Source organism: Cryptomeria japonica, chromosome 10, assembly GCF_030272615.1.
Source record: "Cryptomeria japonica chromosome 10, Sugi_1.0, whole genome shotgun sequence".
Taxonomy (NCBI): domain Eukaryota; kingdom Viridiplantae; phylum Streptophyta; class Pinopsida; order Cupressales; family Cupressaceae; genus Cryptomeria; species Cryptomeria japonica.
This window is the reverse complement of record NC_081414.1, coordinates 887,936,977-888,225,334: the sequence shown is the minus strand read 5'-3', so window position 1 is coordinate 888,225,334 and position 288,358 is coordinate 887,936,977. Positions and strand designations below refer to the sequence as shown.

At 37.8% G+C, this 288,358-nt stretch overlaps 1 protein-coding gene across 2 annotated transcripts; it reads left to right on the top strand.

Annotated features, from left to right (window-relative positions):
• The first annotated feature begins 94,212 nt into the window (after positions 1 to 94,212).
• Positions 94,213 to 242,703, top strand: LOC131072296 (probable complex I intermediate-associated protein 30). Of its 2 annotated transcripts, none has more exons than XM_058008438.2 (7): positions 94,213 to 94,491; positions 102,966 to 103,079; positions 122,674 to 122,709; positions 178,454 to 178,545; positions 209,479 to 209,559; positions 241,690 to 241,788; positions 242,032 to 242,703. In XM_058008438.2, exons 1-7 carry the CDS (start codon positions 94,440 to 94,442, stop codon positions 242,218 to 242,220), a joined length of 663 nt encoding a protein of 220 aa, XP_057864421.2. In that variant the 5' UTR covers positions 94,213 to 94,439; the 3' UTR covers positions 242,221 to 242,703. The 2 variants fall into 2 exon arrangements, with proteins under 2 accessions (XP_057864421.2, XP_057864420.2); XM_058008437.2 differs by having other exon boundaries at positions 94,226 to 94,491; positions 122,674 to 122,724.
• The last annotated feature ends 45,655 nt before the right edge of the window (positions 242,704 to 288,358 follow it).

Below are 288,358 nucleotides of genomic sequence, written 5' to 3'. Positions count from 1 at the left end.
ATAGGCAAGAAATAATCTTACTACTTCAATCCTAGCTACAGGTGCAAAAGTCTCTCCATAATCAATTCCTTCCTTCTGAGAATATCTTTTACAAACCAATCTAGCCTTATTTCTTATAACTTAACCATCCTCATTCAATTTATTCCTAAAAACCCATTTAGTTCCAATAACATTTTTTATTTTTAGGCTGGGGAACCAAAGTCCATGTGTTATTTTTCTCAATTTGATCTAATTCTTCTTCCATAGCTTTTAGCCAATGTTCATTTTTACATGCCTCAATTACTGATACCGGTTCAACTTGTGAAACTAAATATACCTCATTAGTTGCCAGTCTTCTTCTTGTCATCACTCCATTGTTCTTATCCTCAATGATTTGATCTTCAGAATCATTCGATCTCACATACCTAGGAGTCTTCTGACTCTCTGTTCCTCTTCCCTATTCATCAATTACTGTAGAATTATCTGATGTTGCCGAAGTAACTAGTTCAACTCTTTGTTCTGGTAAAGGTTCTACCAGTTCAGATATAATCACTTCCACTGCCGGTTCCTTCTCATAAACTCTGATTTGAGTTTTGTTCAACTCATCTACTTTGACATTAGCACTCTCCACAATTCTCTGCAATCTCTTGTTATAACATCTATATGCTTTTCTTTCATTAGAATAACCAAGAAATGTGCCTTCATCACATCTAGGATCAAATTTCCCAATAGTATCATCTCTCCTGATATATCATTTATTACCAAAAATTCTGAAATACTTAATTGTAGATGTATTTCCAAACCATAATTCATAAGGTGTCTTACCAGTTTCTCCTTTGATATGTACTTTGTTGAATGTATAAACTATTGTACTCACTGCGTCTCTCCAGTAGATATGAGGTAAATTATCTTCCATCATCATTGTTCTGGCAGCATCTGAGATAGTTCTATTTTTCCTTTCCAAAACTCCATTCTGCTAAGGTGTTCGAGGAGCAAAAAATTGTCTTCTTATACCATGCTTGTCACAAAAGTTAGTAAACTCACTGGATGTGAATTATCCACCATGATCTGATCTCAAACATTTAATCTTCAATCCTCTCTCAGTTTCCACTTTAGCCTTAAAGATTTTAAATTTTTCAAACGCTTCAGATTTTTCTCTCAAAAAAGTAACCCACATCATTCTAGAATAATCATCAATGATTAGCATGAAATATCTATCACCATGAAAACTTTTAACTCTAGCAGGGCCACACAAATCAGTATGAATAAGATCAAGAACATCATTTGATTTAAGTTGTATACTCCTAAAAGAGGTTCAGACCTATTTACCCATTTGACATTCTTTACATACCAAAAAATAGGGCTTCATAATCTTAGGTATATCTCTAACAGCCTTAGTTGAACCGATCTTCACAATGCAATCAAAATTCACATGACACAACCTTTTATGTCATAGCCAACTCTCATCAATCTGTGTAATCAAACATTTATTCTCACCGAAGTTCAAATGAAATATATTACCTTTTGTCTGTGTACTGGTTGCAATCTCCAAGCCATATTTGTTAATGATTTTGCATTTTCCATTCTTGAACTGTAGTTGAAATCTCTTATCTACTAATTGTCCTGCACTCAAAACATTATGCTTCAAACCTTCAACATAATAAATATTGTTAGTATTGTTCTTTCCATCCAATGATATAGTTTCTTTCCCTTTTATCATACATACCTTGTCATCTCCAAATCTAACTAGTCTACCATCAAATTATTGCAAAGATAGAAACTTCCATTTATCTTCAGTCATATGATGTGAACAACCACTGTCAATTACCCATTCATCCTTTTCTTCAATTTTAGCAACAAGTTCTTTCTCCTTAGGTACATTCTCTTCCAGTGTCGGATTATCTTCCTTGATAGCCAAGAATACCCATTCCTTCCCATTGTTGAATCCACTAGCAGAGTCTTATGTCGGTTCATCATCTGAATCAATAATGCCTTCATCATCTTCTATGTAGCATGATTTGTCTCTATTTTTATTGAATCTATATTTATTCTGATATCCAGGGTTAGGCTTAAATGATCTTTTAACTCTTTCTTCAAATCTTGAATTTCTTTCAAGACATCTAGATGCAAAATGACCAATCTTATTTCATGCAAAACATTTAAAAGGTGTTTTTCCTTCATACTTACTTCCTACCGGTCCTTTCGGTACTCTTCTAGCAAATAGTGCTTCAAGTTTCTCAAACTCATCATCTTCTCTCTTCATATCTTCTAATTATTTTGCTTATAAAGCTTTCCAGTCTTGCTTACCAGTTGCAGATGTAGATGCATGAAAAGAAGGTTCAGTCTTCCCAAATTTAGAAGGTCCAAATTCCTCAAGCTCAAAAGAAAATAGTTTCCCAACCAAAGTATCTCTGTTGACAAATGTATTAGCCATTGTTCTCAACTAATTAATAGTAGTAGCCTTCATTTTGTAAGCCAATGGTAGGGCTCTCAGGACTTTAGAAATAATTTCATTCTTCACTCAGAGTTCCACCACAACATTGAATTCCCACAACAATCTCATTTACCCTTGCCATGAATGTGATGTTCCTTTCATCTTCTTCCATCTTCATGTTTTCATATCTCACCCGGTAACCATCAAGTTTAGCAATCTCCACTGTAGGGTCACCTTCATTAAGAGTCTCCAACTTATCTGATATAGCCTTTCCAAATGATTTGTTTGTTAATCCCATTATTTGTTGATCAGAAAGTGTACACAAAAGGGATTCTCTTTCTCTACAATCATTCTCAAGCTCCTTGTCCAGGTTTTTTGGAGGAGGATTATCAAATCCTAGATTAAAGGGTGTGACACTATTATGTGTGATCTCCCAAATCTCCTTGCCAAGACATCTCAGATGAGTCTCCATCTGAATCTTCCATACTGTGTAATTTTTTCCATCAAGCCTCAGAATATCCCTTCGAAAGATAGCTCCAGAAGAACTAGATGAACTTGAACTATTAGTCCTCATAGGATCATCCTCAAGCGGTTAAGCTTTCTGCAAAGAGGACCAAAGCTCTGATACCAATTGTTAGACAGTTTAGATAACTGGAAGACAACTAAGAGGGGGGGTGAATCAGTTGTCACAGATTACAGGAACATTCAGCAATTAAAACTTGTCACAAATTATAGGAACATTCAGCAATTAAAACTTTAATACCAGAACCCAAAACAATAATACCGGAATAGAAGTTAATCCAATTAAGCATAAACAATAATCACATAATAAAAGCCATCCACACAACACCAAGATTTGTACGTGTAAAACCCGGTAAAGGGAAAAACCATGGTGGGAAGCCTACCCACAGTCAGATAATACTTCTACAGTAAGTATGTGAATTACAATGAAGGGGTCTGCACTTGCAGGAAGTCCAACAGCCTAGAGTACACTGATCATCACAAAAGGAGTCTCATTGACTACATATAAATCCAGACTACAATCCGGAGAAGTGTTGAACTGCAAAAGATAGCATCTCCTATGCCAAAGTGCAATTCTGGTTAAGCTCAATACCGGAGGACTAAATCCTCTTACATAAACCCAATTCGATCTCCAATGATCAACCAACTCCTCTACCTAAATGATATTACATTATTCACACATTACATTCCTTGACCATGACCTCTTATATTAACCATGATTATCTACAATGAGATCTTACATCTATATATACAAACCCTCAACCATAAACAATCAGGTTAGCCATTAGACAATAAACTAATTACATAATTACAAACCATGTTGGCCTTAGACCAAACAAGTAATATCAACATATAAGACATCCCAGAAATTCATCAATAGGTCCTATCCACGGGTTAGATTAAAGTCGGTCCATAACCTAGATCAACCGAGACCAGGTATAGCTCCACATGCTTTAGCAATGATCTCCAAATGGCCAACACTCTTTCCCTCAGAAATTGATACTTCAACTCAATGTGCTTTGTTATTGCATGTAACACGAAATTTTTTGAAATATTAATAGCACTAGTGTTATCACAATGAATAGTCACTGGTTTAGACATGTCTTCCTTAAAACCTTCCAAAATATGTCTCATCCATATAGCCTGAGTACAATTTATTGATGCTGCCACATATTTTGCTTCAGTAGTAGATTGTGAAATACAAGACTATTTATTGGTTATCGAGGACACCAATATTTCTCCTAAAAAGAAAGCTCCACCAATTGTGCTTTTCTGATCATCAACATTTCCAGCCCATTCTGCATCTATGAGAATTTTTAAAGAAAAATTATCATTATATGGATACCACAGACCATAATCAAATGTTCCTTTCAAATACCTAAATATCCTTTTTACCACTACAATGTGTGTCTCCTTAGGATCTTTCTGAAATCTTGCAACCAATCCAACAACATGTGAAATATCTGGTCTACTGTGAACAACATAATCCAACTTTCCAATCATGGACCTATATTCTTTCTCATCCACAAACGGTAAATCATCTTGTTTTGACAATTTACAACCTGTCACCATCAGAGTACCAACCGGTTTACAATCTTCCATGCCAAAATTCTTCAAGACTTCTTTTACATACTTAGTTTGACAGATAAATATTCCATTCTCCAATTGTTGAATATGTAAACCAATAAAGAATTTTATTTCACTGATAAGAGACATCTCAAATTCTTTCTTTATTTCATCTGCAAAAGATATACACATGTCATCATTTCCACCAAATATTATATCATCAACAAAAACTTCAGCAAATAACATTTTATCTCCACCAGTCTTCAAATATATGTTATTGTCTTCACTAGTTCTCTAGAATCCTATCTTGGTCAGATGTGCATGTAATCTTTCAAACTATTCTCTGGGAGCTTGCTTCAATCCATATAGTGTCTTGTGTAGTTTGCAAACCATGTTTTAATTTTCACTCAATGCAAAACCATCTGGTCGTTCTATAAATACTTCTTCTTCTAGGATACCATTCAAAAAAGTTGATTTAATGTCCATCTAATATACCTTAAATCCTTTAAAAGAAGAAAAGGCAAGAAACATTCTAACACCTTCAAGTCTTGCCACTGGTGCAAAGGTTTCACCATAGTCTTCATCTTCTTCTTGTGCATACCCATTGCAAACCAACTTCGCCTTGTTTCTTACAACTTCAACATCCTCATTGAGTTTGTTTCTGAATACCCATTTTTTCCCAATAACATTTTATCTTCCGGTCTAGGAAAAAGAGACCATGTATTGTTCTTCTCAATCTAGTCAAGTTCTTCATTCATTGCATTCAACCAGTCTTCATCTTTCAAGGCTTCTCTAACATTCTTCGGATCAATAGTTGAAATTAGACAGGAATTCTCTCTAATTTTCCTTCTTGTCTGCACACTAGCATTCTTGTCACCTATAATCTGGTCTTACGAATGATTTAGCCTTACATATCTTGGGATTACCATTTTTGGTACAATGCTTTTTGCTTCATGTTCATCATCCTCTTCATCGCTTACCAATTGAGCTCCTATTTCTGCATTGTTCTGCTCATCTTCCTTCTACACTTTTAGTTCAATATACACAAGTTTTTCTTTATCATCAACAGGCTCAGATCTATTGGACTCATCAGGTTTGTAAAAAAAAATTATCAATTTTAACATTAACACTCTCAACAATTTTCTTTGTCCTTTTATTATAATATTTGAATGCTTTACTCTTGGTAGAATATCCTAGAAATATTCCTTCATCACTCTTCGCATCAAACTTTCCAGTAAAATCATCTCTCTTAATAAAACATCTACTACCAAAAACTTTAAAGTAGCTGACAGTAGGAATCTTACCATGCCAAAGTTCATAAGGTGTTTTATCATTACCTTTCTTCACAAGAACCCAGTTCAAAGTATAAAAAGTAGTGCTAACTACTTCTCTCCAAAACATTTTTGGAACATCTCCTTGTATCAACATTGTTCTGGCAGCTTCCACTATTGTTATGTTTCTTCTCTTTGTAATGCCATTATGTTGTGGAGTCCTAGGTACTGACATCTGTCTCTTTATCCCATGTTCTTCATAAAACCTAGTAAACTCATCAAAAGAAAATTCTCCACCCCGGTCAGATCTTAAGCATTTCAGATTCTTGCCAGTTTCCTTTTCAACTAGGGCTTTAAAGAGCTTGAATTTGTTGAACACCTCAGATTTCTCCTTGAAGAAAGTTACCCACATCATCCTTGAAAAATCATCAGTGAAAATCATAAAATACCTATCACCATAATAACTTCTAGTCATAGGATCACATAGATAAATATGCACTAAATTAGGAATATGCTCTAAAGATAAAGATTTGCTCTTAAACGATGTTGAAGTCAACTTACCCATCTGACAATCTTTGCATAACACATTATCCAGTTTAACAAGTTGGGGCATACCTCTCACCATACTTGAAGAAAGTTACCCACATCATCCTTGAAAAATCATCAGTGAAAATCATAAAATACCTATCACCATAATAACTTCTAGTCATAGGATCACATAGATAAATATGCACTAAATTAGGAATATGCTCTAAAGATAAAGATTTACTCTTAAACGATGTTGAAGTCAACTTACCCATCTGACAATCTTTGCATAACACATTATCCGGTTTAACAAGTTGGGGCATACCTCTCACCATACTTGATTTGCTGACCTTTATCAAATTATCAAAGTTGACATGATAGAACCTATGATGGTGGGAAAATGGTGAGTGATAGATCAAGAGGAAAACTAACCCTTTCCATCAAATAGAGATGAGAGTTTCACTATTGATTATCCTTCAAGCACTTTTCACCATTACATTAGGGAGATAAGGGGTAATTCAGTAGATCCAATATCCACACAAAGATGATAGATTGAATTCTGAATGAATTAAGGATGTTATGATGATCGCCTTATTCCCTTTGTTTGATTTGGAAAGGAAATTGGTTGAATTATGTAATGCAAAAGTGACAAAGAATCGATTATAACTTGAGATCTGAATATGGGATTAAATTGTACACCTGGATTTGGCAGTAAAATGTCAAGACGGAGTCGCCCTACAAATTTGATGAAAATTTTTTTGAATCGTGGCAAGAATGTACATGGTCTAATGAATACTAAGAGGGGGGTGAATTAGTATACCAAAAATTATTGTACTTAAACACTTTAATATTCTAGCAGTAAACCGGTAAAACAATTTAGCAAACAAACCGGTTAACACAAATGCAAACCAAATAGAAAAAAATGCATTCACCCATAGAAGCACAATCACCATAACACAAGAGATTTTGACGTGGAAACCCAAATGGGAAAAACCACGGTGAGATGATACTCACAAGTAACTATCTTCAGAATAGTAACCAGACCGGTTAAGGTCATACAATGTTCTTTACCAGAACAGAATCTGTTAGGAATCTCAATCTCTGTTGGGAGATAAGTCTGATTAAAGACTACCTTGTGAGAGGATTTCAGATCCACAGATGTGAACCACCTTGTTAGAGGATTTACAAAGGCTTTTCTGGGCCTACCTGGTTAAGGGTTTCTAACTTGTCAAAGATGTAAGTAATCAACAAGTGAATGATCTAGCAAATGGCACAGTCTGCTTGATTAGATCCACTATAGCTCATAGCTAATGCATTTCAGCATTACTTCAGTCTTTAGTAACTCCTCACTCTGTTACAGCTCACAGACTTGATCTTCTCAGTTAAGATCACACATTCAAGAACTTTTTTACAACCACTGCAAAACCTAACAACTATACTCATACATATTCAAAACCCTAGACATGATGTCCTTAAAAGGAATCTAATTTCATGTCGATCCAATAGGATTTTATTACAAGTTCCTAGGTTCATTGTATCTAGACACATTTGATAACACGGCACAAAATCATCGTCAAAGTGTCGATGGATGGTAACTCATCACAAAAATATACCAGTTGGTAACTCATCACAAAGTATTACCGGTTTGTCCAACTTTTCGGTTACCGGTTGGTAACTCAGAGTAATACCAGTTCAAACAGATTTCCAGTTGACAAAACTTGAAGACTGGGAAAAAGATAACTGTCGCTTCTGGCTCCTTTGCTTCGCTCCACTTGATCTCTCTATGCCGCTTGAGATCGGTAAACACTTTCTGCATAACATTGATAGTCTAAAGACTACAACATGATACCGGTTTGGAACAATTACCGGTTGAGCATAATTCATACATTCACAAAGTGATCTCATAGAAAGTGTGTGTCCATCAATGACAATCACAACATAATCATCAAAAAAGCCAACACGGTCCTCCGAAAAATCCGCGAAATGAAATGGGTTTTCCTGCCTCTGCAAATGGAGCCCAAATCTGAAAGTACAATTGTGCACCCGTAACCTACACACAGAAAAGAGAGAGAAATGTGTTGGGATTGGGGGTTTGCCTTTAGGTCAAACCCCAGTTTTGGAATTAACCAATAAATGAAAGAAAGTACTTGCAAGTAGATGTAAATGAAAGACTGAATTGTAAATCACCTCAAGGGAGGTTGTAGTAGCAATGTTGATAGAAACGCTTATGTGGAATTGAATGTTTAAAGAAATCTCCTCTTCAATGGTTGAATCCTTGACTTGAATGCAACACCTAGCCTTGAAGGGAGACTTGAGAATGCTTAGTGCTGGAAAAGAATGCTTGAATTCTCTTGAATGCTTGATCAATTGTGAATTTACCACTTATCCCACTAATTTAACTTATTGAACTTATGCAAATGAGAGGATGAATACCCCTTAAATACATGTTTGGTGGATTTGAATTTCATCACGGGCCGACATCGAGGAGATTTCTCGCTCACTGCACAACCCACAATGCTTGCACTAGAAAGGTCCTACCCTAAAATAGGGCAAGGATAGGGGCGCCACACCCCTATCCTACCCCTTTCTCCAAGGCAGAGTGTGGACACAATGATGCAGAGGTCAAGAAAGAAGCAATTTTCACAAGTCGAGCACTCTCTGGTCTCCAATCAGGCTAGAGGGTTCGAGTTCGCATGAGTGAGGAGCCTAATACAGTCGTAAATTGCTAAAGTTGCAATTTTATGACACTACAGAACCTTTTGTGCCACGACCATCTATCTTCAATTTTAGCCACCAAACAACTATTCACATTAAAATTCAAATGAAAAAGATTACCTCTAGTATGTTTACTAGTAGCAATCAAATCTCCATTACATCACATGATCTTGCACACTACTTTTTTAAAATCAAGGTGATATCCTTTATCATTCAATTATCCAACACTCAGCAAGTTATGTTTTAATCCTTCAACCAAATAAACATCATTTGCATTACTCTTACTGATGCTCTGCAAAAAGGATTAGAAAATCTGTTTGATGGCAACACACACAAGAGCACAAGAAACAAACGTTAGTGTTAGCAACAAAAGATTATCCTAAACAGGCATATCAAGAGAGATATTAAGCATGAAATAGAAAGCATATAAACATAGAATGAAATAGCTAATCAAGATGCTCATAGTTGCTCCTCCCTTGTTCCTCTCCTCTCCAAGTCCCAAATGAGTGTAGCTCTCAGCTTTTAGCACTAGCCATGGATGCCATATGGAGATTCAAGATGGTTGAATATGATAAGCAAATACTATGCAAGAGTAGATAGTGATGCTATGAAAAAGCTCTATGCTAATGCCAGTATAACAACAATACTCTAAATGCTTCTCTTTTTGCTTGAGGAGAAGGGTTCTATTTATAGAAGAAATGGGGAAATGAAGGGTTAAGATTGAATGGTTTAATCAAGGGCCAAGTTTGAAAGTTGGGGATCCATGTGCACAATTGGCACCAATAAAATGGTGACAAGTGTCAACATAGGATTGGGTTGAGAGAAGAGGTTGGAGGCATTAAAGGCCTGAGAAGACCTCATGGTTATCTAGAAGGTAAGGGTCAAGTCTAAATTAAGATTACCCATTGGATTAAGAGTTAATCCAAGGATAAACCTTTGTGCAAATGTTTAAGAGATAATCATGGTCAAAGCATTAATGGCCTGATGAGACCCTTGGGTTGGGTAGAGGTTGAGTCAAAACAAATGTTTTAACCATGTGGGAGGGTTTGAGGTAGCCATTAATGGTTATTGGAGACTTTGGGGATTAAGTGGTTGAAGGTTGAAAGCCTTCAATGGTTATCAAAGACTTTGAGCCATTTAGTGGTTGAAGGTTGGAAGCTTTCAAAGGTTATCCAAGACTTTGAGACATTTAGTGGTTGAAGGTTGAAAGCCTTTAATGGTTATCAAAGACTTTTAGGCTTTGAGAAGTGACTCCATTTTGCTTAGGAATGTGACAATAATTAGGGGATGGATTAAGTTAATTAGGAAGGGGTTAGAAGAATCTAGAAGGGGATTAGATTTTGCAAGTGGATTTGGTGGGTGAGGGAAAATAGGATTTTATTAAAATAAAAATTTATTTATTTCAATAAATGTGTGCAAGTTGTATTTGGATAAATATTCAAATAAATATTAATTTATTTAAATGAAAAAAAGGAAGATAAAGCATTAAAATGCTTGAAGACTTTGAGGGAAACCATTAAAGGCTTGAAGACTTTAAGGAAAACCATTAAAGTCTTAAGAAGACTATAGAAGGAAGCCATCAAGTTTGAAGACTTTAAAGCCATCAAGTTTGAATACTTTAAGGGAAACCATTAAAGGTTTCAAGTGGGTGAGGATAAATAGGATTTTAAATAAATAATTTATTTAAAATAGTTGTGCAACTTGCATTTGTAGGAAAATGCAAGTGGGTGGAGGATAAAGGTGATTTAAATAAATGATTTATTTAAAATAGTTGTGCAACTTGCTTTTGTAGGAAAATACAAGTGGGTGGAGGATAAAGGTGATTTAAATAAATGATTTATTTATTTAAATGTGAGAGGTGGGATTTTGGGGGATTTAAATAAATATTAATTTATTTAAATGTGAGAGAAGATTTAATTAAACAAATATGATTTATTTATTTAATTAATGGTATGAATTTGGTTAAGTGAATTAAATCAAATAAATTGAATAATTTATTTAATTAATAGGAGAAGAGAGTTAAGATGAATTAATTAAATATTAATTTAATTAATTATTAATTGATGGTTAAATAATCAAATAAATACTAAGTATTCATTTAATTAAGTGGACAGATTTATGTGACTACATTTGCCCCTCTTTGAGACGGTGCAATTTATCGCGTCGTTTCAAAGAAAGAAAAATAGGTGTGAAGAAATGCCCCATAAAATGTAAATTTAATGGGTGGTATGCCCCCTCGAGGGATGGGCCGAATTTTTTTGAAAAATTGGGCGATCTCTCGAAAAAGAATGAAAAGTGGAGGTGAGGTAGAATAGAAGAAATTAGAACTAATGATGAAAGAATGGGAGAAAATGGAGTGAATATGAAGAAACAACAAGCCAGCGAGTACCCTGAGGTCATGCAAGAGATACATAGCAGATGTAGTGTGGGGTTTTGATTGATGCTATACAATTGATCAAAATTGGTTGGACAATCGTGTGCAATCGGTTGAATTGCCCCGGTCAAGTCAAAGCGTGACAGTTGATGTCAGTTGGTCGCTTGGACAAGATAAAGTCTGAGTAAGTGAATCAAAGTGACCTGATGTGACTTAGACAATTGATGTAATTGCCCGATGAAGTCAAGGTATATGAAGCAAAATACTCGTTGAGACGTAGACAATTGATGTAATTGTCCATTGGATTGTGTTTGATTGGTTGATCAATTGATAGTGTGTGCATGTGATGGATGGTTGTGGGGAATCATGGCAACCCCGTTGAGACTAGGTCATTGTGATAAATGCCTGATGTAGTCTAGGATTACCATAATCGATTACCTGTTGAGACCCGAAGATACTTGATCAGAGTATCTGTTGATAGTCTAGGTGTGTGGGAGTTGATGTATCTGTGTAGATAGAGTAACTGGCTTAATTTTGTGGATGAGTGAGGATGGGAAGCGATGAAGGGATTAGGATGATGTTGATGATCAAGATAGGGAGGGTGAGGGGGGATTTGATGTTAGATAGAAGATATGGAGGACTAGGATCGAGTCCTATGGAAGAAGATGAGTAAAATAGAGTATGCATTATTATGACTACGTATGCATGATATGCAGCTATTATGAATGTATGGATGGTTGGAATGCAACGAAATGCAGTATATATAGATGAGATGGAATGACGATCCATAGTGCTCTATTTTTCATCATTGAGCTTTAAAATGTTGTAAGAAAATACAAGCAACTTGACATAAAGATTCAAGATGACCAGAGTCTTTCTTACATGGATTTTGATATAGCAAGTTAATACAAGCAACTTGATATAATGGATCAAGTTGACCTGAGTATTGCTTGCGGAACAGGCAAGGATTATCTCCTTTCATGCATGACTTGGATCGTCCTCCTTGATCTTAGGCTGATCATATCCTGAGACAAGTGCATACCGTAATAAGAAATAAAACCTTTATCCAGTTTGGACGAGGTAGGAGGAACCAAAGGAAGAGCATTGTACCTGCAAAAAAATAGTATATACATAAAGAATAAAGAATAAGGATCCTTGGTAATGGTTCATGCTCATATGGTCGAGGTATACGCTGTAGTCAGCAAGCCGTAATGATCTATGACTACATTTGGCATAAGATCACGTAGCTTGGTGAACTTCCCACGTAGACACCATTAGTACATGCCCCAGAACTTCATCGGAAACAATGTGCAAACGATACAAAACAATGCTGAAAGATCCCGATACAGATAAACAAATGATTGTACTCATAAATCAACCAAGTATTTGATAGCTTAACATAATTTTCTTGTCAAAGAAAATGTCATCTTGTCTTTGTTTTGATAAGGAAGGATGCATCCTTGTTGAAGACAGTTTGATTGTTGATGTTGATTGTGTGGTTGATTAGTAAGTGGTCATTTTGTGAAGTATATCACAATGTTTGTTTGGTATCTGTGCGGATGAGTATGTACAATGTGTTGCCATGTTTTTGTTTTATTTTTGATGTTTTTTGATGTTTTTTGGATTTTGTATTGTTTTTGAATTTTTTGGTTTTTTGAAGTGTTTTGAATGTTTTTTGGATTTTGTGAGTCATTTTTGAATGTTTTTGGATTTTGTGAGTCATTTTTGAATGTTTTTGGATTTTGTGAGTCATTTTTGAATGTTTTTGGATTTTGCGAGACATTTTTGAAAGTTTTTGTATTTTGTGAGACATTTTTTCTAAATGTTTTTGGTATTTTCTTTAGGACATTTTTCTGAATGTTTTTGGTATTTTCTGATATGCAAGGGAGCCTGATGCTCTGTACACCTTAGGTATAAAACCGTTTGAGGTGCATGCTATTGATTGGATCTGCGAGCGGTTCTCCGTCTGATGTAGCCAACTGATATGCCCCGGACCCAAATACAGCAGTGACAACATATGGGCCCAACCAGTTTGATTCAAACTTGCCTTGATGTTCTCTGTTTGGTTGGTTGCGAGAATTTTCTCGAAGAACAAGATCACCTACCTCAAATGTACGAGATCTAACTCGGTGATTGTAGCTTCTACTCATGCGCTGCTGATAGGCTTTGAGGTGATTGTATGCAGCTTGTCGCTTCTCATCAAGTAACTCTAAGTCCTGAAGACGTGAGACTCTGTATGATTCATCATCGATGAGATTGTGCAAGGAAACCCGTAAGGATGGTATCTCAACCTCAATAGGTAAGATAGCTTCAGCACCATAGACCAATGAATAAGGAGTTGCACCTGTAGGGGTCCGAATGCTAGTTCGATATGCCCATAGCGCTGGATTCAATTGAACATGCCAATCACGGCCGACATCATTGACTGTCTTCTTTAGGATCCTCAATATGTTTTTATTGGATGCTTCGGCCTGACCATTGCCTTGTGGGTAATAGGGAGTGGAAAAGCGGTGTTGGATATGAAATTTCTCACAAAGCTCATGGACATCCTGATTTTTGAAAGGAAGACCGTTATCTGTGACAATGGACATGGGCACACCATACCGGCAGATGATGTAATTGAGGATGAATGAGGCGATCTGCTTGCCGGTGACTTGGGTAAGTGGAACAGCTTCGATCCACTTGGTGAAATATTCGGTGGCGGTAATAATGAATTTATGGCCATTGGATGAAGATGGATGGATTTTACCCACAAGATCAAGACCCCATTGACAAAAAGGCCATGGTGTTGTGATTGGTTGCAGTTCTTGAGCTGGTGCATGTATTAGGTCACCATGAACTTGACATTTTTTGCACTTCCTGACAAAGTAGTAGGAATCCTTTTCCATAGATGGCCAATAGTATCCAGCTCGCATGATCTTCTTGGCTAGTGATGGACCACTTGAGTGAGTCCCGCAAATTCCTTCATGTACCTCTTCCAAAGCCTTTGTTATCTCACCTTGTTCTAGACATCGAAGGAGAGTACCATCAAGACCGCGTCGGTATAGGGTTTCGGCAATAATGGTATATCGAGCAGTTTGGCAAATGAAGGTTTTACGTTGGTTATTTGATTGGTTGGGAGGAAGGGTGTGATCGCGGAGATAGGTGTAGAACTCACCGTACCATGGGGATTCAGAACCAACAAGGCAACATATCATTTCAGATTCGGGGATATCATAAGCGGGGATCCAAAGTTGTTCTACCAAGAACTTGTAGGGCGTTGAATTCTGTGGAAGATCTAGTAGAGATGCGATGGTAGCCATAGCGTCAGCAGCTCGATTCTGATCTCTTGGTATCTGCTCAAAAGTGATAGTAGTAAATGATGTCTTTAGATTGTCCACCATTTGCTTGTATGGCATGAGTTTATCATCTTTGGTCTGATACTCATCTGTTGCTTGTCGAATGACTAGTTGGGAATCACCATATACTTGCAGTTCTTTTAATTTCCATTGTATGGCTAGCCTGAGTCCTGTGATCAAAGCCTCATATTCTGCTATGTTGTTTGTGCATGGAAATGTGAGCCTGTAAGACTTCGGGATGCTGTCACCTTGAGGTGTGATAAACAAAATGCCTGCCCCTGAGCCGTGCCTAGTGTATGAACCATCAAAATATAGTTTCCATGGTTGTACTTCTGTAATCATGAATATCTCTTCATCTGGAAAATTGGAAATGAGAGGATGATCACCTATGAGAGGTGCATCGGCCAACTAATCTGCAATAACCTGACCTTTGATAGCTTTACGGTCCACATACTCAATATCAAATTCACTTAGAATCATCACCCATTTGGCTAAGCGACCTGTCAATGCTGCTTTGCTAAGTAAATACTTGAGTGGATCAATCTTTGCAATGAGTTGCACCTTGTGTGTTAATAGATAGTGCCTGAGTTTAGTGGCTGCCAAGATTACTGCTAGGCAAGCTCGCTCAATAGGTGTGTAATTGAGTTCATAGCCCACCAGTGTGCGAGAGATGTAGTAAATAGCACACTCTTTTCCTTCTGCATTATGTTGTGCTAGTAGTACACCCAATGCTGTACTTGTTGCTGAGATATAGAGCAATAATGGTCTACTTGGATCTGGTGGCATCAGCAATGGTGGATTCATGAGATAGTCTTTAAGCACCTGAAATGCTTGCTGGCATCTGTCATCCCACTGAAAGCAGATGTTCTTGTGTAGCAGGTGTGTGAATGGGTGACACTTATCAGCCAATTGTGCAATGAATCTGCGGATAGATTGAAGCCGTCCTTGTAGTGTTCTTAGCTGACTGATATTCTTTGGAGGTGGCATGTCCATGATTGCTTTAACCTTTGCTGGATCGACCTCAATGCCTTTGCTTGAGACAATGTATCCTAGAAGCTTCCCGGAGGTCACTCCGAAGACACATTTCTTTGGGTTGAGTCGAACATGGTATTGTTCCAGTCTATCAAAGATTTTATCTAAGATGTGAAGATGTCCTTCTCTAGTAAGTGATTTTGCTAGTAAATCATCCACATAATCTTCCATCATAGTATGCATCATGTCATGGAAGATGGTGGTCATTGCTCTTTGATAGGTCGCTCCTGCATTCTTTAGACCAAAAGGCATTACATTCCAGCAGTATGTGCCCCATGGACATGTGAAGGTTGTCTTATGTTGGTCCTCGGGTGCGATCTTTATTTGATTGTATCCCGAAAAGCCATCCATGAGTGAAAGCATGGCATGTCCTGCTGTCAAATCTACTATGATGTCGATATTTGGTAGAGGGAAGTCATCCTTAGGACATGCCTTATTCAGATCTCTGAAGTCTGTACAAATGCGGATGCCCCCTTTTGGTTTGCCAACTGGTACAATGTTGGAGATCCATTCTGCATAATCAATTGGTCTAATGAAACCAACATCCAGGAGTTTCTTGAGTTCTGTTTTGACTAGCACGGCAATCTGAGGATGCATCTTACGAAGCTTCTGCTTGACAGGTTTGGCTCCTTTTGCTATTGTGAGATGATGCATGACTAAATCAGGATCAAGCCCAGGCATGTCTGCATATGACCATGCAAAGTTGATCTGACGCTGTTGGAAGAACTCTATAAATTGAGGCTGTTCCTCTGGAGTGAGAAGAGATGCCAGATGTATGATATGAGGGTTTTCAGGAGTCCCCACATTGTATTCTTTAGTCTCCTCAATGAGAATCGTCGATCGTTCCTGTTGTGTACTAGCAGGGAGAATGTCAAACCCTTCATCCTCAAGTGCCTCAGAGAGGTTTTCACCATTGGATACGCTCTTTCTTTTTACTTTTGTTAGATCAAACAGTGCCACAGTGTGGTTTCCACTAGAAGATCCATGTTTTAATGTTATATTTTTGCAGCTGAAGGGTTTGGCATCCGCCCCGAAGTATGCTGCGCTATTAAGTTCAATGGCGAATCCAGCTTTGTGATCCCTGCTTGGTAGATTATCCCTTAATTCCAAAAAGTCAATGATAGCCTCATCGTTTTGGAAGAGGTCAAGACATGGGGGATTTGGTTGGTTCCATTCGATGAGTTCAGGGTGGATAATGGGCATTACTTCATCGATTAAGTTAAGTGCGGGAGATGTATCAGTGAGGGTTAAGACAGTGTGGTGAAGGTCGTTGATGGTACTCTCCCTGTCAGAATCCGGCGTAGGATGAGACGTAGGGTCTGTGGAAGATGTTTCCAACTCAGGTACCCAAGTGGTTTTTATCTGTGCTTCTCCGTAAACAGGAATGTCTTTGCGTGGCGGAGGTGGTGACGTGTCTTCCTCATCTGAAGTGTTAAGCTGTATAGAATCAAATTCCCACTCATGTGAGTCGGTCTCTGAATCACTTTCCAACATCCGATTGCTATACCATACTGGGATGTCGCTAGAGTTGAATACTGCAGGTGTGATTGGTTTATGTACCTTTGAGGTGATCGGTGCTGCAGGAACTGTGATGGGGTTTAAAGGTTTTGTCACTGGAAGTATCGACAGGGTTGATTTAGTGGCTTCTATTGGAACGGCTGGTGCCATAGATGCTGCTACGGGTTCCAATATAGTTGCTGCTATGAATGGTTTTATTGATGTGATGACTGCTGTGGATGGGATTACTAGTTCGATTGGTGGGATTTTTGGCACTGATGACGGTTGCGGTGGGTTTGTGAGCCTCGATGGGGCAGTGACAATATTGCTTGATGGTGCTTTGATTATGAAAGGTGTCCTCTTTACAGTAGGTGGGCAAAATGGTTTGCTAGGTTTTCCTTTAAATCTGAGTTTAGGAAGGATCTCTTTTTCAAAGCCTAGGCCTGTATTACCTTTGGACTTGAACTCTGGCAGCAGCGGTTCATGTCGTCCTTGTTTGCAGTATCCCAAAGCACTCTGACCATCATATCCCATTCTTTGCATAATGAGGAGGCCTTTGCCATACTGTTCTGTAGGAAGTGTAACTCGCGGTATGTCAGTGGTGATGGGATCTTTATAGATCCAGTCCGCTAGGTCCTCATCTTGTGTTTCTTCCTCTTGACTCCTTCCAAGGACGAAAGGCGTCCAAGCACATGCTGGCGTGATTAGTCGTTGCTGGAGTAACTGCTGTGGTTTACCATGTGTTTTAGGAGAAGTGGGCATTTGTCCCACACAAAAGAGTTGACTTAAGTTATATTCCCCGGGACCTTCCTCTGCGACTTTCATTTTAAGCTTTTCTTGCTTGGGTATAGGGGTGTTCAAACTGGCAAGAGAGGTGGGACTTACATATGATGTAGAGGAAATGGCTTCCCTATTATTAGGAATAGTAATTTCTGGTTGATGGCTAATATTATGGCAAAATGCAAAGGGATTTGCATCACCCAGGATTGTGATCTCTGCACCATTATGTGGGAACTTGATACATTGATGGTAGGTAGATGGAACGACTTGCATGGCATGTATCCAAGGTCTTCCTAATAATAGATTATATGGCAGAGGAAGGTCCAGAACTTGACAAATTATGTGTTTTACCACAGGGCCCACTCGGATTGGTAGCACCACCGCTCCTTTGGATGAACGCTCTGCATCATCATAGGCCTTGATGGTGATCTTCTTGCGAGGATCCACTGATTCTATTGCATATCCCAATGTTGTGACCAACTGTAGTGTACAAATGTTTAGGCCTGCTCCATTATCTATCAAGACTCGCTTGATCCTGTGTTGGTTGATAAAGCCTTCAATGTGTAGTGAAGCGTTATGAGGTTGTTGGAAGGAAGAGTTGTCACTTTCAGAAAAAGTGAGACAAGGTGATGACTTTAGATTTCCAACCATGGCTTGAAATTGGTCTGTGCTCAGGTTTGCAGGGACTGACGCCTCTTGGAGTGCTTGATCCAAGATTGTTTTATGAGATGGCGATAGGCGCAATAGTTCTAAAATGGATATGAGCGCAGGCGTTTTATCTAATTGTTCCACAAGATTATATTGCTTTGGGACGGAGGTGGTGCCCTGTGGAGCTGCCTTGATGGTGACCTTGCCACGACGTGTAACAACATTGCAATTTGAGGTGGGATTTTTGAAGGTTATAGTTGCAATTTGTTCACTGGCATCATACAGGTGATTTACAGTGTAGTTATACGCAGCCTGCGTATAATCAGTGGTATCAGTGCCTCGCCGGGAAGTGGAAGGACCCCTTTGATCTTGTGATGGAAGTGGATCCTTGAACATGAGATGATCATTATTGGTCGTTTTTGGGTCATGTCCTTCAATTTCAATTTCTCCTCGATCAATAAGATCCTGAATGAGATCCTTCAATCGGTGACAATTACTTGTCTTGTGTCCTCGTCCTTGATGGAACTCACAGTGTTCAGTATCTCTCCACCATGCTGGTTTGACCTGAGGCTCATAGTTGGATAGTTTAGGTAGAGTGACCAAATTCTGAGAAAGGAGTTGTCGCAACACTGTTTCAATGGGTTCCCCTAAGGGAGTGTATGTGCGTTTTTGTTTTTGTGGACGAGGTCTTGGTTCATCATGAGATGTGATGCGACCTTGATTAGGAGGAACATTTGTGTTATTCTGAGGTGGAGGATTTTGTCTTGCAAACCGAACCACAGGTTGTGCATTTTGGATAGTTTGAGCATCCACAACCCCATCGTTGACGATATTTTTATTCTTGTTCCAGAAGTTTGGTTTATCACTATTGAAGAGCGGGCGAGGACCATCTTTTGGTTCTTTAAAGATTTTGATGAGTCCTTTTTTGATGAGTGCCCTTTCACATTTTATACCTTTGGTGATCATATCGTTAAAAGAATCTGTATCTTTGACATCCAGGTGAAATTCCATTTCTTCGTTTAAGTTGGAAATGAAAATTTCCACTAGTTCTCGTTCAGGTAACTGAAGAGAACGTCTGCTAGACATTTGGCGCCATCGTTGCAGGAATACTGAGAATAGTTCACCTGGTTTTTGTTTGGTGTTGCATAGATCAGCCATGGTGATGTCGCGTTCAATATTATAAGAGTAATGTGATAGGAACTTCTGGATGAGTTCCTCAAATGTTCTAATGCCACCTGGTAGTCGGGAAAACCATGATGTGGTTGTTCCTCCCAAGCTTTGGGGAAAGAGGCGCATTAGGTATGTGTCCTCATAAGCCACTTCAAGACAAGCGGAATGAAATTCTCGGACATGATCACGGGGATCCCCCTTTCCTCTATATTTTTCAAATTTGGGTGTTTCGAACCCGCGTGGAAAGGGTGGCATATAAAGATTCCTATCAAACGGATAGGGACAAATGTCGTTAAGTGAAAATTGATTGGTCTTAACACCACTTTGAAGTTGTTGGGCGAGATTCTCGACTTGTTGCCGCAACATCTCCATTTCATTTGGAGGAGGAGGTGGTGGATTACCTCGAGGGATGTTATATCTGATGGGATCTCTACGCCTTTCCTCCTCATGGCGACTTTGTCTTTCTGATGCTTGTCTTAATTGGGCAAGATCAAAGTCCAAGGGGAGTTTGGCTCCTTCTTGAGCGAGTTTTAAGAAGTGAGCATCTGCATTGCTCCTTAATATTTCATCAAATAATCTGTTAAAATGAGGGTTATGCTGAACCCTTTCGATTGTTGAAGGAGTGGGAGTACTTGGGTTTTCGTCATTCACATTTCCTCCAAGTGCTTCTTGAAATTCATTGAGGTTGTCCTCTTCTTCCTCAATTTCTATTTCTCGTTGCCTTGATCGTGATCGGGTTTAAGCCATTTTGTTTGCAAGTTTGTGTTGAAGTTGATTGAAGATGATGATGAGTTGGTGATGAAATGAAAGATTGATGGTTGGTGGATTGTAGATCTCTAGCACTCTAAAGGTAAATGTAACCAGAATTCTTTCTTTGAATTGCTTGTTTGTTTTGATGATTTTGGATGTGATAAGGTGTAGAGAAATCTGAGATGTGTTACAGATTTTGACTACCTAGTAATGAGAGGATTCACTCATGAACTAGTTTTAACCTTCGTAGATGTGTCTCTTAGGATGAGCTTATCCTAGATGTAGAAACAATCTAAAAAGTGATGTGATGTGTTTGATTTCAAGCAATATCTAAAAAAGGAATCTTGGGACAAGAACCTCTTAATGTTTTGAGAGTTTTGGGATGGATTGATGATGAAGTGATGATGTATGAGTGAGATGATGGATGTTTTGTTTTTCAACTTTCAATAAAAACTTTGTGTCACAAATGGAACAAACTCTTCTTCTTCCCTTTCAGGTGTTGGTGGCACTTCTCGAGCTATGTTGTAGGTGATACAAATGTTTGGGAAGAAATTGGGATTAATCTTTCCTCCTTGATTTTTGTGATAACTCAGAGCTCTATATTGCATAAAAGCTCTGCAGTTTAATGATTCAGAATCAAATTCGTTTGTTTTACCTTGAAGATAGAGACGCATGCGATGTAGAAAGACTCTATGTGAGACAAAGATTTGTCTATTGAGATAGAAGAATTTCCTCCTTTTGATCAAAGCCTTTGAGCTTAATGGTCTTCTTTTCAAGGTAATATTCTGATGACACTTCTTCTTTCGCAAGATGTGAAGAATGGTCATAAAAGTTGTGACTCTGTGTTGTTTGCACTTTGTTTTTGGTATTTTTGGTTGTGTTGACAGATGTTGGATGAATACTTTGTTTTTGGGATTGATTTTCTGATTTTTCTTTGACAAGAAAACAAAGCAAGCACACAAACACAAGATTGTAGCCTCAAAGGCACAAATGAGTATGGGTCTAGATCAACCCAATTCTTGGACTTGTTTTTGACCCTTCCTTTAGATTTATTTTAAGGTGTATTTCCAAAGCCTGAAGTCGGCTCAATTCGCACTAGGTCTGTAAAACGAACACACTTCAAACACTTTTTATCCCTAAGGTCAAATGGCCAGTTGTGATAAATTTAGCCCACATCTTGATATTTCTTCGACTTTGGTACTACATACCTTATGAATCCCGCCGTGGCAGGTAAGGATGTGATATACTAAGTCTTGCACGAGCATAACAAATAGATGATCCCTATGATGGGGGAGTCACCACTTTTATCAAGCCACAAGTGACTTTTCAAAAAGCTATGTTTCTACTCAAGGAAATATGTATGGTGAGTATCTTGGGAGCAAAACCATCTATGCTCTTGCACTAAATTATATCTCAAATATCCTCAATCAATAGAACGGGTGGGCTACTACTTAAAGGTGTTTAGTCATGTTCGATATTTTTGGACATAAGTTCATTCTGCAGTGACTCACTTAAGAGCCTTGTAACTGGTGGTGGGGCCCATTTGTCCTTTCGGCCAGTTACACTGTAGGAACAGCTATACCCAAGGCTACAGCTTTCGCTCTCACCTGATTTCTATAGCGGCTCGAAGGATTTACTGCTCGAGGTCGTTCCCCAGAGTATCGATCCCTTGGCAGGCCTCTCTTAAAAAGATAAAATTTGAGCGTTACTAACACTTTTCTCTTGCACCTAGGACCACGAGAGCCAAGGGAGAGGATAGTGTGTGTTAGAGGTAGGACCACTCGACCAACTCTTTTGCACAAGTGTGCCAAACACAAAATTCACTTGTTCCTTTTAATTTGTCATCGCAATGATTTTCTATCTATTTGGAGATGTTGCTCCAACAATCATGGTGTTCTTTTTAATTTTCACAGGCAATTGTTTGAGTAAACTAGAATTTGAAAATCCTGGTCAACTTAATGAAAAACACGTTTGCCTGAAGTAAAATTGCTTTAAAAATGAGACAAATTGATTGTGAATTTTATTTGCACCAAAAATGGAAGTGTGGATTGTGAGTTTTATCTTGATGCAAGAAATAAAATTTGCTTTGTTGATTTTAAGCACCAAAACGAAGTTTGTTTCCTAACTTGCAAAAAAATAAAGTTGTTTTTGTATAAGTTTGTGGTTCTTTTTACCTTTGAACAATGAAATTCTTTTTAAGAGCCCCAAACAAATGTGTGATTCTTTTTCAAAAGCCCAAATTTGAAATGTGAATTTAATTTTAAACCAAAATAAAAAGTGAATTCATTTTTAAAACCAACTTAAAAAACAAGTTAGTAAAAAATATAAATCTACTCTTTAATCTAATTTAAATCTGCACAAAAGAGAAAAATAGTTAGTAAAATCCGCCTATTTGGTGGGCTTCTACAAGCCTAAATTTTATTTTTTTATTGGTTACAAGGTGATTTGTACAACGTTTTGTTACAATAGCACTAGTATGCGTTTGAACAGAGGCACTATTTAACACAAACGTACTAAAAGAAAGGGAAAGACAGAGAAGGGAAAAGCACTGAAACAGGGTGAATAGCGCCAAAATAATGCCAAACGCACCAAAACAGTGTCAAAATCGCAACCTGTGTGACATTTTCAACATTCAAACATGTTATTGGTTTTAAAAAAAAAAAAAAAATTGTATCTTTTTGGTGTTTGGATTCACGTCGAGTTCACCGAATGATGCTCTGCAAAAAGGATTAGAAAATCTGTTTGATGGCAACACACACAAGAGCACAAGAAACAAACGTTAGTGTTAGCAACAAAAGATTATCCTAAACAGACATATCAAGAGAGATATTAAGCATGAAATAGAAAGCATATAAACATAAAATGAAATAGCTAATCAAGATGCTCATAGTTGCTCCTCCCTTGTTCCTCTCCTCTCCAAGTCCCAAATGAGTGTAGCTCTCAGCTTTTAGCACTAGCCATGGATGCCATATGGAGATTCAAGATGGTTGAATATGATAAGCAAATACTATGCAAGAGTAGATAGTGATGCTATGAAAAAGCTCTATGCTAATGCCAGTATAACAACAATACTCTAAATGCTTCTCTTTTTGCTTGAGGAGAAGGGTTCTATTTATAGAAGAAATGGGGAAATGAAGGGTTAAGATTGAATGGTTTAATCAAGGGCCAAGTTTGAAAGTTGGGGATCCATGTGCACAATTGGCACCAATAAAATGGTGACAAGTGTCAACATAGGATTGGGTTGAGAGAAGAGGTTGGAGGCATTAAAGGCCTGAGAAGACCTCATGGTTATCTAGAAGGTAAGGGTCAAGTCTAAATTAAGATTACCCATTGGATTAAGAGTTAATCCAAGGATAAACCTTTGTGCAAATGTTTAAGAGATAATCATGGTCAAAGCATTAATGGCCTGATGAGACCCTTGGGTTGGGTAGAGGTTGAGTCAAAACAAATGTTTTAACCATGTGGGAGGGTTTGAGGTAACCATTAATGGTTATTGGAGACTTTGGGGATTAAGTGGTTGAAGGTTGAAAGCCTTCAATGGTTATCAAAGACTTTGAGCCATTTAGTGGTTGAAGGTTGGAAGCTTTCAAAGGTTATCCAAGACTTTGAGACATTTAGTGGTTGAAGGTTGAAAGCCTTTAATGGTTATCAAAGACTTTTAGGCTTTGAGAAGTGACTCCATTTTGCTTAGGAATGTGACAATAATTAGGGGATGGATTAAGTTAATTAGGAAGGGGTTAGAAGAATCTAGAAGGGGATTAGATTTTGCAAGTGGATTTGGTGGGTGAGGGAAAATAGGATTTTATTAAAATAAAAATTCATTTATTTCAATAAATGTGTGCAAGTTGTATTTGGATAAATATTCAAATAAATATTAATTTATTTAAATGAAAAAAAGGAAGATAAAGCATTAAAATGCTTGAAGACTTTGAGGGAAACCATTAAAGGCTTGAAGACTTTAAGGAAAACCATTAAAGTCTTAAGAAGACTATAGAAGGAAGCCATCAAGTTTGAAGACTTTAAAGCCATCAAGTTTGAATACTTTAAGGGAAACCATTAAAGGTTTCAAGTGGGTGAGGATAAATAGGATTTTAAATAAATAATTTATTTAAAATAGTTGTGCAACTTGCATTTGTAGGAAAATGCAAGTGGGTGGAGGATAAAGGTGATTTAAATAAATGATTTATTTAAAATAGTTGTGCAACTTGCTTTTGTAGGAAAATACAAGTGGGTGGAGGATAAAGGTGATTTAAATAAATGATTTATTTATTTAAATGTGAGAGGTGGGATTTTGGGGGATTTAAATAAATATTAATTTATATAAATGTGAGAGAAGATTTAATTAAACAAATATGATTTATTTATTTAATTAATGGTATGAATTTGGTTAAGTGAATTAAATCAAATAAATTGAATAATTTATTTAATTAATAGGAGAAGAGGGTTAAGATGAATTAATTAAATATTAATTTAATTAATTATTAATTGATGGTTAAATAATCAAATAAATACTAAGTATTCATTTAATTAAGTGGACAGATTTATGTGACTACACTTACCATTCAGTAAAATAGATCCTTTACCTTTTACCATGCAGGGTGAGTTATTACCAAATCATACCACACTACCATCAAACTCTTCAAATGGTATGAATTTGTTCTTGTGAGCTCAGATTGCGGTACCTGCATGAGAGAGGCAAACAACACAAACAAACCAATGGGACATTATGTTAGAGATCAAAATCATTAGAATAACAAATGAAGTAAAGATCTTTAGTGCGTCTCATTGTTCTCTATCTCCAAGGATCCTTCAAATCAAGGAGGCTCTCAGCTTGGAAGAGCACTTGACCTATAGGATGACAACCAAAAGAACAAGGGATATATGATGATTTTAAGATCGAAATGGAAATACAACTAAGATTGTAGTGATGATTTAGATATGAAACTAGATGATGGTAGGATGCAGGATATTTGATATGAAGCTAACTAGCATGAGAATGATGATAGCATATAAAATGAAGCTAACATGATATTGCTAAATGATATGAAAAACTAAATGATCTAATTACTATTATTATAGAGATTTTAACAATTCTTGATGAAATGAGACTATAAGTTTGATGCACAAAGACTTGGATATATGGATAATGAAGAATGAGAGCTCTATTTATAGGGAAAATAGGGCAATGAAGGGATGAGATTGAATAATCTCAACAAGGGCTAGGATTGAAAGTTACTCAATCCATGTTTACAATTTTCACCAATGAAATGGTGACAATTGTCAACAAGAGGTTGCATGATAGGAGATGTAAGAAGCATTAAATGCCTAAGGAGACATGAAGGTTACCTTAGGAGGTAAGGCTATGGTTAGGTTAGAGTTATCCATTCGATAAAGCTTTTACCCGAGGGGTAAACTCTTGTACAAGTGTTAATAAGATAACTAGGGTCAAAGCCATAAGTGCTTGATGAGACCCTTGGGTTAGATGAGGGTTAAGTTAGAAAGAAAGTCTCTAACCACGTGGGAAGGGTTGAGTTAACCATTAATGATTTGGAAGACTTTAAACGTTAACTTGTTGAGGACATAAAGCCTTTAATGTATTTCAAAGACTTTGAGACATTTTTGAGAAGTGACTTCTCTTAAGGAATGTGCAAATGTTTAAGAGATGGATTAGGTTAATTAAGATAGGATTAGAAGAATCTAGAAGGCTCTAGAAGAGTTTTAGGAGGCAAGTGGGAGATGTAGGATTTTGCAAGTGGGTGGGAGAAAAGAATTTAATTAAAATAAAATTAATTTATTTTAATTTTGGTTGCAACTTGCATTTGTAGAATTTAAATAAATATTGATTTATTTAAATGCGATTTTTAATTTTGCAAGTGGGTGGTTTTAATTAAATCAGCTAGGGGGATAAATTTAATTAAAAATGGCTAGAAGGGGAATTTAATTAAATGTGAATTTAATTAAAAATGGCTAGGATAGAAGAAGGGAAATATTAATCAATTCTTTAATATGATTAATGGGCAAATTAGAAGAATAGGGATATTAATTAAATCTTAATTTAATTAATTGGAAGAATTAAGGATAATTAAATGAATAAAACTCACTTAATTTGTTGTGCAACTTTTAGATGTCTACATTTTGCCCCTCTTTGAGTTAACATGTGACCACATGTTGATTCAAAGAAAACACTCAATTTGTCGTCAAAATTTTGCAATATGATGTTGTCGCCAAAGTTGTTGATTTGATTCCCTAGATATGAAAAATTAATATTGATATGAGAGCTGATGTGATTTTGTCAATATGAAGCTAATATGAAACTGATGATGATATGCCTCCTCAGGCAATAAATTCAGAAAAATTGCATTTTTTGAGAAGATGGCATGAAGTACTGCGATATTTTGAAAAAATGGTGATCTTTTTAGATTTTTGAATTTTTTTTGGGGGGGGATTTTTAACTTTATTGTCCGATAGATTTTTATAAAAAAAAGATATGGAAAAATGGAGTGAAGACTATGTGGTTATAGCGTGTACATGCCCCGCACGTCCACCGAGGCATCACAGTCACCTGCATCAGCATAGGCTATATAAGCCTCCAAAGGCCCATTTCTAGCTCATTTGCACACTTGTCTTTGGAGCATTGGAGCCTGGATGAGAGACAGGAGATGGCACCCCCTATCGCCATCACCATTTCGAGCGAGTTCGTCGATTTGAGAGGCTAGCGGAGTATGGCCCACCGGTGAGTTCAATTTTCTAACCCGGCTTGTAAATTTTTAGATTAGATTTTAGGCGTTTTTGCAAGATTTTTGAATTTTTTGGGCTACCTAAGGTTTTTCACGCGTTTTCTTTTTTTTGCTGTTGTTTTCATGCATATGATTTTGATTTTAGCGCATGTGATAAATTTTATTGCGCAATTGATTTTTATCGTAGCACATTTGATTTTTTTTTTGTGTATATGATTTTTTTATTAATGCATAGGAGTTGCAGATTAGCACATATGTGAAACAGTGTTGCGCATATAACATGTTTTTTGGTGCATTTGATGAGTTTAGTCGCGCATATGATGGATCAAATAGCGCATATGAAATTGCATGAATGATGATTATTTTAGCGCATATAAATAGTGAGCATTTTGTGTGATTTTTGAAAAAAATTAACATGTGCAATTTTGATTTTTAGATTTGTTATGAAGTTTTGTAGCCTGTAAAAGTGTTATTTTGGATTGAATGTGTTGATTTCTATCATTTAATTGATGTTTATCGTTATGAGTATGTTGTGTCAATTCGATTGTTGGTTTGGATCAATTTGGGTCAAAGTCGATATGAGTTTGCTTGCAATATGGGTTCGATTTGGATATGAGTCTTGATTTCGTTGTGAGTCATTTTTTTGTTATGGGTAAATTTTTTGTTATGGGTCAACTTGTCATTATGGGTTTGATTGTGTTATGGGTCTTGATTCAATATGGGTCTTGATTTCGTTATGGGTCTTGATTATGTTATGGATCTAATTTGATATGTCTTGATTCGATATGGGTCAATTGTTCTTCGATATGGGTCTGATTCGATATGGGTCTGATGTCAATATGGGTCTGAGTTCGATATGGGTCTGAGTTTGATATGGGTCTGAGTTCAACATGTGTCTGATTTCGATATGGGTTTGATTTCGATATGGGTCCAAGTTTGATATGGGTCTCATTTCGATATAGGTCTGATTTTGATATGGGTTCGAACTTGATATGGGTCTGATTTTGATAAGGGTTCGAGTTCGATATGGGTCTGAGTTCAATATGGGCCTGATTGTTTGTTTGGATACTTGATTTTTTGATTGTCAGATTGCATAGGATAGATGTATCTGATAGGGTAATATCCATGTATTGATGTCCATCGAGGAGTTCTCATGCTCTAGGAGAAATTCCTGAAGACTTTTGTGTTGTGAGATCGATTGAGTGTCGATGATTTAGCAGTCATAGAGGCTTGTGGTCTTATTCACTTGTTACACATGTCTCCCTATCGGAAGAATAGGGCACTACTCACTGTTTTGGCTGAGAGATGGCACAGTGAGCATAACACCTTTCGTTTATCGACGGGTGAGATCACAATGACGTCGGAGGACGTCTATCGAATTCTGCGGATTTCGATCACAGGTGAGCTTGTGGAGTATGATATGGAGGAGGCTCACGGGACTAATGCTCTACAAGAGGTGTTTGTCGATCCTCACATCACAGGCTACTTAGTGGTGTGGTAGGACATGGTAGACAACTATGCCCCACTCCCTTCAGTTTTGGCAAGTTTGATTGGCAGCTTCCTAATTCCGAACAGGAGGTCACATGGGTTGTCAGTTGAATGGGCTCAAGTGCTCTAACAGATGGTGTAGGTGCAGACATGATATACGTGGGGTATTTTTTTTCTTGCCCATTTATACCATGAGCTCCATCAGGTGGTTTACGATGATGCAGCTAGTCTAGCCTCTAAATGCACTCTACTGTAGATTTGGGCATGGGAGCACATAGTCATGACTAGTCCACTTGGGTTGAGGTTCAGACTAGTAGGGGCACCATTTGTGATGATGTACAGTTAGTTTGCTTCCCATTCGATGCTCAAGAAGTTAGAGTATTGGAGGTGGGCCCTAGATGATATGAATATAGTGGTGAGGAGGCCCTATCGAGTGTGTGAGTCATGGTTGGAGGATGCTTTTGAGGTGCCCTACTTATTCATGAGCAGATTCCTTTTGGATCCCACCTCGTATGTGATAGAGCAGTTTATCCTTTCTTAGTTTTACCAACAGTTTGGGTGTGTGTAGCCAATGCCCCAAGGGATGACTGTGTATGCTCGGGTACACAAGGAGAGGACAAATTGGGGGCCCACATTGGATTTTGTGATAGCCTGAGCTGAGTTCTATTCTTTGCCTTTTTGTGTATGGGGCATGTATGAGGATATAGCAGATGTAGGGATGACTGCAGAGTATACGTAGTAATTTTTGACACATAGGTTCTCTTAATTGACAGGGCCAGGAGAGACAATTCTTGCACTGGAGGAGGTTGATGATGATAAGGGTAGAGGTCATTGAGGTGGGAGGAGGGGTAGAGGGAGGAGAGGTGGTAGGATTGTTGTGGGTGGTGTAGTTGAACATGGTTGGGGAGGAGGCGGTGGCAGGGCAGGAGGAGTAGATGAGGGAGTGGTGAGGGGTAGAGGAGGAGTAGTGAGAGGTAGAGGCGGAGGATGGAGGATGGGTGGTGTTGGGTGGGGTGGATCATTGCAGGTGGAGGATGTTGCTACCATGGGGGCTAAGGAGGAATCAAACAGTGATGGATCTAAGGAGGAGAGTGGTGATTCTTCTGATGAGGATACATAGTCTAAGGAAGTTGGTGGAGGAGCAGGTTTGATGGGATTGGCAGGCATAGCAACAGAGGAGGAGTCAGAGGAGGAGGATTTGCAGCCATTGGCCTGATAGAGGAGGATTGATATGCCCCCTCCCACCCCTCAATAGGTTGGTATGCAGGATTCACAGCCTTCATAGCCACAAGGTTTTCATATTAGAGTGCCTCCCCACCAGCAGCAGGCACAGATAGCAGCATTACAGTCCTTGTTGCATAGGGTACAGGGTCAGCTCACACATGCCTAAGCACAAGTTTCTCAGCTGTAGAGATAGGTGGTGATAGTGTATTAAGAGCGGGACACGGAGATAGAGCGATGCAACTAGGAAGAGGAGATAGTGTGATCTTTGCAGTAGGCAACCGCACAGGGTGTGACAGGGGATACCATCTAGAGTCTCATTGAGAAGACAGGGCAGACAGAGTATTATAGGACTCTATACTTTCAGGTTGTGCCACTGGACCGACGTGCTCCCACCTATGTTGCCAACTCGTGGCATGGGGGTTCTCAGAGACAAAGGGGTAGCGAGGGGGTTGTGGGTCCTAGGAGGGATTCTCCTAGCAGTAGTGCAGGTGTGGGTAGCTCGATCTCTCAGTCGGTAGGTACTGGAGGTGGTCACATTGATCTGATGTCATGATCATGATCCAAGATTTTGTATTTGTACCTTGATGTACATATATCTTTGTATTTTGATGACCTTCTGATATGATACTTTGTTGTAATTTGATCTTATTGATATGCTACTCAGCGATGTTCTCTCATGATGTTTTGATAATTTTATTGATGTTTATTGATACTGACGTTTTGTGATGTGATGAACATTTGTTATTGATATATATATCGAGGGACTTTGGTCATTTAATTACTTCACTGATGATATGTTTCTGACTTATATCTTTGTTTTTCCTTTGGATCAGCACGCGGTCACACATATATATATGATGATATGTTATTGATGCAGCTACTTTGATTTAGATGAGCTATATGATATGGTTTTGATCTAGATGATTTTTGCATATGTTGATGTAGATGATGTGATTTGTGTGTTTGTAGGTGATTTATATGCTTATATGATGATGAAAATAATGTACTATATGTTTGGAAGGTGATATGCATATGATGATTGGATTAATGATTGCAGATGTTTATGTTTTGTGCAAATATTGCTAACCTATTTTGTGCTTTTATGTGTTGTGGATAATGCAATCTAGAATGTTACATATGCTTGATATGATTATGCTCATGTATGGGATGCATTATGATAATGATATAACTTTGATTTGTGAATGTATCTTGAAAATGAGATGTATGAAATGTAATGATCATGTGAGATGTATCTTGAAAATGATAAATATGAAATGCAATGATAATGTTGATGAATACTAAGAGGGGGGTTGAATTAGTATACCAAAAAATATTGTACTCAATCCTTTAAATAGTTTAGTAGATAACCGGTGCTACAGATTCACTAATAAACTAGTTAAGATAAATGCAAACCAAATAGAAAACAAAGCATTCACCCTCAAAAGTACAATCACCATAACACAAGATATTTGATGTGGAAACCCAAATGGGAAAAAACCACGGTGAGCAGAAACTCACAAGTAACTATCTGCAGAATAGAAACCAGGTCGGTTAAGGTCATACAATGTTTTTCACCAGAACAGATCCTGTTAGGAATCTAGATCTTTGTTAGGAGATAAGTCATGTTAAAGACTACCTTGTTAAAGGATTTCAGATCCACAGTTGTGAACCACCTTGTTAGAGGATTTATGAAGGCTTTGCTGGGCCTACCTGGTTAAGGGTTTTAGACTTATCAAAGATATTAGTAATCAACAAGTGAATTATCTAGATAATAGCACAGTATGCTTAGTTAGATCCTTGACAGCTCATTGTTAATGCATTTCAGCATTACTTCAGTCTTCAATATCTCCACACTCTATCTCTTCACACAGACCTAATCTTCTCTTCAATAATCGCACATAACCTTTTCTATCACACATCTCTCATGCATGCAAACCCTAGACATGATGTCCTTATAAAGGAAACTGATTTCATGTCGGTCCAATAGGATTAGACTGCAAGTTCCTAGGTTCAGTGCATCTAGACACATTTGGTAACACGGCACAAAATCACCACCAAATTGTTGGTGGATGATAAATCATCACACATTATAGTAATACCAGTTGGTAACTCATCACAGAGTAATACCAATTAATACAATATACCGATTACAGATTGTCAAAAATGAAGAGTGGTAGATCATAGTGTTCCGATCAAAAGTTAACTACCGCTTGGGTCATTCGTACCACTTGTGATCCTCGAACCGCTTGGGGCCTCCATATATCGCTTGCGGCCTTCATACAATCTGTGACCGGTAAACCATTTTCTGCAAAACATCGATAGTCTAAAGACTATACATTCAACAATACACAATACCGGTTGGAGCATTTACCAATTGAGCATAACTCATATATCAAGAAAGTGTGTGTCCATCAATGACAATCAAAACATCATTAAAATGCCAACAAATGTGAGATGTATCTTGAAAATGAGATGTATGAAATGCAATGATAATGTCAGATAATGCAAGATTTTAACATGGTCTAAATGATAATGATAATGCAAACTTAATATGATAATGAGAATGAACCTAATGAATTATATGCAACCAAATGTAATGATATGCAATCTAATGCAATGATTTATGACATTAATGATTTTAAAATGGTATGCAACTAATGGGATATTAAGATGATAATGATATGATACTCATGCCAATTCTTAATATGCCTTCTCGTTCCCACAAGTTGTCATCCGTTTTGATAAAAGTGTCAGCGCTTCCATTGTTTTCATCATCGAGCCTTGATTTGTTGAAAGTTGATGCAAGCATTATGGTATAATTGAACTATAATGACCTAAGTATAACTTACATGGATTTGATATTGCAAGATGACACAAGCATCAAGGTATAATTGAACTAAGACGACTTGAGTTTTGCTTGCGTAAAACAGACAAGAGTTAACCTTTGTCCTATACAAATCTGAAATGTCTTCAGTGATATGTTACCTAATCACGTCGTAAGATAAATTTTCATAACTAAAGGCTTCACTCCCAAACAATAGACAAAGAAAACATCACCTTCCTTCCTTGCTTCCCTATTCGTTGAGACATCCTTGAGTCACTTAGGAGATATGATAAGGAAAATTAACAGCCATAAGTAAGCATGCATGCTATTGGAAATGTATTCTTTTCAAGTAAAACATCTTGCAAATAGATCTTTTGTTCAATCCATTCAATTCTATGATATTTAGTATTCTTGCATTGTCATTGTCATTTATTGGTTGTTCTGATCCTTGTTGTCTTGCTACGTGTTCAGTCTGATGTTGAAAACCCTCAAGGCAAAATGCCCCCATCGAGGTCACAAACCTGCCCCCACTCTAGATAGTACTTGATATGGATATTTACACTGGTCACCAAGCCATGGTGAGATATGATTTAGATTAAGTGATTCAGATAAATCAAGGATAATGACTACACTAAGTATGTTCAGGATTGATGGGGTGTGTACAAGTGTTCTACGATGACTATGGGCTTAGACTAGATGGATCAAAGATATGATATACGTATTGATAAATGGAGGAGTTGTTCTCTCATAAGTGGCACTTGTTTCCAAGTTTTTACCACTTGATTTTATTGCACTTTTTTATTTGTTTTTCATTTTTTTTGTATTTTTTTAATTTTTTAATTTTTTTGCTTATTTGCTTGATCCGTGCATTGGATGACTCAAGTGTAGAATTTCTTTAGATGGATGTTGTTGGTTGATTCATTGAGCACATCCCCTTTTGAATTTGACAATTGATATGCTCCTGATCCATAGGTCTATATGATGACAAATGGCCCTAACCAGTTCGGTTCAAACTTCCCCTTCTTTTCTAAATCTTGTTGATTTCTGGGATTTTCCTTTAGGACAAGATCACCAATTTTGAAATCCCTCGAGATGACTTTGTGATTATATCTTTTGCACATTTTTTGTTGATATTCCTTGAGATGGTCATAGGCACGTTATCATTTTTCATCAAGAAGCTCTAGTTCCTGCAACTTATTCACTCAATATTCCTCATCTGGTATGAGGCCCTTCAAAGATACTCAAAGAGATGGGATTTCTAGCTCAAGAGGTAGAATTACTTTTGAACCATACACTAATGAATATGGTGTAGCCCTTGTAGGTGTGTGGATACTTATTGTATAGGCCCAAAGTGTTGGATTGAATTGTACATGCCAATCCTTGCCAGCATCATTCACTATTTTCTTGAGGATTTTCAGGATTGTTTTGTTTGATGCTTCTGCTTGGCCATTCTCCTATGGGTAGTATGGTGTGGAAAAGAGATTTTGGGTTTTAAATCATTCACATAGCTCTCACACATCTTGATTCTTGAAAGAACATTTTTTTTCTGTGATGATGGAACTGGGAATGCCATATATGCAAATGAGATAGTTGAGGATGAATGATGAGATCTGCTTTCCAGTCATGATGGTCATTGGGACTGCTTTGATCCACTTAGTGAAGTACTCAGTGGCGGTGATAATGAACTTATGCCCATTTGAAGAGGAAGGATGAATCTTTCCTACCAGATCAAGTCCCCATTGACATAAAGGCCAAGATGTGGTGAATAGTTGTAGCTCCTGTGTTGGTGCATGTATGAGGTTACCGTGAATTTGACATTTAGGACATTTCCTAGCAAATTGATAGGACTCTCTTTCCATTGTCAGCTAGTAATATCCCATTCTCAGAAGTTTCTTGGCGAGAGTAGGACCACTTGAATGCGTACCACAAGCACCTTCATGAAGCTCATGTAAGGCGGAGTTGGATTCATTACGATCAAGGCATAGAAGAAGAGTACCATCTAGACCTCGACGGTAAAGTGTGTCAGCATTTAAGGTATAGCAGGTAGCTTGTCGGATGAAGCTTTGTTTTTGGTTGTGAGATAAGTTGAGTGGTAGGGTATTGTTTTTGAGATAGTCATATATCTTCCTATATAGAGGAGAATCAAAACCGCTCAGGGCACCGATGACTTGGGATGCGGAATTCTCATAGGCTAGGAAAAACAATTGCTCCACTAGGAATTTGTAACGATTCTATTTATCTAAAATTTGTAGAAGCGAGAAAGTAGTGGCCATTCCATCAACAACTATGTTGTCCAATCTTAGAATTTGTTCAAAGGTGATGTGCACAAAGTACTTTTTGAAGTCATCCACCATTCTCTTATAAGACATTAGCTTATCATCTTTCATTTGATAGTCATTATTGATCTGATTGATAACTACTTGAGAATCCCCATAGACTCTTAATTCTGTGATTCTCTATTCTACAACCACTTTGATTCTAGTTACCAGGGCTTCATATTCAGCAATGTTGTTGGTGCATGGAAATATCAATCTATAAGATCTTGGAATTGTGTGCCCTCTGTAGTGATGAACAAAATGCCGACACCCGATCCATGTTGTGTATAGGATCCATCAAAGTATAGGGTCCATTGCTTGGGTGTGATAGTGAGAACATCCATATCTGGAAATTCCACTTGTAGTGGGTGTTGGTCTGGTAGTGGTGCTTCTGCCAGTTGATCTGCAATTGCTTGTCCTTTGATATCTCGTTGTTCTATGTATTGAATTTCAAACTCACTTAGGATCATGACCCATTTAGCTAATCTTCCTGTGAGAGCGGCCTTGCTGAGTAGATACTTGAGAGGATTGATCTTTGCTACCAACTTGATTGTGTGGGCTAGCATATAGTGGTGAAACTTTTCAGAAGCAAACAACACTGCTAAGCAAGCCTTTTCAATGAATGTATAATTGAGTTTATATATGTTCAAAGTCTTGTTGATGTAATAGATTGCCCTCTCTTTTCCTATTAGATCTTCTTGTGCTAGTAATGCCCCCAATGATACTTTTGTTGTTGATATATAGAGAATGAGTGGCTTGCCTACTATCGGTGGTACCAAAACTGGTAGATTCATCAGATATTGTCTTAGCTGGTGGAATGATTCTACACATTTGTCTTCCCATCTGAAAGGTATATTTTTATGAAGCAGATGATTGAATGGAAAACATTTATCTGCTAACTGAGTGATGAATCATCTGATGTATTGTAACCTGCCCTACAGAGATCATAGCTAGTTAATGTTTTTAGGAGGTGGCATTTCCATGATAGCCTGAACCTTTGCTGGATCTACTTCAATGCCCTTTTCTGATACAATGTAGCCCAAAAGTTTGCCGAATTTGACCCCGAAGACACATTTCTTAGGGTTTAATCTGACATTGAAATGCTCCAATCGTTGAAAGATTTTATCCAGCATGCCCAGATGTTCTGCTCTCGTGAATGATTTAGCTATAAAATCATCCATATAATCCTCCATGAAAGTATGCATCATGTCGTGGAAGATTGTTGTCATGGCTCTTTGATAAGTTGCACCAACATTTTTCAAGCCAAAAGGCATGACATTCAAGCAATATGTTCCCATGGACAGGTGAATGCACTTTTATCTTGATCCTCTGGAGCTGTCTTGATTTGGTTATAGCCTGACAAACCATCCATAAAAGATAGCATTGTGTGCCCTACTGTTAGATCAACAATGGTGTCAATTCTTGGCAAAGAAAAGTCATCCTTCGGACATGCCTTATTTAGGTCTTCGAATTCTATGCAAATCCTTATGCTTTTATTTGGTTTGGAAACTGGTACAATATATGAGATCCATTCAGCATAGTCTATAGGTCGGCTGAATCTGACATCTAATAACCTTTTCAGTTCTTCTTTGACTGATAATGCCATATCTGGATTCATCTTCCTTAATTTTTGCTTGATAGGTTTAGCTCCAAGAGCAATGGATAAATGATGCATGATTAGATTCGGATCTACCCCTTGTAAGGAACCGGAAGGGAAACTAAGAGGGGGGTTGAACCAGTTGTCAATGAATTTCAACCCAATTATAACTTAATCAAACTTGATACTTAATACTGATAAACCAAACTTATTGTCAGTTAACAGATTAGCAGTTAATATCAATATCAGTGAAACTTAATGTATGAAACAGAAAGAGAAACCACATCCACAACACATAACACAGATATTTTGATGTGGAAACCCTGTAAGGGGAAAAACCATGGTGGGAAACCTTACCCACAATCAGATGATACTATTGTAGATAGTATGTGTATACAAATGGGGTCTGCACATGCCTAAAGGCCAACCGCCTAGAGCACACTGCTCAAATGGGAGTCACAATGACTATAGTAGGATGGTTAAACCCTAGAATAATGTACTACTCAAAATAGCATCTCCAATGTTGGATTCAGTACCGGTTAAGCTCTGATAAACACCTTCAAACCTTCCTTGAACCTTCTTTATGGCCTACTCATATGATCTTCAATATTCGCACATACCATAACCATATCCTATCTATCATCTCACAAATGAGATCTTACATATATACAAAACCTAAGACCAAATGTGTAGGTCGGCTCACTAAGAATATTACAATTAAATCAATTACAAATAAGTCTTGATGTGATGCATCATGTCGGCTCAATATATTTACAACAATATCCAATCAATAAATCATCTCCATAATGTGTCGTGTTGATCTGGAGTAGATAACACATACCGGTCCATAACCTAGACCAATCTGTCGGTAACAACAAATATGTCAACCCGATTAGACCAATAACCAAAATACCAAAATCAAGTATCCAAGCCATGTCTTCGACATAATCAAGTGATCTCCAGATGATAACAAGTCATCAACTATGTCGGTGAACCATATAACCTATCGGTGACCATATATAGCAGTGACTGTGCATAAGTCACTGACCTTGTCGGTGAACACAATGTGTCAGTTTATCAGTAAACCAATATAACCATAATGCTAAATCAATAATGTAGATCTCCAGAAGGATAAGTGTTGACATCAATGACAAAACTAATGCAACACGTCCATAATACCAACACCCCTGGCATGTCAACATAAGACTAAGCAAAATTAATTTGCTTCTCCTTGAAGAATTTGATAAAATCTGGTTGTTCTTTTTCTGTGAGTGATTCTGCCAGATGTATGGTTTTGACTGTTGCTTCACTGCTGATATTTATTGATTGAGTTGGCTCAATCAAGATTGGTGACCTTTTTTGGTAATGTTTAGGAAGAGTGTCAAGTCTCCCATCTTTTGGTGTCTCAAAAAGGTTTTCACCTTCAGATACATCCTTTATTTTTACTTTTTGGTTTTTGCGATCTAACATTGCCATTAAATCGTTTTCACCATTAGATCCATTTTTCATTTCATTTTTGCAACTGAGAGACTTGGCACTCTCCTGATTGTAGACATCGTTATGCGGTTTACTAGTGGAGCATGTTTCTGGGTTGACTGAGCATAGTAATTGGACAACTGATTCATTGTTCGAGAATATTGGTATATAATGATGTTCGGGTTCTTCCTAGTCTATGAGATCGGGATATATGAGCGGTAGGGAGTCATTTGGCAGGTTAAGATCAGTTGTTGTAAGTGTCATGATGGAGACATTATCATAGTTATTTGGGATATTGGTGAGGTCTATGATATTCTCGAGGCTTTCGATGATATTCTCTTTGACATTGCCTTGTCTGTATTGTCATTGTTCGTTCTCACTAGCCTCATAGATATGTTGTGGTATGAATTCAAATGGTCGAGATCTTGAGCCTTGTCCCTTGTGAGAAATGGGTGTGTATGTGTGGATTGTCTCCACCTCAATATCTTTAGTAACATCAGAACAACTATCCCACTCATACTCATTAGAATCGGTTTCAAAATCACTGTCCCAGGTTACCTTGTTGAATCTGACAAGTATATTGTATGGTGAGAAAAGTGATAACTCAATGATGAATGAATAGTACCAAATTGGTAGTGAGAGGGGGGGTGAATCAGTACAGACAAAAACATAGTCATAAACCGGTTTGACAATAGACACTTCAAATGACTGGCAAACAGTGATACTAGTTTGAAACAGAGTACAACCTATAAAGCTAAGAATGGCTGAGACAAGCACTAACCGGTTACTCACTTAGCTATTCACTTAACTCAATACCACACTTCCATTTCACCCTTATGCATGAACAAGTAATCTATCATCAAAACATAATAACAGCTAGTTCATCATGATTTATTGAAAGACATGACACTGAATCATCATATGCTTGACAGAAAATAATGAAGCATCACAAGAAAGAAGCATCACACATGACACACATATTTTTTACGTGGAAACCCAACTGGGAAAAACCACGATGGGGATGAATACCCACAAGCTATTTTTGAACTCTGTAGAAGTCTGCTCTATTAGGAGCCTTGTCTGGTTAGAGACATTATAATAGGTTCTGCTAGGAACCGATCCTGTTAGGGATCACTCGGTTAGGGGATGGCTAGAATACCCAGTTAAAGGTTAAACCCAGTTAAAGGTTACCTTGTTAAAGGATTTCAAGAACTCAATAGCTAAAGGATTTCAATAACTCAATAGCTTTGATTTACCCTGTTAAAGGATTTATAGCAAGCCGGTTAAGGCTACCCTGTTAAGGGATTTTACAACTGTTAAAGTGGTTAAAGATCAACAGGTATAACAATGATCTAATGATAGCACTCAATGCCAATGCAAATCCACTTTAGCTCCTCTTCACCTTCTACACTTACACTCTGCAGATATCAGTTCTCTCCTCTGGTCTGGCAAGAATCACGTATCACTTCACTTAGATACACACACACAACTTTCACCAACAACCTTTGAAGGAAACACAACATCGACCTTATAGGAAACAGATAGGTCGGTGGCATAAACCCTAAACCCTAAAATTGTTAGGTTAAGCAATTCAAACGGTTCAATCCTGATCGTTGAGCACATTGCATTAAATACAACAGTCTTGAACCAATCTCAAGACATTCTCCATTGTTCATTTTCCACCGATTTCATGGCAGTTGATAACCCACCATGCGTTATCACCATTTACAAACTTCGCACATTCACGAGGTAGATAGGGATAGTCTCCTTCATGCAAGATCCTTCATGTGCATAAGGCTGACGTGGAAAAATGATCTATTCTTTGTTACACTACTAACTCATCACGCAAAGTCACCGATTGAGTCACACGGGCTTGAGGTACTCCAACCAGAAACCCTGAGACTACCAACCGGAAACCCCGAGACTACCAACCGGTAGTCATACAAAGGTTCCATGTATCGGTTCCCATATCAACATGCCAGTTCACCTTGAACAAACATGTCGCTTCACTTTGGCACATATACTGGTTCTCACATATACCGGTTCTCTCTTCTCACATATGCCGATTCACTTTTCTTCACATATTGACATCAATGACAACATACAATATCATTATGTCCTCATACCGGTTCACATAATGCCAACAAAAAGGTCACTGATAATTGACACAAGTTTAGTAGCTTGTTCTGACTCAGGATCGGTGCTTGCTTGTACTCTTTGAATTTGTTCATACATCGTTTCCTTTCTATGAGTATCAATTTCTTTAGGTTGCGGCTCAACCTTGGTTTGATCGGGTTTTTGTACGTGATGTACTTTTTTATAAGAAGCTTCCTCCCTTTGAATAGTGAGTTCTTCTTATCATTTCTCATTTTCTTCATGATTTTTCTCCTTCCTTGTCTTTTCTGCTGCTTGTTTTAGTGTTTCTTGCCATGATTCTTCGTTATGTTTTTAATTTTCTTTTCATTGACGTTTTTGGTGGTGATTTTTCTTCTGCACAGGCAGAAAATGTTGGTCGTACCCAAGTCTTGTTTTGTCTTTTGCAAATTGTGAATGAAGTTGTATGGGTTCTATGATACCTTCTTGGCGCTTGCCAATAGGTCCTTTTCCTTTGTATCCCATTCATTGCATGATTCGAAACCCATTTCCATAATGTTCTATTGGTACGGCTACTTCTATGGTAGCAACTCTGATTTCTTCTTCATCCTTGTATAGCCAGCTAAGGATGTCTTTATCTTCTAATTCTTCAGCCAGTGTGCCCATTTGGATAAATTTAACATCAAACTTTGTGATGGGTTGTGTTTCTTGATGTCTTAATGTGGAAGGTTGTCCATAATTCCTTGGTGAATTTGGTAATTTAGATAGACACAATGGTTCAAAAGTGTACTCCCCCATGCCTTGGTCCTTTATTTTCATCTTTTTCTTGAAGTTCATGGATAGAGACTTGAGTTCTTCTTCATGGTTAGATGATGAGGAAGCTTCGTCCTCCCTTTTGTGTGGAAACAGGCTATCTTGAGCTACCCCCATAGCATTGCAATATTGAAAAGGGTTATTATTTGCAGATATTGAAATTTCATGTCCATTGTAGGGGAATTTGATACATTGATGGTACGTGGAAGGTATCGCTTGCATTTCATGGATCCATGGATGACCCAATAGTATATTGTATGTCAAGTCTATGTTCAAGACTTGGCACATAGTGTCTCTTTGTACAAAACCTACCTAAATGGGTAGTATCATAGTTCCTTCAGATGATCTTTCTTCATCATAATAGGCCTTGATAGTGATTTTCTTTTTGGGATCAATAGCCTACTCAGAGAAGCCCAATGCATGGCTAAGCTTTAGAGTACATATATTGAGCCCAGCTCCTCCATCTATTAATACTCTTTTTAACTGATGTTTATAAACTAAGACCTTGATATGTAGTGGGGTGTTATGCGGATGATTTAAAGATACATCATCATGTTAAGAAAAATATATGTTACATGGCACCTCATATGGGCCACCATGCCTTGGAATCGATCAATATCCAGATCATTCAGAATGATTGTTTCAATAAGAGATTTCTCCAAGGTATCCTTATGTTTTGGTGAAAGTTTTAGCAACTCAAGTGTAGATATTTGAGCGGGTGTTCTCCGTAGTTGGTCGACCAAGTTATATTGAGTCTTGGGGAGAGTTGTTGATGTTGATGTGTTCCCTTTCAAGACATACTTTTGAGCTCTTGTTGTCACATTTATTGACGCATGGTCTTGTTTGTCTTTGATTTTTATGAAATTCACTTGATTGTCACATGTTGATATGTAATTGATGGTGTTTTTGTATATGTGATTAATACGAGCTCCTTTGGTATTATTTGACGTTGATGCTCCTCCCTTGTCATAATTGGGAAGAGGATTTTTGAAAGCTTCATGGTCACCATTGATTTTATGACCATCGACCATTAAGTCACCCTTGTCTATCATGTCTTGAACTATGTTCTTCAACCTCATGCAATCATTTGTGTTATGCCTCTTGTTTCAATGATAATCACAATAATGTGAGTCATTCCACCATGGTGGTTTGACTTGGGGTTCAAAATTGCTTGTGGCTGGCAATGTGATGATCTTATTTATCAATAGCTCTTGAAATATCGATTCTAAGGTTTTTCCTAATGGCGTGTATATTTGTCGATATAGGAAAGTATTATTGTTGCCTCTTTGGTTTGTGTTGCTCCCTTGGTTGTTGTTGTTGTTGCCTTGGTGATTTTTGTTGTTTGACGTTGACGCTCCTTGGTTGGAATTTTGTTGATAAGTGTTAGTGCCTTGATTAGCACTTCTTTGATCATTATTGGATGGTGGGTTTCCTGATAAAGTTAACACTAGTTGTTTAGACTTTACATTGTTGGCATCAATTACCCCATCATTAACAATGTTTTTGTTCCTTGTCCAAAATCTGGACTTGTCTGAATTGTTGTTATTATTTGGATTGTTAAAGGTGTTATTGTTTGACAAATTAACACCTTCTTTAAAGAACTTCAAGGTTCCTTTATTGATAAAATCTTCCTCTACTTGGATACCAATTTCTATTAATTTTGCAAAAGATGGTATATATTGTAGTTTGAGATGATAACTCATTTCACTATTCAGATTGTCTATGAAAATTTCCATCTTTTCCTTTTCAGGTACATCTCGTGGATATCTTGCGACCATGCACCTCCATTTTTGTAGAAACACCATGAATGTTCCATTGATCTTTTATTCGGTATTGCATACGTCAAGCATGGGGATTGCATGTTGGATGTTATAGGACTATTGTGTTATGAATTTATTCACCAACTCATCAAATGATCTGATAGGAGGTGTGAGTTTCGACAACCACTCCATTGTTTGCCCTCCCAAACTTTTTGGGAATAATCTCATTAAGTATGTGTCATTGTGAACAAACTCCAAGCTCATAGTACAAATTTTTTAAACGTGATCATGAGGATCACTCTTACCATCGTATTTGTCATACTTTGTTATATCTAAATTTGGGGGAAAAGGTACCATGTTCAATCTCCTATCAAAAGGATAAGGACAAATGTCATCTAATGAGTATCTTATCGTGGTTCCTTATTGAATGTCCTAAATTTGTCTTTGAAGTGTTTGGAGTTGTTGCGTAAGAGCAACTAGGGATACATTTGTCCTTTGATGGGGAATTTCCCCTCGTTCATTAAGATTGTCCTAATTGCGAGAATTGTCTTGTTTGTGAGTGTTATTTTGTTCATGGGTGTGATCTCGGTTGCGTATGTTTTCTTGATCATGTGCTTCTTCTTCTCTCAGTTGTTCTTGATAAGCATAGTTTCTCTCCCTTGTTCTTTAAATTCTCTCATCTATATTGCTTAAGTTTTATGTGTCAAAATCCTCAGGAATATTGACTCCTTTACTAGTTAGCATGAGTAGATATTTTTTCTTTTTCGCTTCTATATGTCTTTCTACAAGTTTTTGGAAAGCCACATTCTCTTGACATTCTTGGACAAGCTCGTCAGTGATCTCTGTTTCTCTCATATTTTCATATTCATCAAAAGGATTGCACAGTCTATGACTTATACTTGATTCTAGTTGTGATTCCTTCTTTTTGTTTCTCTGAGATTGAGTGACAACGGGCATTAATATATCTCTACCATAGTGATTTCTTCTTCTTCTATTGGGGTTCTTGGTGGAGTTGGTGGCTCAGGCCGAGCTTCATTGTAAGTGATAAGAAACTTTGGAAACAAAGTGGGGTTAATCATTCCTCCACTATTAAGGCGTTGGTTGAATGTTGCTTTCTGAATGTAAGCCTTCTTCTCAAAGGTTTCTTGTCAAATTAGTTGGTTTTTCCTTAGATATACAACCGCATATGATGCAAGAATGTGCGATGTGATGTAAAGAGTTAACGGTTGATATAGAAAAATTTACTCCTTTTGATAAGTGACTTAGAACTAGGTTGTCTCTTCTTCAACTTAGTCTTTTGATGAAGACTTCTTCTTCTCAAAAGATGGGGAGTGGCCATACACAAATGATCAATGTTGATGTTGATGTTGGATATGGATACTTTGTTTTGGCAAACTCAAGTTTACTTGTCAAGTAGAAGTTTAGCTTGATTCGCTTCTACGACAAAGTGCGCCAAATGATATGAGTCAATTTTCACGATCTAGAAACTTTATTTGACAACTTGAGGACCTAAGTAGGTGTAAGTTTGATAGGATTCGTTGGATGATGGAACCTTTGATCACTGTTTTGATACTCCTTAATTTTGTTGGATGAAATCTTCTTTTAAGTTAGTTGAAGATTTGATACCTCTTTCTAAGGGTGCTTAGTTGGATTTGGAAATTCTCTTTTCTCTAAGGTTTGCTCTTTGCTCTTTGTTTTGAACTGATTTTTTGTATTGGTTGATTTGTAACTTGAAATATGTTTTAATGTTCATGATAAGAAGACATAGCACACATTAAAACAATGATCATCCCTATGTTAAACATTGAGTGTATGTTTTGATGAGGATGTTTTCAAATCCCCAATGTTATCACTAGTTTGATTTACAACAAAAGACATATTAGATAGACTCTTTATTCAAAGGTCATTGACAATATCATATCCCACTAGTCTCGATACTCCATCAACTCAAACAGCCTTGTCACCCCCCAGAGGGCGCCCATTTTTTTGCCTTTTGCCAGAAATTAACCCAAAATGAATTTCTTCATAGTTGAGTAGTTATCTTGGGAGATATATTGTGAGTGATCTTGGGGGCAAACTCTTCCCCACCCTTGCACTCTTATATTGCCAATGTATGGCAACTGACTCGATTCAAAGCTTCTAATGCTAAGGTTCATAGTAAGGATTCTGTTCAGTGCGGAAAATGATAAACCCAATTAAGAGGCTTCCCAAACTTTAGAACAAATGGTTTTTTGCATCACAAGGATACTAGGGGAAGACTATCAAATACATACTTCCATTGGAGGGGATTTTCATCTGCCTCCACATTTGATTATAGTGGGTTGGTAAACTTGGCAATAAAGTCATTCCCCACTTCGATCGTACCCTTCACACTAGCCTTTTCAAGGCTTTGGGAAGGTAGACCCTCTAAAGGTTTTAATGCTTGAAAGTAAATAAAGCAATGAAAAAATGGATTTGGCTTTTTGATCACCCAATTAAGGGGAGAGCATCTACCTGATAAACCTAGAGGATCTAGTTAATACTAGGAGGGGGTGAATCAGTATTAACAAAAACTAAAACTTTCAATACCAAAACAGACTTATCTCAGATTTGAAAACATTCAACACTTAAATCAAATCTTCATAATAGATTTCCTTAGCAGATCTAGATAATCATTTCCTCTTATGCAAACTTATTAATTGATCAGAATTCTTCGTCAATCATATAATCATCAATACTGGTAAGCACTTTAAGATATCTAATAAACAAACATAAAATGTCTTTACCGGTAATCAGAAATAAAGCATGAATATAACAAGAAAAACATACCACGTATGAACAACCATATTTTTCACATGGAAACCCAAATAGGGAAAAACCATAGTGGGAATTGGTACCCACAAATATTTTGCACTCTTTCGGAATGCGCCTTGTTAGGAGCCAAGCCTTGTTAGAAGTTTATAATGATGCCTTCTTAGGAGCAGACCCTGTTAGGAGTCACCCAGTTAAGGGATTTACCTCAGCCTTGTTAGAAGCTTTGATTTGTTAGGATCTACCTCACAAGAGGATTTTACAATGTGAGGCATGTTAGAACCTACCCGGTTAAGGAATTTTAGTTGTTGTAATTGTTAGAGAACAATAGTGAATGATATGTGTATAGCACTCTAATGCTTGCTTGATCAAACCCAATTAAGTTCTAAGTTTGCATCTCTCTAGAATATCTTCTCACACACACTAGTTCGGCTTCTCACACATCTCAAAATCACCGACACTCAAAACCATCAACCTTGCCGACATAAATAACTTTTACAACTAGGTCAGCATCAAAACCCTAAGACTTACTACATAGATCATCACAGATCTTTACAACTCATTACAGATCATTATAGGGATCATTACAACCAATTACAAATCAATATTGGTCATTGAATGATCATAAATCGTCACAACATGTCAACCTAGTACAAAGTCAAACCCTTAGCACATTTCACTAAGCACTTTGCACATTCCCAAGAAATTCTTTCTCCAAACGCATCAAAACATCTTTCAAACTCATCACGCAGTTTGTGTCATGTTATCATCAACATGTGAACTTGATGTAGATCACAGCCAAACCAAAAATCATTACCGGTTAAGAAAATTCTTTGCCGGTCATTAAACCCTTCTTAAACCCTGGCAAAACTTCATCATAAATTTAAAACATGCCTTCCAATGACCATCATAGGATGTGGTTTCAGTTATATACTCAAATCCATCATAAAAGCTTATGTATCAAACCATAAGTCACCAAACATCACCAATCACCCGATTCCATCAAAACTTATCTGCTTTACAAGTTAAGGTCCTAATTCGCAGTCTTGTCGGTAAACTCTGCCAAACTCTTACTCCGGTAGACCAAATCACTTAGCCAACAAGTCAATCACCAAAAACCAACTGTAAACATCATTAAACGTCAGTTGAACCTAGTTGTCATCAATGACAATATAAGTAACTGATCATGTAATCTTCCTCTACAAGTGCAGTCATCCACCATCATCTCATCTTCATCAGTTATTGCAAACATACCAACAATACCTACCACTTAAGACAAAGTAAACAAAGTTCTTTTTAGCCTTTCCAAATAAAGGTTTTTCTAAATCCTATTTTGGAGATGTTTCTCCAACAAGCATGGTGTTCTTTTTATCCACAAAGCAATTTGTTGTCTAATCTAGGAAACTGAAATCCTGGTCAACAAAATGAAAGCACGTTTTGCCTTGAAAGTAAATTGCTTGGTAAATTGACAATTTGTGGCTTGTTCTTTTTAACTTGCAAACATAAAGTGGTTTGTTCTTTTTATCTCTTTGCAAGAAATTGAAAATTTGTTGTTTCTTTTTAAGCTCAAATCAGAAGTGTGAATCCTAACTTGCAAAAAAACAAAGTGTGATTTTGTGGTTCTTTTTACCTTACAATGAAGTTCCTTTTAAGCCCAAAGGAAAGTTTTAGTTCATTTTAAGCCCAAAATTGAGGTGTGAAGTTCTTTTTATACTAATAGGAAGATGAGTTCTTTTTAACCAACTTAAAAAGAAAAGTTAGAAAAGAAACTATTAAATCTTATCCTAATTCCTTCAAATCTGCAAGAAAACCGTTAGCAAAATCCAAAAAAACATCAAGTGAGCTTCTACAAGCCTAATTTTTTTTCAACTCTGGATTACAAATTTTTGCCTCTGCTTCCTATGCGTGAAAACAGAGATTATATGCACTACAAAAATAGTTAAATGTGCTACCAAAATAGTTAAATGCGCTACAGAAACAGTTAAATGCACAATAAGAATAGTTGAATGCGCGAGGAAAAATAGTTTAAATGCATAATACAAACAGTGAAATACACAATAAGAGAGGTTGTATGCATTGTAAGATCTATTATATGCACGAAAAGAACCATCGTATGCATAAAAATAACCGTCGTATGTGCGAAAAGAACCGTTGTATGGGTTGTTCTACGTTTAAACCTGTAGGCGTGATTCCTGAAAAAAAAAATTAAAAAATGTCTAAAAAAATTGGGTTTGAACCCCACAGTGTTAGGTCCAACTAGAAAAGCTAATGTACTGAGAGGGGAGGGGTGAATCGGTACTTCAAAACTTTTCTCCAAAAATAATATTACTGATAAACATAAATTGTAAACTGCTGATCTCATAATATAAAGCTAACATATAATTATAGAAATGACATTCATACACATTTCACTCCATAACACAAATATTTTGGTTATGCAGAAACTCTTTGTTAGAGAGAAAAACTGTGGTGGGGATGGCACCCACAACTTCACTACTGCAATAATAAAGGTTGCTCGGTTAGAGCTACATGTTTAGCTATTTCTGATAGCTTACCCTATTAGGAGTATCAAGATCTTTAGATCTACCTTGCTAAAGGATTTTACAACACTTATACAAAATGATGCACTTGGTTAAAGGCTTTACAATTTATAGACTTTGTTAGAGTCTTTTACCATGTTAAAGGTTTCTATTACAACTCAAATGATTCAATAAAATTTTTACAAATATCTGCAACTTTACATCTAAAATGTTATAGCAGATTCTATGTGCTCAATATGAAATTACCTTGCTCATAGCATACCTCAGTAATTGATAAATCAACTCGGTAAACCCTTCTGTTTACTCTGTCCCTTAAACTATTCTCTGAAAACTTTCTCGGTGACCTCTAAATATCTTTGGCAATTGTAACAGTCACAACTCAATGTGTCCTCTTATGATTTTCCTTTTAACTCTTCTATCACACATGTCTCTCATTTTTTATTCTCAAATCACTCTATATAAATAGATCTCTAGGACGGTGATCTGTTCATGCTTCGATCTTACAAACAAGATTCATCAAATGAATAAACATAGAAATTATTTCATTGGATAAACTTCCTCAAAATCATACAAAATCTTGAAGTGCTATTTCCTATGTGATAATGGTTCCCTATTCCTCGATTCTTGTAACACGTTTCCACATATGTATCCAGGTTCATTGAATCTGGTAACACGTTTCTACTCGGTTCAGATTACTCAGTATACCTTCTTTGTTGCTCAGTAGACATAGAACGTTACTCGGTAGACAACTTGGTGTATACTTAACTTTGTGACTCCTTTCTTCTGTAACTGACTGCTTTAGTGCTTATCGACTGAATATTTTGGTAGTATTAACCGACTAGAGTATATAGGATGACTTTGGACATAAAACTAATGACAACTTAGTAGATAATAACAATCTCCCCTTTTGACATTAGTTTGGTATGTTTGACAAAACTCCTTTCAAAGTCATAACTCAAAATCTATATACTTACAAAATTTGACTAAAATGACAGTATATACAATTGTCAATAAATAGTAACATACTCTAATATATACTCCCCTTATCAATATACTGTACATAACTTAATTTGCATGCTCTTGTGATCAATGCTCGGTGTTCACTGCTCTATGTTCTATGCTCCCCCTGTCAAATTCAACTGTACATTTGGATACTCTGTTCTGCTCGATACACTCCCCCTTTTCGACAAACATCAAAACTAGTTACCATTAGGTAGAGGCAATTGGTCAAAAATAGATTTATACTTTGTACTAGCATCGGTGAGAGCAGTGGAGAGTGCATCCTTGACACTATCCATTAGGGAATTTTGAGCTATAATATCAGCTAATAGTGAAATCAAACCATCTAAAGTGCTTCCCTTTGGTTGAGTGGATAAGTGGGTAGCTCGGTTGATCTTCTCTTGGACTGATGATAAGTGGGGAATAAATAAGGTCTAAAGAGTCATGATATCCATCCGTATTTTGTGCTCTTCATTCCAAAGTTCTAACTGTTGAGCCATAAGAGTTTGCAGCTTGGTATAGAAATTCTGAACAAAATTTGGCTCGGTGGTCAATTTATTGGAGAGATCGGTAATCTCTTGTTCAATGACTTCGGTCTTATGCTTGATATCCTTAATAAATAATGAAAATGTACAGAGCTTTTGAAATAAATAAAGAATATGTTTGAGTTGAGGGGACAACTCAACAATGAGTCCAACAAGCTTGACTTTACCTATAGCAATTGCTTTCTGCACTTCTTCAATCATTTTGGCAGTTAGCTCTTTGTCCTTCAACTTGCTAAGGTATTCTAATGCGTCTACTCCTAATGCTTATAATTTAGTGAGTAGTTCATCCAGTTGCATATGGATGGTAGCATCTTTATTCATGGTAGCTTCAGGTAGCATGTCTGTCAATAATGCTTTAACCTTCTGAAGTACTCGGTTCTTCTTCTGAATAGCCATTTGTCTTTCTTGTTCTGCTTTGGCTTTACATAGTTCTCTAAATTCAATAAGTGCTTTCCCTTTCAGTTTGAAATGTCAACATTTGGCAACACAATAAGCTTTGACAAATCTACCTTGAAACTATGCTTCTTCACTTTCTTTTCTTTGGATGATGAGGCTTTCACCGGTTGAACGAGTACAATGGCTTTGGAGGCTTGTTCACCCTTGGTAGGTTGCTCGGTAGAGGAAACACTTTTGTCAGTTCCCTTAGCCTCTAATGTGTCCTTTGGTGATTCCTTACTTGGGGTCTTAGTGGAAACAGTTTCAGTGCATGCAGGTGCTTGAGAAGTTTGTTCCCCAGTGACCTGAGAAGTAGATTCTCCTTTTGTAGACTGTTGACCCTCTTTGCCTTGATCAGTGTCCTAAGGTTTCTCGGTTGAAACTTGCTAAGTTACCAGAGGATAGGAATTGACTTGTTCCAAAACTGATTCACTTGATACCAGTTTGGCATAGGCATTTCCTTCTATCATCTCTTGTTCTTGTGCCTCAACGTCCATGACATTCTCATCAAGTTGAATAGTTGAAGCAGGATCTTGCTCGGTAATGTCAACTATTTCAACTTCATCTTGATGTTCAGCATTCTTGATTCAGAATATTTCTTGCCATTTGACTTTGGTTTCATTCTCAACTTCAAGATAAAGACCATTCATCATTTTCAAGGCCCTTTGCTTTACTTGAAAGTTTGTCTTGTAGTTCTTCAAATGTTTTCTTATGTCTTCTACCGACATATCTGGAAAGAGATGTACCAAAACTCTTTCTCTAACCTATTTCTCTGAGTCCATTGCATATTGCCACCTAGTGTCAATGTGTGAATACAATGTTTTAGGAAGAAATTTAGTTACTTCTAGTGGAACTACTCGGAATTTGAGAAGTGTACATACTACTGATTCTTTTATTTGCCTCTTCTCATCTTCTATTCTAGAGTCATATTTTACATACCTGAATGACCCAAATCCACCATATTGTTTCAGATTTGTGCAAAAATTGTCCACATTGTGTGCATCTTCCTTGGTGCTTTTAACAATCTGAAATTTGCTTCCATCTTCAGATTCTGTGTCACTTGACTCTTTATTCAAAATGAGTCTCCTGGTTGACTTCTTATAGGTTCTTGTTACCTTAGGTATTTCAACATTTTTCTGCCTCTTACCGGGTGACACTGCAGATGATCTAGTGTTGGGGCACTTCACTGGAGGAGTCGGTGATACCTTTGTTGTATCATGTTTCCTCCTTTTCAAAATTTTTCCTTTTGGCAACTTGGTGTTCAAAGTAATTGCTACTTCTTAAGCCTCAGATTCTTCCTCAATTGTAAGTTGATCACTCTTGATAGGAGTGGAGGTAGCACCTTCTCCAAATTTCTCAGTTAGAACTTTGATCATTTTAGTGGCTTTTCTTGTAGCCTTCGGTACTACTATGCTCATTTTTACTTTTTCTTTGACCTCTTCATAGGTACCATACCTGATCTCGGTAGCATGCCTTGGAAGTGTCAAAAAGGCATCTATATGTTGTTGTGAAATATCAAGATCCATCTCATAACCCATGGACGGTAGAGATTGAGTTCTAGGATCTACTGCATTGACATAGTAGTAGTTAGTGTCCACTTCAAAACATATATCATCCTTATATTTTTCCACTAACTGAGGTGGGATTCTGTACCTGTCATGCAACTTTTCTTGAAATTTGTTGAAGTAATCATCCATTATCTCATTGAAATTATCACCTAACTAATTGATAAATTCATTTATTTGATGGGTGATTGGTCAGTGTAACTCCCAAACTATGTTACCAACTGATGGGAAGAATTTCTAAAAATAGAAAAACATGCACACTAAGAGTGACCCAAACTTTAGTGTGTTTTCCAAGTTATTCTTCTTAGGTTTCCTTATAGTGTTGAGATTTTCAAATAGGTTTTTCAACAACACTTCACATAGATCAATCTTCATACCCTTTTTCATAACCTTGTAGGCCAAATCTAGAGCTACACATGGTACACTATTTTCTCTTGCTGATTGAAAGAAACAATAACCGATGACTCTAATTGCAAACTTTAGCTCTGCATCTATACCATTATTCAATTTAAGACCTCTACAATTAGACTCAACTCCGGTTAAAGTTATCAATTCCTTCTATGAAAACATTTTCTATGCTCAGGCATGGTCGTATATAGGGTATCCGGTTATTACGTGAATGATCTCCTTGGTGATTTTGAACGGTTGCTCCTCTAAGCACATAAAGTCATCATGAACTTTGCTCAAAAAAAATTTAACCCATTGGGGTTTGAAAACTCGAGGGTGGGTTAGGGCTTCGGTCAATCCCTTGACTTTGATATGCTCATACTTGCTATCTAGGATTCTCGGTGCATAACTCATCATACATGTCCTTGATCTCGGTATGACCTAGCTCTTCAACACGGCACTTAGTGTAGAATCTAACATCTTCAACCAATAGAAACCTATCCGGAATAAGAGAAAATGTAGTTTTCTCATCGGGTTCGGATGCAACTTTGGGAGGTAAGGAATACTTCGGTGAGGGCTTCTCAATAGTCTCAACTACAACAGGTTTCTACAACTTAGGAGCCATTTCAAACTTGGATTTCTACTGACGAAAGAGCTTAGGGTTTTAACTAACCAGAAAATGCTTTCGACTTGGTAAATATAATGCAGATGTTCACAACTAATATTGATCGGTTAACTGGCTTGAAAATGCGTATGAGATTGTTGTATAAATACCTTGAAATTCGCTCGGGAGATGTTTGATTGCCTTTGAATCACTTAGCTCTACTCTTTGATAACTGGTAAGTGTAATATGATCGCGCGAATAACTTTAAGTACACATTTTACCTTATCGGGCTTTGTGCAGTTAGGTAAGAAAACATTAAATGCACTCAGTTCCACTAAACCGATTAACTTTCTTTTACACTTCTACTGACTAGACAGGCTTCCTGCACTTACCGACTTCTCTGGTACTCCAAAAGACTAGATAGAATTTCAAACTTGCTAATGCATCTTAGCTATGCAGATTTTGAAATTAAGTACATGATAAAATAGGAATTGTTAAGATCTAACCTTGAGATAATGCAGTCCCTTCATACCTTTACTGATTAATTCGAAGTAGATGCACCTAACTTGGTAGGTAAGGTGCTTTCTTCATTTTTTGACTCAATTTCTTTTTTTTTCCACATTTTATGTAATTTGATTTTTATCTCTTCAGTATCTCCTCTGGGTTGATCTCTGCAGTTCTTAACCAAGTGTCCAGCTTTATGACAATGAAAGCATGCCATTCCAGGATTTCTCCATGATCTTCAGTTGTTCATTCCAAACCTTATCATGTAGTTGGCACTTATATGTCCATATCTTCCTCAACATTCACACCATATCCTTGTATTGTAATCCCATGGTACTGTAGTATACTGTCGGTTAAGATCTGTGTGAGTTCGGTAGCTTCTAGTATTTGCTCGGTGTGAAGACCTCATATAGTTTTTCTGCTTAAACCAACACTTCTCAGTACTGTGTCCATATCTATTGCAGTTTTTGCAAAACCCCTTGAATTTTGCCTTCTGAAAATTGCTAGCAGACTTTGTCCTACATTATTTAGATGTGTGACCATACTTATTACAATTGTAACAATAACCATCAGACCTACTGACATTCGGTTGCTTACCTTTTCTGATTTGGCACATGTTGGTAGTATGTCCTTGTTTTCCACAGTAGTTGTAGATAGGTTTCTTTCCTTTGATGTTCTCCTTGTTTCTAGCTTGCTTTGATGATTCCCCTCTCTTGGTGGTGTTGATCCCTTTCTCGATAGAGTGTTTTTCTTTGTAACCGATTCCTGCATCTTTGTTGGGTCTTCTTATATTTCGTTTCTCATCCAACATCCTTGATGCTTCATAACTTTTCTTCGGTGTTTATTTTGATTTCTTCTCTGCTTCAAGTTCATTGGTCAATCTTGATAATTCAAGTTTCAATGCTTGATTCTCATTTTCTTTTAGATTTTCTTCATGATGTGCAGAACCCAATTGATCAGAAAGATTATGTTGAATTCCAGTCATTCTTGTGATTTCATCATTCTTTTCATACACCAATGCTTCTAGTTGTTGTTTTTCCCTTTCCATGTCTCTTATGTTATCCTCAGTTGTTCTTAATGCATCAAGATTTTCAGTCATCTGTGTGCTGAAATGCTCATGTTCTCTTTTCATTGCTTTTAGCTGTTCAGTCAGTGCTTTGTTCTTTTCTTTCAATTCTCCAATCATTTCTTCAGTCTCTTCTGATATACTGTTCTTAGATGATGTCTCAATTTGTTCCACCAACTCTTCTGAGTCTTGTATATCATCAGACAACCTTCTTCTAACTTTTAGTGATCTTTGCATTTGTCTTTGCATATCTACAATCACTGGATTAGCATGATCCAATTCTTCTTGAAGATTCACAATTCTCTGAGATTGTTTGTAGCCTTCCATTGATAAGATCTTTCTCTTTAGGCTGTTAAACCCTTTTCCAAGATTAAAGCTCTGATACCAATTGTTAAGTCCAACTAGGAAAGCTAATGTACTGAGAGGGGAGGAGTGAATCAGTACTTAAAAACTTTTCTCCAAAAATAATCTTACTGATAAACATAAATTGTAAACTGCTGATCTCATAATATAAAGCTAACACATAATTATAGAAATGACATTCATACACATTTCACTCCATAACACAAATATTTTGGTTACGCGGAAACTCTTTGTTAGAGAGAAAAACTACGGTGGCGATGGCACCCACAACTTCACTACTACAATAATAAAGGTTGCTCGATTAGAGCTACATGTTTAGCTATTTCTGATAGCTTACCCTATTAGGAGTATCAAGATCTTTAGATCTACTTGCTAAAGGATTTTACAACACTTATACAAAATGTTGCACCTGGTTAAAGGCTTTACAATTTATAGACTTTGTTAGAGTCTTTTACCCTGTTAAAGGTTTCTATTATAACTCAAATGATTCAATAAAATCTTTACAAATATCTGCAACTTTACATCTGAAATTTTATAGCAGATTCTATGTGCTCAATATGAAATTACCTTGCTCATAGCATACCTCGGTAATTGATAAATCAACTCGGTAAACCCTTCTGTTTACTCTGTCCCTTAAACTGTTCTCTGAAGACTTTCTCGGTGATCTCTAAATATCTTTGTCAGTCGTAACAGTCACAACTCAATGTGTCCTCTTATGATTTTCCTTTTAACTCTTCTATCACATATGTCTCTCATTTTTAATTCTCAAATCACTCTGTATAAATAGATCTTTGGGATGGTGATCTATTCATGCTTCGATCTTACAAACAAGATTCATCGAATGAATAAACATAGAAATTATTTCATTGGATAAATTTCCTCAAAATCATACAAAATCTTGAAGTGCAATTTCCTATGTGATAACGGTTCCTTGTTCCTCGATTCTTGTAACACGTTTCCACATATGTGTCCAGGTTCATTGAATCTGGTAACACGTTTCTACTCAGTTCAGATTATGCGGTATACCTTCTTTGTTGCTTGGTAGACATGGAACGTTACTTAGTAGACAACTCGGTGTATACTTAACTCTGTGACTCCTTTCTTCTGTAACCGGCTACTTTAGTGCTTACCAATTGAATATTTTGGTAGTATTAACCGACTAGAGTATATAGGATGACTTTGGACATAAAACTAATGACAACTTAGTAAATAATAACACACGGTGGGTGCCAGAAATGTGAGCTCAGATTGCGGTACCTCCATGAGAGAGGCAAAAAACACAAACACACCAATGATACATTATGTTAGAGATCAAAATCATTAGAATAATAGATGAAGTAAAGATCTTAAGTGCATCTCATTGTTCTCTATCTCCAAGGATCCTTCAAATCAAGGTGACTCTCCGCTTGGAAGAGCACTTGACCTATAGGATGACAACCAAAAGAATGAGGGATATATGATGATTCTAAGATCAAAATGGAAATTCAACTAAGATCTTAGTGATGATTTAGATGTGAAACTAGATGATGGTAGGATGCAGGATATTTGATATGAAGCTAACTAGCATGAGAATGATGACATTAAACTAGCATATAAAATGAAGCTAACATGGTATTGCTAAATGATATGCAAAACTAAATGATCTAATTACTATTATTAAAGAGATTTTAGCAATGCTTGATGAAATGAGACTATAAGTTTGATGCACAAAGACTTGGATATATGGATAATGAAGAATGAGAGCTCTATTTATAGGGAAAATAGGGCAATGAAGGGCTGAGATTGAATAATCTCAACAAGGGCTAGGATTGAAAGTTACTCGATCCATGTTTACAATTTTCATCAATGAAATGGTGACAATTGTCAACAATAGGTGGCATGATAGGAGATGTAAGAGGCATTAAATGCCTGAGGAGTCATGAAGGTTACCTTAAGAGGTAAGGCTATGGTTAGGTTAGAGTTATCCATTGGATAAAAAATTTACCCAAGGGGTAAACTCTTGTGCAAGGGTTAATAAGATAACTAGGGTCAAAGTCATAAGTGTTTGATGAGACCCTTGGGTTAGATGAGGGTTAAGCTAGAAAGAAAGTCTCTAACCATGTGGGAAGGGTTGAGTTAACCATTAATGGTTTGGAAGACTTTAAAGGTTAACTTGTTGAGGACATAAAGCCTTTAATGCATTTCAAAGACTTTGAAACATTTTTGAGAAGTGACTTCTCTTAAGGAATGTGCAAATGTTTAAGAGATGGATTAGGTTAATTAAGATGGGATTAGAAGAATCTAGAAGGCTCTAGAAGAGTTTTAGGAGGCAAGTGGGAGATGTAGGATTTTGCAAGTGGGTGGGGGAAAATAATTTAATTAAAATAAATTAATTTATTTTAGTTTTGGTTTCAACTTGCATTTGTAGGATTTAAATAAATATTGATTTATTTAAATGTGATTTTTAATTTTTCAAATGGGTGTTTTTAATTAAATGGGCTAGGGAGATTTAATTAAATATAAATTTAATTAAAAATGGCTAGAAGGGGGGATTTAATTAAATTCACATTCAATTAAAATGGCTTAGAAGTGGATTTTAATTAAATGTGAATTTAATTAAAAATGGCTAGGATAGAAGAAGGGAAATATTAATCAAATCTTTAATTTGATTAATTGGCAAATTAGAAGAATAGGGATATTATTTAAATCTTAATTTAATTAATTGAAAGAATTAAGGATAATTAAATGAATAAACTTCACTTAATTTGTTGTGCAACTTTTAGGTGTCTATAGTTCTTATCACCAGTCATGTGATGTGAACAACCACTGCCTATTATCCACTCATCACTAGAGTCAAATTGAGATACCAAAGCCTTTTCATTAGTCAGATCTTCCATCACGACAGCAAAGACAATCTCCTCATTGTCATCATCTTCAAATTCCTCATCTGTCACACCTTCATCAACTGCAACATAGCATTGTTTCTTCCATTTTTCTTTATATTTCCTAAACTTCTCCTTACTGTCACTGTTAGGGCAATTTGCAACAATATGTCCAATCTTATTGCAAGAGAAACACTTAGGAGGTAGTTTACCTTTATATTTACCAGTGCCTCTTGGAAGTCTCTTAGCTAGAAGAGCTTCAAACTCCATCACATGGTCTTCATCATCATTATCTCCTTTGCTAGCTCCATGACTAGCTCTGCAATCATAACTGTGACATACATCGTTCCCTTTTCTCATAGGAGTACCAGATACAGATGCTTTAAAAGTTGATTCAGATGTCTTAGAAATACTATTATCAAAACTATTTAATTCAAATCCAGTCAGTTTACCAATAAGAGAGTCAACAATGACTTTATCACTACTTACTGACCTTAACTCTTTGATAGCGGAAACTCTTATAGCATAGGCAGGTAAAAGAGTTCTTAATATTTTACTTACAACAGTGTCATCTTCAATCTTTCCTCTAGCACTCTTAATACCACTAACAACCTCTTTGATCGTTTGACCATACTGAGCTATATTCTCTCCTTCTACCATTCTCATGTCATCAAATTTACCTCTAAGACTCTCTTCCTTAGATTTTTGAACATGTTTGTCACCACCATAGATTTGTTCTAATTTATCCCAAACTTCAGATGCATTTTCTAATCCATGTACATCAATGTATTTAGTATCAGACAATGCACTTACAATAGCTTCCAGTGCTTGATTGTTTTCCTATTGCTCCTTAAGCTGATATGGAGTTAGAGGACCGGTAGGGGGTACATATTTAGTAGTAACATGTTGCCAAAACTGAGAACCCATACCTTTGATATAAATCTTCATTCTATCTTTTCATATTGTGTAGTTGTCTTTAGTAAACTTTGGACCCTCCTTCTTCATCATTTTCCTTCAGATATTTTCCTCAAGCAGTTAAGCTTCTACACACAGAGGACCAATGCTCTGATACCAATTGTTATTTGTGAGGAACTGGTTTATTACTGAGAGGGGGGGTGAATCAGTAATAACAATTTACTTAAAAAATTTAACAACCACCACAACCTTATTTTAAAATAACTCATAAACAGTATCGATAACAACTGAAATCATACTGCTAATCTGATTCATCAAAATGTTCATTTAAGAATTTCATATCATGCATGCAATAGAAAGATATCAACTTAACACATAAGAAATCAAGCAACACATGAACACTAGGATTTTTATGTGGAAACCCAAATGGGAAAAACCATGGTGGGAATTGGTACCCACAAGATTTTTGCACTCTTTCAGAATGCGCCCTGTTAGGAGCCTAGCTCGGTTAGGAGCTTACAAATATGCCCAGTTAGGAGCAGACCCTATTAGGAGTCCCCCGGTTAAGGCATTTACCTCAACCCTATTAGGAGCTTTACTCTGTTAGGAGTAACCTTGTGAAAGGATTTAGAACTCAAGCTAATGAGTCACCTGATGAAGGGATTTATACAATCAGGCCTGTTAGGACTTACCCAGTTAAGGGATTTTGAGTCTACTGCAACTATTAGGGAACAATAGATGAATGATCTGAAAATAGCACTCTTACTTGTACAGATCCTTTTCTATTCCAATCTGCTTCTCTTTTGCAGACACACACATTGGTTCAGCCACACACTCTTCTCTTGATCATCGACACAGTAAATCATCACAGACTTACCCTGTAGACACATAAATTTGTCCACTTAATTAAATGAATATTTAGTATTTATTTGATTATTTAAACCAACAATCAACAATTAATTATTTAATTAATTCATCTTAAACCTCTTCTTCTATTAATTAAATAAATTATTCAATTTATTTAAATTAGTTCATTAAACCATATTCTAACAATTAATTAAATGAATAAAGAATATTTGTTTAATTAACCCCTCTCCACATTTAAAATATCTCTAAAACCCTCCCACTTGCATTCTCCTACAAATGCAAGTTGCACAATTTTAATTGAAATAAATGAATTTTATTTTAATTAAAATCCTATTTTCACTCACCCACCAAACCCACTTGCTCACTAATCCCCTTCTAGACTCTTCTAACCCCTTCCAATTAGCCTAATCCCCCTCTCTAATCATTTGCACATTCCCAAATAAAGGTCACTTCTCAAAAATGCCTCAAAGTCTTTGAAATGCATTAAATGCTTTTATTCTTCAACAAGTTAACCCCCAAAGTCTTCCAAAGCCTTTATGGCTCTTACATAACCATTAATGGTTAACTCAACTTGCCCACATGGTTAGAGGATTTCCCTCTAACTCAACCCTCATTTAACTCATGGGTCTCTTCAAGCATTTATTGCTTTAACCATGGTTATCTCCATTAACTCTTGCACAAGAATTTATCCATTGGATAAAAGCTTTATCCACTAACTCAAACCTAACCGAACCCTCCTAGGGTAACCTTCATGTCATCTCAAGCATTTAATGCTTCTTCCCTCTCCTCTCAAGCCATCTCATGTTGACACTTGTCATCATGGGATTGGGTTGAAAGCCATCACATGGATCACAAACCCATCAATCCTAGCCCTTCATAAGCCCACTCAATCTTGACCATCCATTGCCCTATTTCCCTTATAAATAGAGCTCTTATTCTTCATTTTGATCATCAAATCTTGTGTCCATCAAACTTATAGTCATTTTGCAGATATTATTAGGAAGCGTTTTGCATTGTTATTATACTAATATTTACATAGACATTAATTAGGAGCTTTCTCATAGAAAATCATTTACACTTGCATAAGCATTTGTTTTCATTTTTACAACCATCTTTCATCTTCATATGACATCCATGGATAGTGCTAAAAGCTGAGAGCTACACTCATGTGGGACTTGGAGAGGAGAGGAACAAGGGAGAAACATCTATGTGCATCCTTGGGAGCATCTTGGGGGGTTTTCTTTCCCTTTTTTGTTTATGTATGCTCTTTATTGTGTGCTTTATATCTCTCTTGATATGCATCTTAAGGTTTTTAAGTTCATTTGTATTTAGTTTTGGTCATAACTAATCTACTAGCATTTGAACTTGTGTTTTCGTGCCTTGTGCCCCTTTTGCCTTGCATCATTGGGTGAACCCAACGTGAATCGAACACGCAACCTTTTGATTACTTTTTTTGTGATTTTCTAGAATTTTCACGCACAGGTTGTGATTTGGCGCTTTTGTTCCACATTTTGGCACCTTTGTCAGACAGTTTTAGCGCTTTTGCACATTAATCATTGCCTTTGCACTAATATAGTGCTTTTGTTCTCTCTGTTTGTCAGTTTTAATTTTGTCTAACATTTTTAGTATAGCATTTTTGTTAATTATGTAACGCTTTTGTTAATAGTATTGTGCTTCTATTAATACTTCGATGTTGTTGTCCGAATTAGCGCTTAGGTATTCTCACAGAGTGGTGCTTTTGTTCCAGAGAGCTCAAAATTGTAACAAAAAAAAATGAATTTAGGCTTATGGAAGCCCCCATAAGGTTTTTGGATTTTACTAACTTCTTTATTTGCAGGTTTTTAACAATTTCTTGCAGGTGGGAGGAGTTAAATTTAGGATTTTGATTTCTTTTTAGCTTCTTTTCAAAAATCGGTTAAAAAGAATTCACATTTCTTCGTTTTTGGTAAAAAGAACCTCACATTTTAGTTTTGATGCTTTAAAAACAAATCAAAACTTGTCTTTTGGGCTTAAAAAGAACATAATTTGCAAAGCTAAAATTTACAACAACTTCAACATTTCTTTTTGCAAGTTAGATTCACACCTCAAGTTTGGGTTATAAAAAGAACAATCAAATTGTCCAAAGCGATTTTCTTTTAAGCAACGTGCTTCCATTTCATTGACCAGGATTTTCATTCCTAGTTAAACAAACAAATTGCTTTGTGGGATAAAAAGAACACCATATCTGTTGGAGCAACATCTACAAATAGCAAATAGATCACATTGCAATAAAAAAAGATTAAAAAGAACAAGTGTCTTTTGTGTTTGGCACGCTTCTGCAAATCTATAGAGTGGTCCCAGTTCTAACACACACTATCCTCTCCCTTGGCTCTCGTGGTCCTAGGTGCAAGAGAAAAGTGTTTATAGTAACGCTCTAAATTTTCTATTTTTAAGAAAGGCTAGCCAAGAGACACATCACTCTTGGGATGACCTTGCGCAGTAAATCCTTAGAGTCTCTATAGAAATTAGGTGAGAGAAAAATTTGTAGCCTTGGGTGTAGTTATTCCTATAGTGTAACTTGTCGAAAGGACATATGGGCCCCACCGTGAGTTACAAGGCTCTTAAGTGAGTCACTGCAGAATGAACTTACATCCAAAGACATCGAACATTACTAGACACCTCTTATTTTAAAATCCCACCTGTTCTATTGATTGAGGATATTTGTGAAAAGTTCAGTGCAAGAGCATAGATGTTTTTGCTCCCAAGATACTCACCATACATATTTCCTTGAGTAGAAATAGGGATTTTTGAAAGGCTACTTGTAGCTTGATGAAAGTGGTGACTCCCCCATCATAGGGATCACCTATTTGTTATGCTCGTGCAAGACTTAGTATATCACATCCTTACCTGCCACGGTGGAATACATAAGGTATGTAGTACCAAAGTCAAAGAAATATCAAGATATGGGCTAAAAATATCGCAACTGGCCATTACCTTAGGGATAAAAATTGTTTGGGATGTCTTCGTCTTGTTTCAGACCAGTAAAAATTTGGGCTGACTTTAGGCCTAGGAACATACATACATTTATAAGGGTCAAAAAGTTCATGACTGGGTTGATTTAGACCCACACCTGTTGTGCCTTTATTGAAAAGGGGCAAAACTATGTGCTTGTGTGCTTGCCGTATGTTCTTGTTAAAGGATTCAAAAAAATTGAAACAAAGTATCCATCCAACAAATCTACATCAACATTGATAACAAATCTACATCAACAATTGAAACAAAGTATCATTTTGTATGACCATCACTCATATCTTGAGAGAAAGAAGTCTTCATCAAAAGATCAAGTTAATGAAAAGACAACTTGGTTCAAGGGCCCTTATCAAGAAAAGGAAATTCCTCTATATCAATAGACAACTCTTTCTCTCACATAGAGTATTCTTATGTCATATGTGCTTGTACCTTCAGGAAAAATCCATAGAATTTGACAAAGATCCTTTGAGAAATAGAGCTTTCACTCAGTATAGAGTTTTTGATTACCAAAAGAACAAAGGGGGAAAGATCAATCCCACTTTCTTTCCTAAAATTTGTATCACATACAACGAAGTTCGAGAGGAACCACCAACCCCTATAAGAGAGGAAGAAGTAGAAACCCCCTTCATAATGGAAGAGTTTTATTGAGACACATATCCTATCCACTTTCACATCCAAACATCACAAATTCACTCAACTCTCAACACAAAGAGGTCTTGTCCTTATTCCTTTCAGATATTGCTTAAAGTAATCAACAAATCATTTTTAGGGTGTCTCTACATCTAGGATCAATCATCCTAAGAGGCATTTCTACACATCTAGATAGGTTAAAACTAGTTTATGAGTGCATCCTCTCATCACTAGGTAGCTTGGATTAAAACACATCTCAAACCTTGCTATACCTCATCGCATCAAATTGTTGAAAAACACAAAAACAATTCACTCTGTTGACATCCAACCTTCAGTATTAGAGATCTATCTTCCACCAAACATTTCAAAAAACTTGTCTTCCATAAACCATTTCATCACCACCTCATAGTCATTTTCACAACATCAACTTTTAAAAACCATGGCTCAAACAAGATCAATGAAAAATCGACAACCAAAAATTGAAGAGGAGGACGAAAACATCAACCACTTTCATGAGGCCTTTGGAGGAGGCACTAATGATGAAGATCCCAGCATTTCAACTCCAGAAGATATAGAAAGAGCACAACATAATTCAAAATTCAACAGAATCTTTGATGAAATTCTTAAAAACAATGCCAATGCTCATTTCTTAAGACTCGCTCAAGAGGGTGCCAAACTTCCCTCCGATTTTGATACAACACAATTACGACAAACATCCAAGCAACATAGCCATCACGATGGTGGAGGAGGTAGAGACTACTTCCTCTATGACCCTAATCATCAAGGGAATCCTTCACCTCCTCCTCCTTCAGAAATAGACATGTTGAGGCAACAAGTAGAAAATCTCGCCCAACAACTGAACAGTGGTGTGAAGACCAATCGATCCTCACTTAATGACATTTGTCCATATCCAATTGATAGGAACATGCTTATGCCACCTTTTCCACAAGGGTTTGAAACACCCAAATTTGAAAAATATAGAGGTAAAGGAGATCGTAGGGACCATGTGTGATAATTTCACTCCACTTGCTTAGAGGTGGCCTATGAGGACACATATATAATGTGCCTCTTTCCTCAAAGTTTGGGAGGCACAACCACACAATGGTTTTGACAACTGTCGAGTGGTATTACAACATTTGAAGTACTGGTCCAAAAATTTATTGCTTATTACGCACACAACATAGAACGTGACGTCACCATGGCAAATTTGTATAACACAAAACAAAAACCGAGGGAGTTGTTCTCAACTTTCCTACAATGGTGGAGACAACTGTCTAGCAGATGCTCCCTTCATCTACCTGATCAATAATTAGTGGAAATTTTCATTTCCAACTTAAATGATGAAATGGAATTTTATTTGGACATGAAGGGCACATAATCCTTTGAAGAAATGATAACTCAAGGGCTCAAATGTGAAAGAGCCCTCATTAAAAGGTACTTATCAAAATTTATAATGAACACAAAGATGGTCCTCGTCCACACTATAATAGAAACAAACCAAAATTTTGGAACAAAAACAAGAATGTTGTCAATGATGGGATAGTGGATGCAAGAATAGTGAGAATTGCACAACCTGTGGTTAGGTTTGCAGGACAAAATCCCCCTCCTAACAACAACACCATCGATAATCCAAAAAATCAAGGTTGCAATACACAACAAGAGGAACCAAAATAAAAACAACAAAACTACAAGCCAAAATGCACATATACACCCTTAGGGGAACCTATTGAAACAATCTTATGCCAATTAATATCCTCCAATCTTGTGACCTTACTAAAAGCATCCAATTATGAACCTCAAGTCAAATCTCCATGGTGGTGAGATCATGAACATTGTGAATTTCACCAAGGAAGAGGGCATAAAACAAGCAATTGCCATCGACTAAAAGATCTTGTTCATGATCTTATCGATAAAGGAGAAATCAAAATTGAGGGACATGACTCAAAAACATCCAATTATGATCACTTAATGTTCAAGAATCCACTTCCATCACATGATCAAATGGGTCCTTCCATCTTAGGGAGAAAAATAGATACCACAACCAATTACACACAAGCCGCATACAATTATATTGTAAATCACCTTTATGATGCAGATGAACAAGTTGCAACTCTTACCATAAAAGATCAAAATCGTACATGCAATGTTGTTACACATCGTACCAAGATTACTATTCGAGGGGCACCACCAGGAATGACACCCCTCCCCAAACAATATAATCTTGTAGAGGAATTGGATAAGATGCCAACCCTCATCTCCATATTAGAGCTTTTACGCTTATCCCCCTCACATAAAACAATCTTGGACCAAGCTCTCCAAGAAGCGTCTGTCCTCGCCAACCTCAACATAGATCAGTTTCAAGCCATGGTTGGTAGTTTCAATCCATGGTTGGTAGTTTCAAGCCATGGTTGGTAGCTTGGTATAGTAATCAGATGCTAGAGAGTGATCTAAGATAGACTCACATGAGTGGGAATGGGATTCAGTGCATTTAAATAATTCAGATGAGGAGGAAACATTACCTCCTCCACCTCGTAAGGATATACCAGTTTATGGAGAAGCATGGATTAAAACTTTTTGGGTTCCTAAGCTAGAAGAAACTTCCACAGGCTCTACATCAAATCCTATGCCCGAATCTAACAAGGAGAGTACCATTGATGAACTTCATGCCTCCATATTAACCCTCACTTATGCCTCCTACGAAATTAACTTAATTGATGAAGTAATGCCTATCATTCATCCCAAACTCATTGAATGGGACCAGCCAAATCCTCCATGCCTTGACCATTTCCAAAACGATGAGGCACTCATAGACTTTCTAGAATTACAGGATAACATACCAAATGGGAATCATAAATTTGGGTTTTCCATTGAACTTAATAGCACATCATACTTTAGGGCAGATGCCAAACCTTTCAGCTGCAAAAATATTACAATAAAGCATGGATCTTCTAGTGAAAACCACACGGTGGCACTTTTTGATCCCAAAAGAGTAAAAACAAAGAGCATATCCAAAGGTGAAAACCTCTCCAGGGCGCCTGAGGATGAAATATTTGACATCATCCCCTTTAGTATGAATCAGGAGAGATCAACCATCCTAATAGAAGAAACAAAAGAATTCAATGTGGGGACCCCTGACACTTTTGACAAAATACATTTGGCATCTCTATTAACTCCTAAAGAACAACGAAAATTTGTGGAATTCTTCCAGAAGTACCAAAGCAACTTTGCATGGTCTTATGCAAACATGTCTGGCTTAGATCCAAATTTGGTCATGCATCACCTAACTATAGCAGAAGGAGCTAAACCTGTCAAACAAAAGCTCAGAAAGATGCACCCACGGATTGTCGTTCTTGTCAAGGCTGAACTTAAAAAGCTCTTGGATGATGGTTTCATCAAACCAATTGATTATGCAGAGTGGATCTCCAATATTGTACATGTTGGTAAACCTAATGGGGACATTCGCGTCTGTATGGATTTCAGAGATTTAAACAAAGCATGTCCTAAAGATGACTTTCCCTTACCAAAAATTGATATTATTTTCAATCTAACAGCAGGTCATGTGATGCTTTCTCTTATGGATGGATTTTTTAGGATACAGCCAGATTAAAATTGCTCTAAAGGATCAACACAAAACTGCTTTCAAATGTCCATGGGGAACATATTGTAGGAATGTAATGCCATTTGGTCTAAAGAATGCAGGGTCAACATATCAAAGAGCCATGACTACCATCTTCCACGACATGATGTACATAATAATGGAAGATTATGTGGATGATTTACTAGCTAAATCATTAACAAGAGAGGGTCATCTTGCAGCATTGGATAAAATATTCAACAGATTAGAACAAAACCACATTCGTCTCAATCCAAAGAAATGTGTATTTGGAGTAACTTTTGGGAAGCTCTTAGGAGACGTTGTCTCAAGTAAAGGCATCGAGGTAGATCCCGTGAAAGTCAAGGCGATCATGGACATGCCACCTCCAAATAATATTAGTCAGTTGAGGATATTACAAGGGCAACTACAATCCATTCGGTGGTTCATTGCACAATTGGCTGATAAATGTCATCCCTTCACCCATCTGTTACACAAAAATATCTACTTTCAATGGGATACAAAATGCCAGAAAGCATTCCAAATGCTTAAAGACTACCTAATGAATACACCATTGTTGATTCCACCAAATCCAAGCAGACCTCTATTGTTATACATTTCAACTACAACCATGACATTAGGAGTATTGCTTGCACAACATAATGTGAAAGGAAAAGAATGTGTTGTCTACTACATCTCTTGAACACTGGTAGGCTATGAACTCAATTACACACCTATTAAGCGAGCTTTCTTAGCAGTTATCTTGGTAGCCACCAAATTAAGGCACTACATGTTAACACACAAATTACAACTTATTGCCAAGATAGATCCACTCAAGTACCTACTCAACAAGGCATCATTGATAGGTCGCTTGGCCAAATGGGTTATGATCCTGAGTGAATTTTATATTGAGTATGTGGACCACAAAGCTATCAAGGGACATGTTATTGTGGATTGGTTGGCTGATGCACCACTCAAAGGCAACCATTCTCTTATTTCCAACTTTCTAGATGAGGAAATCTTCATGATTACAGCTACACAACCCTGGAAGCTATATTTTTATGGCTCATACACCAGACATGGCTTGGGGGTAGGTATTATTTTTATCACACCTCAAGGTGATAGTATCTCGAAGTCATATAGACTCACTTTCCCATACATAAATAATATAGCAAAATATGAGGCCTTGATCACATGACTCAGATTGGCCATGCAATGGAATCTAAAAGAGTTATAAGTACATGGAGATTCCCAGTTAGTCATCTGACAAGTCACTGATGAATACCAAACAAAGGATGATAAGCTCATGCCATGCAAAAGGATGGTGGATAGTTTCAAAGAATCATTTACAACTATCACATTTGAGCAAGTACCTGTTGGCATTACATTAAGTTTGTTGGTATAATGATATTGAGAAGGTTGTTGGAGATTGATGATATAATTGATAAAGGATGATTATTGTCTTAATAATATTATTTTGTCATTGATGTCAAGCAATTGATTTTATGATTCAGTATGATGTTGCCATATCTTAAAGAGTATGTTTTGATAAGTATAAAGATGTCAGCAAGTGACACAGAAAGAATGTGAAAATGAAGGGAAGTAATAAGTTATTCAATGGGAAACTATTACTGAGTTAGATAGTGATGAGATTATGTTATTTTGATTGTTTTGATATCCTATATATGTGTATTCGAAGACTGAATAAGGAGAAAAGATTTCATGCAATAGAATGAGTAAAGGTTTGATACTATTCTATTTTACCAAGCAAGGAGCTAGTCGGTAAACTCCAAGGTTATCAGTGCCGGTTAAAGAAAGAAGAAGCCACCGAGCGTCATTAGCAAGCAAAGCTACCGAGACAGTAACCAAGATGAATACATAATGTCTGCTGAGTAAAGTTCAGAATTAACCGAGCATCAACCGAGCAGTAATAGAATGCATTGGATGAAGAAATACATTATTAAATGAAGGATGCCAATGAGTTGGAGATTTATAGAAGATTGGAATGTTGTGCAAGAATTTTGTTAAGGATCAACGGTAATAAAAATTCAAGAGTTAGATCTACATCACAGATTGAACGGTTATGACCGAGCACAAGTACCAAGGAAGGAATACAAGTTTCAAGGCAAGATAAAACATTTTTCAGTTCGAAGGATTCAATGAACCTAGTCATGTTTGAAGATCTGATGGCTAAGATTAATCACAGGAAATGTGATTAAGGAGATTAAGCAGTTAGGAATTGCTTATAAATAAGGAAAAGTTGATGAACAAAGTATGTGGGAAAATAGAAGAACAGTGATGCTGCAGAAGTGATTACAGAGTACAGAAGATTGAAGATCTGATTGAAGAACAGAGTGAGAAGCCCAGCAAGGAGGAAGATAAGTCTTATGACAAGATGATTTTGAGCACATATAGTCTGCTATAACATTTCAGATGTGAAGTTGCAGCTATATATTTTATTACTGTTATTTATTTTTGTAAGTGACAGGAAATCTCTTAACCGAGTGGACCTAACAGTCTTATTTGTAAATCCTCTAGTAAGGTAACATTCTAATTGAGTGTTTGAAATCCTTTGACAAGGTCACCTCTAACAAAGTGCAAGATTTTGATAGATCTGACGGAAATCCCTTGACGAGGTCACATCTAGCAATGTGTTTATGTAATCTTTAACAGGATTGGCTTTAACCAAGCATACTCTAGAAGAGTATATTTTCTTCATGGGTCCAAAATCCCATAGTGGTTTTTCCCTATTTTTGTTTCCACGTTAAATCTGGTGTTAAATGTGTTTTGATGTTTCAAGTTTATCATTTTATGAGTTTGAATAATTTACAGTCATAGTTGCATATCAAGTAAGTTCTACCGAGGTTGAATCTGATTAGAACATTGTATTGTGAGTTTATCTGATTCACCCCCCTCTCATTTAACTAATAGTACCAAGAGATCAAAATCGAGTTGTCGACGCAATGGCTACAATTGCATCTCTCCTGGATCTTCCACAAAATTCGACATGTTATGAGTTTTTGGTAGAACAACTATGGATCTCTGCTTATGATATCCCTGAATTTGAGATGATATTGTTGGGAAAAATGGTGTCTCAACCTTGCATTTATGTGAGGTTACTATTTATAGTAAGTTTTTATTTGAGCACGAAATGGTGCGAAACTCTCCCTGAAGCTTCTGGTTGGCTAGATAAGCATTCCGGTAAAGTTGCGTCGCAAGGTCACAGCTAGTTTTGAAGATATTAAAGTTTTCATCTTGGAGGGGTGCAATAAAATGTTTAAACTTAATTTTGGGCACTTTAGAGGCTCCGAAACGCCCTGAAAAGTTGCCGTAACCGGCGAAGCGGGTTACGAGGTGATAGAGCACTTCGCGAGCTTTCCGGCGCTTCAAACGGTTCGTCAATCGGACACCCGGTTCTCAAGTTATGGCCTCCGGAAGTTTGTACTCCTGAAATAGGAAAAATAATTTGTATCGGATACATAAATGAGCTATAAAAGGGAGCGACACGTGTTGATGTGTGCTTTAACATGTCATAGAAGGGAGATAAGGTCGGCTACACCTTATTGGGTGGTTTTAGCCCATGGTTTTGTAATACCGTTTGATGGTTTCTTGTATTGTATCTCCTATTTATGAGGTGTGTGAGATAGAGGTTGGGTGTAAGAGTCTTATGGCTATTGAGTTGCCTCTGAATCTCTGTTTAGTGCTACTCCTGCGAAGAGCTTGCTCTGCAAGTATTTTGTAATCTGTTTTTGATTGCTGAATAAAATATTGAGCTGCTTTTGGAGGGTGGGGTTTTTCTCCCGAAAGGGTTTTCCCCACGTAAATCACTGTGTTGTGGTATGAATGCTATTATATCTATTTCTATTTTCTGTAACTGTTGTAATGATCTGAAAAAGTTTTGCATTACCCTCCTCTCAAGGTTAGTGTAGGAAGTTGTTTCCGCTACTTAACTTCCTTACAGATATGTCTCCTTATCGGTTCCAACTCTTCATGGTACGGTGATTTTTTCACTTACTTACATGACCACACACTTCCCCTTAACCAATTAAACAACCAACGAAAAACCTTTATCCGCCAAACCGCTCGATACACCATCATTTTTGAAACCCTATACATGCGAAGTCTAGATGGTACTCTCCTTCGATGTTTGGAACAAGATGAGATTAAAAAAAAGCCTTGGAAGAGGTACATGAAGGAATTTGTGGGGCTGACTCAAACGGTCCTTCACTAGCAAAGAAAATCATGCAAGTCGGATACTATTGGCCCTCCATGGAGAAGAACTCAAAGTGTAAGAAGTGCCAAGTTCACAGAGATCTGATACATGCCCCAACATAGGAATTACAACCTATCACAACACCATGGTCCTTTTGTCAATGGGGAGTTGACCTTGTGGGTAAAATCCATCCATCTTCATCCAACGGTCATAAATTTATCATTACCACCACAGAGTACTTCACCAAGTGGATCGAAGTTGTTCCACTCACCCAAGTCACTGGCAAGCAGATCACCTCATTCATGCTCAATTACATCATCTGTCGGTATGGTGTACCCATGTCTATCATCATAGATAGCAGACTCCCTTTCAAAAATCAAGATGTATGTGAACTCTGTGATAAGTTTCATATCCAACGATGCTTTTCCACCCCATATTAACCACAAGGCAATGGTCAAGAAGAAGCATCCAATAAGAATATATTGAGGATCCTCAAAAAGATAGTCAATGTTGTTGGTTGTGATTGGCGCATTCGTTTGAATCCAGCACTATGGGCATATCGAGCTAGCATTTGAACCCCTACAAGTGCAATCCCCTACTCACCGGTTTATGGAGCAGAAGCCATCTTGCCTATTGAGGTTGAATTACCATCTCTACGGGTCTCCTTACACAATCTAATAAATGATGAAGAATACCGAGTCTCACGTCTTCAGGACTTAAAACTGCTTGATGAAAAGTGACAAGCTACCTACAACCACCTAAAATCCTATCAACAGTGCATGAGCAGAAGCTAAAATCATCGAGTCAAACCTCACACATTTGAAGTAGGAGATTTTGTTCTCAGGGAGAATCCTCACAATCAACCGAACAAAGAAAACGGGGGCAAATTTGAATCCAATTGGTTGGGTTCATATGTCATCAATGTCGTCTTCGAGTTTGGGGCATATCAGTTGACAACTTCAGAAGGAGAACCACTAGCAGATCTGGTCAACAACATGCATCTCAGAAGGTTTCATACATAAGCTGTGTAGAGCATCAGGCTCATCCAATATCAGAAAATGCCAAAAACATTCAGAAAATAGTCCTGAGCAAAATTTAAAAAATCAAGAAAATAGTAAAGAAAAATCATTCATCCAAACGGTGAAAACCACTTCGGTGGCGCCTTGGGTAAGTATGGTGGTGAAAAGTTGGTAAATAGGTGCCATTCGTAAAGGCTATGGCTCCATTGTCTTTCAGACTTGTTGTGATCACATCCATTGCATCCATTCATCCATCATTTATACCATGACTTGTTATTGATCTGCAATCAGGGTTATTACTTCATGTGTCCTACGTCACGCTTTCATAGTGACATCTAACTGGGGGCAAATGTGCTTAAACCTACTGATGGGAATGTCTTCTCCATACCTGTGATTCATTAAGCTTCTCATTAAAAAAACATCCTGAAATAATACCAAAAACATTCATAAAAACTCAGAAAAACCCAAAAACATTTGCAAAATATAGGTGAAGAAAACACTTAAACATTCACAACATTCAAAAAATCCAAAAATATGACAAAAACATCAAAATCAATCAAAAACATTGCAAAGTATATTATTCCTTGTACATACACATCACAAAAGACACAAAACAACATTTTGAGCTATTCAAACAATGACCACCTATCAAATCAACCAACCAATCAAAACATTTGCACACGACCGTACTCACAAGGATGCATCCTTCCCCACAAACAAGACATGGTAACATTTTCTTTGACAAGAAAATTTTGTTTGGCTAATAAGCACTTGGTTGATTTTTTATTTATTTATTTATATCAGGTTCCTATGCTACTCCAGGATATCCACAAGTGATTAGAGTGGTTGGGATGGTTCCTGATATCTTTTTCTTTGTTTGTTTGTTGTATGCGGATTGTTCCAATGAAGTTCTAGGGCATATACTATTGGTGTCTACATGGGAATTTCACTAAGCTATGCGATCCTATGCAAAAATACATTCATGGATCACTATGGCTTACTGACTACAACGTATACCTCGACCATTTGTACATGAACCAGAATGGAGGGGAACTTTCCTTGTTTGCGATGTTTGCTTACAGGTGAAACACTCAACCTTGGTTTCTGCTACCTCGGCCAAGATCGATACTACCATGCTCGATGATGAAAATTAAGCACTATGAATAAGCCATGGATCACCATTTCCTCTCATCTTTGTATATTGCATTCCGTTGCATTCCATCCATCCATAAATCCATATCACTGCATATCATTCATACATAGTCATGACAATGTATACTCTATTTTGCTCCTCTTACATAGGAATGGGTCCTAGGTCCTCCATACCCTCTATCTAACATTGAATCCCTCCCTCAACCTCCCCATCTCGATCATCAACATCACATACCCTACATCGTGTCCCATCAACCCAATCAAGTCACGTTCATCAACGTCCATCACTAACAGGAGGGGTTGTGTTTCCCATCCTAGGTCATCCTATAAGAAAAGAAAGTTACTTTGTCTACACAAGTACATCAACTCACGCACACCTAGACTATAAACATATACTTTTTGATCAAGTATCTTCAGGTCTCAACGGGTAATCAATTATGGCACTCCTAGACTACAACATGCATTTACATCCATTGTGTAGTCTCAATAGGTACGCTAAGTCTAGCAAACGCCACAAACACCCTACAATGCAAACACTATTAATTGATCAATCAATCAAACACAATCAAAACAAACAATTACATCAATTGTCTAAGTCTCAACGAGTATTTTGCTTCAATTACTTAACTTCATCGGGCAATTCATGCAATTGTCCAAGTCACAACAGGTCGCTTTGACTCACTTACTCAGACTTTATCCTGTCCAAGCTAATAACTGACATCAACTGTCATGCTTTGACTCAACCCGGGAAATTCAACCGATTGCACCAGATTGTCCAACCCATTTTGATCAATTGTACAGTATCAATAAAAAGCACAAACGCTACATTTGCACTATATCTCCTACATGACCCCCCCGTACTTCTAAGGTTTGTCGTTTCTCCATTTTACCTTCGTCTTCTCCCATTCTTTCACCATTATTTCTAATTCTTCTATTCTACCTCCCCCCAACTTCTTTCTCTTTTTCGAGAGATCACTCGATTTATCAAAAAAAATCGGCCCATCTCTCGAGGGGGCATACCACCCACTAAATTAACATTTATGGGGCATATTTCTCATACTGTTGGTGTAAATAAATATTCATTATGGATATTATTACACTTTACTTAAGTTAACTTAGGATAATGCATCTCTTTGTAGTTTGGATTTGAGACACTTAGGGAAGTGTGCACATAGGGATAGAGCTTGTAGGAGAAATTCCACCTTTTGTGGTCTTATTTTGCTGTTACACTCCACATTCAGTGGGTCATCCACCTCTCACAAATACCTTTCTTTCTTTCTTTGAAACGACGCGATAAATTGCACCATCTCAAAGAGGGGCAAATGTAGACACATAAATCTGTCCACTTAATTAAATGAATATTTAGTATTTATTTGATTATTTAATCAATCAACTATTTAATTAATTCATCTTAAACCTCTTCTTCTATTAAGTAAATAAATTATTCAATTTATTTAAATCAGTTCATTAAACCATATTCTAACAATTAATTAAATGAATAAAGCATATTTGTTTAATCACCCCTCTCCACATTTAAATAAATAAATATTTATTTAAATCTCTACAACCCTCCCACTTGCATTCTCCTACAAATGCAAGTTGCACAATTTTAATTGAAATAAATGAATTTTATTTTAATTAAAATCCTATTTTCTCTCACTCACCAAAACCACTTTCTCACTAATCCTCTTCTATACTCTTCTAATCCCTTCTAATTAGCCTAATCCCCCTCTCTAATCATTTTCACATTCCCAAACAAAGGTCACTTCTCAAAAATGCCTCAAAGTCTTTGAAATGCATTAAAGGCTTTTATTCTCCAACAAGTTAACCCCCAAAGTCTTCCAAAGCCTTTATGGCTCTTACATAACCATTAATGGTTAACTCAACTTGCCCACATGGTTAGAGGCTTTCCCTCTAACTCAACCCTCATTTAACTCATGGGTCTCTTCAAGAATTTATTGCTTTGACCATGGTTATCTCCATTAACTCTTGCACAAGAGTTTATCCATTGGATAAAAGCTTTATCCACTAACTCAAGCCTAACCAAACCCTCCTAGGGTAACCTTCATGTCATCTCAAGCATTTAATGCTTCTTCCCTCTCCTCGCAAGCCATCTCATGTTGACACTTGTCATCATGGGATTGGGTTGAAAGTCATCACATGGATCACAAACCCATCAATCCTAGACCTTCACAAGCCCACTCAATCTTGACCATCCATTGCCCTATTTCTCCTATATATAGAGCTCTTATTCTTCATTTTGATCATCAAGTCTTGTGTGCATCAAACATAGTCATTTTGTAGAGATTATTTGGAAGCATTTTGCATTGTTATTATACTAAGATTCGCATAGACATTAATTAGGATCTTTCTCATAGCAAATCATTTACACTTGCATAAGCATTTGTTTTCATTTTTACAATCATTTTGAATCTTCATATGACATCCATGGATAGTGATAAAATCCGAGAGCTACACTCACGTGGGACTTGGAGAGGAGAGGAACAAGGGAGAAACATATATGAGCATCCTGGGGAGCATCTTGGGGGGTTTTATTTCCCCTTTTCATTTATGTATACTCTTTATTGTTTTCTTTATAACTCTCTTGATATGCATCTTAAGGGTTTTAAGTTCATTTGTATTTAGTTTTGGTCGTAACTAATCTACTAACATTTGAACTTGTGTTTTTGTGCCTTGTGCCCCTTTTGCCTTGCATCATTCCTTTTTTGTGTAAATAATTATTCATCATGGATATTATTACACTTTACTTAAGTTTACTTAGGTACATGCATTTAATAGTAGTTTGGGTATGAGACACTTAGGTGTTTGTGCCACATTGGGATAGTGTGTGTAGGAGAATTTCCACCTTTTATGGTGTTGATCTTATCTTGTTGTTACATTCCACCTCATGTGGAATATTATATTGTTTCTCCTACCTACCCACACCTATTTTCTACCTACCCTTGTTTCTTATTGAGCCACATGTCATGTTTGTATGCTCACATATCCATAAGCCTTGCCTATATAAGCAGGCTCATCTACATTGTTTGTACAGGCAATCATTGAACATCATGTAATAATCCAGTTGATTAGTATTTTCTTGATAGAATATAGTTTATTTCTATCATATATTTTGTAATCTCTTATTTGTGCTTTCCATTGCCTCTAGATCTTAACAAAATCTCACATTCCTAAATAGACTTTACAACTTAGTTGGTTACAAAACCCTAAGACTTACAACATAGATCATCACAAATCTTTACAACTCATTACAAATCATCATATGGATCATTACAATCAATTAAAAATCAATTACAGTCGTTGAATGATCACCGCACCTTGATCTGATACACTTTCAAACCCTTATCTCATTCCACTAAGCACTTCACATATTCTCAAGAATTTTGCTCTTTTATTACGCCAAAACATCATTCAAACACTTCATGCAGTTTCAGCCATGTCATCACCAACTTACAAACATAATGTAATACACTGTCGAACTCAAAATCATTACCGATCATAAGAATTGAATACCGGTTCTTAAACCCTTCTTAAACCATACAAAAAATACATCAATCAATCACAAACATGACTTCATGTAGCCAAAACATGATGTAGTTCCTGTCATAACCTTATTACAATGTTAAAAACACATATTCAAAACCACAACACCAAATTCTTCATCAATCTCAAGATCCAATTACTTAAGCATAACACAGTTTCACATTTACCAGTTAAAGTCCTATTTGCCAGTTAACTGTCAAATCCATTCCAAAGATTTCCGGTCAATCATAGACGACTCAGATAACATGATAAAATGATCTAACCATAGTTGTCATCAATGACAACACAAACTAATCATCAAGTCATCAAACAACATCTCAACTATATCATTACCAATAGTCCTTATACCGGTTCATCAATATCATCAACAATTATGTCAATATGCAAATAGGAGCATCCCTGGTCGTTGAGCAATCTTGCATCAACCAAAAATATTTCCTTGCAGTTTTGTTCTTGTTTAGTTCTTTGTGCAGTTTTTTGTATTCTTACTGGTATGTACTGACAGCTGCTTGTTCCTCATGACAGATCTTTTTTTTGATTTCTAGATGGTTTCATGTGCTTGATTCCAGATTTTCAGTTCATTTGGGTTCTTCTTCGGTCAGTTATCGCTTCCGGTTGACTGTTTCTGGGTTTCAGGATAGTTCTTGTGCTTACCGATTGGTTTTCCTTCTTTACCAACATGATTCTTGGTGTTTGGATCCATCTTGGGTCTTGTCTGATGTTCTTTGGCATGTGGTTGGCCTTCCTTCTGAACCGCATTGCTTGGTTGTTATTTTCCAGAAAGAGTTATCTAATTCTTAGGGCCGACCTAATTACACGTTTCATTTTCCTACATTGGTGAATGTAATCTTATGAGGCCGACCTAGATATGTTCCGGTGGGTATAAATATGATGTTATGTAATCATTTGTAGGGGAGAAGAGGTAGAACTGAGAATAACGATTGAGATTTGCCTGTTGTGATCCGGTTGATTCTTAGAGTCCTGATTGGATTATATCTGGCTTGAAGCCTGCATGTAACTGGTTAATTACCGGATGTTCTTTGATGATAATATAATGATTTTCAGAAGTTATATGGCCTTAATATGATCTATTTATGTGAATTTTTTAATGTTTTCTTGCTGCTTTCGTTGTGTCTCCCTCGCTGCATAAGTCGGTTGACTCATTTGATGGTTTTTATCAGTTATGGTTGCATTACAAGTCCCTAAGTATCCTAAATGGTCTGGAGGTTGGCCCCTCCATGCATGATTCGAGGGCCCGACTTGGTTTCTGTCCTTGGGGGCAATGCAAAAACCCTGCCAAGTGCATTTTGGGGAATCAACAAAAAATGGCAAATTTGCTAGGGAATAGTGGTTTAGAATCTCTAGTTGAAACACATTGAATTATTATACTAGTTGAGAAAACCCCATCTGAGCCACCAACAAAAAATGGCGACTCTAGAATCTCTGGTTGAAACACATTAAACCATTATACTGGTTGAGAAAACCCCATTTGAGCCACCAACAAAAAATGGCGACTCTGTTGGGGATAGTCGTTTAGAATCTCTGGTTGATAAAAGATGAAATGGTCATAGTGGTGGAGACTACCTTGTCTGAACCACCAATATCCCTTATCTGCTAGAGAAAATCTGCACAAAAGTCATGAGCATGTAGCAGTCCAGATATTTGTCGGTTGAGTCAATTCTCATAAATGTTGCTTGGGAATATGTTGCAATTCACTTTTCAATGTAAGTTCTGTTGAGATTTGTCTATATTACAAGATACCTCACAAATTGTGGGTGGCAACTCTGAGATCTCTGCACCAGTGTGTGATTTTTGAAGAAAAACTAAGAAGAACTAAGGAGCTTGCAGTAGAAGTGAAGCAAATTTGACCTCTTATGGTGAGTACCCCAACAAGTTGATGAAAGAATTCACATGACAAAGAAGGAGTAGCAGTACTGGGTCAGATTTGACCTAAGAACCCAGAAGCATATTTTTGCAACGAACCTGCAAACCTGAGTCCCGACTGTTACACTACTTCTAGGTATTATGGATTTTCATGAGTTAGATGTATTTTCATGAAAGTTAGTTGCATGAAATACTTCCCTATTAAGTGAGATAAGCACTAAGGAGGGAAATAAACATAATTTTCTATTAGAGTTGTCTTGTATTAGCTAATAATTATTTATTTAATTATTAGTCTATTATACTCTACGCTTAAGCTAAACTTAGGCATTTAATAATATTGTAGGTATTTAATAATTATTTTAATTATTAAATACGCATTATCCCTTTAGGGTTGCAAATATCCTTTTATAAGGATTGTATTGTACTTTTTCATTTAATTGATTCCCTCTCTGAATGATAATCTTCTTCTTCAAAGCCATTATTGTGTTTTTGCCTCCAATCTTCTCTTGTGACAGGTATTTTGCTAACAGGTGTTCTTGGGATCTCTGAAATTGTATTTTCCCAACTTCTTCATGGTATTAGAGCCAGGTTCTGTTGCTGCTTGTTCCTGATTTTTTCAGAAGATTTTCTTTAGAGACCACGGTTTCAGTTTTTTCAAAGATTTTTTATTGGATCTGGGGTATTTGTTTTGCTTCTGATCATTTTGGGCTCAAACGAACCTCACCATTGAGCTCAGAATTCCCCCAAACCCCCCATTTCTATATAAAATTTGTCAATTTTCGACAAATTTGGGTTCTGGACCTTTTTTTGCGTTTTGCCTTTTTTTGGAATGAATTTTGAGAAATTCGTCAGAAAAATCATTCAAAATTTTTTTAGATCACTTTGGTCCAAAAAAAGACCTCATCGTTGGCTTCTGAAGGGTGTTTCCAGTCATTTTGATATATAATTCGACCTATTTCAATGACAAGGGCATCTGAGCCATGATTTTTTAATTGGCACATTTTATGAGGCACAAAAATCCATACGACTATACCTGCAAATGCGTCAAAAAATTTTCATTCAAAAAAAAAATAATAAATAAATAATTTTTAATTTTTTTAACCCTCTTTTTGCCCTAAAAGAGGGGTTTTTTTCTTTTGGCTGTAACTTTGTCATACAGAGGCGCTTTTTCAAAAAATTTATATCGTCGGAAAGCTCTTTTTGAGTTCTCTTTAGATCTAGAGGTTTGATCTTCTGATTTTGATTTTTTGATGGTGGTTTTTGCTGTCAAAGCCAGAGGTTCATTTTTGCACTCTGGGAGACATAACTTGAGCATCCGAACTCCATTTTTTGAAAAAATTATATTGTTGGAAATCTTGTTCTGTGCACTTTCCAATCATATGAGTTTTATTTTTTATATTCTTCTCTAGGTACATTTTATTCAGTTTTCTTTTTTTCAACACTTAGTGAATATCTTGGATGTTTCAGGTCCTAGGATCTCTTCCTTTGTGTAGGATGTCTCGTCTTTGGTTGTTCTTTCTATATTTCCAGCCTTATGTCTCTTATGATCACTATAGACTTTTTTTTGTAAACATTTTCTTTATGCAAACACATTGAGATAAAGTGCCATTATGCATTGTATACTTAGGATCTTGCACATCTTGTGCCTTATTGTACATGCACTACATTATAAAGTGTCATGGGGGGGTTGATGTTTGCCTTTGTTTGTCATCTACCTTTGTCACATGGGTGTTCCTTCCATGACATTAGCCTCATGATGTGTGTCAAGTGAGTGTTCCTTCCATGACACTATGTACTTTCTATGCACCTTCGATGTTCCTAGTTCTTCATCATGTAGTTCTTGATGAATAATGATGACCAGTTAGTACCAAACCCGTATTGAGAGGGGGGGTGAATCAATACAGACAAAACAAACTTTCCCTGAACCGATTTGACTGCAAAGACAACACTCAACTCGTAAATAGTAACACTGGTCTAAAACAGAGCACTACCAGTAAAACACAGTGAGAATGTGAAAGGCATAAACCGGTAACTCTTACCTCACTACACAATCTAATATCTCATTTCCACTTCACCCTTAAGCTCAGGCAAGCAATACACCAAAAATACTTAAAATCATTGAATCAACTTGCAATACCACTTTGACATAAAACACTAAATCATCACACATGACACACTGATTTTTCACGTGGAAACCCAACTGGGAAAAACCACGGTGGGGATGAATACCCACAAACTGTTTTCTGAACTCTTATGAAGTCCGCTCTGTTAGGAGCCTAGTCCGGTTAAAGACTTTTACAATAAGTTCTGCTAGAAACCGATCCTGCTAGGGATCACCCAGTTAGGGGGTGGCTAAATACCCGGTTAAAGGTTAAAACCCTATAAGAGGTTGTCTCGCAAGAGGATTTTAAGAACTCATTGAATTGAGTCACCCTGTTAAAGGATTTACACAAAAGCTTGTTAAAGCTACCCGGTTAAGGGATTTTCCAACTGCTAAAATGGTTAGAAGTCAACAGGTAATACACTGATCTGATAACAACACACAATGCCAAGGCAAATCCACTTTAGCTCCTTTGCTTCTGCAATCACACTCTACAGGTATCAACACACTTCTCCGGTCTGGCATGAATCAAGTATCTCTTCACTTGGATACACACATAACATTTTCCAACAACTTCAAAATGAAAAAACATCAATGACCTTATAGGAAACAGATAGGTCGAAAGCATAAACCCTAAACCCAAAACATTTAGGTTTAACAATTCAATAAGTTCAATCCTGACTGTTAATCACATTGCATTGAATATAATAGTCTTGAACAGATCTCAAGACGTTCTTCAACATTCATTATTTGCCACTTCAGGAAGTTGATAACCCATCACACGCTCTGCACCGTTTACACAGACTTCGCACATTCCCGAGGTAGATAGGATCTATCTTCTTCATGCAAGATCCTCAAGGAAATCCTTCACGTGCACAAGGCTGACATGGCAACACGATCTGGTCTTCATTACAATGCTAACTCATCACAAGATGTCATCGGTTGAATCACATAGGCAATGCATCAACCGAAAACCCTAAAGCTGAGACTACCAACCGGTAGTCATGCCAAATGAAACCCCAATACAAAACTTCCATATACCGGTTCTCATTCCAACATACCAGTTCACCTTGAACAAACATACCGCTTCACTTTTTTCACAAATACCGGTTTACATCATCATATCGATTTTCTTGCCAGTTTGCCTACTTTAATATGTCGGTTCATACACTAGCATATTGACATCAATGACAACATACAACATCATGTCATCAAGCTCTGCACATATGCCAATAGTTCTTGTTGGCTATCTTTCTTAGTGTACCTATCCCTCACCATTGTCCGCATTATGGGGGGGTTTCTCCTGTTGCTCTAATGCTTCCTTGGTTCATTGGATCAACTCTTTAGGCTTTGGTGTTTTATGCCATTTATATCTTCGAGTTTAGTTGTTTGTCTTTGTTTGCCATCTGATTGGAGTAGTGTTATTTGAGGGCACTCATGCAGATTACAGTCTTCTCTACCTGATCATCTTCTATTTCAGTGGAGGTTCTTCAGATCGACAGTTATTCTTTGACAGTGTTTGCAGGTTCTTCATGCTTCAGTGATTCTTCTTCTCTTCTCTTGTTCCTATCTTTTTGGAACATTCTTGTTTGGAGGCTTCTTCAGTCCTTCACTTGCTTTTTTCATCTCTTTTTGGAGTAGAGTTTTTTTTCTCACATGTTTTTCTCTATTTCTCCAGTTCATAGAGATTTGGTTGTGATAGGGTACCTCATCAGACATTATTGTAGGGACCCAAATTTTCCTTCATCATGTAGTTGCATTTTTTGCTTCATGCATTTAGTTTTTTTTAGCTACTCCCTAAGTTCATCTTAGGGGGGGTGTTAGAGTTATCTTGTATTAGCTAATAATTATTTATTTAATTATTAGTCTATTATACTCTACACTTAAGCTAAACTTAGGCATTTAATAATATTGTAGGTATTTAATTTTTAAATACACATTATCCATTTAGGGTTTCTTTAGGGTTGCACACCTTTAGGGTTGCAAATATCATTTTATAAGGATTGTATTGTATTTTTTCATTTAATTGATTCCCTCTCTGAATGATATTCTTCTTCTTTAGACCCATTATTGTGTTTTTGCCTCCAATCTTCTCTTGTGACAGGTATTTTGCTAACAGGTGTTCTTGGGATCTTTGAACTTGTATTTTCTCAACTTCTTCATTTTCTTACATACTTCTAGATTTTATTTGCAAAGCCTGTAATAAGGTGAGCAAAGTATTCTTTTGAGTCATACATTGTATTATTGTAAGACTGTTAAATATATGTGTTATTGCTTGTATGCCCCAAAGAAATTTTAAGTATAAACATGCAACATATGCACTCGTTGTCAAGCCATAACATAATGTTTTCTGTTAAAATATATAAGTCGTTCAACTTTAATGGTATTGAGGGTTTCCCAAACCCTGTTCCTACTTTTGTTAGGGAACATTTACCAGTTTTTAACAGGAGAAGAGAAGAATCAACACGTCAACACTTGCAGAGGTTTTTTTATTTAATAGGAGATTTTGAGATTAGTCAGGAAGATGTTTGCATGAAGCTGTTTGTCCAATCTTTAAAAGAGAATGCTAGGTATTGATTTTCATATTTACCAAAAAGTTCTATTTCTTCATGGGAGGAGTTGAATGCATCTTTTATGGAACAATTTGGTGAGAGGGTCAATCCAAGTTTGGATATAAAAGGATTCATGGCTATTAAAAGAACAGAGGATGAATTGCTCCATGTTTTTAATCTCAGATTTGTGAGAATATTGGATAACATTCCTTAAAGTTACAAGCCAAATGATGCAGTATGTTTGGTTGTTTACTTAGCAGCATTTGACGAAGAAATGAGCTACTTAATAAGTGATAAAAGTCCTCAAACCTTGTACCAGGCTTATAGGATAGCAATGGATATTGAGAATAATTTGAAATACGGAATCCCTAAAGGTTATTTCAATACAAAATCTTGTTATTCAAAGATACTAGATGTTGAAGAAAAGTGTGAGTCAAGGATTGGAGATCAATGCCAAAGCATTTACACTTTTGTTGATGACAAAAGACATGTTAAAATCTGTGATTCAAATCAAAATATGAGTGAAGAGAAAGAAAAGGTTAATAAAAGCTTGTATGATACAAATGGTGCAAAGATGGAGGTAACTTCAGTGGCTACATCAGGTGATAGAATTATTGCTCCTTTCGGTAAGGATGTCACACAAAGGGCTTGTCTTAAATCTTATGGTTCAGGTGGATCTGATAGTCTATATCAAGAAGAATTAGAAGGGTGTACACCTGATAGTGATAATGATAGGGTGCAAGGTTTTGCTAAGACATATTTATCTTCTCAAGAATTGATTGTGTGTAATGGAGAAACCTCAAATATTATTGCACCATTCTTTACTGATAAGCTAGAGAATTCCATGGTTTGCTCCAATAAAGAAGATATGCTTCAGCTTACACCATGTCGATATATTCATGGTGACGAGCATGAACAAATGGCCTAGGTAGATATGCTTGAAACAAGTATTATGACTAATGACATACTACCCATCCTATTTCAAGAGAAGTTTTATGCAGCAGATCAAATTATTCCTGAATTCTCAAATCATGGAAACACATATGAATCAACAGGTGTGGTCGAAAAGGATAAAGAAAAGGGCCAGGGAAATCATGATGATTTTGTTGAAGCCTATGAGAGTTACAAAAATGAATATTACGATGCTGAAAGTTGTTATAGCTCAGATTATGATTATCTTATGCCTAATAAGGGTGAGTGTGAATTTGAGGTGGGCAGTAGTTTCGATGAAGTTTTTAATGCACTATTTGACGAGGATGTGAATATAGATCAGCCTGTGCTCTGCCTAAATGTTTATGAAAAAGGTTTTCATATAATTTCCAATCCTTTATTTGAGGAGATGGTTGAAGACTCAAAAATGGTGAAAAATGACCAAAAAGTGAATGCTGAGTTAATGTCTCGTGATAAAGATCAGTTTCTTTCCATAATTGGAAATGTTGAAGATGTCTCTCGCCCTTGTGAGTATGTTTTGTATGACAAAGGAGGGACCTTCTGTATACACCTAAAAATGGTCTGAAGATAATTAATTAAATAAGCAATTATTTAATTACCCCCCCTTCCCAATTTAATTGAATTCACTAGCAATTTGATTAAAATTCTCCCATTCATCTACTTATTAATAAATCTAAGGATTTATTTAATAGGTTCATTTCAATAGTCCCCTTTGATTAATTAATCTAAATTGATTAATCCCTCCCCATTAAATTCATTTCTTCTAATCCCTTAATTAATTAAAACAAATTAATTTATGAGTTGTTGAAAGTTAATTAGCCTTTTCCTATTATTTGATTTTTAAATTCAAATTCCCCACATGCCTCCTAACCTAACCATCCCCTAACCTAACCCATTCCACCTAACCCTATCCTATCTTGCACATCCTAACCTCCTTATCCTAACCTCCCATGGTGTGGATATTTTCCCCTTGAGACACCTGACAATTCTGCCACATGTCTCCTCCCTTGGACACTTGCCCTCTCATGAGCAAGGCTCCTTGACACTTGTCACCACAAAATTGACAAGTGTCCCTTCCTCCAACCTCTTCTCCAACTTCTTCAATCTTGGCCCTTGATATCTTCAGATCAGATCTGGACCGTTGATTCCTGCTACCTCAGTTTTGGCCTTGGAATTCCTATAAATATCCCCCATTTTGGAGCAATAAGGATCCCTTGCATTCATAGCTTTAGCATCATTACTATAGGAAATTTTCATTTCAATCATCTAGTAATTAGCATTTTGGATTAACCATAGCATTGCATTTCATATCATTTGCATAATCAATCATGATCAAGTAGCTACTCAACTCTTGAGTTGCCACTTTGGAGGTCATTGCTCCACTGAGAGCCAATCAATCCAACACCTTTGAGGTCCTTAAGAATAGAGGAAAATGGGACATTTCAAGGAAGGCTTATGGTTTGCATTTTTAATCTAGTTTTCAATTAAGCTTTCCATTATGTTTTTATTGTCTCATTATATGTGTATGTCTTCTTATATACCACATTTTTAGCATCACACCTTCCAAGCTATCAAATTTTTTTATTGGTTTCTATTAATATTGGTGTGCAAAATCCGAGGTCAGAATTGTGGATTCAGTTGAATGAATATTTGATTAGAGAAGGCCTAGATGATGTCAAATGTAGGGGTAGATCACAGTCTATGAGTGTTTCTGTAGATGGTCAACATGTAGATGATAATATTTTCAATTTATCTTTTACATGTGTGAATGATAATCAGATTTTTGATAAAGGAAAAAATTGGAACTTCATTTTTGATGGCCTTAGGTCATTAGTCAAAATTGGATTTCTTCAGAATGCAGTATAGGGTGCAGGGGCAAGAGGTTTTGACGATCCTAGAAGACTCAGTATTCGAGAAGAGGATTTTGAAGCAGAGAATCTACAGTCAAGAAATCAAGAAATCAGAAACAAGATCGTTCACGTAAGGTGAACTTGATTAGAAAAGCAGTGAATTGGCCGTTTAAGGCTGCCGATTTCTAGATTTGATGGATATAGTTTCTTGACTCCATTTGCTGGTAGGATGAGTAGAAAAACATTTGGAATGATGATTTTTCCCATGCATGAACACCGCCAAGAGAGGTATTTTCATTATAAATACGACCGTGTGGTTTCTTCAATTGGTAGAAAGAACAGAGAATTCATTATCTTCTCAGAAGGTTTTGAACAAGATGAAAATGATCTTTGAGCAATATCGTGCCAGAAGTTACACTAAGCTTTGTGATATCAGATGGATTTCCTATGGGAATGAGTATGCTTATAGTCGATGGAGTCTTGGAAGTGGGGAGGATAGTCGATGGAGGTTTGGAATCTTTTTCTTTCCAGAACCAGCCCTGCATGACACATCCTCTGCCTCCTCTCCGTCACTCGTTGGCAGAGATTTAAAGAATAAGCCTCGTGAAGGAATGAGAGAAGAATATGGTTGGGAAGGAGTTGGCAGCCAATCATTCCTGCAACAACATGCAAGCTGCAACCTCTTCTCCTCCTTCTATGTTCCCCCACAAGCTTCTCTTTCCACTTTCTTTGATCCTGGGCATAAAGGCCTAAACTCCTCTTTTAGTGGAGGGGTGATTTTACTTCTTGTCGAGATCTAAACCCTCTTCGAGAAGGGGGAAGTACTCTATGAAACATCAAGGAGCATCTCATGGTCTATCAGGGGTGATAGTGGTACAACTCAAAGATTTTTGTTTCTACCAAAATGCAGTTGGGAATTTTGGTTCTACTTCATCATGAACACCAGCATGGACAGTCTTTTGGGAGACTGTAAGGAATATTTTGTAACAAATTAACAAGCGATCCTATAAGCTTGTGACAAGTGTCTCCTCTGGCCCGAAGCTTGTTGCTCCCTTGTTTCTATAAAAGGGAAATCAAGGCCATGAGATAGAGGTCAAGAAATTTGGTCCAGAAAGCTTGGATTCAAATCCTTGGTCATGTATAGTAGGTTTAGGTGAAATGAGTAGACTGTAACAGGAATTTGCAAAGCAAATAAAATGAGTTTTGTGTCTTAGTTTGTTGCAGGTTCTTGAAGGAGTTATATGTAATGTAATTTGTAACATAAAATAGCTTATGAAATGAATGAAAATATTGTCCGAATTCATTTTCTCTAATATATGACTCTATTATGTTTCTGAATGAGTAAGATCAAGGGTTTTTCTCGTTTCTTGCATGGTTGTGATGCATGTTTCTTCTATCTTCCGCTCTGACCTAAGGGGTCGGTTAAATTGCTTATATAGGAGTTGCAGACTAACATGGCTTATACAGGGATTTTGATAAGTATTTTGGGTTGGGATAAACAAATGAGATACATTGTAAGCCAGTGTTATCTCGAGATCTTTGGCTATTAGATTAAGGTTTGTGTTGCATATTTATCTTTGCATTCTGCATTTTTAGTTGCCCAATGGATAAGACACTGATCGCTGCTTCTAGTCATTTTTCTATTGCATTTGTCTACTCATAACTCATTGATAGCTTGCTATAGCTATGATAATATCAGAATATCTTTTCATTTTCTGTGCATGATGTTGTTTATCGAAAAGTTGTCTCACACTCCAAAGCAGGTCGAGGATCACTGAGAGCTAGCCACTCTATAACATTCTCCCTCTTTGTTTGAGCCCCCTTATAGGAGCGAGACCATCTGCTTTGTTTTAATGATGCTTGCAAGTGTGGTGTGAAGATTGTAGAAGCATTAAGGGAATACCCTCCTGGGTTTTGTAGAGCCCGAAGTGTAGAAGGATAATAAAAAAATCCTCGTTATATTGTTGGTCCAAGTCTTTGAGTATCCTAAACAGTCTGGAGGCTGGCCCCTCCATGCATGATTCGAGCGCCCGACTTGGTTTCTATCCCTGGGGGCAATGCAAAAACCCCGCCAAGTGCGTTTTGGGGAACCAACAATATTCATCATTAATGGGCATTTAAGCTCACACGTTTGGCGGCATACTCGTCACCCTTCAACCAACTTGACATCTTAGAAGTCCTCCTGCACTTTAGCCCCGCCCACTTCGTGCAATGATGTGGCCATTTTATAAAGCACATCGACCACTTCATTGCCTTCTCTCAATATACGAGAGATTTTGAAGGATTTGAAGTAATCTAATTCCTTTCTAATTACTTGGATAAATTTATTAATTTTCTAAGTTGTCGCCTCACCTTTCAAAAGGGCATTCACAACAACTTGAGAGTCCCCCTCCAAATGTAAACACAAAATTGAAAGGCACTCTGCCATTCTCACTCCCCAAAATGCCGTCTACACTTCAACTTCATTGTTTGTCCCATCAACCAATTTGTTAGCTCTGATAGCCAAAATATTCCCATTCCAATCACAGGCAACAAAACCAGCGCCCGAAGCCCCTAGATTGCCTTTTGACGCTCCATCAAAGTTCACCTTTATCTAACCAATTGCTAGCTTATGCCAAACAGTAATTGCCCTTTATCCCCTTTGCCCAAAGATGGATCCGGATCCATCTGGGAGAGCCCATTAAAGAGCCTTATAATATTAATATTAATAATAATAAAATACCTTAAATAATATGTTTATATTAATAAGTTAATCCTATAATACTATAGTAATGCTAATAATATTAAAAATAATAAAATATTCTTATTAACATGTGTATATTAAGTTAAGATTAAAATGTACTCTCTTTTATTATTAGTGCTCACATTGCTACTAACTTATATATCTTTATTTTTTCATTCAACTTTAATAAAAAATATTAAATTGAAAAAAATTATTTGAACATATTGTTGGATTTTGCCAAGATCAAGAAGTCATTGAAATGTACATGAAAGAGACATAATATGGGACAAGAATAGACTGTATTCTCATTAATAGAAAATGATCAATAATCAACTGGATTATCTAGTTGTTCAATAGTTGTTGTTACATACAATGTAGATGAGCCTGCTTATATAGGCAAGGCTAGGGATATGTATGAGCACACAAGTATGACATGTGGCTCAATAAGAAACAAGGGTAGGTAGGAAATAGGTGTGGGTAGGTAGGAGAAATAATATAATATTCCACATGAGGTGGATCACCCACCGAAGGTGGAATTATCACTCCACAATAAGTGGATATGATAGTGTAATAACAAGATCAACACCAAAAGAGGTGGAATTTCTCCTACACACACTATCCCAATGTGGCACAAACACCCAAGTGTCTCATATCCAAACTACTATGAAATGCATTATCCTAAGTAAACTTAAGTAAGTGTAATAATATCCATGATGAATAATTATTTACACCAACACCCCCCCTTAAGTGCAACTTAGGGGAATGCACTTAAGTCTACAATGCAACTAAGCAAAGCAAGATGGGTCCCGGCTACGAGGCCATGTTAGGTACCCATGCACAAATGCAAATGCATGCAAACCAATGCAATGAAATCTCTCACAAAGTGGGGAAAGAGAGAAAAACCCAATGGGAAAAAACCCTCCCCCAAAAAGAGAGATGAAAGCTATACAAGAGAACTCTCAAAGAAGAATGTGAGGAACAAAACCCCATGTGAGGAAAAGGTCCCCCCCATACGAGAGAAGAAGAGAAGTCAAACTGTGATCATCCCTCAATGAAGAATCTGCACCAATGATAGAAGCTCGATGTATGAAGAAACTGCTCCACGAACGTCGAACAACATTCCTCCCCTTAGGAAGAAACAAAACCAAAGGTGTATCCATGAAGTCTCCCCAATCATGAAGGGAAGATGTATGAAGAAAACTCATGATGAAAGGAATCTCTGAAAACTGCTCAAGGGTCCCCATGTCGATGCTAAAAGATACCCCTTCCAAAGGTGGTGAATTGCGCCATACTGCTGAAAAAGGAACTCCAACATCTAGTGGAGATGGATGTAGAACAATGTCCAAAGACTCATGTGTCTCCTCAAAGAATAAAGAGACCTCCTCCAACTGCTGTACATAAGTATCCACAATCATGTCAACCTCGAAAGAATGATCATGTAGAGAATGAACAAGAGGGTCAGAGTGTGCCCTCGCAACAATCGAAGAAGGATCATCTTCATCAAAGAGAAGATGTATGTCATCAATGATGTCTCCCAAATCTGCAATGTAGGATTCCACAAACAAACCTGCAATATCTGTCATGTAATCATCCCATGAATCTGAAGCTGGAAGACAATGTATATCCTGCTGCACTGAATCACATGAAGGCAAAACTGTCGCACTATCTGCATCATCAGGTGCAATAGGTGATGTGATATCAATATGAGAAGATGTAATACAAGACTCAAGAACTGGGTTACATGTGAGAATCCCCAAATTCAAGTGTCCAAAGTTCTCCTCAAAATCTGAATCATCATAATAAGTGTGATCATCATGTGTAGAATTATCAAATGTGTAATCATCATCATCAACAAAATTTGAAAAGGAGTATAACCGAGATGCATGATCAACCACCCCAGTTGCAATGATAGCTCTAGTCTCCATGTCTCTAATAAAAACTGAGTCAGGTGTGAACTCCACAACTTTCTTAGTTGCGCCATGTGTGATTTGATAGATAGAAAGGAGATTGTTTGTCAAGTGGGGTACACACAACACATCATTGAAGGAGTTATCCCCAATGTCAATAGATCCTTTCCCAATCACATCCATGTATGTATGATTGCCCATCAAAATCTGTGGCATGGTGCAAGGCTCAAATGTAGAGAACATAGATTGTGAAGATGCCATATGATGAGAAGCCCCTGAATCTAGAAGCCATCTCTCTGAAGTATGATTTGTTGTAGCACATAGAGCTTTTCCTTTTCTTGTTCCAAAAGAGTGAGTTTTTCCACTTGTAGAAGCCATGAATGCTTGCCCTTTTCCTTTTGAATGTGAGGAAGTGGAAGTTGATGAATCATCCTTCTTATAGACTTTAGGCAAATCAATGTTATGCTTTTTGAGGATATGTGTGAGCTCATCAATCTTCTTAGTATGGCAACGATGTTCCTCATGACCAATCTTTTTACAATAAGCACAAGTAGGTCTCTCTCTCTTTGGTGAATTATCTTTCTTGGAAGAAGATGAATCTCCTTGTTGTGGAGAAGATTGTGCTTTATCCTTAGGCTTTGATTGCCATTTCTTCTTGTTTGAGTTGTCCTTTCCTTGATTTCCTTTGTTCCCTTGATTTGCCACCAATGCTTGAGACTTAGAAGAAGTCTTAAGAATGCCCATGCTTATCAACTTAGTTTGTTCCATCATCAACATTTCATTGAAAGCATCAAATGTAGGCATTTTGTAGCTTGAACCCATTGTCATTCTATGAGTTTGGAAACTAGAAACAAATGCTGCATATTCTTGTGGAAGCTTCCCTATCAAGTTGAATATCAATTGAGTATCCTTCTTATCAATGCCACAATCTTTGAGTTGTGCCCTCAACTCATTTGCCTTAGTGACATAATCTTGTATAGTATCAAAGTTCTTGGGATCTAACATGGTGAGATCACTATCAATTTGATATCCCCTAATCTCATCAACTTGACCATACAAGTCTTGAAACTTTTGCCAAGCATCCTTGATTAGAGTACATTTCTCAATATGAAAAATGAGATCCTTTGATACATACTTTCTTAAGGTACCAATTGCCATGATATTTTTAGTGAGCCAATCTAAGTGACCAACTGGATCAGCCTTAGGATCAGCTGGAGCAACAATAGTTCCATCAATGTAATGAGTGAGTCCTTTTTCCATAAGTTTACTCCATGCATCAATTTTCCAAGTAGCATAGTTATGTGGAGTTAAGAGAGGAAACTTAGAAGAACTCATAGCAGCAAAAAGGAAAGAACACAAGAGCACAAAAGCACAAGAGACACCCCCCAAATTCAATCAATCAAATTAACCCCCCAAAAGTGATGATTTTGGCACTTTATACTTAGTGCGATTACAATGAGCCACTTGCAAAACAAGGCAAAGTGGACTTATGATGCAAATTTTACAACTTCTCAAATGAGATACAAGAGACTTCAATCAATAGTGCAATAAATCTAACTGAGATTCAAGCAAATATACAAGTACCAAGAGAGCCAAGAATGGCCAAGATCTGAAAGTACAATTTCTACTTACAATGACATCAATCTGATAGCATCATGTGAAAGTAGACGAAAAAATACGCACTTTCAAAAAAAACAGCACTTGAAAAGGAGGTCGTATGACCCCAAACGAAGCCTCTGAAGTTGCAAAAACTGGGATTACTCAGGGACAGTCACCAAAAACTGAATTTTATGAAAAATCCATGCATCAAAATCAAAAAATTCTTTCACCACTGCGGAGAGCACGAAATTCTAGCCCATTTCAAAAAAAATTGCACCCAAAAAGGAGCAAAAATGAGCAAGTTATGGCCATTTGAAGTTGAACTGCAAAATAAAAAATGCAAATGAGAGGGGGTCAAAAAATTTCCAAACCCTGCTGATGTGGCGCTGACGTCAGCAAAACACTGAGTTAAATTTGACGGCCGTATGACCGTCGCCAAAACTTCGCCTCCCTGGCTGACTGGTCGTCCGTACTGTACGGACAGATGACTATGTGATCCGTACTGCACGGATGCTGATGTGGCAGGGTGACTGGGCGATGATGTGGTGTCCGTACGGATTAGCTGCGTGGCTATGTACGGAAAATCGACGTGTCTGTTGACTCGGCGTACGGATGGCCGGGTTTGTTGACTGTGTCCGCGTGGCGGACGAGCTGGCGGAGAGCCTGCGGAGGCGAGGGTCGGGAGTCTTCGCGGTGGAGATGGCGCTGCGGGGGCCGCTTGTGGCTGTCTTCGGCGAAGCAGGAGAGCTCGAAGCGGCGCGGGCCAGGAGGAGGCGGGCGTCGCTGGGTGGAGGGACGGGCGCCGGAAGAGACTGCGAGCGGACAGTGGGGGACGGAGATTGGACGTGCTCGGGTGCCGAAGACTGGAGGAGCCAGCACGGGAAGCTGCGGGCGAAGGGAGGCGGCAGAGCCAAAGGCCGCAGCGGGCGCCAGGGACGGGAGCTGCCGGAAATCTGCGGATGGAGGCTTCGGCGCGGCTGACAGCTGGTACGGGCGCTGGCGGAAGGTACTGTGCGGCCTGACAGGTACTTTCTGCGCAGGTCCTGCACCTGCAAAATGGGTCACGCGGTGGTACGGGGGTCTGCGGACCCCCAAACAAATGCCCCCTTTTTTTTTTTGATTTTTTTTGCTTTTCGAATTTTTTTTTTTTTTCAATTTTTTTTGATTTTTGAAAACAAATGCAGAAAATTTTTTTTTTGAAAAAAATATATAAAATATTCGAAAAATCCGTACGATAAGCAAAATTGGGGAAAAAAATTTTCCTCACCAAAATAGGCCAACTTTATAACCAAAATTCATGGAAACGGCCTTCCGGACGCAATGGCGAGGTCGGATCTGGTCTAGGACGCCTCCAAATGACGATGCTCCTCAGATCTGCCTCTTGACGTCACAATAATGCCTCTTCAAGACGAATCAATGAGACTCCAAAAGCTCTGATACCATGTTGGATTTTGCCAAGATCAAGAAGTCATTGAAATGTACATGAAAGAGACATAATATGGGACAAGAATAGACTGTATTCTCATTAATAGAAAATGATCAATAATCAACTGGATTATCTAGTTGTTCAATAGTTGTTGTTACATACAATGTAGATGAGCCTGCTTATATAGGCAAGGCTAGGGATATGTATGAGCACACAAGTATGACATGTGGCTCAATAAGAAACAAGGGTAGGTAGGAAATAGGTGTGGGTAGGTAGGAGAAATAATATAATATTCCACATGAGGTGGATCACCCACCGAAGGTGGAATTATCACTCCACAATAAGTGGATATGATAGTGTAATAACAAGATCAACACCAAAAGAGGTGGAATTTCTCCTACACACACTATCCCAATGTGGCACAAACACCCAAGTGTCTCATATCCAAACTACTATGAAATGCATTATCCTAAGTAAACTTAAGTAAGTGTAATAATATCCATGATGAATAATTATTTACACCAACACATATAAACTCCAACAGGGCAACAGGTTAAAAAAACAGAGGGGACTGTTTAGTGACTCTATCTCCCACGGTCCGGGAAAATTTATTACCGTTGAATGAAAATCAAAGGCCAAGAAACGTTCACTCGTCTTCCAAGAGATGATGTCAACCGTTGATAGATGGTGTTAACTCGATCGTTTCAAACAAAGAATGCATTAAAAAAAACTAAAGTTTATTTCATTCACCCATAGGGGCGTCGCATGTGACCGACATACAGTTTATGTCAAGAGCAGCCCCGGCATCTACTTCATATATTTGAAAATCTGGCCCACAATTCAATTGCTGCTCCGGAGTGACCAGATTTCAGAAAAAAACAGCGAACCGTTGTCGAACATGTCCAGGTTTCGAGCCCTGTGGCAATCTTCTTTGAAGGCCACACGGAAAGGTGCAATACATTTTCCATTTCTTGTCTTTCCATTTTGCAAAGTAAATTTGTTTGTGCATTTTCCTTATTCATTTGTGTCTAGGGTTTTTTATTTATTTCTCTTTGTGGTAAATTTTGCATTTGATTAAACTGCATTAATCTGAAGCCTTGGCCTGGGATCGTCGAATAAATATATTGTCGGCATGATGTTATTCATAATAATTTCCATTTCTGTGTATTGTCAGCACTAAGCCATGCTGTGTATGTGGGAATTCATTCAGTTAAACCATAGTTTAAAACAACGATTTATTGGCTGCCTCATTTATCTTGTTTGTTTTTGATTTTGGGTTATTTCAAAATTCCTAAATCTTTTGCACCCCCTGTTAAATACCTATGAATATGCATTATTGCAACATACCAGGGCTGCCCGGCATAACTTCAGTGGCAGATTGGCAGCAGCGTTACAAAAGACTTAAAGAAAAAAGTTCCAGAATCAAGATTCTGTCGATGACCTATAGACCTACGGAGATTTGTTCCTTATCTAAGTCTGGCATAGGATTATACCGTCTGAAGAAACAAAGAATTTCAATGTACTGATAAACGATATGTTGGTAGAAATGCACTTTATAGTTCATACTACGTAATGTAACAAATAAAAATATGTAACAACGAGGTGAAAGCTTAGAATTCCAAGGCTTTGCGTGGAGCCAAATAAGATTGAAGCTCTCTCAAGTAGTATCCTCCTTGTGAAGGTGGTCTGAATTTAAATTTTGATGTCATCTTGAGAGTTAACCCTGTTAAGGCCAGAAGTGCTGACAGTTGCAGAGATGCCTGGGGAAGTTTTGCTTTTTCTTCACCCCCTTCCTCAAGGGAAAAAGCAATAATAAGCGGGGTTTTTTAGCATGATTTTAAAGCTTATAGATGACATTTATTTGAATCTTGACCATATTTGTTTTGAAGGGATCCCACCCTTGGTGATCAATAGTGAACACAATAACATATGGGCATTATAATTATTGAAAGGTAAAGCTGTCAAAGAAAAAGCTGAACTTCTGTTACAATCTTCGAAACATTTCTTTAACTCACTGCTTTCGAGAGGAGAGCAAAATAATCAATCATCTGGTGAATGCAGGGGTTGAATGATAGACTTCCTCGAGTCCAACATTTTGCTGGAAAGGAGGGAACAAAAGAAAATGACTGTAAGCACCAAACTCAAAAACGGGTTAAACATGGATTTATTTCTAATTTTCCAATAATTCTGACCAGTTAATCTGCCTCCTCAAAAAGGATATAGTCCAAACAAATGAATTCTACGATAAATAGCCTGAATAGAATGTACATTTACAATAAAAATACTATTAGAACTAGAAGCAAGCATACTAGTGAAGAGAATGTTTGGCCCTTTTCTCCACATAGCTTCACGGGCATAAAGGAGAGAGTGGTTTATATCTTTGTTCCTCAGCAACCACTTGAACTAGGATTTGGAGGTCATGGGAACCATCACCATTTAAAGTGGTAATCAGCACCATGCACCTAGAATTAGAAGACAAAAAACTTAGCTAAAACTAGAAAAACTGACAACACGATGATCACTATTATCAAAAGAACCTTACTTGATGACCCATATTTCAATGCTGTTCGTGTTGTAGTTGAAGCAAAATAAAGTTTCAAGCTCATAATGTACGCTCTGTAAGGATGTGATCATTTCAGCATGGTGCATGATTTGCCTTATCCGGCAAGCAGACTATCAAAGGAAAATGAAGGGTATTTCCCAAGATAGGGTAACTCTTGTAGACGTCAAAATTATTCCAGGCTGAATTTAATTTGACTTGCATCCAGTGGGGGACAATTGGCCGTAGTACTGCGATTAATGGCTCACATGGATCGGATATGGCAGCTTGTGTGGGAGTAATTTGTAGTGGTGATAAACATGGACAAGATTAAACATGGAGGTGATGTTTGACACTTTGAAGAACACAACACAGTAAGGGAAGACTGCAACATGACAGCACAAGATTGGAGTACTTGGTTTTTATGTCAGTGGTGAGACTTTAAAACTTCCTCAATTTTTCTACAGACATCATTTGCAAGTTGTAAACATATATCTTAACCTTGTGCATGAATTGTTGGTAGCAAGGTTTTCTTTAAAAAGGAGGTAGGAGGTGATAATTCGTCCTGTACTGTCCAATCCTTCATTAAATTTTTTGAAATTGAATTGGATATGTCACACCAAAATGTGTTAGCTTTGGATGTCATGTGATGGGACATGGTTGTTGTAGTGTGTGTTAGATTGGACTTGGTTGTGGCCCTTGTGCACAACACTCCACAGATTCCAAAAACCTATATATACATGTACTTATCTGCTATAGATAGATTGTTGATTCTTGAACATAATCGACCTGCATGGAAATTGCTGGAATTGGGGCTACGAGAATTCTTAGAATATTTCTTTCCTCTTTTATCCTTTCCACATATTGTAGGTTTTTGAAAACAATGAGTTCAAACTGTCATGATTAAGTCTGAATTTTATTCATGTTTGTATCAGATGGGTCTAGTAATCGGTGCCATTAGATGTTTATTGACTTCTCATATTGTCATGCTAGGAAGTTGGTGTAGCTTGTGTAAAATGGGACTTGATTGTGGTCTTTGTGTGTGACACTCCGAAGGTTTCTAAAAACCTATATATAATTTGCACTTATCTTCTAAAGATAGACTGCTAAACATGTTCTATTTGCATTGAAATTATTGGAATTGGGGCCAGGAGAATTCTCAGATTTGTTTATTCCTTTTTATCCTTTCTGTAAACTATAGGGTTTTGAAAGTAGTTGGCTGAAATCATTGTGGCTAAATATGAGTGTTATTTCATGTTTAGAATAGGCGGGTTTAGTATCTACTTGCACTTAACGTTTATTAACTTCTCATATTGTCATGCCAAGGACTTGCTTTTTTCTCTTTACATGTTAAGTTTTCCATGATTTTGGAGCAAATCTCTTAGCACCACATGGTTGAATTTCTCTCCCTTGTATTCTCGTGCATTCTGTTCTTCTCTTTTTGTTATGAAATTATGATTGTACTATTGTACTCTCCAAGTTCTGAGATTTGAACACTTTTTTTGATTTTCATCATTTTATGTCAGGTTGTTAGAGTTCTTTCTTTTCCTTTTGTTATTTTTTGCAGTGTTACTATTAGTGTTTTTGATATTTGAGTTTGCATGATGATGACACTTGACACCATTTTATTGTCATGTCCCCACCATGTACACATACAGATCTCAGCATTACCATATCCCTGCCTTATATAAATAAACTCAGACGTCCAAATTAAAAGCAAGAAAAAAAAAAATCCTTAAGAAGGCCGACCTAGGTTAAACCCATATTAAGGGCCTACCGACCCAGGTTAAGCCATTTAATATTAGTGACAATTGGTGAAGGAGGTCGACCAAGGTTGAGACTTTTAATATTAGTGGCGATTGGTGAAGGAGGACAACCCAGGCAAAGGGAATGTAAACAATAAATGTGGGCAGCGATTGTAAACAATAAATGTGGGCAGCGATTTCTGCAATAAAAGATATTTAATAAAAATTAATATATCATTCTCCAACTGCAGCGATGAAAGGTTGTAACTCTTGCAAGGCAATAGGGGATGAAGAGATGTGACCCCTCCACTAAAAGATATGTCTTCAATTCTGAATTTGGCTTGAAACTCCATTCGTGTTTTCTGCGATGATCCCGCCTTCAGCTGCCAATTTATGTTGCGCGGGAGGAGGGTAAAAAGCCTTGGATAACTCCTCGCAAATATGAATTGATATGATCTAAAGTTCAGCCATCATCCAAAACCTGCAAAACCTGCAAAACCATTCATCGCGTTCAGCCATCATCCAAAACCTGCAAAACCAAAAGAAATTAAATTAGAATCCTCATTTTGAGCGGAAACTTTGAAGGTTTGATGGCAAAGTGTGCTCTGATTCTCCACTTCCTCAACACTTTAAGCCTTCAGCAAGCTGCGAACACTTAGAAATTTTAGAAACCCTTGAAAACTTAATCTGATTTGAAGGTTTGGGAGTGAAATTTGTCTTTGATTGCTCTGAAAATGAACAACTCAGTCCCAAAATTCGCGAAATGAATGTCAAAATCAGATTTGGATATAGGGAAATGTCTGAAAAATAAACTAAGTTGTGAAAACCAACTCCATTTTCCTTGAAAACTCCATCAAAATTTGAAAATTAGATTGAAAAACTTAACCAATCTGCCTCGAATACCCGTCACCTTCAAAATCTAGACAAGAAATGAGTAGAAAGGATGCTTGGTGTGAAAATCTTCACTTCTCCCTCTTGTAAATGCCTTAGAAAAATCCTTGAACTGTTCCTGAAGCTCTGAAATAATCTTCTCTTCAAGTATCTTGCTCTCCAAACTCAAACTGTTGAAATGAAAGAAATGAATGAAGTATTTGTATAGAGTTTGAATTCTGCATTTAGAAACAAAGAAGATCCTCTTGAATTTTGTTTCTACTTTAGTCTTTAGTCCTTCAAAGTGCAAGAGAAAGTTTCTAAATTAAATCTCAGTTGAACTGAATTATAAATCTCAGTCTGAATGGAAGTTTCTATTTTGGTTTTCAGTTTGCAAATCGGATTTGATCTTCCATATTATTCTTTCAAAAACTTTCCAAATCTGCACTTAGTTCAAACTTGATCAAGAGATTGTGCTGATATCACATAGGAATATTGCTTCTCTCTAAATTTAGCATGTTTCTCATGAGGGCGAACTTGACTGACTTTGTTTCCCTCTGCAAAATGTTGCTGGGCGGACTTTACTTGAAGTGTTTCTTCTTGCACTTGAGGTAGGGCGGACTTGGAGGGATGTGTGTACCATTCCTTATGAGTTGGGTGGACTTTGTCTATTTCCTGCACCACTCCATATTGCTGGGCGGACTTCCATGAGTTTGTGCACTTCATGTTATACTCTTGGGCGGAGTTCAATTCACTTAGGAACCTTTCATCTGCAGCAGAGGGAGGACTTTGCTCTCTTCATGACTCATGGCAGGCTTTACCTTGCATTGGACCCTTCAACTTTCTTCCTAAGGCGGACTTTGTTTGACTTGTGCACTTTGCAACCATTCCCTAGGGCGGACTTTACAGATTTCATGCACCACTTTACCTTGCAGATTGGGTGGACTTCACTGATTTGATGCACCATTCAATGTGTACTAGGCGGACTTGGTGAGGGATGTGCACCTTGATTATTCTCTTGGGCGGACTTCACCAAGGTTGTGCACCATTCACTTAATCAAGGGCGGACTTCTCCACACTTAGGCACCACATGTTTTACTTCTTGAGCAGACTTGCACCACTTAATACACTTAGCCATATTTCCTCATCCTCAAGGTAAACTTCACTTGATTCTTTTCTCAACACCTCCAAGGCGGACTTTACTTGTTTCATGTACCTTGTAATCACTTCCCTAGGGCGGACTTCATAGAAGTTGGGAACCATATGCAGGTTAGGCGGACTTTCTTGATGTCATGCACCTTGATTTGAAGGAGGGCGGACTTTACTTGACTTGAGAATCCTTCAACTTTGTTATTTCCCTTACTTCTTGGGCGGAGTTTGAGATACTTAAGCACCATTACCCAAGGTGGACTTTGCTTGATCTTTCTTCATGATAGGGCGGACTTTGTTTGACTTAGGCATTGCTGATTGCAATGTAGGGCGAACTTTCTTACTTCTTTGGACCTTCTTCATGGGCAGGATTGAGGAGATTTAGGCACCATAACTTACGACCTTGGGCGGACTTTATCACTTCTCTCCCTCTTGCACATGGTGGACTTTGCTTCACCTTTCGTCATGATAGGGCGGACTTTACTCATCTTGGGAACCTTGGAGGGCGGACCTTGCTGAAGCTAGGCACCATCACTCATCACCTTGGGCGGACTTTGCTTCACCTTTCTTCATGATAGGGCGCACTTCAACCCTAGCTCGCACTTCAACTCATGATAGGGCGGACCTTTTGAAGGTCATGACTCACCTCACCTTTCCCAAGGTGGACTTGAACAAACTTGTGCACCCAACATCAAGGCGGACTTCATGAAGATCAGGAAGCTCATGACCAAAACTTGAAATCTCCACAACTTGTGCAATTTTTACCGGATTATCTTGAAATTTGAAAACCATGCCTTAATCACTCACTGAATTCTTCGGGGTTCCTAAAATTTAGGGGATTAGCTTTTTGAGTCAAAACTTGGATTTTAGGAGGAATTTGTTGATCATTTCAGTGCATCTTAGTGTGAACAGTGCAAATCCTAGATCCACTCTCTAAAAATAGAAAAAGAAAGAATCCCTAAAAAAATAGGAAAATCTTTCTAAAAATAGCCAATCTGGGGATCGTGCTCAAAATGCCAAAAACGAAACTTCCTAAAAAATAGGAAGAAGCAAAAAGCAAAACTTTCCAAAAATAGAAAGTTGTCCAAAATAGCTCAAATCAATTGCGATCTTCGTCCTTTGGGCTATCTAGACACAATGACGACGTTTAGACTCTGTTCTAATCATGGCTTGCACACTGACTCATAATGTTCAAAACTCAGGTCGCTCAAAACTGACAAACTTGACAATACTGATGCCTGAAGGTTGCAAGGCTCTAACAAAAACCCTAGAAAGTAGGAAAAAGGGAGGGTCCCCATTCTCAATGGGGCGATGTGTGAAAAAGGTCACAACAGGCCCCCATTTGCAGTGGGGGTGTGTTTGTTTACAACACAACAGCTGTATGATTCGTTGGGTTTTGAAAATCAATTATTTTAATTAATTTCCTTTGATGATTGCACCATGCTTATATGATTTGTGAAATTTTGAGTTGTGTTTGTATGGTTCTATTTGTTCCAATCTAACCTTCAATTGGTTTTATCGCATTTCATTTCTCATACCACCTTATACTCTTTCATTGTTTATTTCATAATCAATGATAGAATAGGATGTTAGAATGGAATTTGTTTTACTTGCAGATTTATCTGTGAATTGGACAAGCGAAAAGAAACTTGATTTTTAAATTGAAGAGTGTAATTTTTTATGAATATTTGGAAGCCTCTTGTGGACATCATGAGAATTGGCGATATAAAACCGGTTTTCAAAATTCTTCTCAATGAGTGCCTTGATAAGATCAAATAAGAAAATTTACGCAGTGATGTCTAATTACTCAAAAGCAAGGGTAATAAAGCCTTGAAGGGAGGGTCCCCATTCTCAATGGGGCGATGTGTGAAAAAGGTCACAACAGGCCCCCATTTGCAATGGGGGTGTGTTTGTTTACAACACAACAGCTGTATGATTTGTTGGGTTTTGAAAATCAATTATTTTAATTAATTTCCTTTGATGATTGCACCATGCTTATATGAATTGTGAAATTCTGTGTTGTGTTTGTATGGTTCTATTCGTTCCAATCTAACCTTCAATTGGTTTTATCGCATTTCATTTCTCATACCACCTTATACTCTTTCATTGTTTATTTCATAATCAATGATAGAATAGGATTTTAGAATGGAATTTGTTTTACTTGCAGATTTATCTGTGAATTGGACAAGCGAAAAGAAACTTGATTTTAAAATTGAAGAGCGTAATTTTTTATGAATATTTGGAAGCCTCTTGTGAACATCACGAGAACTGGCGATATAAAACCGGTTTTCAAAATTCTTCTCAATGAGTGCCTTGATAAGATCAAATAAGAAAATTTACGCAGTGATGTCTAATTACTCAAAAGCAAGGGTAATGAAGCCTTGAAATGATTCCATGGTGCTAATAATAGAGAACTCAAGAATTTGACACAAGATTTCTGAATAGTAATCAGAGTCTAAAACCAATGCAAAATAAATGATGAATCACCAATAAGAGGCACAATTTTGTTAGCTTTAATTTTTCTGTTTCTGTTTCCATCTCTTATTTAATTATTTTGATTGGGTAGCTTGAATTACATTTAGGATATTAAAGTTGTGAAGCTTTAAAATGGGAAATTGGTTATATTCCCATTAATATGTAGCAAACTTATTTGAAGTTACTGTATGTGATGGATCCAATGCTAAAATACTGGAGCAGTGAACACTGGAGGTTTCCTAAAATTTTGTCTCTATTACTACATATTGATGTTTCAAGTTTCAACACAGCAAACTACTAAGAGCCTTAGAGGTTGTTTGCAGCTTTGTCTTAAAGAAAATTTTCTGCCTGGGCTATTTGAGTGCTTAAGTTGATGAAAAAAAGTTTTTCTTTAGTGTGCGAATCCCTTACCTTAAGTGCTGATATTATATTGCGAACAACCTTATTCATTTTTTTGAATTTCTTCTCAATTATTGGAGATATTCTTTATATTGGACATCGAAATGGGGTTCTGTGTTAAATTGAAATATGCAAATGTTCTTTGTTTGAAGAAAATGTAGACATGATTTCTTTCTGCACTGGCACATTACCTAATACGTACTTTGGTCAGTTCAGTAGTAACTGGGTGCCTTGTCTTGCCTTGCAGCACTTTCCTGGAAGTTAGAAGATCTAACACCACCTACTGAGACAGAAATATTTAGTTTCCGATCAAAGGATGATCTAAGAAGATGGAAATTGTATGCTGATTCTGAATATGGTGGTAATTATTTTCCCTGTGATTGATGCCACTTTTCATGAAAAGATTTGTTATGCCACATTAATTTTTTTGGGCTCTGATTGAACTTTTGCATAGGTTTTTGTTTTTTTTTCCTTGGAAAATTTTAGTACTTTCCTTTTGTAGAATTGTTGCAACTGCAAAGCTGCCTATAAGTTGATCAGAACCTGTTGCTAAGAAATGAAAAGTGTTACATGATGATGGAAGAAGGTGTAGTGCTGGGACATTATGTCTCTAAGCAATGAATACAAGTGAACCCTACCAAAATAGGGGTAATAAAAAATCTGCTAGTCCTTGTCAAATAAAAGGATGTTTTAAGTTTTGTAGGACATGCAGGCTACTATAGGAGTTTCATTAAGGACTTCAATAAGATTGGATAACAATTATTTGTTCTACTAACAAAAGATGCAAAATTTGAATGGACTGATGCATAATAAGAGGTCTTTCAAGCACTAAAGGATCATTAACTAAAACACCTATCCTTAAAGCACCAAACTAGAATCTTCCATTCCACATTCACATTGATGCCTAAGATCATGCTATTGCGGCAGTCCTTGTACAAAAAGAGGGAGTAGTTGAGTATGCCATCTACTATGTCAGTAAAAACTTGTAGGCAACATAGCTTAATTATACAGTCATTGAAAAGGAGATGTTGGCAGTCATCTATGCCATCAATAAATTTAGACACTATATAAATGGGTACATACAGATCATGTAGCCATTAGGTACTTAATGAACAAATTGGTTGTGAGTGGTAGATTGGTCAGATGGTTACTTTTGTTGCAAGAATTTGATATCACTATAGTAGACAAACCTGTTAGAGCCAATGTTGTAGATTTTCTCTCTAGGCTCACAAATGTAGTGTCTGAACAAGTCATTGATGACTATTTTCCAGATGAGCATCTCTTTGCTTTGCAAGTGTAGACTCCATTGTATGCTGATATTGCAAACTACCTTGTGTCTGGAAGGACACCTCCATATTTCTGATCTAGAGAAAGGTGCCAACTAGTGGAGAAGTGCTTTCCATATTCTTGGATATTTGGCTACGTCTTCTATACAGAGCCTGATAAGGTGATGAGGAGATGCATCCATGAAGATGAAATCCATGACATCCTCTATTCCTGCCATGATGAACTCTGTGGAGGTCACTTGGCTGCCATGAAGATTGCTTTGAAAGTGCTCAATAGAAGTTAATATTGGCCAACATTGCATAAGGACAGTCAAATACACTAGACATTGTGACAGATGCCAAAGAATGGGTATACCTACCAGACTAGATGGGATGCCTCTGCAACTTCAACTAGTTTTGACACCCCTTGTTCAATGGGGGCTTGATTTATAGGTCCTATTGATACACCTTCAAACAACGAGGAATACATCTTCGCATGTACAGATTATTTGACAAAATGGGTGGTAGTCAAAGCCATGAAACATATAAGGACAATAAGGTTCCAACATTCTTTTATGAGAAGATATTCACCAGCTATGAAGTTCCAAGGGAAATTGTCATAGTTCAGGGATTAAACATTAACCCAAGCATTATTCAGTGATCAGTGAATACAATTTCAGACACAGGAAGTCCACACCTTACCATCCTCTGTCCAATAGAGAACTAGAGGTGACAAACAAATGAGTCAATTCTAACTAAGACAGTTTCTCTTCACAAGAAGGATTGAGCATCTAGACTTTCAGAAGCTATTTGGGCCTATAGAACCACTTGGAAAACAACTACTGGTACACCATTTGAATTGTGAAATATCCCACCCCTTGGTGGATATTTAATTTTTTAATTTTTTTATGGTTTTTTCTAGGTTCTGATTTTTTTTTGTGTTTTTGCAAATATTGAAGAAATTTATGAAATAATTCTAAAATACTGAAACACAAACTTTAACCCTTTGAATAAACAACTCCAAAGCAGACCTTTATTTGTATATATATATATATAGCTACATGAAGAAGAGTCAAGTGAAGAACTTTCAAGCATCCTTGAACATGAACAAATGGAGATAGAGAGGGAAGGGCACTTTGTGGTGGTGCTACCATTAATGTCAGTATTTGAGCAACCACTAGAGGAAATTTTTGAAGATCGATCAGTCAAGGAGACTCTCATTTTCAAAGATATGCTTATGGAGTTTAATAAGGATGCATGGTTTATGCAAGATATTAAACCTGTTGTCACCTTAGAAGTGAAGAGTGAAGAGCAATTTGAGGTTGCACTAATGTTGACGTGTATTTTGTACACAATCATACACAGAATAAAATACCAATAGGCATCTTATCCTCTCTTGAGAAAATAGTCTCTAACTGCTGAAGATCTGCAAAAAGGATCAGTTAGGTAGACTCCAAGGTTCTTTTAGTAGGGTCTCTACGTGTGGACAAGCTTTTTAGTGGTATGATGTGATTTGCTGTTTCCTCCAAGGGGTCTTACGCATTCTAAAGCTCGAAGATTTTACTAAACTAAAAGGAACTTGGAGTCTACCTAACTGATCCTTTTTGCAGATCTTCAGCAGTTAGAGACTATTTTCTCAAGAGAGGATAAGATGCCTATTGGTATTTTATTCTGTGTATGATTGTGTACAAAATACACGTCAACAGAATTGGCGCTAGAGGGAGGTCTCTTAGTTTCCGAAAGTTCGAAGTCCGAAGATTTTGAAAAGAGAAATACATTGCAAGCATGATCATGAAGTACAATGGTGTTGCCAAATGAAGGATTGAATCAAGTAGTGCAACCCAATTTGCAAGTAGGCAATACCCAAGAGGACATCATTTCCGAATTGAATCAAGTAGCTTGGAACGCAAGGAGAAGTCAAGTCGAATATAACAGAGTCAGGATCATCTTAGAGCAAGAGGAAGATAGAGCCGAAGAACATCAAAGGGTCATAGCTAGAGATCTTCGCAATCAAAGGAACCTACAATAATCCTTGCAAGACTTCACGCTGGATCGCATTGGTTCTTTCTCGCCCGAGAAACATCAAAGGTTGTTGAGGTCCACACCAGGCATCAAGGATCTAAGTGAACTTCAGTTTACTTCCAAGGCAAAGCGAACTAAAAGAGAAGACACTCCCAAAGAGTTCGAACTAAGGTTGGAAGGATCTCCTGAGTCATCACAAGTTCTTCAAGAACAAGTTCAAGCGGCGATCCAATCTAGTATCCAGGCAATTTCACAAACAAAGGGCCAAGCTAGTTCATCAAGTTCGACTTCAGCGAGTACAATGGCTCAACGTGTTCCACCTCCTCCTCCTCCTCCTCATATACTTAATGGTGCAACGTGGCTAGTCAACAATCCATCACCGTTGGAATTTGTAGTTTACCATGATATGCCGAAGAATCCAGAGCACTTTTGTTCCAAGTTCAATGTCAGTGATTTCCATCGCACGGCAGAAGATCACATCAAGATGTTCGAAGACCTTCTTCGTAATAGACAAATTGAATATGGAGATGTGGCATGTAGGCTTTTTCCCTACTCATTGGGAGAAGAGGCATACTTTTGGTTTATTCACTTACCTACAGGGTCCATCAGGACTTGGGACGCGATGAAAGACGCATTCATTGCTAAATTTGGCATCCCAACTACACCAGCAGAGTTGTACAGACAATTTGTTGAAGTTCGAAGGAGAGAACATGAACCTATTACTTCCTTCAACAACAGATTTCACCGCGCATACACAATGTTGCGTCCTCCTTATCTCATTGCAGATCCAAGAGAAATTTACTATGGAGCCTTAGATCATCTCACAGCTATGTTTGTAAGGACACATCCGACTCCGAATGATCTAAATGCGGCCTATGCAAAGGCTATTGAAGTAAGTAAGCACATGGGGCAAAACATCACTGGGCCACTTCTTCACATGGGACCTGTCGCAGCACCGAACCAGATGCAGGCAGTTGGTACGGCCTTGGCCAACCAAACTCCAGTCATGAATCCAATTCCACAGGCAACTTATCCGAGCGTACAACCGGCAAATCAGTTTGTCCTTCACCCTGGAGCCCCAATTTCTCAAGCTCCACCCGCACAACCTGTGTACCTGCAAAATGCCACAAGCTCGTCAAGGACACAAGAAGAAAAGGACGAAATGAAAGAATTAATTGAACAAGTCAAGAGGCTATCGACCGAGGTAACCCACCTGAGGAACCAGAATAACCAGCTCCAAAGCATGCAGAGGGCCAACCATGGCCAACACACGAACAATCAAAATTTCCAAGGAAACAATAATCAAGGATTTAGAAACAATTATCAAGGAAATAACAACCAAGGCTTCCAGAGGAGACCTTGGAACACAGCTCCAAACAATGGAAATGTGGTGACACCTTTGGACAATCCACCAAATGCGCAAAGTCAAGAGAACCCCTCTTCAAGCAAAGTGTTTTTAGCCGAAGCAGCCTTGTCCAGTTGGTGCAGACTCCACAACACAAACCAACATTCCGAGTTGCAGTGTCCTGAATTCAAAATTGCAGCCGACATTTTTCAACAGGAGATGCGTACCACTAATCCACCTGAAAATCCTCCCACCACAGGATATGAAATTGTTCCAACCACGCAATATGGTCAAGCCATGATCGTTGAAACCTGCAGATATTCACAAGAAGAAATTAGTCAAGTGCAAAATGGGAGATTTCCTCCAGAGTCGGCCAATGGACCGATGGTACCACCAGGATCCCAGTTTCCGCCAGCATCTGCAAATGGACCTGTTGAGGATTCAGAATACTACTTCCCACCATTGAACGACAGTGTCCTAGTAGAAGGAATAAAGGAAGTATTTCATCAATCATCAGGAGGAGTGAACCAAAGAGTTTATCACAGGAATCAGAGGAATCCTGAACCTTTAACAACGTCGATCCCTCCAAACAATTTCTCAACTCCGCCAGACCCCCAAGCCAGCAACGTTCCAGAGTACCCGCAGAACGCGCAAGAATACAGACAAAGGAATATTTCACCTCCCGCGGGTAATGAAATGAAAAGATTGGCCGCCTTGGTATTGGATGAACTCAAGAAAGTCAAGGTAAGTCTACCACTCTATGAGTTGCTAAAGGTGTCAGAAATTAAAGATGCGGTGATCAATAGCCTAAGTGAGCCTAGTACAACAAGGTCAAATGTTCAAGCCACTATCAATATGACTCAAGAGGAAGGCGATTCCCAAGGACAATCTGAACAAAATGAATGCATGGTTCAAACAATAACCTTCCCAGCTAAAAAGGAAGATATGTTGGAAGGAAAAATATTACTAAAAAGGGGTGAGACCAGGAAAGCTCAGCCTACAGTCAAAGAGAACCTCACCACTAACTTGGTTCTTCCCGAAAAGGAAGTCGCAATCAAGAAAGATGTGGTTAAAAAGGGAAAATCTACAAGCAAAGCCAGTCACTCGAAAGAGGAGAGCCCAGCAAAGGATGATCATTCAAAGATTAATCAAGTCAAACATCAAGAACACAATGGCGATTCTTCAGCTCCTTCTCAAGGAAAGGACGAACCGGCCCCGTTCTTGCTATCAGTTAGAATATTTGGAAAATTATTGCACAATTGCCTTTATGATTCCGGAGCCTCAAGCAACGTGATGCCTCTAGCCGTTTGTCAAAGACTTGGAATAACTCCCGCACCTACCAAGAGGAAGGTCACTCAGCTTGACAAGACAGAAGTTCCAGTCATGGGAGAATTGAACAACATCCACATGCAATTGGCCGCGGATCCAAGAGTCCAGAATTTTATAGATATTTCAGTAGTGGATATTCCAGATTCATATGGGATGCTCCTAAGTCGAGATTGGTCACGAAAATTGAATGGATATGTATCGACCGATTTTGCACACATGTGGCTACCATGGAGAGGAGTCCCGAACCAGATTAAAATTGATAGCACTCCAAGGTTGAGGTTGATGATAACTGAATATGGGGAAGACAATGAAGTCCTATTTTTAGAGTCCGATCTAGGAACGTACAAGCCCAAAGTGGAGGAAGTCTTGATGATACAAAATGTACAAGGTGAAGATACCCAGCAAGAGGTCATAGAATCGACAGAGATGGTTATTGAAAGCGATCAAGGATCCGATCAAGAGGATGAAGGGATGTTTGAAAACTTCAGAACGTTCGTACAAAGAAACATCCAGCAAAGTGTGCAACTTGGCAACCTAGCATCCGTTCGAGATTTGCTTCTTCCGAATTGGTGTAGAATTCACAATGCCGTCCACTCAGAATTATCTTGTGCTTTATGCCAGACCGCATTGGAGCAAATATACAAAAGAGTCCCACAGACACTACTTATGGAAGAAATTCAAGATTCAGAAGATGAGAGCTCTACAGAAAACGAAGTCTTATCTGATACATCATCTGAAAGTCAAGAAAGTCCAAAAACAGAAAATCAAGAAAATCAAATATGGACATTAAGGTTCGACGGATCTAAATCCAAACAAGGATCTGGAGCTGGATATGAATTGATCAATCCTAAAGGAGAAACATACCTTGCCGCTCACAGATTGCAGTTCCCTTGCACCAACAACGTAGCAGAATATGAATCTTTGGTTCATGGATTACTGTTAGCCATCCAAAAGGGGGCGAAGATACTGCAAGTATATTTGCAATAAGGCAAATCAGGAAGCAATATGTTTGCCATGACAAAAGATTAACCAAGTACAGAAATCGAGTCTGGGATCTAATTGAAAGTTTTGATGCTTTCAATATCAATTCAATTTATAGACATCAGAATCAAGTGGCCAATTCACTTGCACAGGCCGCAAGCTCACTGATACCATTAGCAATGGAAGGATTGAAGAAGTTTACAGTCGAATTAGTATCAGTTCCTTCAGTCCCAGATAACCTTACCAATTTCCAAGTTTTCGAAGACGACAAGCATATTCTAGACTTCCTAACCAACACGGACGTCTTCTTAACACAGATCATAGATGAAGATGAAGTAGGTGAAGCTGAGTTCGATGCTGAAGGAGTCCTCAACTTAAAGACAAACACTATTCCAAAAGGAATGGTAGAATTGGAAAGGATTTTTGATCCTGACAAGTTGAAAGAAAAGAAAAATCACAATGTAGAAGGCAATATGTGTGATGCAATCAATCTAGGTGATGAGGCACAAGTTAAAAATGTCTTCATTGGAAAGTCCTGCGCAGCGACTGAAAGAGATAGAATCCTGAAAAACATGAGGGACTTCCCAGATGTCATCGCATGGAGCTATGAAGATCTCAAGACCTACGACACTGCAATTATCACTCACACAATCCCGTTGAAGCCAGGAAGCAAGCCATTTAGGCAAAGACAAAGACCCGTCAACCCTTTGTTGGAACCGCTGATATACCAAGAAGTGAAGAAGTTACTCACAGCTAAAATCATCTTCCCAGTAAGACACTCAATGTGGGTCGCCAACCTGGTACCTGTTAGAAAGAAAAATGGAGAGATCAGATTGTGTGTTGATTTTAGAAATCTCAACAGAGCGTCAGAGAAAGATAATTATCCGCTCCCATCATTAGATGAAGTATTGCAGATCGTCAATGGATCACAGATGATGTCCTTCCTAGATGGATATTCAGGATACAATCAAGTCCTAGTCTAACCTGAAGATCGACTGAAGATTGCTTTCACCACCAAATGGGGAACGTTTGCCTATAAGAGAATGCCTTTTGGACTCATAAACGCCGGGGCCACATTCCAGAGAGCTATGGATATCGCTTTCAGAGATTTAATTGGTAAATGCATTATTATATATATGGATGATATCACAGTTTTCTCCAGACAGAGAGAAGATCATGTGGACGACTTGAGAACAGTCTTCCAAAGATGCAGAAGATACGGTGTCTCCCTTAATCCGAAGAAATGCATATTTGGAGTCACAGAAGGAAGGCTTTTAGGACATGCCATTTCAGAAAAAGGAATATCTATCGATCCTGAAAGAGTGAAGGCCATATCTACTATCAATTTGCCAGCAAGCAAGAAAGAGCTCAAGTCATTTTTCGGCAAGATCAACTTCGTCCGAAAGTTCATTACCGGATTTGCCGAGATTGTCAGACCATTGAATGAAATGTTAAAGAAAGATGCAAAGGTTGAATGGACTCCACAAGCCAGAAGGGCATTTGAAGAAATAAAGACTGCAATTTCAGAAGCACCAGTGTTGATCAGTCCAGATTATCTCAAACCTTTTTATTTATATTCTTTCGCCTCCGATTACACTTGTGCCGCCATTCTCACCCAAAGAAGTGAAGAGAGGGACGAAAACCCAATTGCTTTCATGAGCACTCCGTTGAAAGATGCAGAACTGAGATATCCAAATGTTGAAAAGCAAGCATACGCATTAGTAAAGGCAGTGAAGAAATTCAGACATTACCTCCTGAGAGCCAAAATTTATGCAATAGTGCCCGATGCAGCCGTCAAGACTCTTCTCATGCAAAATGAATTAGGAGAAAGAAGAGGAAAGTGGGTCGCCATTATCCAAGAATTTGATATTGAGATCCAGCCCATGAAACTTGTCCGAGGACAAGCTTTGGCGCAGACATTGGCAATAGATGGGCCAGGATTAGTTCAACAAATTTATGAATTAGAAGATGTCACTCATGATGAATGGTACAAAGATATTGTGACATACTTGCTTAATCATAGATGTCCTGCTCATATGACACCTACACAAAAGAGAGCATTAAGATTAAAGTGTCAACATTACATGCTTCAAGGATTTGTTTTATACCGCAAAAACTATGAAGGAGTATACCTGAGATGTGTTGGCAAAGACGAAGCAAAGCAGATAATTGAACATTTCCATTCCAAGTTTGGAACCGGACATGGAGCCAACCTCGCCACAGCTCACCAGATCCTAAGAGCAGGATATTACTGGCCTACGCTTTTTAAAGATACATTCAATCACATTAGGACTTGCCACACATGTCAAGTCGCAGCTTTTAGAGAAAGAAATCCTGCCATGCCACTGAATCCAGTGATTGAAGCCAGACCATTTGCTAAATGGGGAATGGACTTTATTGGTGTCATCAACCCCGCATCCTCAGCACAACACAAGTACATCATTACAGCTACAGATTATTGTACCAGATGGTCAGAGGCACAAGCACTTAAGGTTTGTTCTACTGAAGTTGTAATCAAGTTTCTAGAGGAGAACATAATCACAAGGTTTGGATGCCCTTATGCGTTGGTTTGCGACAATGGATCGGCGTTCACATCATTGAGATTCTCAAATTGGGCTTTTGAGTACGGAATAACCCTCAAGTTTTCATCAAATTATTATCCTCAGGGTAATGGGTTAGCAGAATCCACAAACAAAAATTTGCTCAGCGTCATCAAGAAATTATTAGAGAGAAGTCCAAGAGAATGGCACACCCAATTGAGATTTGCTTTATGGGCAGACAGAGTCAGAACAAAGAACGCATTAGGCATTTCGCCTTATTTTCTAGTTTATGGCCAAGACCCAGTCTTCCCCATGCAACTCAGGATTCCGACCTTAAGATTCATTCAGGAGTACATGGAAGACACTGATGCAGTGCAGGCCAAATTGACACAGTTGATGAACCTAGAAGAAAAGAGAGATCAGGCACTAGAGAGCTTTGCTAAACACCAAGGAGTGGTGAAGAGATGGTTTGATCGACAAGCAAGAGTCAAGGCGTTCCGAATTTCAGACCTCGTCCTGTATTGGGACAAAGCACATGAGAAACGAGGTGAACATGATAAGTTTGATAAGCTCTGGAAGGGCCCTTATCAAATTTTAGAGATATTGGGAGAAAATGCATTTAGGTTGCAGACTTTAACAGGAGAGGACATCCCGTTGCCTGTCAATGGGAGATATCTCAAACATTATTTCCAATCCTAAAATGCCAAGGCCTTCCCTTGTACATAGTTAGTTTAGTTTGCTTTCGTTGTTTTTCGTTTGCTTGTTTTTGTTTCTCGTTTTGTTTCCCTTTTTTGTTTTTTTTCGTTTTTTTTTTTTAGGTTTAGGTGTTTTGTTTTTGTTTTAGGTTAGTTGTTTTGTCCTGAGGGGTATCCATTTGACAGTGGGTGATTTTGTTATGTAACGCTCTGACTTCCCGCTAGGTTGTTGGGTGCATTTGGAAAATCATGAGGTCTTTTGGAATTACAAAGGGAGTTTCTTTTAATGAAGCTTTGAGTCAGGACGTATTTGCATTGAAGTAGATTAGCTTATTGAACTCACGTATTTTGTCCTTCAGTTATTATATTTTCACACACTTATAATCTCCGAGTCATTATGGTTTACAGGCGAAGCTGTGATCAGTGAAAAATCTAAAGTCTAGCTTCAGCGCCACCGCAATCCTCAAACCCTAGTGAGTTTTCAATACTCACGAGCCAAAGAATTGACAGAACTGAAAAGCAGTATCAAACGAAAAGATGAAAAAATGAGAAAAATCAAAAGAAAGAAATGAGCTAAAAGGAAATATCAAATTGGCTAAAGGGAATTTACGGGTAACTCCATCGGGGCTATAAACGCCTGGCTGGCAATGGAGCAATATTCGTGAGCTTGCGGCGATAACCTCGTCAGGACTATAGACGTCTGACTGGCAGCGAGGCTCTATCCAAGATGCTTTTGGAGTTTAGACGAACTACGTAGCTTATCACAGGGGAACTTGAAGACCATGATTGTCTTGTTGAGGGGAATTAACGCATTTGCACACACATGGGTAACTGTGGACTTGATACTTTGTCTCAATATGATGGTCTCTTCTTGTAAGTGTTTCTTAACTCCTGGATTTGTTGAGGGAAGTTTTCTGAGTTTTCTTTTAGAAGGATTGATTCCCAAATGTTTTGCAACATTTCTCAGTGGTGTCGCCAGATGTTGTGACCATTTCACACATCGCCCCATCGCAAATGGGGACCCCCTCTCTTTTGCTTGTTTTTCGTTCGTTTTCGCTTTCGTTTTTAGGATTTTGTTAGTCAGTTAGTTGTCTAGATTTAGGGTCAAGCCTTAGGGTTTTTATTTTTGTCTTTTCGGGCCAAAATCCAGTCGTTTTTGAGAGCTTTTGAGCTTCCTTTTCTAGGATGCAAATTTTGAATGCAATGAATTCGCCGGAATGGTTTAATGTTCAATTGGAATGTTGATGCAGAGCTTAAATTTGTCTAAGTGTTGAGAGTGAAGTGTGAATTTTTGTCCGATTGAATATTTTGACTAAATTTTGACTTTTTTGATCTTTGATCCTGGGCATTGGAAATGATTTGTTTTTGCCTTGTGAAGTGTTAAAATGTGAAAAATCATGTTATTTTGGCCTGTAGGAGCAAAATCGCTCCTGTCCCTCAGTGAAGGACGGGAGCTCTTTTCCAAATATCTCACTATTCCTGCAGAGTCAAGACGAATTTCAAATTGGAAGTGATGGAGAACGGCGAGATCTTTCCATTGAATATAAATTGAAGATTTTCAAGAGCACTGAAACGCCTCCAGGAGGAAAATCGCTCCTGTCCCTCAGTGAAGAACCGGAGCTACAAATCAAATTTTGCCTTGTCCTTGCGAGATTTCGTTGACTTGATGATTTGAAGAGGTCCAAAGGAAGATGCTTTACCAAATGAATATAATTTGAAGTGCTAACACAAAGGAGAATGGTCCAGAATGCAAAGTTCGCTCCTGTCCCTCTCCAAGGGACCAGGGCGAAGTACCTTATAGCCCCCGTCCCTCTCCCAGGGACCAGAGCGATGTCCTTCATTGGGCAAAATCCAGGCAAAAATCAAGACAAGTTTACGTCCAAAGGCAAGGAAGAGCATGAGATGAACTCATTGAATACAAATTGAAGATTTTTAAACGTCCACAAGGGTCCCAAAAGGCCTAGTTCGCTCCTGTCCCTCTCCAAGGGACCAGAGTGATTTTTGTTATAATTGATTTTCTTGCCAAGTTGCAGACGATATCAAGGCATGGATGAATGGGGTAGAGCATGACGAGTCCGTTGAATATAAATTTGGGACCTGATAAAGTGGAATGAAGGCCACAAGGGATGGATCGCTCCTGTCCCTCTCCAAGGGACCAGGGCAATACAGTGGTTCAAGGCCGTTCCTCCAAGTTCAAGACCTTCTAAGACAAGGAACGAGGGTGGCAAGGACATTTCAAGACATCTTCATCGAGCACAAGCACTTAAAGGTCATCACAATGAAGAGATTTACACTCTAAGACCCAGATCGCTCCTGTCCCTTAGGAAGGGACCAGAGCGATATCTCTATAATGGCGTAAATTTCAAAAGGCAAACAAGTTTCGAGCAACCAAGAGGGTCGAAAGGACATCATTTCACGTAATGAAGATGATTGCAAGTTGGTAAAAACAAGAACAAGCACATAATGATGAACTTCGCTCCTGTCCCTCAGGAAGGGACCAGAGCGATGTTGGATATATTGGCCACTTCATGCAAGATTTACGTAAGGTCAAAGTTTTGCGAGATTGTAGAAGGTCCATGGCATGATTAGAGGGTGATACAAAAGGATTTTGAACGTAAAATGATCATCAAATTAAACATAGAGACCATATCGCTCCTGTCCCTCTCCAAGGGACCAGGGCGATTTGCTTTGGATTCTTCGTTTTGTTTCGAGTTCATGCCAAGTCAAATACTCCACAAGATCATACAAGGTTCGAGACATCGTTTGAAGATCACATGCAAGAGTCTTGAACGTCCAAACATCGTCAAACATGCTAAAAGCTCACATCGCTCCTGTCCTTTGGACAAGGACCAAGGCGATCCCATCAAAAGCACTCATAATCCTTCACAGTCAAGGCAAGGCGAGGATGAACAAGGTAAAGGACGGCGTTTGGAAGACATCACAACGAAGATTGAAGTTTAAAGTTGCTAAGATTATGGAGAAAGACATGGATCGCTCCTGTCCCTCTCCAAGGGACAAGGGCGATGATCCCTCTAAATGCACAAACACCACATGCAAACAAATGGAACGAGCATAGAAGGAACGAACGAAGATGTTATTCGCTCTACAAAGAAGGATCGAAGATCAAAAATGCGAGGTCTACGTGAAAACATGGAGATCGCTCCTATCCTTTGGACAAGGACCAGGGCGATGAACATCCAAAGGCACTTAAGCACACATGCAAGACGATCTAACTCAAAGGACCCATCAAAATGATTGATATTGAACGTGGAAAGGAAGGAGATGAACGTTGAAAACATGACAAAATCATGGATCGCTCCTGTCCCTCTCCAAGGGACCAGGGCGATGAGGTATGGCGACCCCGAAGGCGGGAGCATCCACCAATCGCTCAGCTCTCATGAAAGAAGATCAGAAGACCGAAGAAGTGGAGACCAAGATCGTGTCGAAGTGGAGCAACATTGGAGATACAAACTTGGGGAACTTTAGCACGAAGAAGTTTCGAGAGGTCCCTTACATTGGCAAGCCATCACCTGTCGCCCGGAGAATAATAGAGAGTGGCATCATCAAGGTGGCCGGTTTTTCTCCAGCTATTCAGTGCCACGAGTTGATGATCGAGTGTGCCCGTCACTACAATCCACAGTCCAGGACAATTGTGTCCAATGAGGGAAACACTTTGGCGTACCTTTCAGAGGAAGATATAAGTGAAGCTTTCCATCTTCCAGAGCACAGGGACATGATATATAAGAGCATTGAAGGAGCCAGATTAGTGTACGATGATGATCCAGATGCTTGCCTAAGCATAATCAACAAGAACTGGCTACTCAAGAGTCGTCCCCGTCTAAGCAAGGTACCGAACACACCGCACCGGATTGATTTCCAGGAGGAATACAGAGATTTGATTACTATGCTCAACCGAGTTACAGGAGCACCTCATGCCTTCTATTTTGAGAAGTGGATGTTTTACTTCATCCAGGTGATTGTTCAAGGAAAGGGTACGATACATTGGGCTAGGATAATTAGCCATTGCTTAGACGTACAGTTGAGGAGACTCAGGGCTACTAAGTCCTTCCACATGAGTTCGTACGTCATCTATGCTTTGATCAGGAGTGTTGAGTATGCAGGACTACCTCACAGAGGAGTGATTGGAAGAGGACCCGGCGAGGTCAGAGCTTGTGAATCCTATACCTACTTGCATCATCCGCCAGGGAAAAACTACAAGTTAGTTAATGATACTTTCACGATGAACATCACAAGGACGTTGCAAGGTGGGATTCACAATAGATTATCTCAGGATGCCCAGGAATTCATCAAGAGGTACGGTGCTTGGTTCATTCAGTTTCCCAAATTCACTTACATTAGAGTGCATGGATGTCCTTTACCTCCATACATGTTGCCGAGGTATCCGACAGACAGAATTGTGTTACTTGAGGTAACAAGGCAGTTGGCAGCATATGTGAAGGCATTCAGACACAGACATCAGAATGGAGTTCAGGTACCTATTATTTTGGGTAATTCAGTTGAGGTATGTCCTAATGTCTTAGCCATGGATGACGCAGAGAAGGAGTTAGCCTTGTATTCTTTTTCATCTTTTGCTTGGAGAAATAGCTTTGATCCACATGGACATTTAGAGGAGACGGTCGGTAGAAGATTTAAACATGAGCACCAAATTGAAGATTTTATGATGAACCTCCTAGATGATCTTGAAGTGAAACGAAAGATACATTCTAGATTGCCTTTGGATTTCATTAGGAAATGCAGGATTTACAGAGTGGCCGACCAAGCTCAGGACAATGGCAGGCATATCCAGTCTTCCTATGATAGAGAAAGCAAAACAATAAGGTTGGATTGGAATGAGCCCGAGGTCGTGGATTTAGATGCTTTGATGGCACCAGTCTTGTCTTGTACTCGCAGATGGGTAGACGTTCAGCATCAGAAGTTGAGAGAACAAGGCATAGCTATGTCTTTCACTTTGGAAGAAAAATCAGCCGAAGGTGGAGCCAGTGTGAGTGAAGGCAATCCCAATCCTAGGAATTCAAGTGAAGGTAACCTTCGATGTGCCAGTGAGGGCAATCTCCATCCGAGAGGTTCGAAGAGAAAGGAAAGATCAGAAAAGAAAGAGTCTTCCAAGAAAAAGCAGGGGGCCAACAAAGATCAAGTACCAGGTACTTCTTCTAGATCAGAGAATAGAACAATTCAAGTGGAAGAGTCCATGGAGTCTATGGTACAGAATGACAGACAGGAGGAAGGACAGGCACAGCATGTTTCGTCAGATGGATCTCTCCAAGACTATGAGTTGGATGAAGACAAAGAAGACAATGAAATGACATCTCCTCCCAGACAAGAAGAAATAGTGCATAAAGAGATTCAAGTTCAAGAGACAAGATCGAATATCCCAGATTGGTTGAAGGAAAGATTGACTAAGGTGATCGTAGTAGAGGACGAGGACAATGCAATTGATTTAGAGAGCCTTGTTGGACGCTCACATGAAGTAACAGAAAAGAAGAAGGCTACCAAGATGTCCAAGATGATTCGAGATGAGACTGGATCCAGAAAACTACAGATAGCTACACCGGCAGCAGACAAATATGAGGGTGAGATCCTAGCAGAGGAATATGATATACAGACTTTTGAGTTAGGACCATCCACAGCAGAGCAGACTTTAGATGATGCCACCAACACATTTGAGGCATTGAAGGACAAGCTTAGAGAAGAAGTGGAAAAGAATAGAAAGCTTGAGAGAGAGGTCGGTGCATGGAGGACATATTTCAGTCACATCAATGAACCTTTGGGACGTCAGGATCCAGTTAGATCACCAGTGCAGGCATTGCCCCTTCAATCGATCAATGAAGCAGAAAGATTCAGGAACCTGGTCCAGCGTACATGTAGTTGGATGGATAGATCTCATACAGTGGCCATAGAGTTTGTTTCAAGGATGACGAAGATTATTCATCAGGCTATCCAAGTTCTTGAGATAATCCACAGATTGATGGTAACAGTAGCCGCATTTGCCCATACCAAGGACGTTATCATCCCTGTCTTGAAAGTAATAAGACATACATCCAGAAGAATTTTAGCGCAGGAGAGGATCTTGGAAGGTGATTCTCACAGTTTATTTCAGTGGTCAACCTTACTCCATATGAAGAGTGTTCTCTTCGAGGACATCAGTGTTAGATGTGGTCAAGTTGAGGAGGTGATCAATCCGATCCAGGACAGAGTATTTGAGGTACTTCGTACCATTCTTGGCAGAAGGATCGAGGTCGAGACAGATGTGGATATGCAGGAATTTGAGGATAGAATCAAGATCATCTTTTGCAAGGACGCAGATGTTACAGATGAACAGTATGATCAGATGTATGCCACCATGCTCTTGATTGATAGAACGAAGGAACTTGAACCTACTTGGGACACAGCTCTTCTAGATGCATTCGATCAGGTCATCCACTTAGAAGAGAGTATCAAGAATCTTCCTGAGATTCCAATCACAGAAATCGAAGGAATCGTGACAAAATTCATTGCATATGCTAAGAAAGAGAATTGGAAAGGGAATAAGATTCTAGATGAAAGGTTGTTACAGATGACATGACATCTTATTTCTCATTGGTTGATACCTCCTAGATTTTTGTGCCGAATTTAATATTTGGCTATGTATTTAATATTGTTCAGTAAAAAGGAGGTCATTTGTAACAAACCCTAATTAGGGTTTAGGTGTCATGATCTTGTCCGTTGATTTACTTTCAATCTGGACCTTTCATTGTAACTGGGGATGCTATTTATACCCCCATTTTTCATTTCAATGGGTAATAGATAATAGTGTAATAGAGAGTCAATAGAGTAAGAGTCAATAGTTGATGTAAGAGAGATTAGAGTTAGAAGCAATTTTATTTTGTAGCAAGATTGAGTCTTGAAGAGAGAAATTCAAGCAATTGTTGTACATGATGACTTGGAAATCAATAAAATATTGAAGTTATGGTGTTTTGTTGCAAATTTCTTGAGTTATCTTCATGGTTGTTTGATACACTTGAATCGTGCTCAATCGAAGTAGTTTGTTAATTTGAAAGACTAAGTGTGAGATTTGATATTTGGTAGGATTCGTAATCCAAACCACTAGCTTCTTGCTGATTGTAGGAACGCCTTGTGTGGTCGACTGGAGAACACTTTGAGTCCTTAATCTTCAATTATCATTGTGTCTTGGATATGTACCTTCGTAGTAGTGTCCTTGATCTTTGATGCATTGAATACCATTATATTACCTTAGAAGATCGCACTAATTTCAATTGAGTTGTTATCTTATGGCAAAATTGAAGTTGGTTGAGTCTTGCCAAATCTCGTCCATACTAAGTCATTCATAGGGTTAGGCTAGGTTAGACCTCTTTAAACCCTATCTTTTTGCTATTTTTTTTTGAAAGTTCCTTTTAGTTTAGTAAAATCTTCGAGCTTTAGAATGCGTAAGACCCCTTGGAGGAAACAGCAAATCACATCATACCACTAAAAAGCTTGTCCACACGTAGAGACCCTACTAAAAGAACCTTGGAGTCTACCTAACTGATCCTTTTTGCAGATCTTCAGCAGTTAGAGACTATTTTCTCAAGAGAGGATAAGATGCCTATTGGTATTTTATTCTGTGTATGATTGTGTACAAAATACACGTCAACAACTAAGTCCACTCCTAAGGATTCAAGAAGGGCCAGCGATTGAGAATTTGCATGTCAAGGATGGGAGTGGAATGATCCATCACCAATGGCGACCTCCTGAAGCGGGGTGGTGTGTTAGAATATTAGTTAGTTTATGATAAAGTGTTTGCATACACTTGTTAGTTAGATTAGTTAATTGTTAGTATGTTGTAATTACTTTTGTTTTCTATTTTTTGCATATTATAGTTAATATAATGCAATGCAATGTTCTTCACGTGAGAACATATTCAATTTCTATCATCTCATTTTCTTTGTTTTTTTACCAACAAGCTAAGAAACACAAACACTCAGAAATCTCATACAATAGAATTCTAAAACTCATTCAATTTTAATCACATAAGAAATATACAAAATAGTTCTTTAATGATTCACAATTTGAAAATTCATTTGTATACCTTATCGCTAGAGTTTACAATTAGAATTAGTCATCAACCTTGAATTAGAATCTTATATTTGGTTCTCTTTGATCTAGATCTTGCCACCAATCAATTCCAACTGCTTTTAGTTGATTCTAACAACCTTATATTGGAAATGTTGATATTTCAATGGAGAAGGATGATGTAGTGTCATTTACTAGGCAGAAAAATGTAGTACATTGTGCTATGCACTTGGAATAAGGATCATGGTTACAATATTAAATGATTTCTTTTATGCTTTCACTATGGAATTGGATACTTGGTTGTGAAATGTGTAAATAAACTTGTTTTTATAATTGTGGTAAGATGTAAAATTTCAACTCAACTTGACATGAACCTTGAATTTTTGTGGGATCAATATCACCTTGACATTGTCATTTGGCGTGAGTTTTAAATATGTGGCACACAACTCATATAAGTCTTAAAGTAGGTGCAACAAACCACAAGTTACAATAATGCATTAAATACACACTGGGGACACCATTAAGATATAGTCAAACTTTGAAGGAATTTTAATGAATTGATTGTCTTGCTTAATAGAATCATTGTTTATCGGTTTGTGTGTCAAGTATGAAGATTGCAGTAAGGAATTATTCACTTTTGACAAGAACCAGATGATTGTGGCAAACAAAGAAACTTGCAAAAGACAAACAAACACAAAACACATATTTTTGGTTGATGCAAAATTACTCTTAGGCCTGGGATGTTCTTGCATAAGAGTTCCTGTCAAATTTTGAGCAGGGATATTTTGATAGATTGTTTTCTTTAAGATTTGAGTAATTGGTCTATAGAGGATGATTGCTTTAAGTAGCCTAGTGGCAATACTATTATTGTCAGTGTGTGATATGGCCTAGAGAATGAAGCCGTTATTAGCAATGCCTCCATGTTGATGAATGCAAAATGATACCAGTCTTTGGATGTGCTTTGCTAATGGCCTTCATCTGTCCATGAATGTGAACTTTGGGTTGTGCTTGCCCCTATGAATTTTGTTCCTCATTACATAAACATTAAGAGGGGCATCAATTTTGATGTTGAAGGGATTAAATGAAGGGAGATTTTACACATGATATTTCTAAAACCATGATTAGCAGATTATCTTCATCTGCCTATTAGTATCAACTTCTGCTCATGCCTACCACTATGGAGTTTGTTTGCCAACGTATGATATTAAGATGGATATTTGACTTAAGATTGAGGGAATAGATGTAGGAAGATCTATATACATATGATAAATGCATTCAACTTTAATTAATGGATATTGTTAGCCCCACACAACATTAGCAATAACCAACATTTTTGACTGGTACATATTTTCAAACATTAGTTTAGAGGAATGATTAAATTGTTTATTTATTTAAAAGTATAAGGAAATGTTTTCCCCATTTGGATGTGTGCATCTTTGATATAATTCACTTTTGTCATTTCTGCATATAATATAATTGGATTTTCTTGGTGTACTTACTATCATTTCTTTTCATCTGATGATTGAATAGATGCATAGTTTTATGTTATTCTTATTCCACTAGATGAATTTTATCCAAAAAAAAGTTGGCAAATGTGTGGTGTGTCATATGGAATTGAGTCTCATGGGCATAACCCCTTGTCATCTCTTGGAAGATATAGTTCTTAAAAGAATGGATTTATACTTGTCTAGATTTTTGGGATTTGCAGGTTTATCCTCAGCTTCATTGGAAATTAAAGCCACTGGTGAGAAGTTTACTGGTATGAGTTTTAATTTCCTTTAGTAGTTTTCTTATTCCTTTTACTTATTCGTGGCTCTAAAACACTAGAACTCCATAACTCTTAGCTTGCTTAGGATGCCATCGCCATCATATTGTCTCTTAGTTAGTGGTGTAAAGAGATGCCATCATTGCCTGTATTAATAGAATGCATAGAATGAAGTATGTCCTCTATCAATAGAGCTTTCCATTGTTTCCAAACAATATTGCATAATTGTTCCCATCACTATTATATGGGCATCTTTTCTCCAAGCTCACAATATATACATGACATGGTGTTGAGGCACGTGTGGAGAAACATGGAAATTGTTACAAAATAAATTTGATTAGTAAGAAAAAAATCATGGTGGGTACAAAATGTAAAAAATGAAAAATGAAAAAAAAAAACTCTCTAAGAGAAATAAAGTTTTTTGTTGGCACATTAACTGTAATTGCAGCATAATTCCATGAATTCTTTAGTACCATGCCACTATTGCATGAGAAAAATGTATAAAACTATAATAGTAAAAAAGTAGTGTTTAAATTTTCTAGTCCTTTTTGTCTTGGCATTCTCCGTTGGTTGATGGGAACAAAACTCTCTATTTTACAATGTTTATATTCAGCAAAAGTATGGAATGAACATTTTGACTTAATCATGATAATTTTCCTACTACGGTGCTTGGTGTATTATTGAGCATCAATAAAGATGTACATTCCTTTTTGCAGTTTCAAATAAATTTAATAAATAAGAATTCATAGACAATTTTTCATATGAGGGTTTTACAGATTCTTTTACCTAGTTCTTTTGCATAAGAATTAGAAAATTAGTCCAAACTGTTGCAACATTAACAGAAGAGATTGATTTGATCAGGGAAAATTTGATGTCTGCTTGTAAGGGCATTAAGTTTTGGATTTTTAACCAATAAGCATGCCTTTATGGATAGAATATCCAAATATCGTTTGAGCTTAATGTTTGTTTTTGATAAGTTAGTACTCATATGTATCTAAGATTATGAATAAGTATTAAATTAGGTAAAAAGAGAATGTCTAAGACTGGATTGGATAATATGACTAATTCAGGGATAAGCACATTGAAAGCACATAACTAAGTCTGTTATAGCAGAAGCAAATTTAAACAATAATTAGAGTTCTGAAGCAGTCAAATTTATTGGTATATACAGAGCAATATTGTCAATAGGAAGCAATCAAAATATTATTTCTGTAGATGGCAAATCTCCAAAAAAAGATGTATAATGTGAAATGTTGCTATCTTCCCTTTGGAGTTGCAGTGACAAAAACTTAATAATTAATAATTAATAATTCAAAATTTGTAAAATGGAAGATGGATAGTCCAAATCTGTTTCCATTCGTCATCCCACCTAGAATATATTCTCAACCCCTTAACAAGAGATTTTCATCTTTCAATGACCATGAGATTTTGTACCTATCCACATGCCATCCAACAACTAGCATAATATAATCCGTCTGATTTGGCCTTGCCACATCTTAGCATGATTTTTCAGTTTCTTCTTGCCAATGACTATATATTATATGAATAGAACATACAAAATTGAGATCATTAGTCATGCCAATGATAATGAAAGAACAAAATTGGAATAGCAATGGAATTGTTCCTATCCAATTGTAGCTATCTTAGAAAGTTAACGTAAATAGATTGTCTGCAATCTGATTCCATTCATTAGCCGACACAGAAAAAAATGTATATTAAGAACACGGGCTACTTAAGTCTTGATATTATTGGATGATGATTGTTTTAATCGAGGAAAGGACTAGTTGATGAGTGTTCTAAGAAAAAATGAACACAAAATAGATAAACAAAGCATTTACAAACATATTATATCTTGCATTAACCTCCTTAAGCTTTGAAATTTGAAGGGGATAGCAATGGAATTGTTCCCATCCAATTGTAGCTAACTTAATCATGAAAGACTTTGGGAAGAACGTGATTAGACATAGAGATAAAAACCCAACTTGGTAGAAAAGACATGTGGACGAGTATGACCACTAACATGTATTGCATCATAGAAAATATAGGATTGATACCTTCCTTAAACATCTTGATAATTTTCTAAAACTTATAAAATTTGTGATGGAATCATAGTTCCCAAACTTTCCGCGAGTCGTGCGAGTTATCCCAGTCGCCTCGCCGAGGACCTCACCAAGTTTTTATGACTCGGCCTGAGTCATGGAATATGATATATAATTTCATATATGTATAGAATTGTAAAAGTATATAATTTCAAGATTTTGTCGAGTTGTTGCCGAGTTGTAGGCTAGTCACGAGTCGAGTTGGCCTTGCCGAGTCCGAGTCTGAGAACTTTGGATGGAATAAAGGAAAATGGTTCTATTCCATTCGTGTTATTCTTTAGGAAGGAAAGAATATGGAACTCTTACATACTATGTTTATAGAAAGTTAACATAAATAGATTGTCTGCAATCTGATTCCATTCATTAGCTAACACAGAAAAAAATGTATATTAAGAACACGGGCTATTAAGTCTTGAGATTATTGGATGATGATTGGTTTAATCAAGGAAAGGACTAGTTGATGAGTGTTCTAAGAAAAAATGAACACAAAATAGATAAACAAAGAATTTACAAACATAAATAAAAAAGCCTTGTCGAAAAAAGGAAAAATGAAGGTGATGGATGTAACAACCTCTAAACTTAAATTAAGAAAATAGGGAATAATTTATCATTTCAAAAATAAAATTTGCAACGAACTATCATCTTCAGCTGAAAGGAAATAATAACTAACTGCTTTTCATCGGAAAATGAAAAACTAACTAATTCAACTGAAAGTAGTTAAACTATAAGAGCAGTTAAAGAAATATACTTCATATGCTTGAATGAGAAAGGGATTTCAATAAATAACTTTACTCTAACAAGGAAAAGATAAAAGCTTAGAGATTACAATTCATTGAGCTTCGTTCAGATAACTTATAACAAGCATTGACATAGTCTAGAAGAGGGAGAGCATCATGAAGGACTTTTCCACCCAACTATAGACTTGGCCGTCTCCCGCACGCCTTCCAACTGGAACTGGCCTTACCATTCGCGAGGGTAGCAGACTAAGGATTAGACCTAATTGCCATCTTGCCATTTGAGCCTAGTGTTTAGAATCTACAATCACACACTATAGGTACCATCTGACTAGTAGGTGTATTTGGTTCAAGTGAACTAACGGTTGCACGCTTAAAGCAGTGCCACCTTGGCCAAGGTTTCAAAGTAAGTGCACATAAGTGCTTTAGACTTCACTACCCTTACTCAACTTGTTCACACAATTATTCATTATCACTTCAAGGTACAATCTGACCCACAATGAATACATCAATAAGATCTTGATAACTTGATAGTTGATATTATAGGCTATATGACCTTAGGGATTATCTGACACTTTACATACAACCTCTACTGTTTATACAATTCAATTGACCCAGGATTAACAAAGATTCATCTAAACACATCAAGAGAGCTGAGGTAAGGTTCACATCAAAATACTATAATTACAAAAAAAATCATAATTACGTTCAATTGGGCATCTCCATTTAGTATTCTAAGACCAGTTCCGAGACAATTATAAGCCCACTCTTGGATTCCCAATCTTACTCAGGATTGAACAAAGTTTCTCGGGACAAGTTACATAGTAATACTCTCAAGCAATGTTTAAACAAGATAAATGATATCAATGCAACATGCACGATCCGTAGAGTGGTTAAATGAAAATACTATATATTATCAAGAATAGAGTCCACAAACCATTGCTCTGCATGCCATTAACAAGGTAAGCAGACAACCTTTTGTTTTGTAATCATTCTTTTGTAACATAAATATAGTCCTCAACAATGCACATGGTCCTTAACAAAGCACTAATCGATATTGAAAACACACTCAACTTTGATGTCTTTACTACCAACCTGTTGACGTGTATTTTGTACACAGCCTAACACAGAATAAAATACCTAAGGGTATCTTATCCTCTCTTGAGAAAATAGTCTCTAACTGCTGAAGATTCGCGTAAAGGATCAGTTAGGTAGACTCCAAGGTTCTTTGATGTAGGGTCTCTACGTGTGGACAAGCTCCAGTGGTATGATGTGATTTGCTGGAATCACAAGGGGACTTACATGTGATGATTGAACTTCCGATCTGCTTTGCTGGACATAGGCTCTTACTAACTTGGATTTGAAAAAATGGAAAAAGGATGAGGGTGAAGAGAAGATCTAATCCTAATACTAAGAATGTAGGAGCAATGATTGATTTTTGATAAAACTCTAACTAGATCTTGTTTTGACATCAATGGAACATCTACACAAGGCTAGTGCGATCTTCTAAGGGAGCTTTATGATGTTCAAATCATCACCGCAGGCATAGACACCATCCAAGTTGATGCATATCAATGAAGAAGCGACAAATTGAAATTGAGCTTAAGCTGAACGATTCCAGTTGACTACACAAGGCAAGTCTGCAATCAACAAACTGCTAGTAGTATGGATATACGAATTCCACCATTAATCAATCGTATTTCCTCCATTCATCTAATCATCTACCATCTAAGATTGAAGACTCAACAAGAAACCATGCAAATTGCAAGAAAACGACATATTTCACCATTACTTCAATGAAAATGGAGTTTGTTTACAATCAATGGCAACAATTTCTTGCCTTGTCCTCCTATTCTACTCTAATTGCTATTCTATTTCTATCTTCTAACTATTCCAACTATTTACATACTATCTCCAACAATTGCTAATTTTGATTAGCCTTTACAAATGAAATGCCTGGGCTTATATAGTGCCCACAATACAATTTGATGGCCTAGATCAATTCAAGATCAATGGCCAAGATTTTACAATGAAAACCCTAATTAGGGTTTGTTATAACCATTACATAACATTTAATGCTTGACCAATGACAAAATTGTATTGCTTGGACACATGTCCCTTCTAGAAAAATCGACCAATGGATAGCCGGGGTAGGTACATCAGAGTTTGTGCCACCTTCCATGAGTTAGGTACATTGACTCTGGACATGCTGAGATGGACCTCACTGATTGGAGGAGTGATGACTGGGATGCCACCTCATCTGACACTTGTAGCTTGCTAGATATTCAATTTGATGTCGTTGAGAGGCTATCTTTAATTAACTCTTGTCCTAACTCCTTGTGTCCTTGATGTGCAGGATGATGATGTACCTCGCCTTGGAACGTTGGATTGAAAGAGGTTGCCCATGTCCTTACTTGATCGTCCTGGCGAAGACCATCCTGGCGAAGACCGTCCTGGATCCGGCTTGATTTTCCTTGAAGAGATCTCCATTTGATGCCTACACAACATTTCAAAATTAGTACCATGATTTTGCAATACATAACATAAATTAGAGAGCAAATTTTAGGAAACTTAATGATAAGTCCTTTATTAATCATTTCCTAAAAACGACTGAGCTTATTGAAATTCAAAATTTCAAAATTCAAAATTTAAGCTATGACGATCAACGTTCAAAATCAAAACAATAAATTCATATCGCCATACCTCTCTTGAGAGCCTAACTCTAAAATGCAAAACAAGGAATTTGCCTAGGCAAAAATCAAAATTTGAAGCCTTTGACGTGATCTTCAAGGATAAGGAACGTCCTCTTTGCCAATTCGCCACCCTTGGGGATATCTTTGATGTGTTCTTCAATGTCCTTGGCAAGTTCGCCTAACTTGAAACTTGAACTCCTTTGATAATGCTTGTACCTTCCCTTTGAAATTCGCTCCTCCCCTTGGATGATAATTTCGCCTTGGATAAAACTAGTGCCTTTCTTTGTTTTGAAATGAAATTCGCTCCTTCAAACACACTCGCACTTTCTCCTTCAAGATCGCATGTAAGAATTGATAAATGATGATGTGAAAATGACAATTTTCACCCTCCCTTTATAGCGCTCATCTCATAATTACCACCTTAGGCCGACTTTGTAATTAATAAGGCAATTTAAAACGATTTTTAAACAAATAACAAAGGCCGACCTCTAAAATACCAAGCGCTCTACTCAAAAAAAATAATTAATTAATTATTTGCCAACGTTTTTTAATTTAACAATTTCGATTTTTTACAAGGCAAAAAATAATTAATTAATAAATATCAAACGCAAATTTTAAATGCTTTCAATTTAAATATCGATTTTTCTAGCATTTAAATAAATTCAAAAATATGCTTGAGCACCAAAATTTGAAAATGGAAAATACGTACCTCATCGCCCTGGTCCCTGATTGAGGGACAGGAGCGATCCATCACTTTTGTCTTGATTCTTGCATTTTTTACGTCCAGAATTTTCATCTCCACGTTGAATTTGCCATTTTCGCTAGGATTTTCGAACTTGAGTGCCTTGTTTGTGTGAATGAGTGCTCTTTGATGTGACATCGTCCTGGTCCCTTGGAGAGGGACAGGAGCGATCTTATTGTTTTCTCCTTGTCCTTGCATCTTCGATCTCAAATTTCCATCATAAGGTGAATAATAACATTGTTTCTTTACTCCATGCTTATTCCACTTGATTTTTTCAAGGCACATTTGATGTTAGGAAGAATATCGCCTTGGTCCCTTGGAGAGGGACAGGAGCGATCCTGAAGCTCTAGTCCAAATGTGTGATCTTTCAACCTTAATTCTTCGTTCATTGCCTCTTGAAGGACGTCCTTGATCTTGCGCAAACTTGCATTGTCTTGATTTTGAAGGAGCATAAGTGTTTTAATAGAAATCGCTTTGGTCCTTGTCCAAAGGACAGGAGCGATATGAGTCCTTTAACTTAATTGATAACACTTTTACGTTCAAAACTCTTGCATATCATCTTCAAAAGACACCTTGTACCTTTTACCCCTTTGCAAAACCTTGACTTAACGTGATTTTTGAAGGAATTAGCAACTATAATCAATATCGCTCTGGTCCCTTCCTGAGGGACAGGAGCGAACTTCAAGTCTTTGGGTTCATGCTTGCGTTCTCCAACTTGCAATCACTATCATCGTGCAAAATAAAGTTCCTTGATCCTTCGTGATCACTTGATGCTTGATAAACTTTCAAATTTTATGCCTTTATGTAAATTTCGCTCTGGTCCCTTCCTGAGGGACAGGAGCGAACTGGGATATTTTAGTGCAAATCTTTCAATGTTGATGACCTTTGATGCTTTGTGCTTGACGAAGATGCCTTAAGACGTCCTTGCCACCTTGTTCTTCGCCTTGGAGTGTCTTGAATTTGGAGGGACGGCAATATAATCATCATATCGCCCTGGTCCCTTGGAGAGGGACAGGAGCAATCTTGGCTTTGTATGCTTCACTTCACTTTGTCACCTTCAAAAACTACCTTCAACGGCTTCGTAACGTACCTTTTCACTTATTCATGCCTTGGGATCCACTCAAACTGGGCAAGAAAATCATCTTAGACAAAAATCGCTTTGGTCCCTCCCTGAGGGACAGGAGCGAACTTAAGCATTTTGGTCCCTTGTTGGCGTTTCATAATCGTCAATTTATCTTAAACGCGTTCATTTTGCCTCCTTCCTTGCCTTCAAACGTAAACTTGACTCGATCTTTGCCTGAATTTTGTCTTGTGAAGAACTTCGCTCTGGTCCTTCAGTGAGGGACAGGAGCGAATTTGACCCTCTAGGTAAAAACTTCATCATTTCATTGTTTTTGATCAAGTCTGGATGTTCTATCATGCTCATTTCGTCCTTCACCATGCCTTTGATGTCTCGATTCGTCCAAACACGGTCAGGAATGGCTCAAATAAGTATTTTTGCTCTGGTCCCTTGGTGAGGGACACGAGCGATTCGCCTTGGTCCCTTGGAGAGGGACAGGAGCGCTTTTCGCTTTGGACCCTTGGAGAAGGACACGAGCGAAATTTGACTTTTCGCACTCTCGATCAGGATAATTTTTATGGAATATAACATTTAAGTATAAGTGACACTTATACTTTAAGTTATATTCCATATATACTTTCAGGATGTTTGAGAGTGGTTTCAGACCTCCAGGAGTTATATTGCAAAATCTAGTTTTTGGAGGTTTTTTCAGTTTCCAGACTTAGTCAAATTCAGGATCAGGACATTCCAGACTTACCTGAATTTCAGGATCAGGACCTTACTCAAGCCGGACTTGCTATCCATGTGATCCCCTGGGCGACACTCAAAATGCAAAGGCTAACCGACAAAACCCTAAAAAAAACCTAAAGAACAAACCCTAAAAAGCAAAAAACATGGGTCCCCATTTGCAATGGGGCGATGTGTGAAAACGTCACAACACAACCATAACAAAAAATAGTGCTTTCTTTCAATTTAGACTAAAGAAGTATAACATGTTTCGACAAGATTGACAAGAATGGTTCCTCTGATAAACAACGACCGCCGCTCTTATACAAGACTTCCTCAAAGTTCCAATGAATTTCCTCAAGCTTGAGCCGAGAAAATTAATGGTGCGAACTTCCCAAAAAGAAAATATATGCTAGAGAAAAATTGCAAAAGTAGCGAATATGTTTTTGCAAAAGGTCACAATGCCTGAAAATAATGATTGAGAGAGAAGAAGAATCCCCCACTCAAATGAAAGCCTTTCAAATAAGAACACCCCGTCCACAAAGAACTCGCTTATGCAAAATAACACTTTCCATCTTGATTGATGGTGGCTTACTTGAGAGTGAAAAATAAATTGAATGAATGATTCAATAATCGGATAATCTATTCAACAATATAAAAGCGTATATAAAGAGATTACAAGGACGACGTTCTAAATTAAGAACAAGTCGTTTAAAGTGAAGTACTAAAAAGCTAAATGCTAAATAAAGCTTAAAAGCTAATTAACTAAAAAGAAAAAGCTAAATGCTAAATAAAGCTTAAAAGCTAAATGACCATTAAACAAGGAACTAAATATGGGTGACTAAAATATAATCAAATATTCTAATACCCTCCCTTAATGGTCATTCTATCTACTAACTACCCTATAGAAGACATTGCAGATCTTTTGATCACAAATGAAAAGAACACTCTGCTGCAGTAGAGACCCTCCCTAGATCTGAAAAGTGTTAATGACCAAGAAATACCAAAATCCATCCAACCTGACGTTGGGTAACCAAACTAAAACTTGAAACCATGATTTTGAGGAAAATCGGCAAACCCTTTTGCAAAAGAGTATCAACTCCAAAACTGACTACAAGATATCATGGTTGCAGATGTTCGCCCTGGCAGGTGCGACCCAAACTAACTGGAACAAAGCACGATTTTGAGGAAAAAACCGTCAAACCTTGAAACAAGAACCCTCAAAAAGAGAATTTACGATTTTGAGGAGAAAATCGAAAAACCAAGAAATCTGAGGTTACAAATCATCGTTTTTTGTGGAAAAAAACTGTAAAACCCAGATAATTAAAATCTTACGCGAATATCGCGGATTGCAAATGAGATAATTTTTAAGGGAAAATTATAAACCTTGCGAACAATTTGAGGAAAAAAATCATGAAAACCCTCCCATGATTTTTTCCACAAAAAATAAAAAAACCGACAGACAATTTTTTAGGAAAAAATCGTGAAAACCCTGGGACCTGTAAGATGAGGTCTGGCCTAAATCAATCTGATCAAGGCAACGATATTCAAATATCGTGAACATGCAGTGTTTCCAGGCGTTGTGGCAGTTGTTGAACTTCTGTCTGTGTTCCCAACATGATGTTGGTCAAAGATGCCATCACATAAATTGAGGTTGGACGTGGTCAACGTAGTGAAGGCACAAAGAATGAGACGGAAGATTTTGATTAAAAATCAGAATAGAAGCAACTGCACAAAAAAATTGAAACCCTGGAGGAGAATTCTGGCACGAATTTCGAGGTTTGGAAGAAACTCAGAAATTAAAATTTTTCTGCAAACTTAAAACCTGAAATTTTTCTTGAAAATAATCAGAAAAAATAATAATTTGCAGAAAATAAAAAAATACCCATGATTAAATAAAAAACAGAAAAATATTGACAATTGTTTTCCAAAAAAAACGCAAAAAAAAAAGGGCAAAAACCCTAGGTCGGATCTACAGCATAAACAACGCCCACAGAATTAGCAGAAATCGCTGACTGTTTTTAAATTCCAAGGCAAATTCGCTGGCACAAAATTTGAGGCATGGAAAACGAGGCAACCAAAAAAATCTGAGATCAACCCAAAAAAGCTCTCGAAAAACCCACCAAGAATCTAAAATCAGAATACAGATTCGACGGCTCAAAAATCGAGGCACTGAAAACGGTGCACCCAAAAAAATCTGATGACGACCCAGTTGAGGTCTCAAAAAACCCACCAAGAATCTGCAAGCAAAATAAAATTTCGACTTGAACTAAAGAGTCAAAAGCCTAGTCGAAAATTGCAGAAACCTTAGGAAAATTTTCAATTTGTTTTAAAAAACCTCCAAGTTGCAGGCCCGAAAATCTCTAGAAATTCACCCACAAACCAGAAACCCTAGAAACCCTCAAAAAACCTTAAAAAAAAGTTAAAAACAAAATCATTTTTTTATTAAAAAACAATAAAAAAAATCTGGAAAATATTCTAGAAAGAAGGGCATGAATTTTTATTAAAAAATTCGCCAACCTTTAAAGAATCCCATCGACCCGCTCTGATACCATGAAAAATAAATTGAATGAATGATTCAATAATCAGATAATCTATTCAACAATGTACAAGCGTATATAAAGAGATTACAAGGACGACGTTCTAAATTAAGAACAAGTCGTTTAAAGTGAATACTAAAAAGCTAAATGCTAAATAAAGCTTAAAAGCTAATTAACTAAAAAGAAAAAGCTAAATGCTAAATAAAGCTTAAAAGCTAAATGACCATTAAACAAGGAACTAAATATAGGTGACTAAAATATAATTAAATATTCTAATAGAGAGGTGGAGGGGAGAGTGAGAATAATGTCTCCACCCCACCTCTCTTAATCAATAAGCAAGCTTTGGTGTTAATAGCCATAAGCATAGTTCAAATAATCATAAAGAAAACACTATATATATATACATATATGTATATGTATGCATGTATGCTATATATTTCTTATATTTGGATATACATTTATATATGGATATAAATAACATAAATTAATATGGCTATCCAAAAGATAATTTATAACAATTCAATTTTATAGTAATATTAAAATTATTAATCTCATGGAAAAAGCACATTGGCAACTCACAAGGACGAAAATAGGATATGATTGACTGCCTACTGATTGACAAGGTGAGATAACCACCTAAAAGGACAAGGTGATGACCAAATTTAAACAACTTAACTTTGACTTTGGGCTCGATGGTAAGGTGGTCTCTTCTGAAGTCTGCAATCCTCTCCTTGATGATACTCTCCCTCCCTCCTGAGGGCATTGCTTAACTTGCATCCACTTGGTCATATGGAAATAGTTAGACCAATCTTATCTTCTCATTAATTACACGGATATATATATACATAAACAAAAGATGGGCATAGCTAACATAATCATTCATGTCTAACTATAAATTTAGATTTAAGATTACTTATTCACATAAGAAAGCAATAAAATATCAGTGTTCGGCCATACACATATTTGCATCATTTAAAAATAAAACCATTGTTTGAAAGAGAGATGCAACAATGGACTTGGAGATAAATGAAAGGTCTTTATGCCTTAACAAAGAAGACAACTGATAAAATTTCTAAAATATTGAAAGCAAAAGGCATTGAAACCATGTTCTTACTGTCAACATCTTGAAAATCAAGTTGAGGTCTTGTTGGTTTACGTTTTATCATATACAAAACATTAGAATAAAATATCCAAGGATACTCTATCCTCTCCTGAACAAAATCACTACTTGTGCCAAGATTGCGAGAAAGACCACAAGGCGACTCCAAGGCCTATATGTGCGAATGGGCGACTTATGTTGGATAGTGTTGTGCATTGCACACACTCCCTGTCGGCCCTGTCGCCGACAGGGTCCCCTTTTTAATTTCCAGCCTTCGTCTTGCTAAGTTTCGAATTTGAATTTTTATCCGCCATTTTGGGATCCAACAAGTGGTATGAGCTTTATGGCCATTAGGAGAAAGGGTGTGTTTGAGTTTTAAGTCGCGTGGCCTGGGGGTCATGTTGCAAAGAGTCTCGCGATCTAAACGATCAAAATCAATCCAAGAGAGACTAGTTTTAGCATAAGCCTGAGAATCGGCTAAATCGGCAAGGGTGTCAGTTGTCTGTGGGTTTGCAAAATCACTTTAAGGGCCAAACTTGGTTTCAAGATCAAGCTTTTCAAAATCTCTCTCAAGCCCGAAATTGGAAGCATAAGGGGCGTTTCACTTTAAAAGTTTTCAAAAACCCTGTTTACCCCGAAAATTGCCTGATAGAGAGAAAATGCTAAAAGTTTTAAAAACTTGCAAAAAGTCTTTTCAAGCCGAAATCGCCAATAGTTGAAAAAGGGCGTTAAACCTAAAAATTTCCAAAAGGTCCTTTCTACCTGAAAATATGGGAAGGCGTAACTTAAAACTTTCAAAAGGTCATTTTGGCCCGAAAATGGGCAAACATCCAACATCGCGCAAGTCATAAAGGGCGTTTTACCTAAAAGTCAAGTTTGCAAAAGTGCTTTCAGCTTGCAAATGGGCAAAAGTGAAAATCGTGAAGTGTATGAGTGAAGAGGCGTTAAAACTGAAACCTTTTAAGAAGCCTCCTTCAGGCCGAAATTCACGAAAACGCCCAGGGAGCCGAAAGAGAGAGTTTGCAAAACCCTCTCCCAGCCTGGAATAAGGCCTCGCGTGGTCTTCGACAAGGGCTTTTTAAATGTGTTTTACAGAACCTTTCCTTTCGGGCTGAAAAGCGTGAGTTTTAGAAAAGTTGAAAGGCTTTTAACCTGGCATAAACCCTTGCAGTCCAATATCGCGCAAGAGAGAAAAGTGGAAAGGCACAAAACTTTGTAAAAGCGCCTAAGCCTCCAAAGTTCGTTCATCAATTGGGCATTTCGCCAGGTAAGTTCGTTTTGTCTCCTTTGAAGTCATTAAATGAATGCAAAATTGGTCATTGTGCTTAAACAAATAATGGAGAATTAATTAGATGGTGAAGTTTTGTAGATCACAATTTTCTTTAAACAATAGCGCAAAGGCAAAGCCTGTTGGGAAAATTAACCTTGAAATGTAAAATTCGGACTTAGGAAAATTTTGAACTTTTTGGAAAAACTGAACTGCAGCCAAGTGGCAAATTTTAAACAAAGAACTTAATTTCTTGTTCAAATAGCATTTTGCTTCTAGATAAGCAAACTCTTTTACTAAAGCATCGTACTTTCTTCAAATTTCGATTTTCCCATTGATCCTTATGTGCTAACATCATCCTCTATTTTGACTAACCTGTTCACTTCATCTCGTCTCATAATCCGCGTCTGGTTGTGCAAGATAAATGCCTAAATTGGCGGTAGAATCCTCAAAAACACCCGGGGCAACTGGAACATCTCAGGTCTCTAAATCTGACATTCCCCGCAGAGGCGAGAAGATGAAGTACCAATATCAAAGAGGAGGAGTGAAGGAGTTAAAAGTCCAGAGCATATGGGAGAACATAGGTGATACTGATTTGGGCCACATAGACATTCAGGATTTTAGAGACTAGGTATATTCTCCTAACGCCTATGGCAAGCCTAGGCGAATGATGGAAAGTGGTATTGCTCAGGCAGCAGGTTTCCCTCCATCTGTGCAAAATTATGAGCTAGTAGTTGAGACTGCCCGACATAATCAGCCAGAGACTAGATTAGTGGTTCTAGAAAATATGGTGCTAGCTGACTTCACACCTGAGGCCATTGGGGATGCATTTGACATCCCATTTCCTGATAATCCCATTGCTACAACTATAGATGAGGCACGGGTCGCTTACGACATGAACCCTGCTAAATGCATGACATTGATAAACGAAGAATGGTATAAGGAGAGAAGGCCCCCGAGTATTAGGATCAGTAAAAAGACCCCCAGAAGTGATTTTCATAATGAGCATGGTGATATGCTCACCTTACTTAGCCGGGTTATGGGACTCCCTCTGTCTAACTTTTTTGAAGAGTGGATGTTCTACTTTACGGAGCAAGTCTTTGCCGGGAAATCCAAGTTCGACTGGGCTCAGATCATCAGTGATAATATCCATACACAGCTGGTCGAACTTGAGGAAAAGAAGTACTTCACCATGACCTCCTACCTGATTTACATGTTTGCCCGACACTAGCCACTGACAGGATTAATCAAGAAGGGTGAAATCGGGAACGGCCCAAATCAGGTCACGGTATATGAATGCTACCCTCAACTGCATTACTATGACATAGCTTAAAGAGAAAAGAACAACGCTGCTTATGCAATTGGTCAATATGAGCGTGTCAATGACGCCTTTACAATGCGCCTAGTCAGGTTGATGCAGGGGGGATTGCACATAAGGCTCTCAGAGTAGGCTACCATTTTGGTACAAAAGTACGGCGCATGGTTTATTCAATTCCTCAGGTTCACTTACCTCAGGATGGCAGGCTTTGAGGGGGCACCATTCCGACTTCCATGCTATCCGACAGACAAAATAGTCCTTATGGAAGTTGCTTGGCAGGCACACCCAGTGGGCAACTTACTCAGAGATAAGAAACAGTCCGAATTCACCTTCCCTATGATTTTAGGTACCCTCGATGTGCATTTCAAGAATTCGGTACAAGTTGATGAGTCACTTGCTGAATTAGCATCTTATGGCCTACAAGAACATTTCCCAAGGAAGTGTTTCGATCATGACAATTTGGCAAAAAGAGCCTATGACAGGTGCTACAGAGTGAAGGCATCAATTGAGGATTATTGGAGCAATTGTTCCGATGACTATGAGGTCTGACAGCGTGAGTATTCAAGGCTGCAGCAAATGCGGCTTTATGAGTACCGTAGGGTCCCAGATCAAGTGACAGATTATGGCAATTGCTTGCAAGTCCAAGAGTTTGAGGTAGTAAAATATTTCTTGCTGGGCATTGATTGGTCTCAGGATCCAATTATTGATTTTGAGGCAGTTATGGCAGCTCCAGGAAGGTATACCGATCATTGGTTATCCCAACAGATTGAGAAACTAACCCATGAAGGAATTCAATTTACATACCATATGATAGGCAGTCTCGATTCCCAGTCATAGGAGGATGAGGGAACCTCAAGTGCACCAAAAGAAGAGGAAGAAAGCCAGAACGTATAGCAGGTCGGGATATCTGGAAGGAGTATTTGTACAACAAGGATGAATTTTTGGAAAAAGGGTCTACAACAGAAAAGGAGAAAGTGCTTTCATAAAGTGCAAGTTTCTCTTAGAAATCTTAAAAAACACTTTTTAGGCATAAAGTTCATTTCTAACTGCCAAAACAGTTGTAAATCTTGAGCTCTGTGCATGTGCACTTTTTGGAGTAGCTTTTTGGGTAATTATTAATTACCTTTTTGGTAGTTATTGTTTCTCCTTTTGTTGTTGCTGATATTTTGCCTCCCATTTATGGGTATGGGCAGTTTTGATAGAGGATGAATCTGGCCCACTTGTTTAAGGTTAAACTTGGCCATTCATCGGTTTTTGGAATTCTATATAAAGGAATTAGCTCCCCTTTGTAAAGAGAGAAAAAAAAGAATGTTGGAAAAACATTGGCGAAATATATACAGGATTTAATGGAAGTTAAAGTTGTGTTTGTTCTACTGTGAGTGTATGGTCCTCTTCTCCATTTATTTCATATTTTTGCAATTGTATGGGCAGTTTTGAGGAGTGTATGGTCCTCTTCTCCATCTATTTCATATTTCTGTAATTGTATTTAATTTCAGACAGTTATTTACGCATATGTTTGATGGAAAATCTTGGTTCATACCATTAGGAAATAGTTGATTATTGTTTCCTCTGTATGGTTAGTCTGTACCCCCCCTTTGTGCTAAGTTCGGTTATTAAATTTGGATGAATAGGTGTAAGAGTCTATCATTCGTACCTAATAGCTTGAAAATTTGAAACCCTTAGATGATTGCACTGGTTTTTACCTAGTTGTGCTAATTAGCTGGCAAAGTAATTTCTAGTTATATTAAGACTTCCGTCTATGTGTTGAAAAATGTTGTCTTCGTTAGAATTAGTTAGCTGTTTTTATTCACTCATTATCCTTATCCCTCCTTTTTTTCTTTTTTTCATTAAAGAAACCATCTAGTCAAGCTGAAGTAACATCAATTAGAAGCAAAATTAGATGATATAGGATTGTTAAACTTTAGGGAACCTGTACGAAATCCCCTTTGTGTTTCCAGCAAAACACATCAAACTACTAAGCTATCCTGCAGTCAAGACCTGACAAACAAAACATTGAGGTCATCCCCATTGATCAAATTCACACAACATTAGGGATTTCCTTATCTCAAGAGGATAGGATTCTTAGCAATTTCTATTCCGCGTTGGCCAAATGAAGTCGTAGCAACGCGACTTTAGACACGTCAACAGATAGCTTCCTTGGTGATATATGCTGAAATACAAGGGGGGACTTACACTTGACAACTATCGTTCACAAGCTAGGACTTAGACAAATATGGCAATGAATGTTCTCTTTTTTTTTGGATTTTCAGATTTTGGACTTCCTCAAAAAAGGATAAAAAGGATAAGGGTTTAGAAATTCTATGCTACTACTAAGCTATTCCTATTGTTGATTTTAACACTTTCAGATTAATGTAAACTTAGAAAATCAGAATTTAATTACTAACTAAATTGATTAAATGAAGGGTTTGTAGATTTCTAGATTTAAGCATAACAAAGAAAGGAATAAAATAAGAACAAGACATGGTTACCCTGGGAAAACCTCCTAGGAGGAAAAACCCAGCCAGAAAAGATCCTCAGATCTGATTATGGATTATATTCATATGAAGGTTACAACACTTATCTCAAGTACTTGAAGGTAATTGCACTTAGGACTGATAATGTCTTCCACAAGACTGCACTTTCACAAGCATCAAGTTGTCACATCTGCCCCCTTTAACACTTCCAACAGCAATCAGGTCCAAACCCTAGGTCTGCAATATTTGCATGTGAAGTCTGCACTTTGATGGACTGCAACCTCAGTCCGCTCTCCTCATGGATGAATTTCGCACTTTTACTAGCAGATGTAGTTCGCTGATATAGCAGAGGTAATTCGCTGTAATAGCAGATATAATATTGCTCCTTTAACTCGCATTAGGCAGATACATGTATTTCGCATGGAATAATGAAAGATGAATATATTTGATTGAGGTGAAAAGTATCTTTATTTATATGATGCAATATCCATTTATGTCGGCTTGACCTTTAATTTATTGTTTTCCCTTTAATCCGAAATGCATTAGATAGGGTTGGATCTTTGCATGTGGTGTGGAGTACCGTGGTGTTTTTTAAGAGGTGCCGTGAGGTATAGGGCCCAGCTCTATATGTTGGAGAAGGGGCTGGCCCCTTAGGCGGATTCCAATGCCCCTTAGGCGGATTCCAATGTTGCCCAAGGCAATTGGAATCTGCCATCCCTAATTACAATCAACACCTATGAACTCAAGAGACGGTAAAGATTGGGTGAAACCAATAACGACACTTTGTTTCGCCACACTTGGACAACTATGCAAAACGGGTGCAATCTTGTAAGGTTGTAAGATTTTTATACTTATGAATAATACCAACAATTGAGCAATATTACTCAAAGTAGAAGTTAAGCATCCACATCAAAAGCTCAGGCTAACTTTACACATTGAACGAAAATCATCCATCCAAAGAAAGTATGAGCAAAAGTTTCACCAATCTATACTATCAAATCCTTCATTCATCTAACAAACTTTGAAAGCAAATCTATTTTAAGCAAAACTATTCTATTCTATTCTATTGTTAAAGAAAGATACGCAACCATGCAACTACTTAATAACAACAAGAGTTTAAGGCAAATACTTGCAAATGAACTTTTATTATTCAAGTAGTTCTAAGCAACAATTTCATAAATGTCTCCACAACAACAATGAAATGAGAGAATGAGAGTTTATATAGAGTTCCGAAAAATGAATGAATGGTCGAGATCAATCTAAAGATCAACGGTCAAGATTAAGACAACGCAACCCTAGATAGAGTTTCCAAAAATAAAGATAGAGACAAATGCATGCGAGACAAGTGGCGTGATTAGCCATCTCCTAGGAATGGACATCCTTATCATCATAGGCAACATTGTGTTCGATGAATCTGGACACAATTGAGTCGACCTCTTCCATGGTGACATGTGGCAACATGTTGATCTTGTATTCCCAACCGTCCAAATCATCTGCGCAAGCGGCAAAAACAATCTCCCACTCCAGCTCCTGTTTCTGGAAGGCATTTTGGATGGACAAGAATTCTGATGCCCTAGCTAAATTTTGCTTCAGGACTAGGACTGGTCCTGTGATGGGGAAGAAAATCTCCTGAATTCTAAGTTTCAAACTTTCCAACTGCATATCATTTTCTCTGATTGTTTCCTTCTCAAGCACATCCGCAAATACAAGGAAGATCTTATCCTGAATCTCTCTCATATGCTCCTCGGCCTCAACACTATGTGCCCTCACCTTCTCTAGAACTTCACTGTGGGCAACTAGTGTCCAATTCTATGCATTAAAATCATAGGCAACACTTGCTGCAATTATTTCCTTATCAATCAGCTCTTTCTTATGCATGCCTTTCAATACTCTAAGGCATGGGATAACTTTGTCATGAATATCTTGAAGGTCAGCCCATTATTCCGCCATGCTTGCAATTCTGGAGAGCAGGAAGGAGGTTGTCCATATATCAACCTTAATTTGTCCGCAAATGTTCAGCCTTAATTTGTCCGCAAATGTTCAGCCTTAATTTGTCCGCAAATGTTGCTGCTTCCTCTTTTCCATTTGTCATTCATTCTTTGGTTTCTATTTTTGTTGTCTTTTCTTCTTCAAGATTTTCAATTGCTTCTTGCGAGGAGTTCAAAAGTTGAGGAATCGCTGCATCGTGCTGGCTGAGTGGTTTAGTCAGGTGTTGGATATATTCCCTTAGGCGCTCCACTTCCTTTTTGTATTCCTTCTTCTTTTATACGTCTTTGTCTAATCTGGCCTTCATGGAAGCGATTGAATTATCTAAATCTTCCACTTTTTGACCCTTTGTATTTGGTCCCAAGTCAAAAGCGGTGATCTCATATTCTGGAGGAGTAATATCCTCTTTTGATTTGTTTACCTTTGGTATAGAAATATGGACTGTACGGTTGCCTGCTTCATCTCTCTGGATTGTGGAAAATTTTTGGTAGGCCAACAACTTGTTCTAATTTGGCCAAGAAGTCAACCATATCATCTTCTTTTTGAACTTCTATTACTTGTGTCTTTACTTTCAATCTTTCCTTCAGCCAATCAGGAACTGTAGGTTGTTCAATGCCTTCCACTTCTTGATCATTCTCTTCACATGGCATATTCTGGCCTCCTCGAAGAGCGGAAATCATTCCCTCCTGAAATTCATCACCTAGAATATCCAATTCATTATTTGATTCTAATATTTCCGTGCTCGTGGGAGATGGTGGTTCTTCACCTTCCTGATGGATTGACTCCTCGTTTTCCCCATGAACAGGAGAAGGAATCTTTATCTCAGCCGATGATTCATCAATAGCTAATACAGTTTTCATTCCTAGATGCGGCAGAACAAGATGGTTCTATCCTTTGTTTCTTTTGAGCAGGTCCTTCATTTGCAACTGTCTTCCCTTTTGTTTTTCAAGAGCTTCCTACTTCTACTTTTTTTAGCACTTTCAATCGGTCTGGTGTTAGGGGTCAATAACACATGTTAGTAGGGATGTGTTGATGTGTATTTTGTACACGACCAAACACAGAATAAAATACCTAAAGGTACCTTATCCTCTCTTGAGCAAAGTTTCCCGATTGCTGAAGATCTCGTCGAAGGATCAGTCAGAGTAACTCCAAGGTTCTGTTATGTAGGATCTCTACATGTGGATAAGCTCTCTGTGTTATGATGTGATTTTGCTGGAATCACAAGGGGACTTACGTTTGACTGCCTGAACGTTTGATTTGCTTTGGATATTGCTGGAACGTGAGATTTTACTGGTCCTAGATTTTGAAAAAAGGAAAAAAGATAAGGGCGAGGGAAAGATCTAATTCTAACACTAAGAATGTAGGAGGAATGAATGACCTTTGATGAAATTCTAACTAAGTCTTGTTTTGACATCCCAGGACCATCTCTACAAGGTTAGTGCGATCTTCAGAGGAAAGCTTTATGATGTTCAGATCATCGCTACAAGCATAGACACCATCAGGCTGATGCATATCAGTAAAGAAGCGACAATTGAAGTTAAGCTTAAGTTGAATGATTCCAGTTGACTACACAAGGCAAGTCTGCAATCAACAAACTGCTAGTAGTATGGATATACAAATTTCATCATCAATCAAACACATTTCTTCCACTCATCTAATAACATGAAATCAAATTTGAGAAGTATAGAGACCATGCAAATTGTTGAATCGACCCATAGATTTCACCATTTCTTCAATGAAGTTTACAAGTCTTTTACAACAATATCTTGGCAACAATCTTTGCCTTCTCTTTCTATTCTACTCTAACTGCTATTCTATCAGCTGACTATTCACTATTAGCTAACTATTCACCCACTATCAACTATTGACTAACTATTAGCCTTTACAAATGAGGAGCCAAGGCTTAAATAGCGCCCTCAATACAATTCAATGGCTTAGATCATGCCGAGATTTTACAATGAAAACCCTAATTGGGGTTTGTTACAACAAACTCAATTCTGGCCAATGAAATAATTGCATTATTTGGACACGTGTCTTCTCTAGAATCTTTGACCAATGGATAACTAGGGTAGGTACATCGAAGTTTGTGCTATTTTTGAGGAGTCAAGTACATTGAATCTGGACACGCTGAGGTGGACCAATCCAACGGGAGGAATGATGACTGGGACGCCACCTCGTCTGACACTTGTTTGATGTTCAATTTGGTGATGTTGAGAAGCTAACTTTAATTAACTCTTCTGAAACTATCTGCTTCTCCAACGGACCCTTGCTTTAACCTCCTTTGTCTTTGATGTGCAGGATGAATGATGTACCTTTCCTTCAAATGCTAGACTGGAAGAGGTCGTCCTTGATGATGCTGGGCTGGAGGAGGTCGTCCTTGATGATGCTGGACTGGAGGAGGTCGTCCTTGTCTTGGCCTGGTCTTCTTTCAACTGCAAGACAAACCAAAAGATGATTAAGGACACATAATAAATTCATTTCAACATAGCATTTTACACCTTAAATCATCAACAAGAAGACATCAAAATGAAGTTTGTTCAAGATTCCTTCCAGGGACAGGCTCTATAAGAATTTTGCCCTGGACCCTCCGGAAGGGTTAGGAGCGAAATTTGCATTCTTGGCCAACTTAGACCTCTTTTCAACATTACCTCACAATCAGCTCCTCGCTTGGCCCAAACAAGGTGAAAAAGAGGATTTTTCAGAGGATTTCGCCCTGGACCCTTTGGAAGGGTCAGGAGCGATTTCCTTGATTTTGTCTTAATTGCCTCATTTTTTCACTCCAAAATCCTCTTAAAGGTGAGCATATGCTAGTTTTAGTTCAACAAAGCCTAGGGATTCAATTCTTTAGCTTCTAACATGGGCAAATTAGGTGATGATGAGAATTTCACTCTCGACCCTTTGGAAGGGTCAGGAGTGAAATTCCTTCTTTAGGCTTCATTTTACACTTTCTTTACCTCAATTCACCCGACAATGCTTAAATAACTTCCTTTTCATGCCTTAGGAATCAAAATCTTGTCTTGACACAAAGGGGAAATAGTGATTTTGAAGAATTTCGCTCTGGACCCTTTGGAAGTGTCAGGAGCGAAATTCACTTTTTGCTTGCCCATTCACACCCAATTTGACTTTCTTCACTTCATTTCCTCTGGATTCCCTCACATTGAATTCATTTCCCAGCTTGGCAACATTGGTTTGATCTTCACAAAGCCTAAAAGGTCAAATTCGCTCAAAAACCTAGCCAGGGACAGGACCTATCCAGAATTTCGCTCTGGACCCTTTGGAAGGGTCAGGAGCGAAATTCTCATTTTAGCTCAAAATTCACACTTTTGATGGTCAAACATCTTTCCAAGGCATTCCAAATAGCTTCTCTCACCCTAGTCCAAGCCTGACTTAGCACAAAATCTGGAGAAAAGGATAGTTTTATTGTTTTTCGCTTTGGACCCTTTGGAAGGGTCAGGAGCGATTTTCAAGTTTTGAGCATGTTCCTCCATCCTTTCAACTTCAATTCACGTCCAAGACTAAGGACACATTGCCTCACTCCTATCTAGGCCATAAAAATCAAAATTTTAACTTGTCTTGTAAAGAAAGTAGGTGATCCTAGGATTTTGGCTCTAGACCCTTTGGAAGGGTTAGGAGCGAAATCCTTGGTTTGGGCTAATTTCCATCATTTTTCAACATCAATTAACTTCAAAAGGCAAGAACATGTCTCCTCGCACCCATCCAAGCCATGAAAACCTAACGTTTGACTAGACTTGCAAGGAAAATAGGTGATTTTAAGATTTTCGCTCTGGACCCTCTGGAAGGGTCAGGAGCGAATTTATTCCTCTAGGCTTATTCTTCCATCATTTCAAGTTGAATTCACCTCAAAAGGCTAGAAAACACTTCCCCTCTCACATCCAACCCAAGTTTGACTTGATTTTGCAAGGGAAAATAGGTGGCTGAAGAATTTTCGCCCTGGACCCTTTGGAAGTGTCAAGAGCGATTTTCATCATTTGGCTCAATTCCTTCAAACTTGATAATTATTGACCATTCAAGGACATGCCTAAGGACACCTCTAATATTGACCCACACTAGACTTGGCATAAATTTGAGGGAAAAGATGGGTTTTGCACAATTTTGCTCTGGACCCTTTGGAAGGGTTAGGAGCGATTTTCCTTTTCTAGCCCAAAATCATCATTCTTTCAATCCCAATCTTCTTTGCAAGGTAAAATTTCATCTCTTTTCGCCTAAGGAACAAGGTTTTAAGCCCTAGCAAGGTTGAAAATATAGGTTTGGAAGGAATTTTGCCCTGGACCCTTTGGAAGGGTCAGGAGCGAAATTTTCTTTCTTGGCCAATACCCTCATTTTCCAACGCTTTCAAACATCCCCAAGGATTTCAATATGCTCATTCTCTCTTTCAACATGCCTTGGACATCAAAATTGGGTCAAACAAGGAAGGAAATGCATCTTAGGTAGATTTTCGCTCTGGACCCTTTGGAAGGGTCAGGAGCGAAATCCTTGGTTTGAGCTAACTCCTCCATCATTTGACCTCAATCAACTTCAACAGGGTCAGGAGAGAAACTTTTGATTTGGTTCAATTCCTTCAGTTTCAATGATTTCTAGCAACTTGAAGTCACTCTTAGAGACATCTCCTTCTTGATTTCACCTTAGCCCATACTTGATCTAGCACAAAGTTGAGACCAAAGAGAGGTTTTGAGAAAATTCGCTCTGGACCCTTTGGAAGGGTCAGGAGCGAAAATCTCATTCTTGACCAAAAATCATCATTCTTTCAACTTGAAACTTCATTGGAAGGTAAAATCTCACACAAACTTGGCCAAATCAACTTCCTCTTTACGCAATCAAGACAATTCATCATCCAACTTGGTCTAGGCAAGGTCCAACTAGGTTTCAAGGTCAAAGGAAGGCAAAAAGGAAGATTTCGCTCTGGACCCTCTGGAAGGGTCAGGAGCGAAAATCTCCTCCCAGGCTGGCTTTCATCATTACAAAGTCAAAAAACTCTTCTTCAAGGCGAAACATGTATCAACTTTCCAAATTACACCTCAAAAGTCAAAACTCCTTCAATCATCATCAAGTGCATTTGTTCACTAGTTTCTGAAATCGCCACTTCCATCTCTCTCTGACCACTGACTCCGCTTAATAGGCTCCGACCGGAAGGAAAACAAGACTTTGACAAGAAAACCACCAATCCAGACCTACCCTAACCTGAGGCCTATCATCCGATCCATCTTCATTCCCCTGAAAGGAAAAGATCCACTAAGGCGAACCTAGGGCTCCAGATAGACAACAAAGGACTTCCCAAAACCAGGCTAGACTCAGCTTGAAAGAAACCCTAAGATGGGCCCTCGGAAAGAAACCCTAATCTACTCGGCCCAGGCGACCACTCACTCACTCCAAACCCAACAAGCAGATAGAGAAAACCTAACTAAGGAAAAGCAAAGCCCCAGAAAAAGAGGGGGGTCCCCATTCTAATGGGGCGATGTGTGAAATGGTCACAACAGGATGATAGTTATATTTGTGTTTATGCTTATGTTGAATTGCCGAGAGGTTCCCGTCAGGTAGTTTGGAGTTGGTGACGGTTGGCAACTTGGCCAACCGTTGAGTCTATATATGGTTTGGTTGGAACCTTGGCAAGGGGAGATGATGTTAGGATATATTCTGGATAAGTCAATAAAGATATAACTCTTCCGATCTAATTGCTTATCATTACTACTTATGCTGTGATATATGAATGTTCTGTTACATGAATAACTGGTACGTGTGGGAAACACTGTGTTATCTCTGAGTGTTACCAACCTTACATAAAGGGCTAAACATTTTGGCCCTGTTGCCTGAATGAACCTGGAGATAACTATGGCGGTAGGCGGAAGGAATTAATGGGCCGGCCATTCAACCAACAATTAATTGTCGTGGACAACGACACACACGAAGAAAGTACCACGAAAGAGGCTCGAGAGGATCAGTTGACTGTAGACTTGGTAGAGTTCAAGGGTTCCACCGACACATTTGATACCTAGGACAAGGTCGCTCACCTTAGCCATAAAAGAGTGTATGTTCTCATCTTCTCCCATCTTTAGCATCTCATATTTTCCTTTAAAGCTCTGCAACTTAGCAACTTTCACTTGTTTGTCTCCTTCATACAAGGTCTCAAGCTTCTCCTAGATCTCATGTGCGGTTTAAAGTCCCATTACATTTGTCATCTCTGAATCAGTCAAGGCACTAAGCAATGCTTCCTTCACTTTGATTTATTTTCAGCTTCCTTGATCTCATCAACAGTAACCGGTCCATTCGGAGGAGTAGAATAGGCATTCTTTGTAATCTTCCAGTAATCTTCTCCAAGACATCTCAAATGTACCTCCATCCGGTTCTTCTATATAACATAGTTACTACCATCAAATCTTGGACTCTCCTTAAAGATAACACCTCTAGTTGCCATCCCGGATCTCTTCAAACATTTAAGCTTCTTTTGGAGGATCTAGCTCTGATACCAATTGTTGGCAACAACAATGAGAGAAAACTGAGAGGGGTGGGGGGTAAATTAGTTTTCACTGGATCTACAAACTTAACCACAAAAATAGATCTGATAAACTGTAGTAATAAGCAAATTAAAAGCACAACACACAACACCAAGATTTTGACGTGGAAAACCTGGTTAAGGGAAAAACCACGGTGGAAACTTTCCCACAGTAAGATGATACTCTGTAGTGGTATGTGAAAATATTACAATGGGAAGTCTCACTGACTTGCAACAAGATTCGGACAACAATCCAGAAGGGATGAACTGAAAGAATATCATCTCCAAATGCCTGATTATAGTTTCAGTTAAGCACAAATGTCTGCTTTGCAACAACAATCTCTACTCAATCACAATGCCGAAGGATGAATCACTTGTTCGCACATATACAACTCTAATAATGTAGACACAACCTCAATACCTAAATTACATGAATATATCACCTATTTATACAAATCATCAACCTTGACAATAAGGTCGGATAAACCCTCAACTCACAATTTACTAAATTACATCACACGATACAAAGATCGACCATCGGACCAATAATAATGATTTACATGACATAACATGGACCTAAATCAAATTCCCAAACACTCAACTCCACCGGAAATCACGCCAAGATCAATCGCAACACGCTACACCACCAGAAATACCACATAACACGAAAATCATCACTGGTTCATGAAAACCATAAATAACTCGCACAACGATCAATGCGGATCATCAAAACAAATAGGACACAATTAAGAAACACCAACAAGCATGTTAGAATCATCAGTAACAACTACACCAACACCACTTATCAAATCTTCATCGATCAACATCTGAGAGACTCAAGAATAATCAAACAACACCAACTATCACGAAGAAAAGATAACTTGTGGAGCACCAAATCACGAACCATCTGAAATGAAGATACACAAGACCATCCCAAAAACTCAACACAAGATCTGATCACACCGGAATATATCGGAGTAAATACTGAACTCTGCAAAGCACTGATCAAACAAACAAACTGCAAAACCGAATCATAAGATCTTCCCAATCTGCAATCACAAGAGCAAATCACAGGAATATGTTGACATCAATGAAAAAAACATATCCTAGCAGCAACAAACTGACTGCAATCACAAGAGCAAATCACAGGAATATGTTGACATCAATGACAACAACATATCCTAGCAGCAACAATGTCCAACAATCTCCCCAATATCCAACACATACATTCTTTTTTTGAAGTCTTGTTGTGACCATTTCACACATCGCCCCATTAGAATGGGGACCCCCTCTTTTCGCTTCGTTTTTTGCTTTCTCTCTGTTTTAGGGTTTTGAGCGAGTGAGTTGTCTGCCTGGGCTAGGGCTAAACCTTACGGGTTCTTTTGGATGTTATTCAGGCTGAGTCCAGTCAAATTTTGAAGAATTGTTAAGTGTCCTCCTGAAGAATTGAGATGATTGAAATAAGGTAAGCCTTTCAGGGGAGTCAAATAGGTCTTAGGTAAGGTCTAATCAGGGTTTTTAGGGTGAAATCCAATTTTGACTAAGTGTTAGCATTTTTGAAAGAGAAATTGTGTGTTCTTGCCTGGGTAAGTTTTGATCCATTTTTTGAAGTGAGATGATGCCTGAAACAGAGAAGTCGCTCTTGACCCTTACTGAGGGCCTAGGGCAAATTTTATCCCAAGTGCAATTTCTTATTTTTGATGGACTTGCTAACTGGTTCTTGGCCTTGAAAATGACTTGATTTTGCCTTGTGAAGTGATTTGAGGCATAAGTTTGAAGCAGTTTGGCCTAAAAAGGTAAAATCGCTCCTGACCATTGCTGAGGGTCCAGGGTGAAAATATTGTTTAAGTCATATTTGTCACTGACTTTTCTAATGTGTTTTGTGCAGGGTCTCCCGGAAGGATGATTGAACGTCACTGAAGGCGATTGAAGTTTTGAAGGCAGGAAAAGTGATGATTTTTGGCCTAAGAGGGAAAAATCGCTCCTGATCCTCAGAGAGGGCCCAGGGCAAGATTTTGATTTCCTTCATTTTGCAATGGAAAGAGACCAAGTTTTGATCATGAATGGAAAATAAATGACTTTCTCCAGCCACCTGAAGAAGTTTTGACTTGAAATGATGAAGGACCTTGTTGAAGACAGAAAAATCGCTCCTGACCCTCAAAGAGGGCCCAGAGCAAAAAATCATATAGGGGTCGTTGCTAGCCTTATTTGGTTGATTTGAGATGTCAAAGGCATGGTGGAGGATGAAGTGAGCATGATAAAGTATCTAGACTCGATTAAAGAGGATGAGATGAAGGAGTTTTGCCCAGGAAGATAAAGTCGCTCCTGACCCTCAAAGAGGGTCCAGAGCGATTTTCTTTATGTGCACATTTTTTTGACCTTTCTTGGACATGAGAACTTATTCATAGCATGAAGCAAGGCGACATCTTCCTTGGCAAAGAAATTTCGAGATGAAAAGTGGAGCATTTTGGTCCAGGTAGCAAAAATCGCTCCTAACCCTCAGAGAGGGTCCAGAGCGAGATTTTCAAAAGTGCACTATTCTTGCAACATCAAAATGATTTTTATGATTGGAAGGGATGAGGGAAAGCATGTTCTACCCGTTGAATATAATTTGGATGATCAACAAAAGAGGAAATCAACCCAAAATTGAAAAATCGCTCCTGACCTTCAGAGAGGGCCCAGGGTGAAAAACCTAATATAGGAACTTTTCATCCAAGTTTGAGAAAAGACAAGTCTAGACATAAGCTCGAAATGATGTTTAAATTGCCTTGAAGTGAAAAGAGATTGTTGAGAGTTAGTATTTTGAAGGTAATTACAAAAATCGCTCCTGACCCTCAGAGAGGGCCCATAGCGATTTTCTAGGATTCTCTCCTTTGTTTGAGCAATTGAGACAAAATCTTGTGTGGATAGGAAGAGGAGATGATGTTTTATGCCTTAGAAGCAATTTGGAGTCCAAAGGATGGAGAAATATGCCTAAAACCAAAAAGTCGCTCCTGACCCTTGTTGAGGGTCCAGGGCGAAAATCACAAAAACTGCATGTTTTCTTCAAAAGGGTGCTAAGGCAAGGTTAGGCTAAGGTGAAGAGACCTCCAAAAGCATGATGAATGATGTTTTGCTTTTGAAACTTGATGATTTTGGTTAGAAAGTGAAAAATCGCTCCTGACCCTTAGAGAGGGCCTAGAGCGAAAATGTTGGAAATCCTCATTTTTCCTTACAACAACGAAGCAAATTTGGATGGAGTGGATAAAGGAAGGATGTTGTTTAATGACGAATGAAGTTTCAATGAAAAATGATAGAGAATCAAGCCCAGTTTGCAAAAATCGCTCCTGACCGTTAGAGAGGGTCCAGGGCGAAAAACCTCAAAATCACACCTTTTCTCCAAAATTTGATAATGCTAAGTTTGCAAGTCAGTGAGAAGGCCTAGTTGAAATGTCTTGAAGAGGTTTTGGACGTTGAAAAATGCTAATCTTGAGTAGAAAATGAAAAATCGCTCCTGACCCTTGCTGAGGGTCCAGAGCGAAATTGACATTTCCACCTATTTTTCCTCACACAAAATGCCAAATTTGAAGTGCAACACGTTAACTGGATATCAATTTACCCTCCAGGAGATTTTCAAGTCAAGATGCGAAGTATTCAAGGCTAAAATTCAAAAATCGCTCCTGACCCTCAGAGAGGGTCTAGGGCGAAATCATCATGGAGTTTAATCAAGCCTTGTTTTAAAAATTAACTTTCTCCAATTTGCATTAGATCGCCAAAATTGCTAATTTTGAGGCGTTTGGAAAATTAAAATTAAATTAGCATAAAATTAAAGGCATTTTGGCATTTAATAAATTGATTTTAAGCCTTAGAAAATCGAACTTTTATTTTGAAGGCATTTAAAATTAAATATAAAGCGCTCAAGGCACTATTTTGATTTATTTTGCCAAGTCGGCCCCCCTTTTTTGGAATTTTATTTATTTTTAACCTCCATTTTGCTAAGTCGGCCTAGAGGGAGCAAAGGGGTGAGCGCTCTATAGATTGGAGGAGTTTTTTCACATTTCAAATCATTCAATCATTGCCTTAAGTGCGAAATTGGAGAGCTAATTGGAGGTGCGAAATCTGGTTTGCTTGGAGCGAATTTCTTTCAAGTGTTGAAGACTAGAAGGAGGTGGAGTTTATTCTTTTCCAAACTAGAGGAGGCGCAATTCATTCAAGAGAAGGCTTTGATCTACACTTTGCCTAACGAAATTCATCTATTTTTGCATCATTTCTTAGAGTTTAATACTCGAGGAGGTATGGCGAAATCATCTTAACACCATTGTTGAAGATTTGAATTTTGAACTTTTGTTTTGAAAAATCTAAGTATTGCATGGTTAATTAGGAAATGATAACTCAAGATTTATCATGAAGTTTCCTAATTAAAATCTTAAATCTTCCTTTTAAGTCTATATTTCTACACTTCAAGATATATTACTAATTGTGAAATGTTGTGTAGGTGTCAAGATGGCGACTCCAAAGGCAAGAGCATCCACTAGTCGTCCAGCTCTCATCAAAGAAGATCAGAAGAACGACGAATTGGAGACCAGGTTCGTGTCCAAATGGAGTAATATCGGAGATACCAACTTGGGAAACTTCAGTGTGAAGAAGTTTCGAGAAGTCCCCTACATTGGCAAGCCATCACCTGTTGCAAAGAAGATAATTGAAAGTGGCATCATCAAGGCGGCAGGTTTCCCTCCAGCAGTCAAGTGTCATGAGCTGATGATCGAGTGTGCCCGCCATTATGACTCACAATCAAGATCAATCGTATCCAAGGAGGGGAACACCTTAGCTTACATTTCAGAGGAAGCTATAAGTGAGGCTCTTCATCTTCCAGAGCATAAAGATATGATTTACAAAAGTTTAGAAGGAGCCAAGTCAATGTATGAAGATGATCCTGACACCTGTCTGAACCTCATCAATAAGAATTGGTTGCTCAAAAGTCGTCCTCGCTTGAACAAGATTCCCAACACACCACATAGGATCGACTTCCAAGAGGAGTACAGAGATTTGATAACTTTGCTCAATCGAGTTACAGGGGCTCCTCAAGCCTTCTACTTTGAAAAGTGGATGTTCTTCTTCATTCAAGTGATAGTCCAAGGAAAAGGAATGCTTCATTGGGCCAAAATTATTAGCAATAGCCTGGATGTGCAGTTGAGAAGACTAAGGCCTACCAAATCATTTCATATGAGCTCATATGTTATATACGCCTTGATCAGGAGTTTCGAGTATGCAGGGCTACCTCACAGAGGAGTGATCGGAAGAGGACCCGAAGAAGTGAGAGTTTGCGACTCTTATGTTCATCTGCATCATCCACCTGGAAGTGACTACAAGTTAGTCAATGATACCTTCACGATGAACATCACTAGGATATTGCAAGGCGGGATTCACAATCGACTATCTCTGGATGCACAAGAGCTTGTGAAGAAGTATGGTGCATGGTTCATCCAATTTCAAAAGTTTACATACATCAGAGTTCATGGGTGTCCTTCACCTCCCTACATGTTGCTGAGATATTCGACAAACAGGATAGTGCTACTTGAGGTAACCAGACAGTTGGCAGCTTGTGCAAAGGTATCCAGACACAAGCATGGAAATGGAGTTCCCGTACCTATCATATTGGGGAATTCAGTTGAGGTATGTCCTAATACTCAAGCTTCGGAGGATGCAGAGAAGGAATTAGCCTTGTATTCATTCACTTTCTTTGCCCCGCGGGAGAATTTTGATCCGTATGGCTATATGGAGGAGACAGTTGCTAGGAAGTACGGACATGAGTTTTAGTTGGAAGACTTTTGGATGAATCTCTCAAGTGATTTAGAGGTTAAAAGGAAGATGCATTCCAGATTGCCTTTAGATTTCATCAGGAAATGCAAGGTTTATAGAGTAGCCGATCAGGCCCAGGACAATGGCAGATACCTCCAATCATCCTATGACAAAGAAGATAAAAGAGTGAAGATAGATTGGAATGAGCCTGAGATTTTAGACTTGAGAGCTTTAATGGCTCCGGTTTTATCATGTACTCGCAGATGGGTGGATGTACAACATCAGAAGTTGAGAGAGCAGAACGTACCAATGACTTTTACTTTGGAGGCAAGGCCAGAAGAAGGAGAAGCAAGCGTGAGTGAAGACACTTCTCATCCTAGAGGCGCAAAGAGGAAAGAAAGACCTGAGAAGAGAGAATCCTCCAAAAAGAAGCAAGAGGCCAATCGAGATCGCCCATCAGGTACATGTTCTCGACATGGAAAGAAGGCAAGTCAAGTTGAAGGTCAGGAGAAGATGGTACTTGAGGTTGATGAATCTATGGAATCCATGGTGCAAAATGATAAGCCAGAGAAAGGACAAACACCTCAGCATTCATCAAGTCAATCTCCCCAAATTGATGAGCTACAGGAAGATCAGAGAAATGATGATGAAGCGACATCTCCTCTCCGAGAAGATGAACCCTTGCTTAAAGAAATACAAGTTAGAGAGACAAGATCCGCCATCCCGGATTGGTTGAAAGAGAGATTGACAAGGGTGATTGTGATTGAAGAAGAAGAAAATGTAATTGATTTGGAGAGCCTTATAGGAAATTCTCAAGAAGTAACGGAAAAGAGGAAGGCCACCAAGATGTCCAAGGTGATAAGAGATGAAGCAGGATCAAGGAAATTGCAAATAGCTACACCAGTAGTGGACAAGTATGAAGGTGAAATTCTTGCAGATGAGTATGACATAGAAACATTTGAGCTTGGTCCACTCACTTCTGAACAGGCAATGGATGAGGCAACCGATTCATTTGAAGCACTTAAGGGCAAACTTAAGGAAGAAGTGGAAAAGAATAAGAAGCTTGAGAGAGAGGTCGGTGCTTGGAGAGGCTACTTTAGTCATCTCAATCAGCCCTTGAGACGTTAGGATCCAACAGTATCTCCTGTGCAAGCACTTCCTCTTGAATCAATTGGCGAAGCAGAAAGGGTCAAAAGCTTGGTTCAACTTATGAGTTCTTGGATTGATAAATCCCACACGGTAGCCGTTGAATTCGCAACAAGGATGATGAAGACAATTCATCGAGCTATCCAGGTCCTTGAGATTATCCATAATCTATTGATAACTGTAGCCGCTTTCGCTCATACTAGAGATGTTATCATTCTTGTCCTGCAAGTAATAAGGCAAACGCCAAGACGAATCCTGGCACAAGAAAAGATAATGGATGGGGGAACTCATAACCTGCTACAGTGGTCAGCTCTGCTCCAGATGAAAGAGGTCCTTTTTGAAGACATCAACACGAAATGCAGTCAAGTTGAAGGTGTCATCCATCCAATTCAGGATAAAGTGTTTGAAGTATTGTGTACCATCCTGGGCTGACGAATTGAGATTGAGACAGATGTGTACATCCAAGAGTTGGAAGAGAGAATCAAGGTCATCTTTTGCAAAGAGGAAAATGTCATCACGGATGAGCAACGAGACTTGATGTTCACTACAATGCTCCTGATTGAGAAGATCAAAGAAGTTGAACCTGGATGGGAAGCAGCTCTTCTTACTGCTGAGATTGAAGGAATTGTGTCCAGATTCGTTGGATATGCTAAGAAAGAGCATAGGAAAGGGAACAAGGTTCTAGAAGAAAGGTTGTTATAGGATGATGTGGCATCTTAATTATCATGTCTATGTTTCCTCGACTTTTGTGCCAATTAAATATTTGGCTATGCATTTAATAATGTTCATCTAAAAGGGGAACTTTTTGTAATAAACCCTAATTAGGGTTTAGGTGTCAAAATCTCAGCCATTGATCTTCTTTCGATCTGGGCCGTTCATTGTAATTGAGGATGCTATATATACCCTCACTCATTTTCATTTTGTCCTTAGATCAGATTAGAAAATTAGAAGAAGATATTAGAGATTAGAAGAGCTTAGAGAGAAAGTTATTGTGTAGCAAGATTGAGTAGTGAAGAAAGAATTTTGAACAATTGTTGTCCATTTGGCTTTGAGATCAATAAAATATTGAAGTTATGGTGTTTTATTGCAATACTTGTGGCTATCTTCATGGTTGTTTATCTTCTTGAATCATTCTCAGTCGAAGTAGTATTTAAGTTTGAAGGACTAAGTGTTGTGCTTGATCTTAGGTGAGATTCGTATCCAAACCACTAGCTTCTTACTGATTGTAAGGACACCTTGTGTGGTCAACTGGAGATATTGAGATTGCTTGAACATTCAGTTATCATTGAAATATTGATATGTATCTTTATGATTTGAAAATCACTAATCACCTTAGAAGATCGCATCAATTCCAGTAGAGTTGTAATTCATTGGCAATACTGAAATTGGTAGAATCCTACCAAGTCTAGCCTACATTGAGTCATTCTTAGGATTAGAGTAGAATTCATCTCTTGAAACCCTTATCTTTTGATCCTTTTTGAGAATTGGTTAGCATTAGGAAAAATCCTGTTATTGCAGTCGAGTGAGAGCAACACAGACCAGCTTTCAAAGTGCGTAAGACCCCTTGAAGAAACAGCATTCACAACGACCACTGGTGCTTATCCACACGTAGAGATCCTACAACGAAGAACCTTGAAGTCACCCTGATTGATCCTTTTCGCGATATCTTCAGCATTCAGAGGCTTTACTCAAGAGAGGATAAGGTACCCTTGGGCATTTTATTCTGTGTTTGATAGTGTACAAAATACACGTCAACAGAATTGGCGCTAGAAGGAGGGATCACACTTGAACCATACGAAAGTTGGATTATCAAAAGGAACAGTGCTATCCGGAAAATTCAAAAAAAATAAAAATTTGTCAACATGATCATGTATCACGATGGTGTTGCCGCATGAAGGATTGAACGAGGTAGTGCAACCTAATTTGGAAATAGGCAACACTTAGGAAGACATTGTTTCAGGATTGAATCACCTAGCGTGGGACGTGAAGAGAAGTGAAGCTGAGTATAACAGAGTTAGAATCATTTTGGAACAAGAAGAAGACATAGCTGAAGAACGCCAAAGAGCCGCTGCCAGAGAACTTCGCAATCAAAGCAACCTGCAATAATCTCCGCAAAATAGATTTTCACACTGGATCGTATTGGTTCTTTCTCGCTGGAAAAACATCAAAGAATATTGAGGTCTACACCAGGCACCAAAAATCTGAATGAGCTTCAGTTCACTTCAAGGTCAAAGCGAGTCAAAAGAGAAGATACTCCAAGGGAATTTGAGCCAAGATTAGAAGGCACTTCTGAGTCATCACAAGCTCCATCTCTTCAAGAACAAGTACAAGTGGCGATTCAAGCAAGTATCCAGGCAATTTCTCAACCAACAAGCCAGGTCGGTTCATCAAGTCTCTTGTCAAGCTTTCAAACTTCGGGAAGCGCGATGGCTCACAATGCTCCTCCTCCTCCTCTTCCTCCTGCTCATGCGATCAACGGCACTACGTGGATGATCAACAATCCATCCACATTAGAATTTGCAATCTATCATGACATGCCAAAGAATCCGGAGAATTTCTGTCCCAAATTCAATGCCAGTGATTTCAATCGTATAGCAGAAGATCACATCAAGATGTTTGAAGATCTTCTTCGTAACAGGCGAGTTGAATATGGAGATGTAGCATGTAGGCTCTTTCCTTACTCATTGGGAGAAGAGGCATACTTCTAGTTCATTCACTTACCCACAGGGTCAATCAGGACTTGGGATGCAATGAAAGATGCATTTATTGCAAAGTTTGGTATGCCAACCACGCCAGCAGAGCTGTATAGGCAGTTTGTTGAGATTCGAAGAAGAGAACACGAGCCGATCACTTCTTTCAATAATAGGTTCCATAGGGCATACATGATGTTGCAACATCCATACCTCATTGCTGACCCAAGAGAGATCTATTATGGAGCCTTAGATCATCTTACCGCCATGTTCGTAAGGACACATCCTATCTCGAATGATCTAAACGCAGCATATGCAAAAGCTATTGAAGTCAGTAAGCACACGGGACAAAGTATTACTGGGCCGCTACTACATATGGGACCTGCCGCAACACCAAACCAAATACAAGCAGTTAGTATGGCATTAACCAACCAGACTCCAGTTTTGAATCCCATTCCACAAGCAACGTATCCTAGCGTACAGCTGGCAAACCAGCTGGTGCTTCATCCCAGAGTTGCACTTTCACAAGCCCCACCAGCCCAACCTGTGTACCTGCAAAATGCAACAAACTCTTCAAGAACACAGGAAGAAAAAGATGAAATGAAAGAGTTAATTGAACAAGTCAAGAAGTTGTCAACCGAAGTAACTCATTTGAGGAATCGGAATAATCAACTTCAAAGCATGCAAAGGATCAACCAAGGCCAACATGCAAACAATCAAAATTTCCAAGGAAATAATAATCAAGGTTTCAGGAACAATTATCAGGGAAATAGCAACCAAGGCTTTCAAAGGAGAACATGGAATATAGCTCCTAATAATGGAAACGTGGTGACGTCGCTAGACAACCCATCAAATTCATAGAATCAAGAGAATCATCCTACCAGTAAAGTGTTTCTGGCAGAGGTGGCCTTGTCCAGCTGGTGTAGACTCCACAATACAAACCAACATTCTGAGTTGCAGTGTCCTGAATTCAAAATTGCAGCCGACATATTCTAGCAGGAGATGCGCAGCAACGATCCACCTGAAAATCCGCCTACGACAGGATATGAAATGGTCCCAACTACGTAGTATGATCAAGCCATGATTGTGGAAAGCTACAAGCATTCATCGGAAAGAGAAAATAACCAAGCTCAAAATGGGAGATTCCCACCAGAATCGGCTAATGGACCAATGGTACCTCCGGGTTCTCAGTTTCCACCTGCATCAGCAAATGAACCTGTTGAAGACTCAGAGTATTATTTTCCGCCCTTGAATAATAGTGTCCTAGTTGAAGGAATAAAAGAAGTATTCCACCAGTCCTCAGGAGGTATGTGTCCGAGAGTCTATCATAGAAATAAGAGGAATCAAGAACCTCTGACAACATTGATCCCTCCAAACAATTTCTCTACTCCTCCAGATCCACGAGCTAGTAATAATCCGGAGTATCCACAAGACGCACGGGAATATAGGCAAAAGATTGTTTCACCCCCCGTGGGGGATGGAATGAAAAGGCTGGCTATGTTTTTTTGTTTTTAATTTTTATTATTTTTTTGTGTTTTAATGTTTTAAATCTTTCCAAAATGGAAAGTTTTATTTCTCTTCCAAATTTCATCCTCAGCTAAAAAAGCAAGGAATGTTGTAGAACTTTCTCTCAGATTCCAAAATTTTCTTGAGTTTTCGAAAATCTTTCTAAGTGTTGACATTATTTTCCTTTCGCAAATAATTCTAAGTGTTGGAAAATAATTAAAAATATTCATGTGCCAAGTTTTATTTTCCAACCCGTTCGTTTGATTGACCCTTGATGTCATGTGCTTATTTTCTCAAATTTGTTTTTCCTCTAGCCATTTTTCTCTCTTGGCCATGGCAAGTTGGTCGTCTTCATGTCTAGTCTTCAAATCTTGGTGAATTTTCATCTTGTTTAGGCATCTTCACATATTCCATTTATGCCTAAGCAAACTCGGAATGTCGATGCCTATCCATCTTGGTAAACTTTGTGCAATTCATCTTGCCAACTTGTATTTCTTCTAACCTTGTCCAAAGATCTCTTTGCTTTTCTATGGCAGACTTGGAGGAAGTCTTGCCATGCCAAATTTATAACATGTTGGGCAAATTTCATGTCTAATCCTTGGACAATTCTTTTCCTTTCAATCTTTTTATGCTTTTCCAAGCTAGGTGAACTTTAAATTGTGTTTGCCAAATGTCATGCCAAGGCGGACTTAACATGTTTTGTGCCATCTTTCAACTTGCTTTAATCTTTCCAACCTTTGCCAACTTTGTTTAGCTTTATTCCATCATGGGTGGACTTGAAGGCTAACAAGCCAATATCGAATTTGGCATGCTTTATATCTCTTTGAGGGCGGACTTTGAATTGGATTAGACATGTTTTGTTTTTGCTTAATTTGCTTTAATTCTTCCCTTTTCAACCTTGTCTTCATGGTGGAGTCTTTTATGCCAAGTCGGACTTGGCCAATGTTTTGCCAACTTTGTTTGCTTTTTTGAAGTGTTTTAATCCTTCTTGCCTAGGCGGTCTTTGCTAATCTTTAGCCAAGGCGGACTTTTTCTCTTGTTGGAACTTCTAAGGCGGAGTTGGAGAGTGTTTGGACGTTGTTAATCATGTCTAGGCGGACTTCAACCTCTCTTGGCACACATGTTACCTTGCTTGGGCGGAGTTCACTCTTCATTGGGCCACATGCTTGGGTGGACTTTGGGAAAGTCTTGCCATCTCTTTTCTTGGCCAAGGGCGAACTTTGGGACCCTTTTGCCATTCCTTAATGCTTTCTTAACTATGCGGATTTGGAGATGTTTTTTTGGTCATGCTTCATGCTGTTTACTTAACTGCAGATCGGAGTTTACTTAACCTTTGCCATCCTTGCTTAATTGCAGATAGGAGTTTAATACTTGTTTGCCAACCTTCTCCCTTGGCTAGGTGGACTTTAGAGTTGGCTGGCCATCTATGCCTTGTGCAATTTACTTTGCCAACCTCAAATTTTCCTTGGGTGGACTTCATGGAAGTTAAGTCAATAGTGGGCGGAGTTCATGTTTCCTGTGCCATGCTTCGTTGTGCCTTGGCGAACTTTGAGTTATGTTTGCCATGCTTTCATATGCTTTGGTTGGATTCTGAGAAGTCTTGGACATGGGCGGACTTTGAAGATGTCTTGCCATTCCTTCTTTTGGGCAAATTTTCCCTATATGCCATCTATTCCTTCCAAATCATATTCGTTTGACCTGCTATGTCCATATCTGACCTGCCATGTTGATGCTTGATCTTCTCCAACAACACCCTAATTAGGGTTTTTTGACCTTTCTTTTTACACTTAGAGGCATAATTTTTCAATTCTGAGAACACGGACACTGATTTTATGACCTAAGGAACAAAACCCTAATCCTACTTTCAAAAATGTAGAAAAAAAGCAAAAAGCAATCCAAAAAAAGCCACTTCCCGGATTGGGCCCAAAGTGCCAAAAACAAAACTTTCTAAATTTAGAAAAAAAAACAAAAAAAGCAAAAAATCCTAAAAATAGAAAGTTGCAAAAAATGACTCAAAGCAATTGTGATCCTCGTCCTTTAGGCCTTCTAAGCACTTTGACAATGTTCGAACATTGTTCTGAGCATGATTCCTCCATTTGACTTGGGGTGATTATCAAAAATTCTAACTCTAAACTCTCAAAAATAGAGACTTATGAAACTTGCAGAGTTAGGACAAAACCCTAAAAAGAAAACAACAAGACGTCTTGTTGGTGGATGTTTTATCATCTACCAAACACTTAGAATAAAATACCACAAGGATACTCTATCCTCTCCTGAACAAAATCACTACTTGTGCCAAGATTGCAAGAAAGACCATAAGGCAACTCCAATGTCTATATGTGCGAATGAGCGACTTTAGTGGGATAGCCCTTCGGGTAGTGTATGCTGAAAATCTCAAGAGGAACTTACGTTTGTTAACTGGTATCATTCACAGGTTGAACTTAGGCAGATTTAACAATTTATGTTCTATGTTTTTTTTTGGATTTTCTGATTTAGGACTTCAAAAGAGATAAAAAGGATGAGGGTTTAGGGATTCTGTACTACTTCTAAGCTATTCCTATGAACTCAAGAGACGGTAAAGACTAGGTGAAACTGGTAACGACGCTTTGTTTCGCCACACTTGGATATCTACGCAAAGCGGGTGCAATCTTCTAGGGTTATGCTCATGATTTTCACACTTAGAAAGAATACCAACAATTGAACAATATCATTCCAAGTAGAAGTTGAACATTCATATTAAAAGCTCAAGCTAACTTTACACATTGAAAGGAAATCATCCATCCAACAAAAGTATGAGCAAGATTTCATCAATCAATACTATCAGATCTATCATTCATCTAACAACTTGAAAACAAATTACTGGAACAAATCTAATCTAAGTGTTGAAGGGAATATGCAACCATGCAACCATCTAGCAATAAAAAGATTTCAAAACAATACTGATAAAGAAGTTTTTATTACTCAAATAGCTTTGTGCAACAATTTCATAAATCTATCCACAACACAATGAAATGAGAGAATGAGAGTTTATATAGAGTTTTTGAAAGCAAAATAAACAGCTGAGATCAATCTAAGATCGACGACTGAGATCTAAATAACCTAACTCTAGATAAAGTTTATAAAATAAAATCCAAGATCAACTTCAAGAGAGACAAGTGGTAGAAGATGCTATTGTTTAGGATTGTATCCCTTTCTTCTGATATTCAATGAATTTGGACACAATTTGATCCACTTCCTCCATGGTGACATGTGGCAACATGTTGATCCTGAACTCTAACGCTTCCGAGTTGTCTGCACACAGAGCAAAAGTGATCTCCCAGTCTAATTCCTGTTTGTGAAAGGCATCTTTAATGGAGATGAGGTTTGACACCTTAACCAAATTATTCTTCAAGATTGGTCCTGTGACGAGAGAGAAGATGTTTTGAACTCTGGCCTTCAAATTCTCTAATTGCATATCTCTCTCCCGGATTGTCTCTTTCCCAATCATTTTTGCAACTACAAGGAAGATCTTGTTCTGAATTGCCTTTATTTGTCCTTCTATTATATCAGTATCATCTTTCACCTTCTCCAAGACCTCATTCTATGCAACCAAAGTCCAGTGCCAACTGTGGAAGTCATAGGCAGCCCCTACCTCAATTATCTTCTGATCAACCAACTCTTGAGATGAAATTCCTTTCAGTTCTCTAAGGGATGGTATGATTCTATTCTGGACATCCTAGAATTCGGCCCACATTTCTACCATATTCTCAATCCTAGAAAGCAAAGAAGAAGTTTGATCATATGCTGATGAGATTCCTTCTATGAACTTGACTGTTGCTTCTTTTATATTTTCTATCCAATCTCTAGTTTCTCTGGCTGTTATTGCATCTTCCTTAGAACTTTTGACTGCCTGTTGTGAATCCAAAAGTGAGAGAACCTTTGTTTTGGCTTGATTAAGTGGTTTAGTAGTCAACTGCCGAATATATTCTTTAAAACGCTCAACTTCTCTCTTATGTTCAATTTTTCTTTTGTGTCTCTTCATCCAGTTTTGTTTTCATGGAAGCAACTGAATTGTCTAAGTCCTCTTTTACTTGGGCCTTTGTGCTTGGGCCTAAGTCAAAAGTGGTGATCTCATACTCATGAGGAGCAATGTCTCCCTTCGCTTTGTTCACCTTAGGTACAACTATCTGCACTGTGCGGTTGCTTGTCTCATCTCTCTGGATGGTAGAAAATCTCTTGGCTGGCTTCTTCACAACAGTTTGCTCTAACCTGGCCAAGAAATCTGCCATGTCATCCTCTTCTTGTTCTTCTACTACTGGTGTGTTCATCTTCAATCTCTCTCTCAACCATTCAGGAACAGTGGGCTGCTGAATGCCCTCTACCTCTTGGTCATCCTTTGTTTCTATGTCACATGCAATACCCCGAAGAGCAAAAATCATCCCTTCTTGAAACTCTTCCTCTTCAATATCTGTGTCATGCTCTGATTCTAGGATTTTTGTGCCAGTAGGAGATGGTGGCTGTTCATCTTCCTGATGGACTAATTATGTATTTTCCTCATGAACTGAAGAAGGAAGTTCTATTTCAGCCAACGATCCATCAACATTTAATATGTATTTCTCATTCCTTGATGTGGTGGAATGAGATGGTTCTATTCTTCACTTCTTCTGAGCAGGTTCTTCATTCTCAACTGCCTTCCCCTTCCTTTTAGCACTCTCGCTTGGTTTGACATTTTGTGTTGCTTCTTCATTTGAAGGATATCCCTCTGCTACTCCCATCAGATTATAAGTCAAAGTTATATTCTTCTGGCTTCAGCCCGTGACACTGCCGATTAACCCACCACTTTGTATATGTCATGACTGGCTGCATCAAGGTGGTCAAGTCTGTATGCTCTGGTGCCGACCATTTGATAGGAGGAAGAGATGCATGCTCATCAAAGCCAGGTTAAGTATGCTCTCCGCTATCTTCTAACTGATCTGGTATGAGAAAAGGTTGAGTCTCTCTGGTGAAATTTATTGATAGCCTGGAGTATGACCTTTTCCTGATTTCATACTCATCATCAACATTTGCCCATAAATCTTCTATATCTACATTATGTTTGAATCTTTCCTCGTTCGCTGATCTTATGTTATTGTGAGGATCATAATTGGTTCTGGATTGGTAGAATGTGAAAGGATACCACTGTATTGTTAGGGTTTCAAGTAGATCCGAAGCAAATATGAACTAACAATTATATGTAGATTTAAATACAAAAGATAAAGGAATAAAATAGGACACAGATAACACAGAGATTTAACGTGGTTCACCCAGAATGGGTTACGTCCACCATACACAACTGTCCAATCTTTCTTATTATCCAGCAAAAACAGTACATCAACATTACGATGCCTTAAGCATCCCAGCCGCTTATAACATGCGTTTTTAGGGCAACAAACAAAGTTGGCCTTTTTAGGGTTTTATTACAATGTCAATTTTCATCAACAAAAAACGGCAAAAAAAAAATTTACTGATCAGTCGCCACATTTCAACATGTATCTCTAGCCTGACACTCTTAGCTGCCTGTGCAGTTGAACACGAGTCTTGCATATTTCCAATGAAGAATGGGAAAGATATGGCTGCCTTCTGCCTTACTCTTTTGAAGCTCTGATATGTTTTTAACCGTCCGAGAACTTCCAATAGGACCATCCTATTGGTTGGTTAGATTGGCAATCGGTAAGGACGGTCAGCGAAACATTGGATTCTGATATAAGTGAACTTCGGAAACTGCATAAACCAAGATCTGTATCTGTTGATTAAACTTTTTGATTCAGGAGAAAGTCTCTTACGAGTACCTCCTTGCAGTGTTCTTGTGATGTACATTAGGAATGCATCATGTGCTCGGAAACTTTTCTCTTTAAGCTGCAGCTGAGGATAACAATCATATGATCGGAATTCATTCTCACCACCTCCTACTATGCCTTTGCAAATCAGTCCCGAATATCTGTAAGTTGCAGCCAACAGATAAATTATGTAAGAACTCATGTGGAATGTCTTTGTCCTTTCCAAGTTCATCTATTGTTCATGAAGGTTATCGCTGATTATGCGGGACTAGTTGACTAACTTGGTTCCTGAGGTGATTTCATCTATGAAATAATACATCCATGTCTCAAATAGCTGACCCTTAGGGCTGCCCATTACTCTATTCAATAGTAGGATGATATCACCATATTCTTCTTTGAAGTATGGACACAACAAATACTTCGGTACTTTCCCTTGAGGTCTTTTCTTCTCCAACCAAAACTTGTTCACATACTTGGCACAGAGTTCAGATTGACTATCATAGACCCTTTGGGCCTGTCCTTTAGTCTTGTAGGTGGCTTTACCGTGGTTTGGTATGCTAAATGTCTCCTGGATGGACAATTTTGAAAGATTTGTTAGGACTCTTCCATCTGGTGAAATTATTTCTCTCGATTGTGCTTTATAGTGCAAAGCACATTCGACTGTTAGCTCGACACACTCTTTGGCTGATGGGAATCCAGCTGCCTGGACAATTCCATTGTGAATCATTTTGCGGGCAATAGGTGTAGGAATGTTTCCATCATGTCCTTACATTCTTTTCTTGAATTCCTTCATATCGACACATGTCTAAGGTCTGTGTCAGTGATATTCTTCCATTTGGATCTGATTTTGGACTTTAGCTATACTCCTTTGTTGGCGAACTTCATTGCTACCTGTAAAAACACATGAAAACTCCATTTTATTTTCAGAATTTAATTCTGATTTTAAATTCTTTTTCTGAAAATTTTACTTTCAGCCTGTTAAAGGTTAAGTCTTTGAAGGGTTTGGTCAAGAAATTGATAAAAATTGAGAAAATAAGACAGAAAGGTGAGGAAATTCAGTCAAATTGAGTTTTTGAATCCTCTTTATGACTGAAATTTACCTCTGATTCTGAAAATCTGCCTTAAAATCAGAGAAAAGTGCTTAATTTCTAGACCTTTTAACACTTAGTAGAATCTTCTGGACAATTCTTCTTCAAAAATCTAAAATTTATAAAATTTGAGAGAAAACTTCTCTTCAATGCTCTCCAAAATTTTCAACCTGAAGTATGAATTGTGAAAGTGAATTGGTTGAAAATATATAGAGTTTAGGGTTCTTAAATTTAGAAGTTTTTGATTTGCTTTTTTTTTTTTATAAAAAAAATTAATTTTTATTGTTTTTTTGTGTTTTAATGCAAAGTTTTATTTCTTCTCTCAAAAATTTGATTTTATCTAGGAATCTTCTAAAACTTTCTAGAAATTTTGAATTTTGAAATTTTTTTCAAAGTGTTGAGAATTACTTTGAATTTTGGAAAATAATAAAAAATATGTCATGTGACAAATTTGTTTTCCAACATGTTGGTCTGATTTTGTGTGAATTGTGATCAGAATCTTATCTTTCCGGCATGGCAAATTTGTTCTCAATTTCAAGTCTCTAGCTTGGTATCTTCACATATTCCATTTATGCCTGGATGAATCAATGTGTCAGTGTATGATTAACTTGCAAGGGTTTGGACAATTTCTTCATGCCTTAGGGTTTGTGATTTTGGAAGGAATTTATTTCAATTTGCACATCCTATGTCTTGGCATGCTTCATGTCAATTGGACAATCAACTTCCTTTAACTTTCTTGAACTTGGATTTTGTTTGTCCTGCCAATTCATGTCTTGGATCGGATCTTGGAAGGACCTTTGGACAATTGTCTTTTTGGTGAATCTTCATGCTTTATAAGCAAACCCTCAACATGTTTATACTTTTAAACCCTAGGCAGGGGTTTGACTGACTCATGCCACCTTTATCAACTACAAATCAGAGTTTAGCAGGCCTTGGACATCATTCCCCATGTCTTGGTGAATTTGAAAGAATTTGGACAGTCATATGTCCTCGTATCATGAGAAGATTTAGGAATATGATCAGACCATCTGATCTTGTTTGGACAAAATGTGAACCATCCTTCTTGTACTTAGTGGATTAGGAGAGTTTGGGAGTTGTTTTTGATATTGTACTTGCTGCCCATGGAGAATTTCTATGATGATCAGACAATTTGTCTTTCTTTCTGTCATATTAAAGTGTATTTCATCTTGTGTGATATTCCATTATTCAACCCTAGGCGGAATTGGATCATGTCTTGCCATGTTTTGTGAGACAAATTTCAACTTTGAATGTTTTCATTGAAGAGCACACGGTTATACTGAGAGGGGGGGGTGAATCAGTATAACGACAATCTTTTACCAATTTAATCTTTTTCAACTTCAATCATAAGCATATAACTTATCTCATAAACATATTTATTGCATCCAAACATTCATATATGATCTAACTAATGTGAACACAATTAGAACACAAGATATATAAGTGGAAATCCTTACGGGAGAAAACCACGGGCAATAAATGCTTTTATAGAATTCTTCTTTTACAATGTTTGTAGGCACTAACCTACTAGAGGCACCAATCCCTAACTCTGTTTGTGAGCACCAATCCACTGGAAGCACCAACTCCCAAATCTGAATTCGTGAGCACTAACCCACTAGAAGCACCAATTCCCACTTCTGAATTTGTGAGCACCAACCCACTGGAAGCACCAACCCACTGGAAGCACCAACTCCCCAATCTAGAATTAGTGAGCACCAACCCACTAGATATAAATCTGAATTTCCATCTTTTAATGTTGCTTCAACAACGGATGATGGACATTGCAATCTTTCCAAATCTGCACATATACTTTCCTTCACATATATATATTTCTTTTCACCACTGTATATACTCTCTTCCACAAATCTGCATATATCTACTCCTCAATTCACATCTGCACATACATCTCCTTTATATCTGTATACAAACTACTAATAATTATTTCTTAGAAATGCTTCATAAGTCTGTGATAGTCTTCTTTGTACTCCTCATAAATTTGTTCATGCAGGTCTTCATAAATCTGTTCATATAGGCCGCCATAAATCTTTACTTTATTCTTGGTTCAGATGATAATCTTCAATGCTTACACACAACTCTCTTGATAACCTCATTTATTTATATCTGCTGTGAAAAGTTTCCTCTGCTTTATATTACTTTACATCTGTTCTAATTGAATGGTTATCTTATTGTAGGCACAACACACCCTTTTTCAGAATTATGACTTTAGAATTATATTTTCATAGTTCACATCTCCTTTTTGCTTCTTATGTATGTGCAGTCTTTTTATTTTCTTCTACATCCACATCATAGTCTGAAAATAAATTCAGACTTATTTAACTCTACGTACTCTTCTTCTTATTCACATATTTTAGACTTTTAAGACTGATATCTAATCTGCATATATGTCTCCTTCTTACCCTTACGCGAAAGAGTTATATCTCTTCATCTTACCCATATGTGAAGAGGTATGTCTAATTGATAAGGCTTATTCATAACCATCGGTTATGTTTAGTTTGACATTATATTATTATTTAATGTGATTATAAATCACCAAACTATATGATATGATTATATGTTCAAACTATATTATATCACCAAATTAGATTACCAAACTATATTATAGATCATCGACTATGATTATCATCGATTATATTATCCTTCAATATGATACGATTTGTCATAATTATCATTTGCAGTCTGTATATCATATTCCTCACTGATATATTTGTTCTTCTGTACATCTACCTTCCGGAGAGTCTATTAATGCATTAGTAGCTTCTGCAAGATAAGACTCTCCTAACTCATTTATCTCCTCTACTCTGTTATTAGTTTACTCATTCATGCTTTATGTTTATCAGACTATAACATTGATCATAATTATGATATTGATATTGGATAATGATGGATTAGATTGATGACCTACTTAACTATGTTAAGCGTCAATCTAAATGCTATCGGGCTATTAACTCGATAGCATATTAATGTCGATTCATATATGAATCGGCATTAATATGCTATCGGGGTATTAACCCGATAGCATATAATGCTAACCGTTATTGTTATTGTTTACTTTATATTGATCCATATATTATATGCTTTGATACCGATTCATTATCGGGTATGTTTTATATCTGTAACAATTAACAAATGATACCGATTCATGATCGGATATGTTTATAAGCACTGTTACCATTAACAATGATACCGATTCGTTATCGGGTATGTTCATTAGCACTGTTACCATTAACAATGATACCGATTCATTATCGGGTATGTCTATAAGCACTGTTATCATTAACAATGATGCCGATACATTAACAGGTATGTTTATAGCACCGATTAGTTATGGATCGGTTGATGTTAGTAAGGGTCATGACCAAGTGACATCTTGGTTGGACATGTCTAAAAGACATGTCCGATCAAGGTGCCACTTGATCGTGGCCATCCTACTATTTATACATCATTCAAATCAAAGGAGATGACATTGAAATCGATACATGTTCATCCTCCTTACCTGCCGTAAAAGAAAGATAGCAATATTAGTGTCATAGTCATAATATCTAAATTAAAATACACCATCCTGCATATAACTTGTCCATTAAATTGGAAATTACATTACATTTACAGAGTCTTCCTCTCTTGTAATTCACGATATAGTTAAGCCATTCGAATCATTTAGTAATATCGACTCTTCTTTATGTGACGTGGCATTTTTCTTGTTGACTTGTCATTAGAAATCGCACTCCTTTGTGATTGCTGCGTAATGTTTATAAACATCTTAATACAACTGCTGCCATTGATGTTTCAACCAGAATTACCGCCTTTCTTCATTATGGCATCGCTGCTCTTAAAACTTCCTTCTGATTACTTTATCGTTGCACATTACATTGTATTGAAATCGCTACATTAAGGAAGTCACACCATTTATCTATGAGGAATTGCATCAAATAATCTTTTTTGTATACTTGCTGTTATACGTCTATTTAAAATAAACCCGATATGAATATCTTATCGCTGTTTATAATCACTGCATTCAGATGACCATAATCGCTGTCTTTCTATGGTCGATTTGTCTTCTATTAAAAGTGGTGCTTACTTTGAATGAGAATTTCTCAAGAAAATCGTTCCAAGTAAGAATACAATTAACCAGGATAAGATGAAAGGCACATACCCTTTAATGTAATCTTCAGTAAACACAAAAAGATGTGGTGGACGATATACTAAGGCTCCACGTCACCCTTTACATCATATGATTACCTTATCTCTGGTGTTTGATTCTTCATTTGAACAATATCAGAACTTTAGATAAACAAATCGAAGCCTTATAAAGTCGGCTGCATACAAGTCTCCTTTGCAACCATTTAATGAATTCAAATAGATCGTCATCTTCCCGATAATGGATGAAGTCAAGAATGCTTCACTGTTCCCTTGCAATAATTTTTCACACAAAGTCGATGATTACTTTGCACGATATAAGTCATTCCAAACAATAGTTATATCCCCTGTTAAATAAATGATTGCTGCCTTTACTAATCTGTGTTGCTTGGAGACTTTCATCACTGTCTTTTCTTTAATATTTCTCCATTTGCTGTCTATCATCATTTCTTGGCAATAGATTTGATGGAAAATGTAGTCACTGTCTTCTGGTATGTAGATTGCTTGCTGTTCAAATATAGTCACTGCCTTGATTCAAACTTCATGTGCTTTGCCAATAATAAATCTTCATCATTGTCTTTAAATATATTAATCTCTGCCTTATTGAATGATATCTTTCCTTATAGAAGAACCAGTCTTTTATCATCCTTTTAACATAACAACAGCACTGTCTGCAGACTGTAATTGCTGGTCTATGTTGATCTCTACTTTTGACTGTAATACATTCTCATAACTTTTATTACAATGATCTTCTCATGTCTGACATTAATGACGAAGCCTATAATCTTCTTACCTTGAATCTGAAATAGTCTTATCTTCAAACCTGTATATAGTCTTTCACAATTCTGCTCTAAAGTCTTCTAAATCTGATCTTGGAGATATAAATCACAGCTATCCAAGTCATATAAATCACAGCTATCCAATTCCTTAACCATCACCTTTGACATGACTATTGCATCTTTGACATCAATGACAATAGTTCCATCAATTCCATTATTCAACCCTAGGCGGAATTGTTGAAATTAGCCTTTCAGATTAATATAAGAACCCAGAAATCAGAATTAGCTCCTAATTAGATTGTTTGCTGATAAATAGAGACAAGCAAAAATGAACACAAAGACACAAGTACCCTGGGAAAACCTCCCTCTAGGAGGAAAAACCCAGCAACAACAGATCCTCAGATCTGATTATGATATATTGAATTGTAAGTACAATAACCACGCAGCTAGGGCACAATTATCAGCTGAAACCAAACTTATCTCTTAACCGCCGATTTGTGTGTGATTCAAGGGCTTCAGCTTGTTCGCTATTTTTTCCAGCAGACTGTAGTATTTTGCATCACCAACAGAAGTGTTTCGCAGCACCTTCCTTGCTGACCTATGGAGGAAGAATTCGCACTATAAGGAGCAGAGATATTTCGCACCTCTCAAATCCGCATGTAATGTGAAATGTGTCTTTAAGCCTTGCAAGTGGCTAGAATATATATGAGGTTCATCTTTTTACTTATCTCTAAGTCGGCCTATTTAACCTTGGGCGCTAAAACCATTTTTTGCATATAACAATGATGTGGATAGGTCCACACATTTGGAGTGTAGGCTTAACTTCGTACATTTCAATATAGGGTCGGCCCTATAATGGAAGCATGAGTTTCTTTTATGTTTGGCGTGTAGTATATAAAGGTGCCAGCCCTATTTGTTTTACACATAAATACAATAGATAGGGCCCTGCCCTATAAGGATTCGGATGATGCCTTAAGGCAATCCGAATCCTATTTATTTTCCTAACCTAGTTACAAAATCAACACTCCCTCTTAACTGGGGAGGAAAATAAATACATAACCAAATTCACATGGACAAATCCATGGCATGAACATTTACAAGTTTTAGGATTAGGGCCCAGCCCTAATAGTTCAATTAATATACAATTCGTGATTTGATCACGCAATTACATTACAATGAACCTTTACATGATCTTCTCTAGCAATGCCTACAGAGGAAGAAGCCAACGCTTCATAACTTCACACTTTCCTGGGAACCTGCATATAACACCATTATCTTTCATATAACACCATTATCTTTCATCATGCACATCCACAGAGGATGAAAGAGACATTTCCATATGCACACCTGCAATAATTAATACTCAAAGATATACATAACCATATAACATAAATCATGCACAACCGCAGAGGATACATAAACATTTACAAGTTTTAGGATTAGGGCCCAGCCCTAATAGTTCAATTAATATACAATTCGTGATTTGATCACGCAATTACATTACAATGAACCTTTACATGATCTTCTCTAGCAATGCCTACAGAGGAAGAAGCCAACGCTTCATAACTTCACACTTTCCTGGGAACCTGCATATAACACCATTATCTTTCATATAACACCATTATCTTTCATCATGCACATCCACAGAGGATGAAAGAGACCTTTCCATATGCACACCTGCAATAATTAATACTCAAAGATATACATAACCATATAACATAAATCATGCACAACCGCAGAGGATACATAAACTTCTCCTAGAGAAGGACAATTTGTCACCTTGCACACCGTAGAGGGTGAACTCACCTTGCACTCCGCAGAGGGTGAGAAATAACCGTCACTTTGCACTCCGCAGAGGGTGGAAAGAACTGCCACCTTGCACTCCGCAGAGGGTGAGAGAGAATTGCCACCTTGCACTTCGCAGAGGGTGGATGATACACCCAGTGTATCATGGTTAGTATCATCATAAAATAAACATTTTGCAATAATCAAGTAATTCATTTAGACATATCAATTTCATTATCTGAAACACAATTATTAGAACTCAGCAAAATCAAGTAAATATGAAGCTCCCTCTAAAAGCCTGTCTAGCTAATAAATCCACAACAAATTTCCTGACTTAAGGTTGGAACCAATCCTAAATCTAAATAGAGTTCATCAAATTTGTATCCTTAATAATGAGAAAGTTAGAGTAGACTTTCAAATCTAGATCCGAAGGCAAGGGCTGAAGTGGGCCTTCATGGATCATGCTTGTAAACCAATAATTTTCCAATAGATCAACTGTAAGGATTAGTTTCCTAATACATTATTACTGAAATAAAACAACAAGATCAGAATTTTAACTTACGGATAGATCAACGAACCAATAGATCAAAGGAGGAAATCTTCACGATTTGATACTTCATTTATGTTTGCATCTTCTTGCTCGATCTGAGTTTGACAGTCCCTTGCAAAGTGGCCAAGCTTGTTGCATCGGAAGCATCGGACGTGACATAAGTCTCTTGGTCTCTTCCTTGAATGAAGGGTAGTAGATCTGAAATCTCTATTTCTCTTGAGATCATTCTTCTTCCTAGGGTTGGCTTCCTTCTTAGCCAAGAGGACATGTTGCTCATCATAGGGGTTCTTAATCTTTCCTTTTGCAGCCAGCCGAGACTCTTCTTGAATGCAATCTCCCATTAATTGATCAAACTTAGGAAGCTCAACTCTGGCACTGATTCTTTGAACAAACGGTTCCCAAGAGGGAGGAAGACCATTTAGGGCAGTCATAGATAAGTCACTGTCTTCAACGCTCTTCCCAACTGTAGCAAGCTGATCTCTTAGCTCAGAGATTCTCATGAAGTAAGCAGCAACATGGTCTTTCTCTAATTTGATGTAAGAGAGTTGATTCCTTAACGCAAGTATGTAGCTGGTATTGTTGACTTCGTACATCTTTTCCAATGTGGTGAACATCTCCTTAGCGGTCTTCTTCAAGGAGATGGATGGCACCAAGTGATTTTTGATGGAGTCTATTATTATCCTTTGAGCTTGGAAGTCCTTCTTCTTCCAAGCTTCTTTCTCACTTTCATTCTCAGGTTCCTTAGCATTCTTGCTAACATATTCAGCAAGATCATTCAATGCCATCATTATCCTGACCTTCCAAGAAGAGTAGTTTGAGTGACCTTCCAACCTATCTTCAGCCCTAATATAAGAAGCCATGAGGACTAAACTTTGAACAGCAGGTTAGATAGGAGCACAAATCTGATCACAACCTCTATATGAACCTAGAGCTCTGATACCATGTTGAAATTAGCCTTTCAGATTAATATAAGAACCCAAAAATCAGAATTAGCTCTTAATTAGATTGTTTGCTGATAAATAGAGATAAGCAAAAATGAACACAAAGACACAAGTACCCTGGGAAAACCTCCCTCTAGGAGGAAAAACCTAGCAACAACAGATCCTCAGATCTGATTATGATATATTGAATTGTAAGTACAATAACTAGGGCACAATTATCAGCTGAAACCAAACTTATCTCTTAACCGCCGATTTGTGTGTGATTCAAGGGCTTCAGCTTGTTCGCTATTCTTTGCAGCAGACTGTAGTATTTTGCATCACCAACATAAGTGTTTCGCAGCACCTTCCTTGCTGACCTATGGAGGAAGAATTCGCACTATAAGGAACAGAGATATTTCCCACCTCTCAAATCCGCATGTAATGTGAAATGTGTCTTTAAGCCTTGCAAGTGGCTGGAATATATACGAGGTTCATCTTTTTACTTATCTCTAAGTCGGCCTATTTAACCTTGGGCGCTAAAACCATTTTTTGCATATAACAATGATGTGGATAGGTCCACACGTTTGGAGTGTAGGCTTAACTTCGTACATTTCAATATAGGGTCGGCCCTATAATGGAAGCATGAGTTTCTTTTATGTTTGGCGTGTAGGATATAAAGGGGCCAGCCCTATTTGTTTTACACATAAATACAATAGATAGGGCCTTGCCCTATAAGGATTCGGATGATGCCCTATAAGGATTCGGATGATGCCTTAAGGCAATCCGAATCCTATTTATTTTCATAACCTAGTTACAAAATCAACAGGAATTGGATCATGTCTTGCCACGTTTTGTGAGACAAATTTCAACTTTGAATGTTTTCTTTCTTGGAGGAATTAATATGCTTTAGACAGGTTTCAGTTCTCATCTTCCTTGAACACGATGTGGCGAGCTTTCCACATCTTTGGACAAGTTTCAACTGTATTTCTTCTGGCAGATTTGAATAACCTTCTCCTTAATCAAGGCGGGTTTGGGAGGCAAATTTGGAATATGTTTATGACATGTTTCCAATCTGATATATCTTAATTTGCTGCCAAAGATGATCTAGGATGAGTCTTGGATGTGTCTTTTTCCAAATTTGTCTTACTTTCTCATCAAGGGCAGATTTGATAGTCTTTTGGATAGGGTGAAGTGCAGATTTAAGGAGACTGTGTAGATTTGGATAATTTCCCTCTCCCTAGGCGAATTCAAGGATGATCAATGGTGAATTCAGAATATTATCAGCAAACCTTCAACCTGCTGTTAATGGCGAACTTGTTGAACGTCTTGATTGCCCCCTTCAAACCCTTGGATTTGCTTTATTTCTCATCTCCATGGAAAATCCTTCTGAAAATTTGACAATCTAATCAGACCTCGGAGCTGCTTCCTAGGCAAATTTTAGGAAGAATTTAAACTTCTATCCTTCAAACCCTTGTATTTGATTTACTTCTTCAAGGTGATCCTGATAATATGATCAAGTTTTGGCATGAATCTGATTATCTTTTATATCTGAGAGCTGCTCACTTTGATCACCCTTAGCAATTTCTGAAGATTATGCTCCTCTCATAGCATACGAATTTGACAAAGAGAAGTGTTAGTAAAACCTTGTCTTCATAGCCTCTTGGGTGGCTTCTAGAAGCTTTATTCTATCTTCTAGAAGTTCGAACCTCTAGCTTGGCACACAAGAAATTAATGTTAGGAAAGATTTATTGCTTTATTTTTCCTTTTGGAAGTTCGAACTCCTTTGCTTTCTTCTAGAAGGGAGTTTGGAAGTTGATTGCAAAATTAGAAAGTTTTATTGTTTTATTCTTTTTCTAAGAAGTTCGAACTTGAGGAAGGTTCTTGACATGTCACATGTTTTATCACTTTAAGTGCTTTTGGATGCCAAGTCATCACACTTTCTATCTTCAACCCCTTTGGAATGCCATGTCATCATTCTATTGCCAACTAGGAAGGCTTCCTTGCCTAGGTGAACTTGGAAAGAGTCTGGACATATTTTTATTATTAGCTTGTGCCACACACTTTATAATTTCTTCTCCCTAGGTGGACTTGGATAGTCTTCATGGTCAAGGCAGACTTGAAGGTTCCCTTGCCATATCCTAGGTAAGGCGAACTTTGTAATACCAACTTGATGAAGGTGAACTTTAAATTCCTTGACGTATCTTATCAAGGCGAACTTTATATTCCTTGTGCAATGTTTTTTTTTTTAAGGCAGACTTGGATCAACTTTAGGACTAATGCACACTTTCTTAGGCGGACTTGGCAGAGTGTTAGGCTTGAGCTTGACCACATGTAGGAGTTTGCTTGACTTTCACCATGAGTTAGTTGATCCTTGGTAGGAGTTTGCCATCTGTCGGACAATTTTAGCTTGGACATGAGGTGCACTTAGAAGATTGTTAGACATTTTTGTGTATGAACAAGCTTAATCCTAGGCAAGAGTTTGAGTAACTCTTGCCATGGATTAGTTAACCCTCGGTAGGAGTTTAACATTTGTCGGACAATTTTACTTGGACAACTCTCCTATGCCTTGGCAGACATTGATCCTGCTTAAACATCTTCCATGCTTGACATCCTTGGACGATTTTGACTGATCATCTGCCATTCCACTTGCCTAACCTTGAGCCCTGTCAAACTTATCTGCCATTTTTACTTCTTCAACTTCGGCGAAATTTTCAATGTGCCATTTCCAATCCCTTCCTTATGCTATGTTCATACCTTGCTGGTTCATCTGGAACAAAAACCCTAATTAGGGTTCCCACTCTACTTTTTGCACTTGGAAACCTCATTTTTGAAATTTGAGAAGATGGGTATTGATAATATGGCTGATCTTCTGGAACAAAACCCTAATTAGGGTTTGCATTTTGCTTTTTATCCTTGAAAGACATAATTTTCAAAATCTGAGATAATGGGTAGGAATAATTTGGCATGAGGATTGAAATTCTAATCTTAGAGAAAAGCAAAAAAAATCAAACTCTTGCTTTTTACACTTCGAAGCAAAATTTTTCAAATCTGAAGACATGGGCAGGATCAAAATGACCTAAAGAACAAAACCCCAATCTTAGAAAAAATAAAAAATTTCGAAGCCCTGCTTTTTATACCTAGAGGCAATATTTTCAAATTCTGACAAAATGCGTAGTAATGAAATGACTTGAGGAACAAAACCCATATGCCAGTTTCAAAAAAGCAGAAAAAACAAAAAAAATCTAAAAATAGCAGGTTGTGAGAAATTTGAACACTTTGACAACACTTAAATGCAATTCTGAGTGAGATTTCTCAATTTGACTCGGGATGACCTCAAAACTCTAACTCTTAAACTCTCTCAAAATGAAGATTTAAGATTTATGAATATGTAGAGCTAAAACAAAAACCCTAAAAAGCAAAAAAAAGGGGGTCCCCATTTGTGATGGGGCAATGTTTGAATTAGGTCACAACAGGTCCCCATTTGCAATGGGGCAATGTGTGTGTGAAATAGGTCACAACAGGTCTGTAAAGGAAAAATGTGATCCTAAGAAAAGTTGTGATATGCATTGGGAAAGCAGATGTATTAGCTAAGGTAGTCTATTGAAATCATGCAAAATGTCAATTTAAGGTAGTCTATTGAAATCATGCAACATAATGATAACAATAACAAGGATAATTGTTGGATCATTATATTATCCTTTATCAAATGATTAATTAAATAACTATACAACTTTTAGCATACTTAAAAAATATGGATATAAATCAGTATTATAATGTTTTGGGCCATCTCAGCATTGAATCTCTTATATGATCTATTTTGAGGAATGAAGGCAATCCATTTACATTTCACATAAAGTAACGATTGATTCACACTCTTTTCTTGGTGAATTTGCAGTTTTGAATATTCATTTCACAGCTAAAATTTGCAGCTTTGCATTTCAGTTCATGGCCTTTTTGCAGCTGAACTTCATAAGTGCTTTATTTGAAACATGACATAATATATTACTTGTGACTGATCTAATATAAAATACTAAAATTCATTAGGATGCCTTCTATCATTCAAAGATATAAATGGATGCTATTACCTAAAAAGTCTCCCAATGAAATCTAGGGGTTTCATATTGATTGAGGATTGTCATATGCCTAACTATGAGGTAATGCAATCAAGTGTAAAGAACAAATTTATCAACATTTATCAAACTAATGATTGTTGTTGAAAGCGCTGTAATCTGTATGATTCTATGGATTTTTCTTATTTTTTTGTCAGGGGTTTTCTCGGGTCATCTATCATCAGAAATGTCACAAGATTCTAGATGGGTAATGAATCGCAGTGGTTTTTGTGGTATGCGATCTACACAGGTGAATATTTTCAGGAAATTTACGGCTGTTCTTGATCTTTTCCTTGGTTTCATAGCTTAAGGTCAGTCTGATCACATAAATAGAATAGCAAATAAGGATTGGTTTTGAAAACAGATCTATCTTTTATTTGCATATATTGGGTCTAGTTTTTAACATAAAATAAACAGAAGGGATTAGTGTTAGAAGTTATAAAAACACAAATAAATTCCGTTTGTTCAGCACGCATATAAACTTGATGTCCTTGAAACACAAGAATTTACAGGCTGGCTGCATGTGTGCACACACACACACACATCATGATAAGCTATTTTTGAATATGTTTCATATGTGTCCAAGGATATAAGTCCTTATTTATTGTTCAGGATATGCAATTTAACCTTTGTTATGCTTCAACTTTTATGGTTTGCATTATTTGAAGTCCTAGAATGATGATGATTTCATTGATATTTCCATCATCAAATATAACTAAAACTATTGTTTCTGTCCTTTATAGTCATTGTAATATAGAGCTGCAGCTCTCATAACTGAAAGTTATATCTCAAATGGGCTATTATATTCCTTGTAAGGTTCTTAAGAAAATCTAATCAACGCATCATCAACTGTTTAGCAGATTATATTAATTGAAATTAGGAGATTTGAAGGGCTGTATACCTAGAGGAAGGGCGTACCACCTGAGGAATGTTGTGGGAATTGAGCAACTGAAGTGCCCCATCTTGGGTGCTCAAATATCTTTCCTTGGTGGTGCCTTGATCCTAGAATGCTAGATTATACATTTTGGAGGAGTCTTTTGATGGTATTTGGAGTTTGTACTCTTCTGTACCTGCTGTACCAGCGGCAATAAGTTCAGTTTCAGACATGCAAAGCGATTAATCTCTCATTTTTTTATGGTAGTTTGGTTTCAATTTGTTGTGTTTTGGAGAATTTTTCAGTTTATGCATGTTGGGTAGTATGTTGAGCATGCTCTGCAAGATTTCAGAGTGTCACTAGTGCTGGTCAGACCTGTTATTCAGTGTTTATCAATCACAGAGGGAGTGTACAGCGTTGTATTTTAAATTTGGGATGTTTATGCTTCCTACATCAATTGTGTATCAGTTTGGGGTGTGTTTCCTTCATTTTGGGGTTGTTGTATCAGCATATAGTGGTGTTTGCAATGTGTTTCAGTTTGTATTAGATTTGATTTGACAATGTTACAACAGTATTAGAGTTATCTAATGTGCATTAGCCCCTTACATTATTTATAAGAGGTATACTTAAGTTGATTATGTATTTGGCTGTGGTGGGAATGATATTCTATGCTTATCATGTATCTTTCAGGCTAATTTGTGTTATATTAGTTTGATTTTATAATCAAGATATTGTATCAGCTTGTTTCAGCAATGTATTTGTTCATTTGCTGAATTGTATTGCATCTCATGCATATCTTTTAGACCCTGGATTGTAATACTGTCAAAGTATCATATTTTTGTATGCATTTCATATTGTAAGATTGGACAATTTATCGCCAATCATTATATCATATCAGTCAACATATTCTAGCATTGGAGAAGCTGGCATTATTGACCATTTTGGTCTGAGCATTAGACATTCTGCACCTGGCATGCATTGTATTTTCTTTAGTTTGTCAAAGAGGTGTTGATTAGGCCAGCTCAGTTGCGTGCATTTTCAGGTTGGCTTGCCGTCATATTATTTTGTAATTACATTCATTAAAAATTTTACAGTGATAAAAAAGGTGTTGAAGGCATTATGTAGAAACCTAAAGTTGAGCATTATCTTTTGATGAAATTTGTCTTCATTATTCTCCATTCTCATCTTGTTAGTGAAATTATTTATTATTATTTAATTAACCAACAATTATTCCTCTATTGCCCTAGGTGAATTAATTTTATTTAATTCACCTAAATACACTATAGTCTTTCATCTTCCTTCTTAATTAAATAAATTCATACATTTCTTTAATTAAAATATCCCTTTCTCTTTTTCCTTTACTTTGGATTTAAATTAATTCGAAATCCCCTTTTTCCTCGACATAGAATTACAATAAATTTTTAATTCCTCCTCCCTTTCTCTCTCCAAATGTCCCATCCTCCTACATTTCCCACTTGCATTATAATCATTCTTCATTAGCCTAATCACTTTTTCTTAAACATGTGCACACCCCTAATCATAGTGATTAGGGAGGATGTCAACTCATGCCATAAATGGTTTGCTTCACTTGCCCATTAAGCCTTCAAGGCCACCCACTCTTAGAAAGTACCTGTTGAAAGTAGATAGCTTTGGTCGGTTGCATATTTATTTGACCTTATATATTTGCTTTGTAGATCTACTCCTATTCCGATCACACATAGATAATCTATGTTAATTACTGAGTGGTTAATCTCATGGTTAATATTATAATATTGATTGTTTATCTTACCGTTAAATTAATTGCTTGTATTTAACGGTTCCTTAGTATTGGGTTATTGTCGACGAGATTGTTAAGCATTGTTTATAACTGATGTGACTCCACATAGGAGTCACGACTCCTTGTGGGATCATGTCGATCCCACAAGGAGTCGTGACTCCTTTGTGGGTCACCGTGACAAGTATATAACATGCTGTTTAAGAGGCAAAGAATACGATGTGAAGGAATTGCTGGCAATCGGTTAGAATCACAGTGGATACACAGAGGAAGATAATACATCATGCAGATCGACCATTAAAGAGACAACAGACAGATTGATAACTTATTCAATCAATTCGCATATATGCAGCGAGCGAAGAAACACACAACAAGTTCGATCAACTATCTCAGATCGATAACCATACTTTGCAGACGGGATTCATTTGTGGCAAGTTTAAATTCATTCAGTAGTAGATCGTATTTATTCTTTGATAGAGAAAAGGTATATTTAGACTGATCGAATATGATATATCATCCATTGATATCATATTGTGATCAAAGCTCAAATAAAATTTAAAATTACCTATATAAATAAATTTGATCAGCTTTAACAGTACCCACATGGGGTCCCCACTCCACTTGTCCCTTTCAAGGAATTTAAAATTCCTTTATTCCTCATCTTCATGTACTTTATGGAAATTCTTCCTTACACCTCATTTGCTTTTCCAACCACCTTGTCTTCTCATCCCTTCCTAAGCTGACACTTGTCAACCTCTCATGGAAGGTGATTGAGTTTCCTGACGTGGCAAGGGGTTTTGGGGAGGGGGGGACCAAGGGCCTAAGTTTGGGGACGGCGGAGGGACAATGGCCAGGGGGTGGTGCTGATATACATATGGTACTTGAAAAACTAATTATGAAAAGATGTATTAGTATTGCATTTCAAATGAAACTTTGGCAAATTAATAAAATAGAAAACTTGCAAATACTAAATACTTGAATACTAAATAAAATTTGACAAATTAAATTGCCAATTTGGAGATTTCTGTTATATCGAAAATATCATAAAGATGATTACAATGAGTAGCTTGATATCAAAATAAGTACAAAATGTCAAAATGTAGTGAAGGTGTTGACGTGTCTAAAATCGTATTGCTACAACTCTATCCGGCCAACGCAGAATAGAATGTTCTCGCTGAGTATCCTTCCTCTCTTGAAATAAGGGAATCCCTAATGCTGTTTGGATTGGTCACTTGGGCGTAACCTCAATGTTTCGACTGTCAGATCATGACTGCAGGATAACTCAACGATCTAATGTGTTTTGTTGGATACACAAAGGGGACTTACGGTTAGGTAGAATCAGTTCTGTTTGTAGGGGTTCCCTAAGACTCTACAGTCTTGATTCCATCAGATTTTACCTTTAACATGATGCTGTTTAGGCTGCAATTTTGATTTAAAAAAAGGAAAAAAGGAAAGGGAAAGAGAGAAAATACCTAATTAATCTACCTAAGATAGAATATTTAGAAAAATAGACAAAAACCTTAAAAAAACCAGATTTAACATTATCAGCTAATAAAGCACAATTCTATAAAATCTAGTGCAATCTTCGAAGCGAGTTGGTTTTTCATGTTATTAAACATAAATACAGAATCAGACATCCATTCATTTGATGTTTAACAACCGAACGGAAGCATATAAATTAGTTCAAACTAACCAAGCAAGATGAAATGGCAATCAACCAATCCTTAATGGTATGAACATTAAGGTTTCTATCAATATGATCCTAAAAATACTGTCTGAAATCAAAATACATAACAGGAAAATTAAACGGTGAAGGAGACCATGCACTCACAAGGAAACAAGACAACTTTAATATCCATTAATTCTGCATAAATTTCGCCACAGTTTCAGCAACAATCTTAAGCTTCTTACAAAATGAGGGAGAAACCATCCCTTATATAGATTTTCAAAATGGATGAATGGCCAAGATCTATTCTTACAAGTGGCCCAGATTCATCCTACAAAATATGGCTGCCCATACCTATTAATGAGTAACAAAATATCGCCCACCAACTACCAACTAATAAATACCAACTACCCAATATAAAGTTGCTCCCCAAAAAGTGCACTTGCACGGAGCTCAAAATCTGCATTGACTTGGATAGTTGAAAAGAAGCTTTATCTTGAAAAAGTGCATTTAGAATCTAAAAGAAACAAATATTTTTAGGAAAGCACTTTTTCCTTTCCTGAGGCAGATGCTTTCACCCAAAACTCAACTTCCCCTTGCAAGTAGTCCTTCTAGATGTCTCGACCTGCTGCACGTTCTACTCGAACATAATCCTGGAATCTTATGCACAATTGGAACAATTCGTTGCTGGGAGGCATAGGAGATTACGTATTTTGTACTGCATACCCTCTTGATGGCGGTCCACTTTTTTCAGCTCTTCGTTCCAGACTGATTGATGAGCCTTAAAACTCAGTATGTCCGCATGCAGCCCATTGGTAAATTTCAGGTCCTCTGTGTTGTACGTGGTTTTTTCAATTCTCAACTTATCCTCCCATCGTGATTTTCCATCGTTATCTTTCATGCCACTATTCCAACGAGGAACCAACACACTGTGGATCTTTTCACTGATACTCTCAATGCCAGCCAAAGCATCCTCGCACTCCTCTTGCAATTTGTTGACTGTGTCCCTCATGTCATTCTTCATGTTGACAATCCAGAACCACTGCTTGAAAGTGTTGATGTCATGGGGATCTAAGACAGTATGCAGTGTGGGAATTAGAGTGTGGGTCGAAAATAAGGCCCTCATGATGGGCAAAACCATGTCAACTGTCTCCTGGGTATTGAAACATTCTTTCTTTGCCTCAAACACTTTGACGCGAATGGACTCTCGATTGCCAACCATTTCTCGTACATCCATGATGATCTTCTCTCCTTTTCTCTTAATGTCCCAGATCCATTCTCTGATTGCCTTGGCGGTGTCACGCACTCCTTCAAATTCAGTTGTAGATTTTTGTGCTAATGCCAATGGGGGGAATATGGGACTCAGCGGTATGTTGCAACGGTCTTAACAGGTGATCTATGTATCCCTCGACTTGCTCAACATGAGTTCAGTAAATATCCCTTTCAACAGTTATTTCATCTAGTTGCCTGAGCATATTATGTACAAAATCCTTGGATTCTTCTCTCTCCTTCTCTTTGGTTGCTTTCCCCATCGGGATGGACGTGATGCTTGGAACCTGATCTGTCGATTTGTCTGCAGGTGGAGCAGCGATATGAATCGTATGATTCCTTTGCTCATCCTTGGTAATCCTGGAGTAAGTCTTTGGCTTTTTCTTTCCTTTAGCTTTTATTTCTCCTATCCAAGAGAAGATATCCTCCAGGTTAATCGGTGACTTGACAATTGCTTTCCGTTGTGCTTGAGCTATCAACCGGTCATGAGGGATAGTCTGTCCAGACATGACTACCAAATCCCCACTCTTTTCTTTGGATAGCTCAACCGATTCACTGCCTATCCGCAACTGATCGAACATAGAAGGGGGAATGGGTGCAGTATCCAATCCTTTACTCATGGTTGAATTTTCTTCCATTTCACTGACCAACTGCTGGGAAGCTTCTAGTAGTGGCTGCTCCTCAGTTCTACTGGGTTCTTGGGTTCTATCTTCTTCCTTTTCTCCCTCAATTGTGGTATCATCCTTGTTGCCACCTTCCTCTTGCCGCAACTCATGTCTGCTCCCTTGTGTGGACCCCTTGATCTGGTGCAATTTGTCCATCCTTGATCTGATTTTCAGGTCCCTCCAAACCAATGCTTTGTGTCTCTATTTCTTGCTCACTTTGTGTTTGCAGATCATTTTCCTCTGTTGCAATTGGATCATTTTGTGAAGGTGGAGTTGGTAGGCGATCAAGCTCGACCACATCATCTTCCAAACTGGGGTCCTTGAATGAGGTAGTAACTCCTAGCCTCCTGATCGAAATCTTTTCCCTTGTCCTTTTTGGCGTTCGGGTTCCACTACTGGCCCTTGCCTCTTTTCTTTTCAGGTTTTTCAACCTCCTCCCTTGGTGCGCTTGATGTTCCCTCGTCTTCTGAAGACTGGGAATCCAGACTACCCATCATATTATATGTAAATTGCGTTCCCTCATGGGTTAGCCTCTCTATTTGTTGGGCTAGCCAGTTGTCTGTATATCTTCTTGGACCCTCCATGACGGCTTCAAAGTCCATGATTGGGTCATGTTGGTGTTTGCTTTATCATCTACCAAACATTAGAATAGGATACCCGAAGGTATTCTATCATCTCCTGAAAAATCACTACTGATACCAAGGTCTATATGTGCTAACAAGCGACTTTAGTGAAATAGCTTCTTGGGTAGTGTATGCTGAAAATCTCAAGGGGGACTTATGTTTACAAATGTCTTTTTGAACCACTGGACATAGATAGATTTAGCAATTTTAGGCTTTCTTTTTTTTTCAAATTTTCCATGATTTAGACTTTCAAAAAAGGGGAAAAGGGATAGGGTTTGAGAAAGCTGATCTAATCCTATGAACACCGGAGACGGTATCAATTGGGTGCTCTCGGGAAACCAAACTTTGCTTCGCCACACTAAGGACAACTACACAAAGCCGGTGCAATCTTCAATTGGTTGTGCTTGTGATCGAGATGTTGGGATGCACAGAGGATAGGCTCAGACTAACTTTGCACAGTGAAATGGAAATCATCCATTCACCAAAAGTATGAGCAGAGATACACCATCAATAAACACTTATCAAATCCTTCATTCAACGTTAATAACATGAAAACAAATCTAAATTAATTTTATCTAAGTGTTGAGGAAATTGAAACCATGCTAATCAGTCAAACAATAGAGATTACAAAGCCTTAAGAGAAAGCGCACATGCAATATATTATTTGAAAATGACCTTCATGCAACAATATGTCAAAAACCTCAATCTCCAAATGAGAGGAGGTAGCCTTATATAGTTTTTCAGAAAATAAATGAACGGTCGAGATCAAATAGTCATCAAGGGCCCAGATTGAAAGCTACAAACCCTAATTAGGTTTTCCTAAAACTAACTACCCTCGACCAATGAGAAAATTACATTTGGGACACTTGTCCTTCTTGCTAAATATGAACCATCAATGAAAATAGAAGGTTGTCGCATTGTGAAGTGTGCCCTTCTAGAAGCTTCTGGATAAGTCAGGTTCATCGAACCTGGACATGCTGACTTGGAACAATCTGATTGGTTGGAAGATGACGAGGCGCCACCTCAACGTGTTGGATGTCTTCCTTGAATTCTCCAATTTGTGTCAAGAAATTGTCTAAGTATGGAAATTCAATTCCTTCTTGTCACCATTTGATTCTGCTTGGGAGCTTGTCTTTTTTAATTTCTTTAGGAGATGAAATCCTTCAATAAGCTGGAAGTTTATTTAACTTTTCCATATTTTCACCAAGTCTGAGAACTTTTCTTTCTTGATGCCTTGAGATTCTTTTGAGTGCCTCGAATTTGGAGAAGAAATCCCTTCGTTAATTTTTTCTCATACTTAGCCAAATTTTGGCCCTCTTTATGCTCGGACGAACCTTGCTCGTGGTCCTGTCTTCAATTCTGAATTTGGCTTGAAACTCCATTTGTGTTTTCTATGACGATCCCGCCTTCAGCTGCCAATTTATGTTGCGCGGGAGGAGGGTAAAAGCTCTAGATAACCCCTTGCAAATATGAAATGATAGGATCAAGCTGTTCAGACATTCACTGTGATCATGCCCTCCTTCTTGATACCCTGAAATTTGGAGAAGAATTTCTCCATGCCTTCATCATAACTAAGGAAACTGGAATTTTCTTTGTGAAACATTTCCCATACTAAGCCAAATTTTGTCTCTCTTCACGCTTAGATGAACCTTGCCCGTGAACTTGTCCTCAATCCTTCGTTTGGCTTGGAACTCCAGCTGCGATCTCTATGATGATCCCGCTTCTACTACCATTTGCGACCTGTAGAACCAAAGGAAATTAAGTTAGAAATAAGAACTTAGATTAAAAATTCGAGGTTGTGAATGACTAAGTGTTTGAAGCTTTTACTTCATTTTTCATACTTAGTCATAAAAATGGAATTTTCTCATGTAAACTCCACACTCTAGGGATATTTATGAGTTTAATCCAAAAACCAGGTCTTATAACTTTGAAAACCCTCAGACTTGCAAGAAGCTTGCTTGAAAATGCTCTCTCTTCATAAAATTCGAACTCTTATTGTGCAATAATGAGAGGAGAGCTTGTTTATTTGTATTCAAACTTAAATTCAAAGTTAGAAACACTCAAATGCACTTCCATTCTTGACTTCAATTTGATCTTGCTTATGGAGGAAGTTTCTAATTTTAAATGGATTTGTACAATCATCTCCTTCAGTTCAAACCTCTTTACTCTTGAAAGTTCCTAAATTAATTTTGAGTTCTGATTCGAACTGAATCCTCAAGATATCCTCCTAGAAACTTTCTAATTTGGGATTTAGTTCAAATTCCATGAAGATTTGGATGACATCACCAAAGAATATTCTGCTTTCCTCAATACTTAGCAAGTATTTTTGGCTTCACCTTTGACTTAGGCAAACTTCATGAAGTTTGTTTCTCATTGTGTTGCAAGGCAAAGTCGGACTTTTATAACTCTCCTTATGTTTATGTGCACTTCATGTCTTAACTTAACCACATCTTTCTCAAGGCGGACCTTGTTGGTCATATCTCTAACTTGTTGCAAGGTTGGGCAAACTTTCTAGGCATAGGCATCATCTTTCAACTTCCAAGTAGATGGACTTTCTTTACTTTGAAATCATCTTTCATGCCTTCCAAGGCGGACTTTTACTGGGCTTAGACATACCTCTTGCTACCCTTAACATCTTCAAGGCGGAGTTCTTCTTACACTTGAAATTTGCCTTCACCCCACAAAGAGGACTTCATGAAACATGTGTACCTTGCCTTTAAACTAGATCTCCCTCAAGGCGGACTTTGGAGGGGTTAAATTTTGTGCACTCAAAACCTTGCAATCAATACAAGGGCGGACTTTTACCCATAGGTGGATCAAAACTTGGAAGAATCTTCAAGAAGGCAGACTTCAAACCACTCCTTAAATTGCATATGTTCATCCTAAGGCGGACTTTGGAGAGCTCAAGGCAAAACACTCATCATCTTGGGTGGACTTTAACCTCTCTCCACAGGGCGGACTTTGGAGACTTGGCATCATGGGCGAACTTTCATAGACATCCACTCAATAGCACCTTGGGTGGAGTTTTGGGAGACTTGGCATCATGGGCGGACTTTCAAAGACATCCACTTAGCAGCACCTTTCACTTCATCCATAGGTCGGACTTTTGAAGGCTTGGCAACTTGCTTGGAGGGCAGACTTTTGAACCTCCAACTTCATGCTTAGGCGGACTTTGAAGCATCTCCAAGGAGGGTGGACTTTCCTAGACACCCACTCATTAGCACCATGGGCGGAGTTTTGGACTACCTCCATCATAATGCTTGGGTGGAGTTTGGAGAGACATGCTTCAAGATGGAGTTTTTGGCTTCCAACTTCATGGCGGACTTTTGGGAGACATACAACTTAGGTGGACTTTTAAGAGTACACCTAGGGTGGACTTTTGGATGGTCACCAAGGTGGACTTCCTAATGACCTTGGGCAGAGTTTTGGACTACCAGGAGGGTGGACTTTTAGACATCTCCAAAGGCGGACTTTCTTACTACCTCCAAGGTGGACTTTTAGACATCTCCAAAGGCGTGCTTTCTTACTACCTCCAGGGCGGACTTTTGGAAGATCACCAAGGCGGGCGGACTGTATATGAAATATAACATTTAAGTATAAGTAAATACCACTTATACTTTAAGTTATATTTCATATATATTGTTAGGATGTTTGAGAGTGGTTTAAGATCTCTAGGACTTATAATGCAAATTCTAGTTTTTAGGAGATTCTTCAATTTTCCAGACTTAGTCAAATTTCAGGATCAGGATGACATTTTGGACTTAGCCAAATTTCAGGACATTTGAGGATCAGGATAACATTCCAGACTTAGATGATTTTTCGAGTCGATTATTCTTTGAATGTGCCATGACCCCCTAAAATATAGGAACTTAGGTCTTTAGGTCAAAACTTGGAAACTTTCAATAGCTTTCAATGCATGCCAGTGCCACTAGTGCAAACCCTAGGCCCCCATTTTGGAAAAGCAAAAAGCAGACATCCCTAAAAAATAGGGAAGACTTTCTAAAAATAGCCATATCGGAGATTGGGTTAAAAATGCCAAAAATGAAACTTCCTAAAAAATAGGAAAAAGCAAAAATGCAAACTTTCTAAAAATAGAAAGTTGTTCAAATTCGTTCAAATCAATTGCGTTCTTCGTCCTTTGGCCTTTCTAGGCACTTTGGCGGTATCCGGACTGTGTTATCACTTGACTCACAAAAAATTGACTTTCGATCCTTAGGAGTCAAACCGTTCAAAACTTGACAGAAACGAGCAGAACTTGAAGCGGAAGGCCACATGCACTAACAAAAACCCTAGAAAGCAGGAAAAAAGGGAGGGTCCCCGTTTGCAATGGGTCGATGTGTGAAAAAGGTCACAACAGGTCCCGAGCCCAATCAATGGTTGGCGGGAGGTCTTTACTACCTCGAACTCTTGAACTTGTAAGCAGTTCCCATAGTCCGTCACCTGATCTGGGACCTGGCGGTACTCATAAAGTTGCATTTGTTGAACACTTAACCTTGAGTATTCCCTCCGGGGGACCTCAAAGTCATCTGAACAATTGCTCTAGTAGTCCTCTATGGACGCCTTAGCCTTGTAATGCCTGCCATAGGTCTTCTTTCCCAATCTAGCAGGATCGAAGCACTTCCTTGGGAAGTGTTCCTATAAGCAATATGACGCCAATTCATCGAATGATTCCTCGGATTGCACATAATTCTTGAAGTGCACATCAAGGTTACCTATGATCGTTGGGAATGTGAATCCCGACTGCTTTTTGTCCCTGAGTATGCTACCTGCTGGGTGTGCCTGTCTTGCAACCTCCATGAGGACCAATCTGTTTGATGGGTAACGGGGAAGCCGATATGGTGTTCCCTCAAAGCGTGGTATTCTAATGTAGGAGAATCTAGGGAACTGAATGAACCATGCACCATACTTTCGAATCAATGTGGTAGCCTGCTTTGATAGTTTTATGTGCAAGCCCCCTTGCATTAACCTGACCATGCGCATTGTAAAAGCGTCATTTACATGCTCATACTGACCAATCGCATATGCAATGTTGTTCTTCGCTCTTTGAGTTGTCATAGTAATGCAACTGAGGGTAGCAGTCATATACTTTCACCTGATTTGGCTTGTTCCCAATCTTACCCCTTTTGATCAATCTTGGTAGTTGCTGATGTCGAGAAAACATATAGACTAAGTAGGAGGTCATGGTGAAGTACTTTTTTTCCTCAAGCTCAACTAGCTGTGTATGAATGTTGTCACTGATGGTTTGAGCCCAGTCAAATTTAGCCTTCCCATCGAAGACTTGCTCGGTAAAGTAGAACATCCACTCAAATAGGTTGGAGTGGGGAAGCCCCATGACCCGGCTAAGCAAGGTAACCATGTCCCCATATTCGTTGTTAAACTCGCTTCTGTGGGTCTTTTTGCCAATCCTAGTGCTTGGGGCTTTTCTTTCTTTAAAGCATTCTTCATTTATCAGTGTTTTGCACTGACTAGGATTCATATCATAAGCGATTTGGGCTTCATCTATGGTTACTGCAGTGGCGCGCTCAGGAAGCGAGATATCAAATGTTTCTCCAATAGCCTTAGGTGTGAAGTCAGCCATCACCATTCCTTTTACCACCACTAATCTGGTTTCCAGCTGATAACGCTTACTGGCTTCAAACACAAGCTCATAATTGTGAATGGCTGGTGGGAAACCAATAGCCTGAGCAATACCACTCTCCAACATCTGTCTGGGTTTTCCATATGCATTGGGAGAGTACACCCTATTTCTGAAGTCCTGAATGTCTATGTGTCCAATGTCTGTATCCCCTATATTGTCCCAAATACTTTGTACTTTTGACTCTTTGATTACTCCCCCTGATACTGGTATTTCATTTTTTCGAGCTTGCGAGGGATGTCAACTTTGGAGGTCTGCGATGCTCCTAGAGCATCGGGTTCCCTTGAAGACTCTGCTGCCGATTTAGGCATTTATCCTGCACAACTGGACACAGATTACGGTTAGTAGTGCCCACAGACGACATTAGCATGAGAAATTATTTAAACAACCACACAATTTTGAAATTTAAAAGCATTTTGAAACAGGCTGTTTAAACAACATAAATTCTATGCTGGGGATTAAATGTAATCTGGATACTAAAGATTAGTTGGTTTGATTTCCTGGTTTGTGCAAATTTTGAAAGTGTTGCACTCTATGCTACTGACGACAAAAGGTCGCAAATGTTACGGTTTGTGTAACATAGCGTTTAATTTTCAATGATCATGTGCTTGAACAGATTCGGACCAGGATTCCTGAATTTGCCTAAGTCTGATTTTTTTGGGTGAAAGGCCGATTTTGGTTGAATGCTGCTGCTTGGGTACTAAGTTTTCAAAATTAAATTGAAATTACTCTGTAGATTAAACCCTAAGTCAAGTAACATGATAATTTTGCACAATTTAAATCATTTGGAGGGTGGAATTTACAACTTACGTGGCAGTGAATTGAAGAAGTTTGCTAATCGTTTGACTTTGCCGAAAAAGTCTTCTCTTGTGCGATTTTGGAATTCTCCTCTTGATTTCGGTTTATGAAAGGCGTGATTTTTTGGCCTTCTTTCCCAGTTGGTTTCATTGCACACTCAAGATTTTCGGCTAGCTCTCAAAATACGAACCAAAGCCGAGTTTGCCCTAGCAAGATTCGGTTCTACTGAGGAGAATGAGAGAAAACCTACTGACTCCTCCTTAAGCAATTTCGGAATTCTAACCACCAAAACCGCGATTTTGGGTCTGTTTTTCTCTTTTTATCTAAACACCCCTATATGAATCCGGGTTACAAACCTGCTATGTACAATTTGGATGAACCCCGCGTGACTGTGTAATCCGCTATCCCCTGTCTCCAAACTTCGGGCTGTGGGTTTTGTTGATGTGTTTTTTATGCACATGCGAACATAGAATAAAATACCTAAAGGTACCTTATCCTCTCTTGAATAAGGTCTCCGAATGCTGAAGATGTCGCGAAAAGGATCAATCGGGATGACTTCAAGGTTCTTTTTTGTAGGATCTCTACGTGTGGATAAGCTCTCTGTGGTATGATGTGATTTTGTTGGAATCACAAGGGGACTTACACTTGACGACCTAAACGTTTGATTTGCTTTGAATATTTGCTGGAACAGAGGATTTCACTAGCCTAGACTTTCTGAAAAAAGGAAAAAAGGACGAGGGCGAGGAAAGGATCTAATTCTGATACTAAGAAATGTAGGAGCAATGAATAATCCTTTGGTGAAATTCTAAGTCTTGTTTTGACATCCCAGGACCATCTCCACAAGGTTAGTGCGATCTTCGGAGGAAAGCTTTATGATGTTCAAATCATCACTACAGGCATAGACACCATCAGGCTGATGCATGTCAATGAAGAGGCAGCAATTGAAGTTAAGCTTGAGCTGAATGATTCCAGTTGACTACACAAGCCAAGTCTGCAATCAACAAACTGCTAGTAGTATGGATATACAAATTTCACCATCAATCAAACACATTTCTTCCACTCATCTAATAACATGAAATCAAATCTAAGAAGTATAAAGACCATGCAAATTGTTGAATCGACCCATAAATTTCACCATTTCTTCAATGAAGTTTTACAAGTCTTTTACAACATCTTGGCAACAATCTTTGCCTTCTCTCTCTATTCTATTCTAATTGCTATTCTAACTACCCACTAACTATTCACTCACTATTAGCCTTTACAAATGAAGAGCCGGGGCTTATATAGTGCCCTTAATACAATTCAATGGCTCAGATCAACTTGAGATCAATGGTTGAGATTTTACAATGAAAACCCTAATTAGGGTTTTGTTGTGACGTATTCACACATCGCCCCATTGCAAATGGGGACCCCTGCTTTTTGCTTTCTAGGGTTTGCTTTCTAGGTCTTTTAGGGTTTTGTCTGTTAGCCTTTAGCTTTTGAGTGTCGCCAGGAGATCAATAGGATAGCAGGTTCTGCTTGAGTTAGGTCAAGTTGGTGAGTGATGAAGTTTGGAAAGTCCTGATCCTGAAATTTGGCTAAGTCTGGAATGTCTTGATCTTGAAATTTGACTAAGTCTGGAAAACTGAAAAATCCTCCAAAAACTAGATTTTGCAATATAACTCCTGGAGGTCTGAAACCACTCTCAAACGTCCTGAAAGTATATATGGAATATAACTTAAAGTATAAGAAAGAAGAAAGATAGAAGGAAATGTCACTTATACTAAAATGATCCTGATGGAGAGTTCAAAAAGTCAAATTTCACTCCTGACCCTTCCAAAGGGTCCAAAGCGAATTTTGCTCTTGACCCTTCCAAAGGGTCCAGAGCGAAATTCTCCATATGACATTTTAGTTTGACCCAAACTTAGAACCAACTCGTTCCCAGGTATCTTTGAGGGCAAAACACTTGTTTGGATTGAAAAATGTGAAAATGAAGTGGACCAACCCGACTGGAGGAGTGATGACTAGGATACCACCTTGTCTAACACTTGGTTGATTCTCAATTTGGTGATGCTTTCCTTCAAATGCTGGACTGGAAGATAGATGGAGAAGGTCGTCCTTAATGATGCTGGATTGGAGGAGGCCGTCCTTGTCCTGACTTGATCTTCTTTGATGAGGGTCCACCAAGTGGTTGATCTTCCAACTCCGGGGCCGCCATTTGATGCCTACACAAAAGATTAAAGTTAGTCTTTGAGCATCAAACCTTAAAGCATAGAATTTAGGACCTTCCAAGAGAATGATTTAAGATATTAATTTGGAAATGACATGATAAATCCAGAATTCTAATTTTTCAAATTAATGGCAATGAAATCAAAATAAATCTTGAATAAGAACTTCAAAATGATTCTTCATACCTTCTCCTTTGAAAGCCTAACTATAAAACCTTGGAAAATGAAGAAAGAAGACCGGATTTTGTTGGACAAGAGTTGAATTGTGGTCTTCCTTTGGATGAATTACGCCTCAATTAGCCTTCAAGAAGCTTCGCCTCCCACTAGCTTCTCAAAGAAGCTTCGCCTCCCACTAGCTTCTCAAAGTCTGGAAATTCGCCTCCAACTTGCTCAATTTCGCACCTCCAAATATGCTCTTCAAGTTCGCATGAGAGATAATGAAAGAATGATTTGAATATGCTACAATACCTCTCTTATATAGGGCGCTCACCTTGATTTCCCTCAAGGCCGACTTGGCAAATAGGGAATAAAATAAAATAAAACTCCTCTCAAAAGATGGCCGACTTGTTTGTAAAGGCACAATAATGATTTTGAGCGCTTAAGCATAATTTTTTAATTTTTAAATTAATTCCAAAGCTCAAAGGTGGATTTTTTCAATTCTTTCAAGGCTTAGAAATTAATTAATTAAATTGCAAATGCGTTAATTCATGTGAACTTGATTCAACCTCCCAAATGTCTTGAATTTGGCAAATTTGATGAAAATTTAGGAATATGGAGGTTTGATTGAGGTTTAATGAAGCTTCCTGATGATTTCGCCCTGGACCCTCTGGAAGGGTCAGGAGCGATTTTTGCTTTTTAGGCCAAAATTCACCTTAGCTTGATCATTAAACACCTCCAAGGCAATCTCCAGGGTTCATTTCCTTCCATCATTGGGTTAGCTCATCAAAATTTTGAAGGAAATATTGCATTTTTAGGGAATTTCGCTCTGGACCCTTTGAAAGGGTCAGGAGCGAAATTCTCTCCTGAGCTCAAAATTCTCATTTTTGAAGGTCCAAAACCTCTTCAAGGCATTCCAAATAGGTTCTTTCATTGTAGTCCAAGCCTAGTTTCATTCAAATCAGGAGGAAAAAGGTGATTTTAGGGTTTTTCGCCCTGGACCCTCTGGAAGGGTCGGGAGCTATTTTTCCTCAGGCTAACTCCTTCATCAACTTTTGTTGAATCTTTCACCCAAAGTTAGGCAATGGTTTTCCTCATTTACTCCATCCAAACTTGGTTTGTTCTTGCAAGGTAAAATTGGGGTTTTTTAAATTTTCGCCTCGGACCCTTTGGAAGGGTCAGGAGCGATTTTTTGGTTTTAAGACAATTTCTTCACTTTTCAATGATTTCTTCCAATCTCAACTTAATTCCAGGGGCAATTCCTTCTATGTTTCACCTTGTCTCATACTTGACTTAGCAAAATTTGATAGCAAAAGTGTTTTTTGAGAAAATTCGCTCTGGACCCTTTGGAAGGGTCAGGAGCGATTTTTGCAATCTTGACCAAAATCCTTTATTTTTCACCTTGAAACTTCTTTGCTAAGTGGGATTTCACCTTGCATTGTGTCTTTGACATCTCAATTCGACCAAACTGAGCAAGAAATGTCTCCTATAAAGATTTTCGCGCTGGACCCTCTAGAAGGGTCAACAGCGAAAATTAGGTTTTAAGCAAAATCCTTCATTCTTCAAAGTTGAAACTTCTTCAGGAGGCAAAAACAAGCTATTCTTCTTCCATTCATGTCAAAAACTTGACCTTCTTCATTGCAAAATAAGAGCCTTTTGGGAATCTCGCCCTGGACCCTCTGGAAGGGTTAGGAGCGAAATTTCCCTTGTCCAAGATTCTTCATTTTTCAAGCTTCAAACCATCGCACAGGGCAAAGTTAGGCCATTTTCCAAGTTAGGAACAAGATTTCAAGCTCAAACAAGGTGGCAAATGAAGTTTATGATGAATTTCGCTCTGGACCCTTTGGAAGGGTCAGGAGCGAAATTCCTCTTCCAGGCTAGAATCCATCATTTTTACAAGGTTTTCAAACATTTCCAAAGTCCAAACATGTCTACTCTTCCCTTCAAGATGCCTTGCAAATCAAAATTTAGTCAAATAAGGCAAGAAATGAGTCCTAGGTTGATTTTCGCTCTGGACCCTTTGGAAGGGTCAGGAGCGAAAATCACTTTTTAAGCAAAATCTTGATCTTTGAAATCATCCAACTCCCTCTCAAGGCAAGAACATTCAAAAACACCTCCACACGTGCCTTGGAAACTAGGAACTTGGTCTTAATAAGTGATAAATTGAGGTGTATAAGGATTTTCGCTTTGGACCCTTTGGAAGGGTCAGGAGCGAAATTCCTAATCTTGGCCAAAATGCTGACTTCATTTTCACATTTCTCCATCCAAACAAGTGTTTTGCCCTCAAAGATGCCTGGGAACGAGTTGGTTGTAAGTTTGGGTCAAATTGGAATGTCTTATGGGGAATTTCGCTCTGGACCCTTTGGAAGGGTCAGGAGCGAAATTCGCTTTGGACCTTTTGGAAGGGTCAAGAGCGAAATTTGACATTTTGAACTCTTCGTCAGGATCATTTTATGGAATATAACATTTCTTATACTTTAAGTTATATTCCATATATACTTTCAGGATGTTTGAGAGTGGTTTCAGACCTCCACGAGTTATATTGCAAAATCTAGTTTTTGGAGGATTTTTCAGTTTTCCAGACTTAGTCAAATTTCAGGATCAGGACATTCCAGACTTAGCCAAATTTCAGGATCAGGACATTCCAGACTTAGCCAAATTTCAGGGCATTTGAAGATTAGGATGACATTTCAGACTTCATCACTCGCCAACTCGACCTAGCTTGGACCTTCAAGAATGATACTCACTCACAAAGCAAGACACAATTAGCAACAAGAGCAAAACCAGGCCCTAAGGAAGACTCTCAAAGAGACCCTAATTCTGGAGCACCTGCTGACTCACCCTAGCTCAAGCAAAGCCTGTAATCCAACGATCCCCTCGACAACACTCATCCTGCAAAGGCTAACAAACAAAACCTTAAAAGACCTAGAAAACAAACCCTAGAAAGCATAAAGCAAGGGTCCCCATTTGCAATGGGGCGATGTGTGAATACATCACAACAGGTTTCAAACTTATTTCTTCATTTTCGTCTTGTGAAACTCTTTATGTGATGTTACAGTTCAAACGATATAGCCCTTGATTCGCGTGGATATGTTTGGAAGTGATATCGCCTTTCGTTAGAAACTCGGGCAAATTAGAGATTTCGTGCGACTTCAAACTCTAATGTCTTTCGCCTTTGTGCGATTTGGAGATTGAAATGCTTCTTTCGGCTTGTGAAACTCTTTATGTGACGACTTCTACTTATCTTTGGCTTGGATGACTAAAATGCGAGCTCAACACCCTTTAGCGTTTTTAGCCTGTTAAGACTTTTTGCGTGATTGGACTTTTATTTCTTATCCCTTTTCGGCCAAATGAAATATTTTGCAAGTTTATTTAATTTCGGCTTGGGAGGCCGATTTGTGAGATCGTGTTGATTCTCGACTTTAAAAGACAACTTCCAATTCGCGTTTTCGGTCAATGAGAGCTTTTTGCAAATTTGAGTTGATGATTTTTGCATTTCGGGTTAAGAAGGCAATTTTGACAAATTTTCTCTCATTTCGGCTTAGGAGGCCGATTTGAGAGTTTTAATGATTTTGAATTTCGGTTCTAAAGGCCGATTTTGGCGCCCTTCCTTCACTTCGACCCTTTAGGCCGATTTGAGAGTTTTTTGACTTTGCATTTTGGGTCTAAAGGCTGATTTTGGCTTTTAAATGACACTTGACTTGGACTTCGGCCTATAAAAACGTCTTTACAACTCGCAATTTGGCCTTTTAGGCCGATTTTTCCTTTTTGTCTCTCACTTTGGCCTTTTAGGCCAATTTTAGCTTTAAGTGTTATTACCTTTATCAGCTTATGAAGGTGCTTTGGTGAATTTTCTCATTTCGGCTTAGGAGGCCAACTTTTAGCTTTAACGATTTTGAATTTTGGGCCTTGGGGCTGATTTGCCAATTTGAGCTCTCATTTTGGCCTAGGAGGCCGAATTTAGCTTTAGCGGCCAAATTTTGAAAGATTGGTTTCAAATAACTTGCTCACCAGTCATGTCGCCTTTCCAATATTTGCGATTTTACTTTAAGGCTCTTTATTCATCTTCCCTTCGTGAGTGGAATAGTGATCGACCCTCAGGTTATGAATTCTCCAGAACTTAGGACACATCATCCTTTTAATGCTCAAACTCCTAACTGTTGCATCTTTTCTGTGAATCTACCTAGACCTCCTACTCGGGACCTCTGTGAGGGCGTGACAAAAAAACAAAAAGAAAGGGGGGACCCAATCGGCGATGGGGAGTGTGTGCAAGGCACAACAGAAGGGAGGCCTCTAATCATCCCCAAACTCCTCATCACTGGAACTATTGGACTCCTCATGGTCAAGCTCCACCAAACTAACACCAACCAACCTTGCTTTTGAAGTCGTAGCATCCTCATGAATTTGTGATGGACTCCTTGAGCTCTACATCCCATTGAGTTGCTGGACTCTCTTTGTACAAAGCGTGTTGTGGTCAGTGAGACACAATGCACTATGTACAACCACAAGCTTCTCTACTCTCTTGGAGTTAAGTTTGTTCCTCTTAAGAGAGTGGATGAAGCTATAGGTAGACTAGTTCCTGTCAACAATTGAAGAACTAGAAACTTGAGATAGCAAATGAATGGTTAGAGTGGTAGTCAAATATTTTGGTCCGTGGCAGTTCCACCACAAAATTGAGTCTTATTGTGCCATAGTTGCGATATCCATCTTGGCTGCCTCAGAATAACCCCTAAGAGTGGCAAATCTGGTCCACTCATTGTGAATTGTGCTGGAATCAAAAGCATCATACATCTTCTCAATGCACCCAAAGAACCTTGCCTCCACGTGGGCATCCTAAATCGGTGTAATTCTACTAGGCCTAGCCTTGTACAACTTAGGATTCAATGCATTGGTAGCCATATGCATGGCAATGTTGAGCCTCTCCCATCTTCGCCGAATGATTGGCTAAATGTGCTTCACTCGCACAACAACCCTCATCTCGTCAAGCATACAATTGATGCACTCATACACCTCTCCAAGGTTAGGTGCAACCCCATCCCCATCCATCCCCATATTTGATGACCTAGAAAATTGAAGCAATGATGGAGACTATGTATTTTGCATCACTCCAAAACACATCACTCTTCACTATATCCTTCACCCTCCTCCCTTGTTGTGTCCTAGACTTGGCTCTTGTGTCTTGGACTTGGTCCACCAATTCCAATCTGCTGTCATATCCGTGAGTTGTAGTGCCTCTTGCAACTCAATCATTCTCTCCAAGAGAATGAAATAGGATGCATATCTAGTTTCAATAGGTTTCAAAAACTCTTTAGAGAAGCTCTTGAAGAGTGCATGTGAATTGTGGTGGTTGTAGATAAACATCTACACATGTGCTGCATCTGTCACTACTTGGACCACATTTTGTGGCCCCACCTCCTCAATAGCCTCCTTGAGGACCTCAAATTGAAAATCAGCATCTTTGTGATGCCCTATACCATCAACTGCCTTAAGAAAGTATGGGCCCTCTACACATGTAACCATGATAGTGATGAGTGGACGATGGTTAATGTCCGTCCATCCATCCATGACTATGCTACATCCAGTGTGCACCCGACTTTCCTTCATCTTCATCAAAACGTTGATCTTGGAATAGTTCTTATCCAAGATTGTGGTCCTATTGATGTGTCTTTTGTACACGACCAAACACAGAATGAAATACCTAAAGGTACCTTATCCTCTCTTGAACAAAGTTTCCCGACTGCTGAAGATCTCGCTGAAGGATTAGTCGGAGTAACTCCAAGGTTTTGATATGTAGGTTCTCTACGTGTGGATAAGCTCTTGTGGTGTGATGTGATTTTGCTAGAATCACAAGGGGACTTACATTCGATGACCTAAGCGTCTGATTTGCTTTGGATATCATTGGAACGTGGGTCTTTACTGATCCTTGATTTTTTTTTTGAAGGGAAAAGGATAAGGGTTGGAGAAGGATCTAATTCTTACACTAAGAATGTAGGAGCAATGGATGACCTTTGATGAAACTTTAACTAAGTCTTGCTTTGACATGCTAGGATCATCTCCACAAGGTTAGTGCGATCTTCTAAGGAAAGCTTTATGGTGTTCAGATCACCACTACAAACATAGACACCGTCAGGTTGATGCATATCAATGAAGAAGCAATAATTGAAGTTAAGCTTAAGCTGAATGATTCCAGTTGACTATGCAAGGCAAGTTTGCAATCAACAAACCACTAGTAGTATGGATATACAAATTTCATCATTGATCATATAAATTTCTCCCATTCATCTAATAACATGAAATTAAATTTGAGAAGTATAGAGACCATGCAAATTGTAGAATCGAGACATAGAATTCACCATTCCTTCAATGAAGTTTACATGTCTTTTGCAACAATGTCTTGGCAACAATCTTTGCCTTCTCTTTCTACTCTACTCTAAAATGCTATCTACTATTGAGCTACTAATTATTGACTATCTCTCTTTTGCTAACTCCTAACTATTCTCTGACTATTAACTATTAACTCACTATTAACCCTTACAAATGAGGAGCCAAGGCTTTATATAGGGAGCCCTTTACAAACAAACGACTCTGATTGACTTAGAATCAATGGCTAGGATTACAGGATAGAAACCCTAATTAGGGTTTGTTACAACAAACTTCCTTAGCCAATTAGAAAATTACATTCCAGGAGTGAGGACCGATAGGAAGCAGGGGTAGGTACATCGAAGTTTGTGCCATCCTCGATAAATTAGGTACATTGAATGTGGACATGTTGAGGTGGACCAATCCAATTGGAGGAAAAATGACTGGGATGCCACCTTGTCTGACGTTTGTGTCTTGGTTGATCCTCCTTTGTCTTTGATGTGATGAATGATGTACCTCCTTTACTCCCATGTGCTTGATGAGGCCTCCTCACTGTCAAGTTTTCTTTCTCTGGTAGCAAACCTCACCTTGAAGTGCTGGCAACTCCTTTCTTTGTCATCATGCGGTTCCTTAGTGTGGTGAGGTGAAGGTTTGGGCAACTTCTTGAACGCTTGTATTCTTCCAACGCTTTAGAACACCTTGAGTCCACCTTTATGCTTTTGGAATGTCCTTGATGAGGATGGCCTGGAATAGGTCGTCCTTGTCTTGGCTTGGTCTCCTCCCATCTGCAAAATAAACCAAAGGATGATTAAGCACATATGACATATTCATTTCAACATAGCATTTTCCACCTTAAATCATTAATGAGAAGACATCAAAATGGAGTTTTGCTCAATATCCTCTCCAGGGACAGGCCCTATAAAAATTTCGCTCTAGACCCTTTGGAAGGGTCAGGAGCGAATTTTGACAAAGCTGCTCAATCAGACCTCATTTTCAACATTACTCCACCAAGATCAAGTCATTCACCTCCAAAATTGCCTAGGACAAGGTTTTGCTCAAGGAAATTCGCAAAATACTAGGCAAAATACTAGACCAATTAGGAAATTCGCTTTGGACCCTTTGGAAGGTCAAGAGCGAAATTTGCATTCTTGGCTCAAGTACTTCTCACTTTGTGACCATACTTGCTCAGATACATGTCTATGGATGTCCTCAATCTCAACCAACACCAAGTTTGATGCAAACTTAGATCAAAATGGAGTGTTGTAAGGATTTCGCTCTGGACCCTTTGGAAGGGTCAGGAGCAAAATTCATATTCTAGGACGAATTCTATTATTTCTCAACTCCAAAATGCCTTCCAAGGCAAGCATACACTAGTCTTCTCTCCATCAAAGCCTAGGAATCCACCCCTTGACCTTCATTATGAGCAAATTAGGTGAAATTGAGAATTTCGCTCTGGACCCTTTGGAAGGGTCAGGAGCGAAATTCAAGTTTTAGACTTATTTCTTTACTTCCTTCACTTCAATTCACCTTACAAGGCAAGAATATATCAAAACCTTCACAACATGTCTTGGAAACTAAGACCTTGGTCTAATCTAGGAAGAAAAGGGTGTCTTCTAAGAATTTCGCTCTGGACCGTTTGGAAGGGTCAGGAGCGAAATTCATAAATTAGGTTGATTTCACACTCCATTGCCTCAATTCACCTTCAAACTTGATCAAATTCACCTCTCCTTATCACCTTCAAGTCTATTTGCCACTTAGCTCAAAACAAGGTCTTTCCAATGTCCTAGGCAAAATAGAGGGTCAAATGAGGATTTCGCTCTGGACCCTTTGGAAGGTTCAGGAGCGAAACTTCCATTCTAGGTTGATTTTCACCATTTCATTGCCTCAAACCTCCTTTCAAAGGCTAGAACACCTCAAGGTAACTCCAACCATGCCTTAAAAGTCCAAAACTTGGCCATAACAAGGAAGAAAATGAAGGTTATGTGAATTTCGCTCTGGACCCTTTTGGAAGGGTCAGGAGCGAAATTCTTACTTGGGCTCATTTCTCACCTTTTTCCTCCCTTTCTTGGCTTGAATATAACTTCTTAGGCCTCCTCCTATCATCATCAAGTCAAATTGCTCTCAAAGTGGCATTTATTTCAAGGTCTTAGTGAGGAAATAAGGTCATTCAAGAATTTCGCTCTGGACCCTTTGGAAGGGTTAGGAGCGAAATTCACATTAAGGCTCAAATCTTGACTTCGTTTCCTACATTTCCTTATCCAAAGAAGTGCTTGGCTCTCAAAAATGCACGGGACAAGGATTAGTTCATAGGTTTGGGCAAGGTAAAATGTTTTATGAAGGAATTCGCTCTGGAGCCTTTGGAAGGGTCAGGAGCGAAATTCCTGATTCTAGGCTTGATTCACTTTGGAATTAACTTGACTTTACCCGAGACTCAACCCTTGGTGCATATCCTTCCATATCCTTGCCAATTCGCTCAACCACTCTGACTTAGGTGAAATCTTGGGTCCTTGGTGAAATTTCGCTCTGGACCCTTTGAAATTCAAGTCTAGCTCAAGCTTCTTGACCATTTCATCAAATCATCATGCCTAGACTTGGCCAAGGTGTCTCCAAAGGACAGATAGGTCAACTACTCATCAATCAATGCTCAAGACTTCATCACTTACCATTTTGACCTAACTCAGACCTTCAAAAATGATATTCAATCACCAAGCTTCATTGACCTCTTCAAAAACAAGACACAATTAGCAACCAGAGAAAAACTTCGCCCTAAGGAAGACTTTCAAAGATGACCCTAACCCTGAGCATCCACTGACTCACCCTAGCTAAAATAGAGCCTGCTATCCTAGTGATCCCCCTGACGACACTCAAAACGCAAAGGCTAATAGACAAGACCCTAAAAGACCTAGAAAAAAAACCCTAGATAGCAAAAAGGTAGGGGTCCCCATTTGCAATGGGGCGATGTGTGAATACGTCACAATAGGTCCTCAATTGGGTTTCATTTGGTGGCACAAATGATGGTCCTCCCCTTGCTATCATCGATATCATCCTTCAGCTGGACATTGAACAGTTTAGCTATGGGGCTACTTTGCATCTTGCATTTCCCCTTACTTTCTCTTGCATAGGGCATGACATTACAAGTGGAAGAAGGCCCTAACTCCACTCCTACTCTTGTTTGCAAAGTATGACTAGAAGTCCGTGGCTGGCTTTGTTGAACATGTGTCCTATGAGACAAAGTATAGGCCCTTCACACATGTAACCATGATATTGATGAGTGGATGATGGTTAATGTCCGTCCACCCATCCATGACTATGCTGCATCCAGTGTGCACCCGACTTTCCTTCATCTTCATCAAAACATTGATCTTGGAATAGTTCGTATCCAAGATTGTGGTCCTCAATTTGGTTTCATTTGGTGGCACAAATGATGGTCCTCCCCTTGCTACCATTGATATCATCTTTCAGCTTCATATTGGACAGTTTAGCTATGGGGCTACTTTGCATCTTGCATTTCCCCATACTTTCTCTTGCATAGGGCATGGCATTACAAGTGGAAGAAGGCCCTAACTCCGCTCCTACTCTTGTTTGCAAAGTATGACTAGAAGTTTGTGGCTGGCTTTGTTGAACATGTGTCTGATATGCCTTGCACACGCTCCTTGTCGCCGACAGGGTCCCCCTTCCTGTTTTGGAGCCTTTTGTTCTCGCCCTGTTGAGTTTTGCACAAAGTGTCTCACGTCCTTTCAAGCGAGTCTGCGACTGGTCCGTGAAGTGATGATGTCAAAGAAAAGAGTCGATGAATCCATCAGGCTAGTCTAGCCCTCGGGCACGAACGCTAAGAGTTTGTTCGAAATTTTGAAAATCGCCTTGGATAGGCGTAAGGTGATAGAAATTGGCGAAGCCCGCCAAGCAATAGCAGTGCGTCTAAAGGTCGCACGAGGACCCAAAGTTGCCGTTTTTCGCACAAGAGCTATGAGATAGATTGCATAAGGTTTGTCTCCGCGATGTTTGTGGGATTTGAATAAAGGATGATTTTCGCCTACTGGTTAAGGAGCGAATTTCTTGGCCAAAATGCCAAGGTTGCAAAACTTGCCCAAATGCCTTAAAATTCCAAAACCTCCAAAATCCAAAATTTGTACAATTTGGCGAAAACTGATCCAAAATCCAAAACTTGTTAATCTTGCGAAAACTGGTCCAAGGTTCGAAATTTCACTTAAGTTCCCAAAATTGCCTTATGGGCTGAATTTCGGACCCAGAGGCCAATATGTTAAAACTTCACAAGGTTGAAAGATTGTTAAAATCGCCTAGGGGGCCGAATTTCGAACCCTGGGGCAAAAATTTCAAAATTTCAAAAAATTCCCAAAACTGCCTAAAGGTCCGAAGTATTTTAAAAAGTTGCAAAAAGCCCCCAGAGGTCCGAATTTCACTTAAGACATCCAATTTCAGACCCTGGGGCCGAAATTTAAAAATTTGGAAAACTTTGCAAAAGACCCCAAATGGTCCGAAATTCACTTAAGTCCCCCAATTTCGGACCCTGGAGCTGAAATTCGAAAAAATGATAAAGTTGCAAAAACATCTAAACACTCCGAAATTTGCGAAAAAGGGCTAAAGGTCCGAAATTTACCTTGAGTTTGCAAAATTGGGCAAAAGGTCCGAAATTTGTGGAATTTGCAAGAATAGGCAAAAGGTCCAAAGTTTCTTCGATTTTCAAAAAGGGGTTTAGGGTCCGAAGTTTTTTAAGTTGCGAGAAGTGTTAAATGGTCCGAAAACGCCTTAGTAAACAAAAACATTTAAAACTCCGAAATCGCAAAGGTGTTAAAGTTCGTGAATGCTCCGAAAATCGCCAAAGACGCGAACATCACGAAGGATGCAATAGCTCTGAAGTTTGTATAACTTGCAAAGGGCGTGAAATAGTCCGAAGTTCGCCCCTAGGGTTTAAGAAAACGCAGTTTAAATTTGCAAAACAACGCCATAGCTCCGAAATTCGCCATAAACTTCAAAACTGCATCGCGAAGAAGCAATATAAGGAGTTCGAAGTTGATAAAATCCTCCATTCCCCCCCGAAAGTCGCTTAGGTCCGAAGTTTGTGTGGTAGCGCTCAAGCATTTCATTAAGGAAAACGCAATTCGAATTTGTAAAACCCCTCCATACTGCCGAAGTTTGCGTAAGAAAGGGATCGCGGAAAGAATTGGAAGATAGAGCCAGGAAGCACGATTTGCATTCAAGGTAAAACCCTGCATAAACTATTCCAAATCATTCAAGTTCAGATTACCAATTGCCCAAGTAAAAAACCGTTTAAAAATGACAAATTCTTTTCCACCCAGCAACCGTGAAAATTTGAATTAAGGAGATAACCGTTGGAATTCGAAACTTTGCAGAATTGTCCATTTGTCTTTATGCAGCAAGGTCGGGCAATTTCTCGCCATCCACTCTCATCAGGTAAGTACGCTTTGTCTCTCTTGATCATCTGAAATGCTTATAAATCAAATGGACGTATGTGCGAAATCTGATTAAAGTGCTTAAATTTTCGAAATCTGCATCTTTTTCGCTTGTAAAACGTTGTGCAAAGCAGTCAAAACTAGAATTTGCTCCTAAGATTTAACCAAAAATTGCATATTCAAACTTGGGAAAATTTTTCAAGCTTTGTACCTGTTGAGAATTAATCCAAAAAAAAAAGTGTTGAAGTATAAATTCGCGATCAAAATCTTCATGAATACTTTGGTTTAAAATCAATCAAGCTTTTAGCTAGAAATGTCACCCCGCTTCCAATCTCAATTTTAAAATTAATCCTTGAATGCTGGGGTATTCTCTATCTAACCCGCCTTACTTCTTTTTGTATCGCCTCGTAATCGCTCCAGCTGGAAGGACGGTTTAAAGCACGTGGACTAGTATCTCGAAGGCATGCAGTACAAAATTCGTCATCCTCCTATGCCTCCATTCAGTTTGCTATTCCAGTTATGCATCAGGTTCCAGGTATATGTTCGTGAGGAACGTGTAGCAGGTCGTGATCTGTGGCGGGAATATTTGCATGGTGAAGATGAATTTCTAGAAAAGGAGTGTGAGGCTGAAATCGAGAAAGTGATTTTTTAAAAAGTGCTTTTTTCCTTAAAATCTTAAAAAAGTGCATTTTTGCACCAAAAGGTCATGTTTGACTTCCAAGTCAATTGAAATGTAAAACTTTATTAATGCACCTTTTTGGATTATTTCTAAAATTGCTATAATTACCTTTTTGGGTAGTTATTGCTCCTTTTGGGCCGGTTGTTGATATTTGCCTCCCATTTATGGGTATGGGCAACCATGTTTTATGGATGAATCTGGGCCACTTGTTTAGATTAGATCTGGGCCATTCATCCTGTTTTGAAGCCTATTTAAGGGATTGGTTTTCCCTCATTTTGTAAGAAGTTCTTGGATTGTTGCAAAAGCTCTGGCGAAATTTACAGGAATTAATGCAAAGATTAAGACTGTTTTCAAGTTTCCTTGTGAGTGCATGGTCTCCTTCACTAATTTAGAAATTTTTTCAGTTATGTTTAATTCCTTTACATAGCATTTTCAAGCAAACATTTGATAGAATTCTCCCAGTTCACACCATTGGCGAACGACTGATTGCCTTTCTCTCTGCATGGTTAATTGAACCTTTTATGCTTAGTTCGGTTATTGAACACTCACTATGAATGTAAAAGTTCTAATGTTGTACTTGATAACATGAAAATCTTGTTTTCCTTTGAAGATTGCACTGTATTTATGCAAACATTGTGCTTAAGTAGCTGGTGATGCTTAGTCTAGTTATTTGGAGGTGTCTGTCTGTTTGACTGAATCTGCTATCTTAGTTAAAATTTACTTTTCATGTATCTATCTCTCCCTATCCTTCCCTCCTTTTTCCCCTTTTTTAATCAAGATAATCCGCAGTCCCACTGAAAACAGTATCAACTCAACCGAAATCATTTGATAAGAAAGATCATAAAAGTTCCAGGGAACTTATCTATAAATTACCTATCCAACGTAAGTCCCCCTTGTGTTTCCAGCATAAACACATCAAACCACTGAGAAGTCCCGCAGTCAAGACCTGACAAACGAAACCTTGAGGTTATCCCCTTTGATCAAAACGTAGAAAATAGCACTAGGGATTTCCTTATGTCAAGAGAGGATAGGATACTCAGCTGGTTATTCTATTCTGTGTTGGCCGTATGGAGTTTGCAGCAATGCGATTCCAGACACGTCAACAATGTCCTATGAGACAAATTAGTATGTGTTGCAGTTGTAGTATCATTACGAACACCCTAAAGCTTGTTGATCTTAACTCTATTTGATGTTTGCCACTTTTTCAAAAAAAGTTCATATGCCCACACATAGTTTCAGGACTGCCAAAAATCGCCAAAACTTGTTGGACTCACGATTCCTGGAGCTCACCAAGTCCAACTGTTGTGGACTCATGAGCTGTGTCTTGGCGAGTCCATGGAGTCCAGGCATGGACTCGTCGAGTCTTGGGCATGGACTCGTGAGTCTTGACCCAAAACTCTCGTGTGCCTAGTCAGAGGTCAAGGCAGCTTTAAAACATGTTTTTTTCTTGACTTTTTGATCATTTCTTGTCTCTTGGTTGCCAAAAGCAGGTCTGCACACTGAGAACAAGAAACTCCTCTCATAGCACCTTCTAGTTTGAGGCCTCAAAAATGGGGTTGCACTAGGAGAGGAAAGAGGAAGATGTAGATTTGATTTGGTTGTTTTTCTCAATTTGTCATATCATTATATGTAAACATTTATAAACTCATGATGCTGTTATACATTTGAAAGTTTAAAACATTGTGCTGCTTTGAAGGCACATTTCGCTGCATAAAGATTGCATATACATTTTTTGTAGTACAAAAAAAAAGTAGGGCGGGTTGTTATAAGGGATGCACCTACAATTTTATAAGTGTCTAAATTACATGAACAGGGTAATAGGCATGACACATTACCCAACTAACCTGACCCTCTTCCCCCTAGAAATATTTTGCATTGGCATTCTGTGTTTTGGGACATCCTTGTTGTTTCCCCATGCATTTGGGGGCATTTAGACTTCTCTACAACATTTGTCAATGCCCACATTATGAAAAAGGTCAAATTTATTTATTTTAATAACTTCACATATATATTTATGAACTTTACACATTTTATATACTTCTAAATTAAAAAAAATACTTTTTATATTCTATCAGGTATCTCCATCATTCACCTACTGTCTGCAAAATCCGGGAAATCTTTTGTCATCTTGGCAATGCCTATTCAAAAAATTCAGAGTAGATGTTAAAGACAGGATGAACAAAACACAAATAGAAGTATTCGGCATTTTTATCTCTAAATATTCCTTGTGAGTCTCCTTTTCTGCCTGCCCATTTAGTAATATAAGTAAATATATGTAGTTGGACTTCTTCTCAATTTATCCTGAGTGGCTGAAAGGGTTTATTTTAACCATACTCTATTGATTGGGACTCAAATTGAGATAGCATTTTTCCACATGGAATTTGATATGAGTATACTTCTTTTTGCCCTGGAGCAGGCCAAATGGGTGTCCGTCTAGCTGTTTCTGATTATGGAGATTTAATTAGCTATTTGATTCATAACATTTCCGTTCCAAGCATTATTCTATCTGTTGAACAGGACCCAAGATAAGTTCAGGTTATGTTTACAGTACTCCTAAAACTGTTATTAGCTAGCTATTTGATCCAGCATAATAACATTTCTGCTTGAGTGTTATTCCTTCTTGGAGGGGACCTCATAGTCAAACAAGAGAAGTTCATGTTGTGTTCACAGTCCTAGTACTATGATTCTTGTAAACTATGCTTGGTTGTTGAGATGGATTTGCTGCAAATACTCTTATATTATCTTGAACGGCCCTTTCAAAGATATAAGCCACATTTAAAATGCCATTTTAAGCTATAAAAGGTCAAACTGGATGCTCAATGTATTTCTAATGCAATATTTTTCTTTTATGCTTTTTCTTTTATTCACAGCCTGAAGGCTACCTTGATTTGGAACCATATGATACACTACCTTTACGGGTCAGAGGAGTTATAAGCTACACTTAAAATGCCATTTTAAGCTATAAAATGTCAAACTGGATGCTAGTTGTATTAGTTCTTCTGAAAATAATTCAATAATATTCTGTTATGTTTTTCTTTTATTCAGTCTGAAGGCTACCTTGATTTGGAACCATATGATACACTAGCTTTACGGGTCAGAGGAGATGGACGCTGCTATATATCCACTGTAAGTCATTTTTAAGGTAAATTGCAAAGATAGGACAAGGAAGGAAGTAAAAATGGAAACAAAATGAGGTATATAAGATGATACAATTCCGAGAGAAGTTGAGAGGGCTTTTGATTCAATGCTCCAAGCATTGCTGTTGCAACTTTGCCGCTGCATTATATTTTTCTTTTGTTATCTTTTCTTCCTTTTTCTTGAACATTGATGTCTATTCAAATTTTGAAGGATAAATTATAATTCCACTAGATTTATAATATAGATATCTTTTTGACTTGATATTTATTTGAACTGCAAAGTATCTATTAAGTATAATTCTCTAAACAAATGTTAAATTCAAAGCTCTATTATATACATTTATTTATAGCTTGTGTAGTAAATGCTTGCAAAAATCTTCTTGATAGTTTCGGCAGTCTTTTTGGTGATCAAGGAGAGTAAATATTCTTACAGAAAATTTGTGTTTTACACTCAATTACTGGTAGAAAGTGGATAGGATATCAATAATGAAAATATAACAAACAAGGTGAGGGTTTATATGCCTAAATATTCTCTTAATCCAAAACAACTTAAATATAACATACAAGGTCATAACCTCGCCAACATCCTTAAGTAACTTAAACACTTAATTACTGGAACACTCAACTAGAGAATCACCTAATCACTTTATTAGGAGAATGGTTTAGGTAACCAATACAACAAAAACTTAATGTATGAATCAATATTTAAAGGTAATCCTCCTATATTAAAAGCCAACAATCTAAAAATCTAGCAACTATAACCCTCCCAAAAAGCCAACAATCTAAGCACACAATACTTAGATGGTGTAGTAGTTTAAGGCAGGTTGAATAAAAAATTGACAAATGAGCATGTTGAGTACACAAATGGAATAAACAAGTAAGGTCAATGGAGATTGAAGAAAAACACTATATTCATGAGCAGAAATGAAAGAAACACAAATAGACCACCTATATGTGAAACCCAATGCACATTGTGAAATACATTTTTTCCAGCTCTAACTCTTGATCTATATCCATAACTCACTGGAAATTTAACCTGTTCAAATGACCATGCATCACATATTAATAACGCCAACATCAGAAGATCTGATCGATAGAGAGTTTGAGGATTGATAAACAAGTCATTTTAACATTAATGTGTACCCAAAAGGAAATCAGATTTGTGAGGCAAAAAGATTTGCAGTCTACAAATAGGATTAATTATGATTACACATAAAATTGTACCACCATGAATGACAATGAGCCTCAAAAAGAGCTACTAATGTCACATAGTGAGGAGCAACATAATGATGGGGATAGGACAAAGAAGAAACTCAATGTCACTTGTCATATAGATGGTATCGTTGTCATTTTATGATACCCTTGGTCCATCAGTGAGAACCGATCAGAGATATGTTCCATGGATCAGCGCTGCCCTAGTTGATCAAGGATAAAAGCAGTAGAATCATGGTTTGAAGTGTTGCCTTGTCGGAAGTTACTGGGCCCTCTTTTTCTCTTCCCCTCCGGAACTCCAAAACCTCGAGGTTCTGAAGTTCTTTGCCTTAGCTGCTTTCCTTCCTGCTCCGGAACTCCAGAACCTCCCCTTCCTTCCCTTAGCTTTTCTCCAGTTTACCCATAACTCCTGAACCCTGAGGTTCCGAAGTTCTTCTCCCTTCCCCTTCCCTTCTCCGGAACCCCGAGGTTCCGAAGTTCCTTCCCTAGCTTAGCCCCTCCTTTTCTTCGCCTTTCTCCCTCCTCCTACGGAACTTTGGAACCCCCTTGTCTTTTTTTCTTCCCTCTTCGGAACTCCGGAGTTCCTTCTTTTCTTTTCCCTTTCCTCGGAACTTCGGAACCCTGAGGTTCCGAAATTCCTTCCCCCTTTGCCTTCTCTCTAGTTCCTCCGGAACTCCGGAACCCCGAGGTTCGGAAGTTCCTTTCCTTCTCTTCCTCTCCTATCTCGGAACTCCGGAACCTCGAGGTTCCGAGGTTCTTCCCTTGTCTTCCCACTCCGGGAATCCGAACTTCCGACGTCTCCAGAGTTCCTTCCAATTGGCGACACTTTCGGATGGCGTGATCGACACTCAAGGCTTTAAATGCTCTGAAAGTTTTGGTGACTTGTGCACTTTCTTTTGTGGAGCCACAAGGGTGCATTAAATGTTTTTGGCAGGATTTCCATCAAGGAGGTACGAGGCCATGTTTGGTGACTTATGTTATGTTTGACTTTGGAAGATTAGTCAATCCACCTTCTTAGGGTTGCCTTTTGTGGTATGGCTAGGTTGCTTGCATGTACACAATGTCAGGTGCATGCACTTCCCTGCACTCCCAGACTGACATGCAGGGGTCATGATCACTCTTGTAACCATTTTTTTATATAAAGGTTGTTAAGCCTCATTGTAAAGGGTTCTCTCCTTGCTAGCTTGAGCTATCCCATGCTCTCCCACTTCTTTTGTATTTATCTTGCATTTATGCAATTGTAAGTTTGGCCATTGGCCTTATAATTAATTGAAAATCACCATTCTTGCCTTCTTTCAACCTATGCATGCTGTGTATGTTTTCTTACCTTCATCATAGGTGTATGTCTTGTGGCTTTTCTCTCCATATATGTTGTGTTAACTTGTTTTCTGAGTGTGACTTGTGGGAATCCTTCTCCCCTCTTGACACTCAACGAATTCTAACCTCCATGCATGCATTGGAGTCACTCATGCAACTGAAGTTTGTGCATCTCCTGGGTGTTTCAGTTAATTCTTTGTGTCATCTCGGTGGGAAGAAGAACAATCTCTTCTTGGTGCATCACCTCCTTCTATTTCAAACATTCTCAAACATTCTCTCTTCCCTTTACCTTTGCAAGTTGTTAGGATAGGCTTAGGAATTAGTCTTAAAGTGTTGAAGTTGTTCAACACCTGCACCTGGATTGAGAAGGAAGCTGACCTTCTTTGGAGATTCAACCCCCCTTGCGCAAGGTCCCACACTTCGGGGTTGTTTCCATGTTTCACAAGGTTGCTGAGTTGATAGCTCAACAAGGGTGCAAGCTTTTGTCATAACAAGTACCATTACTAAGATTTTTCAAACTTCTCTCTTAAAGTCCCTACATTGACCAGTGGTATGGCCAAACATGCAATGATATGCAAAAAAGTAGAAACTCAATGTCACTTGTCATATGGATGGTACCATTACTAAGAAGTTTTCAAACTTCTCTCTTAAAGTCCCTACATTCACTAGTGGTATGGCCAAACATGCAATGATATGGACAAAAAAAAGATAATTGCGTAATCATAATGTCGTGATTCAGGATCTTTTAGAGGTGGAAGAGTAATCAGGTGGGCTTTTAAGAGCCTCAACAAGGTTTTGTCCTTGTCTTCGCTAGATAAAGGAAGAGGATTAGGTATTATTCCTATCTCATGTGAAGGAAGGTTTTTCTGTTTGTTAGGAGGTAATGAAGGAGTGGAGGCAAAGAAGAAGGTGGGAACCCGTACACATTTGCTATAATAGTGGAGTGTAAGGTCCACGTGGACTCTAATTCCTTGTTCCATATACCCAAGGCCATGTCCATTATATCCTCGTTTAGAGTATTTTAAAACCGATGTGACAATGTGCTTCTAATTGTGATGGAGGACTCGTACCACAAATCCCACTTAAATGAGTTGTGTAATCATATCATGGAGCACAAAAAGGATGAATGAACTGAGAAGGATTGATCCTATTATGGGATGCAAATCTTTACTAGTGTCATTCGTGCCCAATTGAGAAGTATTGTTAGCAAGGGAATCCTCTTTCCTCAAAATATTCTTCTGACTCCACGAGTATTACTAGTTTTGGGAGGGGAGGAATTGTCTTCCATCATTCAATGATTCATCTCTATTTAAAGTAGTGTAAGGTGATTGAACATCTTTCTTCATCAATGTGTTGGTGTTGGAAATATTGTCATTGATGTCACGATGATTTGATTAAAGTTGAAGGAAAAGTAAGTGCAAGTTTGGGAGATGCAGAGTTGGTTGAAGGCATTGTTATTGACAAAGATAAGTCATACACAAATGTCTAAAAGAGATGAGGATGTAAAGATAGCTGACTTTACCTTACTCACAATAGTGTTTACATATATAAATAACATCAAGTTAAAGATTATTCTGAGTGATTAACAAATAGAAAGAACAACAAATTAGAGGCTTATTATGAGTGATGCTGGTTGACTTTATTGCTATATCCAATATCCTATATCCTATGGGCTAACCACATTTTGAATGTGATATAAAACATATCATTATTTATTAGTGGCTGATGAACTTAATGATGGCCGACATCCTTTATTGCTTATAAAGATAACACATGCATATATTGAAAATGCATCAATTAAATATAAGTTAAGGGGCAGATTTCTAATTTGTAAGAAGGAAGTAATTAAGTGCTTGAGGCATCGCTTATGTTTGGAGGATAACTAAAAAGATTAAATGCAAGGACAAATATATTACAGAGACAGCAAACATGATTAACAAGACAAAAAATTAAAAGAAAATAATATGGAGTGATTGATATTGTTAAACAAGGCAGCGATTATATATCTCCATAGGTAGCAATTTTAGTTTAATCATGGGCAGCATTTAATAAATGAAAATCTGGCAATGGTTATTATTAGCAAAGAATAGCTGTGATCAAGATTCAATTTTAGTGGAATAGTGTGATGTGAGAAATAAATAGAAGATATATCAATCATTAAATGATGAAGTAAATAAGAAATATAAGAGGATTATTCAATAGTTAATATAGGAAAGAAAGAGAATGAACATTATATGAAATTGTGTAATGTCCCCTTCCAAATTTGCCCTAGAATCACATTTGCAACAAGTTAGGGTTAGGGTTACATCTTTACTAAGAAAAAAATCTCCATAAACAATACGATCCCGGATTTGAATCTTGCAACCTGTTGTGACCATTTCACACATCACCCCATTAGAATGGGGACCCCCTCTTTTTGCTCGGTTTTGCTTGTTCTTCTCTCTGCTTTTAGGGTTTTGAGTAAGTGAGTGAGTCATCTGGACTAGGGTTAAGCCTTAGGGTTTCCTTTTTTGATGTTTTCAAGCCGAAGTCCATTCCAATTTTGAATGATTATTTAGCCTCCTCCCGAGGATTGCAATTTTGAAATAGGCTGAGTTGGCCAAGAAGTCAGGTATGTCTCTCTAGGTCCAGTCGGAATTTTGAAAGCAAGTTCGAATTTTACCTAAGTGCTAATGATGGAATTGTGCAATTTTGTCCGATTGAATTTTTGACCAAATTTTGGAAGTTTTGATAATTGACCCCTGGCCTTGGAGATAACCTAATTATGCCTTGTGAAGTGACTGAAAGCCTAAATTCTTGATATTTTGGGCTTATAAGGGCAAAATCGCTCCTGTCCCTCCCTCAGGGACCAGGGCGAAAATTGGTATTTTATGCATCTTGGTTATTGACTTGTTTTATTTGTTTTATGCAGGGTCGCCAGGAGATGCAATTGGACATAATTTGAAGATTTTGAAGATTTTTGAAGACTCAAAATGACAAGTTTTTAAGGTTTAAAGCCAAATCGCTCTTGTCCCTCACTGAAGGACCAGGGCGAAATGGCCTACTTAGGACATTTTGGGCCTCCTTTGATCAAACTGAAACATCAAGGACGCAATGAAAGGTGAAATGAGCACAGTCAAGTATCCAGACTTCGTCATTGGCAATGAAAGATTGAACTTTTGGCCTAACAAGACAAGTTCGCTCCTGTCCCTCTCCCAGGGACCAGGGCGATTTTCCTCAAACACACCTTCTTGGACATTTTTTGGATTTGGGCTTTTGTTCATAGCTTGCGAAACGATGGTATCTTCCCCAACAAAGGAAATTTGAGATGAAAATTGTGAAGATTTGGCCTTGAGGACCAAGTTCGCTCCTGTCCCTCACTGAAGGACCAGAGCTTGATTTCCAAATTTGCACTGTCCTTGCGAGACCAGGACAATTTTATGATTGGAAGAGATCAAGAAGGACACGTTTTGTCCATTGAATATAATTTGAGCGACAAACTAGCAAGGAAATAGGCCAAGATGACAAAGGCGCTCCTGTCCCTCACTGAAGGACCGGAGCTTGAACTCCAAGTTCGCCTTATCCTTGCAAGATTTGAATGATTTCGCGATTTGAGAAGAACAAGTAGAGTACGTTTTGCCTGTTGAATATAACTTGAATGGACCACGAAGGAGAAAATCGACCCAAGGTACAAATTCGCTCCTGTCCCTCTCCAAGGGACCAGGGCGATTTTCAAATGAAGCTCTTCTCCCTCTCCAAGGGACCAGAGCGATTTTCTTAAAAGACAAGTTTTTAGCAAGAGTGAAGCAAGTTTCAAGTTTGACATGAAGGAAGGAAGGCGTGATCACCCCGTTGAAGATAATCTTGAAGGTTGGCAAAACACAAATGAGCTTATAAATGCAAGTTCGCTCCTGTCCCTCTCCAAGGGACCAGGGCGAAATCTTGGTTATCTAGCCTCCCCCTCCGAATTTAAACGAGTCCAAGCCAAGATACAGGGTCAAGATGATATTTGGAATGCCTCTAAGAGGAACGAAGTTGCAAAAGACCACAAAACTTGCTCAAATTGGCTAAGGCGCTCCTGTCCCTCTCCCAAGGACCAGAGCGAAATCTTCAAGTGTGCCTAATTTTAGAGTGCCAATTTCGTTTGCAAAACTCAAGAAGGAATAAGGAGCAATGTTTTACGCCTTGAAGACAATTTGATGTTGATATGATTAAGGGTTTGTGCCATAAATGCAAAATCGCTCCTGTCCTTCAGTCAAGGACCAGGGCGAAAATCCTTAGAAGGGGCTCGTTTTGTCTTGAGAGGGCGAATTGAACATGCATTGAGCGAACAAATAGAGATCATTGATTGCCTCACATCATAAATTGGCGATTGAAAGGACAAGGATCAAGGATAAAAGACAAGTTCGCTCCTGTCCCTCTCCCAGGGACCAGGGCGAAAATGGTTCTAAGAGGCATTCATTCCAAAAATTGAATAGATCAAACTCCAAGTTACGAATGAAGATCCTAGTTTGGACGTAAAGGAAGTGACTTTGAACGTGAAAATCAATCCAAATTGGCTAAGGCGCTCCTGTCCCTCTCCCAGGGACCAAAGCGACGTGGTTAGTATCCCTTATATCTCCCATGCTTAGGCGCCAATACCTTTCGAATTGCATTAAATGCTAAAATTCGATAAAACTTGAAATATTTTTAATTAAATGGGCATTTAATAAGTTCGCATAAGGCATTTAATAATTAATTTAGCCTTTAAAAAATCGAAACTTTAATTGCAAAGGTTTTTTTAAATTAATTATTATTATTATTAAAATTAAATAAAAGGGAGTGCGCCTGGGTTCTATTTTAATGTTTTTACAAAGGTCGGCCTCCTCTTTTTTAAAATTTTGTTTATTATTGGCCCTATTTCAAAAGTCGGCCTATGGCAATTTGCAATGCATGAGCGCCTATATAAGAGGGGTATTTTGAAGCATTTTAAATCATCATTTAATCATTCATTCATATGCGATTTGGAGAAGAACAAGGAGAAGTGCGAAATCTCATCAAGAAGAGTGCGAATTTTGTTGGAAGTGGAGTGAATTCTCCCTCAAAGCGTTGAAGACCCCAAGGGTGGTGAAGTTAATAAAGAAGACGCATTTTGCTAGAGGAAGCTCACGTTGAAGACTTCGATCTTCATTTTGCCTAGCAAACTTGCTTAATTTTGCATCTTTTCTTAGAGTTAGCTCTCAAAGTGAGGTATGGCGAAGTCCCCCTTGTCCAAATTTTGAATTTTGAATCGTCCTAGCCTCAATTTTGAATTTGAATTTAGAATCCTGAATTCTGAATTGCATCGTTATATTTAGGAAATGATAATTCAAGGATTTATCATGAAGTTTCCTAGATTTAAACTCTTTCTAATCTATATTTTTACATTGCGAAGTATATTGCTCATTATGAAATGTTGTGTAGGTGTCATGATGGCGACCCCAAAGGCAGGAGCATCCACCAGTCGTCCAGCCCTCATGAAGGAAGATCAAAAGAACGAAGAATTGGAGACCAAGATCGTGTCGAAATGGAGCAACATTGGAGATACCAACTTGGGAAACTTCAGTACGAAGAAGTTTCGAGAGGTCCCTTACATTGGCAAGCCATCACCTGTCGCAAGGAGAATAATTGAAAGTGGCATTATCAAGGCGGCCGGCTTCCCTCCAACAATCCAGTGCCATGAGTTGATGATCGAGTGTGCTCGCCATTATGATCCACAATCAAGATCGATCGTGTCCAAGGAAGGAAACACTTTGGCTTACCTTTCAGAGGAGGCTATAAGTGAGGCTCTCCATCTTCCGGAGCACAGAGATATGATTTATAAAAGCTTAGAAGGAGCCAGGTCCATGTACGAAGATGATCCAGACACTTGCTTGAGCATCATCAACAAGAATTGGTTACTCAAGAGCCGTCCTCGCCTGAGCAAGATTCCGAACACACCACATAGGATCGACTTCCAGGAGGAGTATAGAGATTTGATAACATTACTCAACCGAGTCACAGGAGCTCCTCAAGCCTTCTATTTTGAGAAGTGGATGTTCTACTTCATCCAAGTGATAGTTCAAGGAAAAGGAACAATTCATTGGGCTAGAATGATTAGCCATTGCTTGGACATACAGTTAAGGAGACTGAAGGCTACCAAGTCCTTCCACATGAGTTCATACATCATATATGCCTTGATCAGGAGCTTTGAATATGTAGGACTACCTCACAGAGGAGTGATTGGAAGAGGGCCCGGGGAAGTCAGAGTTTGTGATTCCTATGTTCATTTGCATCATCCTCCGGGAAGTGACTACAAGTTAGTCAATGATACCTTCACGATGAACATCACTAGGACATTGCAAGGCGGGATTCACAATCGACTATCTCAGGATGCACAAGAGCTTGTAAAGAGGTATGGCACTTGGTTCATCCAATTTCAGAAGTTTACATATATTAGAGTTCATGGATGTCCTTCACCTCCCTACATGTTGCCGAGATATCCGACAGACAGAATAGTGTTACTTGAGGTAACTAGACAGTTGGCAGCTTATGCGAAGGCATTCAGACACAGGCATGGAAATGGAGTTCTTGTGCCTATCATACTAGGAAATTCAGTTGAGGTATGTCCTAATGCTCCAGCCATGGATGATGCAGAAAAGGAGTTGGCTTTATATTCATTTTCATTCTTTGCCTTGAGAGAGAGTTTTGATCCTTATGGGTATATAGAGGAAACAGTTGGTAGAAAATACAAACATGAACCTCAGGTGGAAGACTTTTTGATGAACCTCTCAGATGATTTTGAAGTAAAAAGAAAGATGCATTCCAGGTTGCCTTTAGACTTCATCAGGAAATGCAAAATATACAGAGTGGCCGACCAAGCTCAGGACAGTGGCAGACATCTCCAATCATCTTATGACCGAGAAAGCAAAGCAGTGAGGCTAGATTGGAACGAACCCGAGATTTTGGATCTAGATGCTTTGATGGCTCCAGTTTTGTCTTGTACTCGCAGATGGGTTGATGTGCAACATCAAAAGTTGAGAGAGCAGGGCATATCTATGACTTTTACTTTGGAGGAAAGGCCAGAAGAAGGAGGAACAAGTGTAAGTGAAGGTAATCCTAATCCCAGAAGCACAAGCGAAGGCAACCTTCGAAGCGTAAGTGAGGGTAATCCTCATCTGAGAGGCTCGAAGAGGAAAGAGAGACCTGAGAAAAGAGAATCCTCCAAGAAGAAGCCAGAGGCCAACCGAGATCGTTCATCCGGCACATCTTCTCGACAGGAGAAGAGGACACTTGAAATGGAGGAGTCTATGGAATCAATGGTACAGAATGATAAACAGGAAGAAGGACAGGCACCTCAACGATCATCAAGTCGATCTCTCCAAGTCAATGAGTTACATGAAGACAAGGATGGTGATGAAGTGACATCTCCCCTCAGAGAAGAAGAAACATTGCCTAAGGAGATACAAGTTAGAGAAACAAGGTCTGCCATTCCAGATTGGTTGAAGGAGAGACTAACAAGGGTGATTGTGATCGAGGATGAAGATAATGTAATTGATTTAGAAAGCCTTGTTGGAAATTCTCAGGAAGTGACAGAAAAGAGGAAGGCTACTAAGATGTCCAAGATGATCAGAGATGAGACAGGATCCAAGAAATTGCAGATAGCTACACCAGCAGTGGACAAGTATGAAGGTGAGATCCTCGCAGAGGAGTATGATGTAGAAACATTTGAGCTTGGTCCACTCACAGCTGAGCAGACACTGGATGAGGCCACTGATTCATTTGAGGCACTTAAGGACAAACTTAAGGAAGAAATGGAAAAGAATAGAAAGCTTGAGAGAGAGGTCGGTGCATGGAGAGGCTACTTTAGCCATCTCAATCAGCCTTTGAGGCGTCAGGATCCAGCAGTATCTCCTGTGCAGGCACTTCCCATTGAATTAGTTGGAGAGGCAGAGAGAGTTAGGAGTTTGGTCCAGCTTATGAGCTCTTGGATTGACAAATCCCATACAGTTGCTATTGAATTTGCAACAAGAATGATGCAGACCATTCATAGAGCTATCCAGGTTCTTGAGATCATCCACAACCTAATGATAACAGTAGCCGCCTTTGCTCATACTAAAGATGTTATCATTCCTGTTCTGCAAGTAATCAGACAAACATCAAGGAAGGTCCTAGCACAAGAAAAGATAATGGATGGAGGACCTCATAGTTTACTCCAATGGTCAACTTTACTCCAGATGAAGGAAGTTCTTTTTGAGGACATCAGTAACAAATGCAATCAAGTTGAAGAAATTATCCATCCGATCCAGGACAATGTGGTTGAAGTATTATGTACTATTTTTGGCAGAAGGATCGAAGTTGAGACAGATGTGGATCTTCAAGAATTAGAAGAAAGAGTCAAGGTCATCTTTTGCAAAGATGAGAATGTTATTACAGATGAGCAACGGGATCAAATGTTTGCTACCATGCTCCTGATTGAGAAAACCAAAGAACTTGAACCTGGATGGGACACTGCTCTCCTCAAGGCTTTCGATCAGGTCATCCACTTGGAGGAACGAATGAGGAATCTTCCCAAGATTCCAATTGCTGAGATCGAAGGAATCGTGTCTAGATTCATTGCATATGCTAAAAAGGAGCATTGGAAAGGGAATAAGGTTCTAGAAGAAAGGTTGTTATAGATGATGTGGCACCTTAATTGTCATTGGTCTATGTCTCCTAGATTTTTGTGCCAAATTTAATATTTGGCTATGCATTTAATATTGTTCAATAAAAAGGGGACTATTTGTAATAAACCCTAATTAGGGTTTAGGTGTCATAATCTTGGCCATTGATCTTCTTTTGATCTGGACCGTTCATTGTAATTGAGGATGCTATATATAGCCTCACTCCTTTTCATTTTGTGATTAGCAATTAGAAATTAGATAGAGAGAGCAATAAGAAATAGTTAGAGTTTAGAGCTTTTGAAGCAAGTTATTTTGTAGCAAGATTGAGCTTTGAAGAAGGAATTTCAAACAATTGTTGTTTATGATGGCTTTGAGATCAATAAAATATTGAAGTTATGGTGTTTTATTGCAATTCTTGTGGTTATCTTCATGGTTGTTTACTTTCTTGAATCATTCTCAGTCAAAGTAGTATTTAAGTTTGAAGGACTAAGTGTTGGGCTTGATCTTTGGTGAGATTCACGTTCCAAACCACTAGCTTCTTACTAATTGTAAGGACGCCTTGTGTGGTCAACTGGAAATATTTGGATTGCATAAACCTTCATTCATTATTGAGTCATTGATATGTACCTTCATGGTAGTGCCTATGATTCTTGATGATTTGAAAATCATTATTCACCTTAGAAGATCGCATCAGTTTCAGTAGAGTTGTTATTTCATGGCAATATTGAAATTGGTAGAATCTTACCAAGTCCAGCCTACATTAAGTCATTCTTAGGATTAGATTAGAATTTATCCCTTGCAAACTCTGCCCTTTTGATCTTTTTTTGGAATTCATTAGTATTAGGAAATCTTGTTCCTGCAATTCGGATACGTAAGGCCCCTTGATGAAACAACATTCACAACGACCACTGGTGCTTATCCACACGTAGAGACCCTACATAAAAGAACATTGGAGTCACCCTGATTGATCCTTTTTTGCGACATCTTCAGCAATCAGAGACTTTATTCAAGAGAGGATAAGGTACCCTTGGGTATATTATTCTGTGTATGATTGTGTACAAAATACACGTCAACACAACCATAACCAAGGGAATATATGCATATATACATATATATATCTCCAATTATTAGGGTTACACTAACACAATATTCATATAATATCTATAATATTATTCAAACACATTAGGGTTTTGGAGGAAGAGACATGATAGGTCCGCTCAAAGCAATCTCCATGCGAAGCCCAACAGTGGACGCTCATCCTCTTGGCCTCGGTGGGTAGGAAACATGGACATCCACTGGAGTGGCCTACTTAGCAGGGTGCTTGTACTTGCTTTTTCCATCTATACCTCATCCCCCTAAACACAATAGGCATCATTGTAGAGTTGGAGAGAAGATCGTAGAGGGGGTTTCTTGATTGTCTCGTCTAAGCCCAAGAGCAGATCTTTGCCCTCTTGGCCCTAGGGGCAGGCAACATGGGCATCCCTGGGGTGGCCTACATAGATGGCAACCTTGTAATTCCTCTCTTTTATACACCTCCTTCCTTACATACATGATGGAGGTTCCACACAAAATTATTGCAGATACATACATTCAATAGCCGGTCATAAATATGTATATATAGACTGAGATAAACATTAACAATAACACACAGGTAGATATATACCACAAGATGCAACTATTAGTAGATGTAGCTATATAGATCTGAAATAGTTATAAGTCTGCTGATTCCACGTCTGTACTGCAAACTGTCTTGTTTGACGGTGATAATTGATTCTATCTGCTGATGTTCGATGATGATTGCTTGATGGCCTCCTTGGCATAATAAGCTGGCCTATATATCCTTCAAGAGGGCGTGAAAGGTTGTGCCCCTTGATTGGTTATATCTTTCCAGAAAAAGGTAACTCTTCCCTTTGTGTCTCTTGCCTTCTTGCTAACTTACTAAATCGTTCCTTATTAACTTAATCTTCTGTGCCTTAATCATCTATACCTTTCAACTCACGGTTGTTAATATAATGAGATTGCTTAACATAATGAGATCACTGCCTTCATTCATAATGAGATCCGCTGCCTTATTAACAATGAGATTGCTGCTTGGATTAATGATGAGGTTGCTGTCTATGCATCAGCCCTGGGTTAGATTGCTTTCTCTGTGTTTGCCTTGATTTGCTTTAGACTACTGAAAATTATGAAGTCTTATATATTAAGTCAATTTTCTGAAAGTATAGAAGTCATGATGGGGGGCATGACAAATTGGAGCAGACTTAGAGCATATGTAAAGTAGAAGTATTTGTGAGAGATAGAGTAAATATGTTTCAGACTTAAATAAAATCTCTGAGTAGACTCAGAGACGAAATATATGAACAGAATTAAAGAGCATTTATGAGCTGACTTATGAGAGCTATCGAGCATATCTATAAGAAGAACCATGAGCAGATGTGAGGCAGAACTAAAGCAGAATTGAAGGAAGACAATCATGAAATGCTATGAAGTGATTGTGAAAGAGAACATATATGGTGCACCATCTAAAAGCAGTTTGGTGAAGAAGATAAATGATATCATCATGAAGTAAATCTCTAAAGTGAAAAGAGGAGAGTTATGAATAATATACATTTGGAGATCATTCAAGAAAGATAAATGCAAGAGGAAGAGTGGTATCGAACAAGAGATCTAATTGTCCATCATCCGTTGCAGGTGCAACATCCAAGATGGAACCTAGTTTTGTTTTGGAAGTTGGTGCTTAGCTGTGGGGGTTGGTGCCTTCAGTAGGTTGGTTGTAACATTCTCTGTGGATTTCGCCCAAAACTTTCAATCTTTCTCCAACTGAGTTATTATAACAAACAGTTAGTATATTACTTTAACATCTGTTTGTGTAATCTCAGATTTGCATAGATAGTTAAATTGTTTTGATATAGCAAGCATAGAATTATATAATGTCTGAACACATTAAGTTTCCATAGCACATAAACAGAGATATCAAGCTCTTCTTGAATTGCAAACTGAAGAAACACAGTATTCTAACCTTTATTTGCTTGAATCCTAAACAACTGATATCTGAGCAGCAAACTTACAAGTTTCTGATTACAAAATAGCAGCAGGCATAAACATTTGATTAATATTTCTTAGTTCCAAGCTCCAAGTAGATCACATCCAGCAATGATTCTAAGGCGTCCAGCAAGATAATCTGATCTGCGGTTTCCATCAGCAAGGGACATCAAAACAAAATCCAGCGATGATCATTCACTTATTTTGTTGCAGTGCTCAGGATTTCAAGACCAACATCATACAGTTGTCCGTTCAAACTGTGTGCCACTGTTAAAAGGCGCCTTCCTCCCCTCGAGGACTTGTTGATATGTGTTTTATGCACATAACATTTCAGAATAGAATACCAAAGTAATTTACCCTCTTGAACAAAATCACCTCAGATGCTAAGGGTAAGATCAACTAAAATGATTCCAAGGTTTCTACATGTCAGGTCTTGACGAGTGGGTAACTCAATGGTCGATGTGAATTGCTGTGTTCACTTGGGGACTTACACAAATGTTAGGATTATCTTCTTCGATCATGAAATATGCGGAATAGGTATGTTGACAACTTAGGATTTAGCAATGTAGTTCTTGTTGAAATATGTAGCATTGGTCGGATGAACCAAATGTCTAATTGGCCTTACGGCCTTAGACATTTGTATTGTATTTATCCGTATATCTATCCTTACTACTCTGATCACATATAGATATATATTTATGTAATCATTTAAGTATTGATTGGTAATGTTATGATTAATATTACAATTAATATTATGAATAATTTGTAACAACCTTGTGTTACTAGTTATTCATAATATTAATCATATTATATTAATTCATTAATTAACATTATTGGTTCATTGCAAATGACGGCATATAACTCTCAGATTGTTTAACTGATTATATCTATTAAGAATCCGACAATATTATCGGGAATCATTCTTTAGTTAAACCAACGCGACTCCATGTAGGAGTCACGACTCCTTGGGGAATCATGTCGGTTCCACAAGGAGTCATGACTCCTTCGTGGACCAACGCTGTTGTATACATATACCTTGTTGTCGATGGAAGCAAAGGTAAGTAAGAAAATAAACACATCAGCAGGTCGACATTCAGGAATAGCGACTGTCGTGGAAGGAATAACAAACAGTGTGTATTACGTCTTGTATTCTGCATCCACATGAATAGAAGGCAAGGTTAATGTGTGAAGCATGATTATCGAATAATACAAGCAGATCGATTAGAAGAGCAATCAGATCCGCCTTTACCTTCAGCCTGTGCATTATCATCTGTAGATCGTGTTTGTTCTACTGCTGATCGTATTACATAGCAGATTGACTTCATTCTTCAGCCACAACGAATTCATTAGAAGAGCAAACTAATTACGTACAAATCGTATTTTTGTATGACAAACCAACTTGTTCATATAGCTTCAAGAAGTGAAGCAATACTATAAAGTCATATCCAGATTTGATATATATATATCAGAGATATAATTTCCGTGCTTGGGGGAGATGATAACAATATATCATTTATGGTTGGGAGGGCAACAATGATGAGAATCATTGCCCGTGGTTAAACAAGCACACCCTATGATCACTGTGCATGGTCATCTTCTTGTGATCCTAGTATTGTAACAAATTAACAGTTCTAGACTTAATTCTTACTAAAAAATGGGGAAAAGGAATAGGGTTCAGGAAATCTATTCTAGGCCTAGGAATGTAGGAAATGATGAACAAATTTAGTGGAATCAAACTAGGCTAGGTCTCATAAATAGGTATTGACACAAGCATAGTGCACTTGTCTAAGGTATACTCGTGGATTTTCAAACTATCACTATCAAACATTGACACCATCCAAGTTGATGCCTGTCAAGGGACACGTAATAGTTGAAGTTAAGCTTACTCAAATCTCCAGTTGACCAGACAAGGCACACTTTCATGTGGCAAGAGGCTAGTGGTATGGATTAAGGATTCCACACAAATATATTCAATAAATCTTTCACTTAATCTAACAAACATGAAAATAAATTCTAATCTAAAATTCTAATCTAACTTGGAGGAATTGAGAACCAAGAATGCAAAGACAACATTTGAAGAGCGAAATCACCAACAATTGAACAATGATTTAGATTCAAATAGCTGCAACATATACCAACAATTCAACAAAAACTCTCTTACAAATGAGAGACAGGGAGGTATATATAGAGTCTCTTACAAAATGGATGGCCAAGATTGATACAAGATCAACGACCAAGATCATGCCAACAAAAACCTAGAATTGCCCTAATTAGGGTTTACATAAAAAATGGCGCTACCAACATATGGCCCAATAAAAAGATACCTAGTCATCAAATAGGGTATCTTCTAGAAGATTTCTCCTTGCATCTCTCTCTCTCTTAGCATACTCCAAGAATCTAGCCAATACAGAATCTAACTCCTCCATGGAAATGCTAGGTAAGGTATCTTGCTGCAAATCAATCACGTCCAGTGAATCTGAGCAAGCGTCCAAAGTGTTCTCCCAATCTGGCATGAGCTTCTGCGAACTATGAACATGAATTAACAAAGAGACCAAATCATCTATCTGACTCTTCTTCAAAGAGTCCAATTGACAAAAATACATAAGTTTCATCTTGTCTCTTAATTCGGCTAAGTGTAAACCACTAGTATCACTAACATCAACACCCAATAACTCCTCAATTGAGGCAAGGATCTTCATCTGAATGTCCTGAATCAATCCTTCCATTTGGATGACATCTTAGACTCTGGATAGAATCCAGTCTCCAATATCTTCTGTTGTTCTCTTCTTTTCTTAAATCCGGACTTCGACATCACACTTGTACAAAGCTTGAAGTTAGAACTTAGGAAAATATAATATGCTTAATAGAATTTGTGACTTCCTAATAATTTAGGCTAATTAGAGAAAGAAGTCAGGAAAATAGTCCACTCTCTAGGTAGATCTTAACAATTTAAACATAAAATGTGACAAGACTAGGGTATGAAACCCTCATGAAATCAACACTTCCTTATACTTAGAAATTTTGTGCAAATCATAGTGCAAAGGAGTATACCGAATCAAGAGTGACTAGGGAAAGGTGTGAAAGGTTGTGTTTTCACAAAATTTATGTCTGAAGACACCTTCCATAGTCAACACTGGAGGTCACAATCTGAAGACAACCTACAACTAATAAATTAACCTCTCAAATTAAAAAATATGCACAAACTTGATAAAAATCAGTCTTGATGATGAAAAGTAATCAATCTTGGGAACATAGGTATGGCTGGTAAAAGATATTTTTCTGAGGACAAGCAGCCAATAACACAGTTGCAGACCTGAGACAGCCCTCCAATGGTCTGAAAATGATCCCAAAATACCTCCAAAATGTCTCCAAATACAAATCGCTAAAGTAGCAGTTGGCTGGGCAATAAAAGTTAAGTCTGAAAAAGAATGTACAGCCAACAATGGAGGTCAAAACTTGAAGCAATGGAGTTAAAACTCAGATCTGAGGCAAATGAAAACAAGTAGGGAACAATGGCAGTATCAAGCATGCAAGGAATCTACCAAGATATGCCCCAAACATTTGCCAAATAAAAATCTAACTTTCCCAGCTATGGTGCCATCCTCCACAAATCTGAAAATGATCTTCAATGTACACCAATCTGCTAACAATGGTCTGAAAATGGTTTGAGAACAGCAACCAACCAGGTGATACCGAGGAAAATCACCTTTGTTTGGGGATGAAAACGCAAAACACAAAAATTCCCTTACACCAAAATCGCGATTTTCACCAAAATGGCGAACTTCACCAAAATCGTGGCATGGGGGAGGGGGGGGTCTCAATGGCAGCGAACCAGTCTGATAACAACAGTAAAAATAGCAGCCCCAAGGAAAATCGCCAACTTAGAGGTAGGAGCCCTGTAAAATGATCAAAGTTGCCAAATAGAAAAAATCGCTAACTCCCCAAAAATCGAAAATCTGAAGCAATGGAGTCAATAAGCTTCAATGGCAGCAATGGAGTGGATTGTCCAGCTGGCTGGAATGGAGGAAGGAATAAGTCTTCAATCTAACACTTCACTTCAACACTTGCTCCAAAATCGCCAACTTTGGAGAAATTCGCCCTTGCATGTAATCCACCTGGCAAACTTAATAATAAAATAATGCCTGGACTCCTCCCTTTAAACTTACTTTCATCACCAATTTTCACCACACAAGCAATGTGGCATAAAACACTTGTTCTTATACTTGCTTGGGTGAAACTAATTTGCTTCTAGAAGGTTGAAAAGATTAAATGCGCATTGCAAATCATTTATTAATTGCTTTCATCTTTTAAATAATCATTGTCTTTTATTAAAAACAATTAAAATGGGGCTCATTTATTAAAATATTTCAATTTAAATAAAAAACGGGCCAACTGGGGAAAATCTATCCTAGTAAGGATTAAAAATCCTCACAAAATCACTTTTAAAAAATCTTCAAATATCCCCTTGGGGGAAAATTGATCCTAGTTTGGATGAAAATCCGGACTCAAAATTACCAAATGTGCATAAAAATGGGGCTAGGGGAAAATCGATATGAGTGTGGAATGAAAAACTCCACTCAAAATTAAGTCATCACCCAAAATTACTCCTATGGTGGAAAAACGACCTGTCTGGATGAAAATCCGGACTCAAAATCATGAAAATGCATTCTCAGTGGAAAATCGCTGAGTCTGGATGAAAATCCGGACTAAAAATCATGAAAATGCATTCTCAATGGAAAATCGCTGAGTCTGAATGAAAATCCGGACAAAAATCCGGACAAAAATCCTCAAAAACTTGTCACAAATACCTGGTGGAAAATCGACTCAGGTGTGCAATAAAGGCAAACATCATCAACAACCTTGTCCATACCTCCCTGGTGGAAAAACATGGGTAGTCAGGGTAAATCCTGGCACTTAGTCAAATTTTAATGCTTCCAAGGGAAAAATGACCCTAGCATGGATTCACAGTGGTGGAAAAATGAGGCAAGTATGGATTTCCAGTCTCGATTCTGAGAGGGGAAAACCATGGGTAGTTAGGAATATGAGGGGAAAAGCACTTCTAGTGTGGAATTTTGACCTTTTAACCCTTAAAATATGGATTTTACTCTAGAAAATGATGATTTTTTCACTCAGAATCACTTAGAAACTTCAAAACTCAATAAAACTCAACTGGACTTGGGCAAATTCATCAGAAATTGGAGCGTAACACAAGGGAATCTATCGGAACAAAGTGCGAAATCAACTTGAATAATTTTTTAGGAGCAAGAAACCAACTCCAAAAGGTCTGAAAACACCTTAGCACTTAAAATCACCAACGAGGACATTTGAAAACACGTTAACGCTCCAAAAGGGTCAACACTTAGACAAACTAGGATCACTTAGAAATTTCAATTTTACGCGCTTGATCCTATAACTTCAAAAACCTTGAACGGCTCTAGGCATGACCAAAACTCCGAGACTCGGGCATGAGAAACACAAAATTGCCTACTAAGCAGCCAAAACCCTAACCTAACAATGCAAAAAGCAAGAAAAGAGGGGGTCCATGTTAGCAATGGGGCGATGTGTGAAAAGGTCACAACAGAACTGCAGGAATGTTTTCTGTGACTCAGGTGTTTACAAGGTTTTGTTCTTGTGGCACCCCCTATATTGGTCAAACAGGTCGCTTGTTCTCCACTCGTATCAAAGAGCGTTGCACAGATATCAGGCACGACCATGTGTCCCAATCTGTCTTGCCGATCACTCTTCTAAACACCATATTTGTTTGGAGAACATGCAAATCCTGTTTAGGGAGGACAATTTACTTAAAAAGGAAACTTCGAGAGGCCATTGAGATCCATAATCATCTTGATAACTTGAATAGAGTTGATGGTTGGACATTGAGTTGCGCTTGGCACTCCCTACTCTCCAGCCTTGGTAAGTGACGTTCCCCTTGGCCTGCTTGCCCCACCCCCCGCTATCCTCCCCTCTTTCTTCTTCGTCTTCTGCCTCCTTGTTCTTGCCTTCCTCTCATGGCCTGCCTTTTTTGACCTCTCTATGTGCGTTTTATTTTTTGAGACTCTCTGTTGTTTGTTTTTGGCTTTTATTTACATTTTATTTTTTGTGTTTTATTTATATATATATATATATATATGCCTGCATGTATTGATGTATATATACACACATGCATATGCATAGATACATTCTTTTATGTATACTTATATATATGCATGCATGTATTGATGTATATATACACGCATGCATATACATAGATACATTCTTTTATATATATATACATGTATATATGCATGTTCATATATATATGTGTGTGTGTTCTTTTATATATTTATATTCATTTGCTTGGTTATATACTTATATATATATATATATATATATATGTGTGTGTGTGTGTGTTCTTTTATATATTTATATTCATTTGCTTGGTTATATATATATATATATATATATATATATATATAAACTGTTTATTTTAATTTTGGTGGTTTTTGTTATTTCCTTTCATTTCTTTGTTTATTTTTGTTTATTTTATTGACTCTTTTTTTGGGTTGTTTTTTGTTTATTACTCGCTTCGCTTTTTGTTTTAGTTTATTCTATTGTTTCTTTTTCTTTGCCTCTTTTTAGTCTTTTTTTTTACTTTTGTTCTCTCTCTCTCTCTCTCTCTCATTCCCCTCCTTTTATGTTTCCTCCTGGTCTACATCACTCAATCTTTTGCTCTTGGTGCTCTCTTTCATCCTAATGATGGATTACGCAGTGTGATCCGAAACGTTGATCCAAAAACTCGCACACAATTGATTCCAAAAGTTTGCTCACATCATATAGTTAATATATCCATCTGCAACTATCCCAGCAACACTCAGAAGTATTTTTTCACATCCAATAGTGGTACCCAGACAACCCACTTCCACCATACAAGAGAGATGTAAGTCCAACAACTCACAATTGAAGCTCTAAATAAAAGCTTGAAATATCCCACCCCTCTGGATATTTAATTTTCTGATTTTTGCCTCTTTTTAAAATTTTTCTAATTTTTGATTTTTTTTGTGTTTTTGAGATATAATGAAATAAATTGCAGGAAATTAAAGAGGAATGCTAGAAAACCTTTCTAAACACTAATAATTAAATTCAGTTTCCAAAAGCTCAAGATCTTTATTGCTGATTAAATAAAGAACAGTAGATACTAGATACTCTGCTGATTAAATAAAGAACAATAGATACTAGATACTCTAATCAAACGCCATGTTAGGTCCCGGGGACAACTGAGAGAGGCGGGGGGGGGGGGGGAGGTGAATCAGTTGTCTTAATAAAATTAAACCAAAACCACTTAAACAGATTACTGCTTAATACCGGTGAGACGGTCTGTTATACCGGTGGACAGATTAACTGATAAATGCAATACCGGTAAAGATTAATGCATGAAAATAAAAGACAAAGTTATCCACAACACATAACACCAATATTTGTACGCGGAAACCCTGCAAGGGGAAAAACCACGGTGGGAAACCTTACCCACAATCAGATGATACTACTGCAGATAGTAAGTGTACATAAATGGTGTTTGCACATGCAGAAAGGCCAAGCGCCTAGAGCTCACTGCTCAAACACAAATGGGAGTCACACTGACTACAATTGGATTGTTAAATCTAATAAGAATGTACTGCTCAAAATAGCATCTTCATATGCTGGATTCAGTACCAGTGTAATGCTGATATGCTTTCACAAAAACCTATCTTCACCTTCAAGTGATGTCTGCGTGTATAGCTCTGTTTAATCTCGCATATACCTTCACAAAAACCTTCTTCGCATTCCACATTCGATCTTACAATTAAGACCTTACATTTATACCATAACCTAAGACCAATTTTAGTAGGTCGGCTCTACAAGATATTACAATAGAATCATTTTACAAATAAAACAATATCTGATGCAATAACCGATTGAACATGTCGGCTTAATGCATTTACAACAATAATTAATCATCTCCATTGCGTGCCATGCTGATCTGGAAAAGATAAACCTGCCGGTGTAACCCTGGACCTATTTGCCGGTGAAATCAAATATGCAAATATGAATATACCAATGACCAATTCTCCAAGACAAGATGTCCACACGATGTCTTCAATATTACCAAGTGTCTTCCATGCCATTCCAAGTGCCGGTGATCATTATATCCTGCCGGTGTACCATATACCAGTAATTGTGCAATAGTTACTTGCTTGCCGGTGAATGTAGCTGGATCTCTAAAGTGCTAGAGTTTTAGTAGGTGTTGACATCAATGACAAAACCATACCAAAATACCAACAATCTCCGCCTTTGGCATTGATGGCAACACAAGATGAAAAAACCATCAAAGTGCCAAAACAGAAATGCCAAGTATAAAAACCAATAATCTCCCCAAGGTAACAATCTCTCCCCCTGAGAGTAACATGAGTTTCCTTATGTTTTTTTGTACCAAGATAATGTGTTTTTCCATAGATATCTCTCCCCCTTTGACATCAAATGCCAAAGTTACAACATACCAACTGTTAGATACCAATTGTTACATACAAAATACCAACCAATTTCAATATACCAACTACTCCCCCTGAGAAGTAGCTTCCTCATCAAAGCCGGAGTAAAAATATATCTCTGTTAATTCTGCTGGTTGATGACAGACATCAACTCTCTAAATGTCTACCGGTGGGGGTATGACCCCAAGCTGTTCTCTAAGATATTCAAAAGTCTCCTTAGGCAAAGGTTTAGTGAAAATATCTGCAAGCTGTTCTTTAGTATTCACATAAACCAGTTTTATTTCTTTTGCTTCAACTTTTTCCCTTAGAAAATTCAGTTTGATAGAAACATGTTTTGTTTTAGAATGTAGTACCGAATTCTTAGATATATCAATTGCTGCTGTGTTATCACAATATATAGTTATAGGTTCCTTCCATTTTATCTTTAAGTCTTTCAACATTTGTTTAAGCCAAAGTACCTGTGTACAGTTAGTTGCTACTGCAACATATTCTGATTCTGCTGTTGATAAAGATGTACAACTCTGTTTCTTACTCAACCAAGAAACTAATCTGTTTCCAAGAAAGAATGCTCCGCCGGTGGTGCTTTTTCTGTCATCCACATCTCCTGCCCAATTTGCATCTGTGTATGCACATAGATCAAAATTTTCATCTGTAGGATACCACCATAATTCAAGATATGTAGTGCCTTGTAAGTACCGGAAAATCTTTTTTACAGCTGATTCATGATTTTCTCTAGGATTACTCTGAAATCTTGAAACAATACATACTGCATTCATGATATCAGGTCTTGTTTGTGTTAAATACAGTAAACCTCCTATCATAGATTTGTACCTTGTTGGATTAACAGGAGTAGATTCATCTCTTAAAGATAGTTTATCATTTGTAGTCATAAGTGTGCTTACCGGTTTAGAGTTCTCCATCCCAAATTTCTTAAGTAACTCTTTTAAGTACTTTGATTGACTCAAGAATATACCTTTTTCAGTCTGTGAAATCTGTAATCCTAAAAAGAATCTTATTTCACCAATCATAGACATTTCAAATTCTTGCTGCATTTTAATAGAAAAGTCTTTACACAATCCATCTTCTCCTCCAAATACTATATCATCAACAAAAACTTCTATAGCCAAGATGTCATCATTAGTCACTTTGTAGTATAAGTTACTGTCAGCATTACCTTTAGAAAAACCAATTTTCAAAAGATACTTATCCAATCTTGCATACCAATCTCTTGGAGCTTGCTTCAATCCATACAAAGCTTTCTTTAACCTACAAACCATATCTTTGTCATCTGTTAAAGAAAATCCATCAGGTTGTTCAATGTAAACTTTCTCTTCAAGATCTCCATTCAGAAATGCACATTTAATATCCATTTGATAAACTTTGTAGTTCTTATGTGCTGAAAAGGCCAAAAACAATCTTACAGCCTCAATTTTGGCTACCGGTGCAAAGGTTCCATTATAGTCAACTCCTTCCTTTTGAGAATATCCCTTACACACTAGTCTTGCTTTATTTCTGATAACCTTACCATCTTCATTAAGTTTGTTTCTAAATACCCATTTTGTTCCAATTACATTTTTATCTTTAGGCCGAGGAACTAATGTCCAAGTGTTATTTTTCTCAATTTGCTCTAATTATTCTTCCATAGCTTTAGTCCAATATTTATCTTCACATGCCTCATTAATTGATGATGGTTCAATTTGAAAAATAAGACATACCTCTTCATTTGCCAATCTTCCTCTTGTCATAACTCCATTGTATTTGTTTCCAATTATCTGATCTTCAGAATGATTCAATCTTACATACTAGGGTGTCTTTGTTTGTTGTTGTTCTTCAGTCATAGTGGAATTCTCAGATGATACCAGTGTAACTGGATCTTAACTCTGTACTGGTGGATTTGGTGTAGGTTCATTTGTTAGAATTTCTGTTACCGGTTCAGAAACTATACCTTGAAGTTCCTCTGAGTTGCTCATCAATCTTTACATTTGTACTCTCAACAATTTTTTGCAATCTTTTGTTAAAACATCTATATGCTTTGCTCTTTAGATGAATAACCAAGAAATATTCCTTCATCACTTCTAGGATCAAATTTTCCAATATACTCATCTCTTCTAATGTAGCATTTGCTTCCAAATATTTTGAAATATTTAAGAGTAGGAGTAATACCAAACCATAGTTCATGAGGGGTCTTACTGGTTTCACCTTTGATGTGAACTTTGTTGAATGTATAGACCGTTGTACTTATTGCTTCTCTCCAATATACATGTGGTAGATTTGCTTCTGATAACATACTTCTAGCTGCATCCAAGATAGTTCTGTTTTTCCTTTCAACAACTCCATTCTGTTGAGGTGTTCGAGGTGCTGATAGCTGTCTTCTAATTCCATTTACTTCACAGAATGTATTAAATTCCCTAGATGTGAATTCTCCTCCTTGATCTGATTTTAAACATTTGATCTTCTTACCAATTTCATTTTCAACCATTGCTTTGAATAGTTTAAACTTTCCAAGTGCTTCTGATTTTTCTCTAAGAAAAGTAACCCAACACATTCTAGAATAGTCATCAATGATTAGCATGAAATATCTATCACCTTGTAAGCTTTTAGTTCTAGCTTGGACCACATAAATCAGTATGAATTAAATCAAGAGCATTATTAGATTTTTCTGGAATACTTTTGAAACTAGCTCTAACCTGTTTTCCAAATTGACATTCCTTACATACTGTATTGTGAGGTTTGACAATCTTAGGTAAATCTCTAACTGCCTTAGTAGTACTGATTTTTACCATGCAATCAAAGTTTACATGACAGAGTCTCTTATGCCATAGCCAACTTTCATCTATATGTGCAATCAAGCATGTCTTTTCACTGTTATTCAAATGAAAGATATTACCTCTAGTCTGATTACTGGTTGCAATTTCTATGCCTGTTCTGTTCATAATTTTGCATTTTCCATTCTTAAATTGTAACTGAAACCCTTTCTCAACTAATTGACCAACACTCAAGAGATTATGCTTTAGTCCTTCAACATAGTAGACATTATCAGTGTTATGCTTTCCATCAAGAGATATTGAACCCTTACCTTTGATCTGACAAGCTTTGTCATCTCCAAATCTTACTAAACTGCCATTGTATTCTTGAAAGTTCAAGAATTTACCTTTGTCTCCTGTCATATGATGTGAGCATCCAGAATCAATGATCCATTCATCCTTTACTTCGATTTTAGCTGCTAGGGCTGTTCTACCGGTTGCGCTGCAGGTGCCAGTTGATCTTCTGTTATAGCAACAAAAACCCATCCATTGTCTGCCGGATCTTCTTCAGAATCATCAGTTACTCCTTCATCAGCAACATAACAAGATTTGTCCTTGTTTTTCTTAAATCTGTATCTCTGATATTTAGGATTAGGCTTGTATGTCCTTCTAGCTTCCTCTCTTAGTCTAGCATGTCTATCAAGGCATCTTGAAGCCATATGACCAATTTTATTGCAGTTAAAAACATTTAAAGGGTGCTTTACCTTCATACTTACTTCCAACTGGACGTTTAGGCATTTTCTTTGTAAATAGTGCTTCAAGTTCTTCAAGTTCTTCAAGCTCTTTCCTACTTTCTTCAAGTTCTCTTGCATAAAAGGCTTTCCAATCAGATTTGTCAAATGATGCAGATGATGTAGATGCCTTGAAAGCTAAATCTGTCTTTATAGTAGCAACAGGACCAAAATTCTCAATTTTAAAGGCTGAAAGTTTTCCAATCAATGTATCCCTAGTTACTAATGTATTAGGCATTGTTCTTAGCTCATTTATAGCAGTAACCTTCATTTTATATGTCGGTGGCAATCCTCTTAAAACTTTTGAAACAATTTCATCTTCACTTAAGGTTCCTCCACAACATTTAATACCCAAAACAATTTCATTTACTCTTTCCATAAAAGCAGTAATTCTTTCATCTTCTTCCATTTTCAGATTTTCATACTTGACCCGGAATCTTTCAAGTTTTGTAATTTTGACTGTGGAATCTCCTTCATTCAATGTTTCCAAATGAACCCAAATAGCTTTAGCAGTTGATCTATCTGATAATCCCATGATTTGCTGATCTGTTAATGCGCTCAATAGTGTTTCTCTTGGTTTGCAATCATTTTCCTCATCTTTAGTCAAGTTAGCTGGAGCAGGCTGACCTGGAGTAGCAGCAGTATAACCATTCTTTGTAATATCCCAGATATTCTTTCTAATGCAATTCAAATGTGTCTCCATTCTGATCTTCCATATCCCATAGTTGGTTCCATGAAGTTTAGGACTGTTCTTCCTGAAATAGTTAGTAGACATTGGATCTCCTCAAGTTGTTAAACTTCTGCAAAAGAGGACTAAGCTCTGATACCAATTGTTAGGTCCCGGGGACAACTGAGGGGGGGGGGGGGTGAATCAGTTGTCTTAATAAAATTAAACTAAAACCACTTAAACAGATTACTGCTTAATACCGGTGAGACAGTTTGTTATACCGATGGATAGATTAACTGATAAATGCAATACTGGTAAAGATTAATGCATGAAAATAAAAGACAAAGTTATCCACAACACATAACACCAATATTTGTACGTGGAAACACTGTAAGGGGAAAAACCACGGTGGGCAACGTTACCCACAATCAGATGATACTATTGCAAATAGTAAGTGCACATAAATGGGGTTTGCACATGCAGAAAGGCCAAGCGCCTAGAGCTCACTGCTCAAACACAAATGGGAGTCGCACTGACTACAATTGGATGGTTAAATCCAATAAGAATGTACTGCTCAAAATAGCATCTTCATATGCTGGATTCAGTATCGGTGTAATGCTGATATGCTTTCACAAAAACCTAGCTTCACCTTCAAATGATGTCTGCGTGTATAGCTCTACTTAATCTCACATATACCTTCACAAATACCTTCTTCGCATTCCACATTCGATCTTACAATTAAGACCTTGCATTTATATCATAACCTAAGACCAATTTTAGTAGGTCGGCTGTACAAGATATTACAATAAAATCATTTTACAAATAAAACAATATCCGATGCAATAACTGATTGAACATGTCGGCTTAATGCATTTACAACAATAATTAATCATCTCCATTGCGTGCCATGCTGATCTGGAAAAGATAAACCTGCCGGTGTAACCCTGGACCTATTTGTCGGTGAAAGCAAATATGCAAATATGAATATACCAATGACCAATTCTCCAAGACAAGATGTCCATACGATGTCTTCGATATTACCAATTGTCTTCCATGCCATTCCAAGTGGCGGTGATCATTATATCTTGCCGGTGTACCATATACCAGTAACTGTGCAATAGTTACTTGCTTGCCGGTGAATGTAGCTGGATCTCTAAAGTGCTAGAGTTTTAGTAGGTGTTGACATCAATGACAAAACCATTCCAAAATACCAACACGCCATAAGCAGATTACGCAGTATTGCCAGGCTGGAATGAAGGTGCAACATCTAGTTGGTATGGTACAACTAGGTTGAGATAGAAAACAATAGATTAGTCTGCACTGAAAAATTCACTGATTATAATCGTCCTTCAACAATTGACAAACCTGTTGTCATTTTATGACACCTTTGGTCCATTAGTAAGAACCGATCAGAGATATGATCCATGGACCAGCGTTGCCCCAGTTGATCAAGGAGAAATGCAGAAGAATTATGAAGTGTGAGGTGTTGCCTTGCCTGGAGGAAGTTCCTCCCTTGGCCTTTTCTTCCTTCCCCTGAACTCCAGAATCCCGAGGTTCCGAAGTTCCTTCTCTTTGCCATGCTTGTTGTAGTGACTTGGATTGAGAAGGAAGTTGGCCTTCTCTGGAGATTCAACTCCCTTGCGCAAGGTCCCACACTTCGGGGTTGTTTCCATGTTTCACAAGGTTGCTGAGTTGATAGCTCAGCAAGGGTGCAAGCTTTTGTGATAACAAAACCCTTCAAAATCAGATCTGAAAAAACTCACAAAATCCTACGTTGGGACCATAAAATAGTACCCCCAGCCTTGAGAAAAGGTATGGCCGGGCTAGTGAATGGTACAATGATCTTCAATCTCTTCCAATCTGCAAACAATCGACTTCCAGATGCCCTATTCACTTTGCAAACTGATATCAAATACACACATATAATCTCTGAGTGAGATTATCAAAGACTGACCTTTGGTGATCTTCTACACTTGCATACTCTAATCCCTTTGAGAATTTTTCGTCCCCAAAAAGCTTGAAACTTCATTAGAAAACTGTTGCTCTCCAGGAACTTCATTGATTTCTTCAAACATGAATGAATCTATGGGCTCTCAAGAGCCCTTTTATAACCTTCTAAAAATCCCATGACTTGGAGGAAATGAAATGCGCTTTTATAATTTCATTTCATCTCAATTTATTTTTGCAACGATAAAGGTGATCAAAATCATAAAATATGCAACAAATTTTCAAGGGTACATCCGGGTTCGCACCTAGGTTTGTCTCAGGTGCGGCCTGGGTGCTTGGGCCGAACCCAAAACAAACCCAGGTGTGAACCTGGATTGTACCGGAACCCAAATCGCACCAGGAGCAGATTTTGGGGCGAAGCAGAAGATTTGTTTGTGAAGAAAAAAGAGGAGCAGCAAGGTTTGAAGGTAGAACTTCTTTTAAGCAGGGATAGGAGTGAGCTGCAAAAGAGATTTATCCTTTTATTTTATTTTTTTCAATTTATTTTCAAGGTTTGACATGAAGTGTCTGATTTTTATTTTTTATTTTTTGCATTTTTCAGTTTAAAGTTGCATTAAATGTCAAAAAAAAATGAGCAGCAGTGACAATGAAGTGGAAGAAATTGGAGGAAATACAAGTGTTGAGGATGGCAGTGTACAGCAATCAAATCCATTTAATTGCCCTTCAAAAACTTTGGAAGAATATGCAAAGGGCTCTTTTAATAGAAAAGAAACCTCTTACCCAATTTGTTACATCTGTGGATTAAAAAATTAAATTAGGGGGGAGTAGGGTGTGGCTTTGTCACATCTGCAAGAAGAGTTTAGGAGTAGCTACACAAGAGTACAATCTCTTTTTGGTTGTTACAGGTTGTGGAGTTAAAGTTTGTACAGAAATAAAATAACATGAGAAGATAGAGTGCCATAGATTGCACATGGAGGTGGAAATGAGGGCTCAAGGTGTGACAATCTCGGCACATTCTTTTTCAAGTGCTCAATCATCTACCTATGCCATCCACGGTTGTAGTGAAGTTGCCACAAGAGGAAAGATGAAGATTAGTGGTGGCGAGAAGCCACGGACAGTTGAAACTATGTTTTAACTTTTAAGTTTTGATTCTTGAATTATAAAATTAATTCTTAAATGTTTGTATGCAAATTCAGCAGTTTGCAAGTTCTTCAGCTGAGTAGAGTTGGAGTACATACTCCTCCATCCACTCGGTCAAGCACAACCATTTCGGTGCAAAGAAAGTAGAGGATTTGGTCTACATAGACTCCAACTTTCGTCTCTTGTCACATAAGAAAACTTGAATACAACGCTGATGTGACAAAGAATTGGGATTTAACCCCTGATTGTGCTGATTTAGATGCACAATATGTGTAGTCTCTATAGATGCGGTAACTTCTACACTTGACGCAACTAGTGGGAGTGGCAATCCAATGGATTGTGGTTCAAATGAAGTTGAACCAAAATGTTCACCTTGATGCTTCTGATGAAGGATATGAATATTAAATATCAGTTGTAATTTGAGTTTTCATTGTTTAATGGCATTTTGAGACTCGGGTATTATCATTTTTGCAAATTATGAGTGATATTATGAGATATTAAATATTCTTTTTATTGGCAATTATGGATTTTATGAGTATCACTGTTCTTATAATTTATAATTTTGAACACACATACATTCTTGTACCCAAGGAATTTTTTTGTTGCCGTACTGCCGTACTGGGTTCCGATCCCTGTACCTGAATCAGCAACTTAGCGAATAACCATCCATCACATATAAATAATGTCATTATTAAAAGATCTGATTAGTACAAAGTTTGAGGACTAATGCAAGCCATCCCACCATCAATGTGAGTACAAGAGGAAATCTGATCTGCAAGGTAAAATACTAAAAGATATGCAATTTGCAAATAGAACATTGAAGCCATTGCTTAATAAATTTGAAACTAGTGCCTCCTTGATATTCCAAACATAAGAAACCATTAGAAAATCGAATTGTCAGCATCTGATGGAAGTTGCCTTGACACTAACACTGTGTTATGTGATATCGACATCTATTGACTTTTCCAAGGCACATAATTCAGTGGTGAGGTGCAAAAGTTTTGCATGTGGGGTTGCATGGGCCCTGTAGGAGCTAGGGCAAGACTTTTCTCATGCTCTTTGCGAAGGGAATTTGCATGCAAGTTGTGCTCAAACAAACTTATATCAAGAACAATAGGTTCCGAACAAGGTATATTAATGCTGTGGTTTCTTGCAAGTGGCATGCTAGACTTCCAAAACTGCTCACTACACAAAATAGATCTTCATGCAAGTTAAGCTTGTGCACAACAAAGTATCACACAGAACAATGTATGGGTGCAGGTTATGCTTGCATGCGAAAAACTAGCAAAATATTTCTGGGTGATGCAAAATTGTGCCGACTCCAAGATGTGCTTGCATCACTAGACTCTAGCTTAAATCCACTTGATGAATTGGTAGGATGATGTGAGTAGTTTACCTGAATGTATGCTAGAATGTGTTTTGAGATATAATGATCTGACAAATGACCATATGAAGAGTCAAGAAAAGGAAGCAGGTATTGCTGGAATCAAGTTTTATTTTTTCTTAAACAAAAATCACATAATTTAGAATAATTCTGGTTAGGTGCTCTTAGGCCAGTGACTACCATTTGGATGTTTCATTATAGACACTATGAATGGCTAGGGTTTATTAGGGGTTGTTGCGAAGGTCCATTAATCTTTTTTATTTACACAGGCTTCTTGCACAACCTGTCTATTGATATGGATGGCCTTTCAATGTCATATTGGTTGGAGGAATATATAAAATAACTTGTCAAGAATATTTTAAACTAGGGTTGCTATATTCTGGACGGAAGTTGAAAAGATCTTGTGCTCTGTTAAACACTGATTTTGGTGACTGCCCACTTTTGTAATGCATGGTTTAAGCTTTCAAACATGTTGCAGTCTGATCCAGAAACAGTTAGCTAAGTAAGATGTTGCAGACAAATTACATTCAAAGATACATATATTTTATTTGGCAGGTGGAATGTATTTCTAATTTTGAATACAAAAAATGATTAGGTACTTAGCTGTGTATTTCTGGAGTCAAAACCGAACTATAAAAGAAAATAACATAAAACCAATGATTATTTATATTTTTTCATCGAGCTTAGCCCTTTTAGTTTTTGGCGCTGATGAATTGGTTTATGGGTGTACAGATACATACAGAAAACTGGGTCAATGTGCCAGGTGGAGCAGAAGATAATACATGGCAAGCCTATGTTTTTGTACCTAAAGGTGATTGGTATATAGCAAAGGTAAGCTGTCCATGTTTAGTGCTGATTTTAATATTACAAAACGGAATTGATGTACTAATGTTACTGGATATGGAAGCTTCGAGAGATGCATAATATAAATTGCATTGATTCATATGATTTTGATCTTACAGAAATCTTGATACCTATATTCTGTGTACTATAGTGGTTACATCATTTTATTAAATCAGTTTGTTTCTGTTAACAATGATATTGGCGTTATAAAGCATTTCTGTTCTTTTGAAGATTCCTCTTGTTCGCTATTTACCAACTTGGCGAGGAAATGTTATGGATTCACACCTTGAGATGAATCCTTCCCGAATAGTTGGGATGTCTCTATCGATCAATGCAGAAGGTGGGCCACAAGGTGCTGTTACCGGACCTGGTGAGTTCAGACTTGAAGTAGATTGGATTAAGGCCTTGAGAACAACCTGAAACTTATGTCAAGCTGTAGATTCTCATCTTAAAATTCTATCTTATGGGTTGAATTTTATGTTGAGAATAGTACAATATTGTTTTTGAATACTTAGCACCAGGTGTAAGGAAGCCTTAGGTTCTTTTTGATGATCTGAACCTAATCTTGGCCTGAACCTTGCATAAGAATGACTAGTTTGGGTGCATTCAAGTTGTATTATGATTGACAAGTGCCTGTAAACGATATTCCTGTAATGTTGACTGGGAATTTCTTGCTATATATTTATTTGTAGTGTCTGATATTGGGATGAGATTGTGTTCAAGAAGAGTTGGTTGCCAGACCACCATTGAGGAATCAGTATGGGGTGTTTCATTGCATTCTAATAGGACCCCTTTCTTAAACTGTGATCAGTATTCAATGCATGCGAAGCATGCCAATTTTGGTGATTATTTGTGATATACACGTTACTTATATAATTAGTTCACATCTTAAAATTAGTTCCATTGGTTCTTTGGCAAGATATATGCAAGTGGTCACATGTTTCCACACATTTTCGCTCTACTATTTGTAATGTTTATCAACTCCCAAATTGCTGGGTGTTGAGAAAAGCATCTAGCATTTTTTAACAATAAATGTTGTGGAAAATGCTCAGACTGTCATCATAAAGAAATGGTATAGAGGGACAAACTGGATGTGCATGTCTCAACGGGTAGTTTTCTCTGTCAAATTAATAGACTAATTCCAAGGGCCGAAAGATAATATAATTTGGAGAGCAAGCCGGTGCTATCCTGGCCATGATTGCATGTCCACTGGTCTTTAGTTGTTTGTCGTTTGATCTAAACAAATGCATGATTGATGGCAATGTCATAAGGTGCCAATTTACAAAATAATGACTACAAACTTTTAGAGCTTACAATGTGTATGAATGGCTGGCGTACTTTGTCTTGAATTCTTGATAGAGTAATATTTTCATCATCGATAATTATCACAAATCCAGCTCAATTCATTTAAAAGATTCCACAAAAATAACATAAACATTATGAAAACAAAAAACCAAATTTCTTCTTAAATTGTGTTCGTACCTTTCAGTACTAAGGTGACATTGGATAAGCAATACCGTATAACACATGAATTTGTAATTGAGTATTCAATACTGGAAGAGTAAATAAAATATATGACTAGGTAATAGGGGTAGAGGGTGATTTAATAAAAATGTTTTTGTCTGGGTGTTTTGGGGTAAGGCAATGGAAGGGGTGGGATCTTAGTCCAAGGGATGAATGATACAGGAATGAAAAATATAAGTTTACATCATCTTTGTTTACATTGATTGCTAATGACCAGTATAATTCAAAACATTGAAGGGAAATAGTTCTTATGGATATTGGGTCATCGTTGACTTCCTCTACAACTTTCAATTGAGAAAAAAATAATATGTACATAGAATAGATTGCAAGAAACTAAAAAATGTAATTGTACACCTATCTTGAATCTATCCATAAACCATATCATCAACATCACATTGCAGTTCTTCAAATAAAGTGATATTAACTTACCTATATTAATTGTCCATAATATGTTAATAGAAATATTGAAAGGCTGTTTTAAAATAACAAAGATGAAAAACAAAAACAAAATAAAAATGATAAAGGTTGTTTATCATATCATTTATATGCATGACACCAATCTGATGTGTGCGACCCTCTTAATTAGTGCTCACAAAAGTATCCATGTCCCATTTATCTTATATGTAGTTCTCATAGTTAAAACTTTTTCTTTTCTTTTCCATATCTTAGATAATATCAAAAATAGGATTCTTTCCATTTTATCTTATATCTATTGCTACAAGGTGTGCATACCATTGCCGTTTTTAAAAACAAATTTGAATCTGCTCTTTGTAGTATACACCTCCGTTATTACCCATTCAAAAGTAGACAAATTTGTTTGCAAGTCCTACATAAATACAATAAACAATTCTTTGAGTGCTCTCGTGGAAAATAAAGATAAAGGTGGTCATAACATAAATTGCTTGTGTAGCCTTTACCAATTAGAGCACTAGAGCCTATGGTGATGTGAGCAAGCACAAATTTTGACTAATTTTTTTGAAGGAGATGTATCAAGGTGTTGAGACCTAAATTTAGGAAATAAATTTTAACCATTTTAAACTATTAAACAAAATCACATTTCATTCTTCATAGTGGAACCAATGAGATAAATCTTTCATAAAATTAAGTTACTTCCTTTCAAATAGAATCTATGAGATAAACTTCTCACCCACCCTATCCTTTTGGATAATACCCTACTTTCACGAGTAGAATCATCACACAAAAGAAGTAAAGTATAAATATAAACTACCATACAAGTATAAATATAAACTACCATACCTAGTAGATGACATGCATTAATCATGACACACAAGATGTGACAAATCAACTATGCTACAAAAGATGTCATACTATTAACTCTTATGAATTTAAACTTTATCAATCACAATAACCTCATTTACTTAATTTGAACAATCATTCACATGTGAACACAATAACACAATATTTACGTGGAAACTCTTACATTACTTGCGTATGTAATGATCATACAAATTTTGTGATTTATTCTACTAGAGGCATCGACCCCTCATTCAATTAGTGAGAACTTTCCCATTAGAGGCACCAACCCCTCACTCAATTCATTAGTACTTAAGTACCCACAAGAGGCATCGACCCCTCATTCACTTAGAGACACCAATCCCTCATTCAAATTTCCACCTTATCAATGTTGCTTCTTCAATAGATGATGGATAACCTTTTTCTCCACAACTTTTTATATAAATAATTTCTTCAAACTATATAATCTCTTCCACAAATCTGCAATAATCTTTTCCACAAATCTATTATAATCTCTTCCACAAAGCTACCGTAATGTCTTCTTCAAAATTTGTTATGAACTCCTTATTTTCTTCTTGTCAAATATGAAATAATCTTGTCATATATTGCTCTCTAGATTTGGTGTATATACCTGCTTTATCTACTTTGTACACTCATTACACACTTTCTTTTCCTTAATTTCAATCTCTATATGTACCTTCTAATACATGCATTTCCCCTCTAAAGGGATATGCCTTCACACAACAAGGGTTGGATGGAAACTTGCCTCTTCTTGATATGATGATTTATGAGAAGTTGAGGATGGAAACCTTCAGTTGATCAACAAGGGTTGGATGAAAAGAGTACTTCTTCAGAGTGGATTCATGACGAAGTTCACATCTAAGCTAAATTTGTGAAGTCTTCATTTGAAGACAAATTTATACTAAATAAGATTTTTCAGAACTGAGGCAATTATATTTTTTAATAATTGTTTCTCTTTTCAATATTGGCATTAGAAGTATTAATGTTGCATATTAATACTTTGTGGGGTTGGTTTATATTTGGTTACCAAAAGTATGAAAGTTTTGTGAATAAATCTCAAGATACCTTGGCATCCCTTTTGGGATTGGAGTATCCCTTGATGAAATGTGTGTTGTGACATCTTCACACATCGCCCCATTGCAAATGGGGACCCCCAATTTTCACTTTTTAGAGTAGGAGTTTTGCCTAATTTCCTAGTGTTTTGCCTTTGCCGATGAGAGGGTTTTTGAATTTTGAATAGGATCATGTGTTTAAAATGTCAAAATGTTGAGTGATCTTGAGTTTTGCCTAAGTCTAGGGGGTTGCCTTAGGGTTTTGATTTATTCTTGTTAATTGTTGAGTTTTAATTTTGCCTTGACATTTGAGTGTAAATGCATCTAAGTGTGTATAAGTTGGTGATATTTTTGTGCCTAGGCATCAAGAGGTCCTTTAGGAGTTGTTTTCTCGCTTCTAGGAAGTTATTCAAGTTGATTTTGCACTTTACCCAGATAGGTTTCCTTGTTTTCGCTCAAATTTTTGATGAATTTGCCTAAGTCCATATGAGGTTTATTGAGTTTTGAAGTTTCCTAGTGATTTTAAGTGGAAAATCATCATTTTCCACATGAAAATCGATATTCTAAGGGTTAAAAGGTCAAAATTCCACACTAGAGGTGCTTTTCCCCTCATATTCTCGACTACCCATGGTTTTCCTCACTCAAAATCCAGATTGGACATGGATTTCCCTTGGAATCCAGACATGACTCATTTTTCCACCATTGGAATCTATACTAGGGGCAATTTTCCACTAGGATGATTAAATTTTGTCTGGATGATTAAATTTTGTCTAAGTGTTGGGAATTTTCCTGACTACCTTCGAATTTCCCCTGGGGAGTGTGGATGAAGTTGCAGATGACTTAAGTGAGAACTCTTGATGACTATCGATTTTCCACTAGGACTTTTGTGATGAGATTTCATGGATTTTAATGCGGATAGTGATTCCAGACTTTAGGCGAATTTCCACAAGTGATGATTTTGACAATTTCGAGTCTGGATAACTATCCAGACAGGGGTTGATTTTCTCCTAGAGGCAAATTTGTGCAAGTTTGATGAAATTTTGTCAGGATTTTTATCCCAACATGGGGTGAATTTCCCCCAAGAGCATTTTAATGATTTTTAATGAGTTTTTATTGGGATTTTTTATAGGAGTTGAGAAAATACAACACCACAGGAGCCCAAATAATCTCTGCAAGCTAAAAAACTTGTTACAAGGAGAAGCAATGAAGCAAATCACAGAAGGAAAGAATACACAGGAAAAATATGCTCCAAAAGATGAGAGCTTAATAATAATCCTTCTTCATACAATGAAAAGAAAGAACTTAACCTTTAATAGGTCAAGAAACCCTAAAAGGGAAAACCTAGGTTTGCACATAATAATTAATTAAAATAATTAATTATATGCACCTAAAGTTAGCTTAAGTGTAAAAGAGATAAAGGGAACTTAAATAATTAAACAAATAATGTTTAATTAATCAAGTAAATACTCGAATACTCTAACACCCCCCCTTAAGTTAGACTTAGGGAGAAGCTAAAACCTAGAACAACTACTGAAAGCAATAAAGATGGGTTCCAGCAACAAGGCTTGATCAGGCACCCAAATACAATGAAATCTCTATGAACTAGAGAAATAGAGAAAACCACGTGGGAACAAAACTCTACTCCAAAAAGAGATAAAAAGAACATCACTGAAGCATGAAGAACCTGCAAACTCTGTCAAAGAATAACTGCTGATCTGAAGAATCTCCACTGAAATAGAACATGACCAGGTAGAGAAGACTGTAGTCTGTATGAGTGCCCTCAAATGACACTACTCGAATCAGAAGGCAAACAAGGCAAAAACAACTGAAATCGAAGATACAGATGGCATGAGACACCAAAGCCTGAAGAGCTGATCAATCGAACCATGGAAGCATGAGAACCAACAGGATAAACCTCCCCATAATGCGGAAGTGGGAGAGGGACAGGAACACTAAAAAGGACAGCAAAAATAAACTGCATGACAAAGAACCAAGAACATCAAAGGTGCTGAGACACATCATCATGAGGTGAATGTCGTGGAAGGAACACTCACTGGACAAAGGAAGATGGCAAACAACAGGCAAACATCAACCCCCTCATGGCACTTGATCAATAGTGCATGTACAACAAGACACAAGATATGCAAGATTCCAAATAAACAATGCATGATGACACTTTATCTCAGTGCGTTTGCATATATACAATGCTACAATGATAAGAAGACTGGAAATAGAAACGAGAATCAAAACAGAGACACCTTACTCAGAAAAGAGATCCTAGGACCTGAAACAACCACGATATCCACCAGAGTGCTAAAAAGGAAAAAAATGAATAAAATATGCATGGAGCAGAATCTGAAAATAAAACTCATATTTCTGGAAAGTAAACAACACAAACTTTCCGAAAATATAAAGTTTTTCGAAAAACGGAGGTCGGATGCTCATTCTACGTCTCCCGGAGTGAAAAAAGAGACCTCACTTTGACTGCAAAAAAACACAGTCAAACAGCAAAATTAGAAAAAATTACCAACACCATGAGGTCGGCCTCGGAACCAGCTTTTTGACGCCTATTCGTTTTCAAAAAAATGACTCCGTATGCCCAAGATAGGGCCAAAAAACCAAACCCCCCCTGAAAAAGCCATAAAAGGGAGTCTGGTGGCTTGTTTGGGCGGAGGTGGTCAGGAAGCGGCGCTCCCGTGGCTCCCTGGTGGCTGGGCGGTTGAGTCCGAGCGGCGCTCGAGCCTGGTGGAGGTTTCCGACGGGCGGTGGAGCCGGCTGGGTGGTTGGGTGGCGGCGGGGGCCGGGAGGCAGCAGCCGGGGAGCGGGGGGCCGCAGGCGGTAGCCGTGGGGCCGGCGGGGGGTCCGAGGGGCCGCAGAGGCCGGACTGACAGGTTTGACAGGCCTGTCAGTCCGGTACCCTGCGGTATCGACAAAAAGCTTTTTCCCAAAAATTTTTTTTTTTCTTAAAAAGAAACAAATCCTTTTTTTTTGCTTTTTTTGAAAGAATTTTTTTTTAAAAGCAAATTTCGGTCTACATGCCGTAAAAAGGCAAAAAATAATTTTTTTTCCAAATTTTTTTCTCGATCTGCGTGGCAGGGCCGTACGACCTGGATTTGAGAAAAAAATTGCTCCCAGAGGCTTAGGAACCAAAATAGGTCAAATTTTATATGACCATAGGGGTTTTTGGGCCTTCTGAGAACGATGGTGAGGTCCATTTAGGCCCAAAGTGCTCAGAAAAAGGTCAAACCCTAGGTACATAAAAAATTCTTGAAACCCCAAATCTGCTTCCAAAGCAAAAATTCTCAAAACAAGAACAGGGAGTTGCAGATTTGAAGCTCTAATACCATATAGGAGTTGAGAAAATACAACATCACAGGAGCCCAAATAATCTCTGCAAGCTGAAAAACCTGTTACAAGGAGAAGCAATGAAGCAAATCACAGAAAGAAAGAATACCCAGGAAAAATATGCTCTAAAAGATGAGAGCTCAATGATAATCCTTCTTCATACAATGAAAAGAAAGAACTTAACCTTTAATAGGTCAAGAAACCCTAAAAGGGAAAACCTAGGTTTGCACATAATAATTAATTAAAATAATTAATTATATGCACCTAAAGTTAGCTTAAGTATAAAAGAGATAAAGGGAACTTAAATAATTAAACAAATAATGTTTAATTAATCAAGTAAATACTCGAATACTCTAACATTTTTTTCCCAACATGGGGCGATTTTCCCCCAAGGGTTAATTTTGATTTAAAGTTTGGAATATTTTAAATGAATTGACCCCAAATTTAATTGTTTTTACAACCGTTGACGATTATTTAAAAATTAAAAACAATTATTTAATGACTTGTAATGTTTTAAAAAATTATAAAAATATTATTTCCCAGGCAAGTTGATTTTCCCACAAGTGTAAAAGAGGAAAAGTTTTATCCCACATTGCTTGTGTGGTGAGAACTCAAAGTGAAAACATGTTTAAAGAGAGGTGACCAACATTAAAATATTATTATATTTGCTAAGTGTGATTGCTAAGTTGTTGATTTGGGTGATTGTTTCTAGTTGGACGATTTTGGTGAAGTGTCTACTTGACACATTTGGAGCTGAAAGTTAGTTTTGTTGTTCTTTTTCTGCCTATTCCCAACTGGGTGATATTTCTTGGCAGCCATTGGAGCAAGTGTTTCAAAGTAATTTTTAGATTTGGGAGGTGGCACCATGGCTAAAGTTGGGCGATTTTATTTGGGAGGTTGATTCCTCCATATCTTGATGAATTTTGGTGATATTTTTGAGCATTAAGAGGCTGCCATTATTTTCAGACCTTGCTGGGTGCCATTGTTGGGAGTGATTTGACCTCCATTGTTGGTTGGGAACATATTTTTAGAATTATTCTTCATTGCCCAACTCATCCACACTAAGGCGATTTTGGTTAAGGGCTATTCGGAGGAGTTTTCAGTGCATTTTCAAGGGCTGCTATTATTCTTACAGTCTGAAACTCCATAGTTGCAGGTTGTCTTCAGACTGATTTTCATTTCCAACCACTTGCCCACTTGGGAAATTTCACTTGTGCATCATCCTTATGAGTTTTTTGGGCATCTGGTGGAGCTCCCATTGCTGATCTAAGTCTGAAACTTCACTTTTAGATTTGTCTTCAGACTTAGATATTTTTTACCAGCCCTTTGTTTGTGCCTAGATTTGAAAAACTTCACTTTGGGAAGGTGAAATCCATCAAATACAAGTGTTTCCTATGATTGCGACAAGTTTAAATGACTGATTTATTGAAGTTGCAGGTTGTCTTCAGATTTTAGGCAGCCATTGTTGAACCTTGGAAGGGTGTCTTCAGACTTTAAGAACTAAAAATTAGACTTTTCCACACCCTTTTCCAAGCATTTTCAAAATTGTGGTATACTTCCAAGCACCATTTTTGACATTTTTCTGAGTATACCAGGTTGTCTTCAGACTAAAACTTCATTTCCAACCACATAGTTGTGCCCAGATGTGACCATTTTTGAGTTTTGAATGTCAAAATAATTCAAATGCAAGCATGTGACATGGCTGTGACCACTTCCAGCCATTGATATACATCATTTTTAGAGTGTCTTCAGACTTTTTGGAGCCATTTTCAGACTTTCAGAGGGTGTATTCATACTTAAGAATCAGAAAATCAGACTTCAATACAACATTTTCTGAGTGTTTTCAGGCATTGGAGGGCATATTCAGACTTTATCCTAAAAAAATCAGACTTTTATTACAACTTTGATATAAAAAATCAGTCACTTTCTAAGCGTTTTTCATACCTCCAAGTGATATTCCAGACTTGGACATTCATTTTTGGGCTCCAAATACTTGATTTTATGAGTTTACATGGGTGTCTTCAGAAGACTTAGCAATTATGATCAGACTTATCATAAGTCTAAAAATCGATTTTTGTTAAGGAAAATCTTCCAGATTTCAATCCGGACCTTCATATTTTTCCAGAATTGGTGTTACAATTTTCTAAGATTACCTATCACATGTTGGGACAAATGTCAGGAATGAAGTCCCTATGAGGTTCTAATTTCCACTCAACACATGATGTTCAAGGACAGTGAGTCCGAATGAGAACCAAATTTCCACTTGAGTACGAAATTACAAAGGAAGGAAGTTTTCCAGATAGGTATCAAATTTCCACCAAGTGAAGAATGGACAAGGATAATGCGGATGGTTTTGAGGAATGATCAATCCATATGCAGATGAATTTCCCACCAAGGTTGAAGTTAAGTTTATCATACTAGTGTTTGATTCAATGCTTATTTGTTTTGCAGGACTGTTATGCGGATAAGGAGGATCCATACTTCAAAGATTGGATGAGGAATTCAGGATAGAGATTCCAGCAGGTGAAGTCGAGGAATAGATCAATCATGAAGAAGACTTCACTTTGATGGTGAACAAATGAAGGAAAGCAAGTTCAAAAAATGAACACAAAGGATTTTACATCAAGAAATCCAAATTTATATCAAGGAATTTCAATATCAAAGTGCATCAAGAAAGGAAATATTTCAGGATTCCAAGATTGAGAAATTTTCCAAACATAAGGAGGGAACAATTCATGGAATTCCTTAACATAAGGATGGAATGTAAAGTATCATAAGCGATTCCAAAATTGTGAAGATGAAGAGTGTACAAGGCAAGATGAGGTGGCATCCTAGTCACCATTCGTTCAATCAAGGAGGGAATAGGTGACACATGGCGCTACATCAAATATTATTTATCTTACCTACTCTCGTTTCTTATTGCCCAATGTAATGTTGGTTGTACAAACCCTAATTAGGGTTTTATCTTGTAATCTTGATCGTTGATCTTGAATCAATCTGAGCCATTCATTTCTTTTGAGGCTCTATATATACCTCATTGCCTCTCATTTGTAAGCGAGAGTTTTTGTAGAATTGTTGGTATATGCTGCAGCTATTTGAATCTAAATCATTGCTCAATTTGTTGGTGATTTTTCTCTTCAAATGTTGTATTTGCATTCATGGTTCTCAATTCCTCCAAGTTAGATTAGAATTTGTTTTCATGTTTGTTAAATTGAGTGGAAGATTTGTTGAGTATATTTGTGTGGAATCCTTAATCCATACCACTAGCCTCTTGTCGTTGGTAAGTGCGCCTTGTGTGGTCAACTAGAAATTTGAGTAAGCTTAACTTCAATTATTATGCGTCCCTTGACAAGTGTCAACTTGGATGGTGTCAACGTTGTTGACATTTTGGCATTAAGTTGTCATTGATGTCAATCGGGAAGAAAGGAGTGATCGGTATGATGACAATTCACATGAGAGTGAGCAGACACAATGAAGGATTACCAGTAAGGCATAAATCGGGATGTAGACTGTGTGTATACTAACTTGGTGAGTAACAACTGGTAGAGCAATACACTGGTCTAGAGGTTGGCTGCCTGTTTTTGATGAAGAGGCAGAAAGTTAGATGTGTTATTGGTGAAGTGTGCACTGCCGGTTAGCAAAAGAAGGTCTCACCGGTAAAGGGATGTACCGGTACGAGTTTGTTGTATGATCAAGTATGAAACAACTGTGTGTCAGTGAGCTAAGAGATTGACCGTTGTGATTCCATGTGGAGTTGAGGTGGCAAACATGCAGAGGTCGGTGAAGCCTCCATCGGCGTGGTTGTTGAAACAACTAGTCAACATTAATGAAACAACCACAAATCACGGGATTGTAACTGACTGATGCAACTCGAGGAAGAAAGGATAAGAGAGGAAGATCAGGGAGTAGTTAGCGCCTAGATCAATGCAAAGGAAATCCGATTGCAAGAAGACATCGAAAAGGAAACAATTAAGCATTTTATGAGTCGATAGATTTCAAGGTAGGAAATCTTGTACGTGATTTTTATCTTTAACAAGTATGCATTGGGTAATGGAGAATGTGTACAAATGCATCCCCAGAGTATAGGTGATTGACCCAAGACAGATTGGATCGAATCTCATGCAGATTGTGTTGGGAAAAGGAAACCCTAACCGCTTCGAATTTGAATTACTTCTTGGTGGGAAACCGTTGTGATAAATATATGAGTTCGAGACAGAGCAAGTTGATGCAGCAGAGAAGAAAAAGAGAGGAGAGATTAAGTGTAGAGAAGAATTTTGGCCTTAGAACTTATTTTAAGAAAGTTGCAAAGTAAGTGAGAAAGAAAACTGGTGAGAGGGTTTAACCGACAGTGATTGGGCACTGGTATAACTATAGTTCAATAGTTAAGCAAACTGATGAGGTGTGGTAGAGCAAAGTAGCATCCAAGTGTGACACAGTGTGGTGTGAGACTGTGAGAAAGAGAGTAATCTCACAACTAGTAGTGTGAGATTCAGTGGAGGAGAAAAGAATGACAACCGATAGTAAGATATTTGATCAAGAGTTGTAGAATTCATCTACGACAAGAAGCCTTTAAGTGTATCTAAATTGTATTTCGTTATACATCGCCAAGTTGGAGCTTGGTGCAGGGGTTGTAGCTCCTTTGGGTTGTAGCCCATAAACAAGCTAGGGGTTTGTGCTCCTTGGGTCGGTGCCCTAAAGCAGAAGGGGTTGGTGCTCCTTTGGTTGGTGCCTTAAATCTTTGTAATCCAGTGTTTTACCTGTGAGGCTGAATTGGAGCAGTAGTCTCCAACAACTTTTCTCACCGAGGTTTTTCCCATATTGTGTTTTCCTCGTACATCTGGTGTTGTGAGTTGCATTTGTATGATTGATCTCTTTGGCTTTCCTTCTTGCTTTACTGGTCTGATTATTTAGTGCTTAAATTATTAACAGGTATTCTGAAGCTACATTGAAAGGTCAAAAAGTTTAGGAACCGCTGATTCAACCCCCTCTTAGTGGTACTCTATGTTCAAGAATTGCTATCAGAGCCTAGGTTCCCAGTTATCTTTAAACCTTGGGTAGATTATGGACTTTGAACACAATGACAAGAAATGAGTCTGCTTCCTCAAAATCCCCCATATTTGATGGATCCAACTATGCCTTCTGGAGCAGAAGAATGGAAACCTATATTTCCTCCCTGGGTTTTGATGTGTGGATGTTTGTCAAGAATGGGTATGTTGTTCCTAGTGTTCCTCCCACTGATCCGGATGCCAAAAAGGAGTATGAGAACAATGCAAAGGCTAAACATGCTATCTTGAGTGGGCTGTCTGATAATGAGTTTGTCGAAGTCATGCATTGTGTTTCAACAAAGGAGACTTGAGATAAATTGTAGAGGTTGTTTGGAGGAGATGCAAAAGTCAAAGAGGCCAAGTTGCAAGCACTAAAGGGCCAACTTGAAAGCATCAAGATGAAAGATGATGAAAAGATTGCAGACTATCTTCATAGATTTGATGAAACTGTGAACACCATCAGAGGACTTGGAGAAGAATTGCAGATGAGATTCTTTTCAAGAAGATACTTAGATCTCTCACACCCAAGTATGATACTAAGGTGTCTACCATAGAAGAAGCCAAGGATCTAAAGACTTTTACAATGGATGAATTATTTGGCTCACTAACAGCCTATGACATGAGAACAACCGGTGATACTTCCTTAAGGAAAGAAGCAACATTCAACATCACCAAAAAGGGGAAAGAAGTAGTTACTCATAAAGAATCCAGTAAAGATTTTGATGTAGAAGAAGCAAACTTTGTCAGGAATCTCAAAAGAGGATCCGACTGGTATAAGGAAAAGCTACCACTTAAATGTTTCAACTGTGGGAAGGTCGGACACTTTGCTACAAATTGTCCTCACAAAGAAACCAAGGAGATGAGTCAAGAGAGTTAAAAAAATCTGTTGGTAAAGATAGAGAAAGAAAGGACTACCGACAACGAAGGAGAGGCTACCAGAATCTGAACAACTTATATACTATTGAGGATGATACAACATATGAATAAAATGCATCAGAAGATGATTACCATGAGAGTGACAAAAAATTTAATCTCTTCATGGCACCTGGTGAACTAGTTGATGAAGATGAGGAAGAGGGGGATATTGAAGCCGAAGTGGACTTGGAAGGTGAACTTATCAGTGCTCTTGAGGAATTGAGCAAAACAAGAAGAGAACTCAAAAAGGTCAAGCTTGTTGCAGTAGATGAACAAGATCTCTTGAAGCAATCTCTGGATGAGTCTAGTTAAGTTATATCTGACTTGAAATTGCAGTTGGAAGAAACTAAGAGGATATGTGAAGCTACATTCTTTGATCTGACAAAGAAGGAAAAGGAGCATCAAGAGTTGGAAGCAGAGATAGTGAAGCTCAAAAAGGAGCTTGAAGAAAGTAAGGAAGAAATAAAAATAAGGAGCAAATATGAAGGCAAGATCGAGGCCTTAAACAAGATATTGAGCAAACAAAAGAAATCCAAAGACACTGGTAGTTTAGGCTTTGAAGTAGGTCAAAGTTCAACCAACAAAGATAAATCTGGCAAAGAAATAAAGTTCACCTCTTCTTTTGAAGGTGAAGAAAAGAAGACATTCACTGTAGGCAAGGATACCAACAAAAAGACATATGCAGATGCTATTGGAAATAACCACTCAAATCGGTATACAACAATGAACCGGAGGCCACACTTCTTGTATCAACATGCAGATCCAAGGAGAAATGAAAGGGTTGATCATGAAGGTTTCACCAGGTTCAACAACATGAAGGGAAGACCCCCGATGAGGTAGTCCCATTCAGGACCAAGCCAACCTAATTGGTATGTTTCAAACTTTCATGGTTACTGTTATCGGTGTAACTAATCTGGGCATAAAATGGCTAACTGTAGATTAATCAATAAGCCCTCTATGAGTTATGAAAGTAGAAATCCATTTAATGCACTCTGTGATATGAATGTTGTCTACTGTCAGTGCAATGGATATGGTGATAAGAGTTTTGAATGTAGGAAGAATAAACCGGTACCCCACAATAATTTTAAGGATGTTCCCTTATATGAAGATGTAAAATGCTATAACTGCCAAGAGTTTGGACAGATAACAAAGTTGTGTAAAAACCAGAAGATCAAGCAGAAGAAGACAAATCCTGATCAAGAACTGGTAATTGAACTTGAGCATAATATAGAAGCTAACAAAAAGAAGGAAACCAAACTGGTATGGGTTGAGAAAGAAAAGGAAAAGACAGAATCAAGTCTCATAGTGCAGACTACTTTACATGCTGAAAGGAAAATCTATGGGTTGTAGATAGTGGTTGCTCCAACCACATGACTGGTGACAAAAGGAAATTCATCAAACTTGAAGACTGGAATGGTCGTTCAGTAAGGTTTGGAGACAACTCATCCATCAAAATAAAGGAAAAAAGCACTCTAAGTATTTGATGCCCTCCTAAATGGCACAATGTTAGTTTAAGATCAATCAACACAAAACACACAAGACGTTAGCGTTAATCAATCAAAAACATATGAAGGCATTCCAAGAGAGACACTAAAAACATGCTAATGAATCTAACTAAAGAAGTAAGATAATGAGATATCTCCAACTATCTCTTAACATGATATTAGCTCCTTTCTCCCTTGTTCCTCTCCTCTCCAAGTTCCAAAATAGTGTAGCTCTCAGCAGCTTTTTGCACTATGGATGCTTATGGAGGATTGAGATTGTAGTATAGCTCCTAAACATGAAATGAAAAGCTAATAGTAATGCTAAAATGATGTATTTTAACCAAAAGACAAAAGATTAGATTGTTTATGCTAAAATGCTCTCTAAAATGTCTATAGTCTAAATGCATACAAGTTTTCAGGATCTAGATTATGAAGGAATGGGCTCTATTTATAGGAAAAATGGAGCAATGGATGGCCAGGATTGAATGGTTTAATCAAGGGTCAAGCTTGAAAGTTGGGGATCCATGTGCACAATTGGCACCAATGAAATGGTGACAAATGTCAACATAAGGTTGGGTTGAAAGAAGAGGTTGGAGGCATTAAAGGCCTGAGAAGACCTCATGGTTATCTAAAGGCTAAGGGTCAAGCCTAAATTAGGATTACCCACTGGATTAGGAGTTAATCCAAGGATAAACCTTTGTGCAAATGATTAAGAGATAATCATGGTCAAAGCATTGAAGGCTTGATGAGACCTTTGGGTTTGGTAGAGGTTGAGTCAAAACAAATGTTTTAACCATGTGGGAGGGTTGAATTAACCATTAATGGTTATTGGAGACTTTGGGGATTAAGTGGTTGAAAGTTGGAAGCCTTTAATGGTTATCAAAGACTTTGAGGATTTTGGTGGTTGAAGGTTGGAAGCTTTCAAAGGTTATCCAAGACTTTTAGACTTTGAGAAGTGACTCCATTTTGCTTAGGAATGTGACAATATTTAGGAGATGGATTAGGCTAATTAGGAAGAGGTTAGAAGAATCTAGAAGGGGATTAGATTTTGCAAGTGGATTTGGTGGGTGAGGGAAAATAGGATTTTATTAAAATAAAAATTCATTTATTTCAATAAATATGTGCAAGTTGCATTTGTAGGAAAATGCAAGTGGGGTGGGAAAAATGATTTAAATAAATGTTTTATTTAATTTATTTAAAAGAGGAAAAGGGGATTTTAATTAAATAAATAGATTTTATTTATTTAATTGATTGAAATTTGATTTTAATGAATTAATTAAAATAAATTGAATAATTTATTTAATTAATAGAAGAATGTTTGGGGATGAATTAATTAAATATTTATTTAATTAACTGATGGCTAGTGGATTTTTAATCAAATAAATACGAAATATTCATTTAATTAAAATGGACAGATTTATGTGACTACAGTATTGATAGAAAATTTAAGGCACATGATGTGTATTATGTGGAAGGCCTTAAGCACAATCTGTTGGGTGTGTGTCAAATGTGTGATAAAGGTTACAAATTCACCTTTGACTTAGCCGTTTGCTAGATAAAGAAAGACAATATCGATCAAGTTGTGGCAGAAGGAAAGAGAACAGATGGTAATGTTTATAATCTGAAGGAATGCTATGAGTCCCAATGTATGTTAGGACAAGTAGATGAAAGTTGGCTATGGCATCGAAGATTAGGCCACATAAACTTTGATAACCTAGTTGCAGTAATCAGAAAGGGGTGTGTGAGGAATATTCCACCCATCATCAAACCGGTAAGCACATTTTGTGATGAATGTGTGAAAGGTAAGCAAACTAAGGTGAGCTTCAGGAGAAAAGAGCACAACACCTCAAGACCACTTGAAATTGTGCATACAGATCTGTGTGGTCCAAATAGGACAAGAGCACTTGTAGGAGAAAGATACTTTATGCTCTTTATTGATGAATACTCAAGAATGACACGGGTCACCTTCTTGCAAGATAAGTCACAAGCATTTGAAATATTCAAGATCTTTAGGAAGATGGTGGAGAAAGAAAGTGGGTGCAGGTTAAAATTCCTAAGATTAGACCAGGGTGGAGAGATTACATCAAATAAATTTGAAGATCATTGTAAAAAACATGGAATTAGAAGGCAATACTCAACTCCTAGGACACCACAACAAAATCGTGTGGTAGAAAGGAAGAACATGACAGTCAAGGAGATGGCCAGAATCATGTTAAATGAGGCCAATCTGCTGGACAAATATTGGAAGGAAACTGTTCATACTGCTGTATATACTTTAAACTAGGTTTAATTAAGAACAAACAACATAATGACACCTTATGAGTTGTGGTATGACCAGAAGCCATCAGTCAAATACTTCAAATTATTTTGAAGCAAGTGCTTCATCAAGAAAGATATGGATGGACTAGGAAGTTTTGACTCCAAGAGTGATGAAGGAATATTCCTTGGTTACTCATCTAACAACAAGGCCTACAAATGCTACAACAAATGACTAAGAAGAGTCATTGAGAGTGTGCATGTAAAAGTTGATGAGGATATGCACAAAGGATGTCAACCATAGGTTAACTAGTATGATAATTTAGGTGACGAAGATGATGAATCTCAGTCATAAATTGAACTAGAGGAAGCATCCAAGAAGGCTCCCAACCAGCATGTATAGCTGAATCACCTGGAAGAGCAAATTCTGGGAAATAAGAGTGATGGTGTGCTGACTAGAAGAAGACTTGCCCAGAATGATGAACAAGTCAACCTCTGCCTCATGATTGAAGTTGAACCCAAAACATTCAATGAGGCTAGAAAAAGAAAAGAGTGGATGGATGCTATGGAAGAAGAACTGCAATAGATTGAGAAGAACAAGACATGGGTGAAGCGGGAAAAACAGATTTGAAAGGTAAACTAATCAAAACATAACGAAATAAACATGCAGAATGCTAAAATATCATAAAAAGACCATTTCACCTTGCTATTTTACCTTCTCCTTCGGATTGAGCTTGATGAAGTGAAGGCGCCCTTTGATAATGCTCCACTTGGTGTGCTCCTTTGATTGCTAGATGTGGATGGCTCTCCAATATTGTGCACAAATGATAAGGATGAATGATAAGGATGAGATGATCAAGTTGTCAAGATGATTTCCTGGGCTCAAAAGGGCAACATAAGCTTACTGGATTTCAAGATGTTTTGAATGAAGGGATGGAACCCTATTTTATATGAAGAGGAGAGGAAAACAGATGGCTAGGATGAATTCAAGATGAAGGGCTAAGATTTACTTGTGAGGTCACACAAGGTCCAAGAGAGGGTGTGGAGACCAAGAAATATGCCTTAAAGACATTTCGTATCTCCACACTCTACAAGATGCATTGGAGGAATTAAAAATTCTCCAAAAATGGATATTATGGGGATTAGAAGAATAAAAAGGAATTAAAAATTCCTTGGGAGAGGGAAATGTGTAGAGGAATGTGAGATTTCAAAAATCTTACATTCATCTAGAAAAAGAGCATTTAAAGCTAGTGGCTGGATGAAAGGACAAAGAGTTGACTTTGTGGCTAATCATGATGATTAGCCATTAACGACTCATTAGGAGGGGAATTAGAGGAAATGTTAGGTGGGATTTATATTTGTAGGAGAATTTGACTAGGAGAGAGAATGAGTGGAGGGAATAAAAAATTAGAAGAATAATGTTAAGTGAGTTTAGGGAGTTTCTAGAAGAATTTATTAGGTTAATGATGAATTAAGAAGATGATTTGTAGGAATCATGTAGGTTAACTAATTAATTGAAATTAATTAGCTAAGAGGAAGATTTGTGAGGATTTGATTTTTTAGAAGAATAAAGAAAGGGATTGATTTATTAAATAAATTAATCATATGCTATAGTGACAATATTAATTATATTTAATTAATATTGAGAAGAATTTTAACTAACATAATTAATTTATTAATTATGTGAGGAATTAAAAATAATTAAAATAATTATTTTTAAGTGTACATTTTGCCCCTCTTTGAAGTGAGATGTGATGACGCATTGATTCAAAGAATAATCTTGTTTTGATGTTGATATTGGTTTGATAGGATGCCCAAGCTCTTGATTTATAGATTATGGTATGGTGATGGCCCCTCGAGAGATCAATTGAGGTATTTGATCTTTGGAGTTTTGCGAAATTGATATCCTGATAGATTTGATTTGATTTGATTGATAAGATCTAGATTCAGTCTGGTTTCAAGAAGAATTCATCCTATATAAGACAAAGATGATCAAAGTGTCTCGTTTCAGGAAGGATTCATCCTGTATAAGACATGATTGATCACAACGTCTGGTTTCAGAAAGGATTCATCCTGTATAAGACATGATTGATCACAACGTCTGGTTTCAGAAAGGATTCATCCTGTATAAGACATGATAAGAGCGTCTGGTTTCAGGAAGGATTCATCCTGTATAAGACATGATTGATCACAACGTTTGGTTTTAAGAAGGATTCATCCTCTAGAAGACATGATTGATCACAACGAATGTCTGGTTTCAGGAAGGATTCATCCTGTATAAGACATGAACAGATCATCTGGTTTTAGGAAGGATTCATCCTATATAAGACATGATCAGATCACAACATCTAGTTTCAAGAAGGTTACATCTTGTATAAGACATGATCGATCACAACGTCTGGTTTCAGGAAGGATACATCCTGTATAAGACATGATCGATCACAACGTCTGGTTTCAGGAAGGATTCATTCTGTATAAGACATGATAAGAGCGTCTTGTTTCAAGAAGGATTCATCTTGTATAAGACATGATCGATCACAATGTCTGGTTTTAGAAGGGATACATCTTGTATAAGACATGAATCAGAATCAGAATTGATTATGTGAGGGAAAAAAAAGAAAAATAGAGGAAGAAAAATTAGGGTGGAAGGGATAAATGAGGAAGATATATGAAGTAGTCGTGAGGTATTTGGAAAGAAGAATAAGAGATGCGAGACCGCAGAGGAAAATGGGGGCAATTGAAAACTCCATGGGATTATTGAGTTTAGGATTTGATGGAATGATGGTGAGATTTTGTGCACAACAAATGTGGAGAGCCAACCTAGTTTGATATTGCCCTGAGTGACTTGCAACAGTGCTTATAGAAATCAGGATGCCATGAGAAACCCAGGGCGTTGACTGACTCTGTAGACAAACGGGAATTTCTTGCACACAACAATGCAAGTGTTAAGAAACACTAATACAAAGTTGTGGGTTCGTGCAAGGAAACCCTCAAACACACCGATACCTCTTGTACACGAGAAGGTAAGTGTTGATAAACACTAGTACCAGGTCGTCGATTTATACAAGAATGATCCAAAACATGCCATACTATGAACTATGCCCCAGTATGCACCTATCATAACATACTTGGATATGGAAGAACCTAGGCAGTCGTAAATAGTGGCAGTTGTAGGGCAAAAGATGCAAGCCTATATGAAAAGATCTAACAAAATATAACAAGTCTCTTCCTTGCGACCAAATGATACCTCTTGCCAACAGTAGAACTAGGATGGACTTGGGATTGTTTCTCAAGGCTTCTTGAAGCTTATATAGAGGCATAAAAGCTCAGTTTCACTGGGACATTTCTTGTTCATGACTTAGGCGAAGACTCATCATCATACGCATGTTTTATTGGGAGGCAGAAAAGAAGGAATGTTGTGCATTGGTGGGCTGGATGGCAGATGATTTGTAGTATTGACATGATAGACAGTGGATCCGGTTATTTACCTTGGCGCCTGCACAGAGGTTTTCACCAAGATACTTGCCCATAGCACCACGAATTGTTTTTCTTTCTTTTTTCGTTTTTTCTTAATTTCTTTTGTATCATAAGGTGCCTCTTTGCCAGGTTTGCACCAAAGTGACAATTTTTTTAAGATCTTTTTTTTTTTTCATTTTTTTTTTTTTTGACAATTTAAGACTTTTTGAGGACTAAGCACAAAACCTTTTGAGGTGCATGATATTCATCGGATCATCCAAAGGATCGCCTTCAGGAGTAGCCAACTGATAAGCTCTTGATCCATATTTCGCTGTGATTACATATGGTCCAAGCCAATTAGGCTCGAACTTGCCTTTCTTTTCTCTTTCTTGTAGATTTTTCTGATTCTCCATGAGGACAAGATCACCAACTTAGAATTCTCGGGTTCTGACTTTTTTATGATAACTCATGCATAGACGGTTTTGATATACCCGGAGATGATTCAAGGCCTTGAGGCGCCTTTCATCTAACAATTCTAGCTCTTGTAAGCGGGCAATTCTGTATTCTTCCTCTGGTAGGATGTTTTGCAGCGATACCCTTAGAGAGGGGATCTCGATCTCAAGGGGAAGGATAGCTTCAGAACCAAATACTAGGGAATAAGGAGTGGCACCTGTGGGGGTGCGGATGGAGGTGCAGTAGGCCCACAATGCAGGATGGATTTGGAGGTGCCAATCATGGCCCGCTTCATTGACTGTCTTTTTGAGGATTTTTATTAGGGTTTTATTAGAAGCCTCAGCTTGGCCATTGCCTTGGGGATAATATGGAGTGGAGAAGCGGTGTTGGATGTTGAAATTTTGGCAAAGTTCTTTGACATCTTGGTTTTTAAATTGTTTACCATTATCTATGATGATAACTTTTGGGATGCCATATCGGCACATTAGGTAGTTCAGGATGAATTTGGATATTTGCTTGCCAGTGGTGAAAGTAAGAGGGATAGCCTCTACCCACTTGGTGAAGTATTCGGTGGCAGTGATAATGAATTTATGTCCATTGGAAGATGAAGGGTGGATTTTCCCAATGAGATCGAGCCCCCACTACGAGAAGGGCCATGGTGTAATGAATGGCTGTAACTCTTGTGACAGTGCATGAATCTTGTCACCATGCTACTGGCAAGGGATGCATTTCTTCACATAGTTGTATGCATCTTCTTCCATTTTAGGCCAATAGTATCCTATTCTCAAAAGTTTTTTAGCCAATGTGAGTCCACTTGAGTTTGCCCCACAGATGCCCTCATGTACTTCGCGTAATGCCCATTCGACGTCTTGTTTATCTAAATACTTTAGGAGGGAACCATCAAAATGCCTTCTGAACAAGGTGTCTGCAAGGATGGTGTAACAGGTACATCGGTGGATGAAAGTTTGTTTGTTGGGTTTTGGTGAGATGTGGGGGAATGGTGTTGTCTTTGAGGAAAGCGAAGGTTTCTTGGTACCAAGGGGACTCTGGACCAATGAGAACACACACCATTTCAGATTCTGGTAGGTCGTATGCCGGTATAAACAAATGCTCGACCAAAAACTCGCACTTCTGACTGTGTGCTGGCATTTGAAGGAGGGAGCCAATGGTGGCCATTGCATCTGCAGCCCTGTTGTTTGTTCGTGGGATTTGATCAAACTTGATTGCTGTGAAATGTTGCTTAAGATCTTCAACCATGGTACGGTAGGGAAGGAGTTTATCATCTTTTGTTTGGTATTCATCATTGACTTGTTTTATGACAAGCTGGGAATCGCCATAGACTTGTAATTCCTTTATTTTTCAGTGGATAGCCAAGCGTAAACCTGTGATGAGGGCCTCGTATTCTGCTATGTTATTAGTACATGCAAATGCTATCTTGTATGATTTGGGGATGCCATCTCTTGAGGTGTGACCAATAATATTCCTGCCCCCGATCCATTTTGAGTGTAGGAGCCATCAAAATACAATTTCCATGTGGAGGATGTGGCAACAGTCATAATGAACTCATCTGATAATTCTGTGAGAAGAGGATGGTCGCCTGGAAGTGGAGCTTCACCCATCTGATCTGCAATAACTTTTCCCTTGATTGCCTTTCTGTCCACATATTCAATGTCAAACTCACTTAGAAGCATGACCCATTTAGCCGTTTTGCCAGTGAGAGCAGCTTTTGACAGGAGATATTTAAGTGGATCAATTTTAGCAATTAATTTTGTCTTGTTGTTTAGCATATAGTGTCATAGTTTCTGTGTGCTGAATACTAATGCCAAACATGCTCTTTCAATGGGGGTGTAATTGAGTGCATATCCTACCAACGTCCGACTGATGTAGTAAGTGGTGTGTTCCTTCCCTTGATCATCTGTTTGCGCTAGTAATGCCCCCAATGCCACTGTAGTAGCACATATGTACAAAATGAGCCATTTTCCATGGGTAGGTGGCATCAAAAATGGAGGTGATGCTAGATATTCTTTTAATTTTTCAAAGGCCTTTTGACAGAGGCAATCCCATTTGAATTTTGTGTCTTTACATAACAAATGTGCAAATGGATGGCACTTGTCGGCTAGCTGTGAAATGAAACGCCTGACAAACTAGTGTTTTCCTTGGAGACTGCGTAGTTGTCTGAGAGTTTTTGGCGGAGGCATTTCCATAATAGCTTTTACTTTTGCGGGATCAACCTCGATGCCTCTGTGGGAAACAATGAATCCTAGTAGTTTTCTCGATGTGACGCCAAACACACACTTTTTGGGATTTAGGCGCAACTTGTATTTTTCCAATCTTTCGAAGATCTATTTTAGAATAGGGATGTGCTGTTGTCTTGTCTTGGATTTGCCTAGCAGATCATCCACATAGTCCTCCATAATTTTGTGCAAGAGGTCATGATAAATTGTTGTCATTGCCCGTTGATATGTAGCTCCAGCATTTTTAAGGCCAAAAGGCATGACCCGGTAACAGAAAGTACCCCATGGTGTTGTGAATGCGGTTTTATGCTGATCCTCATCTGCTATCTTGATTTGGTTGTATTTAGAAAACCCATCCATTAGCGATAACATTTCATGTCCTGCTGTAAGATCCACAATCATATCTATGTTTGGGAGCGGGAAATCGTCTTTAGGACAAGCTATATTTAGATCTCGAAAATCTGTGCAAATGCGGATGCCCCTAGCAGGTTTGCCGACAGGCACAATGTTGGAGACCCATTCAGCGTAGTCTATGGGTTTGATAAATTTTGCGTCTATCAACTTTTGAAGTTCTGCCTTGACCAAGAGAGCAATATGCACGTGCATTTTGCGGAATTTTTGTTTTACAGGTTTTGCATCTGGGTGGACGACGAGATTGTGAATCACCAAGGCAGGATCCAACCCTGGCATATCAGAATAGGACCATGCAAAATTGATTTTAACCTCTGTAAGGAAGTTAATGAAGTCTTGTTTCTCAATTTCGGTGAGGGATTTGGCAATGAGCACATTTTTCGGAATGACTTCAGTGCCCATGTTGATGCTGTCTGTTTCTTCTATCAACAAATTTGATTTGTCCTGTGGAAGGTAACCAATGGTAGGGAGGTCAAGTCCCTCATCGTCAAGTGCCTTTTCCAACTTTTCACTTTCAGATACGCCCTTTGTTTTTATTTCTTGTTCATCCAAAGGCACCTTAGGGAGGTTTTCACCTAGGAAATCATATCTTTTTCTTTTATTATCTTTTTTGTGGATAAGGGCATTGACTTGACTACCAAAGTATTCCTTTTCATGTAGTTGAATACCCTCAATTCTATTACCGTCTTCCATATTTTGCGTTGTTAGGAGAGCAATGAGGGCATTATCGTCGACGCAGATATCTAAATTGGGTTTGTCTCGTTGGCCCCAGTCAATGAGTTCAGGATGGACAAGATGTAGCTCATGTGAAGTGGGAGGGGTTACGGGGTGATGGTATTGATGTAAGCATCGAAGAAGGTATCTTTCTCGTATTCATAAGGCATTTCATGGAATTCCTCTTTGTCAGCGCTTTCGATATCCGAAGAAGGACTAGAAGGGGCACCAATGATAGTAATCTTAGGCACCGGGGTGTACCCCAAGCCTTTGTTGTATCTGTAGGAGATAGGATTTATGGGTGCTTTTCTTCCTTTCTGCTCTGGTCCTAGACCATGTCCTTTGTAACCCATTTTTTCAACTATGGCAAATGCTTTTGGGTACATTTTTTTGGATATTCTTGTTGGATCATCGTCCTCTTCCCGGTACAGCCATGAAGACATATCTGCTTCGAGGTTCTCGTTATCAAGTGGGCTCCATTGCTGGAAGGTGGTGTTTTGGCATTTCATGATTGGTTTCGGGTCCTTTTTTAGCTCTTTTGGTTTACCAAATGACCTAGGAGAGAGAGGGAGGTTGCCTATTAATAAGACGTCCTCCAATTTGTATTCTCCACAAGCATTGTCCAAGATCTTGATTTGATTATTTGGTTGGGATGATGTGGAGGCAACATTTGATGTGTCAGATGGAGGCGTTGGCGAAGGTCTATTTAGTGGGCAATGATACAGATGCTTCCCCTCTAATAGTTTGCAATATTGAAAAAGTTCGGGATCACCTTTGACAGTGATCACTTTTCCATTATAGGGGAATTTGATGCATTGGTGATAGGTGGAGGGTATGGCCTGCAAGGAATGAATCCATGGCCTCTCGAGGAGAATGTTGTAGGGGAGATCAAGATCGAGTACTTGGCAAGAGGTTTCAATTGTAATGGGGCCCACTTGAAGAGGTAAGGTGATCACGCCCTTTGAAATTCTTTCCGCATCATCATATGCCTTTATTGTGATCTTTCCTGATGTGTCTATCAGATCCTCAGAAAGTCCCAATTGTTTTATTAATTTGTATGTACACAGATTAAGCCCGGATCCACCATCTATCAGGATACGTTTGACCTTATGCTTGTGGATGAGAGCTTCGATGTGCAAAGGTTTATTATGGTCCTCATCTGTGGGAGCATCTTGGGAGTTAAATACAATGTGCTGCTGGGCAGCAAGGTTTCCAATGAGGGTTTGAAATTGGGTGGTGTTGATGTTATCAGGAACGCGTGATTGGAGAAGGGCTTGTTCCAAAATTTCTTTATGGACTAAAGAAGTCTTGAGAAGTTCCAAAATGGAGATCTGCACGGGTGTCTTCCCAAGTTGATCAAGGAGGTCATATTGGTGAGGGGTTTGGTGGGGGAGGAACTCCTTGGATGGTGACTCTTCCTCGGCATGTAGTTGCATTACAGTCATTCTGGAAATGGGAGGTGGAAGGCAGGGCACCTTGAATGACTATTCTAGCTGGATTTGGTCTGCTTTGGGAAGAAGGAGGATTAACTCCTTGGATGGTTATGACATTGACATGATTGTCTATAGGTTCAATGCGACTTACTAAAAATTCAAAACCGGTTACGTGATTAGCGTAGTCATAATCCATTGCGTTAGATGATGAGCCTTTTCCTTTATCATGCTTTGGGAAGGGTTCCTGGTACATTTTGAGTTTGTCATTGTTATTACCAGGTTTTGCATTTGCTACGTCAATCTCACCTCTATCAAAGAGATCTTGTATGTAGATCTTCAGTTTCATACACTTTTGTGTATCATGTCCCTTGATACGATAGTATTCACAATACTCATTTTCATTATACCATCTTGGTTTAGGTTGATTGGGATCAAACAGGCGAGTGATTGGGAAAACCACTATACCTGCTTGGACAAGTTTTTGAAACACCACTTCAATAGGCTTAGCAAGAGGAGTGAAATCTCTTGGAGTCTTGTTATTCGATCAGGGTGGTCATCCTTGGATTGAGACATTGTTGTGAGGTTTTTGAGATTGATTTGAATTGTTTTGATTGTTGAATTGATGAATATTGGTGGTGGATTTTGGGGGAGTGGCCACGGTTTGGACCTGCTTTGCATCAGTTACACCATTATTGACCATGTTTTTATTTTTAGCCCAGAATTTTGGCTTGTCGTTATGATAAGAGGAAGAACTTTGTGATGACTTCTGGTAATGTTTCAAGGTTCCTTCCTCCAACAAGACACATTCGAGGGCGAGACCCTTATCGGTCAATTTTTGGAAGGATTTGATACATTAATATATTAAAGGTCTTGAAAGTTCAGGCACCAAGTTCTTTTGAAATAGTTCAATTTGATGTTGTTTTGGCATGTCCCATTGGAATTTTTTGATAAGATGTCGCCATCTTTTTAGGAAATTGGCAAAAGTTTCTCTAGGCCTTTGTTTTGTATTACATAGGTCCATCATAGAAACATCATTACCCATGTTGTATGCATAGTGGACCACAAATTTTTCTGCCAAGTCTGGAAAAGAGACAATGGAACCTTGTGGTAAAGATGAGAACCATGCCAGGGCGTCTCCCGTGAAACTCTTGGGAAAGAGTCTACGAAGATAAAGGTCACTATAGGAGACTTCTTGGCATAAGATGTGGAATTCTCGGACATGGTCTCGGGGGTCTCCTTTGCCTTCATACTTGGTGAATTTAGGGATCTCAAATCCTGGGGGATATGGTGCAGCTGATATAGATGGGTCGTAAGGACAAGGGAAAAACTTTTTGAATGAGTAAGCTTTCCTTTTATTAGTCTTTTCTTTCATGTTTTTGATGATATTCTTCATGTCTTGAATTTCCTTGATGAGGTCTTGTTGTGGACTTTGATATTGATGAATTGTATCTGCCCCAAGAATTGGATGAACTAAAGAAGGTGCACCACCACCAATATATTGATATGATGAGGAGGTGGGAATGTGGGATGTGATGACCGATGTCACTGGGGTTCGTGTGATAGTTGGTTGCGGTCCGCCAACTGTTGTGACGGGATTGAATGTGGTCTGGATAAAATTTGCGACATTGTTGGGAGAAAGGGAAGTTTGTGGAATAGAAATATGTGGTTGAATAGAAGGAGGTGGTATAGAAGTTTGTTGGAGAATGGATGAGATTGGATTTGATAGTGGTATGGATGTTACGGAGGAAGAAGGCGGGATGGAGACCGTGGTGGGTGGTGTCATGGGTGGCATTGATTGGGCTTGGATGATTGATGGGGCTGCAATTGATTGAGTTTGAATAGTAGGTGCAACACTTTGTGTGGGAGCCAGGTCTCCTTGTGGTTGTTGGACAAGAGTGGATCTATTAAATTTAGGTGGAAGTTGAGCTCCATGTTCAAGAAGAGTTTTCAGAAGTGCAGTAGGATTGTGTTTAATAAACTTTTCTATCATCTCTTGGTTATAAGAATCCGCTAGGAAAGTTTGCACTTCTGGACAAAGTTCATCTTGGTTAACCATGTCAAGATTTTGGCTTTGATCTTGATTGCTTGGTTGCCCACTTTGTGTATGATCTTGCGTGGGATCTTCATATAGGACACCAATGTCTGGCATGCCATATTGTTGATCAGCCATCTTTTTCTTTTGGGATCAAGTTGTGACTATACACGATAATTGTGATGAAAAAACTTAGGAAAAATGTGATGAAATGACTTAGAAAATTTGTGATGGAAGGATTTTAGAAACTTGTGATGAAAGGACTTAAGAAATTTGAGGATGAAAGGACTTAAGAAATTTGTGATGAAAGGACTTAAAAAATTTGAGGAAACTTGTGATGAAAGGACTTAAGAAATTTGAGGGTGAAAGGACTTAAGAAATTTGTGATGAAAGGACTTAAGAAATTTGTGGATGAAAGAACTTAAGAAATTTGTGATGAAAGGACTTAAGAAATTTGAGGATGATTGATGAAGAAGGTATGGTAGTGATGGTTTAGAAGAAAACTTGATGACTAGGTTGTCTTTGGCATGAACATGAAGGATCTTTTTAAATGGCAAGTTGTATGAAGGGATATGACCACCTTGATTTGGACGATAGTAGGTGTTTCAAAGGACAAACTTGAATGGTGATGTAGAGGATAAACTCTTAGCTTCTCTCTTAGGCTTATGAAAATGGGACGAACAGAGTTTTGACGCAATTTTGGACTTGGTGTGGGTAATGACTTGGACAATTTGTTTGTGTCTTGACAAATATTTTTGCAAAGTGTTTGGAGATAGTGATGTGTTTTTAGTCTACTCTTGGCAAGTATGTATCAAACAAAACAAACACAATGATTAAATGCATATTATCTCAAAGACACTCATGCTCATATACAACATTCTTAACGCTGGCAAGGACAATAGTCATTGAATCCCAATTGGTTTCCCATCTACGCTTACCCAGAGCGGACACTTAAATGCTTGACCCCACTGGCTCCCCTCCACAACACTCACTTCTCAGGGCAGCCAAGCATCAATTCCCATGAAAACTCCTCATGACAAACTTTGTGTCTCTACTAAGGGCCGTAAGAATATGGGCCGCTTCAGAGGTCTGACCTCCTGCACCAATGACTAGAGGGTTTTTGGCCACTATGAACAAGGTGTTTAGTAAGTCTTCCCGTTAGGAGCTACCCTTCGAAGTTGCGCAAGCACAATTGAGGCCTATAGCCCAACGAAGCACCAAGAACTTAGTAGTCATGCAAGCATGATTGAGATCTCTAGGATCCTACTAAGCACCCAATGTGAGAGTGAACTCTCATATAGCCCCAACCATTAACCCTTTCATAGTCAATGGCCTATTTATTATAATGAGTTGGGAACCCCAGGTCCGGGTGTACTCACTTGGGTCGTTCCCCTCTTACCTTCTCAAAGAGCAAGTTGGGAGGGTAGGCCCGCTAGAGGTAAACACACAATCAAACAAGAAAAGGTTGGAGGGTTTGGATTTTTGATCATCTAGTAAGACGAGAGCATACTTTCCTATCTTTACGCTTTTCTTAAAGACACATAAGACAATGGTTCATTCCATTTTAATTAATATCTAGGTGCCTAATTTAAATAAATATACAATATTTGGTTGAATCAGCTAGGCAACTTGCAAAACCACTTGATTAGTAGTTTGAAAAATGGAGTCTTCAAAAAGCGTCCTGCCAAACAACTTGATTAGTAGTTTGGAAAAATAGTCTTCAACAAGCGTCCTGCAAAAATCAACAAAATGACAAAAATATTAATTTTTTTAATTTTTTGGGAATGAATAGAAAAACATGAATAAAAACTTTTTTACTAATGACAAATGTGGATTTGAAGAAAGCTTTGATGGGTAAATGGGGTTTGACTAGGTTTTTACCACTTTCTAAGGGATAGGCAAACGAAAAATGGGGATTTTGGAGGAGAGATGAAGGAATGGGAAAATTTGTCCAAGAGGGACAAAGAAGCAAAAGTTGAAGATGGATAATATGGGAAAAATTTGGAGGTGATTGGATGAAAAGGGAAGAAGTTATGGCAAACCCTAAAAATAGATAAATTTGGGATTTTGGGCTTCAAAAAGTGGATTTTTGAGATAAGGCCTTCAAGGAAGTAAATGTGGAAAATGGCAATGTGGAGAATCTGGTGAAGTTTGAAGGGAAATGGAGTCAAGATAAAGAAGATATGGCGAAAAAATAGAAATTTTTTTTTTTTTTTTAATTTTTTAATTTTAATTTTTTTTTAATTAACCCTAGATTTAACGGAACAGAAACCCCAAATTTAACAGAACAGAAACCCTAAATTTAACAAAACAGAAACCCTAGATTTAACAGAGTAGACAGAAACCCTAGATTTAATAGAGTAAATTGTCGCACTAAACAGAATAAAATAAAAATGTCAAAGGTCCGGATTTCTGATTGTCTAGATAGACAAGAGTATATTCTCCTTTCACATTTTCCTGCGGGCGGACAGATTATATTTAAACAGAGCAGATAACAAGAAATAAATAAATAAAATGCAGACTACAGTTAGCGCCTAAAATTTTCAGACAGATTAATAGAGCAGACAGTAGCACTACACAGATAGAAAGGTGTCAAAGGTCCAGATTTTTGATTGTTTAGATAGACAAGAGCATACTCTCCTATTTTCACACTTTCCTATGGTCAGAGCATATAGTTGTGCTAAACAGAATAGAAAAGTGAAAGGTCTGGATTTCTGATTGTCTATATAGATAAGAGCATACTCTCCTACTTTCACACAGATTATACTAAAACAGAGTAGACAACAAATCAAATAACAAATCAGATAATAGAGCTGTCGTGTTGCAACAGAAATAGAAACATAAAAAAAATAGAAACAAAACAGAATAAGGAGGAGTTGTCGCGCAGAAATGCAGAGCCGTGATTTTGGAACCTGCGAAAAAGATGTATATATATATATATATATATTTTTTGCAGTCGCGCTATTCTGGAACTTGCATCTCACAACTCACAAAAAACCTAAAAAAAAAACATTAGTTCTCAGGGACGTGAGTCCCACCAGGCATGCCAAAATGAAGCGGGAAAAACAAATTTGAAAGGTAAACTGATCAAAACATAACGAAATAAACATGCAGAATGCTAAAATATCATAAAAAGACCATTTCACCTTGCTATTTTACCTTCTCCTTCAGATTGAGCTTGATGAAGTGAAGGCGCCCCTTGATAATGCTCCACTTGATGTGCTCCTTTGATTGCTGGATGTGGATGGCTCTCCAATATTGTGCACAAATGATAAGGATGAATGATAAGGATGAGATGATCAAGTTGCCAAGATGATTTCCTGGGCTCAAAAGGGTAGCATAAGCTTACTAGATTTCAAGATGTTTTGAATGAAAGGATGGAACCCTATTTTATAGGAAGAGGAGAGGAAAACAGATGGCTAGGATGAATTCGAGATGAAGGGCTAAGATTTACTTGTGAGGTCACACAAGGTCCAGGAGAGGGTGTGGAGACCAAGAAATATGCCTTAAAGACATTTCGTATCTCCACACTCTACAAGATGCATTGAAGGAATTAAAAATTCTCCAAAAACGGATATTATGGGGATTAGAATAATAAAAAGGAATTAAAAATTCCTTGGGAGAGGGAAATGCCTAGAGGAATGTGAGATTTCAAAAATCTTACATTCATCTAGAAAAAGAGCAATTAAAGCTAGTGGCTGGATGAAAGGACAAAGAGTTGACTTTGTGGCTAATCATGATGATTAGCCATTAACGACTCATTAGGAGGGGAATTAGAGGAAATGTTAGGTGGGATTTATATTTGTAGGAGAATTTGACTAGGAGAGAGAATGAGTGGAGGGAATAAAAAATTAGAAGAACAATGTTAAGTGAGTTTAGGGAGTTTCTAGAAGAATTTATTAGGTTAATGATGAATTAAGAAGATGATTTGTAGGAATCATGTAGGTTAACTAATTAATTGAAATTAATTAGCTAAGAGGAAGATTTGTGAGGATTTGATTTTTTAGAAGAATAAAGAAAGGGATTGATTTATTAAATAAATTAATCATATGCTATAGTGACAATATTAATTATATTTAATTAATATTGAGAAGAATTTTAATTAACATAATTAATTAATTAATTATGTGAGGAAATAAAAATAATTAGAATAATTATTTTTAAGTGTCTACAATGGGAATTAGTTCCTAGATCGGAAGACAAGAATATCATTGGCACAAAATGGGTCTACTGGAATAAGATGAATGAAGAAGGTAAGATTGTTAGGCATAAAGCTAGACTAGTGTGCAAAGGATACTCTCAGGTAGAGGGGATTGACTTTGAAGAAATATTTGCATTGATAGCTAGATTAGAAGCAATTATAATGTTTCTAGCCTTCTCTGCCTACAAGGGTTATAAAGTATACCAAATGGATGTAAAATCTGCCTTCCTAAATGGAAATTTGGAAGAAGAAGTGTATATGGAGCAAATGGAAGGCTTTCTACTGCATGATGATGAGACATTTGTGTGAAGGTTGAATAAGGCCTTGTATGGTCTAAAACAAGGTCTTAGAGCATGGTATTCAAGATTAGATCAGTACCTGAAGGAGTAGGGATACAAAAAGGGAAGTGCTGATAGCATTTTGTACATAAAGAAAGATGGGAACCACATGATCATTGTGTTTTTGTATGTAGATGACATTATCTTTGGAGGCAACAAGGACATATTCTGCAAAGAATTTATAGATCAGATGTAGTCAGAATTTGAGATGTTAATGCTTGGTGAATTGACATACTTCCTTGGTTTGCAGATATTACAACAAGATAAAGGAATCTTTATCTCACAAATCAAGTATGCAAAGGAGATGTTGAAGAAATTCCAACTGGAATATTGTAAAACGGTAAGTACCCCCATGGTGACGGACAATAAATTGAGCAAGAATGATGAATCACCGGTGGTGGATCAGACTCTGTATAGATCCATGATAGGCAGTCTATTGTATCTAACTACCTCAAGACCAGATATAGTTCAGGTAGTATGCATGGTGGCCAGATTCCAAGCTGCACCTAAGCAGTCACATATGAATGCTGTAAGTAGAATCTTTAGGTACCTACAAGGGACACTTAGTTATGGATTATGGTATCCTAAACAAGAAGATTTTATCTTGGAAGCATATAGTGATGCTGATTGGGTAGGTTTCATTGATGATCGGAAGAACAAAGTGGTGGTGCATTCTTTCTAGGTGATCGGTTGGTCTCATAGCATTTCAAGAAGCAAGACTCAGTCTCTCTATCTATTGCTGAAGCGGAATACATTACTTTTGCTACATGCTTCTCTCAGGTGCTTTGGTCGAAGCAGACCCTCAAAGACATACAGGTGGACATCACTGATCCTATTCTCATCTAGTGTGACAATTCGAGTGCAATCAACATATTAAAGAATCCAGTGATGCATTCTAAAACAAAGCACATTGCTATCAAGTATCATTTTTTCAGAGAGAAGGTTGAAGGATAGCAAGTGAGGGTGGATTATGTCCCTACTGGAGAACAAGTAGCAAACATTTTCACCAAACCATTACCGGTAAGCACTTTTGAGTACCTCCGACACAAGTTGGGAGTGGTTTCATCTGCCTAGGAAGGATTTATGTGGCTCAGGGGGAGTTGATAGCGGTCAAAGGGGGAGCTCAGTATTGATCAAAGGGGGAGTGTACAACACCATTTGTCATTGTGTCAAAGGGGGACAAATGTACCGGTATATAGTGTCTTGCGATAAGTTGACATCAATGCCAAAGGGGGAGATTGTTGGCATTTTGGCATTAAGTTGTCATTGATGTCAACCGGGAAGAAGAATGAATGACCGGTATGATGACAATTCACATAAGAGTGAGCAGACAGAATGAAGGCTGAGCGATAAGGCATAAACCGAGATGTAGGCTGTGTGCATACTAACTTGGTGAGTAACAACCGGTAGAGCAATATACCGGTCTAGAGGTTGGCTGCCTGTTTTTGATGAAGAGGTAGAATGTTAAAGTTAGATGTGTTATTGGTGAAGTGTGCACTGCTAGTTAGCAAAAGAAGAAGGTCTCACTGGTATAGGGATGTATCGGTATGAGTTTGTTGAATGATCAAGTATGAACTGACGGTGTGTCAGTGAGCTAAGTGATTGATCGTTGTGATGCCATGTTGAGCTGATGTGACAAACATGCAGAGGTCGGTGAAGCCTCCATCGATGTGGTTGTTGAAACAACTAGTCGACATTAACGAAACAACCACAAATCATCGAATTGTAACTAACTGATGTGGCTCAAGGAAGAAAGGATAATAGAGGAAGATCAGGGAGTAGTTGGCGCCTGGATCAATGCAAGGGAAATCCGATTGCAAGAAGACATTGAAAAGGAAACAACTGAGTGTTTTATTAGTCAACAAATTTCAAGGTAGGAAATCTTGTACGTGATTGCTATCTTTAGCAAGTATGCATTGGGTAATGGAGAATGTGTACAAATGCATCTTTGGAGTACAAGTGATTGACCCAAGACATACTAGATCTGATCTCATGCAAATTGTGTTGGGAAAATGAAACCCACACCGCTCTGAATTTGAATTGCTTCTTGGTGGGAAACCGTTGTGATAAATATATGAGCTCGAGACAGAGCAAGTTAATGATGCGGAGAAGAAAAAGAGAGAATAGAGATTAAGTGTAGAGAATAATTTTGGCCTCAGAATTTATTCTAAGAAAGTTGCAGAGTAAGTGAGAAAGCAAACCGGTGAGAGGGGTTAACCGACAATGATTGGGTACCGATATAATTGTAGTTCAATAGTTAAGCAAACTGGTGAGGTGTGGTAGAGAAAAATAGTATCCAAGTGTGACACAGTGTGGTGTGAGACTGTGAGAAAGAGAGTAATCTCACAACCGGTAGTGTGAGATTCAGTGGAGGAGAAAAGACTGACAACCAATAGTAAGATATTTGATCAAGGGTTGTAGAAATCGTCTGCAACAAGAAGCCTTAACTGTATCTAAATTGTATTTCAATATACATCTCTAAGTTGGAGCTTGGTGCAGGGGTTGTAGCTCCTTTGGGCTGTAGCCTATAAACAAGTTAGGGGTTTGTGCTCCTTGGGTTGGTTCCCTAAAGCAGAAGGGGTTGGTGTGTTGGTATTATGGATGACTTCATCATATGTTACATTGGTTTTGGCATTGATGTCGACACTTATCTTTCTGGAGGTCTACATTGTTGATTTGACACTCTAGTTATATTAGTTTATTGTTGAACCGACACATTGTTGTCTCGACATGGATATTGGCTTATGCATAGTCACCAATATATGCTTCACCGATAAGATATATGTTTCACCGACAACTCAGGAAGTTGATGATGACTTGTTATCATCTGGAGATCATTTGGTTATGTCGAAGACATGGATTGGATGTTTGGATTTGGTGTTTTTCTTATTGGTCTGATCGGGTTCACATATTTTCCTTTACCGACAGATAGGTCTAGGTTATGGATAGGTACAAGATATCATGTTCCAGGTCAACATGACACATTTTGGAAATGGTTTATTGATTGGATAATGTGTAAATGCATTGAGCCGACATATTGTATCGAATCAAGACTTATTTTGTAAATGTAATATCTTTAGGAACCCAACCTAATCATAAGGTCTTAGGTTTTTGTATAAATAATTGTAAGATCTTATTTGAAGATCATATATGGGTGTGTGTGAATATTGAAGATCATTGTATAAGCAGATCCTTGTATGAATCACACATATATTATGTGAAGGTTGAAGAAAAGGTTATGAAGGTGTTTGGCACTCATGGTTAGAGCTTAAACCGGTACTGAATGCAACATTGTAGTGTTACTATTCACTAAAGTTGTCATTAGTTTTCATTTTCAAAGTCATTCTATACTCTCTAGTTGGTTACTACTACCAAAATATTTAGTTGGTAAGCACAGAGTAGTCGGTAACAAAAGAAATAGTCACAGAGCCTAGTCTACACCGAGTTGTCTACCGAGTAACTTTCTATGTCTACCGAGTAGCAAAAATGATATATTGAGTTAACACACACTGACTGAAACGTGTTACCAGATTCATTGAACCTAGACACATATTGGTAAATGTGTTACAAGATCAAGGAACAAAGAATCATTATCACTTAAGAAATTGTACCTAAAGATTTTGTATGATTTTGAGGTTATCTATTCAATGAAATATTTTGCATGGTTATTCATTTAATGAATCATGTTTGCAAGATCAACGACATAAGAGATCTATTTATACAACATGAAGCAAGGATCAGATATGTGTGTATATGTGTATAAAGCAAGACATAAGGAAGAACAGAGTATTATGACTGTCAGAGACACAAAGGTCACCGAGAAGGATTTCAGAGAACAATCAACGAACAAAGTAAACAGAAGGGTTTATCGAGTTACTTTATGGGTTACCGAGGTATGCTATAAGCGAGGTAATCTCATTTTGAGAACATAGAATCTGCTATAACATTTCAGATGTGAAGTTGCAGATATTTGTAATATTTGACTGTAATATTTTGAGTTGTAAAAGAAACCTTTAACAGGGTAAAAAGACTCTAACAAAGTCTATAAATTGTAAATTCTTTAACCAGGTACATCATTTAGAATAAGTGTTGTAAAATCCTTTAGCAAGGTAGATTTAATGATCTTTGATACTCCTAATAGGGTAAGCTATCAAAAATAGCTAAACATGTAGTTCTAACTAAGCAACCTTTATTATTGCAGTAGTGAAGTTGTGGGTGCCATCCCCACCACAGTTTTTCTCTCTAACCAAGAGTTTCTGCGTAACTAAAATATATGTGTTATGGAGTGAATCATGTATGATTGTTATTTATTTGTTTTAGCATTATATTATGTTTCAGCAGTTTTTGGTTTATACCTAACAATAAAGTTATTGTTGAAGAAAGGAGTTGAAGTACTAATTCACCCCTCCCCTCTCAGTACATTAGCTTTCCATATTGGGCCTAACAATTGGTATCAGAGCTTCAATCTTGGAAAATGGTTTAACTGCCTAAAGAGAAAGATCTTATCAATGGAAGGCTATAAACAATTTTAGAGAATTGTAAATCTTCAGAATGAATTGGATCATGCTAATCAAGTGATTGCTGACACACAGAAACAAATGCAAAAATCTCTGAAAGTTAGAAGAAGATTGTCTGATGATTTGTAGGACTCTCAAGAGTTAGTGGAACAACTTGAGACATCATCTGAGAATAGTATATCTAAAGAGACTGAATAAATGATTGGAGAACTGAAAGAAAAGAACAAAGCACTGACTTATCGGTTAAAAGAAATGAAAAGAGAACATGAACATTTCAGCACACAAATGACTGAAAATCTTGATGCATTGAGGACAGCCAAGGATAAATCAAGGGATCTAGAAAGAGAAAAACAACAACTTGAAGCATTAGTATCTGAAAAGAATGATGAAATCACAAGGTTGATTGGGATTCAACAAAATCTATCAAATCAAATGGGTTATGCACATCATGAAGCAAATCTAAAAGATGATGAAAATCAAGCATTGAAACTTGAAGTATCAAGGTTGACCGATGAACTTGAAACATAGAAGAAATCCAAAGAAACACTGAAGAAGAGTTATGAAGCATCAAAGATGTTGGATGAGCAACTGAATACAAAAAGACCCAACAAAGTTGCAGGACTCAGTTACAAAAGAAAAGACTCTATCGAGAAGGGAATCCACACTACCGAGAGAGGAGAATCATCTAATCAAGCTAGAAACATGAAGAACAACAAAGGAAAGAAGCCTATTTGCAACCACTGTGGAAAACAAGGACATACTGCTAACATGTGGCAAATCAGAAAAGGTAAGCAACCAAATGCTACTAGGTCTAAAGGTTATTGTTACAATTGCAATAAATATGGTCACACATCGAACCAATGTAGAACAAAGTCTGCTAGCAATTATCAGAAGACAAACTTCAAAGAGTTTTGTAAAATCTGCAATAGATATGGACATAATACCGAGAAGTGCTAGTTTAAGCTAAAGAACTATAAGTGGTCTGCACACTGAGAAAATAATAGAGGCTACCAAACTCACACAAATCCTAACCGACAATATTCTGCAGTACCATGGGATTATAATACAAGAATATGGTGTGAATGTTATGGAAGATATGGACATATAAGTGCCAACTGTTTTATAAGGTTTGGAATGAACAACCGAAGATCATGGAGAAATTCTGGTATGACATGTTTTCATTGTCACAAAGTTGGACACTTGGCTAGAGATTGCAGAGATCAACCTAAAGGAGATAATGAGGAAATAAAAGGTAATTAGAGATGATTTGGAAAAAGAAGGAAATTGTGTCAAATGAAGAGAGCACCTTACCTACTGAGTTAGGTGCACCTATTCCAAATTAATCGGTAAAGGAAGTCTGGCTACTCGATAAAAGCATAAAAAGTGAGTGGAACCAAGTGCATTTAATATTTTCTTACCTACTTGCACGGAGCCTGATAAGGTAAAAAAAATTATGTACTTAAAGCTTTTACGTGGTCATTTTACACTTACGAAGTTTTCAAGAGCAGAGCAAAGCGATTCAAAGGCAATCTAATATCTTCCAAAGCAAATTCAAAGGTATTTACATCAATCTCATGCATTGTCAAGTTAGTTTACTGAGCATATCAAGTTGTTACTATTTGCTAAGTTGAAAGCGTCTGTTTGAAAGTCTTCAAACCCTAAGGGACTTGTGTTTAGTTTTTTTTTAATCCAAAATGTACAATGGCACCTAAGATCTAGAAGCCTGTTGTTGTTGCAAACATTGATAAAACCTCATTGAAATACTCTCTTACTCCCAAAGTAGCATTTGAACCAGACGATAAGACTACATTTTCACTCATTCCGGATAGGGTTTTGTTAGTTGAGGATGTGAGATTCTTCACTAAGTGTCGGGTTGAGGAACTAGGTCACGTAGAGATCAAGGACACCTATGATGAACTATGTACCGATGGTAAACTAGATAGCAAGTATGAACACATCAGAGTCAAGGGATTGACCGAAGCCCTAACCTACCCGTGAGTCTTCAAACCCCAGTGGGTTAAATTTATTTTGAGCAGAGTGCATGATGACTTCATATGGTTAGAGGAACAACCGTTTAAGATCACCAAGGAAATCATCCACTTGATCACCAGTTACCCTATTTTTGATCATGCTCGAGCTCAGAAAATGATATCACAAAAGGAATTGATTAGCTTAACCAGAGTAGAATCTGATTCCAGAGGTCTAAAACTAAACAATGTCATAGATGTAGAGCTGAAATTTGCAATTAGAGTTATAGGGTATTGTTTCTTTCAATCGGCAAGGGAAAATAGTGTACCCTGTGCAGCTGTCGATCTAGCATACAAAATTATGAAGAAAGGCATGAAGATTGACTTATGTGAAGTATTGTTGAAAAACTTGTTTGAGAATCTCAATACCATTAGGAAACCAAAGAAGAACAACTTAGAAAATACACTAAAGTTTGGTTCACTTCTGGTATGCATATTTTTCTATTTTGAGAAATTCTTTCCAACAGTCGGTAAAGTAGTTTGGGAGCTACACCGACCAATCACCCATCAAATCAATGACTTCATCAAGAAGCTAGGTGATAATTTTAATGATATTATGGATGATTATTTCAGCAAGTTTCAGGAGAAGATGCATAACAGGTAGTAGAGAAGTATAAAGGTGACATATATTTTGAAGTAGACACCGACTACTGCTATGTTAATGCCGTGGAACCGAGGACTCAATCTTTGCCAGCTATGGGTTATAAAATTGACTTTGATATTACACAACAACAGATAGATGATTTTCTTACTCTACCAAGGCATGCTACTGAGATGAGATATGGTACAGATGAAGAAGTGAAAGAGAAGGTTAAGATGAGCATTGTAGTACCCAAGGCTACAAGGAAAGCATAAAAAATGATCAAGGCACTATCGGAGAAATTTGGAGAAGGATCTTCTTCCACACCTGTCAAGGGCACTCTTGTAATCACTGAGGAGGAATCTGAAGCCGAGGAGGCTGCTATTACTTTGAGCACCGAGTTACCTAAAGGGAAAATCTTGAAAAGGAAGAAAAATGATACACCATAGGTATCACCGACTCCTATAGTCAAAAGACTAAACACTAGATCATCTGTAGTGTCACCAAGTAAGAAAAAAAAGTATTGCCGCACCAAAGGTAACTAAAACTTACAAGAAATCTACTCGGAGACTCATTCTGACTAAAGAGTCCAATGACACCAAATCGAAGATGCCAATAAATCTCAGATTGCTAAGAGCAAGCAGAAAGAGGTTCATAGTGTTGACAACTTCTGTGCAAATCTGAAACAATATGGTGGTTTTAGTACATTCAGGTTTGTTAAGTATGAATCCAGAAATGATGCAAAGAAGAGACAAATAGAAGAAGCTGTCATCTGCACACTTCTAAAATTCCAATTGGTCCCATTGGAAGTATCTAACTCACTTCCAAAAGAATTGTATATGCATATTGATAATAGGTGGAAATATGCAATGGACTTGGAGAAATAGATGAGAGAAAAGAGCCTGGTACATCTTTTCTCAGACATGTCGGTAATTGAAATTAATGAACATTTGAAAAAATAACAGACCAACTTCCTTGTCAAACAAAGAGCTTTGAAATTGATGAATGGACTCTATTTGGATGTAGAAAATGAGACAAAGGAAAAGTGGCAGGACCTCTTTAGAATCAAGAATGTTGGTGAACAAGTTGAAGTTGAAATTGTTGATGTCACTGAGCAAGATCTTGATATCACCGAGCAAGACCTTGCTGACACAATACAAATTGATGAGGATATCATGGATACCGAGGCACCTGAACAAGAAATGATAGAAGGGAATGCATATGCCCAACTGGTATCCAGTGAGTCTATTTTGCAACAAGTTCAACCCTATCCTCCGGTCAATCAACCTACTTCAACCAAGGCACCTTAGGATGCTGAACAAGAAAAAGAGGGTCCCAAGACTACAGAAGGAGAAGCTACTTCTCAGGCCACCGGGGAAGAAACTTCACAAGCACCTTCTAGCACTGAGAATGTTTCGATTGAGACCCCAAGAAAGGATTCACCGAAGGCTACTACAGAGGTTCAAGCAATTGACAAAAGTGTTGCCTCTACCGAGCAACCTACCAAGGGTCAACAAGCCTCACAAGCCATTGCCTTAGTTCAACCGGTGAAAACTGAGGAAAAGAAAATAAAGAAGCATAGCTTCAAACTAAATTTGTCAAAACCAATAGTGTTGCCGAATGTAGACATCTCAAAATTAAAAGGGCAAGCACTCATTGAATTCGGTGAATTATGCAAGACCAAAGAAGAATAGGAGAAGCAAATGGCCATTCAAAAGAAAAACAAAGTACTTCAGAAGGTAAAAGCAATCTTAACCGATATGCTACCTGAAGCTACAGTGACTCAAGATGCAGCCATCCATGTTCAACTGGATGAAAACCTAACCAAAATAGAGACATCTAGAGTAGATGCATCTGAATATTTGAGAAAATTGAAGGACAAAGAGCTCACTGCAAAGATGATTGAAGAAGTACAAAAAGCTATTGCTATTGGTAAAGTTAAACTTGTCAAATTTATTGCTGAGTTGTCCCCTCAACTCAAGCACATTCTTTCATTATTTCAAAAACTTTGTACATTTTCTTTATTTGTTAAGGACATTAAGAATAAAACTGAAGTGATTGAGAAAGAGATCACGGATCTCTCCAATAAGTTAACCACCGAGCCAAACTCTATTCAGAATTACTATACAAAGCTACAAAAGCTCATGGCTTAACAACTGGAACTTAGGAATGAAGAGCACCGAATAAGGATGGACATTATGACACTTCAAACACTATTCATTCCACACTTGTCATCCATCCAGGAGCAGATCAACGAGGCTACCGCCCTATCTACTCAGCCAAAGGGAAGCACCTTAGATGGCCTTATTTCACTGTTAGCTGACATTACAACTCAGAACACACTTATGGACAGTGTCAAGGATGCCCTCTCTGCTGCCCTCATCGATGGAAAAATGAAGTACAAATCCATTTTTGACCAGTTGCCTCCACCAAATGGTAACTAGTTTTTTTGATGTTTGTCAAAAAGGGGGAGTATAGTGTATATCAACAGATCAGTATATTAGAGTATACAAATAATTTTGACAGGGGGAGTAGTGCATCGAGCCGTGATCATCGAACAACACACCGAGCAGTGAAAATAGAATATCGATCACAGTGCATGCATAATCAAAATTTTGTATAGTATATTGATAAGGGGAGTATATTTAAGTATACTATTTTATTGGCAATTGTATATACTGTCAGTATAGTCAATTTTGTAAGTATATAGATTTTTTTTTTGAGTTATGACTTTGAAAGAAAGTTTTGTCAAACAACTCAACTAATGTCAAAAGGAGAGATTGTTACTATTCACTAAAGTTGTCATTAGTTTTCATGTTCAAAGTCATTCTATATACTCTAGTCGGTTACTACTACCAAAATATTTAGTCGGTAAGCATAGAGTAGTCGGTAATAGAAGAAACAGTCATAGAGCCTAGTCTACACCGAACTGTCTACCGAGTAACTTTCTATGTCTACCGAGTAGTAAAAATGATATACCGAGTCAACACACACCGAGTGAAATGTGTTACCAGATTCATTGAACCTAGACACATATTGGTAAACGTGTTACAAGATCGAGGAACAAAGAATCATTATCACTTAGGAAATTGTACCTAAAGATTTTGTATGATTTTGAGGTTATCTATCTAATGAAATATTTTGCATGGTTATTCATTTAATGAATCATGTTTGCAAGATCATTGACATAAGAGATCTATTTATACAACATGAAGCAAGGATCATATATGTGTGTATATGTGTGTAAAGCAAGACATAAGGAAGAACAAAGTATTATGACTGTCAGAGACACAAAGGTCACTGAGAAGGATTTCAGAGAACAGTCAACAAATAGAGTAAACAGAAGGGTTTACCGAGTTACTTTATGGGTTACCGAGGTATGCTATAAGTGAGGTAATCTCATTTTGAGCACATAGAATCTGCTATAACATTTCAGATGTGAAGTTGTAGATATTTGTAATATTTGATTGTAATATTTTGAGTTGTAAAAGAAACCTTTAACAGGGTAAAAAGACTCTAACAAAGTCTATAAATTGTAAATCCTTTAACCAGGTACAACATTTAGAATAAGTGTTGTAAAATCCTTTAGCAAGGTAGATCTAATGATCTTTGATACTCCTAACAGGGTAAGCTATCAAAAATAGCTAAACATGTAGCTCTAACCGAGCAACCTTTATTATTGCAGTAGTGAAGTTGTGGGTACCATCCCCACTGTAGTTTTTCTCTCTAACCAAGAGTTTCTGCGTAACCAAAATATATGTGTTATGGAGTGAATCATGTATGATTGTTATTTATTTGTTTTAGCATTATATTATGTTTCAGCAGTTTTTGGTTTATACCTAACAATAAAGTTATTGTTGAAGAAAGGAGTTGAAGTACTGATTCACCCCTCCCCTCTCAGTACATTAGCTTTCCATATTGGGCCTAACATGTAGATGCTATATTGAATTAGTACATTGTTTATTGGATTTAACCATCTAATTGTGGTTAGTGTGACTCCTATTTTGTAATTGAGCTATGAGCTCTAGGCGGTTGGCCTTTCTGCATGTGTAGACCCCTTATTGTATTCACTTACTATCTATAGTAGTATCATCTGATTGTGGGTAAGGTTTCCCTCTATGGTTTTTCCCTTTACAGGGTTTCCACGTCAAAATCTCTGTGTCATGTGTTGTGAATGTTGTTTTCCTTTCTGTTTCATGCATTAAGATATACCGATACTGCTATAACTGTTAATCTATTTTACCAACACTAAGTTTTAAGTTGGAATAATTGGTTTTGGGTAGTAATTTATTGAGAACTGATTCACCCCCCCTGTCCTTCCCAGTTCCTAACAATTGGTATCAGAGCCTAGTTCTCTTTTTGCAGAAGCCTAACAACTTGAGGCAATCCTATGACAACAAATATCTCCAGGAAGGACAATCCCAAACTTGATGGAACTAACTTTGGTATATGGAAGATCAGAATGGAAACACATCTGAATTGCATTGGAAGAGATATATGGGATGTTACAAAAAATGGCTATGTTGGTCCTACTCCGAATAACCCTCATCCACTGACATTGGTTAAAGACTTGGAGAATGATTGCAAATCAAGAGAAGCACTTCTAAGCGCATTATCAGATCAACAAATCATGAGATTATCAGATAGATCTACTGCAAAAGCTATTTGAGATAAACTAGAAACATTGAATGAAGGAGATACCACTATCAATATTACAAAATTGGAATGTTACCGGGTTAGGTATTGAAATTTGAAAATGGAAGAAGATGAAAGATTTTTTGCATTTATGGAAAGAGTTAATGAAATTATTTTAGGAATAGAATGTTGTGGAGGATCTTTAAGTGAAGATGAAATTGTTTCTAAAGTTTTAAGAGCTTTGCTACCGGTTTATAAAATGAAAGTGACAACTATTAATGAGTTGAGAACAATGCCTAATACATCAGTATCTAGAGATGCTTTGGTTGGAAAAATTTCAGCATTTGAGCTTGAAGAATTTGGTCATGTTGACAGTCAAAATTGATATAGCTTTCAAAGCATCATCATCAACATCATCTGAAAAATTTGATTGGAAAGAACTTTATGCAAAAGAAATTGAAGATATCAGGAGAGAAAATGAAGAACTTGAAGAACTTGAAGTACTATTTGCAAGGAAGATGCCTAAAGGTCAAGCAGGAAGTAAGTATGAAGGTAAAACACCTTTCAAATGTTTTAATTGCAATAAAGTTGGTCATATGGAATCTAGGTGTCCTGATAGACATGCAAGACTAAGAGATGAAGCTAAGAGAACATATAAACCTAACCTTGAATATCAGAGATACAAATTTAAGAAAAACAGAGGATAAGTCATGTTACTTTGCAGATGAAGGTGTTACAAATGATTTAGATGAACATCCAACAGATAGTGGATGGGCAATTGTTACAATAAAAGAAGATCAACCGACACCTATTGTCAAATCGGTAGAGCAAGCATTGGCAGCAAAAATTGAAGAAAAGGATGAATGAAGCATTGATAGTGGTTGCCCGCATCATATGACTAGTGATAAAAGCAAATTATTATCATTACAGGAAATTCATGGAGGTCTAGTAAGATTTGCAGCTGACAAAGCTTGTTTAATCAAAGGAAGATGCACTATATCTTTGGATGGTAAGCACAATGCTAACAATGTTTATTATGTTGAAGGTTTAAAACATAATCTTTTGAGTGTTGATCAGTTAGTGGAAAAAGGATTTCAACTACAATTCAAGAATGAAAAATGCAAAATCTTGAACATAATTGGATTGGAGATTGCAACCAATAATTAGAATAAATGTAATATCTTTCATTTGAATACCACTGATAAGACATGTTTGATTGCTCACATTGATGAAAGTTGGTTATGGCATAAAAGACACTGTCATGTGAATTTTGATTGCATTGTAAAGATCAGTTCAACCAAGGCAGTAAGGGATTTACCTAAGATTGTGAAACCTCATAATCTGGTATATAAGGAATGTCAAATGGGAAAGCAAGTTAGAACAACATTTAAGAGCATTTATGAGAAATCCAATAATATTCTTGATTTAATTCATACTGATTTATGTGTTCTAGCAAGAATAAGGAGTCTTCAGGGTGATAGATACTTTATGCTAATAATTGATGATTATTCTAGAATGTGTTGGGTTACTTTTCTCAAGGATAAATCAAAAGATTTTGGGAGATTCAAGATATAGAAGGTAATGGTAGAGAATGAAACCAACAAGAAAATCAAATGCTTGAGATTTGATCAAGGAGGAGAATTTACATCTAGGGAATTCAATGCATTCTGTGAGGAGAATGGAATCAAAAGACAACTATCGACCCCCCAGACACCCCAGGAGAATGGAGTTGTGGAAAGGAAGAACATAACTATACTGGATGCAGCAAGAACCATGATGATGGAAGCAAATCTACCTCATGTGTACTGGAGAGAAGCAGTGAATACATCGGTTTATACTTTCAATAGAGTTCACATCAAAGGTGAAACCGGTAAGACCCTTTATGAACTATGGTTTGGTCATACTCCTACTCTTAAATACTTCAGAATATTTAGAAAAAAAGGCTATATTAGGAGAGATGAATCTATTGGCAAATTTGATCCTAGAAGTGATGAAGGAATATTTCTTGGTTATTTAACTAGAAGCAAGGAATACAGATGTTATAATAAAATATTACAAAAAATCATTGAAAATACTAATGTGAAGATAGATGAACATTTTAGAGGAGAATCAAGATCTGTAGGTTCTGAACCGACAGTAGAAATGATTATAAATGAATAGACACAGATTGCATCAGAACAGAATGAAGAACCAGTCACATCGGCATCATAAAAAAACTCAATTGTGACTGAAGAACAACAGCCTGTAAGTGGAAATTAGAAAAAACCCAGGTATGTAAGATTGAATCATTCAGAAAATTAGATAATTGGAAATAAAAATCAAGGTGTTATTACAAGAGGAAGATTGACAAATGAAGAGGTATGTTTAATTTCTCAAGTTGAACTAGCATCAGTTGTTGAAGCATGTCAAGATAAACATTGGATAAAAGCAATGGAAGATGAATTAGAACAAATTAAAAAGAATAATACTTGGACATTAGTTCCCTGACCTAAAGACAAAAATGTAATTGGAACTAAATGGGTACTTAGAAATAAACTTAATGAGGATGGTGATGAAATTAGAAACAAAACAAGATTAGTTTGTAAAGGTTATTTTCAGAAAGAAGAAATTTATTATAATGAAACTTTTGCA

What these genes read in the sequence shown, in the direction of transcription:
- LOC131072296 (XM_058008437.2), top strand. Translation starts at nt 94,440, where the DNA reads ATGTCCAGGTTTCGAGCCCTGTGGCAATCTTCTTTGAAGGCCACACGG. An exon ending in GACGCTGCTATATATCCACT is followed by an intron (nt 209,560 to 241,689) that starts GTAAGTCATTTT and finishes ATGGGTGTACAG; the next exon opens with ATACATACAGAAAACTGGGT. An exon ending in GTGATTGGTATATAGCAAAG is followed by an intron (nt 241,789 to 242,031) that starts GTAAGCTGTCCA and finishes GTTCTTTTGAAG; the next exon opens with ATTCCTCTTGTTCGCTATTT.